Genomic DNA, 288,358 nt, shown 5'->3' with positions numbered 1-288,358 from the left:
TGCAGTGAGGTGACCCCATAGAACCTCACATTACACCTGTGAACATTTGACTCCAGTCTGGCTTATGGCAGCGCCATTACCATCTGTGAGAATGCTCCTGTCATGGAGACACAGTGGAGGCCCTAATAGTCGCTCGATCGTAGGAGGATGATGATGACATGCAGTGAGGACACTCCATAGATCTTCACAGCCTCTGAGAATGTCTGATTCCTGTCTGGCTGAGGGCAGCTTGCTTGCGCTCTGTGATCAGGGCCATGTCATACAGATGGAGCCATAAAATTTTAACTGCCCCTTATCCTTTGTCTGCCTTCAGCACCTGACCCCTTCAGGAGCACAGCATCACTGGTCACAGATGCTCAAGAGATGAGCCCCACCTTAAAGGTGCTGAGAGCACACAGAGAGAATGACGGAACTCTGCCTGCCCACGACCTTCTGGCAACAATGACCAGCACCATCGAGATGCAGGCATCAGTAATGTCTCCAGGGAGTGTGAGGCCGGATCATCACTTTAGTCTGAAGGCTGCACAGAGCACAGGGAAGAGGCCCTGGACTGAGACACCTGCCTTTATCTTGTGCAGGAAGGTTTCACATCTGAGTGACAAGAACACTGGTCACCAGAACAAGGAGCCATAGGCAGGGAGACATTCTTGGGAGTTTATTGACAATAGTGACTAACACCCGTGCCCGGGCTGTGCTTCCTGATTGGGCTCAGCTGCAGTGCGTTCCTGTCTGAGCTGTTACTGTGGTTGTGCTTGATGCTGGCTGTGGCTGTTCCTGCTACTGTGGGATTTCCAGTGGCTGTTCCTGCTACTGTGGGATTTCCAGTGGCTGTTCCTGCTACTGTGGGATTTCCAGTGGCTGTTCCTGCTGCTGTGGGATTTCCAGTGGCTGTTCCTGCTGCTGTGGGATTTCCAGTGGCTGTTCCTGCTGCTGCAGGATTTCCAGTGGCTGTTCCTGCTGCTGTGGGATTTCCAGTGGCTGTTCCTGTTGCTGTTTTCCTGGGATATTTGGAGGCGGTGTTGTCACCGATGGCAGGGGCCCCTAAGAAAATTTATGCGGTTGCAGCTGCTTGTGCGGCCCCTGCTGCTCCCGGGGCCCCATCACCAAGGCCCTCGGGGTAAAGAGCTACACTCACCCAGAAATGATGATTGAGGCGTGCATCAAGGCTATGGCTGGGGTTGTCGGCCCCTCAGCCGTAGTTTCCGCCTTGAAAATGTACGGCAAAGCCGTAATTTTCTTAAGGTCAGAGCGGGCGGTGCGCTTGAAAAGGGGCTCACCTGGGCGGGACCTTTCTGGTGGTGGACCCCTTGGAGGCCACAGCCCAGAGGATCATCATTTCTAATGTCCCACCCTTTGTCCCCAATGAGTTCCTCCTCCCCCACATCCATCCATTGGGGGAGGTTAGGTCAGGGGTTGCGCCGATCCCGCTCGGCCTCAAGGACGCGGCCCTCCGCCACGTGTACACCTCCCGGTGCCAGGTTTTCGTCCGCCTGACCCAGGAGGAGTGCATGGGGGGGGCCTTTAATGTGGAATATGAGGGGGTCACCTACAAGGGTCTTCTGGGCTGTGGATGGTGTGCGGTGCCATGCCTATAAGGTTGGGCACATCTGTTAGAATTGCCCCGCCTCCAAGGCCGCCAGCAACATCCAGGCGGCTGCAGTTGTGTCACCTGGAGTCAGAGCATCCAGACTCGACCGCCTTTACCTTTCCAAGGCTTTTGTGTCCTGAATTCCCTCGGCTTCTGCGCAGTGGGTGCCGTGCACGGACCACCATCTGGTGTGGGCGGAGCTCGCTCTATTCTGAGCTCGGGCGGGGTCCACGTACTAGCACGTTAACAACCTGCTGCTGGAGGACGAGCGGTTCCTGGACTCGTTCCGTTGTTTCTGGGCCAGCTGGAGAAGGAAGCGGGGAGGCTTCCCCTCTTTGAGGCTATGGTGGGAGTGGGCAAGACTCACGTCCGAGTCTTCTGTCAGGAGTACGCGAAGGGGTCAACAAAGAGGCGGAAACCCAGGGTCGAGGAGTTGGAGAAGGAGGTGCTCGACCTGGAGGCACGTCTCCATCAACCCGATGCGGACCCGGCCCTGCGGTCGGTGTATGAAGAGGAGAAGGGTGCGCTGCGGGACCTGCAACTCCTCGGGTCCCGGGGCGCGTTCGTGAGGTCACGGATCCAGTTTCTCAAGGACCTGGACCGTGGCTCCCCCTTCTTCTACTTGCTGGAAAAAAGGCACGGGATCCGTCAGCAGCTCCTTACGCTGCTGGCCGATGACAGATCCCTTGTCTCGGATCCGGAGGGCATCAGGGCCATCGCCCGAGACTATTACACTGCCCTGTTCTCTCCGGATCCGTCCAGCGAGGATGCTCACAGAGCTTTGTGGGAGGACCTGCTGCAGGTCGCCTGGAGGGAGCCGGAAAGCTTGACTCCCCTATAAGTCTAGGGGAGCTGACCGGCGCCCTCGACAGCCTCTCCAGGGGCAAATCCCCGGGACTGGGCGGGCTGACCCTGGAGTTCTGGGACGTCCTGGGGAGCGACTATGCGGGGTTCTGGGGAGAGTATCGTTACCAGGGAAATGCCCCTCTTGTGGCACAGGGCTGTGATTGCCCTGCTGCCAAAGAAAGGGGATCTCCGCCACCTTAAGAACTGGTGCCGGGTCTCCCTCCTCAGTACGGATTACACAACCTTTACCAGGGCAATGTCTTCTCTCCTTGGCACCGTGCTGGACCACATGATCCACCCTGACCAGTCCTACATGGTCCCGGACTGAACCATCTTCGACAATATTCATCTGGTCCAGAACGTCATTCACTTTTCCCAGAGGACAGGTCTGTCGAGCGCCTTCCTGTCTCTCGACCAGGAGATGGTGTTCGACAGGGTGGATCACGGATATTTATTCGGGACTTTGCGAGCATTTGGGTTCGGGACGCATTTCGTCGCCCTGGTCCGACTTTTGTCCGCTGCCGCAGAGCGTCTAGTGAAGGTTAACGGGTCTCTGACGGCGTCCCTTCACTTTGGGAGAGGAGTGCGTCAGGGCTGCCCCCTGTCTGGCCCATTGTAGTCTATCTGTGTGGAGCCTTTCCTGCGCCTCTTGCGGAGGAGGTTGTCGGGATTGGTTCTGCGTGGGCCGGGCATCGGGTTGGCCCTCTAGACTTACGCCGATGACGTGTTCCTCATGTTCATGGAGGATGTGCGAGTGCCAGGGGGTCTACTTCACCACATCTTCTGCCAGGATCAACTGGGACAAGTGTTCTGAACTACTGGTTGGTCAGTGGCAGATAGATCCCCTACTTGAGGAGCTCAGGCCTTTCATCTGGAACAGGACCAGCCTCCTATACCTGGGGGTGCATCTCTGCCCTGCTGAGGAATCCTGGCCGGCGAACGGGCAGGAGCTGGAGGCCAAAGTCACCACTCGCCTGCAGCGCTGGACTGGACTGCTCCGGGTACTGTCTTACCGGGGTCGAGTGCTGGTCATAAAGCAGCTGATTGCCGCCATGTTGTGATATCGGCTGATCACTTTGACCCCTCCCCCAGATTTTATCACAAGAATCCAGAGAATGCTCGTCGACTTCTGGGACGAAAGGCTGCACCGGGGCACTGCTGAGGTTCTGAGTCTCCCGCTTAGGGAGGGCGGTCAGGCGCTGGTGTGCCTACATACCCAGCTGGTGACTTTCTGCCTGCAGCGATACCTTTACATCTAACCCCCTCCGAGATGGTGCGCCCTGGCGATGTATTTCACCCGCCAGGTGCAGCTCCTGTTTATAGACCGGGGGGGCTCTGGGGGCTCCTTGCAGGTGTTGCCTGCCTTTTACCAGGACCTGATCAAAGTCTGGAACATGGTCACCTCGTGACGCAGCTCTCCCCCGTCAGGAGTAGACGAGAGCCGCCGCTCAGGAATCTGCCCCTCCGTCCTTTTCAGTGGCTGGCAGAGAGGCTGGCTGCCGGGGTGGCCAGGATCGGGGACGTACTATATGGCGGAGGAGTGGGCTGGATGCTACACAGGAGTTGGCATCGCACGTCTATGGACATCTGGCTCATGGCCAATGCCATCCAAGACTTAGGAAGGTCACACTCGGCCCCAATGTCATTCTGGGCCTTGAGGTGGCACAGGTGCGTGGTGGTCTTCCATCCAAGCGTACCCCTGTTCGGATGGAGTTCCACATTCGCCCCAAGCCCCGAACCCTCTCTCGGGAGCTAGTGTCCCGCAACCTGAGTTGCCTCGCGGAAATGCCCTCCGTGGCCTTTAGCACGGCGTGGAGGGGTTTCCTGTACAGGCTGCTGCTGCACACCCTTCACTTCCTTGCCCTCGCCCGCAGCCTGGACACGCCCTGGCCTGCCTTGTTGCCGTCCAGCGGCGGAAGTCCCCGTCTCTATGGAGGTGTCCTCCCGCTTTCCATCGGGAACCTGAGGTGGAGGGTGTTGCATGCAGCAGTCCCATATAACTGTAGGTTATGTCGGTTCACAGACTCTCAAGATAGTTGCCTCTTTTGTGGCTTTGTGGAGTCCATGGACCACGTATATATAGGGTGTTGTAGGCTGCACCCCCATTTTAGTTTCTTGAAAAACCTTTTACTGTTGTTTTATTTGCACTTCGGCCCCACGTCCCTGATCTATGGGCACCCGGTCTGGAGGGGGGCCGGGAGAGAGGAGGACCTCCTCGTGAACCTGCCCCTGGGCCTGGCTAAGTTGGCCATTAATAAGCCCAGAGAGCGGGCGATCGAGGGAGCCATCCGACCCGACTGTCTGCCCCTCTTCCGTGGTTACATTCGCGGCCGGGTGTCCCTGGAGAGGGAACACACGGTGTCTGCTGGCACTGTCGAGGCCTTCCGTGCCCGGTGGGCACCACGGAGACTGGGGTGCTTTATAAACCCCTTTCATCACATTTTGATTTGATGTTGGTAAGTTTCCTTTGCATTTAATCTTTTATTTATGCAGTTTCCCTTTACTTTGTCCTTGATTTTTAAAATTTAGTTTACTTGTTTTGACTCAAAAGAGTTACATCTTCTTAATCTTCCCAACCCTACCATTACACCTTGGTGCTCCCCTGCCATCCACAGCGGCAGTGCAGGCAGCCTGCTGACTGCTATGTCCTGTCTGTGATGACCTTGGCAGTCGTCCTCTGGAGGGCCGAGTCCTGGAGGGCCCCGGCCTGCTTTCGGGGTCCTTCTGTGTGGCAGTGGCATCCTCCTCGGCCTGTGGAGCTGGAGCTGCTGAGGTCACAGGAAGAGGGGATTTGGATGGGCCGGACACTCCCAGAGTCACCTGGGTGGATGGCCCCAGGGAATTCACCTGCTCATCCTCCTCCCTATGGGTGCCCATGGGCCCCAGGCTGACTCCTTGAGGAGAAGGATTAGCTGGAGTCAGATCGGGCTGCCTGGCACCCCTCTCTCGTACACACTGTTCCAGGCCAAATATGGCACCAGCGATGGAGTTGAGCCCATGCAGCAGTGCAGGAGCAATATCCTGGACCAAAGTCTCCATGGCGGCCCCTATCCTGTCAATGTTGACCTCAGTGCATTGCAATGCCAGCGCTATCACCTCAGCCTGAAGGTAGACACACTCCTCCATTGTGCCGTGCAATCTGAGGAGTGCAGCAGACATCCCTTCCTGATGTTTCTGAGCTTGCCTTTGCAGCTCCAGCAACTGTGACATGACAAGTCCAGAGGTTTGTCATCTGACTCGGACTCAGCAAATTTCTGGCCTCCAGCAGTCCTCCGAGTGCCGGGAGCCTGGGAAGTACTTGCCTCTGCCTGCTGTGAATCAGACAGTGCGATGTGCTCACCAGACTGTGATCCCGAAGCTACTCTAAAACTAGGTCCCACTGAGGTGTGTGTCTCTGCGCTGGTGGAGGGTGTGGGTGAACACTGTAATGGTCTTCAGGGAGGGTTTCAATGGATTCCTCCTCTGAGTTTTCCTAGGGGCTTGATTGGAGGCCCTGGGTCGTGAATTCTCTTGGCAGTTTCCCAGATGTGCGTGTGGAAGCAAGGAGAGATAATTAGTGCATGGCAGTGGCCTGTGAAACAGGACACATTGCTCACAGCATGGTTGTCTGATGGATGTTGCACTGCTGGATCCTCACTTGGTAGAGCAGCACCAACCTCACCATCAGCACAGGACCGGTCCTGATCCTCGCCGGCCAGCTGGATGGCTCTGTTTCCAAAGTCTGTGAGGACCTTGATTTCAAGCATTCCTCTACCGGTCTACGATCTCTCCCTCTTAGGGAGCCAGCTTGTTCTGCATGAATATAGATGGAGGGAGTGTATCAGGATGCCTACCAGGCCAGATAATAAGTATGCCTGGCATGTGTGGGTGGTGAGTGGTCCCAGGGATGGGATGAGGACAATGATGGCGTTAGTGAGAGAGTGAATGGTGATGTCCCTTGAACTGGCAGCGAGTGAGGGCCCTGTGGATGTGTGATGGGTTTGTGAGTGTGTGAGTTGAGAGTGATGAGAAGAGTGACTTACCCTGGCAGAACAGAGGAGATTGTCCATTCTCTTGCTGCACTGAATGGCTATCCTCTTTTGCAGGGCGTTGGCACTAACCATAGCTGCCATTGCCTCCCTAGCCGGATTAGTGATGTTGCTGCCCATCCTGTGCCCAGAGCAGGGGTAGAGGACATCACAGCGAGCCTCCACTGCATCCAAAAGGCGCTCGAGGGATGCATAATTGAACCTGGGGCTGCAGTCTCCTTGCCTTTTGGGGCCATGTCCTCCATGCAGCATTCGTGCACTGGATGCACTAAGAGGCCTTAGCGTGGCTGCATTTAAAAATGGCGTCCAGCATGATGAGGCAGTGAGGCGATGGTGTGGCGGTTGAATGAGCGCCTGCCCGCATGGAAATGACGTGTTTCCCGGGAATGCCTAATTAATGTGACGGGTTTGGGATGATACAGTGCGAGAAGCCACCATTGCGGGCAGTGGGTAAAATGTCGTCTTTCCCGCCTGCTACCGCACTTAGTGCAAATATGGGACGATTCCGCTCCATGTTTTCTACTCAGTTTCCTAACTTGTCTTCATGTTTCTTCCTCCACTTCCCTTCTATTAAGTGGTCTGTAGCTGTGTGGTTGATCCTTTATTATCTTTTATTGATGGATTCTATTTTTGTCTTGCTGATAGCTGTGTCCCTTTTGTTTTTACTGCTGTTTTGTTATCCCTAATAAGTAAATCTATTCCACCACCCCTTTTTCTCTCTCTATCTTTTTCTAATTATATTATAACGTACAATGTTTAATTTGCAGTCCAGATTTTCCTGTAACCATGTCTCAACAATCCCTACTATGGTTCGCTCCTCCTAATGCATGATTGCCTTCCGCTTCCCTGTTTTATTGTGAACACTGTGCATTTCTGTGCAGACATTTTAACTTTAAGTAGGATTTCCTCTCATTTGACGTTTAACCATCTTTTTAGATGCTTTAATTGTAACTATTTATTACCTTGTAATCAATCGCATTCCCCACTTTCTTCTTTTCTATGCTCCCCTTTCCTGTTTCGTTAACATTTAGGCTGCTTACATTTCTTGTAGATCCCTCCAAAATCTTACTGATTTTAAAGTTTTTGCCACCTCCCTTTCTACCAGGGCACAGGTCCCAACTCCGCCACCCACCCCCCCTCCCCTCCTCGTCAGGTGGAGCCCATCTCATTAGTCCAGCTCCTTCTTGTCCTAGGACTGGTGCCAGTGTCCCATGATAAGAAATCCCTCTTTCCCAAACCAATGTCTGCTCCGATATGTCAATTTGCATGTGGTTCGGGGGATAATCCAGGGATAATTCCCCTCAAGGACCTGCTTTTTTAGTTTGGAGCCTAACTCCTGATACTCTTTCAGCAGGACTCATCCCTACTCCTACATATGTTGTTTGTTCAAACATGAACACTGACAACTGGATTTATCCCCTCCCTATCCAAGTTCCTCTCCAGCCTCTGTGGGATGCCCATTACCCTGGCCTTCAGGATTCTCATTCTAGGGTGCAGAGAATGCTATCTATTCCCCTAATTCCAGAGTCCCCCATTACTACCACATTTCTATTCTCTTCTTCCTCCCATTGGTTTGAATGTGGCTATCATCCTCGCAATCATTCTCTTGTCCTCACAGGTTGTGAGTATATCATACCTGTTAACCAGGACCAGTGAATGTGGGACCTCCTTCTTAACCTCTCCAAATCCCTACTACCTGGCTCCCTATCAGTCACACCATTCCATTTCTGAACCTGTATTTTTCCCTGGGATGTGACTGCATTCTGGATAAAACTGTCCAAGAATACCCTCCCTCTTACGTGTGGAGTCTCTCCAACCCTCCAATGACTCTGAACCAGAGAGATTCAAGATGGAAACATCTCTTGCAGATTTGTTTGCTTGGGACATTCTTTCAGTTCATAAACTCCCACATTCTGCTGTCCAGACACACAACCTGCTCTTCCATGTCTTAGACTAACTTTATTTATTTTATTCAAGTCTTTATTCAATGATTATTTGAAGTTATATTAAGTAGGTTAACTAGTTAAGCTATAAATTTAATACAGTACTTATATTTTCCAATCCTAGTTTAGAGGAAAAACATCCTTAAAATTCACCAACTGATCACCTACCTGGCTACCTAATTAATATCTCTAGACATCAGCTCTCAGATCCCCTGGACCACTCATTGTTTTGTAAAATACCATAACAACAACTCTTCCCTCAGAACCGAATTCCTCACTCATCAAGTTCCACGAGTTAGTAGGCCAAGTAGCACTCCTTCAAGTTGAACTTCTCGCTTCTTAATTCTTACTTAAATGACAGAAATGCAAAGGCTAAAGATTGTCAGGTGCAAAAATTAAAAAATACAAAAAAAAATTATGAAAAAATAAAACTCATGGAATGTGTCAGTGATTTCCTGACCTGTGACCTGATCATGGAATGTGAATCAGCAAATTCCTGACCTGTGACCTGATCATGGAATGTGAATCAGCGAATTCATGACCTGTGTGACCTGATCATGGAATGTGAATCAGAGAATTCATGACCTGTGTGACCTGATCATTGAACGTGAATCAGCGAATTCATGACCTGTGTGACCTGATCATGGAATGTGAATCAGCGAATTCATGACCTGTGTGACCTGATCATTGAACGTGAGTCATCAAATTCATGACCTGTGACCTGATCATGGAATGTGAGTCAGCGAATCCCTGACCTGTGACTTGATTGTGTAACATGGGTCAGTCATTTCCTGACCTGGACACTACTCTTTACTGATTGCAGAATTGACTCTTTACTCTCCCCTTTCTCCAGCATCACTGGTTATGGACACCTGCTTTTAAAAACATGATCACCACTGGATGCAGCTGAGATGGCATTGATGAAAAATGCATGGATGACCTCAGCGTATGATTACCAGCTCATTTCTATATATGTAACCCATAAATTGGTTGTTGCTTCTGCTATCCACTGGGCAACTGCTGCAGGAGTGGGAGACACACATAAGAGATCCCCACTTATTTCCCACCTACCCTTGGCCCAAGGGGGTGCGGATATTTGTAAAGAGATCCAAGTTACTGGGCACAGGTTTTCCACTTCCTGTGGTCCCACTTTTCTTCTTTCAAATTACTTCCAAACTCAGTTTTCTTGACTTAAGGATGATGAGTTTATTTAAAACTTGAAGTGATAACTGTGCACTAATGTGGTTATGATAAATATTCAGACATATTTTATATTGATATTGTAATACTAGTAGGACAGAGAGCCATCTTTCAGCTCAAGGTCTCTAATTCCAGCACAAACCACACTAAAGCATTTATTACAAGATCAGTAGTTATAGTTTGATCTAATCATTGAGTGCTGAACGGTCCAATATATGAAAGGACTTCAATGCAGTTGTATCTGAGAGTCTGAACTCAATTAGAAGTTGCTTCTGTAAAGATATGAGTTTGAAATTTCCCTATATTTTCTTCCCCAAAGTCCAGCGTCTGTCCCTGCTGCGATTTTCAAAGTGTTCGGAAATGTTGTTTGTGCTGAGCTTAGGTCATTATATTGTGACGCTAGGGAGTGATGGCAATTATTCGACATCTACCCAGGAGGGAGAAACAGTAAAAAACTGGGAAATAAGAATACTGGTCTGAACTGGTCTTGTGTACTTTAAAATGGAACACCAGTAAAAACTGGGAAATAAGAGTTTTGGTGCGACTGCTTTTTTGCCTTCTGGGTATTTCCTTCCTGAATAACAGATAGCTGCAGTGGGGGAGGTGCAGGAGGTGGGGGGGGGTTGCTGGGGAGTGTGAGTGGTCGGGTTGTGTAATCACCTTGGCTGTCCCAGTGATTCCCAAGGCTGGTCTGCTTTGCCTGCTGTCCACTGTACATTAGAATCAGGCTCTGTTGTTCTTGTAAGGGTTTCTGCCTGCTGTAAACACAGGAGCAGGTGATCCAGGCCTTAGCACTGGTGGGAAGTGGCCTGGCACAGTAGCCATCTGATTATGAAGGAACAGGATGGGAAGCAGAGGTTTTGGACCGGGATTTGGTGGTACTGATTCTTGTCAGTAAATGCAAATAAATCATGGACCCCCAGGGCACTGGCTGTCAACAAAAACTGTCTGACCTGTTAAAGGCAAAATGCTGCAGATGCTGGAAATCTGAATCAGCAAAAAGCAAAAAGTGCTGGAAAAACTCAGCAGGCCTGACAGCATCCGTGGAGAGAAAGACAGAGTAAATGTTTCGAGTCTGTATGACTATTCTTCAGAACTAAAGAGAAGTAAAAAATAGTGAAATATATGCCATTTAAGGGGGGTTGGGACAGGTGAAGCTGGATAGAAGACCAGAGATAGGTGGAGGCAAAGGAGAGATTGCAAAAGATATCATAAACAAAAGGCCGAAGGGGTGGGGTGTTGATGGTGGTGATCGTAATTGGCCCATTGCCTGGAGGAAGTGCAGGCCCGCCACAAGCATGCAGATGATAAAGGAGGGACATTTTCAGCTCTTCAAACTCACTTTCAGGTTACCCAAACTGAAGCAAGTTACCTATAGCGTTTCAGTAATTCATTTCTCCCAGCGATCACCAGCCAGAAAGACCCTGATGCCCACAGAGGAAAGTTAGCCCCATGCATTGCCCATGTGGTGCAAAGTAAGCCTTGGGCCTCTACAAGCACAGGTGCATCCAATTGCATTATTAGCTCTATAGTGAATGAACTCATCATTAAGATACTGGAAATAATTGGAAATTTGAAGTGCTGCACAGCCTCAATAAGTTCTGGGCCTCATGAATGTTTGCTTGGCAGTACGCAATGGAGCCCACAGCAAACTATATAAATGATGCTTTGGAGTTGATAAACAAATAAGCAATAAGATTCAGCCGATGAGGAAAAAATAAAGGGGAACTGGGTTGCAGGTTGCCAGTCTGGAGATGAGGGTGTTTTGTGCATTTGCAAATGGAAACATTTTGCTGCTCCAGTGGAAATAATTGATCATTGCCACAACTCCAGCCTAAACTACCGGTGCTGCCCACAATGGCCAGCTGATTAACTGGTATCTGGTATATCAGCTCTTCAATCTATAGTTAGGCCTGAAGTGTGTGGGAACATCAATGTTAGAGTCTCCGTCCCCAGCCCTACCCTCTCTTATGCCAACGGCCAAATAGGAGGCATCTCCACCTCACAAGACCACCTGGGAAACTTGTTTGCAACGTCAGGACCTGGCATAACTCGGCCCCAGCCAGTTTCTGGCTATTTTGGCAAAGTTCCAGTGAAGTTAGGGCAGAACAGTTGCAGGTTTCCAGTGCCATTTTCCTTTCCTTTCCGGGACATGAGTTTAAATCCTTGAAAGTTTTCTCTTAATTGTTGTTCTGGTAGGAGTGTGCCCCTGTGTGTGTGTGTGTGTGTGTATCTTTTACAGAGACAAGACAGAGGCTACATGTAAGGGAGGTCAAACATTTTATCACATACATCACTCAAAGGCGATTTGGTCTTGGTCTTTTCAGCTGTACATTCCAACAAAACCAGCAGATTGCTAAGCTAACAGGTAAATAAGATATAATGATGCAAGAAAACCTATTAATTGCTACAAGGGTTCTGGCCCTGGAATCCCATGGGGTTTTGTTGGTCTCAGGATTATATAGCATAGATGGAGGCCATTCTGCCCATTGTACCTGTAGTCATTTTGGTTTTATTTAGTGTTTAATGTACCTTTAAGAATAATATGTTAAGGAAGATCACATGATCTGTAGTAACCAATAGGAGAGTAGTGTGAGCTACCTCAGCACTCGTGTAGAGAGTTAGAGTTGGAGTTGAAAGTACACATTTAGTTGCTGCTGAGCATATTGTAAATAAACTTAATGTTTCCACCCAAGAAATGCCTGCAGATCAACTCTATCATTAATAGTACAACTCGGCCACCCTGTAACAGTACCTGTGCCAGATCTTTGAAATAGCTATCTAATTAGTTCACTCCTCTACTCTTTCCTTTTTTATGCAATTCCTACACCCCTTCAAGTATTTATTTTAATTCGCTTTTGAAAATTACTACTGAATTTGTTTCCACTTTCAGGTAGTGCATTCCAGGTTGTAACAACTTGCTGCATAAAACGAAATTTTCATCTTTCCTTTTGTTCTTTTGCTACTTACTTTAAGCCTGTTTGCTCTGGTTACCAACCTTCTTGCCAGTGGAAACAGTTTCTCCCTATGAACTCTATCAGAAACCCTGAAAATTTTGAATACCTTTATTAAATCTCCCCTTTACTTTCTCTGGCCTAAAGTGGAATATTTCAGCTTCCATGACCTCTCCACATAAGTGCTGATTGTTTCCAGCATTTTCAATTTTTAACAATCCAAGTAATTGGGCCCACAGAAAGATGCTGTCCCATGTTCAGTTAATTGGAATTAAACTGCAATCTGACTCAGACAGGCACATTGTTCAGGCAGAGTAGGGTACTCTGGATTAACCTGTGCTCAACTCGACTTCCCTGATGCTGGTAAATGTTCTATTCTTTAGTGCTATGATCCTGCACTTTATTACATAAAATTAAATGGAATTTACAGCAGGACATTCAGACCATGCTCCTTGTGAGCCTCCTCCCACTCTGTTAACTTCTCTCCACCAGTATATCCTACTACTCCTTTCTCTCTCATGTACTCATCCAACTTCCCCTTATTAGCAAAAAAAATGCAAAATATAAGTTAAAAAAAGTGCATTTTTTTTCTAAATGTCGTTAAACATGTAACAAAAAGTGTAGAAAATGCCTGATGTGGAAAAAGTGAATGTGTACACAATTGTTAACAATTCAGCAATTTTGAGCTTGGCCCAATTTGAATGTACTGAGATTCAGGAGAGTGAACCCAGCACAGAGCTTTGCCAAGCTCAGCCTCTGATGGGTCTGGCTGAGTATTTTCTTCAGTGGCACAATGAAGGTTTTGAATGAAACAAATGATCACTTTCCTATGAGTTGAAGCAGTGTTTTTAATGGTTAGTCTTGGACTGGTTTGTACTCATTAGATGGGAACCTTTTCCTCACGTCAACACCATTGGTTAAACAAAAGGTTTCTGCACTTATCACTGAAGCAAGCAGGCATATGGGTCAAAATGCCATAAATATTTATCATTTTATACTTTCATTAAGTGAAGTAAGCAGGTTTTGACATATGTAAACATATTACACAGATGTCCACATAAGAGAGACATTCCATCATGTTTGTTGCTGCCACAGAACGTTCCATTTAGGGAATACTTGTACGCATATACCCTTGCCAAATGTTTAATAACTTCCAATAAGCGGTACCTTTTACCCTCATCACATTGCCTTTTCCCCACAAAGGAATGGAAGAACAATAGGGACGGGCCTACAGAATGAGCCTGCATTTTAAACAAGCTCCAGCAAGCAGAAAGCCAGGTAGAGTTTGATTTTATTCCTGCTTTTCAAATATGGCCCCACCCCTCAGACCCAACTGGATCTATTGTCACTTGGACAGGACTCCCAACTGTGCTCAAGCTGTAGTTAGAGGGAAGGTGGAACGAAGCATTATTACTGAGGCTGTGCTCACTCCTACATGGATTTCCACACTCGATGAGGTTGTCTGTGAAAAATGCCAGCCATGGCACCAGAGCACTGCCGGGCAAATATTTAAACATTCCAATCTGCTGGAAAATATTAGGAAAGTAATCTGCTAACCTCGTCTCTCCTATCCGGAATACAATCCAGACCACACCAGGGCATCTCTCCAGCTCTGTATTAGCACTTTCATAAGGAAAAGAAAAACAAAGAGGGTTTCTTTTGTAAATGTAAAATGAAATGCCCCATGGTATCAATATTTGTCAATGCTTCCAAGGTGCGGCCCTGACCTAAAAAATTAAGGACAGGTGAGGGCTTACATCATAAATGGCTTTTCATATGTTTTCTTGGCACTTCTCAGGAATTCTTGATTTGTATAATTTTCGTGCAATAATAGTCGTGTTATTCTTTTCCTTTATTTCATAATGTAGGTCTGTCTTTTTTGAATTAATTTCTTTACTTTGGCCTCATTTTCCCAGGCCATGCGCCAACTGCAGCCTACCGAGTGATCAAGTAATCTGTCCTTAGTCCTGTGCCAATGTTGCTCTGAACAGCTACAAGGGGGTGAGGTGTACAGCCCAATGGCTGTTCTCATTCCCTCAACACTTTCCTTCCTCTCTGGGACTCAGCTTACTTAGGGGAAAAGGAAAAATTAAAGGCTGAGTTTTCACTCACTTCCTCCAATCATGTTTCTCTGCAAGAATGTACCCTAATGGGGATGGTACAGAGAATCACAAAGTTAAGCTCACGCTCCAAGATTCCATGGCACTTCACATTAGGACTGGCTTTCATCCAGTCTGCCTTGTGGGTATGGAGTGGTAGCCTAATTAAATGAGCATCACAGCACTCATTGGCATATTCTTGTGATGTTTGGGTCTCCGCCAGTTTGATTGGACCGTAGTAATGGTCAAATTAGGTGGTCACCAGAAACAGGCGGGAACCTCATTCCCCAAGCAGATCAGGATTCTATGATGGCATTAAAGCCCTGAGGCAATATTAAAGTGCTAATGGCAAAGAATAATACTTTGCATTGAGCCACCTAACCATCAGTACTTAAATCAATGACTTCAGTCTGTTCATAAAAAATGGTAAAAGGTGGTGTTTAGCAAAGCAATTACCAAATTTGCATTTGGTCATTCTACTAGGCACTTTACAATCTTCTGGCCTTGATATTGACTTCAACAATTTTAGATCTAATTCTGATGCTGATAGGAAATATTGATGGTAAAAGAGATTGAAGTAGACAAAGAACAAACTTTTTAAAGAGCCTCGCAAACTGGATGAATATATCACCAATGAAGATGATCCATGTCTCTAGACCAAGATTAACATGGAGGTTCATGGTTGCCAATGCCCTCTTAGGACATGGTACCTTAAGGTAGAGGGAGAGGGATCATAGCAACCACACCTGCTTTGCATTGTTGATCACCCATTAAGTCCACATACAAGCTCCTGTGCTGCAATCACTTGTCATTTTACTTCTCTATCCAATTCCTCTAACCTCCTGTTCTCTACTTCCTGCACTGTTCCAATGAAGCTCAATACAAACTTAAGGAACAGCAACTTATCCCATATTCTCCTGCACATTCTGTAACAATTGCTTCTGCTCTGGACCAATCTTTTGTTTCTATGTTTGTCCCAAAATCTCTCCCTTTTCCCTTGTGCCATTAATCCTTTAGTCATCTAATGATGACTATCAGACACCTTTCCCTTTTGCTCTCCTCCACAGCACCCAACCCCACACTTTTCCCTTTGTTCTGTGTTTGCTTAAAGAATACTCATCTTGAATACCTTGACCCCGCTAATTTTTTTTTTGGGAGCGTGGGAGCAATTTCTTTTAAGTGCGCGGCTCCTGTAAATATTTTGTGCAGCCACACATACACGGTACCTTAAAGGGGCCGACTTGTGGAGACTTTCAGCTTGCTGCACGGCCACAGCTACACAGCTTAGAGGCAACAATGCCTGAATCGTTAACTCCGTTAATCTCCACAAAGGCTGACTGACTTGCCGAGTGTTTTCCTGCACTTGTTTTTTTTATTTCAGATTCCCAGCGACTGCAGAATTTTGCTTTTGCTTGTTGTCAAGAAGTATAGCCCCTTCTGAGTATTTCCAGCATTTCTGTTTCTCTTTTCCACCATTGCCGGTTTTTTTTTTCTTTTTAATTTTCTTTTATGCTTAACATTTCAAGTTTTTACAGAACCATGGTTCAAAATCTGAAGACCCTTTTGAACGTTCCCTTGATCCCAACAGCTCAAAATAACCTTACCGCAATGCCTTAAAGTGACCGCAGACAACACCCAGCTTTAGGACAGTTACCGAAAAAAAATTTTTAGAGCCAATTATATAGTAGCTTTCACTTGACTTCTTTGTAAAGTATAGCTTCGTTACTAAGTATTGCAATTAAGCCTTATTTACTTTAGGTTGGCTGTGGTGTGGGATGCTGCTGAACTCACTCTCTGGACAATATCCTTCTTGCAAAGACACAGGGTCAACTCAGCAGCAATCTTGAGGTGTGTTAATGGAGAATTCTTTTAAAGAGGCATCCTTTTGATGAGCATGTTAAATTGCTTAGCCAAAACTCTACTGCCTGTTTCCTATCCTGCTTCAAGTCACACATGCTCATTATCCCCCTCCTTGCTGACTGCTCCCAATGTCCCTTGCCTCAAATTTTAAATTCTCTTTGCATTTAAATTCTTTCAGAGCCCTACCCCTCCCTAGTTGTGTAACCTCTGGCAGCTTGACAACACCGTTCACATCCCATGAATGAATTAAAAGAAAAAGTATTGTATGTTGGCTATGCCTTTAATGGCCTATCTATAATAGGGCATCCAAAGTTTATTCCAACTATGGTTTAAACATTGGTTTGCACAAACTTGTCATTACCTCTTTGTCCATCCCTCATTGTCCACCATTTACAAGCCACAAGGCTAGACTGGAGAAGCTGGCGTTGTTTTCTTTAGAGATGAGAAGTTTGAGACGAGATTTGATAGAGGTGTTCAAAACATGAGGGGATAAGGACAAACTGTTCCCATTAGTGGAAAGGTCAAGGACCAGAAGATTCTGATTTAAGGTGATTAGCAAATGAACCAGTGGCGACATGAGGAAAAATACTTCAATGCAGTGAGTGATTAGGGTCTGGAATGCAGTGCCTGAGAGTGTGATGGAGGCAGATTCAATCGCAGCTTTCAAAAGACAATTGGATACGCATCTGAAGAGGAAACATTTTCAGGGCAATGGGGAAAGGCAGGGTGGGGAGTGGAACTAACTGAATTGTTCTTTGAAGGAGCTGGTATGGACATGATGGGCCAAAGGGCCTCTATCTGTGCTGTATCCATTCTATGAATCAATGATTCTATACATGCCTTAAAGAGCATTGATGAAGCAGTTGCTTTTTATAATGATCTACCAACTTAGATCCTGCAAAAGTTCCCGGATTTATTAATTTTACTTTCACAACTTTCCGTGATGAAGTCATGGTCACTGAGTTTCTGCAGACTTTGTCTTGAATGCCTGTTGTAAAATTGTCAGCAGATCAGTGGAAAGTTTGGAGAAATGGTGCAACTGGCCAGAAGGGGAAATTTATCCTGTTCCTCTGTGGGTTCTACTGATCATCCTTTTAAGTTATTGTTAAAGATTAAGACAACTCCCACAGAAATTCAGGGATCTATGATCCCTCTGTCATCAGTTCAGAACATGATGATTACAGTACGCTCCCAAAATATGAGGTTATGTAAGAACATAAAAATATATGAATAGGAGCAGGGCAGGGCCATTCAGCCCCTCGAGCTTGGCTGATCCGATTGTGGTCTCAGCTCCACTTTTCTGCCTGCCCCCATAACCTTTGGGCCCTTTATAGATAAAGAATCTGTCTGATTCAGCTTTGAACAGATTGAATGACCCAGCCTCAGCTGCTCTCTGGGATAGAGAGTCCCAAAGATTAACGACCCTGTAAGAGAAGAAATTTCTCCTCATCTCCACCTTGAATAGGAGACTCTTATTCTGAAATTGTACCTCTTAGTTCTAGATTCTCCTGTGTAGGGAAACGCCCTCACAGCATCAACATTGTCAAGCACCCCCAAAATCTTATGGGGAGAATTTTCTCCCCAATGCCAGTTAAGGCCCGCCCAGCATGATGCGCACTCAGAAGCGCTCAGTGCTGCCTGTGCGGGGGGTGGGGGAGGGAGGATCAGGGCCTGCACTTCTTCATGCATACGCATGAAAGAGCGCAGAAATCTCCCTGATGCACGGAACTGCCTCAGGGAGGTTATTTTCTTTACGAAAAGTTCAAAAAAAAATTGGAAAAAATTATTCAGACATGTCCCATCAAGTGACAGTGTCACATGAGCTGCGACATGTCAATGAATTTTAATTAAAAAATTTATTTGATTTATAAATCCTTCATGAAACCTCATCCCACCCACGGATGAGGTTTCATGATAAATGCGAAGGCCGCCTGGGCTCCTCGCCTGCCCTCCGACCTTAAGGTTCGACGGGCAGCCCTGCTAATTGTTTCAATTGCTTTTTACATGGCCTTAATAGGCCTTTGACAGTCCGGCGGGCACACAGCCGACTCTGATGCACGCCCGTCGAACTGAAGATTGGAATGACATGCGGTGATGCTGGGATGCACGCCCGACGCCACTGTGTGTCATTTTGCAAGGGCCCGCCCCCGCACGCTGACCAGAAGATTCAGGCCTATATGTTTCAGTAAGATCCCCTCACATTCTTCTAAACTCCAATGACTATACTCCCAACCTACTCAACCTTTCTTCATAAGACAATCCTTTTATCCCAGGAATCAACCTAGTAAATCTTCACTGAACAACCTTCAATGCAAGTCTGCCCCTCCATAAATAAGGAAACTAAAACTGTACACAGTACTCAAGGTGTGGCCACTAATGCCCTGTACAAGTAGTGGCAAAACGTCCTTACTTTTGTACACCATCCCTCTTGCAGTAAAGGCCAGCAATCGATTTGTCTTCCTAATTACTTGCTGTAGCTGCATGTTAACTTGCTGTAATTCAAGCATGAGGATACCCAGATCCCTCTGCACTGCAACATTCTGAGGTCCCTTTCCATTTAAATAATATTTTCCTTTAATATACTTCCTACCAAAGTGGATAATCTGACATTTTCCCACTTTATACGCCATCTTCCAAATTTTTGCCTGCTCACTTAACCAATCTATATCCCCTTGTGGACTCTTTGTGTCCTCCTCACAACTTTATTTCCTAACTACCTTTGTACCATCTGCAAATTTAACTTTACTACTCCTGATGCCTTCATCCAAGTCATTATTATAGATTGTAAATCGATGAGACCCAGCACTTATCCCTGTGGCAGCCCACTAGTTAAATTTTGCCAACCTGAAAATGACCCATTTATCCTGTCTCTCTGTTCTCTCTGTTTCCTCCTGTATCCATGCTAATATATTACCCCCAAACACCATAAGCTCTTATCTTCAGTGGTAACCTTTTATGTTGTACCTGATCAAAAACCTTTCGGAAATCCAAATGCACTACACCTAATGGCTTCCTTTATCCACTGTGCTCATTACATTCTCAAAGAACTCTTAATAAATTCGTCAAACACAATTCCCCTTTCATAAAACCATGTTTACTCTGCTTGATTGTATTATGATTATCTAAATGTTCTGCTACTACTTCCTTAATAATTGATTCCAGCATTTTCCCAATGACAGATGCTAGCCTAACTTGCCTATAGTTTCCTGCTTTCTGTCTCCCTCATTTCTTGAATAACAGCGTTACATTTGCTGTTTTCCAATCTACTGGGACTTTTCCAGAATCTGTATAACAATTTATATAGCACTGGCTATACAACAGCTGTAATTTGACATCGCAACCAACCCCCTCACCGCCCCCCCCCCCACCCCCCGCCCTCCCCACCCTCCCCACCACTCTCCCCACTCAGCCCCTAGGGACGGACTGGCAGGTGAGGAAGGTGTAAAATTGGATGGGTTAGTCGGGGGGGCACAGTGGCCATTGTCTGCCCCCCTCAACTGGAATTTTACCAGTGGTGGGCGAAGTAATGGGTTGTTTGCTTCCCTTTGGGACAATTGAGACCCTTAAGCGGCCAATTAGTGGCCACTTAAGGGTCTTTTCCTGCACTTGCTGGTATTTTACCAGTGATGGGTGGTGCCCAGATATACCCTGGCATCACTCCTGTTCCTGTACCCTGTGCCCACAGAAGCTCCTCACAGCAGAAAGGGTCAACCCGCTTGATCACCCACCACTATCGTCCCATCTTTCCCATTCTTGGTTGGACCTGACTGGCAGTCTCTGATAAACCTGCCCCACTTCCATGCTTCTCTGGCAGCCATCATTGCAGCCAGTGCTGCTGCTGGGAATAAAAAACTGCAGGACTTCTGACTGGCCGTCAACCATAAAATCCAGTCATGACTTGCAGCGCCAGCAGAGGTGGACCCACCTCTGACTTTCTAGCCGGTGAACAGGGCCGCTGACACCATGTTAAATCCAGGCCAGCTTTCTTCTCTATGAAGTTTGACTGACCATGTAGCTGAATACAAGCTGCAGCACATAGAGATACTCTTGAAGAGGAAAGCACTTCAGTTACAGTTGAAGTGGATGTTCAAACCACACTTTCAATGGAAAGGATTCCTAGTTATTCTACAGTGTACAAAGGAGATGCTGCCTTTTGGATGAGATCTTAAACTGAGGCCCCATCTGCTCTCCCTGGTGGATGTAAAGGATCCCATGGCGCTAGGTCGAAGAAAGGGAAGTGAGTTATCCTCAGTGTCCTGGGCAATAATTATCCATCAGTCAACATGACAGAAACAGATTATCTGGTCATTATCATTTGGTTGTTTGTGGCACTTTGTTATGCACAAATTGGTTCCCTACATTATGGGGGAATGGTCTGGTCCCGTTGGTGGCAGGTGACGTGGCAGGCTGGGGGCTTGGGGGGGTGGGGGGGGTGGAGGGTGCGGTGCAATTCGACAGCAGGGGGGAAATCAATTTCATGCCGGCATGGAATCACAGCGGGATCATCCGATGTTGTTCGCCATGGCGGATTGCGAATCCCGCTGGAGGCTGGCGTGAACCTGATTTACATTCCACTAATGGGATGCAAAGTAAGACCGGAAAATGTGCCGGCCCAGAACACGTCGGGACAAGCATGGCGTGCAGACGTCAGGACTTACCTATAGGGCCTTGCTCAGGTCGCGGACATCTGAGGATAAGATGCCGGAGCCCTACAGATACCAGACCCTGGAGGAACACGTGCATCGCATGCTGGTTGGATTCCCATGGACACGGCTGCGCTGTGAAGCAACTCACAGAAGGTGGGAGGTCTCCATTGATTTCTCGGGTTTACTTTGGAACATCAGGACCTTGGCCATGGGCTGCTATGGATGGAGGGAGTATGGGGGAGGGGAGGCGGGGCAGAATGCAGGAAGCGGGGAGGTAGGAATAAGGTGGGAGGAAGGTGTAAAGAAGGGAGTTCATAGAGGGGAAGGGGTTCGGAGGGAGGAAAGTGTCCGGGGAAGCAGAGAGTTTGTAGGGGGGAAGGTGCCCGGGGGGGGAGGAGGGAGTAAGGGTGGAGGAGGGAGTTAGGGTGGAGGAGGGAGTAAGGGGATGTCCAGATGAACATGCAAGGAAGGGTTCTGTGGAGTCATTGACTGCCACCTGGGGAGTGATCTGAGGGTGGGCGTGGTAAGAGGAAATGGTAAGTATAAGAGGGGGCAGAGGGAGCTGATAGGATGGGAGGGTGAGGGTGCACCAGTAGCTGTAGCTGGTGGGGACTCGGGGGCAGGTATGGACCCTGGGGATGGGAAGGAGGATGTTGGGGAGGTCAATGTGGATGGGGATGGGATTCACAGGAAGGTAGAGAACGTGCACGTTCACCTGGAAGGCAAGGGTTCAGGTTGGTAGGTGACGGTGGGAGGTGGGAGGTTATGCCGGGGGGTCAACAGTGATGGGGGAAAGGACATGGGTGACTGGGGAAGAGGGTGAGGATTGGGGAGCTAACAGTATACTTGACCACAACCCATGGCTGTCGAAATTGAAAGTGGGCGGAGCCTCGTGTTGGGCAGGAACAGGTGCTGCGTGGGGGTGTGATCAGTGGGTGGACGGAGATGCAGGTCGGCTCAGATGGCCAACTGAAAGAGAACCCCAGCAGGCAGCATTGAAAATGCTGGGGACTGTGAGATGAGTGTGATGGATGAAGGCTCCATGTCCATGGGAGAATGCTTGCATGAGGCTCCGAAAGACCCCACCACACATACACTTCTCCCTCCAGAATCACTTGTGGTCCGGCTGCCTGCAGCTGAACTGCTAATGGGAGGTGGGGTGGGGGGAATATATTCAGGATGACCTGCGAAGCCTGTCAGTGAAGCTGAACGATAACATTAGTCATTATTCAGTGAAAGTGAATATATTTTCAGATTATAAAGTGACAAAATGTGTTCACTGGTGCAGCCGCCTGTGATCAGAGTTTCTTAACTTTTCTAGGCCTAACACTTCTAGGTGCTGCCCTGACATCTGCAGCAGGGGTGGAGACAGCCTGGCCCTGTTGCCTCTGACAACTTCAGCTTGCGTCCTCTGGAGAGCCGAGGCCTTGAGGGCCCCGGCTTGATGTGGCTGTCCTCCTGTGGGCCAGCTGCACCCTCTGCAGTGACACGAAATGAGGTTGAGGGGATCACAGGCAAAGGGGACTCAGAGGGAGTGGACAGCCTCTGAGATTCCTGCGTGGATGACCCAGCGGTATCCAGCTGCCGCTCCTGCTCACTTTGGGTGCCCTATGGCCCCTGCCTGATTCCTTGAGGGGAAGAAGCAATGAAAGGGATGTTAAGGTGCCCCTTTTCCCTCTCACATTGCCACTGCAGGAACTCACTTATGGCTACCGCGATGGAGTACAGGTCTGCACACATCTCCATATTTTGCTGGACCAGGGTCTCAATGGCGTCCACCATCCTTCCCATGGAGACCTCCACGCACGCACATGTGGGCACCGCTTCATCAGAAAGCAAGGAGAAGCACTCCTCTGACTCATGTGCCACTCTGTTGAGGGCTTTCAACAACTCTGTATGATATTCCCCTGCCTTCGGCTGACTCTCCACGATGTGCTGGAAGGCCAAATCCAGAGGCTTGTCATCTGACTCAGGCCTCACAGATGCCTCTTCCTCAGCAGTTCTCCGAGTGCTGGGGAGCTCGGCTGAACCTGCCTCCTCCTGCTGGGGGCACGTGTCCATGCGGTCTCCAACAGATTGTGAGCCTGAGCCTGTTCTTGATCTCGGTCCCACTGAGGTGTGTGATCTGTGCTGGTGGAGAGTGTGGTTAAGCGCTGTGACAAGTCTTCCAGGCTGCTTATTTCCAGTTCATCAGTTGAGGAGGCGTCCTCTTGGCTGCAGATGAGGACATGGATGGAGCTGAGGGACTGGCTGGCTGAGGGTGTCGGTCGCTTGGCAAAGCTCCCTATGAACCAAAGTAGAGATAATTAGTTCATGGCAGCAGAGTCAAAAGCAGGAGAGAGAGCACTCACAGAGGGGTGATGGCATGCAGGATCCTCACATGGGTGATCGCCGATGACCTCACCATCGCAGCAGGCATGGTCCACATCCTCATCAATCAGTGCGATGGCATGCTCCTCAAAGTGAGTGAGGAGCCTAATGTGGGCCACTCCACCCCCAGTCTAGAACCTCTCCCTGCTGTTATGAGCCAGCTTCTCCTGCATGAAAACAGATAGAGAGAGTGTGAGCAGGACACATGGACGGGATGAGGACTCGAGCTCCAGAGGATATGAGCCTGATGGAGATGTGAGGGTGTGTGTGAGAGTTAATGGTGTTGTCCCTTGAGGTGTGAGATCCCTGTGGATGTGTGATGGGTTTGTGAGTGTGTGAGCTGAGAGTGATGAGGTGGTTGACTTACCCTGGCGGAACAGATGAGAGCATTCAATCGCTTCCTGCACTGGATGGCTGACCTCCTCTGTGCTCCGATGGTGCTGACCTCCACTGCCACTGCCTCCCAGGCCAGGTTGGTGACTCCTGCGGCCAGAGCACGGGTAGAGGAGTAAGCAGCGGCCTTCCACTGCATCCAGCAGGCGCCCCAGAGAGGCGTCACTAAATTTGGGGGCTGTCATCTTCCCGGGCCATCTGTCGCCTGGAGCAGTCCTGGACTGAAGACATGAAGTAGGCTGTGCTCTGGTGCACTTTAAATATGGCTCCCAGAGCAAGGAAGCACTGAGGTCATGGCGTGGCGGGCAAATCCGAGCCCACCCACAAGCAATCCGGCATGTTTCCCATGAATGCTTTATTAACGAGGTTGAACGCACCGGGAAGGGGACAATATGGTGCAAAAACCTGTCAGTGTGTAAATGACTTTTCTCACACCTGCTACAGCCCTTAGTTCAAACTTGGGATGATTCCACCCAACGACAGGAGGACACATCAGAACTACTCCATCGACTGTAAAGCGCTCTGAGAAATGCTGTGGTCATGAAAAACATTATTTAATTGAAGTCTTTTGTTTTACATCCTAAACCAATGGAGAGGATAGTTGTAGGTTTTGTATCAGTATATTAAGCAGACTAAGTAGGCAACATTTATAATCAATTAACTGTGCTAAAAACAAGTGTGTAATATTTTATTCAGTCTCGCCACATTACTGGATATTCTCAGATCACACGCATGAGGCTGGACTTTTGCTACTGTGGTGGACAGCTCGAGCTGGGAGCCTCGGATTAAGGGACCCCGATAGAACCATTTTTTGCTCTAGGGAGGCAGGGATGGGATAGGCTGGCCCACTGACCCTGGAAGCAGATTGTAGGGGGTCACCGGGGTGGGCAAGTGACAAGGTGGACTGGTTAGAAGGTCCAATTCGGCTCTCTGGGACTTTGTCCCAGTTGTCTTAGAAGCTGTTAGGTCCACTGATCCTCACCCCTCACAACACCTCACCCACTTCCCAAGCCACTTCCATGTCAATTCAATCCCCCTACCAACTCCCATGCTACCTCATACCAACCATGCTACTTTTATAGCCACTCACCTAATATCCACCATGGGAGACCTCAGGAGCAATGTAGAGATGAAAAAATATTCCAAACAATTTAATACAACTCTCCCCCATATACACTTGATAATAAAAAAAAATCTCCCATTCAAAGCTCTTAAATCTGCTCAAGGTGTTAATCTGTTATATAAAAAAAACACATTTCTATTCAGTAGCCACAAATTAAATGATCCTGGACCAGACCCCCAAGTTCTTGGTATTATCCGGTTAGAGAACAATAATGTTTTGTTTAAAGTAGACAACTTTTAAGATTCAAGGCACTTGCTAAGAAAATATATATCCACAAGAACTCATAGGTTTTGAACAAACAAAAATAAACTTTACAAGGTCAGAAAGATAAAATAATTTACAATATCTATCTTATACTCTAAAATTCAGAGTTAATATGGGGTACACGTGAATTAACAGGCAAACTGTGGTCATACACACGACACTGCACAATAAATGGCCTATGCAACCAATGCAGATTCCATGGATTTTTCAACTACCCACCCAGATGTTAGTAAATACTGTGAGTCAACCAATCTCAGTGAAACTCTATCTCACTCAGGAGGGAATCCAGTCTTCACCTTCAAAGATCTCATCTTTGAATTCTCTCCAAAAGTCACTCCAACTCAGATAGCCTCAATGATGGCCCACCTTGGAAAGTTTCATTCGCGCCTCCTGAGATTCTGTTCCCCTAGATTCCCAAGTCTGCATTCTACATCAATAAACACGCACAACTTCAGCTTTCTGCCATGTTGAACAGAACACCACTGCTCCATAAGGTTACTTTTGTTTGCCCCAACAGCCCACAGCACAGATTCACCAACCTTCTATTGCCTCCTTTGATTTCCAGGGCTTCTCCTGACCTCTCTTCACTCACCAGGGCTTCTTCCGCATCTTCATCACTTAAAGTCTGCCAACTGCATCCCTTTTTCTGCTTGAAAACTCTTTCACTGATCCTCTTTCTCCTTATTTTGGGCCTCTCCCTGTACCCTCTCTCTGTCTCCTGTCTCCTGCCTAGGGCTCCTCTTTGGGACTTCTCCCTGTCCCCTCTCCCTGTGAATCCTTTCTGATTATGGTGTTCCACTTTCAATCGCATGATCAGGTTTTTGCCCCATTTTTTTTCTGCGCAGGTGCATTGGGCCCATTTTCTTCCTGAAGAACTACAAAAATACCTTATTGCATATGTACCACCGGCTTCTGGTTTGCGCATGCGCAGAAACTCCTGAAGCACGCTGAGAGTTGTACTTCCCAGCTTCCTGACAACGAAATAAGCCTAGATCTCTTAACACCATCAAAGACAGCTAATCCTTTAATAACCTCTTTAAACTGTGAGTCAAACTGTGAACTCAGAACCCCCTGCTGAGACAATGCTTTTTTAAGCCTTTGAAACTTAGTCAAGCATTCATATTGGTATAATAGCAGCCCTTGGGAAATGCCAACAAAGATCTCTATTGAAACTATGGAACAGGCGATCATGTTTTTTTCTAATCTACACTTGATGGCCTGTCAAACAAAACAGTCCAGCAGATGGTGTTTTTTGTAACCCTCACTAATAGCTAAAGCCTATTTTTTCTCGTAAGAGCAGGGGATTTTAAAAAATTCAGAACATGACAATTACACAGACCTTATCTGACCTTCAAGAGCATTTAAATCTACTCCATCAATTCTGAGTTCCACACTGTGGGTTAAGACTTTTGAGCAGTCAAAATGAAGTCCGTTTGAACTCCACACTAAGTTCAAATGGCCCTGCTGAGTTCAGGTTTCCCATCTAGGTGAATCATGCCCTGCCCCCTTTCCCCCTGCCAGCAAAAATTGGATCTGTCAGAAATGGGGGCAGGACTTCCACATATGGGTTCACACACTATGTTCAAAGGTCTGCGGAGTCAGGAAGACTTCAGAAAAATCCAGCTCATATTGTTCATGCATATTGTCCATAGCCTCGAGTAATTGTTTATCCTCAACCTCAGGTCGGTGAGCATTTGGGGATGTAGCAAGGCTAGCAATTGCCTCTTGTGGCTGATGCCAGCCCTACAATCCTCTGAGAATCCCGCGCTCCTCCAATTCAGGTTTCTTGTGCATTCCTGATTTTCATCGCTTCACCTTTGACAGTGATGCCGTAAACTATTGTAGCCTGAGCTCTGGAATTAGCTCCCTACAACTCTCTACATCTGTTTTTCATTAAGGTGCTCTTTAAGACCTACCTCTTTGACCAGATTTTTGGTCACCTGACCTAATATCTCCATATGTATCAAACGTGTCAAACTTAATATTTGATAACACTCCTGTGAAATGCTTTGACAGAATCCATTGCATTAGAGGGGCTATATAAATGCAGGATCCTGTTTTTGTTGTTGAGGCATCCCTTCATTAGCCAGATCAAATCTTTTGAACGTTTGAGTAACACCTGGATGGACCTATGGAGGGCTTGGAGACAGTTATAACAACAGTCACTACACTTCAAAACTGTAGAGCGCTTTGGAATATCCTGAGGTTTTGAAAGGCACTCTGTAAGCGCAAGTTCTCGCTTTTTGAATGGAATTCCTGCCTGTTTATGTGGACTGACAGTGAACTCCTGCTTCAATATTGTTGATAATTTCAGACAATGGCTCTTCCACATTGGTGGATTCTGGTGGTGCCAGAAGCAATTGCACTAGTCTCTGAAGCAGACTGAATGAATTTGGAGAAGACAACAATTCATTTGTGGAGGCAGACATTATTTTGGAAGTAACTTACTAAAGCAGATGAAGTGCATCTCTTGATGACTGCTTTAAAAAGCTTGTTGGCATGCTCCTTAAATTACACTTATGCACAATGCTTTTCCAATTACTTTTACTGTGCTGGGAGACTGCATGGAAGAAAGGGCTGTAATTTAAACCGAACAGCCATCTGGCACATCAGGCTAGATACTTCCCGTCTGGACTGAATATGAGAATCTTTGCTGCATTGTCCTCTGGCCAAGTTAGACTTTTCTTTGGTGGCAGTCCATCTCGATGATGTCCTTTCAACCGTTGCACACTGAAATCCAATTATTCTGCGAACATTTTCAGAGACTGATTCTTTTTTAATCCGGTGGTGTTTTGATAACATTTGAAGAATGTTATTATTTTCGAAATCTATCAAACTCCATGACTAAAAATTTAATTGCCCCAATTTTTGGGTGCGGGAGTCACAATTCGTGACGAGGCCTTGCCCATTCGGATCGAGGCGGGCAGCACACAAACTTTAAGCACCCACATCATCTGAATGACTGTGGCACGGGCCGGTGAACCTCCAGCCCTGCTCTCTTATCCATAATACTGGCCGTAAGCTCTGCATACAGCAGGAGGCCCCGGCAGCACTGCTTGCTAATCACGTGGTACAGGTAGCTTTCCCTTTCTTAAAAACATGTTGTCTCTTAAAGGAAGACTGCACAAAAAAAGACTGCTGCAATAGAAATTCTTGCATACTGAATACAAGGCTGCCACAGGGCATGGCATAGAGCTTGCCCTCTCCTCAGCCTCTGCTCCATCTCTCTGTTGTCCTACAGACTCAGAAACACTGCCACTGCCCTCCCAGCTCTTGCAGCCTTTCTGTGCACCGGGCACCTACTCAGCCCTCTCTGTGAGAATGCAGCAACACATTCTGGCAAATGCAGGAACTCACCTGAACATATGCAAAAACACTCCAGAATACTTTCAGGCACTTTGCAATAGGTCCAAAAAATTAACTTACCTGCAATCAAGGTACCTGGTCCTTTAAATAACGTCACTGCAGGACACATCTTGTTGATTCATGATTCTTTATTCAAGAGTACAGAATGAAGAATTGACAGGACCTGCACTGTCCAAATTTGGGATCCTGGTGTCACATCCACTGGTTGTATAGTGCCAATTCAGCACGTTTTGGCACACACAGGGGATGCTCAGATATGTCCCCATACCCTTCGAGAATGCCATGTGATAGAAGCTGGCAGCACTGCCTGCCCCTGAGAAATCTGGGTAGGTCTTCACAGAAACGATGCTGTGCCAATGAGTTTTAAGCTGCATAAGTGTAATCTTCTTTCAGGTGTTGGTAATGTTGCTGAATGTTTTAGAGAACAAAATAGCTTCATATTTGTTAGGCTGTTTTATCAGTCTTGGACCAGCATGGCTGTCATGATCTCCTTCTGAGTCTAATGTTTCTCTGGTCAATTGTCTCAATGGTGGACTGGATACTTGAAATCTGCCCTTCAGGATCACTACTAATGCTAAACGGCTGTCTGAATCTTTGAGAACTTTTTATTTACTCTTTCATGGGATTTAGGCTTCGCTGGCAAGGCCAGCAGTTGTTGTCCATCCTTAACTGCCCTTGAACTGAGCATCTTGCTAGGTCATTTCAGGGTCAACCACCTTGCTGCGAATCTGGAGTCACAGCTAGGCCAGACCAAGTAAGAACAGCAGGCCTCCTTCCCTAAAGGGCATTAGTAAAGCAAATGTATTTTTGCAACAAACGGTGATAGTTTCATGGCCACCGTTACTGACATGAGCTTTCTATTTCAGGTTTTTATTTACTGAATTTAAATTCCACTCACTGCCATGGTGGGACTTGAACCCATGTCCCCAGAATATTAGCCTGGGCACCTGGAATTTGACAGATATAGGTGACTGTCTCCTTTGAGAGTCGGAGCCTCCTTCGGCACTGCACCTCAGACATATTGAGGTAGCTGCTTCGCCACTTGTATACCCAAGGACCTAAGTCACTAGTCATTACTACCATGCCACCATCTCTTTAAATGAAAGTTAGAGCAGATTTTATCACTTTACTTAAGCATGATAAAGGTTTAGGCATAATAAAGCTAACCTATTTCTTTGTAAAACTCAAGAAAACCAGTCTGTTTGATTCCTTTATGATTACAGCATGTAAACAGTTAAATACTCGCTAATAAGGCAAGTATATCTTTCTCAAAACAAAAAAAAACCCTGTTGCAGTCAAACAGGAGAAGGGAAAGAGGAAGCTACTTGACCCCTTCTCATCTGATCAAAGCACAGGTCACTAGGGGCAGAATATTCCGTTTGACGTGAGGTGGGGTGGGCCCCGCACGTCCGCGCGTAAAACGACACACGGTGACGTTGGGTGAGTGTCCCGACATCACCGCACGCCATCGCGACATTTTGCTGGGCGGGCACACGATGGCTTGCGATGCGCGCCCGCCATTAATTAATGGGCCACTTAAGGCCCTTTAGTCTTCAATCAACGCCAATTTTTTGGCGCCCGTGCAATCATCGGGTCGGCGCATGGGCACAACGGGCAGGCGGGTAGGAGACATTTGTTTAAACCTCATCCACGGGTTGTGAATCTGCTTTGTGAAATATTTATTGGTGAAAGTTTTTCAAACTTGTCTGTGTGATCTGCAGTACTTCAGAACGCATCCCAGCAGCTTTTTCTGGACTCTTAATCTTCAGGTCCTCACTCTGCAGTGAGGAATCTTTTCCGGGCCTGCAGGTTTCAGGAAGCCTTCCATCAGCCTGGGTATAGGAACTGATCTGTCCACTGGAGACAGCTCCTCTGAGGAGGAAGGGAGGGCTAGAAGGGGAGGAGGCCAGGAGTGCACATTCAGCCTCCAGGGGAGCCACCTTTGGGAGGCCAGGCGCAGGCACAAGGGGCACAGGGCCAAGAGGTAGTCCAAGGCAGAAGGGGCCGCAGAAGACGCCACTATCCTGCTGCCAGGGTATACAGGTGGCGAAGCAGCTACCTCAATATGACTGAGGTGCGGTGCCGAAGGAGGCTCCGACTGTCAAGGGAGACAGTCAACTATATCTGTCAAATGATTGGCCCTGGGATCTCCCCTAACTGTGTGGGTGGACACCCCATGCCATTGGCTCTGAAGGTCACAGCTGCTTTCCACTTCTATGCCGTTAGCTCCTTCCAGGGCTTGGTGGGTGATCTTTGCGTTGTCTCCCAATCAGCTGTCCACACTTGTGTCAAGCAGGTTACAGACGCTCTGTTCAGACGTGCATTGACCTTCATCCACTTCCGCTGTGACCAGGCAAGTCAGGCACAGCGAGCCAGAGGCTTCGCGGCCATTACTGGCTTCCCCCGTGTCCAGGGTGCTATAGACTGTACACATGTGACCATCAAGGCACCAGCAGGTGAGCCCGGTGCCTTCGTCAACAGGAAGGGCTTCCACTCCATGAACGTGCAGATAGTGTGTGATCAGAGGATGCTGATTCCTCAAGTCTGTGCAAGCTACCCAGGCAGCTCCCACGACACCTACATCCTCAGACAGTCCCAGGTGCCGGGGCTCTTCACTGCTCCAGCCCGGCTGGATGGATGGCTGCTGGGTGACAAGGGCTATCCCCTCAGAAGGTGGCTCATGACGCCTCTCTGCCATCCAAAAACAGAAGCGGTACAATAGGAGCCATGGCACTACAAGGGCTGTGGTGGAGAGAACCATCAGTCTTCTCAAGATGCGCTTCCAATGCCTGGACCGCTCAGGGGGCGTGCTCCAATACCCCCCAGATCGTATCTCGGTGATAGTGGTTGCATGCTGCGCTCTCCACAATCTTGCGCTGGAAAGGGGGGACACAGTGGATGATGAAGACGTCGACGCAGCGGCTGCGGCTGCACACGGTGAGTCCAGCGGTGATTCCGAGGATGAGCATGCACAAGGAAATACTGAGGGGGTAGACACTGTCCCGGGACTACTCCAGGGAGGCAGGGACACCTGGGAGACTTTAATCCAACGAGCCTTCAGTTAGCACACACAGATGGATCACCAGGACAAGCCTGGGTTGCCGCCTCGATATTTGACACCTAAGTGCAAAATCTTCCAGGTCATCAGCAGTAACTAAGGGCCTTGTACATAAAGCTGAATGTCCAACAAATCACTCATGACACTTTTCTTAAACATATACATGCAGAAGAAACGAGCTCTCAGCCATGGTCACACATCTGGTATTTAATGTGTGAAGCAGAAGTTATCACAAATAGAAAACAATAGTGTTAACAATCAAAAAGAAATCACAAGGGCGTGATCTCAGGCCAACACAAAAGCACCATTGGTAAACCCGTGGTGTGCCTAAGGTGCCTTATGCTTACGTTTTCGGGTGCTACGTCTTGGTGCTGCCCCCTCGCTGGGAGTGGCATGTGAGACAGCCTGCTGACTCTGCTGTCCTGTTGGCCTCGATGACCTTGGTGGGCGTCCTCTGGCCCGTGGAGCCTGTGCTGGCCCCGCCTGGGAGGGAGCTGCCAGTTCCACAGCTGGCATCTCCCCAGTCGTCGCAGCCTCACCAGATGATATACGGTCACTGGCAGAGGGGCAAGGGAACTGCACCCTCAGAGGAGCGCCCTGAGAGGAGCTCACAGAGACGACAGGCAGCTGCTGCGCTGACGTGGGGTCACCTCGGACCTCCCCGCTCACCGTGGATGGATGTGCAACAAACTAGGAAGCTTGATGCCCACACCATCTCCCAGACTGGCACTGACCAACTGAGGTCAATGCCGATGTGAGGGCTTGCTGGTCCGAGCCCAACCCCAGGAAGCCCTGATGGGTCTCCTGGAGGAGCCTCTCCACGAGAGTCGTCACTCTCTCCATGGAGGATGCATGGCGCTCGGACACGAGGCTCATTGCTTTGGCGAGCGTCCGCGTGCATTCCTCCACCACAGGCACCATGCCAAGCATAGCCTCATGTATCTCCCCCAGATGCTCCCGCACACCTGGCCGCATTTCCTGTCCCTCCTGCGTCACAGACGACTCCAGAGCCACATCATCAGCCACCGACTGAGCATGTGCCTGGTCCCCTGCAGTCCTCTGACTACTGGCACCATGGGCACTCTCTGTCTCTGCCAGCTCCTCCAGCAGGTATGAAGTGCCGTCACCACTGTGCCCCGGGACACTAGTCGATGTTCTAATTCCCACCGAGGTGCTAGTATCTGTGCTGGTGCCAGCCTGGCAGAGATGGTGTGACGCTGGTGAGACTTCAGGCCCCTCAGGTGTGAGAGGGGACCTCTGCTGCACCTCCTCCCAGCCCTGCTCCACTGATGCTGAAAGGAAGAACAAGGACATTGGATCAGTTAGCGTGCAGACACTGACAAACTTCATGTCTGTCTCCGCGGCTCGTTATGCGCTCATCCTTCCATAACCAATGGCCCAGCAATGTTGCAACTAATGTAACAATCTTCAGTGCTATGGCTGTTGGGAGGGCAATGCGGACCTCACTGTAGGCCTTATATACCTGGCCATGCCACCCCAGCCTCACTGACACCAGTAGACCTGGGTGCATGGCGCCTCTCCAGTTCAAGGGCCTCCTGCTCGAAGTGGCTTAGTATGGAGAGCTGTGCCTGGCAGCCTCCAGTCCTCACATGCTTGGCCGCATTCTGTGCATTCTTCTTCTGAAAAAGAGAGAAGAGCATTGATTAGGGCAAATTGCACGTGGACTCTGCTCATGCACGCCACACCCCAACCAGAGTGGGACATATCAGGCTTCCAGTGCCTCCTCACCCCACTGCTGCTGATCACTTAGACAAAGATGCTAGGCCTGCTACCCACCACCCCCTCACCGCCCCCTTGGACTCATGTCACATTAGGAGCCGCACGGTATTTCCTCCCATAGCAAGGAGGCACAACCAAGTGCAGCATAGAGGGCAGCAGATGGTTCGTTGCTACGCCACCTTGAGGCTCCCCTTTCACTATCTCATCACCTGGAATAGGGCATGTCCTGGAGTTCTGAGTCTGGGCCTAGGTGCATCTCCTCCAGGTTGCCTCCAACCCAGTCATATGAGTCTAAGATCAACACATGCTGCGGGAAAAACTCATCTCCTCATGACCCAGCCATGTTGACCTTAGCATGGGCACTAACTGCTTGCCCACCCACAAAGGAAAAATGCCCTAAATGATTCAATGCAGTCACTACACTGAGACTTGCGGGGGGTGGGGGGGGAGGTGGCGCAGAGGGTAAGGCTACCTGCTGGGTTAAATGCCCAGTGCCAAGATGGTACTCACCCCTCCAGAGCGCAACAAATTGTTGAAGCGCTTGTGATACTGGATCCAGGTGCGCTGCACCACGTCGCAGGAGCTCACCACCTCCGCCACCTCCTCCCAGGCAAGTTTGGTCATGTAGGGGGGCCTCATCTTCCCATCCTGGGGAACCAACACCTCCCACTGTGTTGCCACCTCCTTGAGGCGGGCAGCAAGGCAGTCATCAGAAAAACAAAGGGCGCACTGGCCCCCCCACTGGCCTACCCTCCAGCCTGGCCTGCTCACCCAAACCCCTTCGCTGTGGCCTGGAACCAGCCATTGTGAGCAGCCTACCAAAGGCTGCCAGGCCTTCTTTTAAACAGGCTGCCGGGTCGCCATTGGACGCGGTGGACACGCCTGCCGCTGTCCGCACACTCCTGCTATGCACGGGAGTCAGGAATACGCTGGGCGGGCCTTAATTGGCTCGCCTGCATAAAATGGCGATGCGGACCCGATCATGGGCGGTGATTGGGTCTGCGCCTGCTCCCGCTCTCCCTCCTGCTAAACGGAAAATCCTGGCCTAGAAATTTTGATCACTACCTGATATGACTTATATTCTATTGTTTTGGCTGTGTGGTTCACATTTTATTGGCTTTATAGACTACCACATTCAAAATCATGCACCATTAATTTGGTCATTTGTTTGCCTTGTCCAACTTATCCTACATACTGTACCTTCACTCTGGGACATTACACCTCACTCCATGCAGCAAACAGGCACCAGGTCTCAGTAAGATTGTTCAAATTTGGGAGAGCTTAATTAGTATAAGTCTACCTGCTGTGAAGCTTGTGCAGGAACAGCCATTAAATAGCCGACTCTGGGTGGCCTAGCTTTAAGCAGAACTCCACAGAGAGAAGAATCCATTACTGAAGCTTGATGTCCCTACAGGAGGTTAGGGGGAGATTAAAACACTGCAGGCTGGGTTAGGGAAGAAGAATCCATCCTGCAACAGCTGCCAACAGCTCCTTATAGCCAGAAGAAGCCTGTAAAATGCCTTTCTTCTTTTCATAATTTTCCCTTGTGAAGCTTGCAGTCCATTTTAACATCTAAAATTACTGTTTTGTGGGCAGAACTTCAGTTAACCTTGGAAAAGCTGAAACACCTCAATAGCACCGCCATTGTGTTCAAGCAACAACCTATGACCAGCTTAGGCTGTGGCCACTTAAAGTGCTGCAACTTAAGTAGCCACACCAAGTTCTGAAGGACTGTAAACAAAAACTGAATAGCTATCCGGTTCCAGGTAACCTCAATAATCCTGCAAAAAGCCACTGGATGACCACAAGATTTCCAACACACAATTGGAAGGCAATGGGCGACCTGAGTTTACTTTGTTCTGACAATGCATAGAGCTATGTTTTCTGGCCCTCAATATCTTCGAACCAGACAAACACGCCATTAAGATTAAAATTGTTAAAGGCAACGATGGCCTCCACAGACTGAACACTTCAGTCTGTTGGACGATGGCCTTAAAAATCGAGATAAAATACAGTCAACACTCAAAGATCAATGAGTCAAGCTCAACTTCCGAATCCACCATCTGGAATTCATGGGTAGAGTTTTCGGTTCGGCAGGCTGGTGCGGTCATCAGCTCGGCCAAGAAATGGGCCGCCGCCTGCGATCGGCCCCCAACCACCATTTCATGCTGGTGGGCCAATTAAGGCCCGCCCGGTGTGAAACGCAGCTCCCCACTGGTCGGGAAGGGCCGAGCGGGAGAGGGCGCCTGTCAGCCACCGGGTCCAATGGCGACCCAGCGGCTGGTTTATAAACGGCACAGGCAGCCCCTGGAAGGCTGCCACGGGAGGACGTCTGTTCTATGTCAGCAAGCTCAAGCGATGGAGTCAAGTGTGACTGGACACGGCAGGCCGGAGGGCAGGTCAGGTGTGCACTCAGCCCCCCACTTCTCTGATGAGTACCTTGCAGCCCTCCTAGAGGAGGTGGCTGAAAAGAGGGACACCCTTGTCCCCAGAGATAGGAGGAGGAGGTCACCGCACCTCACAAAGAGGGCTTGGGAGGAGGTTGCAGCGCTGGTTAGCAGCCATGGTGTGGTGTGGCGCACTTGGGTGCAGTGCTGGAAGAGGTCCAATGACCTGCTGTGCTCAAGGAGGGTGAGTATCGTGTTGGCATGGGTCAGGGTGCAGAAGTGTTAAGGTTTGGCTGTCCCTCGTGGACTTCAGGGGTGCTAGAGTCTGAGTGCCAACCATCGCTGACGTTGGAGTTGGCCAAGTGGATGAGCCTTGGCTGCTTGGACTGAGTGCCTTGCGGCTCGGGGACCACGACTTGGATGTGCCCTGCAAGGTGTTCCTCAGCTGGGGTTGGCCAGGCTGCAATGGCGCTGCAGGTAGAGAGTGGACTAATCAATACTCCTCTGTCCTTTCAGGGGAAGACGAGCCATAACCAATCAGAGAGGTCATGTACAGGCGGAGGCCCACCCAGCCTGCTGCTGCTGACCAGGTTCGAGCAGGACGCCCTTGAGCTTGAAAGACGGCACAGTCCACATGCAATTGGGCGTGGAGAAGCAGGGGTGCCAGACAAAGGTAAGAGTGCAGTGCACAGAGGTGAGATTTTTGGATTGTGCAACCGTTCTTGTGTAGTCTCTGCATTGATGGGAGCATCAAACCTGGAGTCCCCATTGATCATTGAAAGACGATGGCACCATAATGCAGATCTCCATTGTCTCACCAGGGTACCTGACATGCACAGTGACAGTATGAAGGCTTTAACTAATGACATGTTGTTGTTCTCCCTTAGATTCGCCAGCAGGCCCTCGCTCTCTGGACCCCGAAGGGCCATCCCTAAAGCCAGAGGACCTCCAGGCTTCATTTGCACTTGCATCACATCCACTCTCTGATCCACTCTCTCACAGTGGAGATACCAGCACCTTGGTGGACATTAGATGGATTGGTGAAGGCACTTCACACTCGCTTGAGGTGCAGGTGGAGGCAGAGAGTGCCCAGGGCGCCAGCAGTCGGAGGGCTGCTGGGGGCCAGGACGATGCTGAGTCGAAGACAGATGATGAGCCTCTGGAGTCGTCCATTAGGCAGCAGATGCTTGGTGTCCTGCAGGATGTGTGGGAGGACCTGGCAGATATCCATGAGGGTCTGTGTGCCATTGTCTCAGCTGTGGAGGAGTCCATGCGGAGCATGAGCACTGCATTGACCCTCATTGCCGAGCGCACTGCCTCCTCCATTGAGAGAGTGGTGACTCTCATGGAGAGGCAGCCCCAGGAACAGAATCAGGAGTTCCTGGGGTTGCGCTCAAACCTGTAAGCCCTCACACAGGCACTGGCCTCAGGTGGTTAGTGTCAGTGTGGGAGATGGATGAGGCACCCAGTATCCCAGCTAAGTGCCTGTCAATCTACGGTGAACTGGAAACTCCAGAGTGACCTCATGTTGACGCACGAGCTGCCTGTTATCTCTGCGGGCTCCTTTCTAGGGTGCTCTGGATGGCAGCAGCAGCTCCTCCGCACTTCTGCCAGTGACTGTGGCATCTGATGAGGCTGTGATGACTGGGGAGATGCCAGCCATGGCACTGGCTGCTCCCTCCCAGGCGAGGTCAGCACAGGCTCCACTCACCACCAAGGTCATCAAGGCCAACAAGACAGTAGAGTGCAGGCTGTCTCCATTGCCAGTGCCAGCAAGGTTGGGGGGGCACCAAGACGTAGCACACGGAAACGTGAGCTAAAGGCTCCAAGAGCACAAGAGTTCACGGACGATTTTCTGTTAATATATGTTTGGTTTATATGTCTGCTGGTGTGGACATCAACACCAGTAATGGTAATATCATTATGCATTCACTGTGACAATAACATTAAATCTGCTTTGGTTCTGATGGTCTGAGTATGCTTCACCTTTTTTCTTTCTGGTGCAGGATATGCCGGTATGTAATGCTGGACGTGAGTAGCTGGATACTTTATTGCACAGACATTGAGTGGACTTTGGATGCAAATTAAAGGGTCATTTTCAGACATCTGGGATGGAGGAGGCAGCCTTGCGATGAGCGTGAAATCGCACAGGCAAGGACTTAATTGCCTTTTTAATGGCCTTAATTGGCCTCATAATTGATGGTGGGCCTGGCCCCGACTCCCGTGTGTGCCTGCTGACTGAAACATCGTGCGAGTGCACGATGACATCAGGACACTCGCCTGACATCATCACATGCTATTTTATGCTCAAGTGGGTCGGGCGCGTGCCCACCCACTCAGTGAAAAATTCTACCCCATGTCTTTTAGGCAACAACCAACAGAAACCATTGGTCAATGGTCAATTCATAAGTAGATGCAGAGGCAAGGGGCATGATTGCAACTTTACGGTTTCAGAGCTAGCCGACAGAATAATCGAGCTCATGAAGGCATTTACCTCAATAGAAGCATTCCAAAAAGACTACTGCGTAGAAGCACTACTGCAAAGTGAATGCAAATACAAAGTCATACTACCAGGTAGACAGAGTCTACAGACTACACGTAATTCATCCACCATTGGCACAATAACTAATGCAGGCAAGCCTAGCAAGCAATGTGAGTGATGCGGACTCATTCATGCACCCAGAAATTGCCCAGCTGCATATGGCACCAGAGGGCACTGGAAGTGCCAATGCCGAAAACAAAGGCCAGAACAAGTAGTTTGTTGTCACGAGAAGCTGTAGCCAGAGGCATGACAGGTACAGCATCCCAGTCAACCAACAGCATGTAACAGACATCATCAAAACAAGATTCACAAAATATTTACTAGCCTATAAGGTCAGGTGATGAGGATGATACACAAAGTGAGCAAACATTCAACATGGTGAACATCAAAGAATGTATTGACACATTGGTACCAATAATGAAACTGGATACTGGTGCAGGTACAAACATCCTTCCACTTCACACACTGAAACGTATGTACTCATAAAAATGGCAAGGGATGGTTCAACCAACCACTGCCAAACTCATCAAATACAATGGTTTGGAAATTCAATCCCTGGGGTCCATTACATTCAAGCTTTTCTACAACAACTCACCCTGGTCACCATAGATATTTTACGTTGTGGACACCATGGGTCCAATGATTGTAGGTCTACCAGTGTGCAAGTACTGTCCTCGGAAACTATCCATGGTATCATCAAGACAATGACAAGGACCACAGATGGTAAGGAGCACTATTGAAAACCCTATACTTACACCACTGGGAGCTGAAAGGCACAGTTGGAACTGAATATGTATACCCATTCCGAACTTTCAAACTTCATTGTACTGTGGAACCAATGTGGAATTACTATTCAGCAGACAAGTGTGGTCAATCCTCCACGGCCATCACTCACTGATACTCCCAGAAGTATAAGATGCATTAGTCAAAAAACAGGGGAAGGTGAAAGATGCCCATGATTGGCATGTGGGTGTTGAATTACCCAACCTGAATGTTAGACAGAAAGTTTGAGTATAACACCCAACTGGCATGTGGAATCAGCAGAAATTGTCAGCATGTGCCCAGACCAAGATTGTATCAAGTGAGAACAGCAAGTGGCATGACAGTGCGATAAAACAATGCCTCATCAGAACAATACCACAACCAGAAACACCGAGCAGTCCTATTGCAAATAGAACATGTGTAAGATGCACACAAACACAGCACCCCTAACCAGCGTTCTGAAAACATACAACTGTCTACAGCCAAGATCACCGTAACAAAGTCTGTTCAGATAAGCAAACCGCTGATACGTTCCATAGGCTTGTAAATTTATTAATTTGTATAGGGATATATTCTGACACAATGTTATTTTCTTTTGCTTTATGTAAGTAGTTTGATTCTTTAAGAGTAAACCTCTAGTTTAGAAGAAAAGGGGGATGTTGTGATATGATGTACATGTCCCTTAAAGAAGCATAAGAAGAATGTAACAGATAGTTCTTCTGTCAGTATATAACTGTCACAATGGATTTTCAGGCAGTAATTATTGCTTTCGGTGATGAAACTCTATATGGTGCATCTACAGACGTGATTGACAACCACAAAGAATATAAAGCCACAATCATGTCTGTGAAATACAGCAGATTGGACCCATCCGTATAGTGCATTTAATAATATGTGCGCATTCACAGAAAGAAGATGTCTATTATTATGAAAAAGGCTTGGGTATGTAACAGGATGGAAAAACAGCAGATTCCTTAAGTTTGTTACTTAAAAGGGAAGACTTCCCTGTTTCAAATCTGAGAGTGACCCACACATGTATTGTCAGGACCAAGATGGCCCTTAAGCATCCAATCAGGTGCATGCAACACATGTTCTTTACATGCTGAAAGTGCATCACCCACCATAGTGGTAAAGGCAGAAAAGCGGGGGCCAGGATCCATTCCTTAAACAATGATTTCTAGGCATGTGAAGAAGGTAAAGGGTGTGGTGCGGGAACATATGAATTAGTGGTATCTCATCAGTCAGCGCCCAAAGTGACATACATATGATTAGCACTCAGCAACAACTTTTTGCATGGCTCCTGCAAGAAGTTCTTTCTACAAACAGAATTTTGCAAGTGAATTTAAACTAAAGTTTCTCACTGGGTGTCACATGGCATTGCAAGCATTGAGTTTTCATTTTTATTAGTGTAAAAAAGCCTACATACAATACATAATGCTCTGCTGTCCTGAAACCTAATTGTTGTTGTATTGAAAATAATAGCATTCTGAATTTCTGTAGGGCTCTCCCAATCTCTGTCCACAACTTACTTACAGCATTTATGTGGACTTTTTAGCCATTTGCACCATTTCTCCTGGAGCATAAGCATTTTCTGCCAGAAAGCTCCCATGGAAATTCCAGGCATAGGAAGAGGCTCCTTGAGAGGTCCTTTTAACAATCTGCGTGTGAATCCACTGGCAGCCGATTTTTACAGGTCATAAATCCAGGCCGTCCTCACTGGGTTTCAGGAATGGCCTGTCCTAGGTAGAGTCAGAGAAGCAAATAACATAGGCAGAGGCCATTAGGCCCATTGTGCCTGTGCCGGCACTTTGTAAAGGCAATTCAATCATTTTAAAACCCTTGCCCTTCTCCCATTGCTCCATCAAATTAGTAATGTTACAGACCAGGAAATTCCTTGATGGTGCCCCGACCCTGCACCATAACTTAGTGGAAGTGTGATGTAAACCTTGTTTACAGGCGTTAGCAAGGTTGTTGCTGCACCTCTGTCAACGTTACAATGGTAAAATGGAACAGGAATAACTCTGAGGAATTTCCCAGCATGTAACCGTGCTAATGTGACAGTTCCAAAAATAATTCGGACACAAACTGGAAAGTTAATCATTTTTGTGGCAAAGTTATAGAATCAAAACTATTATAATGTTTTGTTTTTACTTCAGTTACTCTGACTCAAAGGAAGATAGACAAGGAGGTCCACCAGTACCATAGTAAGCAGTACAGTTATGTTCATATTCTGTGTAGTGTGTCACACTTCCTGTGTCACAATTCAGTGTCACAATTTGGCATCACACCTTGGTAACCGCATGTTGGGTCAAATTCCATCATCATGAAACAGGGACAAGTCAGAACCATAGAGGCAGAGAGAGTATGAGTTTAACACAAGCAAATTGGGCTGCAAGTCTATCAACGAGGTAAGATTGAGGATGTTTGATCAAACATGAACAGACAGCAACAAAGAACAACCGAAGGCTATAGAAGTGTTCCAAATATTTTTTAGAATCCCTTCAGCCAATGTCATTGTTTTCTGAGTGACTGAAATATATAGTGCTGAAAATGTTGATTACAATGTCTGTCTACTTTTACTGTTAAATTTCTGACAGGATCGGGGTAGATGGAAGCGAGAAATTGGATGGGGACCCATTCCACCAGATTCCTGCCCATTTTCGCATCCCATTTTGCAACTACTATATTTGATTGTTATTTTTATTTCTGGTGCTTTTTTCTGTTGAAATCCATCACCACAATATTTTGTATCTCCTTTCAACATCTCTTTGAGCTCATTAGCTGCATGGATGATGTGCGATGGATTTTATATCTGTGGCTACATTGTACGTGCCCAATTGCTCTCCCATGGGTGTCTGACAATTTCCCCACAACTTAAAATTTGTATATTAGTTTTACTTTCACTGAGTTTTCTTTAGGTCCATGAGAAGCTGTATTAAATTAACATTTTAAACTTGTAGCCTTCAGAAATATCTGTGTGTGGCTGTCCGCAAATTTATTTTGATGTGTATTTTCCACTTTTTCTTCTTGTTGCTTTTTTTTGTTTTGTCACAGTGGTTGAACATTTTTATTTTTGGTTTCCAGTTCAACAAAGCGTTTTATGTTCTCCCATGACGGATGTGTACACGTATCCTTGCTTTTGTAGTAGTCTGAGGAATGTGAATATGATTCAGTACTGTAATTGAAATAATGAGGCAACATGGCATTGTTCAGTTAACCACGGATCTGACCAGATTGCGTGCTTTAGCAGATCACAGCCATCTTAAACTGGTGCAGCTCACAATTCCCCTTGAGCAGCGTCACGGGAGAAGGCTAGTATTTGTAAAGGAAGAATTTCGGCAGGGGTTCCCCCAATCTCTTGCCACATCTTCAGTGGGAGCACTGCGTAAACCCCAGAGAAATGCTTTATTGACTATTTCCATTGATCTTCTGGCAAAGTTACGGTGGGAGATTGAGGAAATCAAGGCATTGCCTAACCAGGACCCAATGTAGGTCATGAAGCACAGAGGTGAACAGAACTCGATGCAAGTTAAGACATGGCAGCAGGGTTTTAGGTGACCTCAAGTTTATGAAGGGTAAAATGTAGGAAGCTGATCAGGGGTGCATTAGAATGGATAAGAGGTAACAAAAACATGGAGGAGGGTTTCAGCATTAGGTGAGTTGATGCAGGCAGAGTTGGGTGATATTACGGAGGTGGAACTACTCAGTCTTAGTGATAGGAATATTGCAAGAGGAATGGAATATAAAAATGGGGAAGTTGTACCCTGCAGCTGTACAGGGCCTTGGTGAGACCACACCCAGAGTACTGCGTACAGTTTTGGTCTCCTTATTTGAAAAAAGATATAATGGCTTCAAAGTCCCGGAACTCTCTCCCTAACAGCACTGTGGGTGTACCTACACCACATGGACTGCAGCGGTTTAAGAAGACAGCTCACCACCACCTTCTCAAGGACAATTAGGGATGGGCAATAAAAGCTGGCCTAGCCAGAGATGCCCACATCCCATGAATGAATAAAAAAAAGAGAATCATTCTGGGGTGAAGGGCTTATCATATGAAGAAAGGTTGAACAGATTAAGCCTAAAGCCTTTGGAGTTCAGAAGAAAGAGAGGTGATCTTATTGAAACATATAAGATCTTGAGGGGATTTGATAGGATGGATACCTGGAGGATGTTTCCTCTTGTGGGGAAACTAGAATTTGGGGACGTAGTTGAAGAATAAGAGATGAGGAGAATTTCTTTTTCCTAGAGGGTCATTAGAATGTGGAAATCTCTTCCCCAGAAGGCAGTGGAGGTTGGGTGTTTAAATTCATTCCAGGCTGAGTTAGATAGATTTGTGTTAGACTAGGGAATATGTGGTGGGAAGCTCATCTTGGGATCAAATACGACACAAAGATTGCGAGCATTCTGATCAGCAGCAGGGCTGAAACGATCAAAAATGATTGTGTCCTCATATTAAACTTTCCTTCTAATTCTTCCATCTTGTTCTGGAGCACAAGTCTTCAGTACTATTGACGGAATATTGTCAGGGCCCATAGCCTTTGCAGTATCCAGTGCCTTCAGTTATTTCTTGATATCACGTCAAGTGAATCAAATTAGCTGAAAACTGTTATCTGTGATGCTGGGAATCTCAGGAGAAGGCCGAGATGGAGCATCCACCGGGCACTTCTGGGTGAAGATAGTTGCAGCTGCTTCAGTCTTGTGTTTTGCACTAATGTACTGGTCTCTTCTATTGTTGAGGATGTGAATATTTCTGGAGCCTCCTCCTCCTGTTAGTCATTTAATTTTTTTTTATTCCTTCAAGGGATGTGAGCTTCCCTGGCTGGGCCAACATTTATTGCCCATCCTTAACTACTGGAGAAGGTGGTGGTGAGCTGTATTCTTAAACCACTGCAGTCCATGTGGTGTAGGTACACCCACGGTGCTGTTAGGAAGGGTGTTCCAGAAGTTTGACCAAGTGACAGTGAAGGAACAGTGATGTATTTCCAAGTCAGGAAGGTGAGTGGCTTAGAAGGGAACTTCCAGGTGGTGGTGCTCTCATCTATCTGCTGCATGTGTCCTTCTAGATGGTAGTGGTCGTGGGTTTGGAAGATGTGTCTAAGGAGCCTTGGTGAGTTCCTGCAGTGCATCTTGTAGATGTTACACATTGCTGCCACTGTTCATCGGTGGTGGAGGGAGTGGATGTTTGGGCATAGGGTGTCAATCAAGTGGGCTGCTTTGTCCTGGAAGGTATCAAGCTTCTTGAGTGTTGTTGGAGCTGCACTCATCCAGGCAAAGAGAGAGTATTCCATCACACTCCTGACTTGTGTCTTGTAGATTGTGGACAGACTTTGGGGAGTCAGGAGGTGAGTTACTTGCCACATGATTCCTAGCCTCTGACTTGCTCTTTTAGCCACAGTATTTATGGCTAGTCCAGTTCAGTTTCTGGTCAATGGTAACCCCCAGGATGTTGATAGTGGGGGATTCAGTGATGGTAATGCATCGAATATCAAGGGGCGATAGTTAGATTCTCTCTCATTAGAGATGGTCATTGCCTGGCACTTGGGTGGCATGATTGTTACTTGTTACTTGTTAGCCCAAGCTTGGATATTGTCCAGGTCTTGCTGCATTTGGACATGGGCTGCTTCAATATCTGAGGACTGGATGTAGCAGGACTGCAGGGCTTAATTCTGATCTTTCAGGCATAGATACACTTAGCTCTGCCTATTGCTTGCTGCTTCTGTTGTTTGGCATGCTTGTAGTCTTGTGTTGTAGCTTCACCAAGTTAACACCTCATTTTTAGGTATGCCTGATGCTGATCCTGGCATGCCAGGTTTGATTCCCCCCAGTTTAGTGGTAATGGTACAGTGGGGGGTATGCCCAGCCATGAAGTTTCAGATGTGATTGTATACAATTCTCCTGCTTTTGATGGCCCACAGCACCTCATTAATGCCTAGTTTTGAGTTGCTAGATCTGTTCAAAATCTATCCCATTTAGCAAGATAATAGTGCCACCATGGAGGATATCCTCAATGTGAAGCTGGGGCTTTGTCTCTACAAGGATTGCACGCTGGTCATTCCGACCAATACTGTCATGGACAACTGCATGTACGACATGTAGATTGGTGAGGATGAGGTTAAGTAGGTTTTTCCCTCCTGCTGTTTCCCTCATCATCTGCTGCAGTTCCAGCCTAACATCTATGTCCTTTAGGACTCAGCCAGCTCAGTTAGTAGCGGTGCTACCAAGCTATTCTTGGTGATGGACATTGAACTCCTCTACCCAGAGTACACTCTGTGCCCTTGCCACCCTCAGCGTTTCATCCAATCGGTGTTCAACATGGAGGAGTTCTGATTCATCAGCTGAGGGGAGGGGAGGGTGATTGGGACGGTAGGCGGTAATCAGCAGGAGGTTTCCTTGCCCATATTTAACCTGATGCTATCAAACTTCATGGGGTCCGGAATCAATGTTAAGGACTCCCAGGGATACTCCCTCCCAACCGTGTACCACTGTGCTGCCACCTCAGGTGGATGGAAGAGGATATACATCGGGATGATGATGGGATATTGCCTATAAAGTATAATTCAGCGAGTGTGATCATGTCAGGCTGTTGCTTGACTAGTCTATGGGACAGCTCTCACAATTTTGGCACATTTTCAAAGCGTGCTCGCTCCTGTTATGGTCCAGTTGAAAATTCTGACCCAGGGGACTCAAAAATCATCAGTGATCCCTTTAAAGTTTCTCTCATTTTTAATAATCATTGGCAGTACTCAGCCCATCAAGCTAATCCTGACATTTTACTGGATGGATTCACAACATTTGTTTTTTATCCTAAAGCCTCTAATTGTTGTTGCTTCGGTTTATTTCCTTTCCTATTTCTTCAGCCCTGTCTGTGTTTACTGTGCTATGTGGTCACAAGCCTCAAAATAACCAACTCTAACTGTGAAGTAGGTAATATTAAGCCATTCAAAAATTTTCAAAAAAAAGTCCAAATGGGAGAAGTCATTCTTTACCTCGTCCTTCCATTAAAACCTACAGCGTCCCTGTTACTGGCAGTATCTGGAATGATTCCTGAGATGTTGCCTCCGCTGCTCCCACAGATGATCGTCCCATGTCTAAATTGGTGCTTGCTGATGTCATCCCCAGATTGCTTTTTATCCATGTGCAAGCATGTCCCATTGTTTTGCAGTCAGCGTTTAACTTGAAATAGTGCTCAAAGTTGGTTTATTCAATTCCACTTTAATTCCTCCATGTCCTCTCCGATTAGCCCCCTCTCAAAGATTCATTGGAAATAAAACTCATGATAAATATTTAAAATACAACTTTAGCATATCAACAGCAGTGGTTCAAGTAGGCAGCTCACCACCACCTTATCAGGGGCAATTATGGATGGGCAATAAATGCTGGCCTAGACAGCGACACCCATGACCCACAAATGAATTTTTAAAAAGTCTCAATCTCACCCATCTTTCCTGTAAGCTAAGCAACAGCATGGAGCAATAGCCAGGCAGATCACAAGTTGTCCCATGTCTTTTCCAAGATCGCAGGCTTTAAATTGACTAATGGTGCCCTTTTTTAACACAATTGTATTTGATCTTCTCAAATTTAAAATTGAAATGAATAATGGCTTGGCTTTTTGTTAATTTGCCAAGTCTTGCTAAAGGTTTTTGGCTAAAACAAGTAAACTATGTATCTTGCTTCCTAAATAACATAGCTGCTAGACTGGGTCTGCGACAAGTGGTGAGGGAACCCAAAAAAGGGAAAAACATACTTGACTTGACCTCATCCTCACCAACCTACCTGCCACAAATGCATCCGTCCATGACAGCATCAGTAAGAGTGACCACCGGACAGTCATTGTGGAGTGGAAGTCCCGCCTTAACATTAAGGATATCCTCCATTGTGTTGTGTGGCACTATCATTCTGCTAAATGCGGCAGATTTCGAACAGACCTAGCAATTCAAGACTGGGTATCCATGAGGCACTGTGGGCCAGCAGCAGCAGCAGAATTACCATCAAGCGAGGGGATTAACCCTGGTTCAATGAAGAGTGCAGGAGGGCATGCCAGGAGCAGCACCAGGCATACCTAAAAATGAGGTGTCAACCTGGTGAAGCTATAACACAGGACTGCTTGCGTGCCAAACATCATAAGCAGCAGGTGATAGACCGAGCTAAGCGAACCAACAACCAACGGATAAGATCTAAGCTTTGCAGTCCTGTAACATCCAGTCGTGAATGGTGGTGGACAACTAAACAACTCACTGGAGGAGGACGCTCCACAAATATCCCCATCCTCAATGATGGAGGAACCCAGCACATCAGTGCAAAAGATAAGGCTGAAGCATTTGCAACAATCTTCAGCTAGAAGTGCCGAGTGGATGATCCAGTCTACAGCCAATTCGATTCACTCCATGTGATATCAAGAAACAGCTGAAGGCACTGGCTACTGCAAAGGCTGTGGGCCCTTACAATATTCCGGCAATAGTACTGAAGACTTGTGCTCCAGAACTTGCTGCGCCCCTAGCCAAGCTGTTCCAGTACAGCTACAACACTGGCTTCTACCTGGCCATGTGGAAAATTGCCCAGTTATGTCCTGTACACAAAAAGCAGGACAAATCCAACCCAGCCAATTATTGCCCCATCAGTCTACTCTCGATCATCAGTAAAGAAATGGAATGCAACATCAACAGTGCTATCAAGCAGCACTTGCTTAGCAATAACCTGCTCACTGATGCTCAGTTTGTGTTCTGCCAGGGTCACTCAGCACCTGACCTCATTACAGCCTTGGTTCAAACATGGGCAAAAGAGCTGAACTGTCGAGGTGAAATGAGCATGACTGCCCTTGACATCAAGGCCGCATTTGACCAAGTGTGGCATCAAGGAGCCCTAGCAAAACTGGAGTCAATGGGAATCGGGGGGAAAACTCTCCGCTGGTTGGAGTCATACCTAGCACAAAGGATTATGGCTGTGGTTGTTGGAGGTCAATCATCTCAGCTCCAGGACATCACTGCAGGAGTTCCTCATGGTAGTTTCCTCGGCCCAAACATCTTCAGCTGCTTCATCAATGACCTTCCTTCCATCATAAGGTCAGAAGTGGGGATATTCGCTGATGATTGCACAATGTTCAGCACCATTCGTGACTCCTCAGATACCGTGGAGTCCAAATACAGCTCAACCTGGACAATATCCAGGCTTGGGCTGACAAGTGGCAAGTAACATTCATGCCACACAAGAGTCAGGCAATGACCATCTCCAATGACAGAGAATCCAACCATCGCCCCTTGATGTTCAATGGTATTAACATCACGGAATCCCCCGCTATCAACATCCTGGGGGGTTACCATTGACCATAAACTGAACTGGACTAACCATATGAACACTGTGACTGGAGGAGCAGGTCAGAGGCTTGGATTCGTGCGACAAGTAATCCATCTCCTGACTCCCCAAAGCCTGTCCACTATCTACAAGGCACAGGTCAGGAGTGTGACGGAATACTACGCACTTGCCTGGATAAGTGCAGCTCCCACAACACTCAAGAAGCTTGACACTGTCCAGGACAAAGCAGCCTGCTTTATTGGCGCCACATCCACAAACATTCACTCCCTTCACCACTGACGCACAGTAACAGCAGTGTGTACCATCTACAAGATGCACTGCAGGGATTCACCAAGGCTCCTGAGACAGCACCTTCCAAACCCATGACCATTACCATCTAGAAGGACAAAGGCAGCAGATAGATGGGAACACCACCACCTGGAAGTTCCCCTCTAAGTCACTCACCATCCTGACTAGGAAATACCTCGCCGTTCCTTCACTGTAGCTGGGTCAAAATCCTGGAACTCCCTTCCTAACAGCACTGTAGGTGTACCTACAGCACATGGACTGCAGCAGTTCAAGAAGGCAGCTCACCACCACCTTCTCAAGAGCAACTAGGGATGGGCAATAAATGCTGGTCCAGCCAGCAAAGCCCACATCCCACGAATGAATAAAAAAAAAGTAGACACCTACCCATCTGATCTCACACTTTCTTTAATAGAAAAATGTCATTTTCAACAATTTCAAAGCTGTTGTCGAATCCTTTGTACCTCCTTGTCTATATCCATGGACAATCATTAGTGTCACCACATGGATTGTCCAGACTTCTTGTATGTGAAAAAATTTCCATGGAGTCACTGCAGCTCTGTTTAAGTTGCAATGCATGCAGTACCTTGTCACATTGCTCCCAGACCTAGGGAAAAACCAAGGTAGTTTTCACACAGTGTACTTGTACCAAACAACAAGGCAGATTGATCATCATTGTACTTCTTTGTTGGTTATGAGAATTTTAATAAAGACACATGAGAAATGTCTGTGTATGATGCTGACTGAGTTTTGTATAGTAAGACAAAGGCAGAACCCTAGGTAGGTGGTCTTTCTTTTATTTCCTACTTGCAAATCAACTTTTGGGCTTGGAGGCCCCTATTCCCCAGCACAAAGCCCTGCCAGAAAGCTGGATTACATCATTTGCTTGTTCACACAGATATAAAAGTTCCTGTGGCACCTTTTCAAAGAAAAGCGGGGAGCTGTCCTGGTGCCCTGGCCAATATTTAACTCTCAAGCAACACCACCAAAAAGATATTAGCTGGTCATTCATCTCACTGTCATTTACAGGACCTTCCTATGTGCTAATTGTCTTCCATGCCAACATCTAAAACAATTGTGACTAAACTTGAAGAATGTTTAATTGGTTATGATGCTTTTTGGAACACACTGGAATGTTAAAAGCACTGGGCAAATCTTGTGTCATTAGTTTTCTTCGTTGGCCAGAATACCCCCATCATAAATCAGGACTTATCAGAACAGGAGACAATTAGGAGAGGAGAATACATTGATTTTCATATATTAAAATAGATTAATTATCAATGAAGCCAGTAGTTGTCCTATAACCTTTCTTCTGATTTTCTTCTGAAATCAGCAGGAACATTGATTTTTCCTCATCCAACCAGATATATATTTCAATGTATGTTTCTAGTCACGCATACGCTAGATAGGCAAGACATTGCTCCATTACCTGCTTTCGGCAGCAACAGCAGGTCAGACAGGACTTGCCAAAATAGCATATTTCTGCACTATTTTAATGTTCTGGGGCCAATGAATTACATATACATGCTTAACAAACAAATCGTTTAGATGCCTGAATCATGCCATGAATATATAACTGATCTGTGATCCCAAGTGGAATATTTTTCCAGCATGTTCCAACAACACATTCATAAGAAGGCTTTACTTCTCCAGGCTGAAAGCATTGACATACTGCACAAATTGCAATTATAAAAAGGGAGGAAAGTAACAGAAATAGCAAATGAAGTCTGCATTTAGTTTCTGTGGTCACGGTTCCAGATGCTTACTGATATGTGCAGTTTGATTCTCGCTTTCAAAGTGTACACAGATGGAGAATCTCAGGGATTATGGAGTTCCCTAGGGTCTTGTCCCAATAAAAGAGAACATTCTGTCTAGTTTTTGCTGATTGGCGGGATTTAGATAATGCCCCTGCTGAAGAATCTGGTTTTATAAGAGCGAGCATTAGAAAGGTTCTTGAGTTTGAATATAGACTAATCACTTCTATCATAAGAGTAAACAGATGGGTTTGGTGTTTATGCAGAAGAACTTAATCTAATGAGAATTAAACAGACCCATAACAATCACATTCCATGATGTTCTGGCTGACTCACTCTGTATAATATTTAATTGTTAATGTTGTTCTTTTACAAAAAGATCAGATAATGTCAAGAAGGTCTGAGTGGAATCAAATGTAGGAGATAAAGATTTCATAGAAGAAATTAAGGTTTTTTTAAAGTTATGAAGAATATTGATGTTGTAAATAGGGAATAATTGTTTCCTCTGTTTGGAGAGTCGATGATGAGGAAATATTGATTCAAGGTTGTCACTAGTAGAATGCAAAGTGTTGGGTCCATTAGACATGAAAAGAAATCAAAAACTTTATTTTTTTTGCCATTTTAAAGATTGAACTTTCTGTTGAAACAAAAAAAGATGGCTGCTACATGTCACATGACCACAGGATTGGCTCTTTGTTTTGGAAGCTACCACCAGGAGTTACAAGAACAAAATAATTCCTTTCTCAACCTGTGGAATCTCACACCTCATTGTATAGACACCTTGTAATCAACAAAAGCAGAGCAAGTGCAGACGAACTGGCTTCCCATCCTGAACTATCACAAAGAGAGAAATTGAAACTCATTACAATGGAAAAAATGTTAACAGCCACCTCACCTACCTCCTAAGGAAGACTAATGCAAAGCTGGCAATAAGCACAACAACTGATTATTAAGCTGAAATTAACCATTAATAGGCCATGTCACATGGCCCAAGCCTCTGGTCTTATGGAAAGTTTTAAAATTAAACCTTTGGCCTCACAGGCAGACTGTTTTAACATCAACTGGAAAGGACTACAGCAGCCTGGCTGTGCAAGCAGTCAGTCACTGTTATGACACAGCAGTTGGTAAAGGCTGTTATTTAAAAATCCCTGAGGAAAACTTTAAACAACTGTCATAAACTATATTTTCAAGTGGTATGTTTGAGATGCAACTCTGAATTCAGGAATAAGACCACCAGTTCTTGAGAGATTTTTAATATCAAACTATATGAGACATTTATTAATTTACACAAGTTAAACATATACACATGGCTACAAATTACTACTATCATTACTTTAACAAATTTCCAAACTAATCTCCACTAAGGCAACAGCAACCCATAGACTTTAAGCAGACACCAGGCAAAGCATTTTCACCTTACAAATTCAAAATGAGGTTCCTTTCACTTTGGTTCCATTGCAGACACAGTGGTAGGCTTACAGGCTTTGATGTTACATTGCCTCTGCTCTGCATGCAAAAAAACTGCCGTTTGTTATACCCAGCACTTCTCTTTGAATGTAAGTTCTCACTGTATCACCAGCCCCTTTAAACTCCACCTCTTCTAACAATAAAACCCCTTTTATAGTACCAATTTTATTAGTAATATAAACATTGCTTGGTCTCTGCTAGCTAGGTGCCAGATTTCACTCCCCTTCTTGAATGCTCTATTCAACAAAATGCAAATGCACTCTACTTATCTTACAGCTCAAAACCTGTATATATCAAAGCACCCAGACCAGCTGGCTTTAATCCAATTAAGACACACCCAGAGACTAAACCCCTATTGTAAAAAATAATTTCCAATAACATTATATACATTAATAGCTTCATCACAGTTACCATCTCTCAACTCCTTGAAACGTGCTTCGTTTTTAAAAGTTTCTGATCAACAAGCCGTCTAAGCACAGAAAGCGCATTGTGTTGCAGTGCCATTCATTTCAAGGGTTTTTGTGTTGTTGTCTCCAACCAGAAACTCATCAGGACTGAACTCAGCCATGAAGGAAACATCCTCTGGACTTTGACTTCTCAGACTCTGGAAATCACGTGTACTAATATTCATTTCAGTGGTGCTTGTACCGTTACTATCCATAGTTCTAAAGCTTTTTGTTTCTATTCTCCCTACCCCTTACTGTGTGTGTGAGTGTAATGGAGTGGGAAATTATGAATACTCCTTGCCTGGGTTTTGAATGTGGAATAAACTAACATTCTGTGGGAGGCGTGGCGCAGTGATATTGTCACTGGACTAGTAATCCAGAGACCCAGGGTAATGCTCTGGGGACCCGGGTTTAAATCCCACCATGGCAGATGGTGGAATTTGAATTCAATTGATAAAACTCTGGAATTAAAAGACTAATGATGACCATGGAATCATTGTCGTTTGTCATAAAAACCCATCTAAACCCCACTAAAGTATTTTAGGGAAGGAAACTTGCCGTCTTTACCTGGTTTGGCCTACATGTGACTCTAGATCCACAGCAATGTGGTTGACTCTTAACTGCCATCTGAAATGGCCTAGCAAGCCACTCAGTTGTACCAAACCACTAGAACTTCAATAAGGAATGAAACCGGGTGGACCACCCGGCATCAACCTAGGCACTGGAAACGACTACGGCAAACTCAGCCCTGTCAGCCCTACAAAGTCCTCCTTACTAACATCTGAGGGCTTGAACCAAAATTGGGAGAGCTGTCTCACAGACTAGTTAAGCAACAGCCTGACATAGTCATTCCCACAGAATCATAATCTTACAGATAATGCCCCAGACACCGGACACCACCATCAGCATCCCTGGGTATGTCCTGTCCTCACAACAGACAGGCCCAGCAGATGTGGCAGCACAGTGGTATAGGGTCAGGAGGGAGAGAATTTGTCCATGAATGAATAATAATTTAAAAGGTCATAACGTGAGTTTGCTGCAAGTTATTAGTAAATTGCATCACATAAACTGAGTTTGGGAAAACACGCCACCACTTACTTCAAAAATAATTCAAAATACCTTCTGCTTACGGACAGTTGACGAGAGGAAAGAAGTACAGTTTTCCTGTCCCAGTTCTGTCTGTAACAGAAGAGAGATTAAGGGGAGAATTTTCTCCCCATCGGGGACGGGGGGTTGCTGAGCGGGATCTGGCGTGGGCGGGTGCGCAGCTGATCGCCGTCCGCGATTAGCTGTGCACCGCCATTTTACATGTGCAGGCCAATTAAGGCCCGCCCTGCGTGGCGCGCACCTGGAAGCGCTGAGCACTCCCTGTGCAGGTGGGGAGGGAAGGCTGAGTCGGGACCTGCGCTCTTTCATGCATGCGCACGAAAGAGCACAGATATCTCCCTGAGGCACAGAGATGCCCCAGGGAGATGAGTTTGAATTTGAAAAATTTAAATAAAGAAAAAAAATTTAAGACATTTCCCCTCATGTGACAGTGTCACATGAACTGGGACATGTCTATGAATTTTATTAAACATTTTTATTAAACTTTAAAAACCTTCATGAAACCTCATCCCGCCCATGGATGAGGTTTCATGATAAATGCAAAGGCTGCCTGGGCTCTTTGCCTGCCCACCAACCTTAAGGCTGGACAGGCAGCTCTGTTAATTAGTTTAATTGATATTTAAGTGGTCTTAATAGGCCTTTGGCAGTTCGGTGGGCACACAGCCGACTCCTGTGCTTGCCCGCCGAACTGAAGATCTGAATGACATGTGGTGCGTCGGGATGCACGCCCGACATCACCACGCAGCATTTTATGCATCGGCAAGCAGGACCCGCCCCCGCACGCCAACTCGAATATTCCGGCCTAAGAGATATTTTTTTGCATGGGGTTGTTGGAGCATGGAATGTTTTGCCATAGCAGTGGTTCAAGCATAGACCATTACATTGTTTAAGGGAAAAGAAAAATGAGGAAATTTCCCCTTCCTCATGAGTGAAAACAGAGGAAGACACAGGGATGGAGTAGGGGGTGAGGTGGGGAGAGCAGAACACTGGGATTGGTTGTAGGCAGCTCTGGTAAAGAACAAATGCAGACACATAGGGTAAAATGGTCTCCTCCAGTTCTACTAACATCCATGGTTCCATTTGAGCAGCAGTTTACATAATGACACCATTTCGAACCGTTCAAAGTTGCAATTATACCATGAAGTTTGAAATGATGCATGTTAAAGCAACACTGTCTTCATCTGTATAACCAGGGTTTTTGTTTATAAATACATGAAAATTGTGTTAATCATATATAACATTGTGGCATACAGAACACTTGGGCCTTCTAGCTCTCAGCTTTTTCAAACAATAAAAAGGTCTTCATTAAGGTAAAGTCCAAACAATTATAATCCAAATACCAAAAGCGCAGAGAGTATGGTGCCATTCAAATCAACGTAGAAGTTAGGGAACAGACTGAGAAATGATATTAGTTACAAATAGAACATAATATTGTATTTTTTTCTCCATTAAATAGAGTGGCAGTTTATTAGATCTTGATTTAATATAAATACACTTATGCATGATGATTTATTAGAATGAAGCAGCAGATTATAATTACCTGGCTGTTAGTGTCCTACCTTGATTTGGCACAGTGTACTCATTCAAATAATCTCAGCTTCTCTTGGAGACTATCAGAAGTTTCATTAATTCACTTTTCAGGGGATTATTTTGATGCTTGTGACAACCAGCAGAGTCCCAATATAGAAAGGACTCTATTTAAGCTGAATCAGCCAGCCCTGGGAAGTAAATAACATAGGGCAGAATCCTCTGATCGGCGTGTGGGGGCGGGCCCCGCACACCGACGCGTAAAATGACGTGTGGTGACGTCAGGCGTGTGTCCTGATGTCACCGCGCATCATTCCGATCTTTCATTCGGCAGGTGCGCACCAGGGTCGGCTGCACGCCCGCCGAATTGTCAGAGGCCTGTTAAGGCCATTAATAAAGTAATTAGCCAATCTGACAGGGCTGCCTGTCCAACCTTAAGGTTGGCGGGCAGGCAAAGAACCCAGGCGGCCTCCGCATGTTTCATGAAACCTCATCTGTAGGAAGGTTGAGATTTCATGAAGGGTTTATTACATTAATAAAGAATTTTAAAAAACATTTCATAAACATGTCCCAGCTCATTGGCTGCATCTTCCGGTCGGTGAGCGGGGGAGGGGCGGGGCCCACTTGCTGACGGGTAAAATGACGCGGGGTAACATCGGCCGGGCGTCCCGACATCACTCAGCGTCATTTACATTTTCAGTTCGGCGGGTGTGGAGCTGAGTTGGCTGCGCACCCGTCGACCTGTCAACGGCCGCTTAAGGCCATTAATAAAGTAATTGAGGTAATCAATGGACCTGCTCATCCAATCTTAAGGTCGGTGAGTAGGCCGGGAGCCCAGGCGGGCTTCTGAAAAAACATGAAACCTCATCTACGGGCGGGATGAGGTTTCATGAGGGTTTTAAAATTTTTCTGAAATGTCTAAATGAAAGAAATTGACAAGTCCCAGCTCATGTGCCAGTGTCACATGAGTGGACATGCCAGTAATTTTTTTTCTCATTTTTATTCACTCTTTCAAACCTGAGCCGATGTCCCTGAGGCAGCACTTTGCCTCAGGGAGATCTGTGCACTCTTTCGCACTCCCGGCTCAGGGAATCCCCCCCCCCGCCCTCCGCCTGCACAGGGAATGCATAGCACTTACTGGCGGACGTCACGCTGGGTGGGCCTTAATTGGCCCGCCCTCGTAAAATGGCAGCACGCCCCCAACTGGGGGCACCGATCAGGAACCCACCCGCTTGCGCCCGCTCCTACACAACCCCCCGGACAGGGGGAAGATCCTGCCCCATGTGACGCTACCACATGAGGGGATATGTGTAAGTGATTTTCAACTTCCTTTATTTTAAGCTTCAAACCTGAAGTTAATCTCCCTGAGGCAGCTTCATGGCAGGCCCCGACTCTCCGTCCTCCCCCCGCCCGCACAGGTAGCACTGAGTGCTACCAGGCGGGCGTCATGGTGGGTGGGCCTTAATTGGCCCGCCCACGTGAAATGTTGGCGCCAAGCCAATCGTGGGCAGCAATCAGCTCCGCACCTGCCCTCGCCCGACGGGGAGAAAATCCTCCCCATAATGTTTAGGAATCTCAAAAACAGTCAAAACTCCATTAATATCAAACTTATGTTATGGCCTTAAATCATGGCAGAACATACCATGGGCAGAGTTTTACAATCCCTTGCTGGCAGTTTTGCAGGAGTGGGGTGCATGGAGGGGGGGTCCCTGTAATACTCTTCATTCCTTCATTCCCTTCATTACCAATTGAGGTAATTAAAATGGACAATTAATGGCCAGCTGAGGGCCGCTTCCTGCCCGGCTGAAATGTTTAGGCCAGCAGGAAGAGGTCAGGGGCAGCAACAGCACGTTAGTCTGCTCGGGCTTCAGGGAGGAAAGTAGGGGTGAGGTCAGGCGGGTGTGGTGGGGGGTGGGGGGTGGTGGTTGCACACCTCCCTCAAGACCCTGATCAGATCCCCCCAAACAAGTTGTGCCACCTGCCTCCCGGGTGCCTGCTACTACCCTGGCCTTTTGAACTCTTTCCTATCCCCTTCGCCCCAACCTCGCAAGGGCTTTGTGCCCTGACCCTGCCGAAAGATCCTAATACTTACCTTTGGTCGGGATCCTGGCTTTTCTTCACAGGGACTGGATGGAGTCCAGCAGGGGCCATTGCTTCCGGTGGTGCTGCTGGAGCTAGAGAGCTGCCACATGAACATACAAATTAGGAGCAGGAATATGCCCTCGGACCCTCGAGCCTGCTCTGCCATTCAATAAGATCATGGCTGATCTGATTGTAACCTCAACCCCACATTCCTGCCTACCCCCGGTAACCTTTCACCCCCTTGTTAATCAAGAATCTACCTAGCTCTGCCTTAAAAATATTCAAAGACTCCGATTCCACTGCCTTTTGAGAAAGAGAGTTCCAAAGACTCACAACCCTCTGAGAGAAAACATTTCCCTCATCTCTGTCTTAAACGAGCAACCCCTTATCTTTAAACAGTGACCCCTAATTCTAGATTCTCCCACAAGATGAAACATCCTCTCCACATCCACGCTGTCAAGACCCCTCAGGAGCTTAAAGGTTTCAATCAAGTCGCCTCTTATTCTTCTAAATTCCAGTGGATACAAGCCTAACCTGTCCAGCTTATCCTCATAAGACAACCTACCCATTCCTGGTATTAGTCTAGTAAACCTTCTCTGAACTGCTCCTAATGCATTTACATCTTTCTTTAAATAAGGAGACCAGTACTGTACACAATACTCCAGATGTGGTCTCACCAATGCCCTTTATAACTGAAGCATAACCTCCCTACTTTTGAAATCAATTCCCCTCACAATAAATTATCACATTCTATTAGCTTTCCTAATTACCTGCTGTACCTGTATACTTACCTTTTATGATTCATGCACAAGAACACCCAGATCCTTCTGAATCTCAGAGCTCTGCAATCTCTCACCATTTAAATAATATGTTTATTTTTTATTCTTCCTGCTAAAATGAACAATTTCACATTTGCCCACATTATATTCCATTTGTCAGATCTTTGTCCATTCATTTAACCTATCTATGTCACTATGTAGTTTCCTTACATCCTCTTCACAATTTACTTTCCTACCTATCTTTGTGCCGTCAGCAAATTTAGCCACCATTCCTTTGGTCCCTTCATCCAAGTCATTTATATAAATTGCAAAATGTTGAGGCCCCAGTACCGATCCCTGTGCATACCACTGGTCACATCCTGCCATCCAGAAAAAGACCCATTTATGCCAACTCTCTGTTTCCTGTTAGCTAGCCAATCTTCTATTCATGAAAATATGTTACCCCCTACACCATGGGCTTTTATTTTCTGCAATAACCTTTGATGTGGCACTTTATCAAATGGCTTCTGTAAATCTAAGTATAGTACATCCACTGGTTCCCCTTTATCCACAGCACATGCAACTCCTTCAAAGAACTCCAATAAATTGATTAAACATGATTTCCCTTTTACAGAACCTTGTTGACTCTGCACGATTGCCTTGAATTTTTCTAAGTGCCCTGCTATAACATCTTTAATAATAACTTCTAATGTTTCCCTATGACAGATGTTAGGCTAACTGGCCTATAGTTTCCTGCTTTCTGTTACCCTCCTTTTTTGAATACAGGAGTTATATTTGCTATTTTCCAATCTAATGGAACCTTCCCCAAATCTGGGGAATTTTGGAAAATTAAAATCATTGCATCAACTATCTCACTAGCCACTTCTTTCAAGACCTTAGGGTGAAGTTCATCCGGACCTGGGGATTTGTCAACCCACAGCCCCAACAATTTGCTCAATACCACTTCCCTGGTGATTGTAATTTTCCCGAGTTCCTCCTTTCCATTTCCTGATTTACAGCTATTTCTGGGATGTTACTTGTGTCCCTTATAGTGAAGACCGAAGAAAAATACCTGTTTAATTCAGCCGCCGTCTCCCTACTTTCCATTATCAATTCCCCAGACGTACTCTCGAAAGGCCCAATGCTCACTTTGTTAATGCTTTTCTTATTTAAATATCTGTAGAAACTCTTACCAGCTGCCTTCATGTTATTAGCTAGCTTTTTCGCATACTCTAATTTTTCCCTACTTATTAATCTTTTTGTCATTCTTTGCTGTTCTTTATACTCTTTCCAATCTTCTGACCTGCCACCTGTCTTTGAGTAATTATATGCTTTTTCTTTAAGTTTGATACTATCTTTAACTTTTTTAGTTAACCACGGATGGTGGGCCCTCCCCTTGGAATTTTTCTTTCTCATTGGAATGTATATATTCTGTGTATTCTGAAATATCCCTTTAATGTCTGCCACTGAACTTCTATTGACATATCCCTTAACCACATTTGCCAGTTCACTTTAGCTAGCTCTGCTTTCATGCCTTCATAATTGCCCTTATTTAAAATTAAAATACTAGTCTTGGATGCATTCGTTTCTCCCTCAAAATTCATGTAAAATTCAATCATATTATGATCGTTGCTACCTAGGGGTGCCTTCACTAGGAGGTCATCAATTAATCCTATCTCGTTGCACAATACCAGGCCCAGTATAGCCTGCTCTCTGGTTGGCTCCAGAGCATGCTGCTCTAAGAAACTATCCCAAAAACATTCTATGAACTACCTAATCGCAACCCCACATTCCTGCCTACCCCCAATAACCTTTCAACCCCTTGTTAATCAAGAATCTATCTTTATCCATCTGATTTTTCCAGTCTATATGTAGATTAAAATCCCCCATAATTATTGCCGTATCTTTCTGGCAAGCTCCAATTATCTCTTCTTTTATACTCTATCCTACTGTGTAGTTACAATTAGGGGGCCTGTACACCACTCCCACAAGTGACTTCTTGCCTTTATCATTCCTCATCTCAACCCAAACCGCTCTACATCCTTGTTTCCTGAACTTAGGTCATCCCTCTCTAATGTGCTAATACCATCATTAATTAACAGAGCCACCCCTCCACCTTTTCCTAGATTCCTGTCCTTCCTAAATGTCACGTACCCTTCAATATTCAGGTCCCAATCTATGTCATCCTGTGGCCATGTCTCTGTAATGGCTATCAGATCGTACTTATTTATTTCTATTTGCGCTATCAGTTCATCTGTTTAGTTTCGAGTGCTATTTGCCTTTAGATAGAGAGCTGTTAGCTTTGGGTTTTTTTTATAATTTTTGTAGCATCTAGCCTGATCTGCTGATTTACTCTTAGATTTGTACTCTCTATCCCTTCCTGTCACAGTCTGTTTATCATTTCCCATATTAATAACTGCCTCCCTTGCCTTGTCTCTGCTCTTTCTTTTACCACATCTTCCCAAATTTGATCCCTTGCCCCCACTATCCAGGTTAAAACCTTCTCTACTTCCCTTGTTATGCAGCTCACGAGGGCACCAGCCCCAGCACGGTTCAGGTGTACACCATACCAACGGTACAGATTCCACTTTCTCCAATACTGGTGCCAGTGCCCCACAATCTGGAACCCACTTCTCCCACACCAGTCTTTGAGCCACGCATTCATTTCTCTAATCTTATTTTTCTTATGCCAATTTGCACGTAGCTCAAGTAATAAACCAGAAATTATTACCTGTGAGGTCCTGCTTCTTAATTTGGTGCCTAGTTCGTCATACTGACTATGCAGAGCCTCCTTCCTCTTCCTGCCTATGCTGTTGGTACCTACATGAACCACGACCACTGGATCCTCCTCTTCCCACTGCAAATTCCTCTTCAGCCCTGAGCAGATGTCCCGAACCCTGGCACTGGGTAGGCAACAAAGCCGTCTGGGCTCTCACTTTTTGCTACAGACAACAGTGTCAATCCCCCTTACTATACTGTCCCCCACTACCATTACATTTTGCTCCCCCCACTTGAATGGCTTCCTGTACCATGGTACCATGGTAAGTTTGCTGATCCACCCTGCAGCCCCTGCTCTCATCCAAACAAGCTGAGAGAACCTCAAACCTGTTGGATAATTGCAGAGACTCACAGTCCTGCACTCGTGTCCTCTGGAACCCTAAATGGTGTGACTGCCTTCCGGTATAAAACATCCAGGAAACTTTCCCCCTCCCTGATGTGTTGCAGAGTCTGCAGCTCAACCTCCAGCTCAATGACTCTGAGACAAAGCCAGCCAATGAGATTGTCCAATAACTCTCTGAGGTGGGCCATCCTCCTCATATGGGGGCAGAAATCCTACCTCCAGAAGTCACATGACTAAAGCAAACCAGAGAGGACATGTTGCATTTCAAAACACCAAAATCCTCCTTTTCATAACAAACAAAAGACACAAACTTCCCTATTTTTCCTAATGAACAAAAAACAAATTTGCATGCACAATGATGTGTAACTGTTAGTTACCCAAGTTCACTCACAATACCACCACTGTACGTATACATTAACAAACTGTTCATTATTCTCATCTGTTGCTGTACATGCATTGCATACATAGTTGTTAAATCGTGCCAGTCCCTTAATGATATGCATGTGCATTGTCATTGGCTGTTTATATGGATGATGTTCCCTCTCTGGGGAGTGTTGTTTCTGTGGCACTTGTTGCTGTGGTAACTGTTGTTGGGGCAATTGGACCTCTGGGAGTGATGGTTGTTCTGCACTCTCTTCAGCTGGTGAAATCCCTTCTTCCTGACCCGCTGACTGCAGTGAAGGAACAGCTTCTCTGGTTCTTCATATATTGCCTGCAGTTGTGTCGTTATCTTTGGTCATTCACTTCCACCACATATAATTGAGGTAACAACATCTCTACACATGTCCCAAGTTACCATTTGGACTGACTCTTGTTGAGAGCATTGAAGGTTTATACCCTGTTTAGGTCTTCAATCTTCAGCACTGGCAACAGTTTGGCAGCCTTGTCAAAATGAAATTTGGCTTTCTGCAGTGCACCTTGATTTTTTCACTCACACCTGTTACTACATCTGGTTTCAGTAGCTTTTTTGCTATTGGAAGAGTAGTTTAGGTAGGACGTGACATTAGCTTTTGGACTGGACTACTTTCCATGCCTTCAGTTGGTGTGTTTTTCCATTCAAGGATTGCCTTGTATACATCTATGCTATATTTGCTCATTATCTTGATGAATCCTTTGGCAATTTTCATTGCCGCCTCTGCCTTTTGGTTCAACTGGGGATAGTGCAGAGATGATGTGTAGTGTTGAATTTCCCAATCCTTTATGAAGTGGTTGAACTCTTCACTCGTGAACTGAGGGACATTGTCACTCATCACAATATCTGGAATGCCATAACGGCTGAAGCGTGCTTTCAGGCATTGTACTATTTCTCCTGTCTTCATTGAAGTTAGCAGGTTGAACTCCCAGTTGTCAGAATAGTAGTCTACCATCTACCATGGTAAGATAACCAGTTCCTGCTAAAGTGAAGCGGTCTACTCCCAGCTTCATCCATGGTCTATCTAGGATGTCATGCATCATCAACGGCTCTCAATCTTGTTTAGCTTGGTACTCGTTACAAGCACTGTAATGGGCAATGTTGACTTTAATTTCATTGCTGTAGCTGATGTTTTACAACCTCTGCATTTCTACACATGTCTATCACTTTCTTGAGCATAAGTTTCTCCTCTTTCAGTAGATATATGCTCTCACTGAAGGGTGTCGTAGACCTAAGCCTATTCGATCTTTAATCAGAACATCTTTTAGTTGTCCGAATTCACATGATTCTACAAGCTGTGTTACTGCAGTCATATACTGATCTATGGGCTCATTTTCACTTTAATCTTTAGTGTAGAATACATAGCATTCATAAGTAATGTTCACTCAGGGTTCAAAGCGTGTGTTCAAAACCTCTGCCATTTGCTTTCTTTGTTTGTTGGTTAGATTGTATTTGTGGAATACAATTTGTAGCAGTCCCTCTCCAGCAATGTTAGAAGTGTGGTTACTCTTATTGGCTCTGGCTTGTTAATTAACTCTGTTGTAACCTCGTAATTTTGTCATTATGTGAGGGGAAATGCCAGTTCATCCTTATATCACCTTTCATTTCTACTGGAGCAGGGAAGGGGAAGTTTACAGCCATGTTAACCCACCCAGTATTTTATTTTCAGCCTTCGGTTTGTGTTTGCTTTTCCTTGTCCTTTTTCAGCAGCTTTTAGCAGATTTGAACATTTTTGTGTGCCTTACAAGCTGTGGCATCTCTGGAGCATATCTAATGTTTCAAAACTGTATTTTAGCTGCACTTCTAACACTGTGTTTCATGCTCAAAGACTGCAGTGCTTTCTCAGTGTAAAGTCTTTATTGAACTCATTGTAAAATGGTTGCTTACAGAGAGAGTCCCTCACAGCAGAGGTCACATGGCTATGTCAAGCCACTTAGGACATGTCATAAGGTTGCATTTCAAAACCCAAACAGTGCATTCATTCCCTGTCAACTTTTCGGTGGTGGTGTGGAAAGGCCCATCATCCAAAAAATCCTGCCCTATGTCTCAGCAATGACCCAGAGATTTTGTGTGAATATTTCCTGGTCAATACTCATCAGAGTGCTCCAAAGTCCAAATCTTATTGAATCTTATGTTTGTTTATTCTCAGCAAACACCAGTGTGGATTTGTAACAGCTAAGTCATGCTTAACAAAGTTAGTTGAATGTTTTTAATCTGGCCACCAACATGGTAGTCAAGGAACTGTCCATCAATGTTATTTATATGGACTTCCACAGGTCATTCAATAAGATTCCGCACAAAATGCTGTCAGGAAAACTGGAAGCACATGGAATTAGAGGCAAACTTTTGACATGGGTAGAGAATTCGTTAGGAGGTGTGAGACATGGCATAGGCCATAAAGGGTATGTACTTCAACTCGTAGGATGTGACTAGTGGTGTTCCCCAGGGATCTGCACTGAAGCCCCAGCTTTTCACCATATTTATTACTTAGACTAAGTATAGAGAGCCTTATGTATAAGCTTGCTGATGTCATAAAGTTAGGTGACACAGTAAGTAATACAGTTGGAAGCAGGAAGTTACAAAGGGACATTGATAGATTAAGTGTATGGGCAAAACTGACAGATGGAATTCATTGTGGAGAAGTACGAAGTCATCAATTTTAGACCTAAAAATGAAGAATCAGTTTATTTTAGAAATGGTAAGAAACTATGGTTGTGGAAGAGCAGAGAGAAATCACTAAAAATTGCTAAGCAAGTACAAAAAATAATCAAAAGCTTAATAGAATATTAGCCTTAATTTCAAGGAGACTGGAGTACAAAGGATTGGAAATCATGCAATAGGTGTGCAAAGCTCTGGTTGGACTACATCTGGAGCCCGACTTTTAGCTCTGAGCATTGTATCTCAGGGAAGATTTTTTGGCCTTCGTGGGGATCCAGCACAGGATCATCAGAATGATGCCAGGCCTAAAAGGTTTGAATTATGAGGACAGGTGGTATAGACTAGGCTTGTACTCCTTCAATTATAAAAGAATAAGGAGTGACCTAACTGAAATGTTTAAGGCGATCATTGGATTTGATAGAGTAGATAGAGAAAAATTATTTCCTCTGATAAGGAGCCCAGAACAATGGGACTTAACCTTAAAATAAGAGCGAGGCTTTTCAGGGGTGATATCAGGAAGCACTTCTTCACAAAAAAGGTAATGAAAATCTGGAACTCTGTCCCCAGAAAAGCTGTTGAGGCCATGTCAATTGAAAATTACATAACTGAAACTGATATATTTTTGTTAGGTACGGATATTAAGGGATGTGGAACCAAGCTGGCTAAATGGAATTAAGATACAGATCAGCCGTAGTCTAACTGGACAGTGGATAAGGCTTGTTCAGCTAAATTGCGTACTCCTGTTCCTATGCTCCTTTGGAGGAATAGCTAAAATGGTTGGAACTTAACGCCCATCCTTAGTTGGCCTGTGAAGATGATAAAGGGCCTTCTTCATGAACCAGTAATAGTGGTCTGATACAACTGAATGGCTTGTTAGGCTGCTTCAGAGGCCTTAAGAGTCAATCATGTTGGTGTGGAACTGGAGGCTGATACATCAGGCCATGTAGGGATGTCATATGTAGTGAATTGGTTTTTTACAACTATCAACAGCTTCATGCTTACTGATACCAGAATTTTATTTCCATACCTTTAAAACTGAATTCAAGTTCTTAAATGCTATAATTTGAGTTACTGTTTTCTTGATTATTAGTTCATGTCTCTGGATTACTAGTAGTGTAACCACTCTCTACCCTTGTGAATGGAAACCTATATTATATCTCTAAAATACATTAAGAATCTTATGTTTCCATGCACTTCCTGTCATCTTTTTCATTATAAATTCCTATACCCACATTTATAATGAGAATTGTCTATGTAAACTTGTCACTTTGTCACAGCTCCCACAGCTTTTCATCTTCCAGGCTCCTTAACATGTAATGCAGAGAGACTTGTCTGCGCCAATCAGCTCTACTTCACTGTTACTAAATTGCTATGTAACTATAAATAAAGATGTAAAAGAAAAGTACTATTTAAAAATAAGGGCCAAGTATATGGCTTTAAACTGTTTTCTGAATTATGTCTGCATGCCTTGGTCTAATTATCTCAGGACCTCTAAATCTGTTTCAAATGGAAACTATGCCTGCTCTTGACTCTCCATGTGTGACACATCAGGAGATCAACTAGTGTTTACCTAGAAAAAGGATGCATGCTGAAATTCAGTGGACCATTGAGCTGATCCCACTCTGAAGTCTTTCATAGCCTAATTTGGAATGAGCTCTCATTTTTTTTAGTGAATAAAATTCATATCATGCTCATCCTTGATTTCTTTAGAGGATTGACTTTAGAGGCTTGATTTCTGAGCAATTTGGAGAATAGACCTTGGTATGGAATAGGCTGTTGCCTTCTAATATACTGGTTTTATTGGTTTGACATGCATTGAATCCAGGATCAGAAGAGATTTTTTTCTGTCACAAGTGAAGATTGCAATATTTTCACATGGGGATTAGTTAGGCTCTGCAATTCAATTATCTGCTTTATCTTTTCCAATAATGTTGGCCTGCTTGATTCAATGGTGCTTGGAAGTGATTGTTAACCTGAGAAACTTGTCTTGTAACTGAAGATTAAATGGTATATTTTTAGGAGAAATAATTGTACATTTATAGAGCTGCCAGTTGTACGTTCAAAGAACAGAGGCAGTGGCACTTTTAGAGAGTAGAAATGTGTAGGCAACATTGAGTCTGCAAAATAGGCTATCAAACCCAGATGATGTCCTTGACGATCTTCTTGCTCTGTGTGTTTGTGCTTGTGTGTAGAGGGGATGCAGTACATTATCAGGTCTACAGATTCAATGGAAACAAAAAATAGGTTTGAAGATTTTACTCATTCCAATGTTAAAACATTTTTAGGTTCTTCATTGGTTTTATTGATTACAACATTGGTTAGAATATTGCTATAAGCAGCACGTATACATTAGTTATATTCCTGTGGCAATGCAGTCCGTTGCCTTTAATAATAATAAGAATATTCAGTCGCATGATCATTGAATCAAAGAATGGCAGCATTCAGGAGACCATTCGGCCCTTCGTGTCCATGCTGACTCTTTGCAACAGCAACTCAGCTAGTCCCACTCCCTCACTCTTTCCACAGCACCGTAAATGTTTTCTCTTTAGGTGGTTACCCAATTTCCTTTTGAAAGCCAGGTTGAACCAACTAAGGAACAGGCCATTTTAATATATATTTAATAATGCAGTGCAATGAAAAACGACTATTTAATAATCTTATTGCAAAGGAGCCTTTAGGAAAGAGTGACCATAATATGTTGGAATTTTACATTAAGTTTGAAAGTGATGTAGTACAATCATAAATGAGGATTTTAAATCTTAACAAAGGAAACTATGAAAGTATGAGGGGCAAATTGGCTATGGTGGATTGGGAAACTACATTGAAAGATGTTATGGTAGACAGGCAATGGCTAGCATTTAAAGAAATAATACATACGGCAGAATTTTCTGAGCCCGCTGACAGCGGGCGTGGCAGGTGGCATGCGCAGAAAATATGATGTGACTTGCTTCACAACGGTGTGAAGGCAGGTCGTGATCGTCCGCTCAGCCTACCGATGACAGGCCGCATTTCCTACCATTGGTCAGCAGGGATAATTGTAATATATCAGCATATAATTAAAAGGCCATCCCACCTGGCTTTTGGAACAGCACCATATCGTCCGTCCACATCGGCGGGAAAGCATCTCAATGTGTTTCACAACAGCACACAGGCGACATGCCCTTGGCGACCTTCACTTCGGGGGAACTGAGGTGTGTGAGCAGCAGCGTTCTGCACAGCTCACCTGTTGTTTACAGGCCTCAGGGGTGCTGGGGGTTGAAGGCAACTGATGCCTGGCCTCGGAGGCGACTGCTGAGGGGATGGGGGGGGAGTGTCCGGAGGAAAGTGCTGGCCATCATAGTCCATAGAGGGTGTCGCACAACGTCATCATCTGCTGCGCCCTTTACAACCTGGCGCTGCAACGGGGAGATGAGCTGGCTGAGAAGGAGATGCAGGAGTTGCACATGTCCTCCGATGAGGAGGATGCCGATGGGGGTGAGGGTGAGGGGGTCCTCGGTGGTGACGATGACGGGGAAGAAGCTCTCACATTGGCTAGACTAGGCAGGCATGCTTGGGAGGCCCTCATAGCTGCCAGATTTGTGGAGGATAATAACGACATGCAGTCCCCGTAAATCCTCACATCGTATTTGTGAATGTTTGACTCCAGTCTGGCTTATGGCAGCGTGAATACCCACTGTGGGAATGCTCCTACCATAGAGACGCAGTGGAGGCCCTAATAGTTGCTCGATCGCAGGAGGATGATGACAACATGCAGTGAGGACACTCCTTAGATCTTCACATGGCCTCTGAGAATGTCTGACTCCTGTCTGGCCAAGGGCAGCTTGCTTGTGCTCCATCATCAAGGCCATCTCAGAGACACAGCCATGTCTCTGGAAGAAGCATCTGATGCTGTGTCCGCCTTCAGCATCTCAGCCCTTCAGGAGCTGGTGCACAGCATCACTAGACACAGATGCTGAAGAGATGGGGGCCAGCCCCACCTTAAAGATGCTCAGAGCATACAGAGAGTATGAGAGAACTCTGTGGCACCTGCCCACTACATTCTGGCAGCAATGACCAGCACTGCCGAGGTGCGGGCACCAGTAATGTTTCTAGGGACTGTGAGGCTGGACCATCATTTTGGTCTGAAGGCTGCACAGAGCACAGGGAAGAGGCCCTGGACTGAGACACCTGCCTTTTATCTTGTGCAGAAAGGTTTCACATCTGAGCGACAAGAACACTGCTCATCACAACAAGGAGCCACAGGCAGGGAGACATTCTTAGGAGTTTATTGACAATAGTGAACAGTATGTACAAGTGATCGACACTGATGCTTAGGCTGTGCAACTACTTTTATCTAACTTTCCTATCCCTGCCGCTATGTCTTGGTGCTCCCTGCACATCCACAGCAGAGGTGCTGACTGTGATGCCCTGTCTGTGATGACTTTGGCGGGTGTTCTCTGGAGGGCTGAAACTTGGAGGGCCCCGACCTGCTTTCAGGGTCCTGCTGTGCATCAGTGGCACCCTCCTCGGCCTGTGGAGCTGGAACCGCGGATGGGCCGGTCACTCCTAGAGCCAACTGGGTGGATGGCCCTGGACCGTGCACCTGCCGATCCTCCTCCCTATGGTAACTGGCTGACTCCATGAGCAGAAAGGGTAGCTGGAGTAAAATCAAACTGCACAGCACCCTCTCACGTACACACTGTTGGAGGCCAACTATGGCATCAGCGATGGAGTTAAGCCCGCGCAGCACTGCAGGAGTGATGTCCTGGACCAAGGTCTCCATGGCGGCCACCATCCTGCCAGTGTTGACCTCAGTGCATTGCAATGCCGGCGCTAACAGCTCAGTCTGAAGGCAGATGGACTCCTCCATCGTGCCTTGCAACCTGAGGAGTGCAGCGGACATCCCTTCCTGATGTTTTCTAGCTTGCATTTGCAGTTCAGGCATCTGTGGGATGATTGAGTCGGGAAGCTGATGATCTGACTCGGACTCAGCAACATTCTGGGCTCCAGCAGTCCTCCGAGAGCCAGGGACCTGGGAAGTCCCTGCCTCCACCTGCTGTGGATCAGACAGTGCTCTGTGCTCACCAGATTGTGATCCTGAGGTTACTCTAAAGCTAGGTCCCACCAACGTGTGTGCCTCTGCACTGGTGGAGGGTGTGGTTGAGCACTGTGACAGGACTTTAGTGGGGCGTGCCTCCAGATTCCTCTTCAGAGGTTTCTTCGGGGCTTGATTGGAGGCCCTGGGTCATGGACTCTGTCCGCTGTTTGGCAGATGTGCCTGCGGAAGCAAGGAGAGATAACTAGTGCATGGCAGTGGCCTGTGAAAGAAGATATATCACTCACGGCATGGTTGTTTGATGGATGTTGCACTGCTGGATCCTCACTTGTAGAGCAGCACCGACCTCACTGTCAACACAAGACCAGTCCCTGTCATCGCCGGCCAGCTGGATGGCTCTGTTTTCGAATTCTGTCAGAATTTTGATCTCTGACATCCCTCCACCTGCCTGTGACCTTTCCCTCCTGTTGTGTGCCAGTTTTCCTGCATGGATAGAGAGGGGGAGAGTGTATCAGGATGCCTGCTGGGCCAAATGATAAGTAGCCTGGCCTGTGTGGTTGATGAGTGGTCCCATGGATCAGATGAGGACACTGACAATGTGTGTGAAAGAGTGAATGGTGATGTCCCTTGCATTGGCAGTGAGTGAGGGCTGTGTGGATGAGTAATGGGTTTGTGAGTGTGTGAGTTGGGAGTGATGAAAAGAGTGACTTACCCTGGCGGAATGGAAGAGATCATTCATCCTTTTGCAGCACTGGGTGGCTGTCCTCCTCTGCAGGGCGTTTGCGCTGACTACTGCCTCCCAAGCCAGGTTGGTGACTTTGCTGCCCATCCTGCAGCCAGAGCAGGGGTAGAGCACATCCTGTTGGGCCTCCATGGCATCCAGCAGTTGCTCGAGGGACCCGTCGTTGAAGCAGGGGGGGGCTGCAGTCTTTTTTCCTTCGCTGGCCATGTCTCCCGGGCAGTGGTGGTGAGCTGGTGGTGATGAGCGCTTTGCTGGCGGCTGCCTTTTAAAGATGGCGACCGGCGTGATGCGACAGTGAGGTGATGGTGAGCGGGCGAATGGAAGCCCGCTTGCCATGGAAACTGAGTGGTTCAGGGGAGTGAATAAATAATGAGGCGGGTTCGGGGTGATACGGCGTGAAAACCCTCCATTTTCGCCGGCGGGTAGGACTCCATTTTACTGCCAAATCCTGCAGTAACTGGCAGATGTGAGCAACCAGCTCATTTACATTTACAGTCTTCAACGGCACTTGTTCTCGGTCGTCTGCAGGAATGAAAGGTGATGTCTATAGACCCTGGGGTGACACTAGGCGCCAGCCTGCGATGGCTCATTGTTCTCTTGGGCAGTGGGAGCCCCAGCCGCCCCTTCTTCCTGAGGTTGCTGCTCCTGCCTCTGCACAGCCAGGAAACTCAGTCGCTCTCTCCTCCATCTTCTTCATGCCCTGTAGGCCATCAGGCATACAGCTAGTTCACCAGGCTCCATGATCCTGATGTACTCCTCCTGCAGGATGAAAAACAGAGAGACACGTGGTTAGGGATGGGGGGGGTTCCGGGTGAGTGGGGTAGGGGGAAGCTCTGGAGAACTTGGTGGTGCTTTGATGCCTCTGTGTTGCTTGAGTGGGCAGATAAGCTAGAAACCAACCAAAATCATATCAATGTGGCTGCGCCTGAACTGTCTCAGTTGCAGAGAATTGGTCATTTTCTACAGGTTTCCCGAATGCGCGGCCACTTCCCTCACCCAACCTAACCCCCACCCCAAATGCTTTTGCGCAATTTTCACAGCAGGGCTGCCCTTGCCCCCACCCCTGCCACCAGTCGCCTCAGAGGCAGGGCTGCCTTTAACCACCACCTCCCCCTCCACTACCAGTTACTTCAACAGCAAGACTGCACTTGCTCCCCGTTTGGCCTCACCCTCGAAAGTCGCCTCAGAGGCAAGGCTGCACTTACCCACTGCACCCCTTCCCCCTTAAAAGTCGCATCCGAAGCAGGGCGGCACTTAACCCCCACCCCCCGGCGCCCCTGAAGCCTGCAAAACAACAGGCAACCCTGGTGAGCTCTGCAGAACGTTGCTGTGCTCTCACCTCCAGTTCACCCAAAGTGAAGGCCGCCAAGTGCATATCACCTCTGTGCTGTTGTGAAACACGTCGGCGTGCTTTCCCTCTTATGTGGATGGATGATCCAGCGGGAGTGCAAGAGCCTGGCGGGATGGCCTGATAATGATATGCTGATGTATTACAATGAGGTTCCCAATGACCGATGGTAGGGAATGCAGCCCACTGTTGGCGGGCTGAGCGGACAATCACAACCTACCTTCCCATCTTGGTGAAACCAATTGCGCCATATTGTCCGTACACGCCACCTATCACACCCGCCGCCAGCGGGCACTTAAAATTCCACCCTTTTTGTATGTCTTCACGGAGAAAAATACTAAAAACCTCCCAGAAATAATGGAGAATCAAGGGACTAGAGTAAGTGATGAAATGTAGGATATTAATATTAGCAAAAAATAGTACTAGAGAAATTAATGAGACTTAAAGTAGATAAATCCCCGGGACCTGATGATCTACATCCCAGAGTGTTGACAGATGTGGCTGTAGCGATAGTGGATGCATTAGCAGTCATCATTCCAAATTCTATAGACTCTGGAATGGTTCCTGCAGATTGGAAAGTGGCAAATGTAACCGCACTATTTAAAAAAGGAGGGAGAGAGAAAACGGGGAACTGCAGGCCTGTTAGCCTGACATCAGTTTTAGGGAAACTGCTAGAATCTATTATAAGGGATGTGATAACAGGAAACTTCTAAAATAATGGTAAGATTGGGCAGAGTTAACGTGGATTTATGAAAGCTAAATCATGTTTAACAAATCTGTTGGAGCCTTTTTGAGGATGTAACTAGCAGAATATAAGTGGGAACGGGTGAATGCGACATATTTAGATTTTCCGAAAGCTTTTGATAAGGTCCCACACAAGAGGTTACTAAACAAAATTAGAACCAGATTGAGGGGGAAATATACTGGCATTGCCTGAAAACTGGTTCATGGACAGAAAACAGAGTGTAAAAATGGGTAATTTTCAGGTTGGCAAGTTGTGACTAGTGGGAGCCCGCAAGGATCAGTGCTTGGACCCCAGCTACTCACAATCTATATTAATGATTTGGATGTGGGGATTAAATGTAATATTTCCACATTTGCAGATGACACAAAACTAGGTGGAAGTATGAGTTGTGAGGATGCAAAGATGCTTCAAGGGGATTTGGAGAGGCTAAGTGATTTGGCAGATGGAATACAATGTGGAGAAATGTGAAGGTGAAACAGAAATACAGAGTACTTCATAAATTGTGAGGCTGAGAAGTGCTGAATTTCAAAGGGGCCTGGGTGTCCTTGTTCATGAGTCACTGAAAGCTAACATGCAGGTACAAAAGCAATTAGGAAGGCAAACGGTATGTTAGTATTTATTACAAGGGGATTTGAGTATAGGAGTAAAGATGTTTTACTGCAATTTTTTTTAAATTCATCCACGGGATGTGGGCTTCACTGGCTGGGCCAGCATTTATTGTCCATCCCTAGTTGCCCTTGAGAAGGTGGTGGTGAGCTGCCTTCTTGAACCGCTGCAGTCCATGTGGTGTAGGTACACCCACAGTGCTGTTAGGAAGGTAGTTCCGGGATTTTGACCCAGCGACAGTGAAGGAACAGCTATATATTTCCAAGTCAGGATGGTGAGTGACTTGGAGGGGAACTTCCAGGTGGTGGTGTTCCCATCTGTCTGCTGCCCTTGTCCTTCTAGGTGGTCTTGGGCTTGGAAGGTGCTGTCTAAGAAGCCTTGGTGAATTCCTGCAGTGCATCTTGTAGATGGTAACACTGCTGCTACTGTGTGTTGATGGTGGAGGGAGTGAATGTTTGTGGATGTGGTGCCAATCAAGCGGACTGCTTTGTTCTGGACGGTGTCCAGCTTCTTCAGTGTTTATATAGAGCCTTGGTGAGACTTCACCTGGAGTATTGTGTGCCGCTTTGGTCTTCTTACCTAAGGGAAGATTTACTTGGCATAGAGGAAATGCAAGAAAGACTGATCGCGGGGTTGGAGGGATTGTCCTATGAGGAACAATTAATTAGACTGGGCCTTTATTCTCTGGAGTTGAGAAGAATGAGAGGTTATCTCATTCAAACATAAAATTCTTACAGGGCTCAACAGGGTAGATGCAGGAAGGGTGTTTTCCCTGGCTGGGGGGAGGAGGTCTAGAACCAGGGGACACAGTCTCAGAATAAGGGCCAGGCCATTTAGGACAGAGATGAGGAGGAATTTCTTCACTCAGTGGTTGGTGAATCTTTGTAATTATCTGCTCCAGAGGGCTATGGAGACTCAGTTGTTGAGTGTGTTCAAGACTGAGATCGATAGATTTCTACTTATTAAAAACGCCAAGGGATATGAGGATTGTGCTGGATAATGATGTTTAAGTAGAAGGCCAGCCATGATATAGTTGAATGGTGGTGCAGGCTCAAAAGGCTGAATGGCCTACTCCTGCAACTATTCCTTCTGTTCGCATGTTCTGATGAATCTGGCTCCACCACGCTGTCAGACAGCACATTCTAGATACTAACCACTCACTGCGTAAAATGTTTTTCCTTAAACGATGTTTTCAACCCTTCCGCCAATGGCAATACCTATGTACTCTGACCAAACCCTCCCTTGATTTTGAATACCCCTATCAAATCTTCTCTTACTTAACCTTCTCTTGTCTAAGGAGGACAGCACCAGCTTCTCCAATTTATCTATGTAACTGAAGTCTCCCATTCCTAGAATCATTCTTATAAATCTTTATTCATCCTCAAGGAAACTAGTAAATATTTTGGCGTGGACAATGGAGCCAGAAGATTCAGACTGTGCTTGTCATTTGTACACTGGCTTTTATCAAGCTGCTGGAGGAGAATCCTTACTGTGGAAAAAAAAAAATTGGCAGACATATGACTGCTACCAGATGTTTCTGGAAATATTTGACATGTCAAGGCTGTAGCAGTCTGCAGTTCTCAGCTAAAGACGTTCATTGATTGCCTTAATGCCATAAGTTCTAATTTTTCTTTATACGCTTTATTCAGTTAGAAAGTCTGAAGTTTGACTGAGTTAAAATTTGATGGAGTGATCGCCAATGAGATTATGAAACTAGAGGCTACCAGGGGTAGATTTTACCTAGAGTCACCCAGTGTAAAGGGAGTGGCTCTCAAAAGGCTTATTACCCTGTTTATGGTGATGCCACATCGGCACTCGGTCTTCTGCCGGGCAGCTAGAGCCCTATTTTTTTCTTTATTCTTTCATGGGATCTGGGCGTTGCTTGCAAGGCCAGCATTTGTTGCCCGTCCCTAATTGCCCTTGAATTGAGTAGCTTGCTAGGCCATTTCAGAGGGCAATTAAAAGTCAACTAAATTGCTGTGGGTCTGGATCACATGTAGGCCAGACCAGGTGAGGACAACAGATTTACTTCCCTAAAGGACATTAATGAACCAGATGGGTTTTTAACAACAATCAATGATAGTTCAAGGTCACCATTACAGAGGATAGCTTTCAATTCCAGAATTATTAATTGAATTTAAATTCCACCAGCTGCCATGGTGTGATTTGACCCCACATTCCTCAGCCTTGGTCACTAGTCCAGTGACATTAGCACTCCACCACCACCTCCCATAGAAAATGCAAATCACGGGACTCTGACAAACACAGGAACCCGACTGCTTTTCAATGCACATTGCTTCTCCCACGGAAAATGCTCAGAGGCTAGAAGGAGGGAAACTGGGAACTGGGTGTCAGGACAATTGGCACTTGGGAGGGAGGAGAGAGGACATGGGAATGGGGTGACCATAGCGCCTGTAGAGTTGGGACAACTGCAGCAACATAGTAAATAGGAACAATGGCGAGAGAGGAGCAACTAGCAAAGGGCTGAGTGAAACCCATGGGTAAGCTATGAAAGATTTTTTCCACATGGAGACTGAATTTTCACCTCATCTTGCGGGCATGCGTCCAGCATGTATGAGCATGAAATAGCGCGCGATGACATTGGGCGAGCATCTCAACGTCATCACGCAATCATGTGATATTTCGATTGGCGGGTTTGCACAGGAGTCGGCAGTATGCCCTCCGACAATTAAGAGGGCTATAAAGCCCATTAATAATTTAATTTAATTTAATTTTTCCCTGCCCGTCCAAGGAAAGGCCATTGGGCCTTTGGATTTTTGAGGAAACCTCAACCATTCTGATGCCAATTAAGAATAAAATAGAAATTTTTAAATCTCATTTCTAACATTTCCTGCTCATGTGACAGAGTCACATGAGGGAGACCCGTTTTCCTTTTTTTAAAACTTTATTTTTCATGTAAAGCATTTTCAGCTCCCTGAGGCAGCTCTGGGCCTTCAGCGAGCTTCCTGTGAGTGCACTTGCGCGCATACGCTGACTCCTGCACTCACCCTCCTCCCAGCGCCCCCCACACCCAGGCAGCGCTGAGCGTTTCAGCACGTGATTCACATTGGCTGGCTGCTAACTGGCCAGCCAGTGTGAAATTGCGGCCGGGACACGATCGCCTGCCCGCTGCACCCGTCCGACGAAGGGAAAACCCTCCCCTACGGGTTCTCAGGCAACTGCTCACCCTAACATTACATCACATTACACATGGAGGAATGAGATGTGGGAGGGCGGAGCACAGGCCGGCAATTGCTCACAGTTATTCTATGAAGCAGCAAGTAGCGTTCTTGCTCCTCCATGCTTTCACCTTCTACTCCATACTTTCCCTACCCAATTCCTCAGTGACCTGACTGCTTATTTAGGCCATCATAGAACTGGAAAAGCCATATGGAGCTTACAAGGTGCATACTCGCATTTTGCAAAAGATCCCTGAAACAGGTTAATGACCCAACTTTAAATTATTCCAAACACTGATTTCAGGGAGTCACCAGGTATATCTGAAAATAGTGAGGAACAATATGTTTTTTGTAATAATTGGATTTAATATGCTGCAATGCAGATTAGGTGCAAGACACCACACCCAGAAATTGGTACATCTTGTGCCCAAAAAGTGGGCACGATGCAAACTAATTTCTACTCCAACGTGTGCAAATAAATTCTGCTGAATATAGCTCACAGCAAGTGCGAGAATGTCAGATCAAGCCCACCATGTAAATTGAGTTTGACATCTTTAGGATAGGTAGAACCAGACCATTTCCAATAGCTGAGGGGGTCTAGAACAATGAACCGTAGACATGAATAAATGTAAGCGATTTGGAAGAGATGGCAAGAGCAATTTCTTTACATGGAGAGTTGTGAGCCTGTGGGATTCATTTTCAGGTTTTGTGGTTGAGGCAGAACCTATGTTAACATTCAAGATTAGATTGGATAAATGGAGTAATGAAAAGAGGGAAAAGGTATATGGGGCCAGGATATGTAAATCTGATTAGGACTATTTGTTTGTGCAGGTAAATGCCAACACATACTAATTTGGCCAAATGGACTATTTTCATATTGTAATTGTGTTGTATGCATAACTAAATCCACGGAGAAAAATTAGCTGGTTATACATCCCATTGCTATGCATAATATTGTTGCATAATGCTGGCATTGAGTGGCTATAACATATAATTATATGTAAATTGGGAGAGCTGTTTCACAGACTATTCAAGAGACAGCCTGACATAGCCATCTTCACAGAATCATATGTTACAGATAATGTCCCAGATACCATCCCTGGGTATGTCCTGTCCCACTGGCAGGACAGCCCCAGCAGAGGTGGCAGCACAGTGGTATACAGTCAGGACAGCGTTGTCCTGGGAGTCCTCAACATCGAATCTGGACCCCATGAAGTCTCATGGCATCAGATCAAACGCAAGGAAACCTCCTGCTGATTACCACATACCGCCCTCCCTCAGCTGATGAAACAGTGCTCCTCCATGTTGAACACCAACTTGGAGGAAACACTGAGGGTGTCAAGGGTGCAGAATGTTCTCTGGGTGGGGGACTTCAATGTCCATCACCAAGAGTGGCTCGGTAGCACCACAACTGACTGAGCTGGCTGAGTCCTAAATGACATAGCTGCTAGACTGGGTCTGTGGCAGGTGGTGAGGGAACCATCAAGAGGGAAAAACATACTTGACCTCATTCTCACCAGCCTGCCTGCCACAGATGCATCTGTTCATGACAATATCGGTAGGAGTGACCACCGCACAGTCAGTGTGGAGACGAAGTCCCGCCTTCACATTGAGGATACCCCCCATCGTGTTGTGTGGCACTACCACCGTGCTAAATGGGATAGATTTTGAACAGATCTAACAACTCAAGACTGGGCATCCATGAGGCACTGTGAACCATCACAGCAGCAGAATTGTACTCCAACACAATCTGTAACCTCATGGCCCAGCATATCCCCCACTCTACCATTATCATCAAGCCAGGGGATCAACCCTGGTTCAATGAAGAGTGTAGGAGGGCATGCCAGGAGCAGCACCAGGCATAACTAAGAGTGAGGTGTCAACCTGGTGAAGCTATAACACAGGACTACTTGCATGCCAAACAGCATAAGCAGCAAGTAATAGGCAGAACTAAGCAATTCCACAACCAGTGGATCAGATCTAAACTCATCAGACCTGCCACATCCAGTCGTGAATGGTGGTGGACAATTAAACAACTCACTGGAGGAGGAGGCTCCACAAATGTCCCCATCCTCAATGATGGAGGAGCCCAGCACAACAGTACAAAAGATAAAGCTGAAGCATTTGCTAAATGATCCATCTCGGCCTCCTCCAGAGGTCCCTATCATCACAGATGCCAGTCTTCAGCCAACTCAATTCACTCCACATGACATCAAGAAATGGCAGAAGGCACTGGATACTGCAAAGACTATGGACCCTGACAATATTCCAACAATAGCACTGAAGATTTGTGCCCCGGAACTTGCTGCGCCCCTAGCCAAGCTGTTCCAGTACAGCTATAACACTGGCATCTACCCAGCTATGTGGAAAATTGTCCAGGTATGTCCTGTACACAAAAAAGCTGGACACATCCAACCCCATCAGTCTAGTCTCCATTATAAGTAAAGTAATGGAAGGGGTCATCAACAGTGCTATCAAGCGGCACTTGCTTAGCAATAACCTGCTCACTGACGCCCAGTTTGTGTTCCGCCAGGGCCACTCAGATCCTGACCTCATTACAGCCTTGGTTCAAACAAGGACAAAAGAGCTGAACTCCAGAGGTGAGTTGAGAGTGACTGCCCTCGACATCAAGGCCGCATTTGACCAAGTGTGGCATCAAGGAGCCCTAGCAAAATTGAAATTAAAGGGAATCAGGGAAATCTCTCCGCTGGTTGGAGTCATGCCTAGCATAAAGGAAAATGGTTGTGGTTGTTGGAGGCCAGTCATCTCAGCTCCAGGACATCACTGCAGTAGTTGCTCGGGGTAATGACCTTGATTCAACCATCTTCAGCTGCTTCATCAATGACCTTCCCTTCATCATAAGGTCAGAAGTGGGGATGTTCGCTGATGATTGCACAATGTTCAGCACCATTCGCAACTCCTCAGACACTGAAGCAGTCCATGTCCAAAGTACAGCAAGACCTGGACAATATCCGGGCTTGGGCTGATAGGTGACAAGTAACATTCGCGCCACACAAGTGTCAAGCAATGACCATCTCCAACAATACAGAATCCAACCATTGCCCCTTGACGTTCAATGGCATTACCATCACTGAATCTCCCACTATCAACATCTTGGGGGTTTACCATAGACCAGAAACTGAACTGGGCTTGCCATATAAATACTGTGACTACCAGAGCAGGTCAGAGGCTAGGAATCGTGTGAAGAGTAACTCACCTCCTGACTCCCCAAAGCCTGTCCACCATCTACAAGGCACAAGTCAGGAGTGTGGTGGAATACCCCCCACTTGCCTGGATGAGTGCAGTTCCCACAACACTCAAGAAGCTTGACACCGTCCAGGACAAAGCAGCCCGCTTGACTGGGACCATATCCACAAACATTCACTCCCTCCACCACCGACGCACAGTAGCAGCAGTGTGTGCCATCCAAAAGACGTACCACAGGAATTCCCCAATGCTCCTCCGACAGCACCTCCCATACTCATGACAATTACCATCTAGAAGAGAAATACAGCAGATAGATGGGAACACCACTACCTGGAGGTTCCCCTCCAAGTCGCTCACCATCCTGACTTGGAAATATATCACCATTCCTTCACTGTCGCTGGGTCAAAATCCTGGAACTCCCTTTCCTAACAGCACTGTGGGTGTACCTACACCACATGGACTGCAGCGGTTCCAGGAGGCAGCACACCACCACCTTCTCAAGGGCAATTAGTGATGGGTAATAAATACTGGCCAGCCAGTAAAGCCCACTTCCCGTGAATGAATAAATAGCAAATAAATACATATTAACATTACATCAGCCATTATATGTCAAAAAATAATTCATTTTATCAAATACCTTGTAATGTTTCGATCATGATAAGGCATTATATAATTGTACGTATTATTATAAGCATACTTACCCATTTGAATACTGTATTGTTATTACTTGCAGTCTCACTTTTCCTCAATCAATGTATAGACTAATTGACTTAACATATGCAAATAATGAAATAAATGGTGCATACAATTCAACTGTGCCAACTGCTCCACGGCATAGATTCATTGCAGCAGTGTGTACTATCTACAAGATGCACTGCAGGAATTCACCAAGACTCCTTAGACAGCACCTTCCATGCCCAGGACCACTACCATCGAGAAGGATAAGGGTAGCAAAGGCATGTGAATGCCACCACCCAGAAATTCCCCTCCAAGCCACACACCATCCTGACTTGGAAATATACCACCGTTTCTTCACTGTCATTGGGCCAAAATCCTGGAACTCCCTTCCTAACAGCACTGTGGGTGTACCTACACCACATGGACTGCAGCGGTTCAAGAAGGCAGCTCACCACCACCTTCTCAAGAGAAACTAGGGATGGGCAATGAATGCTGACCCAGCCAGTGATGCTCACATCCCATGAATGAATAAAAAGAACCCTCTTTGTTCCCAAGGTTTCCACTCTTTATATCCCAAATAAATTAAACTAAGCCCCCTAATATGAAATGGATTTCATATCTGGGGGTAACAACCTGTTTCACATTGTCCACTTCTATTTTGTGTGTGCTTTTCCTTCAAATGTAAGGAGAGTGGGAACTGAAAAATAATAAGGTAACTCTTTATATTACTACTTAACAATATATCCTCTTTCCCATATAATTTTCTTAAGCCTGCTATTTAATTAGTTAGCAGGTCTTTAATTTTGATGAAATTAAGAATTACTTCAGTTTCAGATAGAGAGGAATCATTTTACTGCATATTGTATTTATCATCTTTTCATTGCATTAAATATTCTATCTCTTGTTGCTAAGCGCTCTTTGAAACAGTCGGTATACTAATATTGTATTTAAAACAGCATTAATTAAACCATTCTAATTGGTCTTAGTAATGCAGGGCCAATTAAAGCAGATAGATTTGTTCAACAAACAGAAGCATTGAAAAATTAAGGATTCATAATAATGCACTGTGTGCCTGGTGCCAAGAAAAGTAAACAGAGGAGGAGGTTGTATCCTTTGCAATGGAATTAATAGCGAAGTTGTCTTTTCTGGCTCTCAGTGAAAGGTAAGTCAGATACAGAGCTAGACAAAACAAACAAATGACCTGTGCGCTGAGTTGCAGAGGGTTTTGAAGTCAGTAAGTAGTTAGTATGCCTTTAAATGTAATTGTTAAGCAGATATGTTCATCAATTGCTATGCTGGTATCCCATTTCAGATTCCAGCTGGAGATTCATCGTGTATCAACCAATTCTCCATAAGTAGATGAACAGTCGAGTTACAGATGCCCTGGTCACAGTATTTCATTCCTGCATAACCCAAAAGCATTATGGGCAATTGCAATATTTACTGCAACATCGGGCAGCTTCGCTATTCTCTCTGTCTTTAGCAGTCCCTCAAAGCAAGTAAGAGCTTGCAAGTTGAGTCTTTTAACATGGAGAGGCTTTTGTGCTGCAGTTACCACAGTTCTGGCTGACCAGGAAACTCTGGTCTGCCCTAGGCATGTCAGAAGGATTTACAGGTTGAAAATCAACCTATATGAACACACCTTCAGTGGCCACCAAGTCCTGGCCCTGAATTTTTCAGTCGGCATGCAGGGGCGGGCCCAACACGCTGGCGCGTAAAATGACGTGTGATGGCGTCAGGCGTGCGTCTCAATGTCCCACGGGCCTGAATTTTCCAGTCGGCGGGTGGGATCGGTGGGAGCGGGCGGGGGCGGTTGTGGAGCTAACACCTGCCCGCGATTGGCTCCCACGCCGCCATTTTAAGTGGGCGGGCCAATTAAGTGGTAGCGCACGACCTGTGCAGGCGTGAAAGAGCGCTTCAATTTCCCTAAGGCACGGGGCTGCCTCTGGGAGATTAAAGCGCTTTTGAAATAAATAAATGGATTAAAAATTTAATTAAACATGTACCCTCATGTAACTGTGCCACATGAGATGGGACATGTTTTTATATTTCAGAAAATTTATTTATTTATTTCATAAAAGCTTTAGGAAACCTCATCCCGCTCATGGATGAGGTTTCCTAAAAAATGTAAAGGCCGCTTGGCCTTTTCGCCTGCCCGTCAACCGTAAGGTTGGACGGGTAGCGTAAATTTGACCTTAATTGCTTCCTTAATGTCCTTAATAGGCCGTTTAAATATTGGCGGGCGCGCAGCCGACTCCGGCAAGCACCCGCCAAACGAAACATCGCGAGACAGCGTGATGATGTCAGGGCGTACGCCCGACATCATCGCACGTCATTTAACGCAGTGGCATGCAGGGCCCGCCTCCACACACCGACTGAAAAATTCAGGCTGCGATGTTTCGTTCGGTCAGCACGCACCGGAGCCCTGACTCTTCCTCCTCCCCCCCCACCTGCACAGGTAACGCTGAGCGCTACCGGCCGCGTATTACGCTGGGGGAGACTTAATTGGCTCGCCCGCGGCGTGGAGCCGATTGCGGGCAGCGGTCGGCTCTGCAACCGCCCTCACCCGCCGACTGAAAAATCCAGGCGTGGGACCTGAACCCAGGCCTTTGGGCTCAAGAAGCAGGGACACTACCCAGTGCACTGCTGCAGCTTCCCTAGCATCTGATGTACGTCAATGGAGAACTAAATCATTTTCTGAACTGATGACAGACAGATCATCATCTTTACTGATTATCCAAAGTGGTCTCATTCTGTCTTCAGTATTTTCCATTTCTTAGTAAAAATAAAATTTAAGACCTCTTGCTGGCTAGTAGGAGACATTGCAAGTGTCCTTAAAACCTGGTTAAAAAAAGAATGAGGAAAGGCTTTAGTCTCCCAGATATGTAATTGAGACGACTTTTGGCAAACTTTAAAGATTTTTCTACCTTCAGCAATCAGAGGGTGTGCTCTAGTTTAGTGCCGAGGAAATCTGGCTCTGTTTGTGGTATGTTATGTCTTCGATGATGTTGCTGCTCATTATGAGAAGCCAGCTATGCTTCCAGAGGTGATAGCAAATTGCTTTTGTAATCAGACTGAGAATGATTAAAAAGAAACTCCAGGGAAAGTTATAAAAGAAAAAATAATATTCTAAGCAGTATTTATTTCTACATATATTTTTTTAGTTCCTCAAGTTTATGATGCAATCATGACTGCTGTGTTAGCACAGCTGCTTTCTAAAATAACATTGAATACTGTCACTGCCAGGTCTCATCTGAGGAGAGGAACATTGTCTAAAACGGGCCTGTCCAACCTTTTCATGTCGGGGGCCACATTTCAATTTTTCTCACACTCGGGGGCTGATGAGCACAGATAAGGTTTGATGCAACATTAAACATGAATTTCAAAAAAATAGGTGACGTGTGAAAAGAAAAAACTTTCTGAGCAAAAAAAATGTTGCAACAAATTGACAATTTAAAAACTGAGTAATAAATAAAGATGGCCAGTAGAGTGTGAGATGTGTGTGTTCAGCTCACTCCCAGTCTCAGGGTGCTCACTCACGCAGCCTCACCCATTGTGAGAGTGGGCGAGAGTGCATGTGATGGTGTGTGAGAGTGAGGATGAATGAGAACCCTGGGACTGGAAGTGAGCTGGACACACATTCTCCCCTCCCTCTCACCCCTCATACACACACACACACATATACACTCCCTCTCTCTCATAAATGCACACACACACACACACTCACCTCTCACACACACAGATACAGACAGACACACACACACACACACACAGACACACCCCTCACACACACACTCACCTCTCACACACACACACACACACACAGACACACCCCTCACACACACACACTCTCACCCCTCACACACTCACATGCACCACTCTCACACACACAGCCCTCACACACACACACACAAACACTCACTCACCCCTCACACACACACATTCACTCGCCCTTCACACACACGCTCACCCTTCACACACACACATACCCGCACTCACCCTTCACACACACACACGCACCCACAGACACACCCCTCACACACACAAACACTCACTCACCCCACACAAACACACACTCAGCCTTCCCACATACACCCACACTCACCCTTCAGACACACACAAACACTGACCCCTCACAGACACTCACCCCCACCCACTCAGCCACCTACTCACTCACTCACTCACTCACTCATTCACTCACCCACCCTCACTTTCACTCATTCATCCTCACTAAATTGGCTGGGATAGGGTGGGGAAGAGTGGAAGAGAGACCTGGGGCAGGTTCTGAGGCCCCGCGGTGCCCAAATGATGGTGCCCACCGAGGGGAGCGTCAGGAAACAGGGGAATGCAAGGAGGACCGGGGAAACATGGTGAGAGCTGGGCCAGGGCACCAGGAGTGGGGTGAAAGCAGCTGCAGCCATGAGAAAGCATGGTGAGCAGAGACCCCACGCACCCAGTGTCTCTCTATCTTCACATAGTCGCAGTTACTGGCGCTCGCTGCTCCTCCAGTCACAGCCTGTTTCTCTCTCATGTTTCCTGTTGATAGGCTCAATAGTGAGCCTATCAGCAGCAAATGTGGGAGAGAAACAGGCAGTCATTGGAGGAGCAGAGTCCTGCAGAAACCTTCAAACTTACTGACCTGTCTTACTGGCATTTTCAACAGTCCCTCAGCAGGTCACATGGAGGGGCTTCACAGGGCACAATACAGCCCACGTGCCGCGGATTGAATAAGCCTGGTCTAAAATGTGATTGGTTAATGGATAGCATGTGTCTAAAATACAGAATATATAGAATTCAAGTGATTTGTATTGAACTAAATATCACATTCTTCCTTTTATCATTCCAGGTATTTGTTGAGACTATTATTTTGTTGTAGCTCCTGAATAACAAGAGATGTTGTGACAGAATGATAGCTGGATACTCAGCTGCTTCTGTGGTGCAAACAACTGCCAGACTCACATAGCATGGACAAATCATCCCTCCAGCAAATATCCTCAAGAGAGACTTGACAGGAAGCACCTAAGGAATGAAGTATAAGTTCAATTGAGGACAGTAACGACAACTATGGTTCAATACCAGCACAGAGGTGCTCTGTACTATTAAATTAAAAGTGGGTCTGAGTCCTGCAGATACCTCAGAAGTCACCCTGCTCACTTTTTTCCATTTTTTAAATTGTTATTTTGTTCTCAGGATGTAGTAAAGTAATAACATTTCCCACTGCTAGTTGCCTAGACGCAATAAGAGTCAACCACAAAGTGGGGGCCCGAGACATGCAGGTGTGGCACATTCCCTCCATTCATGAACCAGTTGTTTTTTCTTGGCAAAAATATATGATAGGGTTTTTTTTAGTCATCTGTTTTGTCCTGGTGCTACCAGACTTATTGATGTCAATTTCATATCTTGCCATGATGGGATTTCAACCCACAAACTCTGGGGTTTCTACTCATGAACGATGGCCACTATGCTGTCATACACAGATCACACGTGCCAAACCATATGTAGCCTCAGAAATCCAAATGCAAGCAATTTCTTCTCTTATGAGGGAGTGCCATTAAACAGTGTGCAGAGCCCTCTACAAACTTTAGATGGAGTGTTTGAGAACTCTAAATTTCTCCTTAGGTAGGTTATTATAGTGCTGCTCAGATAGCTGGATTTGGGGAATTGTACTCACTTTGATTACCTATTTTCTTCCTTCAATTGTGGAGTAAAGGATTAACATCAGAAACATACATGATGCTGATGTAATAATGATGTCAGATCACATGACTGAGGAGTAGGCGATATCTGGAAGGAGGAGAAGCTCCAGCCTCATTTAGAGGTCCAAATGTGTAAATACTTGCTGTAAATAAATAGTAATGGTTTTGAGAAACTACGGACTTGAGCAGCATATACTTTGGGAGGATAGACAATCCCCAAAACCTCTGTCTAGACCTCAACCACACAACGAAACATGATAGCAGTGAATAAAAGACCCAGTAAACTTTAAAAGGAAGTTACAGGTCTGGCAAGAAGAGATCCTCGATGGAAGGACAAAAAATAAAAAAAATAAAGACTCACCAGGGCATTGGGACATCATGGGGGTAACGAATGCAAGCTGAGACACAACCCCGGAGACCAGACAGTGGTGAGCACAGGCCCAAAGCAGCAAGCAGCAGCACAGAAGCAGGGACAATTCCAGGGCCCAGCAGAAGCATGGAATGCACATTTACACTCCCAGAACCATTTCAGAGTGCAAAAAGCTCACAACACAGCCTGAACTGGGACAATTGGAGAAAAAAGGTTCACAAGGTACTGACCTGCTTCAGGGTTATAGGAAAAAGATCAAAAACAACAGATCAACACATTACTTTATGCACTACGATCTACCTCTGATGACATGACAGCAAGGCAGCATGTTGATGAGACTTCAGCTTCTTGTAAAGAAGTCCTGCAAGGTTTCAATTCTTATTTCAGCATCTGTTAGAATATAATAATAGAGGGCTATATTTAACAAAAGAATGCAAAGACCATGTGAATGCATGGATTCATCCATCAGTAACCTCTATAGGCCAGCAGGGAACTGCAATTACGGAATCTTAAAAGATGAGCTGATTCCCAACAGAATCATATTCGGTGTCCTAGATGAAGCATTATCAAATCTCTTACAGATTTAAGAGAGGATTTAACACTCATGAAAACAGTGCAGATTGCGAGGCAAACAGAACTCAGGAAACATTTGTTTATGGGGAAGGAGAGGTCTCGTGGAGAAGGTTGAGTCAGTCCATTCAGTAGGCCATAAAAGAGAAGGTGCGCCAAAGCCTAAGCCCGCCAAACTGGGGAAAAGTGTGCCAACCGCCATTTTGTGATGTCTTCAGTGTGGCAGGAACAAACCGCACAAACGATAAGAATGTCCAGCAGGGAATGCACAGTGCCACAACTGTGAAAAAATAGGTAATTTCAAAATCACTTGATAATGCTGACAACCTGCAAAAAGAGGGAGATCATTTCAAAACAGACCCACATACAAAGAGGTAGAAGGACCACAAGCAAAGGACCTAATCTTCCCAGAGGAGGTATGTGATACTGAAACAAGTATTGAAGTATTAAGTTTGAAGCGGATGGACGCCCCACAGAGCTTAAATTATACATATAAAGATCGCGAAATCCTCAAACTTCTCTATGCAATTTAAAATCAAGAGTGCTCTCTACTAAGCAGAAATACATGCCTAAAATTGAAAGTAATCTATAAAATGGTTGAAGTTGCTGAGGAGAACTACAGTAATAAATTTCAAAATGAATTTCCAAAAGCGTTTGCAGGCCTAGGAAAGCTGAAGACCTGGTACCATATCACCCTACTAGCTGATGCTAAACCAATTTGCCTCTTCACACTGAGAAAATCCCCTCACCCACTCTTGGACAAAGTCAAAGGTGGAATTGAAAAGATGCAGCAGCAGGGGTTATCTCACCAGTCACCATGCCAACAAAATAGTGCTCACGAATGCTTATGGTCCCATAGCCAAACAACTGTATAAGAATCTGAGTGAATCAACTTAAATCAACTAAGCAAATCAGTGGAATGTGCGATCCACCCGATGGCCTCAGTGGATGAGAGTCTTGCCAAACTAGCCAAGAGTGCTTTATTTACCAAATTGGAAGTGAACTGGGAAACTGGGCTAGAGGATAGATCAATAGAGAAGCAGTGGCAGACATTTAAGGGGATATTTCAGAGTATTCATAAAAGGTACATTCTTAATAAAAAGAAAAATTCTAAGGAGAGGAACCACCATCCATGGTTAACTAAAGCAGTTAAGGAAAGCATCAAAATTAAGGAAAAAGCATACAACTCCACAAAGATGAGTAGCAGGACAGATGATTGGTCAGAATATAAAGAACGGCAGAGAATGACCAAAAGGTTAATCAGGAGAAAGAAATTAGAGTATAAGAGGAAGCTAGCTAGAAATGTAAAAACAGATAACAAGAGTTTCTACAGGTATTTAAAAAAGAAAAGAGTAAGCGAAGTGAATGTTGATCCTCTAGAGAGTGACAGTGGGGAGTTAATGTTAGATAATAGGGAAATGGCAGAAGAAATGAATAAATATTTTGCTTCTGTGTTCACTATAGAGGATACAAAAAACATTCCAGTAATAGCTGAAAATCAGGAGGTGAAAGGGAGAAAGAAACTTGGTGAAATTGAAATCACTCGGGAAACAGTACTGAGCAAATTGATGGAGCTGCGGGCTGGCAAGTCTCCGGGTCCTAATGGGCTACATTCTCGGGTGTTAAAAGAGGTGGCTAATGAGGTAGTCGATGCGCTGGTGTTAATTTTCCAAAATTCACTGGATTTTGGAAACATTCCATCAGACTGGAAAGTAGAAAATATAATACCTCTATTCAAAAAGGGAGGGACGCAGAAAACAAGAAACTATAGGCCAGTTAACTTGATATCTGTCGTGGGGAAGTTGTTAGAATCGATCATTAAGGAGGTTAAAGTTGAGCACTTAAAAGAGCTCAAGGCAATCGGGAAGAGTCAGCATGGTTTTGTGAAAGGAAACGCATGTTTAACCAATTTATTGGAATTTCTTGATGGAGTAACATGCGCTGTTGACGTACGTATGTACTTGGATTTCCAGAAGGCATTTGATAAGGTGCCACATCAAAGGTTATTAAGGAAAATAAAAGCTCACGGTGTAGCGGGTAACATATTAGCGTGGATAGAAGATTGGCTGGCTGGCAGAAAGCAGAAAGCATGCATAAATGGGTCTTTTTCTGATTGGCAGGATGTGACAAGTGGAGTCCCATAGGGTCTGTGCTCAGGCCTCAACTTTCTACGATTTACGTCAATGGCTTAGATGAGAGGAGTGAAGGCATGGTAGCTAAATTTGCAGATGACACAAAGGTAGGTAGGGAAGTATGTTGTGAAGAGGACATGAGGAGGTTACAGATGGATATAGATAGGTTGAGTGAGTGGGCAAAGACCTGGCAAATGGAATTTAATGTGGGAAAATGTGAAGTTGTTCACTTTGGCAGGAAGAATAAAAAAGCAGAGTGTTGCTTAAAAGAAAACAGCGGCAGAATTCCGAGGTGCAGAGGGTTTAAGGTGTTCTCCTGCATGAGTCACAAAAAGTTAGTATGCAGGTACAGTAAGTATTTGAAAGAAGGCTAATGGCATGCTATTCTTTATTACAAGAGTGATTGAACATAAAAGTAAGGATGTTATGCTTCAGTTATACAGGGCACTGGTGAGACCGCACCTCAAATACTGTGTGCAGTTTTGATCTCCTTATTTAAGGAAGGATGAAAATACATTGGAGGTGGTTCAAAGGAGGTTTACTAGATTGATACCTGCAGTGAGTGGTTTGTCTTACGAGGAAAGGTTGGATAGGTTGGGCTTGTTTTCACTAGAGTTTAGAAGAGTGGGGGGTGATTTGATTGAAGTATACAAGATCCTGAATGGCCTTGGCAAGGTGGATGTAGAAAAGATGTTTCCTCTTGTGGGTGACTCCAGAAACAGGGCGCACTGTTTTAAAATTAGAGGTTGCCCTTTTAGGACAGAGATGAGGAGGAATTTTTTCTCCAAGGGTTGTGCGACTTTGGAACTCTCTGCCTCAGAAGGTGGTGGAGGTGGGGTCATTGAATATCTTTAAAGCAAAGGTAGATAGATTCTTGTTAGGCAAGGGGATCAAAGGTTATCAGGGGTATATGGGAATGTGGATTTCAAAACACAAGATCAGCCATGGTCTTATTGAATTTCAGAGCGGCCCCAAGGGGCCAAATGGTCTACTCCTGTTCCTATTTCTTATGTTCTTATGAACAATGGATTTTGGCAGTTTCCCCTGGACAAAGAATCCAGATTGCTAACCACATTTATAACTCCATTAGGCCATTATTGTTTCAATAGGTTTCCTTTTGGAATAGCACTGTTTTTATTCTTTCACAGGATGTGGGCATCACTGGCTAGGCCAACATTTTTATTACTGTAAAGGAAATTTCATTTTTTTCCTAATATTACTGTGGGATACTCAAGCAGGCTTGTGGAGCTGTGTGTGTATGACTAATTTAATTAAACTGAAGACAATCAGGTTGCAAGGTTTAAATCAGCAAAGGGCCAAGGTGTAACAGCATGAATTTTGAAATGGAGATGGGCAAGCTAAGATGAGGTCCCAGTAGATACAGTATGGATGGTAGATTTCATTAGGAGATAAGTGGGGAGTGAAGTGTTAGCTGTTTGAATTTCAAAGAGACATGGCCAGAAGTTTTACAACTGGCAAAATCGTTAATAAATAAGGCAAAGTTATTAAGTTTATTTTTCCCAAAAGTGCTGGCCATAATGACAGCATGAAAGATATTTACATTCTGGGAAAGTTAACTTCCAAATAAAATTTAAAATAATGGATTTTAAAGATCAAAAGGGAGAAAATATATTTAAGGAAAGATTGAAAGCTGTATGGTGAATGGCCATGTAAGATCCTGAAAGGCGGGCTGTGTGAAGACAGGCTTGTAAAAAAAGCAGCCTTGAGCCACCCCAGAGAACTTGCTTGTTCCAGAAAGCAAAGTTTTGTTAGAAGCCTTGGAATTCCACTGTTGAGTGAGAGGAGGAGAGAAGCTGTGAAATATCTTCCTGAGAGCAACAGTGGGTGAATCTATTTAAACTTTTTCCTGGAAAAGTGTGTTTATTTGGAAGTCTGGCTACATAGAAAGCTTTTGGGAAATGTTATAAGACTAAATTTAACTGTGTAACTGCAATTTTTTGTGTTTAAGTTTTCTTTTCTTTTGTTAATAAATGTTTTAATTTAATATTTAAAATCTCCAAAAGGGGTAGTGGAATCTTTACTTCTGACTTCAGTGCACATACCTTCTCATAATAAAAATATAAATTGCAAATCGTTGTGATAGCTCGGCCAAGTTTCCCTTTGCGATTTGGTCAGCCTGGCAATTACCTGCCATATCATGACAATTGCCCTTGAGAAGATGGTGGTGAGCTGCCTTCTTGAACTGTTGCAGTCCGTGTGGTGTTGGTAGACCCACAGTGCTGTTTGGGAGGGAGTTCCAGGATTTTAACCCAGCAACAGTGAAGAAACAATGATATAGTTTTAAGGCAGGATGGTGTGTGGCTTGAAGGGGTGTTCCCATGCAATTGGTGCCCTTGTCCTTCTAGGTGGTAAAGGTCATGGGTTTGGAAGGTGCTGTCGAAGGAAGATTTTCCAGAGAACAATGTCTCACACTCTAGAAGGCATAGAAAGAGTAATATGCCATGTGGATGACATACTTATAAGTGGCTCCACAAGAGAAGAGCATAATCGCAGAGTTAAAGCAATCCTGAGAGTCTTACAGCTTGCAGGCCTAACATTGAATGAAAAATGTGAGTTCGCCAAACCTATTGGTGAACTCATATTGAAGGTTTACTAGTCTTCAGTGAGAGAATAGTCATACTGAGAGCACTTTGGCATGATATCCTTCAAAGGCATCACCAAGGTCATTTAAGAATAGCAAGATGTTATGCGAGAGCACAGCAATCAGTTTGGTGGCCAGGCATTACTTGCTCCAAAGACAAAATTATTTCTAACTGCCTTGCTTTTGCCATAAACAGCCAAAAACAAAAAGAACCACAATCACTTTCTACTTTTCCATCAAGGCCATGAGAGCACTTGGGAGTTGACTCATTGAATTTAGGGAGAAAACCTTCCTTATCGTCATTGATTGCTACTCACAGTAAACAGATTGCATAGTATCACAGCAGAAGCAGTCATCCAATCCATCAAAAGAATTTATACAACACGTCATCCCGGACATTATAGTGACCGACAATGAGCTACAATTTGCTAATGAGCTATTCCACAATTTTGCAAACAAACGTAGCTTCATTCATGTAACCAGTTCACTTGGCCAACCTCAAGTGCATGGGGAAGCTAAGCAAGGGGTATGAGCCGTCAAAGATTTATTGAAAAAAACCGTAGACCTTAATCTTGCTCTACTGAGGTATCAAACCTCACCATTACAAAATGATTTATTACAATCAAAGTACAATGGGTAGGAGATTGAGAACACAGCTCCTATCTCTACACAATAACTCAAACCCGATATCACCATGAATGACCACGAGAGGGTAAAACTGCATGAGGAGGAATAGAGAAGCAACCAGGCATGGAATTTTAATCACAGGCATAGAGCATGTGAGTTACAAGTGCTGAAGCCTAGGGATGGAGTATGGGTCTGAGACCAACAGAAGGAAGGTACAGTCATTGAAGAAACTCCACAACCAAGATCGCATAAAATTGAGACAGACCAGGGTACCATAAGGAAAAACCACAGCGCCTTAATATCTTTGGAGAGAAAGCCAATACTACTCAGATCCTGATGATGAAGAAGAAAGACTTACTACAAGATCTACAGACAGTCAGGAGGAGATCACTCACACTGACAGAAGGGAGAGTGCTGAATATCCCCAATGTCAAAAGGAGATCAGAACGAGATCCAGGAGATTGGTCAAGGCACCTCAGAGGCTAACCCTTTGGGGGAAGATGTTGGAGGATGTAAATATAATGGGGATAAAAACTTGGGGGTTGAGTAGAACAAAGGGTTAACATCACAAACATACATGATGCTGATGTAGTAATGATGTCAGATCACATGACTGAGAAGTAAGAGCGACCTGGGAGGAGGAGCAGCTCCAACCTTGCGCAGAGGTCCAAATGTGTAAATACTTGCTGTAAATAAAGAGAAATGGTTTTGAGAAACTACAGACTTGAGCAGCATATATTGGAAGAACAGACAATCCCCAAAACCCGTCTAGACCCTGCCAACACAACAAAACATCAACCAATATACTTTTTGCTTCTTTTCAGGGTTGGTAAGATATTGTTTAGAATTCAACAATTGTTTCATGCATTTGTGATTCTTTTTTGTACTGCCTTTGGAATTACTTGTCCAGCATAGTGTGTTAGACGCATACCACAGGCATGATTTCTATCCAACTGCAATTCATTACCATTTATTTTTGATTAATTCCTTGTAAAACATCATCTACGCAATGTGCAGTGGTTCAGAAGGGACATAACTAGTGATTGTACTGGATGTGACAAAAGCAACACCTACTAGACAAGAAAGAAGAAAGTCAAGCTTGTGGTGTTGTAATATGCAGAGCCAAGAATTGGAGATAGGCAAACCTTAAAAAGAACTCTATGTTAATGGTAAAGGCACATTGTACAAGAATAACTATATAAATTAATATTTTCCTGTTTATAACGTTTATCATTATAAAGTTCCATCCATTCATTGCTAAAGATGAGACATTGCTTTAATTTCACACCCACTGTGGATCACTTTTACCAATCACCTAAGATCATCTTTGCTTCAATTCACGATAGTTTGGAGCTTGTCTTGACATAGCCTAAGAGTTACAAGTTGCAGAGGAAACCACTAGATCCTTTGCATTAGTAGACACCAAAAAGCACTTTGAGTATTTTTGCCTTTCCAATAATGATCCAAGAAGGTGGAGTTTAACATTTGACATAGAATGGGAATCCAAAATTTTAATTGTTAATTTTAACAGAAATGATATAGGCTGGAGTTTTACTTTCCCATTGGCATTGGGTATCACGGTGGGGATGAAGGAAGAATATGGCAAGAAGGCCAAAAATCACTTTTACGCCATCGTGAAAAGAATTTGCGATCGTCCGCTCTTCCCATCAATGACAGGCTGCGCTTCTTGCCACTGGACGTCAGAAACGTTTGCATCTAATTATAAGCCCTGCTCATTGGAGTCATCCCCCCCACGCTGGATCATCTGGGCATGTTGGCATGATTGCACGCCGACGTGTTTCACAACTGTACACCTGGTGAAGCTCAGGACTTCGAGGGTTGTTTGCCTACCTTTCTTCGGGCAGCATTTGTGGTCGTCAGCACCAGGCTTTGTAAGCCATACCACATCAAATTTAGGGGGGTTCAAGGGTAGGTCTCTACTTACCAGACCAGCCATAATGCAGGGAGTGGCTTTTCAATGGCTGCAGGGCTAGGGCTTGCTTGTGGATGGGGGAGAAGTGGCCTCAGGCAAGGGAAGAGGCTGCAGGGTGAGGGCTGTACTGGGGGAGGGGGGGTATTCCTGGGTGTGTGTGGGGCACATGTTGATCTGTGCAAGTGGCCTCAAGATGGTGAGGGCTGGGGAGGCAGTCTCCAAAGGAGATGAGGCCAAATGGAGATATGAGGGTGTGTGTGAGAGAGTGAGTGATGATGTCCCTTGGCAGTGACTGAGATGCCAGTGAATGTGTGATGGCCGTGTGAGTGTGTGAGTGTACAGTGATGAGATGGTTGCCTTACTCTGGCAGCATGGATGAGATCGTTCTTTCATTTTCTGCACTGGATGGCCGACCTTTGTTTGCGGCATTGGCACTGACCATCTCTGCCACCACCTCTCAAGCTGGAGTGGTGAGGCTGATGGGCCTCCTGTGGCCAGGGCTGGGGGTAGACATCCCCGCTGGCCTCCACTGTATCCAGAAGCCGTCCCAGGGATCCGTCACTGAATCAGGGGGCTGCACTCTTCTTGGCTTTTGGGGCCATGTCTTCACCGGTGCCCTCCTGGGCTGCAAGCATTGAGGATGATGCGCGCAGCTGCAGTTTAAGTATGATGCCCGGCATGAGGAATCAGTGAGGTAACAGTGTGGCGGGCATATCAGGGGCTGCCCGCCAGCGAGACAGCGTGTTTCCTGTGGCCGCATAATTTTAATGAGGCAGGAATGGGACGATACAGCACAAAAAGCCGCCATTGCGGCCAGCTGGTAAAACGTCCTTTTTCCCACCCCTGAGTCGTGCAAATCTGGAACGATTCCACCCATAGTAATGTTGGTGGAAAGGACTCATGGCATATTCTTTTGTTTGTCGTGCTGCTTGAACTATTCCAACTTCTCGTTAAATAGGCGAATGAACATGAATTAGAAGTTGGAAAAGGGTGGTGTTTTCTGTTAAGTTCTAATTAATGACCTGTGTTAAATGATTTGTGCAGAATTGGAGAAGCTGTGGAGAAGAATCAAAAAATATTTTACTTGAGGAGGGTAGATTAAGTGGTGCTGTGAGAGAGGGTTTAAACTAATTTGGCAGCGGGAGTGGCACAAGGATGAAACATTGGAGAGGAGAAACAAGGTGTATAAACAACACAACCAAGAAGCAGAATCTTCTGGGCCGGCCTCAAGCAGGAAGCTTGGCCCGCGAGGGAACTTAATTTAGCAAGGAGCAAAAAAATCAGTTTCCCGAATGGCCGGATGAGATTCTGCAATTAAGTTCTCGGAACTTTAAAGGCTGGTCAAGCTTCCCAATGAGCTGTGTTGGGAAGCCTTTTTGCATGTCATGCATGCTCATTAATGGACCAGCTCGACAGAATTAAGTGCCCGCTACAAATTAAGTTCTTTGCGAGCGAGAAGTTTGTGTGGTTCAGATTTATGGCTGCATATAAGTGCTGTGCACCTGGTGAGGTAGACTTCTTCCTGGACTATGGAGTGAGCAGTCACTGCTTTGCCCTCCTTGGGGACCACTTGTAAAGCCTATTGATTGAAATCAGGTGCTGGTAGTCCAAGCTGCGCAGAGGCTGGGCAAGGGAGACCGGGTCAGCAGGGAAGGGTGGAGTGGAGCCTGGACAAGGGAGGCAGGGTCAGTGGGAAAGGGTGGAGCGGAGACTTGGCAAGGGAGGTAGGTTCAGCGGGGAAGGGTGGAAAGGTGTCCAGGGAAGGAAGCCATACTGTTCGGGGCTGTTTAGGAGGGACTCCAGGGCAGGAAGCCAGACTGCCCCTGGCACATTATGAGGGTAAGCATGTCACACATGCCTTTGTCCCATTGTAGGGCGGTGAATGGGCTTTCTGGGCAGTGAGTGTCATATAGAGATTGGTCTAGAGGGTGGGGTGGGTGATGTCCAGAGTTGGGTCCTAAAGGTTTGAATGAGGGTACTGGGAGGCAGAGGGCACAGTGACTATTATAGGGGAGTTGATTAAGGTAGGGTGGAAGTTCTTGGGTCATGGTGGGTGATGGATGGTCTCATGGGGCGGGGGCGGGGTGGGGGGGGGACCGAGGTCGTGGAAACTCAGGGTACAGCAGGCCTCGAGGACGGGAAGGTTAGGGTTCAGGAGGAGTATGGGCACATCGACAGGTTATTGGCTCATGAGGGAGAGCAGGAGTCTACACATAGGTAGCAATAGGGTCCAGGGCAAAGGAAGGAGATTGAAGGGTTACAGGGTCACAGAATAGTAATGGTGTAGAAGGAGGCCATTCGGCCCATCGTGTCTGCACCGCCTCTCTGAGCATTTTAACTTGGTGCCAATCTCCTGCCTTTTACCCGTAACCCTGCACATTGTTTCTGTTGGGTAATCATCTAATTCTCTCTTGAATGCCTCAGTTGAACCTGCCTCCACCACACTTCCAGGCAGTGCATTCCAAACCCTAACTACTTGTTGTGTGAAAAAGTTTTTTCTCACCTTGCATTTGCTTCTTTTGCAAAACACTTTAAAACTGTGCCCTCTGATTTTTGATCCGTTTACGAGCGGGAACAGTTTCTCCCTATCTACTCTGTCCAGGCCCCTCATGATTTTGAAAACTTCTATCAAGTCTCCTCTCAGCCTTCTCCTCTCCAAGGAAAACAGTCCCAACTTCTCCAATCTTTCCTCAGAACTGAAGTGTCTCTTCCCTGGAACCAATTTGTAAACCTCTTCTGCACTCTCTCCAGTGCGTTCACATCCTTCCTATAGTGTGGTGCCCAGAACTGTACACAATACTCCAGCTGATGTCTAACCAGTGTCTTATGTAAGTTCATCATAATCTCCCTGCTTTTGTACTCTATGCCCCTATTAATGGAGCCTAGAATAATATATGTTTTAGAAACAGGTCTCTACCTGTCCTGCCACCTTTAATGACTTATAACAGGAGAGAGAGGAATGACAAGGCAGTGATTGTAGAGGATGATGGGAGGAATGTGGTGAGTAACCGAAGGAGGGCAGAAGGTATTTGACAAACCTCACGAACACCATGCTGAAGCTGTCAATGTTGTTGTGCAGTTTGTAAAATCTCTCAAGAATTGGAAATGGAAGGGTCTCTTTTCAGGTGGGAGGAGTTAATACCTCGTTTTTTAGGCTGAGGTAAGGGGAACCCTATTAATTATTAGTTCACTCCATGGAGAACCAGGCTCAGCTGAGTTCTCCTTTCGAGGTTCCAAAGCTCAATAAACCAGCATTGCTCCATGACGAATGGGTCACATTTCACTGGGAACCTATCACGGTCTGGAGCTGCCCTTCATTCGCTGCGCTGATTGGCATCTGCTGCTATCAGGCGCAGGGATGAAGGGAGGGAGGTGGATGCCTCCAAGGGGCACGGGTGGTGGACAGCAGCAAAGCCCTGACTTCAAACCTCCATTCTCCCAGGTTAATGGTTGTGGCTGACAAGGGTTATATGGTAAGTCTTTCTATGATGTTAAGGTAATTTTTTCTCTGTACAGTCTCGAGGGTAATGGAGGCAAGCTGAATAGTGTCTGAGGGAGGGTTCTTGCACATGGCTGTCACTACCCTCACTCTGATCAACGCGCAATGTCACCATTCAGGTTGAGGTATGAACGGGAGGTCCTCCAGGGCGTCCTTCACTATGAAGGGTTAGGGTGGGGAGACCATGTCGAGACAGATGCAAGGCACAGCATTGGCCTAAAGGCTCAGGGTAAATCTACAAAGAATATGCTGACTAGATGGATCACTGCAATTTGTTCACAGATCCACTGAGGCTCCAGGCAAACCTGCCTTTCTACTGGCTCTAGTCCAGATGAGGAGGAACCTGCACAGGTTAGCCCAAGGCCAAATTGCAGTAAGAGGCATTGGGGCCTCAGGAAGGTCAGGATGCTGGCGAACAGGGGCCAGTGTGACAGTAAGCATTGGCTCAAACTCAAGTGTATTGCAGGCGGTGCAGCTACCCTGTAGATGAGGGAAATGCAATGCCAGAGGTACTTTAGGATGTCCTGCAATGTGGTTGATCACATATGCCAGCTGCTCCATGAGGATCTGCGTCCACAAGGACTTGGAGGCAGTCACATGCCGATGGGATTAAAGTTCACCGTGGCCCTAAACTTCTTTGCCGGTGGCTCCTTCCAGGGCTCCACTGGGGAACTGTGCAGCATCCCCTAGTCAATGATGCACAAGTGCATCCAGGAGGTGACAAATACCTTCTTCAGGAGACTGCACCAATTTGTCAAATTCCGCTTGAATCCGGAACGCCAGGCAGCAAGACCTTTAGGTTTTGCAGCAATCGCAGGGTTCCTGCAAGTGCAATGTGCTAATGGCGGCACGCATGTGGCCATTGGAACTCCCTGGCATGAGCCAGTCATATTCATCAACAGGGAATTTTTCCACTCTTTGAACTTGCAGCTGATTTTTTAATAAAACCAAACAAATCCTGCATGTTTGTGCTCAGTTCCCAGGGAGCTCCCACGACCCCTACATTCCGGACCACTCCCAGGTGCCACAAGTTTTTGTAGGACCTTGGCGATTGCAGGGCTGGCTCCTTGGGGATAACGGATGCCCGCAGAAACCTGATGATGCCAGTTTGTCGTCTGCAAAGTGCTGCTGAGGACTGCTACAATGCCACCCATGCCTCCACAAGGACCACCATTGAGCAGATGATAGGCATCCTAAAGATTGGGCTGAGATATTTGGAGCACTAAGGTGGCATGCTCCAATATTCCCCACAGAGAGTGTCCCAGATCATTGTTGTCTGCAGCGCCCACACAACCTCAACAAGAAAAGGAGGGGTGTTATGGGTGAGGGAGACATGGAGGACCGAGATGTCTTCTCCGACGATGAGAAATGATAAAGGGGATGATGATGACGAGGACCAGGATGTTGCGGAGGCAAATGCAGTGGTCATTGCAAGGGTACACCTTGGCAGAGAGGCCCACCACAATCTGATAGCTAACAGATTCCAGGCAGAGTATGTTATCTTGCAGGGAAAATTAAGATGTGTTTGTGTAAGGTCATGACATTCCAGAAAAGATGTTCGCCAAAACGATGGGTTTTCCTTTACTACTTGGTTTTCTATCTTCTGCTGGCTGGCAGACATTATACTGCACTCTAACGTACATGATTTGTGGTAGCTGAATTAAATTGCACTACTTAACATCTGCCCTGCGAGTGGTTTGATCCTTTGTATGAGGCAAACTGTGCTGATATACAAGCCCTGGAGCTAAATGGGCACAGTAGAAACTTCAAAGCACTCCATTCTCCCACGACCAGGGGCACCTAACAATGAGATTTTTCTCATGCCTTCACAAAATCCGTATTCATGGCAGCATGCAATCTTACACACATACATACAAACATATAAATTAGGAGTAAGTGTACGTTACTCGGCCCTTTGAGCCTGCTCCGCCATTCATTAAGATCATGGCTGATCTGCTGTAACCTCAATTCCACATTCCTGCCTACCCCCGATAACCTTTCACCCCCTTGCTTATGAAGAATCTACCTCTGCTTTAAAAATATTTAAAGACTCTGCTTCCACCACCTTTTGAGGAAAAGTTTTAATGACTCATAATAGTGAGCCCTAGTTCTAGATTCCCCCAAAGAGGAAATATCCTCTTCACATCCAACTTTGTCAAGATCCCTCAAGATCGTAAAGGTTCCAATCAAGTCACCTCTTACTCTTCTAAACTCCAGCAGATACAAGCCTAGCCTGTCCAATCTTTCTTCATAAGACACCCTGCCCATTCCAGGTATTAGTCTGGTAAACCTTCTCTGAATTGCTTCCAATGCATTTACACCCTTCCTTAAATAAGGAGGTCAATACTGTATACAGTACTCCAATGCCTATATAGCTGAAGCATAACCTCCCTACTTTTGTATTCAATTTTTCTTGCAATAAACAATATTTATTTATTTTAAAAATTCATTGATGTGAAAGGTGCCCATTAATGTGGGTGTTGCTGGCTAGGCCAGCATTTATTTGCCCATCCCTAATTTCCCTTGTTCAGAGGGCATTTTAAGAGCCAACCGCATTGCTGTGGGTCTGCAGTCGCCAGGTAAGGACAGCAGATTTCATTCCCTAAAGGGGGAGCATTAGTGAACCAGATGGGGTTTTACAACAATTGACAATGGTTTAATTCCAAATTTTTATTTAATTCAAATTCCACCATCTACTGTGGCAAGGCTCAAACCCAGGTCCCCAGAGTATTACCCTGCGTCTCTGTATTATCAGTCCAGCGACAATATCACTACACCATCGCCTCCCCTAAGCTTTCCTAATTACATGCTGTACCTGCATGCTAACCTGTTGAGATTCATGCACAAGGTCACCTAGATCCCTCTGCATCTCAGAGCTCTGCAATCTCTCACCAGTTAGATAGTATGCTTTTTTATTTTTCCATGCAAAAATGGACAGTTTCACTTTTCCCGCAAAATACTCTATTTGCCAGATCTTTGCCCATTCATTTAACCTATCTATATCCCTTTGTAGCCTCCTTGTGTCTTCTTCACAACTTACTTTCCTACCTAACTTTATGTCATCAGCAAATTTAGCAACCATACATTCAGTCCCTTCATTCAAGCTATTTATATAAATAGTAAAAAGTTGAGGCCTCAGCACTGATCCCTGTGGCACACCACTCAGTACATCTTGCCAACCAGAAAAAAGATCCTTTTATGCTTACCCTCTGTTTCCTGCTAGCTAGCCAATTTTCTATCCATGCCAATGTGTTAGCCCCTATACCATCAGCAATCTCGTGGGAGTAGTAACCTCAGATGTGGCACCTTATTAAACGCTTTCTGGAAATCTAAGTACAATACACCCCCTTTATCCACAGCATACGTTACTTATAAAAGAACTCCAACAATTTGTTTTAACATGATTTCCCGTTCACAAAATGATGTTGACTCTACCTGATTATCTTGAATTTTTCCAAGTGCCCTGCTCTAACATCTTTAACAATAGCTTCTAACATTTCCCCTATGACAGATGTTAAGCTAACTGGCCTGTCGTTTCCTGCCTCTTTACATTCAATCTTACCTCGGTAGAGATGCAGTCATGTCACCCTCACACCTGCTCCAAATAGGGAGTAGGCCTTGCAAAAAAGATTTTTCAGATGGAACCAGAAATATGAGTGCACAGGGAAGGACAGCATGAATAAACCATTTGGCCCCTCAAAATTGCTCCGCCAAGCATGTTGATCAGGAAAGCTCTCGCAACTGGTCCCTGATCGCCACTTGCCCATAGTAATCTCATATCTCTTGACATCTTTATCATCACAAAAAGTATCAAAGTAACTTTGGAGTCCACTTAATGACAGTGCCCCACCTGCACTATGGTCGTTGGGGAGGCACGGTGGGCGGGCCCAGGAGCAGCCAGGAAATAGGCCCCCGACTGGAATTTCACATTGGCTGGCCAATTAATGGGCAGCCAGTATGAAACATGCACTGAAAGGCTCAGCGCTGCCAGGGTGGGGGGAGCGGGAGGAGACCAATCACTGAAGTCTGCGCGGGCGCAGGGGAGCACGCAATGGAAGCTCCCTGAAGGCTGAGAGCTACCTCTAGGAGCTGAAGAATTTTAAACCATGAAATAAAGATTTGGAAATGCAGGAAAAAACTTCCCCACATCGGACTCCCTCACATGAACATACAGATTATAAAAATTCTGTCAAAACATTTTTATTTTTTTACATTAATATTGGAAACCTCACCCGCCCGTGGATGAGATTTCCTCAAAAATCCAAAGGTCGCCTGGCCGATTCGCCCACCCGCCAACTGTAACGTTGGACGGGCAGAGAAAAATTGTACTTAATTAGTACATTAGTGGCCTTAATAGGCCTCTTAATTGTCAGCAGGCACGCTGCTGGCTCTCACGTGTGCCCGCCGACTGAAATATCACACGGTGACATCGGGACACTAGCCCGAAGTCATCGTGAGCTATTTTATCCCCGATCGGGTCAGGCACGTGCCTGCCCGCGGGCCCTAACATTCCGCCCCATGTCTTTCCATGGCTACATATTGATTCTTCAAGGAGTTTTTCAGGGTTGCAACTTCTTTATGTGCCTTTTCTGCCTGCTGGTTTGCTGTGCATCTGGTTGCGTTTTCCCAACTCGTGCTTTGATTTGCCAACTGTGGAATTGAGCTACGCTTTTTCCTCCAGGTACCTTTGTGTCGTCTCTGAAATTTGTTTGTTCAGGTCTCGAACAGTTTGGTTCATTGAAGACTTCAGTTTATTGTGCATTTTCAAAGCTATATACTCAGCTTGAATCTTGTGCTTCAAATCTTCCAGTCCAGCTCTAATGTGAACATTTTCCTGTAAAACAGCTTCATTTTTATACATTTTGATTCTTTTGAGCTACCCCAGATAGCTTTCCTTCATTCAGAGCCATCCGCTCACTCTGCACTGTCATCTGTCTCCCTCAGTCTGGGGTCTTTTGGCTCCTTCTCTCTGGGCCTTTCTGTCACTCTCGCTCTGGAATCTTTAGTTGCTCTCACTCTGAGATCTTTTGTTGCCCTCAGTCTGGGGTTTTTTGCTGCCATTGGTGCTTTATTCGGAGTTGCCCTCTCTCTGGGGATTTTTGTTGTTGCCCTCGGCTCTTCATTGGGAGTTGCCCTCACTTTGGGGTCCCTTGTTGCCCTTGGCACTTTATTGAGAGTTGCCCTCTCTCTGGGGTCTCTTCCACTTTACTGGCCATGACGGTTTTCTTTTCTTGTAGTTACATCTTTAAATTCTGTTGCTTCTTTAAGGCTGTGAGTGCAATAACCTTCTTTAACACATAGGCTGTCAGCAGCTGTTGGTTTTCTTCGTTGCGAGTTTCCTGCACTTTTGTGCTTTTGGTGGGCTCTCCGGTGATCGGGCACCTCATTTTTTTAAACTGTTAAACTTTGAAAACTTTTCCTTTTCTTTTTTATAAGGCCACTAAAAGGATCTCTTTTCTTTCTTTAAAACTGTACAGGTTCCAGTTTTTTTTTACCTGAAGGAGCAGCACTTCTTTTTGCTCTGGTGGAGGCTTTTTAAAAAATCTTCAGAGCAGCAGCAATTCTATACTATAATGCTTGCATCTCTCTCGCAATTTCCCTGCAGATTTGTTCTTCTATGTCCTCACTAGTTGGCGGTCTATAGGCAACACTGAGCAATGTTCCTTTTTGTTCCTCAGCTCTAGCCAAGTTGATTCTTTCTTGAAACCTCTGGGACATCCTCTTTCTCGAACCCTCTGGGACATCCTCTTTCTCCAGCACTGCAATGCTCTCCTTAACCAATACCCATCCTCCTTTCCTTCCTTTCCTATCTCTTCTGAACACCTTGTAACAAGAATATTTAATACCCAGTTCTGCCTTTCCTTAAGCCGGGTCTCTGTTTATGCCACAACATCATATTTCCACATGGCAATCTGCGCCTGTAACTCCCCAAACTTATTTACTATACTCTGTGCATTCACATACATGCATAGTAACCCTGATTTAGATTTTGTTACTTTCTTACTCACCCCGACTCCACCTATTAACTCACTATTCACTATTCTCTATTCTAGTGTTATCTGTCCCTCCCAGTATTTTGTGCACCTTGCTATTCCTCTCTAATATTCTCTCTTGGTTCCCACACCCCTGCTTAGTTAGTTTAAAGCTGTCCCAACAGCACTAGCCAAACGCCCCACAAGGAACTCAGTCCCAGCTCTTTTCAGGTGCAACCAGTCCAGCTTGCACAGGTGCCATCTTCCCCAGAACCGGCCCCAGTGTCCCAGAAATCAAAAGCCCCCTCTCCTGCACCATCTTTCCAGCCACACATTCATTTGCCTTATCTTCCTATTTCTGTACTCACTGGCATGTGGCACTGGGAGTAATCTGGAGATTACTACATTTAAGGTGCTGCTTGCTAATTTTCTACCTAGCTCCCTAAATTCTGATTTCAGGTCCACACCTCCCTTCCTACCTAAGTCATTGGTGCCAATGTGGACCACGACCTCTGGCTGTTCACCCTTCCCCAAAAGAATGCCCTGTAGCCACTCTATGGCATCCTTGATCCTGGCACCAGGGAGGCAACATACCATCCTGGAGTCATGATTACGGCCACAGGAATGCCTGTCTGTTTCCCTAACCAATGAATCCACTATCACTATTGCTCTTCCTTTCTTCTGCCTCCCCTTCTGTACAGCCGAGCCGCTCGTGGTGCTACAAATCTGACTCTGACTGCACTCATCTGAAGAACGATCGCCCTCACCAGCTCTCATAACGGAAAACCAATTGGTGAGTGGGATCCCAGGGGACTCCTGCACTACCTGCCTACTTCTCTTGGACTACCTGGTGGTACCTATTCCCTCTAGCTATTCAAGCTACTTGCAGCTTTCTTTCAGCTTCTCCCTGGATGCTGAGCCCTTGGGACTGACACCTATTCTAAAGTGCAGCCACTTTTTGTATTTTTGCTCATCATCTCGTGAACTTTGTCACTCAGATTCTTGAAATTTTCTGTAATGGACTTCCACTCACTCTGGTGGATTCCTCACTCCTTTTTAGATGTGCATTTCTTTAGTTAAGCTTCAGATGCTTTCAGTTTTTCATTCCTTGAGATACTGTTCTGGGTTCATGCATTCAGCTGCTATCTTCCATAACATCGCGGATCGCCATGTTTGATTATGGTGCTATCTGTGATGTGATAACTTGTAGAAGTGAACAGTGTTGTACTATGCTGATGGCGCTGATATCCCACCGCTGCCAACCATGTTATAGTATGGGTTCTTCAGGTGTCTCAATGATGAGACCTCGAGACTTGTATATTTAAACGTGAACTGTTTACTGTGAACCTTTAACTATTTAGAGATTGCAGGTTACTGTCATGCATGGTGCTGTTATCTCCATGCAGGTTGGTTCAAAGTGTTCTCTCTAGACTGTTCTCTCAGTATATTACCATGTAACTCAATACATCATGCCATGGGTGGTGCTATTCTCCAGTCCCACGTTAACACTTGCTCTGCTGAGCACCATTACATTACAATGGCATGCAGGCACATACAATATATACCATTGTGCCACTATGTCTGCTGGGTCCAGGGATGGTGAAGGTGGAGTCTGGGACATTATCTGTAAGGTACTGATTCTGTGAGGATGACTATGTCAGGCTGTTGCTTGACTAGGCTGTAAGACAACTCTCCCAATTTTGGCACAAGCCCCCGTGTGTTAGTAAGGAGGAATTTGCAGGGTCAACAGGGCTGAGTTTACCATTGTCATTTCCCATGCCTAGGGGGTCAATCCAGTTTCATTCCTTTTTATTGACTTTCTAGCAGTTTGATATAACTGAGTGGCTTGCTAGGCTATTTCGGAGGGCATTTAATAGTCAACAACATTGTTGTGGACCTGGAGTCACATGTAGGCCAGACCAGGTAGGGATGGCAGATTTCCTTCCCTAAAGGACATTAGTGAACCAGATGGATTTTTTCAACAATCGACAATGCTTTCATGGTCATCATTAGACTTTTAATTCCAGATTTTTATTGAATTCAAATTCCATCATCTGCTAAGTTTGGGATTCAAACCCAGGTCCCCAGAGCATTACCCTGGGTCTCTGGATTACTAGTCCACTCCCCTTGACCCTCCTTGCTGTTGACGCCATCCGAGTTGGAGTGACTTTTGGAAAGAATATCAAGGTGAAGAATGGAATCCCTCGTGAGAGAGAGTTTCAACAAGACTGGTTGATTCAAAGGGTGGAATTTTCCACTCCTGCCAGCCACAGGAATCATGGTGGGCGGGGGCACCTAATTTGGTGGGAGGGTGGGGTGGGGATGCCATATCTAGACAGAGGTCAGGTGAAGGACTTAGCATTTAGCTGCTGGCTTTGATATGCAGGGAAACCTGTAAAGGACATGTTCATTTAATGAATCACTCCACAATTTGTTCATACATCCACTGAGGCATCAATGATGCAGGCTGCTGGCAACTTTGCCTTGGTAATAGCTCTCATCCAGGTGAGGAGAAGGAGGACTGCATCACAGGTTGGCACACAGCCGTGAGCAGCAAGGCCTCAGCAGCAAGAGGCTGCAGGGCCCCAAGAAGGTCAAGATGCTGGCGAAAAGGGTACATTGCAACGACGAGCATTAGCCATGGGTGTATCACAGGCGGTGTCCTTATCTACTGATAAGTGAAAAACAATGCCGGAGTTGCCTTCGTATGTCCCAGGGTGTGGCTTTTAACACCTGTCAGCTTCTCTAGTATGAGCTGCTGCAGCAAGGGCTCTGGAGGAGTAATGTCGAGATCCTGGCCTGCATTGTGTGAATGGCTGTCGAGGTGCCAATTAAATATGGTGCCAGGCCTTTGACCCCATTAGGTAACGGCAGGGTGGGCAACTTCCTGCCCACCCAGCCACGAGATTGGCTGAGCTCCTTGCTGACGCATAATTAATGACCTAGACAACGGAAGATTGCGCGTATTCATTCGCCCTGTTGCCCAGTGGGAATCACACCAACTTTCCCAGCTGCCACTGTTCTTAGGCTCTAGAATGGAAGATTCTGCCCACAGTGTTTACTGCTGTCTGGGTGCACTGTTGAGAAATCCGTGGAATCTGTCCTGGTCGCATCTGCTATTTATTGTGCAGTCTGCTGTGTTTCACCACACTTTGCCTGTTAATTCACTTGTACCTCACATTAACCCTGAAGGTTAGGGTATAAAATAGATATTGTAAATTGTTTTATCTTTTTGACCTTGTATAATAAAGTTTATTTTTGTTTGTTCAAAGCCCGTGGATTCTTATGGCTTTATTCTGTGAGCAGGCATCTTGAATCTCAAACTTTGTCTATCAAATCTTGGGGTCTGGTCTGGGATCAGCACCTAATTATTAATGATTTGAATGAAGAAATAAAGAGTTGCATTTTGAAGTTTGTAAATAACACTAAATAATGAGGTACAATAAGTTTTGTAAATGGGAGCAGCAAGTTATAAAGGCACATGAACAGAATGAGTGGACAAAACTATGGCACATGGTGCTCAATGTGAGGAAGTATGAGGCCACCCATTTTGGAACTGAGAAAAGCCAAATTAAAGCATTTTCATAATACTGAGAAACTAGGAAGTGTGGAAGAGAAAGTGATTTAGGTGTCCAGGCAAACCAGTCATTAAAAACTGGTGCACAGATATAAAAACTAATCAAAAAGGCTAATGGAATGTTGGCCTTTACCTAAAGAAAGCTGGAATGTGAAAGGAAGGAAAAGATGCTTCAGTTGCACAGAACCTTGATCAGACCGCATCTGGAGTACTGCCTTCAATTTTGGGCACCATACCTCAAGAAAGACGCATTGGCCTTTGAAGGGGTACAGCAGAGATTCACCAGAATGATACAAGGGCTTAAAGGATTGAAGAATTAAATAATGAGGTCAACTTACATCACCTTGCTTAAATGTGCTGTAGTGCCAGAGGGAATTTGTTAACGTGCGCCATCAAAGGTTGCCACACAAAATAAGAGCCCAAGGAGTAGAGGGTAGCACATTTGCATGGATAGAGGATTGGTTAGCTAATAGGAAACAAAGAAGGGATTTGACAGGGTGGATGCTGAAAGGATGTCTCCCCTTGTGGGAGAAACCAGAACTAGGGGGCACAGTTTAAAAATATGGGGTCTCCCATTTGAGATTGAGGTGAGGAGAATTTTTTTCTCTCATAGGGTCATTAGTCTGTGGAATTCTCTTCCCCAAAGAGCAGTGGAGCCATTGGGTCATCGATTATGTTTAAGGCTGAATTAGATAGATTCTTGGTTGACAAGGGAATGAAAGGGTACAGGGGGTGGACAGGAAAGTAGAGGCCACAATCAAATTATCCATGACCATTTCAAATGGTAGAGCAGTCTTGAGGGGCTGAATGGCCTACTCCTGCACCTAATTCGTATGTTCCTATTCCATTGGGGCAGAATTTAGCTCTTGTCAGGCGGGCTCGGCGAGGGCGGGTGGGGGCGGCCAGGAAGCTGATCACTGCCCGCGATTGGGGCCTGCAAACGTCAGTTGGATAAAAAATTGGCTTAAGGACAGGAAACAGCAAGTCATGGTGGGCTGAATTTAGTGCTGGTTGCTACCAGAGTAGCCTTCCTTATTAAGGGCTGCCACTCACCTCCAAGGGCTGCCAAGCAGTCAAATGTCCAGCAACCCAGTGTTATCAGAAGCGTTGGTCACTGCTGGGCCTACACCTGGAGGAGGAGGGCAAAGTGATGAACGTGTGCCCTCACAATCAGCTAGGTAGGGTCTGGGGCACTGGGGCCAGTCAGGCAGAATCCAGTGAGGGGGTGGAGTAGCGTTAGTGAGAGCAGGCAGTGCTGTTGCCACAAGCACAGTCCTTGCCTTTGAGTAGCCCTTCCAAAGGCAAAAGAGTGCCCAAAGAAAGAGAGCCCCCTCAGTTGGAGACTGCCAGGGAGCTGCCAAGGCTTACCCGACAGTCTTCCCATGTGGTGGAGGGCACCCCAGCTGCTGGATAAATGCCAGCAGAGGTGGGAAGTGGCCCTTAATTGGTTACTTAAGTGGCTCAATTGGCTTCTGGGTGAAGGGCTGTCCTTTACATTTCTCATTGCTGGCAAGGAGGCATGGCAGCAGGAAGATGATGGCACTCCATACCTGCCCTTCCAGCACCATTTTACAGGCCCCTGTCTCTCAGTCATTTTGTCCAGATGTTGATTGGGTAAATAAATTAAAAGGTATGCTGATAAGTAAACATTGGGAATCATACGAACATACATATGAATTAAAAGCAGGAGTAGGCCACTCAGCCCCTTGAGCCTGCTCTGCCATTCAGTAAGACCATGGCTGATCTGACTGTAATCTCAACCCCACATTCCTGCCTATCCCTGATAATCTTTCACCCCCTCGCTCATCAAGAATCTACCTAGCTCTGCCTTAAAAATATTCACTGATTATGCTCCGATTCCACCGCCTTTTGAGGAAGAGAGTTCCAAAGACTCATAACCCTCTGAGAGAAAAAAATTTCTCCTCATCTCTGTCTTAAATGAGCGACCCTTATTTTTAAACAGTGACCCCTAGTTCTAGATTCTCCCACAAGTGGAAACATCCTCTCCACAGTCACCCTGTAAAGACCCCTCAGGATCTTAAAGGTTCAATCAAGTCGCCTCTTACTCTTCTAAATTCCAGTGGCTACAAGGCTAACCTGTCCAGTCTTTCTTCATAAGACAACCTGCCCATTCCTGGTTTTAGTCTAGTAAACCTTCTCTGAACTGCTTCTAATGCATTTACATCTTTCTTTAAATAAGAAGACCAGTACTTTTCACAATGCTCCAGATGTGGTTTTACCAAAGCCCTGTTCAACTGAGCATAACCTCCCTACTTGTGTAATCAATTCCCCTCACAATAACTGATAACATTCTACTAGCTTTCCTAATTACCTGCTGTACCTACATACTAACCTTTTGTGATTCATGCACTAGGACACCCAGATCCCTCTGAATCTCAGAGCTCTGCCATTTCTCACCACTTAGATAATAAGCTTCTTTCTTATTCTTCCTGCCAAATGAACAATTTCACATTTGCCCACATTACACTCCATTTGCCAGATCTTTGCTCATTCATTTAACCTATCTATGTCACTTTGTTGCCTCCTTCCGTCCTCTTCACAATTTACTTTCCTACCTGTGTTTGTGTTATCAGCAAATTTAGCCACCATTCCTTCTGTCCCTTTATCCAAGTCATTTATATAAATTGTAAAAAGTTGAGGCCCCAGCACTGATCGCTGTGGCACACCACTCGTTACATCCTGCCACCCAGAAAAAGAACCAATTAAGCCAACTCTCTGTTTCCTATTAGCTATCCAATCTTCTGTTCATGCCAATATGTTACCCACTTCATGATGAGCTTTTATTTTCTGCAATAACCTTTGAATCGTTTAATGAAACAATTCAAAATGTTCAACAAAAATACATTCCTTTAAAGACAAAAATTCAGCAAGAAAGACCCATTCTTGGCTCACTCAGGAAGTTAAGAATGGTATTAGACTAAAAGGAGAGGTTTATAATGTTGCAAAAAAAATGTGGCAAGTCTGAGGATTTGAAATGTTTTAGAAACCAGCAAAGGGCCACCAAAAAGTTAATAAAGATGGAAAAAATAGAATGAGAGTAAACCAGCTATCAAAATAAGAAACAGCTTTTATTAGTATATAAAAAGAAAGATCGTGGTTAAGGTAAACATTGGTCCCTTAGAAGCAGTGACGGGAGAAATTATCACTGGGAATGAGGAAATGGCAGAGACATTGAACAAATATTTTGTCTCTGTCTTCACAGTAGACGGAATTCACCAAGGGTCCTTAGACATTACCTTCCAAACTCACAATTGCTACCATTTAGGAGGACAAGGGCAGCAGGTACATGGGAACACCACCACCTGGAAGTTCCCCTCCAAGCCACCGACCGTCCACACTTGGAAATATATCACCGTTCCTTCACTGTTGCTGAGTCAAAATCCTGGAACTTCCTTCCTAACAGCACTGAGGGTGTACCTACACCACACGGACTGCAGCGGTTCAAGAAGGCAGCTCACCACCATCTTCTCAAGGGCAATTAGGGGTGGGTAATAAATGTTGGCCTAGCCAGCAAAGCCCACATCCCATGAATGAATTTAAAAAAAAACTTAAGTTGTATACCAGAAAAGGAGGATAACCTAGTGGCTAAAAAAAAATGAGGAAATTAAGGAAATGAACATCAATTAGTCATTTGGAAGTACAGAACTTGAGTATTTCTGAAAAAAGGGACATGTCTAAGCTTTTCATCTTGCACTCATCAGGACACTCGCAAGAATACCAATATAAGGGGAAAACAACAATTTATACTTTCATGCTGATTGGTTGGCAAGTGGCATTGCCATGGAAGATGCACCACTGATGGCGACTGACAGTTAACTGCTAAGCATTATTTGAAATTTAAACCAGGCAGTTTGACCCTGATTGGTCAAGGCATTGCCCTGAGGAATGAGTCAGCAAATGGCTGTCACTTATTTTTTTGGCTGAAACAGGCGCAATGTATATACATGTCCTTTCTGTCTGCAAAGAACAGAGCCCTGTGTATTAATATGTGTATCTTCCAGTACACACACACATACCACACTGCGAGCCCAACTGACAATCTTAAATTGGTTGTCAGCATAATTCTTAGCACACTGAGGATTATTTAGCAAATGTGTAATGTTGGAGACTGTGTTCTGAGTTTTGCATGCACGGGCTGGTTGGGTACGGTCTGTACCTTGCCTGTTGTGAACAGCAGCTGGGACATGCTGTTTGATATGATCCATACATCCCAAAGTCTGGTGGATCATATCAAAAGGGAAATCCTGTTTGACAAGTTTATTCAAGTTTTTTGAGGATGTAAATAGTATGGTAGATAAAGGGAAACCAGTAGATGGAGTGTACCTGGATTTCTCAAAGGCATTCGATAAGGCACCACACAAAAGGTTACTAGGCAAGATAAGGGCCCATGCGGTTGTGGGGGGAGATGGGAAATATAATTGCATGGATGGAGGATTCCTTAACAGACATGAAACAGAAAGTAGGGATTAAACGGGACATTTTCAAGTTTGCAGAGTGCTGAAAAGATGAGTGCTGGGGCCTCATCTATTTACAATCTATATTAATGGCATAGATGAAGAGACAGAGTAATGTATCTGAGTTCTCTTATGATACAATGCTAGGTAGAAAAGAAAGCCGTCGGGAGGACACAGAAAGGATGCAAAGAGGTTAAGTGAGTAGGTAACAAGATGGCAGACGGAGTGCAGTATGTGGAAGTGTGAAGTTATTCGCTTTTGGCATAAGAATAGAAAAGCAGAATATTTTTTAAATGGTGTGAAAACTTGTAAATCTTGACGTTCAAAGAAACTTGTGTGCACTCGCACAAGGAATGCAGAGAGTTAGAGTGCAGGCACAGCAAGCAATGAGGAAAGTAAATGACATGTTGGCCTTTATTGCAAGGTGATTGGGGTAAGGGAATAAAGGAGTCTTGCTCCAATTGTAGAGAGCTTTGGTGAGACTACACCTGGAATACTGTGCGCTGTTCTGATCTCCATATTTATAGGATACATTTTCATTGGTGACGGTACAGTGAACTTTCACTAAATTAGTCCCAGAGATAAGGGGGGTTTGTTGTCCTACGATGAGAGGGTGAGTAAATTGAGCTTGTATACTCTGGAGCTTTTGAAGGATAAGAGGCAATCTGATTGAAACAGTCAAGATTCCGAAGGGACTTTATAGGGTGGACGCTTAAAGATTGTTTCCGCTGGTCAAGGAATCAAAAACATAGGGGCACTGTCTTAGGGTAAGGGGCTGATCATTTAGGACTGAGATGAGGATAAATTGCTTCACTAAGACAGTTGTGAATCTTTGGAATTCTCCACCCCAGAGGGTTGTGGATACTCCATCGTTGAATAGATTTAAGCTTGGGATAATATATAGGTTTTCTGTCTCTCAGGGAATCAAGGGATTTGGGGAGCAGATGGGAAAGTGGAGTTGAAGCCCAAGGTCAGCCATGATCATATTGAATGGTGGAGCAGGTTTGATGCGCTGTATGGTCTGTTTCTGCTGTTTTTTCTTGTGTTCTGGCAGGTCTTCGTTGTATACATAACACGTCTGCACCAATATAGTGTCTGGTGCGATTCACTCCACAATTACACACATATGCTGCAGATGATATTTTGGAGCTTTAAGGGCAATTGTGCTCTGAAGATGAGCCATACGGACTCGAAACGTTAACTCTGTTTCTTTCTCCACAGATGCTGCCAGACCTGCTGAATTTTTCCAGCATTTTCTGTTTTTTGTGCCATATCCAGCCTCTTCCTACCTGTCTTCAGACCTTATTGACATACCCTTCTATCCCTTTCTCCCTCGTGTGCTTGTTTAGCTTCCTGTTAAGTTGATCTATGCTTCCACTTATATGCGTAAATGTTTTATCACTGAAGCCTTATTAAATGTACCAGGTATCCAGGGAGATTATGCTGTTCCATGATTCGCTATATCCGTCTGTTGGTGTGTTCATGTATTGAGTAACAATCCAGATTTTTATACAAGATATGACCAAAAAGGTCATTTACCTGCAGACCATTTATTAAGTGGGAGTGGTAGATTGAAGTCAGGCAATGAGGAAAACTCAAAGACAAACCTTCACTTCAGCTTTGTGCTCGGTTTTGAGCACGAGGTGTCAAATGTTTTTGCATTAGTAACTAGCGTTGCTATAATCATTGAGGTCATTCTAAAAACAGAAACATTTTAAAAGGGTCTAGCTGTGACATCAGCTTGAGTTATGGAATGATCTCACCTTTCTGGTTTTTCTTGTGTTAATTAAGAAAAGCATGAACAATGCATTTTATTCAACTTTAATTTTATGTTTCCTTCTGTGATCCCTTGCCAGGACTCTCATGTCAGATAGACAGAGGAAGTAAAAGAGAGGGCAAAGAGTTGGATGGAATGATTTGCTTGCAACAGTCCTGGAGAAAGGCCCTGCTTGTGGTAAATGCATTGAACAAGAAGAATTGAGTGACATTGTGCCTCAGTCACTGGCCTTTCCTGAATGATCAAAGCCTAAAATATTGGGCAATAAACTGAGGCTGCTGTATTCCCAAAAGAGAAACCTAAAATCTGGATGACGTCAGTTATTGTAAACTTCTAGTAAATGCTCCCATTATCCAACTGAAAGTCTGACATCACAGAGATTCCAGTCTAATGAAGCAATTAGTAACAATCTTTATCCAAGTGAGAAAGGCTTCTTTCAGTTCAAACTTTTATGACGACCAAGCAGACATAAATGATCCCTGGCACTATTTTGAAGAAGAGAGTGAAAGTTATGTCCGATATCCTAGCTCTTAACCAGCATCACAAAACAGAACAGATTATCTGGTCATTTTTGCAGTACTGTTTTTGCAACCTTGCTCTGTGCAAATTGGCTGCATTAATTACCCTACAGCGGCTAAACTTCAAAAGAAATTTTATTGGCTGTAAAGCACTCCTGATGTTGTGAGAGGTGCTATATAAATGCAAGTCTTTTGCTTCATAGATGTAATTATCATGAGTTTCACTACATGTCTGTAATTTCTTAACATAATATCCCATCTGGATTCTGCTAATTATTCCAAGAATCTGCCACTTAAAAAAGACAAATAACAATATCTACTCTGGTAATTATGAGAGAAACTATCAACTTTCAGGGTAGTTTATAAAGCACAGACATGGAATAAACACTGTCTGAAGTTGTTATGCATGGCTTTCTAAGGAAACATATGACTAAACAATCTTACCACTGTGCATCAATCAGTATTCAATTACTGAAAACAGAGAAAAGACTTTCTGTCTGCTAGCTACTGTATTGCATAAGGAAATGCAAACAAAGATGGAATAACCAGGTTAGCTCTAAGCAGTGGGGGTTTCAAACACTGGAAGGCATTGTTTCCGATGTTGGGGAAGGAAGGCTATAAACTCAGGCTTGTCTAAACTGCCATTATTACCTGGAAAAGCTTTTTGAAATTTAGCAATAAAATTGAAATTTAATGATGCTGCTGTAACTCACAACACATATGTATTGGAACTATGTGTTTTAAAAAATAGTCTGGCTGCTACTCCTAAACAGCCTGTGGAGATTATCAGTTATTACAGCATTGAGTGTGCATAAAGATTTAGGCACATTAACTTACAAATCATTTTATTAATTCCGATTACAGAAAGGAAGTGTTTCAGTACCTGCTTTTGAGTTGAAATACCATGCAGGAAGTTTTCATTTTTCCCAAGGTTAAAGGAAACTTTGTCACTCGTAGTAGAAGTAACAGTGGAGCAATTGAGAATGGTAATCTGTTGATTACTAATAAGCTGACTGTGGTAAGCTTGATGTGGACACAGGCGGTCTTTCTTAAAAGGGGCATAATGTCAAGAATCTGACACACGCCAGATATTTCTGCTTATTTACAGACTACCTGAAATGGGAGAGTAATGACAGTTTATCAGCATTTTTACAGTAAAGTGACTTACTTTGGAGTCATTTTATTTCATAATAAAAATTATGAGGTTTACATTCATGAATCTATACAAAAGTAATAGTTGAATTAAAATTAATGATGATTTTTACCCTGCTGTCATGTTAGACAGGACTGAGGTGATAGTCCCACTGCAGTAAGTATTTAATCCACCCATAATTATACTGCTTTTCACACACTCCAGAGGAATGTTTTTGTCCATTTGACTCTTTAATCTCTGGGACTAAATGTATAATGCATGGCTGAGAAATTCAGCTGTGAAATGTCCATTTCTCACATGCTAAGTGGCTTTTTAACCCTCCAATAAGGCCATATTCTTTACAAGCCGGAGTGCATCACTCAATTTACAGGTTTGGCAAAAAGATCGGTATAGCGAAATGCAAGCATACCTGGCTTTAGAGGAAGGTAGAATACTGGATTGTACATGACCATTGGTATGATTCAGGTCCTGGTGACACACATTTTAATCATCCTCACCCAGGTCTCCTGTGAAATAAATCATAACTTTATGCATGTGGGGAATCAGGTGTAGCTTGCACCAGCGTAACAATCTACCTTTTCACAACTGAAGTAGTATGGCATTCCCACTCTATACTCCATAACGCTCAAATAAGCAAAGAAGTGCCATGCTTACAAAGCAGGCTAACATTACTAATTTAAACTTGTTGCACAGCATAATATTATATAGGAGCATAATAAATTAGCAGATAAAATGGCAAAACAAAGCTAACTTTGGGGAGGCCGTGGCATAGTGGTAATCCAGAGACCCAGGGTAATGCTCTGGGGACCTGGATTCAAATCCTGCTATGGCAGATGGTGAAATTTGAATTCAATAAATATCTGGAATTAAAAGTCTGATGACAACCATGGAACCATTGTTGATTGATATAAGAAACCCATCTGGTTCACTAATGCCCTTTAGGGAAGGAAATCTGCTGTCCTTACCTGGTCTGGCCTCCATGTAGCTCCTGACCCACAACAATGTGGTTGACTCTTAAAAATGCCCTCTGGACAAGGGCAGTTAGGGATGGGCAATAAATGCTGGCCTAGCCAGCAATGCCCAAACCCCACAAACGAATAAAAAAAAACTTGCTCTCCTAAATCAAGCCCATTTCTGAGGTTAAAGTAATAAATTTATTTGAAATTTGAATACTGTCCTATTTTTCACAAGACCGCTAAGATTTGGATAGACAAACATGAGCACTAGGAATCATGAAATTCCAACTTGTTATAGTGATTTGGACTTTTAAAGTTAAATGTACTCAAGATGAGTAGCCATATCATGGCAATTATGCACAAGTGTTAATCTTAACCACTGGGCTGCATCTTACCTATGTCAGGCGGACTGGGCAGGGGCAGGCACGGAGCCAATCGCCGCCCGTGATTAGCTGCGTGCCACCATTCTATGTGAGCGGGCCAATTAAGGCCTGCCCAGCATGACGCACAGCTGCCTCAGGGAGATTAAGTTGATAGTCAAAGTTTTGAATAAATGACCTAAAAAATTATTTAAACATGTCCCCTCGGGACATGTTTGTACATTTAGCAAAATTTATTTAATTATTTTATTAAACCTTCAGGAAACCTCATCCCCGCCCGTGGATGAGGTTTCCTGAAAAATGCGAAGGCTGCTTGGGCTCTTCGCCTGCTTGCCAGCCTTAAGGTTGGACGGGCAGTGTTGCTAACAAGTTTAATTGTTTTTTTAATGGCCTTAATAGGCCGTTGACAATTCGGCAGGCGTGCAGTCACCTCCAGTGCGAGCCCGCCAAACAAAATATCTCAATGACGTGCAATGACGTCAGGACGCACGCCAACGTCATCGTGCGTCTTTTTGCGTATCGGTGTGTCAGGCCCACCCCTGCGCGCTGACGGCAATATTCTGGCCACTGCCTTCCTAGCAGAGGAACCTGATGGGACACAGTTATTAAAGCTATGGCTGTCTCTTTCTTGCAGTGGCAAATGTGCATTCATGGTGGGGGAGATGCTGTCGTAGTGGAAGTGTCACTGGATTAGCAACCCAGAGGCCCGGGACATGGATTCAAATCTCACCACGGCAGCTGGTGGAATTTGAATTCAATTAATAAAATCTGGAATTGTCCTGAAAGCTAGTCTCAGTAATGGTGACTATGAAATGATCATCGATTGCTGTAAAAGCCCAACTCATTCGCTAGGAAATCTGCCATCTTTACATGGTCTCGCCTACATGTGACTCCGGATCCACAGCAATGTGGTTGACTCTTAACTGCCCTTTGAAGTGGCCTAACAAGCCACTCAGTTCAATGACAATTAGGGATGGACAACAAATGCTGGCCTTGTCAGTGACGCCCACATCCCATGAAAGAATAAAGAAAAAAAACTGTCTGAACAATTAATCAAATCTATAGAGGTCCATTCAGAAGTAATAGCATAAACAGAGTCAAAACAATTCCCTTGATTCTAATATCTGTATGCTAGTCTGCATCTCTGGGAGTGATATTAAAACATACGTACCAAGCAGAAACCAAATGGGTGGACAAATAAACTGTGACTTAACCATCAATTTCCTGCCTCCATCCTCTCCAGCCTTTGATCTCTGCTCCACACCCCCATTCTGAGCTCCAGTTTCCCCATCTCCCCCCCCCCCACCCCACCAACCTCCTGGCCTTTCTGGTACCTTCTGTCTGCTTCCCAGCTGGAGTAAGGCTCCAAAGTCTTACCCAGCCAACAGCCGACCAACCTCTCAATCTGGCTGGTTGCGGCCAGCAAACAAAAACAACGAATGGTGATGTTAAATTCAGCAGCACATCAGGGAAAGCTTCTGCGTTTCCCTGAATGGAAAACTGTCCCCTCCACCACTCGCTCCCCAGCTCCCATAATTGTCAGGGCCTAGGCTTCCACCCTTTCTTATACTCTCCTGTATTTTAGGCAGACACTAAGTACATTTCTGCAAGCCAAGTGGTATTTAACTGCTGGTGGCATTGCAAGAATATTTCTCTTTGTACTCAATCTTAGTAAACTTCTGGTTATTATAAAGTTGTGGTCAACTTCTGTCGTTGTTTGTTCCCATTTTTAAAAATATATAATTATTGCTGGATAAAAATCTTCCCATGATATAAGCACTATCCCCATGTCCCAAAATAATCTCCTCACCCTAAAAGGAGATTGAATTTTTTTATTATTTACTCATGAGATGTGGGTATCATTGGCTAGGCAGCATATATTACCCTTGTTCAGAGGGCATTTAAGAGTCAACCACATTGCTGTGGGTTTGGAGTCACAGGTAAGGATTCCCTTCCCTAAAGGGCATTAGTGAGCCAGATGGGTTTTTACAACAATCAGCAATAGTTTCATGGTCATCACCAGACTTTCACTGAATTCAAATTTCAACGTCTTCCATGGTGGGATTCAAACCCAGCTCCCTAGAGCATTACCCTGGGTCTCTGGAATACTAGTCAGCAACAATACCACTATGCCACCACCTCCCCTAATCTTAAAACCTATTTAAGAGGTGCTGAGTCCCTGGACTCATATCCAACTGTCCTAAAATTGCCTGGGTCTTTTCTCACTTTTCCACCATGACTTCAGTGAAGAGAAGGATACTCTCCAAGAAGCAGAGTAAATGGTCATCTTCAGTTATTTACATAATTTCTCTGGGAGTTCTGCTGAACTCTCGCCATAGGAAGTAAGAACAAAGGAACATAAGTAATTTAGCCCATTGAGCCTCTCATGCCATTCAATCGCATAATGGCTGATCTGCAACATGAATCCATATATACCTGCCTTTTCCCCATATCCCTTAATACTTTTGGTTAACAAAAATCTATCAATCTCATACTGACAATTAATCTTGCACCAAGAAAGGAATTTCAAACTTTGACAACCCTTTTCATGAAGAAATGTTCCCTAATTTCACTCCTGCAAGGTCTGTCTCTAATTTTTAAACTATGCCCTCAGTCCTGGACATCACAAACACCAAAAAATAGTTTCTCTGTACCCACCATATCTGTCCATCTTTATATCTTGAACACTTTGATCAAGTTACCCTTTAACATTCTAAAATCTAGCGGATACAAACCCTAATTTGTATAATCTCTCCTTTAATCTAGCACAGAGTACTTAGGCACAGGGTCACTAGTGGAAAGCTTACTTGGGACAGTGAGAGTTTTCCTGGTCAAACTTCCAAAACAATATCAAAATACATTGATGTAGCTAGGGGGAATTTCCTCTGGGACTGTAATCAGAAAATTAAATCCAAAATTAAACCTACTTGTCCACCTAATTAACACTTAAATTTCCCACCAATCTCACAAGTATGTGGCGGAAGATAAAAATCAGGATCAGCAAATGAAAGCTAGTGTCAATTATTGAAGTCTGAAGAAAGTGCACAAACTCACATGGTAGCCAAGATTTTCCTGTACTAGTAACAGCAAGTTTGTTAGCAGTCCTTATTACAGGTAAAACTGACAGCAACTTCTGGCATCTACACAAGCACAGTAAAACACTGAAATCTAGAGGTTGCTGACAGAATACCTTGCTCCTCCATGGGTTGTGCTGTTTCAGTCTTTGCCAATGAAATCTGCACTGAAATCACAGTAATGGCATGAACTGAGGCTAATTACCAACTATTATTTCCCTAGAGATGGATGAAAATGCTTGGGTTAGTCAATAATGAGTAAATGAGTTAATAATAATGTGTAATAAGTGATAATACTGGTGAATAACCCCACTGCCCTGAAAAATTAATTTTGAAAATGTGGAGCCTCATTCCTTCGGAAGAAAATAAGTATAACAAATAGGTTTTTTTTCTGTTGTTCTCTTTTATATCTCTCTCCCCTAAACTTGTGCGCATGTCCTAATTTTTATTTTGCTTCCTGTACAATGATTTAAATGTACCACATGTTTCTCATGTGTCGGTGCAGACTCATAAGAGCCATAAGACATAGGAGCAGAAATTAGGCCATTTGGCCCATCGAGTCTGCTCCGCCATTCAATCATGGCTGATAAGTTTCTCAACCCCATTCTCCCACCTTCTCCCTGTAACCTTTGATCCCCTTACCAATCAAGAACCTATCTATCTCGGTCTTAAATACACTCAATGACCTGGCCTCCGCAGCCTTCTGTGGCAATGAATTCCATAGATTCACCACTCTCTGGATAAAGAAATTTCTCCTCATCTCTGTTCTAAAAGGTCTTCCCTTTACTCTGAGGCTGAGCCCTCGGGTCCTAGTCTCTCCTACTAATGGAAACATCTTCCCCACGTCCACTCTATCTAGGCCTTTCAGTATTCTGTAAGTTTCAATCAGATCCCCCCTCATCCTTCTAAACTCCATTGAGTATAGACCAAGAGTTCTCAAACGTTCCTCATATGTTAAGCCTTTCATTTCTGGGATCGTTCTCGTGAACCTCCTCTGGACCCTCTCCAGGGCCAGCACATCCTTCCTGAGATACAGGGCCCAAAATTGCTCACAATATTCTAAATGTGGTCTGACCAGAGCCTTATAAAGCCTCAGCAGCACATCCCTGCTTTTATATTCTAGTCCTCTCGAAATAAATGCCAACATTGCATTTGCCTTCCTAACTACCGACTCAACCTGCAAGTTAACCTTAAGAGATTCCTGGACTAGAACTCCCAAGTCCCTTTGCACTCCAGATTTCTGAATTCTCTCCCCATTTAGAAAATAGTCTACGCCTCTATTCTTCCTACCAAAGTGCATGACCTCACACTTCTCCACGTTGTGTTCCATCTGCCACTTCTTTGCCCATTCTCCTAACCTGTCCAAATCCTTCTGCAGCCTCCCCACCTCCTCAATACTACCTGTCCCTTCACCTTTCTTTGTATCATCTGTAAACTTAGCCAGGGTGCCCTCAGTTCCTTCATCTAGATCATTAATGTATAAAGTGAAAAGTTGTGGTCCCAACACTGACCCCTGCAGAACTCCACTAGTCACCGGCCGCCATCCTGAGAAGGACCCCCTTATCTCCACTCTCTGCCTCCTGCCAGACAGCCAATCTTCTATCCATGCTAGTACCTTGCCTCTAACACCATGGCCTCTTATCTTACTGGGCAGCCTCCTGTGCGGCACCTTGTCAAAGGCCTTCTGGAAGTCCAAGTAGATAACATCCATTGGCTCTCCTTTGTCTAACCTACTCGTTACCTCCTCAAAGAATTCTAACAGATTTGTCAGGCATGACCTCCCCTTGATGAAACCACACTGACTTTGCCCGATTTTACCATGCACTTCCAAGTATTACACATCACTAAATCTAGAATTGCCAAGTGGGCTCCACCACAAGCTACTCCAAAAAGCCATCTCGTAGACATTCCACAAATTCCTTTTCTTGGGATCCACTACCAACCTGATTTTCCCAGTCTACCTGCATATTGAAATCCCCCATGATCACTGTAACCTTGCCTTGCTTACACGCCTTTTCTAGCTCCTGGTGTACCTTGTGCCCCACAACCTGACTACTGTTCGGAGGCCTGTACATAACTCCCATTATGGTTTTTTTTACCTTTGCGGCTCCTCAACTCTACCCACACAGATTCTACATCATCTGATCCTACGTCATTTCTTACTATCGATTTAATTTAATTTCTTACTAACAAAGCAACCCCACCCCATCTGCCAACCTGCCTGTCTTTTCGATAGGATGTATATCCTTGGATATTTAGCTCCCAGTCCTGATCCCCTTGCAGCCATGTCTCCGTGTTGCCCACCACATCATACTTGCCAATTTCAATCTGCACCACAAGCTCATTTACCTTATTTCGTATACTGCATGCATTCAGATACAACACCTTCAGTCCTGTATTTCCCTTCCCCTTTCTCATTGTCGTCCCTTTTTCTGATGTGCTTGAAGTTAGATTCCTAGCCCTTTCCAAACACTCTGTCCTATTTTGTGTTCTGGAGACTTTAATAGCCTCTCCTGGGCTCTCCTTTCTTTTCAGTTTTTTCATAATTTTCCATGAAGTTGAATCCACCCCCCCACACGCTAACCTGCTGCTTTGTTTCCCATTAGCCATACTTCTTGGAGTTTTACCCTTCCCTCCCCCCCACTTTCTAGTTTAAAGTCCTGTTGACCACCCTATTTACCCCATTCGCTAGAACATTGGTCCCAGATCGGTTCAGGTGGAGACCGTCCCAACGGTACAGATCCCTCCTGTTCCAATACTGATGCCAGTGCCCCATGAAATGGAACTCCTCTTTCCCGCACCACTCCTTTAGCCACGTGTTTACTTCCCTTATTCTCGCATCCCTATGCCAATTTGCACGGGTAGTAATCTGGAGAATATAAACCTTGAGGACCTGTTCTTTAATTTAGTTCCTAGTTCCTGATAATCCCCAAACAGGTCCTCTTTCCTAGTCTTACCTATGTTATTTGTCCCGCCGTGGACCACAACCACGGGATCCTCCCCCTCCCTCTCCAATATCCTTTCAAGCCGGTCAGAGATGTCCCTCACCCTGGCACCGGGCAGGCAACATACCATGCGGGACTCTCGATCCTGCTTACAAAGGATGCTATCAATTCCCCTAATTATAGAATCCCCTACAACTACCACTTGTCTTTTTACTCCCCCTTCTTGAATGGCCTCCTGTGCCACAGTGCCATGGTCAGTTGGCTCATCCTCCCTACAGCCCTGTTCCTCATCCACACAGGGAGCAAGTACCTCGTACCTGTTGGACAAGGTCAAGAGCTGAGGCTCCTCTGTTCCTGAACACAGGATCCCTCTACCTGCCTCACTTGCAGTCACACCCTGCTGACCTTGACCACTGACTCGATGGGCCGAAGGGCCTCTTCTGCACTGAGATTCTGTGATTGTGTGAATGCTTAATCTTGTGTGCATGTCCCAATTTTTATTTTGCTTCCTGTACAATGATTTAAATGCAATTAATATTTCTTGTTTTTACTTCCTGGTTTGCAGTCTGCGCACCTCAATGAGAAGTCTTCACTCTGATTGGTTGAAGAGCCTCCCTGCAGCTTCCACTGCTCACAGACACCACAGACTCCCTGTAGAGGGTGGTGACTTGGATCAAAGCCTGAATGACCGGAAGGTTCTGCTGACAAGCCACAAAAATTCCTGGACAACTGTAAGCATGGTGATCGGTGAAAGCCATTTATTTGTTGCCTCAGAGCAAAGTCCTGATCATTATACTCTTTCTTTAACTATGAGAAGTTCTGTTTTAAGTCATCCAACCATGGGTTTTAATTTCAATGGAGCCAGTATAGGTCAATGAGAATGGGGACAAGGAGAACATAGTGTAGAAATGAGTAATTGTGATAGTGCTTTTGGTCATGTTGAATTTTATGGAGGTTAGGAGGACTGCAGGAAGACATTACCGCATTCTTCTTGACCTTAGCATATCAATTCTAGTTAGAAGTGTGGGGTCTCAGCAGCAACATGCCAGGACTTGAATTGCATATCAGCCATGATCTAATTAAATGCTGGAACAGGCTCAAGGCTGAATGGTTTACTCCAGTTCCTATTCCTGTCTTTCTGTTCCACCAATTCATAGCAGGCACTGCATCCTCAGCAAATGGAGTCACAGAAGGTAGGACAATAAATCAGCTGCAAATCCCTAGTTTTTCACATTTGTCATCAGAATCAACACTTTGGGCAGAATTTCCCATGCCCGCTGGCATTGGGCGTGCTCGGTGGCCTGAGCGCACTATATGGCAAGAAGGCCAAAAATTAGTTTCACAACCTGATAATGGCGGGCTGCGTTTCCCGCCATCAGACGTCGGCAACCTCATTGTAATACATAAGGCCAGCCCGCCAGAATCTCCCCCATGCTGGATTGTCCGCCATGTGATTGCATGTCGACGGGTTTCACAACTGCACATAAGTGACGTGCACCTGGCGAGCTGCACTTCACTCAGGACTTTGAGGTCTGTTTGCCTACCTTGCTTTGGGCACCACCGGCAGTCATCAGCACCAGGCTTCGCAGACAGCACCACATCACTTTTAGGGGTGCTGACAGGCAGGTATCTACCTATCAGACCAGCCATAAGGCGGAGGTGGCTTTGTATGGCTGCAGGGCTAGGGCTTGCTTGATTAAGGGGGAGAAGTGGCCTCAGGCAAAGGAAGAGGCTGTCGGGTGAGTGCTGTACTAGGGAAGGTGGGTATCTCAGGGTTTGTGTGGGGGTGCAAGTTGACTTGTGCAATTGGCCTCAAGATGGTAAGGGCTGAGGAGGTAGTCTCCAGAGGAGATGAGGCCAAATGGAGATGTGAGGGTGTGTGTGTGAAAGAGTGAGTGGTGATGTCCCTTGAGCTGGCAGTGAGTGAGATGCCAGAGAATGTGTGATGGCCTCGTGAGTGTGTGAGTTTAGAGTGATGAGATGGTTGCCTTACTCTGACTGCATGGATGAGATCATTCATCCTCTATCTGCATTGGATGACCACCTCTTCTGAGCAGCATTGACACTGATCACCACTGTCATCGCCTACCAAGCCAGAGTGGTAACGTTGCTGTCCCTCCTGTGGCCAGAGTGGGAGTACAGGACATCACAGCAGGTCTCTACAGCGTCCAAAAGATGCTTAAGGATCACTAAACCTGGGGGCCTGCAGTCTTCTTACCTTTTGGGCCATGTCTTAGTTGCAGTACTCCTGGGCTGGAAGCACTGAGAGGTGTGCGTGCAGCTGTACTTTAAATGTAGCGCCCGGCGTGATGAAATGGCGAGGTGACTCGGAGACCACCTACCATCAAAATGACATATTTTCTGGGAATGCAAAATCAATGCAGTGGGTTGGGAACTATACGGCATAAGAAGCACCATTGTGCCTGGCAGGTAAAATGATGTTTTACCCACCCGCTAACTCACTTATTGCAAATCTGGGACAATTCCACCCTTTATATTTCAATCTGCATTTCTTAAGATTTAAACTAATTGACATTAAGTATATTAAAATATTAATCCCTTTAACTGAAAAGTGGAAAACATACCAAGAAAGAAGATACCAGGCTGATACCCTCGTTAACTTGAATGTGGCAGAATTATATGTTAAACATATTAGAATAATGTGATTGCAATGTAATTAATGTAATTAGAATAAACACAAATAATAGCACAAAAAGTATTAAGCTTAGATGAAAAGTCATGCGGTGTACAGAGTAAAGTAAGTTGGCCTTCACATTGCCTATTTGTCCATCTTTAAGATAAGGACTGGTGTCTCTGGTTGTCAGATTTGCAGTTTGAGAGGTATATTAGTATATATTCTTAAGGAAGAGCAGAAGGCAGGAGGTAATTTTCACAACAGTTTACTGTAAAGATGAGCAGTTAGCTGGAACTAAATTCCCTAGTAAATGTTTCAGGATGTGGATGTTCCGTGCATTTCTTAAGCCTTCAGAAGTTCCTGGTATTTATTTTTCAGAATTGAAATTCCGATAAGTGAAAATTAAATTTTTCTTACTCTCTACCAATAAAGCACATAGGTAGCAGTCTGATCTCATTATCATGTTCTGTACTTTTCTAGTTACTGAAAGGTATCATGTTGCTAAACCACGTTGCCAAATGTTTGCATGTATCTAAGGTTTTCTACCTTAAGGCCACTTTGGCTTCTGTATTTTTCTTTTGGTTCAGGGATGTGTAAGTTGCAGATAAATTTTATGAACAGGCTGCTGATTTCTTATGCAGCTTTACTCAACAAACTGGAGATGGTCATTTAGCTTATTTAATAACTCCAAATTGTAAAGTTAAGTCCAAAAATTAAATATGCAAAGTGACAGGCAAGGCAGCAGTAAAACGTTAGTGATAAATGCAATTTGTGGATCCATTTTTTCCTTCCTGTGCTGTTTTCTCATCTCAACTTAAAACATTAGTTTAATCATTTCATTTCTCACGAGTGGTCCTCAGTCACTTTAATGCCTGATTTGGGGAATGCCACACGGAGGAAGAGACAAGCAGTCCCGTAGTTATAGGAAAGGCTGGGGTATGCTATTCCTTTTCCTACCTTCTCATTAGGCTTATATTTCTGGAGGCTTTTAATGTATAAAGAGCCCCTGACCTCAGGATTTGTGACAGAGTACACCAGTGAAGTGAAATTTTCCGTGACAGGATGTAAGCATTTGAAGATCCAGCTTTGTCCCTCAGAGAGAACCAGAGTGGGTCACGGAGAGAAGTCAGATTACTTCCTTTATGGAATCCTTTTTCTTCAAATGGACATTCTAATACATTGGGGGCCCCTCAGACCGAAAAAACAATAAAAACTGAGAAATAAGAATACTGGTCCAAACTAATCTTGTATACCTTAAAACGGAACACCAGTAAAAGCTGGGAAATAAGAATACTGGTTTAAGCTGTTCTTTCCTATAGGGAGTGGTGGGTGTACAAACCTTTCTGTAGATGTTTAATTATTTTATTAAAATTATTTATTTTATTGCCACTGTACATGAACATAAATTGGAACTACCAAGTAGTAGGAAACTTTTGCAGAGGTATCTTTGTTTAAAGTACTGCCCAATGCCAAAGTACACTAAACAGTTATGGCCTGCAGAAGGTAGTCTCAAGGTGTCTCCATTAGGGTCTGGCTCTTCCCTACATCTGGGTTATTTGCCTGACTTCAAAGTCAGCCTGATGTTGATCAGCACCTTCTCCTTCCAACATATACAGGCCAATTTTAACCTTGCTCTTCCAATGGAAACCCAGGTAGGTACTTACAATAGCTTACACTTACAATAGCCTATGGGACTTACCTGATCAATCTCACTGCCTTCCCCTCTATGATTGTGAAATTAGGCTGCTCCTTTGAGCAGACAGGAGAAAAGGAAGCCAGCGGACTTCTTGTTAATTTTACAGATTAAGCTCTGATGATGTCATTAGGTTCTGTCTGCCATTTTAATCAGACACGACCCTGGCAAACCTAGCAGCAAGAGGAGCTGGAGACAGAAGAAAGCCAAAAAGGTAAATGGTTTTATTTATTATTTGTTTCCAATCGGGGCCAGAAGAAGCAGGAGCATGGCTTTGGAACACAAAGAGACCTTTTAAGCCTCCTCTATCCCAGGATTCCCTCCTACCCAGCTGGTTAGAATCGGCCTTCTAGAGATAATAAAATGGAATTCCACATTGCAGCTTTTCCAGTGAAAATAAACATTGTAAACAGAATGTCATGCAATACTCCAAAAGAAGCATAAGGATCCCATAGTGTGTCCCAAAGGAAGGTCTTGAAGCAACACTCAACGCCTTCCTTTTTCCTGTGGCACTGACCTAGGAGTGAGTCTGCAGCACCATAGCCTAGTCAAAGTGTCCAAAATGATAATTAGTTGCAGTATTCAATAATCTAATTGAGGAAATTGAACATAATGCTGACTCATATCAGAGTGATCAAATTTAATGGATGGAAAATCATGAACAATGTATCTGCAATTCTTGGAGATCGATGTCGGAGGGAGATGAGGGTTGGGATTTTACATCTCCCACGGACGGCAATGGAGACGGGGACTTGTAAAACTGTGTGAGGTGGCATCGGGTCAGCCCTCTGACAGAGACACACCATGGCCGCACTTCACCAGTGGCAAACGGGAATGTGCAAGGGAACGCTGCTTGTGTTTTTGAAATAAGCAACTAGAGCCATTTAACCTTGTTACTGAACCAGTAGACCAGAATTATCCAAGTCCCTCCAGATTTAATGATGAGCGCATGGGGTACCCAGGGCATCAGAGCCTCAGCTGGTTTTAAAGGGCAGCAATGGGGTCACAGCTGTTGTCATTGCAACACCTGGCAGCTATGAATTCAGGCATTTTCCCTTCATTGGAAGGAAGGTCCAGTGCAGGCATAGTGTCTATCATGCAGGGGAGATATTTGGGAAGCCATTGACCTGGAGTTGAGCTCTACTTAATGCTATTGAGGTCCTACCAGGAGGACCAGGGGCCTGAGAGGGGGGTTGGGTGGATGGAAAGTGCCATGGGCATTGTTCTTTCAGGAAGGGGGCCTTCCAGCAAGAAGGAGAACCTGAAAAGGAGGGAACCGTAGATACACAGATGATGACAGCAGCAATCTCATGGCACATCAGAATGAGCAAGTAGCAGAAGGCTTCGGAGGGGGCCACAAGCAGTTGCCAGCACAGAGACAAAGATACCCTGTAGCAAGGTGTACAAAGGATGAACTACCTGCAGATGTTGATGAGGCAGTGTCACCAATGATTTCACCTCTTCCAATTAGTATTCCACAATAAAAAGACTAGAGGAGTATAGAAAGTACAGGGGTGAAGTAAAAAAGGAAACTGGGAAAGCAAATGGAGGATCTGAAAAAATATTGGCAGGTAAAATCAAAGAAAACCCAAAGATGTTTTACCAGTACATTAAGAGCAAAAGGATAACTAAGGAAAGGGTAGGGCCAATCAGAGATATATTTGGTAACTTGTGCTCTGATGCTGAAGATGTGGGCAGGATTCTCAATGAGCACTTTGTTTCTGTCTTCACTAAGGAGTGGGATGAAGCACATATTCTAGTTAAAGAGGAGTGTAAAATATTAGATAAAATAAGCATAGTGAGAGAGGATGTACTGGGGGGACTGACATCCTTGAAGGTGGATAAGTCCCCAGGGCTGGATGAATTGTATCTCAGGCAGTTAAAGAAAGCCATGGAGGAAAAAGCGGATGCTCTGAGGATCATTTTCCAATCCTCACTAGATACAGGCGAGGCCCCAGAGGATTGGAGGTCCGTGAACATTGTACCATTATTTAAAAAGGGTGCAAGGGATAGACTGACTTCTGTGGTGGGCAAATTATTAGAATCAATTCTGAGTAACAGGATAAACTGTCGCTTGGAAAGGAACTGATTAATTGGGAATAGTCAGCATGGTTTTAATAGGGGAAGGTTGTGTCTTGCTAATTTAATGGAATTTTTTGAGGAAGTAATAAGGAGGATTGATGAGGGTAGTGCAGTGGTTGTTGTCTACATGGATTTTAGAAAGGTATTTGACAAGGTCCCACATGGAAGATTGGTCAGAAAAGTAAAAGCCCATGGGATACAGGGGAATGTAGTGAGTTGGATTCAAATTTGGCTCAGCAATAGGAAACAAAGGTTAATGGTTGATTGGTGCTTTTGCAAATGGAAAATGGTTTCCAGTGGCATTCCACATGGCTCAGCGTTGGGCCCCTTGCTGTTTGCTGTATATATTAATGATTTGAACTTAAATGTGGGAGGCATGATTGGGAAATTTGCAGATGACACAAAAATTGGCCAAATGGTTGATCGTGGAAAGGATAGCTGTTGTCTCCAGAATTATATCAATGGTTTGGCTGAGTGGGTGGAAAAGTGGCAGATGGAATTCAATCCAGAGAAGTGTGAGGTAATGTATTTGGGAAGAGCAAACAAAGCAAGGGAATACACAATAAAGGGGAGGATATTGGGAGGAGTAGAGGAAGAGAGAGACTTGAAGTACATGTCCACAGGTCCCTGAAGGTGGCAGAACAGGTGGCTAGGGCGGTAAAGAAAGCATATGGAATGTTTTCCCTTATTGGGCGAGGTATAGAATACAAAAGCAGGGATGTAATGATGGAATGCTGGTTAGGCCACAGTTGGAATTTTGTGTACAGTTCTGGTCGCCACATTATAGGCAGGACATAATTGACCTGGAGAGAGTACAGAGGAGATTTACAAAAATGTTGCCAGGGCTTGAAAATTGCAGCTATGAGGAAAGATTGGATAGGCTAGGGTTGTTTTCCTTGGAAGTGAGAGTGACCTGATTGAGGGGCCTAGACAGATTAGACAGGGAGGCCCTGTTTATCCTAGCAGACAGGTCAATTACCAGGGGGCACAGGTTGGTAGAAGGATTAGAGGGGACATGAGGAAAAACTTCTTCACCCAGAAGGTGGTGGGTGTTTGGAATTCGCTGCCTGGTTTGGTGGTGGAGGCAGGAAACCTCAACTCATTTAAAAGGCACCTGGATCTGCACCTAGCGTACTGTAACCTGCAAGGCTCCAGACAAAGTGCTGAAAGGTGAGATTAAAAATGGGCAGCTAGTTTTTTTTATTTTTCGACCAGCGCAGACATGATGGGCTGAATGGCCCCTTTCTGTCCTGTAACTTTTCTATGGTTCCAGGAGGTGAGATCTGGCTGTTTTGGCAGTCACCTGATTCCAGCGGCTGTCAAGGTCACCATGGCCCTAAATACCTATGTCTCTAGTTCGTTCCAAGGGCTCACTGGAGGTATGTGTGGCATCTCCCAATCATTGCATCAATGTGGTGATCCGTGACCTCTTCAAGAGGGCCAGCCAGTAGGTTGTTGTCATTGTCAGTCCCTTGAAAAGAGGATGACATCATCCAGGACTCATGCAGGCCAATCCCGGAGCCACATGTCTTTGGGCAGAGAGGACAAGAGTTGTTGTGAGGAACAGGGGTTCTAAAGCCAGGGTTCTACTTTCTTTCTTTCCACTTTCGTCACTTCTCTGTCGTAGAGTTTATGCGGTTGGATTCTGACTGTGTTGCAGCTTGTTGGATGAGGCACTGCCACATGGTACAGTTTGTGACAAGTTCCTCCCACAGAACAATGACAATTTCTCCCCTTTTCAATGAGGCCTTCAGAGTTCTTTAAAACATTTTCTCTGTCCTCCTTGAGATCAGGTGCCATCCTTAAGTTGTGAAAAGAAGATCTGCTTTGGCAGCCAATTATGTGGCAGGAGGATGCAGTGCAAGGCCAACAGAGCTGATTTATCATGATCTTGGTTGCGATCCTGGAGGAATTGCCTTTGGTGAGGGATGCTAGAGTTTGTTCACCCGCCTTCCCACTTGACTTCGAATATCTGGGGATACATCGTTGGTGGAAGTACTCCAGCGCCCAGAGGTAACTTTGGGAGGGTGACCCAAGTCTCACTGCCATTTGGAAGAGTGGTGACACCTGTGTGTAGACTAAAGACTTTGTCCCGTTATGGAGATCTTTGTTGTCGAGGACCCAGTTGCGTACTTTTTGGAAAGCTGCACTAGCAGAGCAGATTCTGTGCTGGATCTCCTGTTCAATGGTGACTTTTTGAGAAAGCTAACTGCCAAGATATGGGAAGTGTTCAACAACTTCTAAAATCTCCCCATCAAGAACAATACCTGGAGGTGTAGGTACTTGTCTGGGGAAGGGCTAGTGGAGGATTTTGGTCTTGCTGATGTTGAATGACAGACTAACCCTTTTGTATGTGAAGTTGAAGAGGGTGAGAGTGGTCTGAATGTTGCTTGGAGTATGGCCCACCACTACACAGTCATCCGCATATTATTAATCACTGGATAGGCTCAATGGTCCCTTTAGTATAGTTAATACAGACACTGCCAAATTGATGTGGATAGTCAGGCCAAGAGAGCCAGAGGATTCCCCCACTTGCAAGGTGTGAAAGACTGCATACATGTGGCCATCAAGGCTCCCAGATGCCAGCTAGTGGCCTTATTTAACCAGGAGGGATTTAATTTCCTCAAGGTGCAATGGATCCTGGGAGTAGCCATGATGCTTATGTTTTCTGGCATTCCCAGGCGCCACAACTTTTCAGTCACCCTTCCTCCCACCACCCCCCCGCCCCCCAACCTCCCCCTGCCCCCACCATCCCTTGCAAGCTTTCAGAGGTGGATACTTGCCGACAAGGGTTACCAATTGATGGGAAGGCTGCAGACACCAGTGAGGAAGCCTAGGACTGAGGCAGAGGAACCCTATAACACGAACAACAAAACAACAAGAGCAATCATCATGCAGACCATTGGTCTCTTCAAAAAGAGATTCAGATACATTGATCATTCCAGTGGGGCACTTCAATAGGCTCCAGCAAGCATCTCCCAGATGGTGGTGATTTGCTGTTCTCCACACAACCTGACGCTACAAAGCGGGGAGACCCTGACAAACAGGAGTTAGTGGAGTGCATGGCATCCTTAGACAAGGAGCAAGATGAGGAAACTAATGAACAGCCGCAGTATCCTGATCAACTTGAAGGGGTATATAGAGGATGCCAACATATAGGCACAAGAGAACTCAGGAGGTACTTATATTTACTTGTGCCCTTCCCACATGCAGTCATCCAGCCAAGTAAAGGTCCACATTCCACCTATACTAATGCCATTCACTTTGCTCTAAGCCCAGAAGCCTTTGGAAGCAGGCACCTGATGCTTCTGCAATGCGCAGATGATGAACACATGGTCGCTTAGAGGCAACCCTTTTGATTGACTCAAACCACTCTTGTGCTGTTAAAGGACCACCAGCAATGGATGGAAATTTTCAGAAGCAAAATAAGACTTTTATTACATAAATCATCATATACAAACAGAGAAGCATAAGCTATCTATTCACCCATGAGGCCCAAGTGCATTTAGTGCATTTTCTTAATTGATTTACATGTGCTTCTACATGGTGCTCTCCCTTCACTGGGGTGTCGGCAGGTTGCTGACCATGCTGCCCTGTGGCCTGGGATGACCTTGAATGAACACAATGATTGATGTTTCTCAATCTCCCAGACAGGAGCCAACAGAGTCGGCAGCGTCTCACTTCGATGTCTGTACATTAGAGGATGCATCAACACCATCACTCATGCCCACCTGAGGTTTCCCTCGTGTCCGATGTTGAAACAATTCACCCCTCCTATGACTGAGCTCTGGCCTCACTATCTGCGATGGTGCAGCCGCCATGATACCCTGCCAGCTCCAGAGCCTCCTCCTCAATGGGCATCAGGATGGTGATAATTGTGACTCTGCCACCATTCCAGCCACTCTCCCTGGCATTCTATACCCTCTTTTCCTTTGGGAACATGGAAAGGGAATATTAGCCACCCCACAAGAGCAGGCCGAATGCCAATTCACTTTGCATGCCAGCTGATGACTCTGTGGCCACTGGTATGCATGTGGCATTGGGCCCACTCTGGAGTGACCTTGCAAGGGTGGGCAGTGCCGGTCTTGTGCTCCTTGGCAGAGCTGGAGCCGTTCCTTTCCAGGGGAAGGCTGTAGCCTCATCCCAAACTGCCTCTGGCATGGTGGGCTCTCCCTTCCCAGCATCTCCACACTCACACTTATCCTTTTGCTGCCCTCCAAAGGGAATTGAGGTTTTTTTGCTCACCCTTGTAGAGTGGAGAAGGCTGTTGACTTGCTTGCGACATAGCCAGGTTCTGTAGACAATTCCATGGCTGCTGACCCCCTCTGCGACCTTCATCCAGGCTTTCTCAGTTAGGGATGGAGGTCTCCTCCTTCTGTCCCTAGGGAAGAGGATTACCCACCATGCTTCACTAGCCTGGAGGAGAACATGCGGGAGTTGTCATGGAACCACACAGGATCTTCTTTCTGCCATGCTGACAAATATGTCTCTCCTCTGGATGAGAGGATGCTGGAGAGATGACTGTTGATGGGCTTTTTAAAAAATTCATTCACGGGATGTGGGCGTCGCTGGCTGGGCCAGCATTTATTGCCCATCCCTAGTTGCCCTTGAGAAGGTGGTGATGAGCTGCATACTTGAACTGTTGCAGTCCATATGGTGTAGGTACACCCACAGTGCTGTTAGGGAGGGAGTTCCAGGATTTTGACCCAGTGACAGTGAAGGAACGGCGATATATTTCCAAGTCAGGATGGTGAGTGACTTGGAGGGGAACTTCCAGATGGTGGTGTTCCCATCTATCTGCTGCCCTTGTCGTTCTAGGTAGGTTTGGAAGGTGCTGTCTCAGGAGCCTTGGTGAATTCCTGCAGTGCATCTTGTACACACTGCTGCTACTGTGCGTCGGTGGGGCAACCAATGCAGGGAGTGAATGTTTGTGGATGTGGTGCCAATAAAGTGGGCTGCTTTGTCCTGGATAGGCTGCTGGAGGGACTGCTGATAGGCTGCTGGAGGGATGACTGTTGATAGGCTGATGGAGGGGTGGCTGTTGATAGGCTGATGGAGGGGTGACTGTTGATAGGCTGATGGAGGGGTGACTGTTGATAGGTTGCTGGAAGGATAGCTGTTGATAGGCTACTGGAGGGTGATTCTTGATAGGCTGCCGGAGAGATGACTGTTGATCGGCTGTTAGAGCGATTACTGTTAATAGGTTAATGGAGGGATGACTGTTGATGGGCTGCTGGAGGGATGACTGTTGATGGGCTGCTGGAAAGATGACTACTGATAGGCTGCTGGGAAGATGATGTTGGGTTTGAAAGCTGCTGTTAAGGAGGTTTGGTGAGCTCCTGCGGTGCATCTTGTAGATGGTACACACTGCTGCTACTGTGCATCGGTGGTGGAGGGAGTGAATGTTTGTGGATGGGGTGCCAATCAAGTGGGCTGCTTTGTCCTGGATGGTGTCGGGTTTCTTGAGTGTTGTGGGAGCTGCACTCATCCAGGCAAGTGGATAATGATCACAAAACTACCAGATTGTCGTAAAAACACATCTGGTTCACTAATGTCCTTCAGAGGACAATTTTGTCACCCTTACCTCATCTGGCTTGCATATAACTCCAGATCCACAGCAAGGTAGTTGAATTTTAGCTCCACTCTGAAATGGCTTGGCATACAGTTGCATCAATCTGCTACAGAAAAAAAAGCACCGTGGGTGTTCCTACACCACATGGACTGCAGCGGTTTAAGAAGGCGGCTCACCACCAACTTCTCAAGGGCAATTAGGGATTGACAATTTGTACATTCCAAGAATTAATTAAAAAAAACATCTAAGCAATTTGATTTCCAACAACTAAATATAGGTTTATATGTTTCTCCGTTTATTGTATTCAACCAAGTTCAGATACATACACAAAAGGTTAGTATGCAGGTACAGCAGGTAATTAGGAAAGCTAATAGAATGTTATCATTTATTGTGAGGGGAATTGATTACAAAAGTAGGGAGGTTGTGCTTCAGTTGCGGAGGGCATTGGTGAGACCACATCTGGAGTATTGTGTACAGTACTGGTCTCCTTATTTAAAGAAAGTTGTAAATGTGTTAGAAGCAGCTCAGAGAAGGTTTATTAAACTAATACCAGGAATGGGTGGGCTGTCCTGTGAGGAAAGGCTGGACAGATTAGGCTTGTATCCATTGGAATTTAGAAGAGTAAGAGGCGACTTGATTGAAACCTTTAAGATCCTGAGGGATCTTGACAGGGTGGATGTGGAGAGAATGATTCCTCTTGTGGGAGAATCTAGATCTAGGGGTCACTGTTTAAAAATAAGGGGTCATTCATTTAAGACAGATGAGGAGAAATATTTTCTCTCAGAGGGTTGTGAGTCTTTGGAACTTTCTTCCCCAAAAGGCGGAGGAAGCAGAGCCTTTGAATACTTTTAAGGCAGAGCTAGATAGATTCTTGATTAACAAGGGTGTGAAAGGTTATCAGGGGTCTGCAGGAATGTGAGGTTGAGGTTACATTCAGATCAGCCAAGATCTTATTAAATGGCAGAGCAGGCTCGAATGCATGTGTTCATATGTATGTTTGTATGTTCGTATATACAGGGCCAGAAATTTGCTCGCCCCAATTATTGGGCAAAGGATGTCACAATTTGCAAGTTGCCCATGTTCATTCAGATCAACGAGGCAAACACGCAACATTCATGTATCCACCTCGTCTGAATGACTGTGAAGCTAATTGACGTGCCTCCAAGGCAGCTTTCTGCTCCGTAGTGCTTCTGGCGAGCACTGCACACAGTAGGAGGCCTCAGCAGTGTTATTTCCTCATCACCTGGTACAGGCAGCCTGCGCTGCTTCAAGGGAAGTGGCACAATTTGCTGTAATGGAAATTCTTGGAAACTGAAGACCAGGGCAGAGAAGTGATGGAGGTGGAGCTGGAGGCATTAGGGGTGCTAGTGGGCATAAGTAGAGATGACATGGTCTCACCAAGGGCCAGAAAACCCACAAGAATCACCTTCAGGAAGGAAAGAGAAGGAGGCAAGGAAGGTCAACTCCTGGAGTCTGGAGCCAAGGACCTGCTAAGGATGTCATTAGATATCTAATAACTTCACATGAGTGGTCAAGATCAGTGGATGTCTCTTCTCTTATCCATCACATGATCAACCTCTCTCATTGAGTAATGCACTACACCTCCATCACTCAGCAATCAGCAGTCTCTAGCATTCAGGGCTCATGCCTACCATCCAGATACTCCACCCCACCCTCACACACCTACCAAAGCTGTCAGTCTCACACCCACATCTCACTGCCTCCACATACCTCCAGCTATTCAGCACTCAAACACAGTGCTACACAATTCTAACCTCTCTATTGCAGGACAAGAGGGCAGGTAAAAGAAGGGAGCAGAGCAGAATCAGCAAGGGACAAAGACACATGCGAGTCCTGAACCATTCGGCATCATGAGTCTGGCTGTGACAGCCCTTGGCATCTGACATCACTGAGAACACAGAGGATGATGGTATGCTACTGCCATATGTTCCTTCTCAATTGCTAGCTCTCCCTCATCCCGCTAGCTGGCATGATGAGAAAACTGCTGATGGTGTCATCATGGAGCTCTTCCTTTACAACTCATCCTCACTTTCCGCACATCAACCTTCCTCTTCTGAGTTCCTGCTTTCAGGCAGTCAAGAACTGCCATCTCCCCAACCACAGGAGCCCCAGGAGGAGGAGAGAGAGCAACAGCACAGCACGGATGAAGAAGTTCCGTCACTTGACCTGACACTCACAGCCACCAGCTTACACGTTAACACTGCATTTACTTTGTAGGCTAGTTAGAGTTGGGAACACCGTATGGTGAGTCACCAGTGTTACGGACAGGAGGGGGGTTAAATTAAAGAGCCCCGATTTCTCCTCTCACCACCTGTCTGTAAACAGTAAGGTGTTTTGATTTGCTTCCCATTTTATAAGTGGTGGCAAATTTCCCAACCCCTCAGTTTTGGTGTGATCCAGTTTCTATTAATAATCCCACAGCAAATTCATGATAGGATGAACTAAGAGTTAGTTTATTTGCACTCAAAACATGGCAGGGGTGTTGCCACATAGCCCCCTGTGCACTCATACAATAAAAGAGGGATAGAGGAAAGAAAGATTTACAAAGACCACAGAGAAAAGAAATATTGTTTCACATGGGTCCAGAGTCCAGAATCAAAGTCCATTGAGGTATTCCTTCATGGAGGTTGGCAGGCTGGAAACTGATGCTGTATAGTTCACTTTTCCAGTGCAGTTGACTTCAACAGTGAGGTAGACATTCATACATGAATTAGTCTTGTAGGCTATGGTTCCAGTAGAAACAGTGGAGATGGGGCCAGGCATTCAAACATGGACAGGCACCGTTTTCTGCGCTGCTGCATGTAGGTGGTAAAAATGGCAGACTGGGCTTTACAGCTTCATATGGCAATATTACTGGTTCCACCAGCTAGAAATTCATTTCACATGACTCCCATCTTTTAACACCACCTCTGACAAAGGATGTGTATTCCTTGTCTGGTTCCCCAAGATTGTTAAATGTCCCAGCCATTAAGTTTTGAAAGGAAGGCTGCAGGACTCTTTGTCCTAACAGACTAGTAGACTCCAGTTGGTCAGCCTGGGTTCTGAAATGCAAATGGCTTTTGTATAGTTCTCTTTGAATTTGGTCTCTGCAGACCACAGGGGAGGTTGCTAGGGTCTCTCCAGAGATAACGAGGTGTACGTCTCTTTGAAACTACAAAATGGCTCTTTTGTTCAGGGTCGCAGACAGACAGAGCTTCACCCATTTTAAAAAGTAATTGGCCAGTTTTTAAAATTTTAGAAATTAGCCATGAGGATATAGGTGCTGTCTTAGTCCCCTGACACCGGGCATGAGTGGACTACAGCCAGGCAGGGGTAAAGAATGGTTTGTTTGCTAGTTCACTGGAGGACAAGGTAGCAGGCGAGTTCTGCCGCAGAGAACTCATATGAGGACCTCGATTGGGTGTCATGCACGAGAACGGTGATGGGCATGTACAGAGATGCTGGGTGCACTGGTGCACTACCAACTTGGTAGAGCAGATGGTGCAGAGTCTGCCCTCTCTTCAACATCATTCATCCCCATGTCATGTTGCAGAGCCAGAAGTACTGAAGCTCCTACCCCCATACCTGACGCAGCCTTTGTGCACACAGGTCATCTACTCCTCTGCCCTCCCTGTGAGAATGCGGCAATACTGTCTGGCAAATGCAGGACCCATCAAAACACTTTCAGGAACATCCCAAAATGCTTTCAAACATTTTGCAATAGAAAAAGTTTCAAAAATTTAACTTACTTGCAATTAGGGACCTGCCCCTTTAAATACGACATTACTGCAGGGCCCATTTTGCTGCTTCATGGTTCTCTTTCAAGAATGGACAACACAAGGATTGCTATAATCCATGTTGTCCAAATTTGGGATCCTGGTGACATATCAACTAGTTGTTGTAGTAACTGTAGCTTTAAGGAGTGTAGCGACCATAGCTTTAAGACTTATTGTACTGTGTAGCATCACGTGACGGTGTAAACAAATCAGGCCTAAATGTGGGGAATCTTAGGGGTGGAATTGTGTGTCTACTTGCGCATCTTGATGGAAGTGTGTAACTGCTGCTGAAGCCCTGTAAATAAAGTTCACTGTTTTTTATGAGAAACCTGTCTGGAAAATCAAGACCATAACAACTGGCAATGAGGGTAAATTGGTTCTGGTGCTGTCCCTCACCCAATGAATGTGAGTATCTTGTTTTAAGCAGAAGAAAGGGAAAATGTACTCACCAGGTATGCCACTTTTTGGTAGGATCGACCCCTTTGACACATCCACAGAGGACAGGGGTCAATATATAGAACACCTCGGTTTCTTTTTTCAAGCAAATGAAATAATGGTGGAGGAAGAAAGGAAAGCAATTCTCCTAAGCGTTTGTGGGAGTAAAGCTTATAATTTAATCTGTAGTTTGATGGCCCCAAACGCTTTCCATTCAAAAACCTTCTGCAAATTGGTAGACATCGTAAAGGGTCATTTTCAACCCAAACCCTCTGTAATCATGCAGAGGTTCAAATTTAATTCAAGAGTAAGAGCCTCGGGGGAGACCATAGCAACATACATAGCGAAGTTGAAACAGCTAACTGAACATTGTGACTTCGGGGAGACCCTGAACAATATGTTAAGTGATTGTTTGGTCTGTGGTGTGCATGATGATGCCATTCAACAACGGTTATTAGCTGAAGTAATTATCGATTTTGAAAGAGCATTGGAAATAGCACTTGCGATGGAAAGTGTTGAACAGGATTCACAGGCTTTACAGGGTGTACAAAATGGTGGTGTTTTCCATTTGGGATAGAACAGACCACCAGGTATGGTGCAAAAACCAGGGAGTCAGCCGCAAAGCAGGAGGCAATACCTGCTACCCAAAAATTTAAACAAATGTACAAGAGACAGCTCAGCAGCAAATTTAAAAATGAATTGTTACCGATGTAGAAATAACCAGATCCCTGAAACTTGCCGTTTTAAAGAGGTGGAGTGCCATTATTGCCATAAAAAAGGGCACATACTGAAGCAATGTAAAGCAAGTTTGAGACAGACTCCCGGGCAACAAACTAAACTGATCGAGGTGCACAATGTGGAAGAACCAGAAACAACTAATTCCGATGTTTATTCTCTGTTTAACGTGAAAGTAAAGAAAACAGCCGATCACTGTTACTGTGCAGGTCAATGGAAAACCTTTGATTGTGGAACTGGATACCAGTGCAACAACCACTGTAGTGGAGGAGCACACACTCAAATATTTAAACAAGGGTACTCAACAATTGAATATGGAGCAGATTCAGCCAAATTGAAAACGTATACTGGTGAAGCCATACATGAGAAAGGTGTTACCACTATATCTGTTTATTACAAGCTCCAGGCAGCACAGCTCCCTGTGACAATAGTGGAAGGTGAAGGACCAAGCCTTCTAGGTCGTAATTGGTTGAGGGAAATTAACCTTGATTGGCCAGTGCGATTTCAAAAGAGTTCCTGAGTTGGAAAAGGAACAAGGCAAGGTACTTCAGAAGGAGCCTGGAGCATCAAAGGACTGCGACTGGATGAAAGAGGAGTGTGTAGCCATTCAGCAACCTGAGGAAATGAAGTAAAAACAGAAAATGCAGGAAAAACTCAACAGGTCTGACAGCATCTGTGGAGAGAGAAATAGAGTGGAGGATTTTCCCCTTGTCGGGCGGGTGTGGCGGGCGGGCCCAGGAGCGGACGTGCAACGGTCCGCCACCCGCGATTGGGCCCCGATGGCGATTTCACGCTGGCTGGCCAATTAATGGGCAGCCAGCGTGAATCGCGTACTGAAACACTCAGCGCTACCTGGGTGGCGGCGGGGGGGGGGGGGGGGGGGGGTGGGGGGTGGAGGAGGGCAATCACAGAAGTCAGCGCATGCACACGGGTGCGCTCACTGAAAGCTCCCTAAAGGCACCGAGGTGCCTCAGGGAGCTGAAGATTTTTAACTTTATTTGTACAGACCTTAAAATTAAGGAAAGCATGTCCCCTCATGTGACTCCATCACATGAGCAGGGACATGTTAAAACTGAGTTTTAAAAGCTTTTATGTTTTTTTAATCACTTTTCAAAACCTCATTCCACCCTTGGATGAGATTTCGCAAAAAATGCAAAGGTCGCTTGGCCTATTTGCCCACTTGCCAACCGTAAGGTTGGACAGGCAGGGAAAAATTCAATTTAATTAATTTATTAATGGGCTTAACGGCCCTCTTAGTTGTCGGCAGGCATGCGCGGGAGTCGGCAGCACGTCTGCCGACCGAAATATCGCGCCAGTGTGCGATGACGTTGGGACGCTCGCCCGAGGTCATCACGCGCTATTTCACGCTCGTGCAAGTCGGGCACGCGCCTGCATGCCGAGGTGAAAATTCAGCCCAGAATTAACATTTTGAACCAGCACAACTCTTGTAGAGCACTTGCAATGAAATGTGAGGAAACGAAGACTGTCTTAAACAGCAGCATGGAAGAACAGCAGAAGAAACTCTTGGAGACCCTGCTGAATTACAGAATTCAAGATGAAGCAAGTGAGCTTCACAAAGAAAAGGAAAACCTGCTGAAAGACCTTCACACACTACAAGGACCCCTGAGGTCAAAGTTTGTACCTCTAGAAAATTACGAAGAGAAGCAGAATGAATTTAACGTCAGTCTGAACAAGCTGAAGAGCCAAAAACAACTGAAAAAACTCAGCAGGTCTGACAGCATCTGTGGAGAGAAAGTCAGAGTTAACGTTTCGAGTCTGTATGATTCTTCTTCAGAGCTAAGAGAAGCACAAATGTGGTGAAATATATACTGTTTAAGGGGGGTGGAGCAGGTGAAGCTGGTTAGAAGGCCAGTGATAGGTGGAGGCAAAGGAAAGGTTGCCAAGGATGTTATAAACCAAAGGTCAAAGGAGTGTTGATGGTGGTGGTACTGGCTAAAGGAGGTGCTACTGGTGACATTGAGGTTAGAAAGCAGAATGTGATAATAGCTGGACCAGGGTAAGTACTCTGGAAAGAACAACATGAGCAAGTGACAGATGGCCCTAGTGAGGGTGGGTTGGGGGGAGGGGACTGTGGTGGGAAAAAAATATCGAAAATAGGCTAAAAGGTGGGGATAAAACAATGAATAAAAATGAAAATGAATTTAAAAAATAATAATAGGTGGAAAAAAATTTTTTTTTAAATGAATATTGGTAAAAAGGGGATAAAAAAGGGGTGAGGATGGAGGAGAGAGTTCATGGTCTGAAGTTTTTGAACTCAATGTTAAGTCCGGAAGGCTGTAAAGTGCCTAGTCGGAAGATGAGGTGCTGTTCCTCCAGTTTGCGATGAGCTTCACTGGAACATTGCAGCAGGCCAAGGATGGACATGTGGGGGTGAGAACAGGGTGGTGTGTTGAAATGGAAAGCAACAGGAAGGTCTGGGTCATGCTTGCGGACAGACTGAAGGTGTTCCGCAAGGCGGTCACCCAGTCTGCATTTGGTCTCTCCAATTGTAGAGGAGACCGCATTGGGAGCAACGAATGCAGTAGACCAAATTGAGGGAAGTGTAAGTGAAGTGCTGCTTCACTTGAAAGGAGTGTTTGGGCCCTTGGATGGTGAGGAGGGGGGAGATAAAGGGGCAGGTGTTGCACCTTCTGCGATTGCATGGGAAAGAGCCAGTTGGCAAAGAAGATGCAGCAATGTTCAAGGTTCCAGGAGGAAGCCAAAAGATACAGGAAGGAGACAGTGGAGCTGAAGAATCAGCTGAAACAAAAGAGGCATTAGAAGGAAAAGTCGTGGAACTTTCCAAAATGCAAGTGGATGATGAAGCCATTGGTAGCTCAACCCCTGAACTGAAGCAAGTTGAGATTTTGCCTGAGAGAAGTCTGGCCGACTGTGAAGTCAAAATGAAGGACGAAAGTAAACTCTGGTAGGCAGAAGGAGACTAGATGGAAGATGGTTCAGAAAGATAATGAACGACTCCCCCCACACTACTACAGGTTCAAAACCTTCAGAATTACTTATGAAGTGCCACCTTCATACGAGATTAAGCTTGGTACCTCCCAGTTGAGACGGGAAGGTAGAGAACAGGGAATCAAAAAGTGATTCATGATTTGTATCGTCATGAGCAAGAATTTACTGTTGGTGAAATAATATTTGTATGAAACTTTGGTGGTGGATTGAGTTGGTTACCTAGTGTAATAGTTTCTGTGACCAGACCATTGTCATACCACGTAGAAGTGGAGGGCTGGATCACCTGCAAACACGTGGATCATTTGAGAAGAAGGGAGATACCCAACAAACTGATGTTCCACCAGATCCATTGTAGAACCTGTAGTCCCCGTTGTGATTGATCAACCAAGGATAGACATACCAGATGTCTCTGTCGGAGTGGATAACACTGAACTGCCTGTTCCTAAGGAGGTACTTGATGTTGCTGCAATTCCAGTAAAGGAAGATTCAGTAAGAAATTCTAAAGTTGTGGAGCTACGACGTTCCACCCAGATCGGGAAACCACCTGAGAGGCTGAACTTACAATTTCACAACCCATGTTATGTCATGAATGTTCTTGTAAATGCAAATTGTAAAAAAAAAATTAAAGGGGAAGAATGTAGTAACTGTAGCTTTAAGGAATATAGTGACTGTAGCTTTACGACTTATTGTACTGTGTAGTATTACGTGACAGTGTGAATGAATCACCCCTAAGCGCAGGGAACCTTAGGGGGGTAGAATTTGTGTCTAGTTGTGGTTCTTGATGGAAGCATGTAACTGCTGCTGAAGACCTGTAAATAAAGTTCACTGTTTCTCATGAGAAACCTGTCTGGAAAATCAAGTCCATAACAGTTGTGATGCCAGGATTGCACCAAATCAACGTGTTCCGGTGCAGAGAGAGGATTACCGTACACAGATAGGTAGTGGCCAGTGGCCAGCCTCCCCCCAGGAAACCAGGTAGTTCATTGTAACATTATTAGAAGTGGTGATACGCATATGAATTTATGGTCATAATGTCTTTAAGCAGTAGGCATACCGAGAAAAAAAACAATATTTCCCTGTTTGGTTCCCCTGCATGGAAAACAAATCCTTTGTTGTTCTTTTTTAAATCCCACTCTCTCTATAACTTGCTAAGAAAAGCTGAGGTTCTTTATAGTCTGTTTTTCACAAACACAGTCAGTGCTAATTAATTATGGCATGGCAAGTATTACTGCAAACAAGGAAGCTTTACTTTCAAACCACCGATGACTTCCTATTTTCATCCTGCCTCCATTGTTCCTCATTGTATCTAAGTTATCTGTTTTATAATGTGGCCATGACAATACCGGAATCATACATCCTGGAGCTTCAGCAAACACCTGAACCATAATATCACCTAAATAAGCTTAAAGCGTCCTGGAGCTGAAAAACTTTTAACCATTTCTTTTAGTAAAAACAAACCATGCAAGAGCTTATTTATACCAGATCAAACTAAATCCAATCCTTTGCATGTATGTATACACAGCAAGGGTGTCTTAGTGGATTCACTTCGTTTAGGTGTCAGCCATGGCTCAGTGGTAGCACTCTTATCTCCAGAGTCGTATGATTGTGGGTTCAAGCCCCACTCCAGAGGCAAGAGCACAAAATCTAGGCCAATGCTTCAGTGCTGGACTGAGGGAGTGTTGCACTGCCGGATGGGATGTTAAACCGAGACACTGTCAGCTCTCTCAGGTAGACGTAAAATATTTAGAAGAGAAGCAGGGGAATGATAATCATCTGAAAGACAGATTATCTGGTCATTACACCATTGGAGTTTGTGGGAACATACTGTGTGCAAACTGGCTGCTACATTGGCTTCATTACAGCTGGAACAATTCCAAAGTACTTAATTGGCTGTAAAGATTGGGATTTCCTGAAGCTATGAAAGGACTATATAAATGCAAGTTTTCTTTCTTATTTCTGCTAAATCACTCTAACATGCTTCATAAACTGGGGTGATTGGGGATTAGAGTCAGGGAAGCTATTGGGGCCTGCTCTCCAGCATTAAAATTTGAACCTCACGGTTAGATGAGCTATTATTATTTCAGATTCCGTTTTCATGGGGGTTTTTAGTTTGTTTTTTTGTTTTATACCATGGGTTTTCAAACTGTTTTTATGTTTTATACTCTTTACTTCCTTGATGCACAATAAGGTTCGCTCCAGAGGTTTAATAATTGTGACATGCTTTATGTATGTTTAACAGCCAATAATTACACCACTAATTACAACAAAGCTCTTTATCTAGTTTCTGATAAATAATGAATGCGTAGTCTAGCGTTTACAAAGCAGTAATTAAAGTATTAAGGTGATAATAAACTGTCTAAACTCTGAAAGCAAAGCTCGAGTAGTTTATCAATAGCACCACAAGCATAACATGTGTTAAATCCTTAAGCACACACTCCAGCACTGTGTTTGTCAGGGAGGAGACTTGTTTACTCTGTTTTTGACAAGTTATTCTTGGTCGTTTCTTTTTGGTGATTGGTTCAGTGCTGGAAGATGGGTAACTTAATCACCTGACTTGGATCTAACAGCAACACTGAGTTCTATGTTCCTACATATTATTACATCTGTATGCATGTTATATAATGCAGTAATTTCACACCTTCAGATAGGGGGATGTAAGCAATAGTTTCAGCGAGAGATATAAGTGCCAATTTTTGTCTAGCCACTGGCTCAATTTTTGAGTGGAACTCGATCAAGGGAGCGCTTCTGCTGAAAGTGGGCAGGAGCCTCAGCAGTTTATGTAAATAGGAGTCACATGACATGACATAGTAAGCGCCAACTGCCATTTTCATTTCAACTTTATGCTGCTGTCAGTTCTTTAATTTGCTTATAAACCAGTCAGGTTAGGAGAGGGCCATTGATGGTGATATTTAAACGGATCTCCGCTGCAGTCAAGGAAAGCTGGGAGCAGCCTGGAAGCAGGGTCTGACACACATCCTTGGCAGTCTCTTGCATGCTTCGAGCCTTAGAAGCTTCCATGATTTCACCTATATTTGCTGCTGTGGGTGGTGCTACAAGAATTTCCCAACTGCTGAAAACTTGTTGCGCCCATCCCTCTCCTTTAAGCTGTTGCTGCAGGCCCAATGCATGACGATTGGCTACGCCACCCATTTCCCACCCTCCCAAATGGCGAGCTGCAAATAAGCAGCTCCATTAGTGCTGGCTGCTCAGCCCTGGGAAATGCAAACCAGGGCTGGCCATTGATGTGCAGTGGATGACAAACTCCCCATTTCCACCATTAATGAAAATTGCCCCACAAAATACTGGTCACCTGAAAAATAACCACCTTCCATGGTTTCATGTCGCAAAGCATTTGGCACTGCTAGTGTATAAAAAGCAAATCACTCGTCCTCGCAAATAAATATCAGGAATAAAAAAAATGCTGGAAATACTCAGCAGGTCAAGCAGACCTTTGATCAGCCTGACGTGCTAAGTATTTCCAGCATTTTTGTTTTTATTTCAGATTTCCAGCATTTGCAGTATTTTGCTTCTGGATATTATCAGGGTTTGATTGCAGCTCTACAAAGCCCTGGAGAAGGTGGTTACTGGAATGTTAAACTTGGCTTGTAGAACAGCCAGATTGATCTAACAGAAGAGGCATCCCGTCAAGTGGATAGTTGAAGAGGTCACATGCTTGTGGAGCAATGTTCATAAACCAACAACACTTCCTGGAAGCTCCTCTCCTCTCCTCCCCACTCTTCTCTCAAACAAAATTAAGCAAATTCTGTTTTCTCTTGGCTGCTCCCAAGAGCTGCAACGACTCTCATAAGAAGAACATCAATGCTATGGCCCCGAGGCCTCTCAATCTGCACGAGTTATTAAACCCTACAGTCATTTACGAAGCATCTGAGCTTCATTCTCTTCATCAACAGAGCCTGTGCAGCTAATGGCATGTCTGGAATGTGTGAATATTTTTGCAATCTATCACACAAGCCTATTGGGCACACAGCTGCTTCGGTACATAGTGCTACTGTGCTGGGTGACAGAGCAGAATCACCACACCTTTTTTTGAGGAGGAAGAATGTCTTTACTTACTTGCGGCTCTACTTAAAAACATTTGGAATTATTATTGAAAACTAATCAGGGGTGAAAATCAACAAGTCAAGAAGTCAAAGCACCCCTTTAGAGAAAAAACTATACTGACAGAGGCGATTGCAAAAGATTCAGCTGTCTGAATGATTATTAAGCCTGTCTCAGGATGGTAGCATTTCGCAATTGTAGACATCAAAACATGTATGACATTCGGATATGAAGCTAATTGTGGAGCTGTGTATTATTAATATAGAAAAAACTGGCCGTTTGAACAAAAAATCTACCCATATTTACATTGCACTTGTTGAAATGCTTAGACCACCGCCCACACCCAATTCCACCCCGCCTCCCATCATCCCCCAGCATTCTCAGTGCCATTTATCCTGCTTTTAAAAAGTTTACTCTTGTCTTCTAGTGGAGATACAGGCCCAGATTTTTGTACCCAGCTTGGGTGTGCAGAGTTGGGTGATTTCCCAGCTCAGTGGAGCCGGCTTTTAAAAAATGTCCTTCCGTAGGTTGGATTTTTGGTTGGGGGTGGGGTGTGGGGGGGAGCTGGCGGGCTGAAACAGGAGTCACAGCGGGCAGCTCCAGAACAACTGCGCAGGCTGCCGGGTGCAGAGGTTGGCTGGGCACAAAGTCTGCCTCTTGTGCTCCAGCACTCTGTTTAAATGAATAAAAGATAATAATAAAACCAAAAACATTCCTACGGCCCTCACCACCATCCCCACACACTCACTATGTCCCATCCATGCCAACCTATGCCAGCCCATGCCCCCCAACGAACCCCCATGATCCCCATGCTCTCATGCCACCCATATCCCCCCACCCATCATCCTTTGCCCTTATCCCCTCCATGCCAACTCACTTAATATCCTTTGACAGTTCCTTAACAGCTTTGACAATTCCTGCATAGATTTGACTGGTTTGACAGTTGGATGGTTCCTTGACATCTGGATAGCTCTTTGAAAGCTTAACAGTTTCAATGACTTTGTGTGTAAAAAGTGCATCATCATGTTCACTTTTAACAATCCTAAACAATGTCTTATCTCTGCCAAAGGGTGCCTTACCTCTCCCAAAAGTGTTCCAGGACCCTATCCAAAGGAATACCTTACCTCTCCAAAGGATATCCAAACAAATCCACCAATTCAGACCCCCTCTTCTCTATTCTGTTCTGCACACTCCAGATTCCACACTCCTGTTCTTCCAAAATCCCACTTCAGTGGAGGCAGCTGGTGATTTAAATAGCCAGCTGCCTCTGCAAACCACACGTGTGAACCCTGGCCTGACTCAGTTCACACCCGCGCAGATGGAAAATGCCAGGTTCAGGAGCGGGACTTAGAATTTTCAGCTATTTCCAGGATTTTCACCATGACGGAAACATAATTTGCTTGGCTTACATGTGAGAAACGTGCATGGGCCTGTAAATGCAGTGAAGCAAGTGCCATGGATCAGGACTTATACGTACTGAAAGAGCACAAAAACAGGTCTCCAGGCAACAGGGAGTAGATGCACTTGGGGAGCCTGGAAATTTTCAAAATGGGGCAGAACAAGGTGCAACACCTGTGTTTAAAGGCCTAAAGAAGGTCTTGGGTGAGTGGCATATGGCTACTGCTAAGGAAGGAAAGAGGTGAGGATTGGGCTTCTCACATCCTGATGAAATTAGAGAAAGGACCTCCTTGCTTGTACTAAAAGAAGTTTAATGACCTCATCGGGTAAGCAAAGATAAGAATGCTTTCAAATGAACAATAGGGCATATAACTGAACCTCAGAGGGTTACATGGGTGTTGCCAGACCAAATAGTTAAGCATTGCTCTTGGGGTGTCACATAGCACCATGTTCCTTTTCTCAGAAGAAGTCACTTGACAGCAATTATCACACATCCTGCAATGCATAATGAAGTCTCGCAACCTAGCTACTACACAGCTGCCATTCTTCCTGGGCATTTAATGAATCTTGGCTAATTATGACTACAGAATCTGGAGACTGCAGCAGTCAAGTAATATGTGTTCCTCCTGCAGGACAAGGCAGTACACAATACTAGAAAGCAGGCTACTGATGGGTGATGTGCCAACATCCAATATTTCACAGCACATGAAGAGGAAGCAATGGCAATAATTGCTTATTCTGGCTTGGAGATTTGGTAGTTTCTTTGCCTCCAGTGGGTTTGTGAAAATGTACATCCTACCCTAATTAATGAAAATGGTCAGGCAGAATGGATCGCCCCACATTATAGAATCTATCTGGGGTTGTTACCATTGATTTCAATGTGCTCTGCCATGGGCATTAGGTAAGGAGATTTTCTACAGGAACATAGACACAGGCATAGGCCATTCAGCCTCTCAAACGTGTTCCGGCATTCATAGGAACATAGGAGCAGGAGTAGGCCATTCAGCATATAGAGCCTGCTCCGCCACTCAACATGATCATGGCTGATCACCACTTCAATGCCTTTTTCCCAAGCTACCCCCATATCCCTTTACATCATTGACATTTAGAAATCCATCAATCTCTGCTTAAACATTCTCAATGACTGAGCTTCCACAGCTCTCTGGGGTAGAGAATTCCAAACATTCACAACCCTCTGAGTAAAAAAAATTCTCCTCATCTCGCCCCTAAGTGGCTTCCCCCTTATTTTGAAATTGTGTCCCCTGGTTCTGGACTCCCCAACCAGGGAAACATCTTACCTGTATCAACCCTGTCTATCCCTTTAGGTGCTTTGTAGGTTTCAATGAGATCATCCTTCGAAACTCTAAAGAATACAGGTCCAGTTTCTCCATTCTCCCTTCTTAGACAGTTCCTCCATCCCAGGAACAAAACTGGTGAACCTTTGTTGCACTCCCTCTATGGTAATAATATCCTTCCAAAGGTAAGGGGACCAAAACGGCACACAGTGCTCCAGATGTGGTCTTTCCAAGGCTCTATACAATTGAAGCAGGACTTCACTTCTCCTGTACTCAAACCCTCTTATGATAAAGGCCAACATACCATTAGCCTTCCTGATTGCTTGCTGCACCTGCATGTTAGCTTTTAGTGAATTGTTGACGAGGCCACCCAGGTTGTCTGTACCTCTACACTTTCTAATCTCTTACCATTTAAGAAATATCCTGCACGTCTGTTCCTCCCACAGAAGTGGATAACCTCACATTTTTCCACATTATATTCCATCTGCCATGTTCTTGCCCGCTCACTAAGTCTGCCCAAATCCTCTTGAAGCTGCTTTGCATCTTGCTCACAACACACATTCCCACCTAGCTTTGAGTCATCCATGAACTTGGAAATATTACGTTTGGTTCCCACATCGAAATCACTGATATATATTGTGGACAGCTGGGGCCCAAGTACTGATCACTGTGGTACCCCACTAGCCAAAGCCGCCAATGCGAGAATGACCCATTTATTCTTACTCTGTTTTCTGCCTGTTAACCAATCCTTAATTGATGCCCAGTACATTACCTCCTAGCCCATGAGCTTTTATTTTGCTAACCAACCTCCTGTGAGGGATTTTATCAAAAGCCTTCTGAAAATCCAAGTATACTACATCCAGCGACTGCCCTTTAACAATTCTATTAGTAACATCCTCAAAAAACTCCGACAGGTTCATCAAACATGATTTCCCATTCATAAATCCATGTTGAACATGCCCAATCAGATCATTATTATCCACGTGTCCATTCATCACATCCTTTATGATAGATTCTAGCGTTTTCCCTGGACAGGATTTTCCCGTCGGCGAGCAGGGGGTGGGGCCCGCTCGCTGATGCATAAAATGACGTGTGGTGACATCAGGCGGAACCCCTGACATCACTGCGCCCCATTTAAATTTTCCAATAGGTGGGGCGCAGCAAAATCAGCTGCGCACCCGCCGACCTGTCAATGGCCAATTGAGGCCATTGACAGAATAATTAAACTAATTACTGGACCTGCCCGTCCAAACTTAAGGTTGCCGGACAGGCCAGGAGTCCCAGCAGGAATTAGAAAAAGTATGAAACCTCATCCACCTGCGGGATGAGATTTCATGTAGGTTTTTAAAAATTTTAATGAAGTTTTTGTAAAAATTATGGACATGTCCCAACTCATGTGACAGTGTCACATGAGGGGACATGTTAGGGAAATTTTATTTTTCTATTTTTAGCTTTTTTACATTTAGAGCCGATCTCCCTGAGGCTGTACTTATGTACTTAGCCTCAGGGAGATGAGTGCGCTCTTTCATGTGCATGCACGAAAGAGCGCACTCTCGATTTTGGGATTTCCCCCCCCCCCCCCGCATAGGAAGCGCATAGCACTTCCGCGGACGTTACGCGGGCCAGGTCTTAATTGGCCCGCCCACATAAAATGGCGCCACACCCCCGATCGGAGGCATCAATCAGAAGCGCGCCTGTGCGCGCCCGCCCTTCAACTTCGCCCCCGACGGGGGTGGGGGGGAGAATCCTGGCCCCTATTACTGATGTAAAGCTAACAGGTCTGTAGTCCCCGTTTTCTCTCTCCCTCCCTTCTTAAATAGTGGGGTGACATTTGCTACGTTCCAACCTGTAGGAACCATTCCAGAACCTATAGAATTTTGGAAGATGATGACAAAAGCATCCACATACTCCATAACTACCTCTTTCAGCACTCTGGGATGTGGAATATCAGGTCCCAGGGATTTATCAACCTTCAGTTCCATTAATTTCTCCAAATACAAAAACTTCTTACTAATACTAATTTCCTTCAATTCCTCATTTCCCCTAGTCCCTTGGATCTCTAATTCTGGGAGATTTCTTGTATCTTCCTCAGTGAAGACAGACACAAAGTAATCATTTAGCTTCTCTGCCATTTCTCTATTCCCCATTATAAATACTCCCGACTCTGCCTGTATTGGACCCACATTTGTCTTAACCAAACATTTCCTTTTTAGATACCTATAGAGGTTTTTACAGTCCATTTTTATGTTTTTTGCTAGTTTATATTCAAATTCTATTCTCCCTCACTTTATCAGTTTATTGGTTTTCCTTTGCTGTATTTTAAAATCCTCCCAATCCTCAGGTTTACTACTATTTCCGGCAACTTTATAGGCCTTTTCTTGGAATCTTATACAATCCTTAACTTCCTTTGTTAGGCACAGTTGACTGACTTTTCTTTTTGGCTTTTTGTGCCTTTGTTAGGGGGAAATAAAGGGATACAGTGATTATTAGGGGGAATATAGGGGTACAGTAAGAACTTTTGAAAGGGAATGAATTACTTAAAATCTCCAAGCATATTGGCAGTTAAAGGTTACCAGATGAACCGTGCACAGCCTTAAGGGCCTGCAAACAACAGAAAGGCCTTGGAGCTGGACTGTAGTCAGAGGATGGCAATAACAACTAAGATTAAGTGTGCTCTTCAACAGATAGGGGAAGAACAGATGGTAAGATCTCTGCCTGGGTGAAAACAAATAGGGATGTACTTGTTACCAGAGATGTTTTGTAATGTAAACCTATATGTTGACGAGATCGGAATCTGGAAACTGTTCTCGTACGTGACCAATAATGTATAAATATGTTGAATACTTGTAGTTTAGCAGAGTACTGTCTCAAGCTGTATTGAGATGGTGCCCTCCTTGCAATTGCTCGAATAAACGATCGTAACCTGTACCTGAGTGTCCTGTGGTCCGTTCATCAAAGACACCACATCACCTTAAAGGAATGTATAATTGCTGCAAACTATGTACTAATTCTTTAAAGGCTGCACGTTGTATATGCATGGTCATATCTTTTAATATATTTTCTCAATCCACCTCAGCCAATTTACCCCACATATCTTCATAATTTCCTTTGTTCAAATATAAACATCCTGGCACCAGATTGAACTACGTCACTTTCAAACATAATGTAAAATTCTATCATATTATGGTCGCTCATCCCAAAAGGTTTCTTTTACAAGAAGATTATTAATTAGCCCTTTTTGTTAATAATACTAGATCTAAAATAGCCTGTTCTCTAGTTGGTTCCTCAACATACCACTTTAGAAAACCATCCCTAACACACTGTAGAAAATCATCTTCTACAGCATTGGTACTTACTAAATTTACCCAGTCTATAAGCAATTTGAAATCACCTATGATTATTGTATTATCCATGCTACATGCTTCTCTAATCTCCTGATTAATACCATGGCCCACACACTATGACTACTATTTGGTGGTCCTACCAATGTTTGTTGCCTCTTGCTGTTTCTTAGCTCCACCCAAACAGATTCCACATTTTCTTCTTCCAACCTGAGATCTTCCCTTACTAATGTACTGATCCCATCCCTATTATCAGCGCAACACCACCACTTTTTCCTTTTTGCCTGTCCTTCCTAAATGTCGAATATCCTTGAATATTCAGTTCCCAGTCTTGGAGACCCTGCAGCCATGTTTCCGTAACAGCAATTAGATCATACCCATTTACCTCTATTTGTGCCTTTAACTCATCCATCTTGTTGCAAATACCAAATGCATTCAGGTAGAGTGCCCTTAACTTAATCTTTTTGACATTATTCCTCATTTTAGGTTTAGTAGGTGTTTGTCTTTGTTTTGCCTGCCTTCTCATTTCACTTGCCACTTTTCTACTTCCTGTTACCAGCTTTACCTCCTTCCAATTTGAGCTACCCCTCAGGTTCCCATCCCCCTGACAAGCTAGTTTAAACCCTCCCCAACAGCACTAGCAAGTCTCTATGTGAGGATATTGGCCCCAGTGCCCCAGAACCAGTCCCTATGCCTCAGAAATCTGATGCCATCCCTTCTACACCAATTCTCCAGCTAAGTGTTCAACTCAAATCTCCTATTCCTATGCTTACTAGCTTGTGGAAATGGGAGTAATTCTGAGATCAATGCTCTTGAGGCCCTGCTTTTTAATCTCCTTCCCAACTCCCGAAAATCTGCTTTCAGGTCCTCATCCCTCTTCCTACCTATGTCACAGGTACCAATGTGGACCTTGACCTCTGGCTGTTCACCCTCCCTCAGAAGGGTGTCCTGCAGCCGCTCCATGATATTCATGGCTGATCTGTATCTCAACTCTATTTACCTCCCCATGTCCCTTATCTTTTGATTTCCTCACTTAACAAAGATGTATTGACCTCAGTCTTGAAAATTTGAGTTGACCTGGAATCCACAAACTTTTAGGGGAGACAGTTCCATATTGCTACAAGCACTGAAAAAGTACTTCCTGATTTCACTCCTAAATGATTCTTTTGTTCCCTTTCCCAATATACTGGCCAGCACTTCAGGACAGAAATGTGCATGCATTCTTCGCTATCACACTGGGGGCTTTGTAGGCCATTCAGAACTTGGAAAATGGACACCGGGCAGCCAAATTTATAGGCCTCAATTTCAATATGTTCTGGTTACCATATTGAGCCAGAAAGGATGGGAAACAGGAAAGGGGAGAAGTGGTAACTAAGTGAAGAAAGCTAACTCACTAATTTATTTTTTATTCATTCACGGGATGTGGGCTTCGCTGGCTGGGCCAGCATTTATTTCCCATCCCTAGTTGCCCATCAGAAGTTGGTGGTGAGCTGCCTTCTTGAACCGCTGCAGTCCATGTGGTGTAGGTACACCCACAGTGCTGTTAGGGAGGGAGCTCCGGGGTTTTGACCCAGTGACAGTGAAGGAACGGCGATATATTTCCAAGTTGGCATGGTAAGTGACTTGGATGGGAACTTCTAAGTGGTGAGGATATTGCATCATTTATTCTTCCAATTTTGACTTGATTTTTGTCTTTATTGTCCATTGCGAATAAAACAGATAATAACAGTGTTTATGGAAGGCTTGAATTAACTATAATTTTGTACAATTTGTACTCAAGATAAATACTGGTAACAGGCAGTCCCAATGCATGGATTCTCTGTGTGTGACTTAAAAAACTGATTATAATACCTTAGTTGATAGCACTTGTGGTACTGAGCTAAGTTTTATGAAGCTACTGTCCTGCTTTTTTCTTGTTACCTAAGTTACGATCACTCCTACTGGCCAAACTGGTTTCTATAAAACACAGAGCAAATAACTTGGAGTTAATCAATGATAATAATAATGTCCTCCGTTACCTCCCCTCAACTGTAGCCAGTTCTCTCATGATGCCTATCTCATACAGAAGTCACTATTGCCTGAAGGTTCTCTGATGGTCGGGGAGGCCAAAACCAGAGGCCATAACTAGATAGTATCTAATAAATTCAATAGGGAATTCAGCCAAAGAATGGTAAGAATGTGGAACTTACTACCACAAGGAGGCAACTAGCATGGAAGCATTTAAGGGGAAGCTAGTTAAGTACATGAGACACAAAATGGAATAGAAGGATATGCTGATAGGGTTTGATGAAGGGATATGGGAAGAGACTCATGTTGAACATAAATATCAGCATAGACCAGTGGATCAAATGGTCTCTCAATGGTCTATTTCTGTTCTGTAATTCCATGTGATGCCACCAAGGATGACAACTTTAATCTCTCTCTCTCTCTATATATACAATGCTACACAATCTGCGGTCTTCTCAAAGTCTTTGCTGTTCCTTTTTATCCTCCCTTATGAAGAAAATTAGTATCAGCAAATTGAACAATTATAAATATCTCAACAAACACAATAAAGCATTTGTGTCTCCACGGAATGGTTTTATCCAAAAAATGCTTCCTGCAAACTTCTCTGGCTAAATTCTGGCCAGCTTTGCTTTTGCACATGCCAGGTGGCACTGTACAGTGAGTCAGAAAAGCGAGGATAAAAGTAAATCATGGGAAGATGATACACAAACAAGATTGTAAAGGTTGTACTTAAAGGGAACACCCAGCATTACAATCCCTTATTGGGTTATTTATAATTAAAGCATACAGAATTGTAATCATTAATATTTGGATGCTGAATCACCAAGAGTGCAAGGTATAAAAGTTTTACTGTTGACACTGATGTATTTAAAGGATGGAATCATTACAGCACAGAAGGAGGTCATTCAGCCCATCCAATTGAGCTTGTTTGTACATCATTAATATTGACATATATATGAAGCAAATGTTTACATTTTTCATAGACATGACAAACTAGAGGTAGATCAACTGAGCCTTTCTCAGATATTTTCTACTTCTTTTTCTATTTTCTCACCTCTGCCTCTATACTTGGTATCCTTGCTGTGATACCACTCCATTCTTCAGCTACAAACCTAGACTGTATCATGAGGCTGATCGACTGCAGGAGCATGACAGCACTTCTGATCATATCCTTGCCCAATTTCCAAACCTGAATGTTTCAAGCCGAGCTTGTTGGTTCCTGGTAAAAACTCAACCCCAAGAAATCCATTCACCCTGCTTGTAATGGTTGTAAGTTAAACCATTTCTTATTGTTATGGGGATCATATGACTGTACAGATGAATCAGCCCTAAGTGCAGGAAGCCTTAGGGGTGGGAGTTTTTAGCCTTGGTCTTGGAAAAAGCACGTAGCCTCATCTGGCTATCTAAATAAAGTTTACTGTTTCTTACAAGAAACCCGACCTGCATTCCAAGTTTATGACGATTCGTGGCGAGGATAAATAACGCTGACACAGCACCTCACCTCATGACTGTGAGTGTTTTGCTTTTTTAGGGGGAGAAGGAAAAGAGGTATACTCACCAGCAATGCCTCTCTTTGGAAGAATTGAACCATACGGCTCATGTGTCTTGGACTGGAGTCAATACATTGAGCGATTAGACAGGTTCCCACCCATGCCAGCAAGCATCCAATCTGTAGACCCGAAGGGCACCCCTGACACCAGAGGACCACCGGGCATCATTTGCACTTGCGTCACACCTGGTCTCTGAACCAGGCACCAGCACAGGTACCAGCACCTCGCCGGGCATTAGAGCAGCAGCTAGTATCTTGGTGCACATTGGCGAGGGCACTTCACAATCTCTTGAAGTGCAGGTGAAGTCAGAGAGTGCCCAGGGCGCTGGCAGTTGGAGGATTGCTGGAGACCAGGACGATGCTCAGTCAAAGGCTGATGATGAGCCTTTGGAGTTTTCCATTAGGTGGCAGATGCTGAACATCCAATGAGGTGCGCAGGAGGTTCTGATGGAGATCCATGAGGGTCTACGTGCCATGGTCTCTGTGATGGAGGAATCCATGCAGAGCATGAGCACTGCATTGAACCTCATGGCCAAGCACACTGCCTCCTCCATTGAGAGGGTGGTGACTCTCATGGAGAGGCAGCTCCATGGACAGAATCAGGGGTTCCCTGGGATTGTTTTCAGACCTGCAAGTCTTCACACTGGCACTAACCTCAGGCGGTCAGTGTCAGTGTGGGAGATGGATGAGGCACCCAGTATCCCAGTGAAGTGCCTGTCCATTAATGGTGTGTAGGGAGGTCCAGAGCGACTTCACGTTGATGCACAAGCTGCCCGTCATCTGTGGGCTCCTCTCAGGCTCTAGGTGAGGGCAGCAGCTCCTCTGCTCCTCTGCCACTGACTGTGGCATCTGATGAGGCTGCGGTGACTGGGGAGATGCCAGCTGTGGCACTGGCCGCTCCCTCCCAGGTGAGGCCAGCACAGGCTCCAATGGCCAGAGGACAACCGCCAAGGCCATCAAAGCCAATAAGACAGCAGAGTCAGCAGGCTGTCTCCAATGCCGGTGCTAGCAAGTGGGGGAGCACCTTGATGTAGCACCCGTAAACGTAAGTTAAAGGCACCATGAGCACAAGAGGGACAGGTCACGGGCAATTTTATGTTCATTTTTGTTGACTTTATGTATACTGGTCAGATGTTGAATACCAGAAACATTTCTGCTAAGATTATTGAATTGTCAGAATGACATAAATTGTGTTTTTGTCTTCATGGCCTGAGTATGCTTCACCTTTTTATTTCATTGCTGCGGGGAACACCAGTCTGCAATACTGGACATAAGTGGCTCTGAACTTTATTGCACAGGCACTGAGTGATCTTTGGGTTCAAGTGAAAGGGTTATTTCAGACACCCGGGATGGAGGAGGCAGCCCTGGCGTGCGTTTGAAGCTGATCTTTGATAGCTTAGCTGAAAGAACGTTGAATCAAGGTGTCCCTGCCTCCCTGCAGGTTATTGAGGTCTGGCTCCACACCCTCAGCGTTCTCCTCACTGTGCTTCTCTTCGGACTCACTACTGGACTCATCATCTGCGGCCTGTGGAGCTATGTCAAGAACCTCTTACTCCAGTGAGTGCCCCCTTGCCAGTGCCAGATTGTGGAGAGTGCAACATGAAACCACTATCAGTGACACCCACTCTGGGGGATATTGTAATGCTCCCCTTGAATGGTCCAGGCATTAGAAGCGCATCTTGAGAAGACCGATGGTTCTATCACCGCCCTTGTGGAGGCATGGCTCCTATTATAACGCCGCTCTGCCTCTGTTTTTGGGCGACAGAGAGGCGTCATGAGCCACCTCTTCAACGGATAGCCCTTGTCACCCAGCAGCCATCCATCCAGTTGAGCTGGAGCACTGAAGAGCCTCGGCACCTGGAAGTATCTCAGAATATATGCGTCATGGGAGCTGCCAGGGCACGTTGCACAGAGCTGCAGAATCTGCATCCTGTGGTCACACACTATCTGCAAGTTCATGGAGTGGAAGCCCTTCCTGTTGACGAAGGCACTGGGCTGACCTGCTGGTGCCTAGATGGCCACATGTGTACAGTTGATTGCACCCTGGACACGGGGGAACCCAGCAATCGCTGCAAAGCCTCTGGCTCGCTCTGCCTGGCTGGCCTCCTCCGTGTGATAAAGAATAAAGTTCAGTACCCACCTGAACAGAACTTCTGCCACCAGCTTGACCCAACTGTGCACAGCTGATTGGGTGACTCCACACAGGTCCCCCACTGACCCCTGGAAAAACCAGAGGCATAAAAGTTGAGAGCCACTGTGACCTTCAGAGCCACTGGCATAGGGTGTCCACCCACACAGTCAGAGCTGATCTCAGGCTCAATCATTGGCAAATGGAGGTCACGCTCCCCCTTGAGAGGCTGAGACTCCTCTGCATTGCACCTCAGACGTATTGAGGTTGCTGCATCGCTGCCTTTAAAACCTGGAAGCAGGATAGTGGCATCTTCTGCCTTGGACTACCTGCTGGCCCTGCACCCCTTGTGCCTGTGCCTCTCCTCCCACAGGTCCCTCCCCTGGGAGCTGCACAGGGACATGTGGCCTCATCTCCCTTCTGCCCCTCTCTTCCTCCTTAGAGGATGTGCCTCCAGCGGAGACCACAACCCCCATTCCCAGGGTAAGGGAAGGCTGTCTGATACCTGGAAGATGAAGCTGCAAATACCAATAAGCAACCAGCTGCAAACTATCTCCAAAACTCCTCAGTACTCACAATGGCAATGCTGCGGACCCTTTTCATTACCCACTTGGATGAGGTTTGTGAAAATGTCGACTGGCCGCCTGCCCGTTTTGCCCATGCGATGAGCAGAAAATTGCATGGTCAAGGAAAAATCACAGTCATTGGACTGTTAAGGGCCTTAAGTGGCCGCTTAATTAAAGATGGGCGCCGCTCCGGCACACACGCGCGCCCGCCGAGCGAAATATCGCGCGGGTGCACAATGACGTCGGGACGCTTGCCCGACATTATCACGCACTATTTTACTCCCAATTGGGTTGGGTGTGTGCCCACCCGCGGGACAAAAAATCCTGCCCTCTATGATTTCCATATCAGTGGGTGCATCTGGTATGCTTCCCTACGAGGAAGGATGAAAAACGGAGCAGAGATTGCCTGCTCTTGAAGATGTATTGCTAATACCAACTGTCCCCCACACTCCAGAATGATGTTGTTGTGTCATTGATCCACTTTGTAAAAGGGAAGGAATCTTCTCGATGGAAAATGCTTGGGCGTCCAGGCCAGATTTCATGCCTGGGCCTTCAAGTAGGCTTCATGTATGGCCGACTCGTCTGCATGAACTTACTGGACATTCTATTCGCTACAGCACTGCCAGCATGGGAAAAAGGGCATTTATGACCTGGAGTCATCTGCACCTCCCTGAACTCTTCCCGCTCTTGCTCTGTTTGTGGCAGATGGAGGGTGGAATCATCCCAGATTTGCACTAAGTGTGGTAGCGGGAGGGAAAAAGGATGCTTTACCCACCAGCAGCAATAGCGGCTTTTTGAGCCATCTCATCCCATTCCCACCTCATTAATTATGAAGCCACAAAAAACACGCCGGATTGCTGGCGGGCAGCCTCCGATTTGCCCGCCATGCCGTGACCTCACTGCTTCCTCATGCAGGGCGCCATATTTAAGTGGCAGTCGCATGTAAACTTCTCAATGTTTGCAGCCCAGGATTGCTCGGATGAAGACATGGCCCTAAAAGCCAAGAAGAGTGTCGCCCCCACCCCACACCCACCAACCCCCCCGCACCCCCAACGATTCTGTAGCACATTCCTGGGCCACCTTCTGGACACAATGGAGGCCCACTGAGATGTCCTCTACCCCCGCAGGAAGTCCATCAGTCTCACCACTCCAGCTTGGGAGGTGGTGGTCAGTGCCAATGCTATACACAAAAGGTCGGCTATTCAATGCAGATGGAGGATGAATGGTCTCATCCATGCCACCAGGGTAAGGCAACCATCTCATCACTCTAAACTCTCACACTCACAAGCCCATCACACATTCACTGACATCTCACTCAAGGGACTTCACCACCCATTCTCACACATACATCCTCACATCTCCATCTCAGCTCATCTCCTCTGGAGACTATCTCCTCAGCCCTCACCATCTTGGGGCCACTTGCGCAGATCAACATGTGCCCCACACACACCTTGAGATACCCTCTTCCCCAGTACAGCCCTGCAGCCTCTTCCCTTGCCTGAGGCCACTTCTCCCCCTTCCCCAAGCAAACCCTAGCCCTACAGCAGTTGAAAAGATCTGGTAGGTAGATGAGGTGCTGTCTGCGAAGCCTGGCGCTGATGACTAAATGTGCTGCCCGAAGCAAGGTGGACTAACAAACCTTTAGGTCCTGAGCGAGTGCATCTTGCCAGGCGCACATCACTTATGTTCAGTTATGAAACGCGACGGCGTGCAGTCACGCTGATGTGCCTGGATGATCCAGCGTAGGGGGGGGGGGATGATTCCAGCGAGCGGGGCTTATAATGAGATGCTAAAGCATTAAAATTAGGTTCCCGATGCGTGGCGGCAGGAAACACAACCCGCCATTGACGGGTGGAGCGGACAAACACAAACTGGTTTCACCACAGCTTGAAACCGATCTTTGGCCTTCTTGTCATATTGAACCACACCCCCGCCCGCCATGGCACCCGACGCCAACGGGGCTGGAAAGTTCCAGCCGGACATTTGCTCCTCGCCCAAATCCAGACCTCTGTATATTTTCGTTGAGCTTTATGCACCAAAAGTGCCAGAAGCATCAAGCCCCATACTTTCCAATTTCCAGGATATACAAAGACACAGTGCAGTGCTATTGTGACAAAAAAAAGCCTGCCTGCTTCCCATTAGCAGTAGCAAAGGGCAAACACTAAAGGTGTTGCCAGTACAAGGTGTCTGCATGCTATTTATTAATGGATAGACTTAAGGAGGTTGCTGGGTGGGAACCTGGATGATGCACATCTTATCAGAATTTTGCATTCCACCATCTGTCCCTTTTCGCTTGCAGGAATAGATCAAGCTGATGTGCTAATTATGGGAGTTGCAACTACTCTATGATAAGGTTTAGGATACAATTAGTGAGGGAGAATGTCAATACAGAAATAAATTATAGGTCAAAAGTGTAAGTGCTGGAATTCAGCAGGTCTGATAGCATCTGTGCAGAGAGAAACCGAGTTCACATAACAGTTCTGAAGAAGAGCCATATTCAGCTCAAAAAGTTAACTTTGGGCAGAATCGTCCCAGATTTGCACAAAGTGTGGTAATGGGCGGGCAAAATGATGTTTTACCCGTAGGCTGCAATGGCGGCTTTTCACACCGTCTCACCCCAAACCCGCTGCATTAATTACACATTCCCAGGAAACATGCCGCTTCCATGGTAGGTGGGCTCTCATTCGGCCACCATGCCATCCCCTCGCCGCTTCAGCACGCCGGGCACCATATTTAAAGTCCAGCCGCACGCACACGTCTCAGTGCTTCCAGCCTATGGCTGCTGTAAAGGAGACATGGCCCTGAAAGGCAAAAAGACTGCGGCTCCCAGGTTCAATGACGCTTCCCTCGAGCACCTTTTGGACGCAGTGAAGACTCGCCATGATGTACCCTACCCACGCTCTGGCCGCAGGATGGGCAGCAACCTCACTAATCCGGCTTGGGAGGTGGCAGCAGCGGTGCTCAGTGCCAATGCCCTTCAATGCCGCAAGAGGATGAATGATCTCCTCCGTTCCGCCAGGGTAAGTCACTCTTGTCATCACTCTCAATGCACGCACTCACAAACCCATTACGCATCCACAGGGCCCTCACTCACTGCCGGTTCAAGCGACATCGCCATTCACTCTCTCACACACACCTTCATTGTCCTCATCCCATCCATGGGACCACTCACCACCCACACAGGCCAGGCATACTTATCATCTGGACTGGCAGGCATCCTGATACACTCCCCCCATCTCTATCCAGGCAGGACAAGCTGGCACACAACAAGAGGGAGAGGTCACATACCGGTAGGGGAATGCCTGAAATCAAGGTCTTCATGGACTTTGAAAAGAGAGCCATCCAGCTGGCCAGCGAGAATCTGGACCATTCCTGTGGTGACGGTGAGGTCTGTGATGCTCTACCAAGTGAGGATCCAGCAGTGCAACATCCATCACACAACCATGCTGTGAGTGATGTGTCCTGTTTCACAGGCCACTGCCACACACTAATTATTTCACCTTGCTTCTGCAGGCACATCTGGGAAACAGCCGACAGAGTCCATGACCCAGGGCCTCCAATCAAGACCCGAAGAAACCTCTGAAGAGGAACCTGGAGGCACCCTCCTTGAAGCCTGGTCACAAGGCTTGCCCACACCCTCCACCAGTGCAGAGATACACCTCGGTGGGACCTAGCTTTACAGTAGCCTCAGGATCGCAATCTGGAGAGCACATCACACTGTCTGATCCACTGCAGGAACTTCCCAGGTGTCCGGCACTCGGAGGACAGCTGGAGGCCAGAAATTTGCTGAGTCTGAGTCAGGGATCAAGCCTCTGGACTCGGTCATATCATAGTTCCTGGAGCTGCAAAGGCAAGCTCGGGAACATCAGGAAGGGATGTCCGCTGCACTCCTCAGATTGCAAGGCACGATGGAGGAGTCCATCCACCTTCAGGCTGAGGTGATAGCGCCGGCATGTCAATGCACCGAGGTCAACGTTGGTAGGACAGCGGCCGCCATGGAGACCTTTGTCCAGAACGTCACTCCTGCACGGGCTCAATTCCATCGCTGGTGCCATAGTTGGCCTCCAACAGTGTGTACGCGAGAGGGGTGCGAGGAAGCTCGATCTCACTCCAACTACCCTTCTCAAGGAGTCAGCCAGGGGCCCTTGGATCAGCAGGTGTAACCCCAGGGCCATCCATCCAGGTTGCTCCAGGAGTTTCTGGCCCATTTGAATTCCCCTCTTCCTGTGACCTCAACAGCTCCAGCACTACAGGCCAAGGAGAGTGCCACTGCCACACAGAAGGACCCCAAAAGCAGGCCAGGGCCCTCCAGGTCATGGCCCAGCAGAGGACACCCATCACAGACAGGGTGTAGCAGTTAGCAGGCTGCCTCCACTGTGGATGCCAGGGAGCACCAAGACATAGCGTTAGGGTTAGGAAAGTTAAGAAGATGTAACTCTTTTGAGTCAACCAAGTAAACTAAATTAACAAAATTAGGGACAAAGTAAAAGTCAGCCCCTTAAGGGAAACTACAAAAACAAAGACAAAATGTATATGAAACATGTAAATATTAAACCAAAATGTGATTAACAGGGTCAATAAAACACCACAGCCCCTGCAGTGCCCACCGAGCATGGAAGGCCTCGACAGTGCCGGCAGACACCGTGTGCTCCCTCTCCAGGGACACCCGGCCGCGAATGTAACCACGGAAGAGGGGCAGACAGTCGGGTCGGACGACCCCCCTCGATTGCCTGCTGCCTGGACCTGTTAATGGCCAACTTGGCCAGGCCCAGGAACAGGTTCACCCAGTGCCCATAGATCAGGGACATGGGGCCGAAGTGCAAATAAAACAAGGTTTTTCAAGAAACTAAAATGGGGGTGCAGCCTACAACAATTAACATAGACATGGTCCACGGACTCCACAAGGCCGCAAAAGACGCAGGTATCTTGGGAGTGTGTGAACAGACACAACCTACGATTGTGCGGGACTGCTGCATGCAACACCCTCCACCCCAGATCCCCGATGGAAAGTGAGAGGGCACCTCCCTAGAGGCCCCCCCTTCCCACTGCGATTGGTGTACGAGGACACTCAGATCTTGTTGCACATTCCCCTCTCTCAATTTATAGCCATTCAGAAAATAATCTGCCTTCCTGTTTGGGATAACCTCACATTTATCCACATTATACTGCATCTGCCATGCATATGCCCAAGCACTCAGCTTGTCCAAATCACCCTGAAGCATCTCTGCATCCTCCTCACAGCTCACCCTCCCACCCAGCTTTGTGTCATCTGCAAATTTGGAGATATTACATTTAGTTCCCTCATTTAAATTATTAATATATATTGTGAGTAGCTGGGGTCCCGGCACCGATCCCTGCAGTACCCCACTAGTAACTGCCTGCCATTCGGAAAAAGACTAGATAATTCCTACTCTTTGTTTCCTGTCTGCCAACCAGTTTTCTGTCCATCTCAATACACTACCCCTAATCCCATGTGCTTTAATTTTACAAGTTAATCTCTTATGTGGGACTTTGTCGAAAGCCTTTTGAAAGTCCAAATAAACTACATCCACTGGCTCCCCCTCATCAACTTTCATTTCTCGAAAAATTCCAGTAGATTTGTCAAGCATCATTTCACTTTCGTAAATCCATGCTGACTCTGTCCGATTCTGCCACTGTTTTCCACGTGCTCAGCTATTAAATCTTTTATAATGGACTCTAGAATTTTCCCCACTACCGACATCAGGCTGACTGGTCTATAATTCCGTTTTCTCTCTACCTCCCTTTTGAAATAGTGGGGTTGCATTAACTACCCTCCAATCTGTAGGAACTGTTCCAGAGTCAATAGAATCTCGGAAGATGATCACCAATGCATCCACTATTTCTAGGGCCACTTCCTTAAGTACTCTGGGATGTAGATTATCAGGCCCTGGGGATTTATCAGCCTTCAATCCCATCAATTCTCCAACACCATTTCCCTACTAATACTGATTTCTTTCAGTTCCTCCCTCTCACTAAACCCTGTGTTCCCCAACATTTCTGGTATGGTATTTGTGTCCTTCTTTGTGAAGACAGAACCATAGTATGTATTTAGTTAGTCAGCCATTTCTGATAATAGCAGCTCCTCCTGATGGCGGAGAGCTGCGGCACGAGGTGACCATGTTCCAGACTTTGATCAGGTCCTGGTAAAAGACAGGCAACACCTGCAAGGAGCCATGAAGGCCCCTCAGGTCTATGAACAGGAGCTGCACATCATAATTCAGGCCGTGCACCTGGCGGAAGAAATACGTCGCCAAGGCACACCTCGGAGGGGCTTGACATAAAGGTATTGCTGCAGGGCCTGAAGGCGGAAAGTCGCCACCTGTGTGCGTAGGCACACTAGCGCCTGACCGCCCTCCCCAAGCAGGAGACTCAGAACCTCAGCAGTGACCCAGTGCAGCCTTTTGTCCCAGAAGAAGTCGACGAGCATTCTCTGGATTTTTGTGACAAAGTCCGGGGGAGGGGTCAAAGTGACAAGATGGTACAACATGGCGACAATCAGCTGGTTTATGACTAGCACTCGGCCCTGGAAAGACGCACTCGGAGCAGTCCTGGAACTATCCAGTGCCGCACGCGGTTGGTGACACTGGCCTCCAGCTCCTGCCAGTTCACTGGCCAGGATCCCTCAGCAGGTAGAGGAGGCTGTTCCTGCTCCAGGTGAAAGGCCTGAGCTCCTCAGGTAGGGGATCCATCTGCCACTGACCCACCAGGAGTCCAGAACACCTGCCCCAGTTGATCGTGGCAAAGGGCGCACAGAGTAGACCTCCTGGCACTCGCACTTCCTCCGCAGGTTAGCCGGCTCAGTGAACATGAGGAGCACATCATCAGCATAAGCTGAGAGGACCACCCCGATGCCCGGCCTGAGCAGAACCAATCCTGACAACCTCCTCCGCAAGAGACGCAAGAAAGGCTCCACACAGATAGAATACAATCGGCCAGACAGGGGCAGCCCTGACGCACTCCTCTCCCAAAGCGAAGGGACGCCGTCAGGGACCCGTTAACCTTCACTAGAAGCTCTGCGGCAGCGGACAGAAGTCGGATCTGAGCGACGAAATGTGTCCCGAACTAAATGCTCGCAGAGTCCTGAATAAACATTCGTGATCCACCCTGTCGAACACCTTCTCTTGGTCAAGAGACAGGAAGGCGCTCGGCAGACCTGTCCTCTGGGAAAAATGGATGATGTCCCAGACCAGGTGGATATTGTCGAAGATGGTTCGGTCCGGGACCATGTAGGACTGGTCAGAGTGGGTCATCTGGTCCAGTACGGTGTCAAGGTGAGAAGACATTGCCCTGGTAAAGGTTGTGTAATCCGTATTGAGGAGGGAGACCCAGCACCAGTTCTTAAGGTGGCGGAGATTCCCCTTCTTTGGCAGCAGGGCAATCACGGTCCTGAGCCATGAAAGGGGCATCTCCCCGGTTGCAATGCTCTCCCCAGAACCCCGCATAGTCGCTCCCGAGGACGTCCCAGAACGCCCTGAAGAACTCCAGGGCCAGCCAATCCAGCCCCGGGGATTTGCCCCTGGAGAAGCTGTCGAGGGCGCTGGTCAGCTCCCCCAGACTTATAGGGGAGTCAAGCTTTCCGGCGCCCTCCAGGCCGACCTGCAGCAGGTCCTCCCATAAAACTCTGTGAGCATCCTCGCTGGACGGATCCGGAGAGAACAGGGCAGTGTAGTAGTTTCGGCCAATGGCCCTGATGCCCTCCGGATCCAAGACAAAGGATCTGTCTTCGGCCAGCAGCATAAGGAGCTGCTGACGGACCCCATGCCTTTTTTCCAGCGAGTAGAAGAAGGGGGAGCCACGGTCCAGGTCCTTGAGGAACCGGATCCGTGACCTCATATACATGCCATGGGACCTGACGAGTTGCAGGTCCCGCAGCACGCCCTTCTCCTCTTCATATGCCAGCCGCAGGGCCAGGTCCGCGTGCCTCCAGGTCGAGCACCTCCTTCTCCAACTCCTCGACCCTGGATTTCCGCGGTTTCTGCAGCGAGAGGTCAGGGATTTGGACTTCCCCAAGAGTGAGGACTTACGGGGTAGAGATGCCATCATCTTTTCATTGGGGGAGGGGACACGCCCGACCTTATAAGTCTCGAGGTCCTCCCCCTCCGAGGGGTGGTGTCTCTTCCGGGGTAGGCTGGGGACTGGGGGAGACCTCCATCTGCAAGGCACCCCCCTGCCTCCTTCCCGGACACTCCGCCCTCTGGGGTTTGGGCAGGTCCCCCGTCTTTAATAAAACCACCGGTTTGGGATCACCTGCCCCATCGCCCAGCACATGGCCCGGGAGCACACGCAGACACGTCACCGGGGCCGAATGATATTTTTACCCCTGAGCCACTGCTTTCAGGTGTCGGGGGATCAGGGTGGGTTTGGGGGGTCTGGGCGGGGTGGAGGGGGGTCGCCTCCAGGTGGCGGGTCTTCCTCTGCGTCTCCTTATGGTGCAGGGTCCCTCACCCCGCCTCGCCGGCAGCCGAGGTGGCAGTGACTGCTCAGGGATCAGATGGTGAAAATCCTCGGATGCAGCCGGCTCTGGGTAGCACCAGCTAACCCAGGCATGGCAAGGGAAGGCAGAGTGGGGTACAGGTTTCTCTTCTCCTGAAAGTCTAGTCTGTTGCAACCCTCCCTCCCTAGATCTTCTTTCCTCCCCCCTGCAGACAACCAAGCAGTTGAACTAGAGTCTTTACTTTCCCCAGGCACCCACCTGCAGCACAGGAGCAGTCCTCCCCCTTTAGCTGTAATGGAGTCCTCTCCCCTCGGCTCTCCTTCAACTCCCACTCCCAGGCTCTTCAGGTCTTGCTAGGCCTTACAAGGCCCCACCCTGCAGGAGCAGGATGTAATAACAGCAGCAGGATGTTTGAGTCCTCAGAAAGGAAGAAAAAGTCCACTTCCCCAAAATCCTTGTTGGCAGCAGTCTTCTTCCTCCAGTTGAGGGCTAGAAGGCAATCCCAAAGCAGCAGGAACAGGAACAGTCATAGTCAGCACCAACCACAACCACAGTAACAGCTCACAGCTCAGTCAGGAACGCACTGCAGCTGAGCCCAATCAGGAAGCACAGCCTGGGCACGGATGTTAGTCACTTGTACATACTGTTCACTATTGTCAATAAACTCCCAAGAATGTCTCCCTGCCTGTGGCTCCTTGTTCTGATGACCAGTGTTCTTGTCACTCAGATGTGAACCCTTTCTGCACAAGATAAAGGCAGGTGTCTCAGTCCAGGGCCTCTTCCCTGTGCTCTGTGCAGCCTTCAGACCAAAGTGATGGTCCGGCCTCGCACTCCCTGGTCACATTATTGATATCTGCACCTCAAGGGTACTTGTCATTCCTGCCAGAATGTTATGGGCAGGCATCACAGAGTGCAAAATTTCACTCTGTATGCTCTCAGCACTGTTAAGGTGGGGCTGACCCCATCTCTTCAGCAATTGTGACCAATGACATTGTGCTCCTGTAGGGTTCAGGTGCTGAAGGCAGACAAAAGATCAGATGCTTCTAAAGATTCAAGGCTGCGTCTCTATGACATGACGTTGATCACAGAGCACAAGCGAAGCTGCCCTTAGCCAGACAGGAGTCAGGCATTCTCAGAGGCAATGTGAAGATTTATGGAATGTCCTCACTGCAAAGGAACTGAAGGAATGGGATGGAGTCCTTACAGGAAGCAGGGTGTGAGGAGCTGTGGGAGTCGGTGGGCTTGTAATAAATATTGGTGGACAGTTTATCACCATAAATGGAGTCAGAGGGGTCAAGGAAGGTGAAGGAGGTGTTGGAGATGGACCATGTGAAGGTGATGAAGGGGTGGAAATTGGAAGCAAAATTGATCAATTTTTCCAGGTCCAGACGAGAGCATGAAGCGGCACCAAACAGTCATCGTTGTACCGAAAAAAAGTTGTGGAAGGGGGCTTGAGTAGGACTAGAACAATGAATGTTCCACATATCCCATGTAACATTATATTACAGGTGTAATAAATATTAAAAGGTAAGAAGTAGGGTGTGAGAGTTGGCAAATGGAGAACCAACCTAGTATTTGTAAACTGTAGCTAGCCTAGGCTTATGCTATCGCAATGTAGGTACGCCTAGGCCTAACGTATATACAATAGATCTAAAAACCGAAAATATCTCAATACCGAAATGCAATTGACCCCAAGAGTTTCAGATAAAGAATACTCAGTCCATACAAGGAAAAAAAATCAAAAGACAAATAAACAGTAAAGTATTTTGCAAGTATGTCAATAGTTAAGAGCAAGGTGGAAGCCTGGTAGATGATGTTCAGAAAAGGTCTGAGGTATTTAATAAGTACATCACATTGGTCTTTAAGAGGAAGGAGTTGACTCCTAAGAAGCTTAAGAGCAAGATGAGTGATATTCTGGAAAAACTCAGCAAGTCTGGCAGCATCGGCGGAGAAGAAATCAGTCAACGTTTCGAGCCCTCATGGCCCTTCAGCAGAACTGAAGCATAGTTTCAACAAGGGAGAAATATATTTCTATATTTCTCCCTTGTTGAAACTATGCTTCAGTTCTGCTGAAGGGCCATGAGGGCTCGAAACGTTGACTGATTTCTTCTCCGCCGATGCTGCCAGACTTGCTGAGTTTTTCCAGGTAATTCTGTTTTTATTTTGTTTTGGATTTCCAGCATCCGCAGTAGCTTTTAGCTTTTTGTTTTTACATATGAGTGATATTCTGATGGATAAAGGAAAAAGTTAGATATTTTTGTCGAGCTAAAGTAAGACACAGTGTCCGGGCGTGATAGAATATATCCTTGGTGAGAGAAGTGACATAAGAAAATGCTATGGCCCTATGTTATATTTTAGACAAAAAAGACTTGCATTTATATAGCACTTTTCACAACCAATACACGTCTCAAAACACTTTATAGCCAATTAAGTACTTTTTGAAGTGTTGTCACTGTTGTAATGTAAGAAACGTGGCGGCCAATATGCAGTCAGAAAACTCCCACAATCAACAATGTGATAACGGCCAGATAATCTGTTCTTATGATATTGATTGGAGGATGAACGTTGACCAGGACATCAATTCTCCTGTTTTTCTTTGAAGTCAACCATGGGATCATTTACAAAAACAGAAATACCTGGAAAAACTCAGCAGGTCTGGCAGCATCGGCAGAGAAGAACAAAGTTGACGTTTCGAGTCCTCATAACCCTTCAACAGAACAGATCATTTACATCCACCCGACCAGGCCGATCAGGCCTTGGTTTAAAGGTTTCATCCAAAAAGCAGCACCTCCAGCAGTACTACTCAAGCCCTGGATTGGGACTTGAGCCCAGAGTCTTGTCAGTCAGAGACAGGAGTGCTACCAATTGAGCCCTAGCTGACAGACAAGGGGTCTATCATGAGTGGATATGTGCCGGAGGACTGGAGAGTGGCCAATGTCGTACCCTTTTTAAAAAGGTAGATAGTGCTGAATACAGGCTAGTTAGCTTATGACCTGTGGAAAGAAAAAATTGAATGTCTTTAACTAAAAATAAAATTGCCATGTATCTAGATAAATAGAAGGAGCTGGTAAGGATTTCAAAAAGAATAATTGTGCCTGAAAAGAACCTCGAAATTCTGTGAGGAGGTAAAAACATGGTAGATGGGGGAAAATAGAGTGAATGTGGTTTACTTTCGTAAAGCCTTTGACCAGGTATCATAAGAAATTATTGCAGAAGATTCAAGGGTATAGAATTAAGGAGCCAATAGCAAGTGGATTAACAATTAGTTTGAAGAGGAAAAAAGGAAAGTAGAAGCTAACAACAGCTTTTCACAATGGGTAGAAAGTGAGTAATGGTGCTCCTCAGGGTCCAGTTCTGTGGCCACATCTGTTTGCTGGGCATAGTAATGATTTAGATGTAGGCCTAGAAGGAATGGTATATAAATTTGTAGATAATACCAAAATGGAGGGCCCTGTTAATCTTCAAAATGAATCTGCAAAGGGATATCTATAAGACAGCTGGTGGAGGGAATGGGCTTAAAAATCAGCTGCTGTCGGTGCGGACTCAATGGGCCGAAGGGCCTCTTCTGCAATGTGTGATTCTGTAAATGTTATTAACTATAAGGTGGTATCAGCAGTATTTACACACTGTTTGAAAATAGGCTAGGAACTGTGGAAGAGCAAAGGGATTTGGGAATACATGCTCAGAGGCCAATAAAAGCAATACCTCAGGTTGATAAGGTCTTCAAAAAATCTAATGACATTCTCGATTTTATCACGACAGTGCATCATTACGCAGAGTTGTGAGGCTATGGAATTTATTCCTGGGATTAGTGGCTGAGGAAGATCCAATATGAACATTCAAGGTTGGATTAGAAAGGTGGTGGAAAGAAATGAGAAATAAAACAATGTGAAACGAAGCAGGGATCTTCTGCGAAGTGGAAATTATTGTTGGATTGCACTCCGCTTAAACTTTTCAACACATCGACAGTATTTCTGGCTCTAGCTCAGAGTTGGACCATTTTGCGGAGGGTCTCATGGAACAGGGGAATTGTCTATCAGAAGCTCAAACTGCCCAGCTAATCCCCATGGAGGTCAGCGCATCAGGACTTCCGTGGGGTCCTGACAGGCATCTTGGGTCGTACATCCGGTTCCCGACGATCTGGAGACCAGAAGATCTGGACCAATGTAATTGGTAGTATTTGGTCATATGGAGGTTAAGGGCCTACATGGGCTGGCTGGGCTGAATAGCCTCTTTCCGTGTTGCACCTTCTCCTCCTGTTGGTTCCTAAAGAAAGAGGTAGTGAAACACATTGTGCAGCCTAAGCCAAGCAGCTCACAGCTAACTACGTCATCCATTTCCATACTGGCGGATACCATCACGGATACATCCATTCTGAAAGAGAAGGAAAATGATCAGTTAGTCAGGAGGGACCACTTGATGGATCACAACGCATAAGGCAAAAAGAGGAGGAACAAATGTTGGGAGAAGCTGCAACCTGCTAGCTGGAGACCCAGTTCAAATGCAGGGATGCTGACTTTAGTGAAGCTGTCTACCAGCACATTTTAGCTCAGTGTCCACACTTCATGCAGTCATTTGAGATCATGCTAAGTAGTCTGTGGATTTTGGGGTCACTATTGAATTCCAGAAACTGCACTGCCTGGCACTGCATGACTACATGATTGGATTGCAGATTACCATGGTCACCAAGGCCTCCCGTAGCAGAGTCCCACTTAACCGTTGTCCTAAATTTCCATAACAAATGCTTTGACTGGGCTCTAAAGATCTTGGGTCCAATGTACAGCATTCTGTTTTGTCTGAATCAGATTGAGGACATTGTTATCACATAGAATTTGCAGCACAAAACAGGCCATTCAGCCCAACTGGGCCATGCCAGCGTTTATGTTCCACACAGGCCCCCTCCCACCCTACTTCATCTCACCCAGTCAACATGTCCTTCTCTATTCCTTTCTCCCTCATTGAACTTCCCCTAAATGGATTTTTGATATTTGTCTCAACTGCACCTTGTAAGAGCAAGTTCTGCATTCTCATCATTTCTGAGCAAAGAGGTTTCTCATGAATTTGATATTAGATTTATAAGTGAAGGCCTCAACAATCTCAGAAGAGCCCACCTGTCTGCTCCTACATGTCGAGTGAATGCCCAGTGGCAGAACAATGACAGGTTCTTGCACAGACGATGGAAATGTTTATGTGGGCAATGGCACATAGCTACCCATTCAGATTAACCCAAGTGAGTCATATTATGTGCCAGCCACCATATTAATAAATATGAAGCCACATATTGGCTGAACACACGAAGGTATTGAATTACCTCCATCCCTGTAGCAATTATAGTTCCGATAACCATTAGGATTGTAACTTTAAGACTAATCCTGTCTTGTAAGATCACATGATCTGTGTAAACCAATGGTTTAAAAGCGCAAGGAACCCCTAGGAGACAGTTCTTCTTTAGTTATAGAGTTAGAAGCACACATGTAATTGCTGCTGCTGTCTTGTAAATAAAGTTCTATGTTTCCACGAAGAAAAGTTACCGGAAAATCAACTCTATAACAAACTGGTGATGAGGATAAATCAGATCCAGCACTGTCCCTCGTCCAGCGATTCTGAATATCTAAGATAATTACAATGAAAGGAAGATGTATTCATCCAAGATGCCACAGATAGCAGAAACAAGCCCTTTGAACCAGCCAAAGACGACTGGTCTCAATATATAGAACGTCTTGCGTTCTACTTTTAAGCCAACAAAATCATGGGGGAGGAAAAGAGCAGAGCGATTCTCCTGAGTGTTTGTAGGAGTACGATCTACAGTTTAATTTGAAGCTTGATGGCCCCCAGTGCCCCACATTTGAAGACCTTCAGTGAATTAGTAGACCTCGTTATGGTCTACTAAACTCTAACACAAGCCCTCAGTCACAATGCAGAGGTTCAGGTTCAATTCACGGAATAGAGCCCGGGGGGAGACCATTGCTACCTACGTGGTGAAATTAAAACAACTAACAGAATATTGTGATTTCAATTAAATCCTGAATATTATGCTCAGGGATCATTTTGTCTGTGGCATTCAAGATGATGCTTTTCAGTGAAGATTGTTAGCTGAAGTGGATCTTGATTTTAAGAAAGTGTTTGAAATAGCGCTTGCGAGGAAAAGCACTGTAAGGGATTCATAAGCAACTCAAGGTACACAAAATGGTGCCGTTTTCCTAGTTGAGCGGGAATGATCAGCTGAAAGTGGTGCAAAAAGCTGGGACTCTGGCGTGAAGCGGGAAACACCCTCTGCTACCCAAAAATTTAGAGGAATCAGCTTAGCAGAAAATTCAGAAACTAATTTTTATTGACGTGGAAACAATCATGCTCCTAACGATTGGCAATTTAAAAAGGTGGAGTGTTATTTTTGTCACAAAGAGGGCACATATTGAAACATTGCAAAGCAATAATAAAACAAGCTTCCAGGCAACAAACGAAGTTCAATTAGGAGGCATAAACAACCAATTCTGACATTTATTCCTTATTCAACATGAAAGTTGGGAAGACAGAGCCAATTACTGTCACATTGCAAGTGAATGGTAAACCCTTAAAAATGGAAGTAGACATTGGTGCTTCTACCACTGTAATTGGAAAACATACTTTCAGATATTTAACTAAAGATGCTCAACAATTAAATTTGGAACAAATCTCTGCCAAGTAGAAAATGTTCACAGGCAAAGAAATCAGGTAAAAGGTATCACCGGAGTACCTGTATATTATAGACACCAAACAACACAATTACCAGTGATGGTATTAGAAGGCAGAGGACCAAGCATTCTAGGTCAAAATTAGTTGAGGGAAATTAACCTTGATTGGCCAGTGAGATTTCAAAAGGAAGCAGGAAGAGTTCCTGAGTTGGAAAAGGAACAAGGCAAGTTACTTCAGAAAGAGTCTGGAGAGTCCAAGGACTGCAACAGGATGAAAAAGGAGTGTGTAGCCATTCAGCAACCTGAAGAAATGAAGACTGTCCAAAACAACAACATGGAAGAACAGCAGAAGAAACTCAAGCTCAAACTCTGCTGAATTACAGAATTCAAGATGAAGAAAAGGGAAACCTGTTGAAAGACCTTCACACACTACAAGGGCCCTTCGGGTCAAAGTGCTTCTGGAAAATTACAAAGAGAAACAGAATTAATTTAACATCACTCTGAACAAACTGAAGAACCAGTTGGCAGAGAAGACACAGCAATGTTCAAGGTTCCAGGAGGAAGCCAAAAGATACAAGACAACAAAAAGGAAGAAGGTTCCAAAGAGACAAGAAAAGGTGGGAATGAAAAAATTAACAGGTGAATTGCTGGAAATTAAACTTGCTCATTTCCTATTTCACTACAGAACAACGCCCCACACTACGACAGGTGCTACACCTGCAGAGTTAATGATGAGGCGCTGCTTTCAAACAAGACTAAGCCTGATACGTCCCAATTTGGAGAAGGTGGAGAAAAGTCAAGGGAACCAAAAAACTGACTTATGATTTGCATAGTCATGAGCGACAATTTACTGTTGGAGAAGCAGTATATGTAAGGAATTTCAGTGGAGGACCAAAGTGGTTACCTGGTAAAGTTAGCTCTGTGAACGGACCATTGTCATACCACATGGAAGTGGAAGGCCGGATCACCCATAAGCATGTGGATCATTTATGAAGAAGGGAGATATCGCTACAAAATTATGTTCCACCTGTAACCGTTGCTGAACCTGTGGTTCCTGTTGATGTTGCTCAACCAAGGATAGACGTGCCTGATGTCTCTGTCGGAGTGGATGACACTGAACTGCATGTGCCTAATGAGGTACCTGATGTTAATGCTGTTCTAGAGAATGTGGTTCCTGCAAAAGAATCGAAAGGCGTGGAGCTACAATGCTCCACACAGACCAGGAAACCATTTGAAAGACTGAATTTATAATTTCATGACCTTTGTAAATCTTGTAATGTCATCATGAGATTAATATCCTTGTAAATACAAAAAGGACAGAAAAGTTAAAGGGGGAGGAACGTAGTAATTATAGTTTTGATAAACATTAGGACTGTAGCTTTAAGAATAATCCTGTGTTATGAGATTACATGATTTGTGCAAACCAACGAGTAAGTAGTGCGTGGAACCTCTAGGAGAGAGTTGTTCTTCAGTCATAGAGTTAGAAGCACAAGTGTAGTTGCTGCTGCTGTCTTGTAAATAAAGCTCTATGTTTCCACCAAGAAGAGTTGCCTGGAAAATCAACTCTATAACAATCCCTGAAGACAGACATAAGCTGCCTCCACGAGAGAAATACTTGGAAGCTGTGCATAAAGCTGAGAAACAGAAGACACAAACCATACATTAATATAAAGGAGAAATACCAGGGTAAAAGTATACTGAACATACTGTACCCAAGCACTGTAATAAAATATGTTTTAACAATTTCTCTACTGAAGCTTAATTTTGAGATGCTGTTGTACTCATGGATGCTGAAACAAGGCACTGCCAATGCCAACAATGGATGGAGTTTTCCGTGCCAGCTGGCGACGGGCATGATAGGTGGTGTGAGCGGACAATATGGCGCGATTAGTTTCACTACGGGGGGGAGGCAGTCACGATTGTCCGCTCAGCCTGCCAACGGCGGGCTGTGTGTCCCACCATCGGTCGTCAGGAACCTCATTGCAATACATCAGCATAACATTATCAGGCCATCCCACCAGGCTCTTGCACCCCTGCTGGATCGTTCATCCACATTGGCGGGAAAGCACGCTGACGTGTTTCACAACAGCACAGAAGTGACATGTACTTGGTGGCCTGCACTTTGGGTGAACTGGAGGTGAGGGCACAGCAACGTTCTGCAGAGCTCGCCAGGGTCGCCTGTTACTTTGCAGGCTTCGGGGCACCGGGGGTGGGGTGTCAGGGTTAAGTGCCATGCTGCCTTGGAGGCAACCTTTGAGGGTGAGGAGGAGTGAGGGGACAAGTGCAACCTTGCCATTGAGGTAACAGGTGGCGGGAGTGTTGGGGTGGGTGGGGGGGGGCAACCCTGCCATAGAATATAGCAGACAAGCATTTGGGGTGGGGGTTAGGGTGGACGAGGGAAGTGGCCACACATTCAGGAAACCTGTAGAAAGTGGCCATTCCTCTGCAACTGAGACAGTTCAGGTGCAGCTACATTGATATGACTGGGATCGGGCTCATCTAGCTCATCTGCCCACTCCAGCAACACAAGCATCAAAGTACCACCGAGCTCTCCAGAGCTCCGTCCCCCATGCCCACCCCCCCGCCCCCACCTGCACGGACTGTAGTGGGCTGCAGAGCAGTTGGACTGCACACATTGTACAATCTCCTCACTAAAGCTGGCCATGGAGCAGTCACTGCTGGAGGTGCTCACAGCCTCTTGCAATACCAGCAACCCGGTTTGGACCAGTGTCCCCCATTGTTCAAGCTAAAAGGGCAGCCATGCAGCGCACAAATCTCTGGCCATCCAAGTGGTGGCCCGCACTCTCCGGGAAGCGTTAAGGGGCCAGCACACTTAACCCGGACAGGTTCTTAGTACACCCAAGCTAACCACGTGTCTCTCTCTTTCATCCTGCAGGAGGAGTACATCAGGATCATGGAGCCTGGTGAACTAGCTGTATGCCTGATGGCCTACAGAGCATGAAGATGACTGAGGAGAGAGTGACTGAGGTGTCTGGCTGCGCAGAGGCAGGAGCAGCAACCTCAGGAAGAAGGGGCAGCAGGGGCTCCCGCACTCGCCGCCCAAGAGCCACAGTGAGCCATTGCTGGTCAGTGCCCAGGGTCTATAGATGCCGCCTGTCATTCCTGTAGATGACCGAGAGCCAGTGTCGCTGAAGACTGCACACGTCTAGGGAACTGGTCGCTCACTTCTGCCAGTTACTGCAGGATTTGGCGACATGAAGGGCATCCACTGCCAGTGGCTGTGAAAGTGACCGTGGCACTCAAACTCTATGCCAGTGGCTCCGTTCAGGGCTGCAGAGGTGACCTCTGTGGGATCTCTCAAGCCTCCACCCACAAATGCATCAATGAGGTCACAGATGCCATCTTTGCGACGGCATACAACTTTGTGCATTTCGTCCGGGACCGGGACAGCCAGGATGCAAAAACGATTGGATTCACTCAGATCTCGGGATTCCCACAGGTGCAGGGTGTGATTGACTGCACTCATGTGGTGCTCAGGTCTCCATCGCTACACTCGGAGGACTACATCAACCGCATGGGCTTCCATTCACTGAATGTGCAGCCGGTATGCGACCATCAGAAACACATCCTGCAGGTGTGCACACGGTTCCCAGGGAGGATCCTCAGTCGGTCACAGATCCCTGACGTTTTCCAGGGTCCACGGAGGCTGCAGGGTTGGCTCCTCAGGGACAAGGGTAGGGGCTGTGGCTGATGACACCCGTGCAGCGGCCTCAGACTGCAGCAGAGCGACGCTATAATGAGGCTCATGCTGCAGCTCGCAACTTGGTGGAGCAGACCATCGGGATGCTGAAGATGAGCTTCCTGTGCCTGGACCAGCCTGGTGGAGCCCTGCAATATAGTCCGCAGAGGGTGTCACACATCATCGTCATTGCCTGCTTCTCCCTTTACAACCTCATGCTCCAACGTGGAGATGAGCTGGCTGAGGAGGAGATGGAGGAGCTGCACATCTTCTCCGATGAGAAGGATGCTGACGGGGATGAGGCTGAGGAGGTCACCAGAGGTAACGATGACAAGGATGAGGCCCTCACATTGGCTAGATGAGGCAGGTACACTTGGGAGGCCCTCATAGCTGCTGGGTTTGTGGAGGATGATGACGACATGCAGTGAGGTGACCCCATAGGTTCCTCACATCGCATTTGTGAACGTTTGACTCCAGCCTGGCAGTGCGAATACCATCTGTGAGAATGCTCCTGTCATGAAGATGTGATGGAGGCCCTAATAGTCGCTCGATCGCAGGAGGATGATGACGACCTACAGTGAGGACACTCCATAGATCTTCACATAGCCTCTGAGAATGTCTGACTCCTGTCTGGCCGAGGGCAGCTTGCTTGCGCTCTGTGTTCAGGGTCATATCATAGAGACACAGCCATGAAACTTTAGAAGCATCTGATGCTGTGTCCGCCTTCAGCACCTCAGCCCTTCAGGAGCTGGTGCACAGCGTCACTGGTCACAGATGCTGAAGAGATGGGGGCCAGCCCCACCTTAAAGGTGCTGAGAGCACAATGAAAGTATAAGAGAATTCTGTGGCGCCTGCCCACTACATTCTGACAGCAATGACAAGCACTGCTGAGGTGCAGGCATCAGTAATGTTTCCAGGGAATGTGAGGCTGGACCATCGCTTCGGTCTGAAAGCTGCACAAAGCACAGGGAAGAGGCCCTGGACTGAGACACCTGCCTTTATCTTGTACAGAAAGGTTTCACATCTGAGTGACAAGAACACTGCTCATCAGAACAAGGAGCCATAGGCAGGGAGACATCCTTGGGAGTTTATTGGCAATAGTGGACAGTATATACAAATGATTAACACCCATGCCCAGGCTATGCAACTAATTCTCTTTAACTGCCCTAACCATAGAACGATAGAAAAGTTACAGCACAGAAGGAGGCCATTCGGCCTATCTTGTCCATGCCAGCAAACCCCACTGTTACATCTTGGTGCTCCCCGGATATCCACAGTGAGGTGTAGACAACCTGCTGACTGTGATGTCCTGGACCAAGGTCTCCATGGCAGCCGCTATCTTACCAATGTTGACCTCGGTGCATTGGTATGCCGACGCTATCACCTCAGACTGAAGGTGGACAAACTCCTCCATTGTGCCTTGCAATCTGAGGAGTGCAGCAGACATCCCTTCCTGATGTTCCTGAGCTTGCTTTTGCAGCTCCAGCAACTGTGACATGACCGAGTCCAGAGGCTCGTCACCTGACTTGGACTCAGTAAAGTTCTGGCCTCCAGCAGTCCTCCAAGTGCCGGAAGCCTGGGAAGTCCCTGCTGCTGTCTTCTGTGGATCAGAAAGTGCGATGTGCTCACCAGATTGTGATTGCGGGGCTGCTCTAAAGCTACATCCCACTGAGGTGTGTGTCTCTGCGTTGGTGGAGGGTGTGGGTGAGCGCTGTGATGCGACTTCAAGGAGGGTGCCTCCAGGTTCCTCTTCAGAGGTTTCTCCGGGGCTTGATTGGAGACCCTGGGTCAAGGACTCTATCTGCCATTTGGCAGATGCGCCTGTGGAAGCAAGGTGAGATAATTAGTGCATGGCAGTGGCCTGTGAAAGAGGACACATCATTCATGGCATGGTTGTCTGATGGATGTTGCACTGCTGGATCCTCACTTGGTGGAGCAGCGCCGACCTCACCGTCAGCACAGGGATGGTCCAGATCCTCGTTGGCCAGCTGGATGGCTCTGTTTTCAAAGTAAGTGAGGACCTTGATTTCGAGCATTCCGCCACCAGTCTGTGACCTCTCCCTCTTGTTGTGTGCCAGCTTGTCCTGCACAGGTGAAGATGGAAAATGTGTAAGCAGGCTGCCTGCTGGGCCAGATGATAAATGTGCCTGGCCTGTGCGGGTGGTAAGTGGTCCCATGGATGGGATGAGGCCAATGAAGGTGTGTGTGAGACAGTGAATGGTGATGTCCCTTGAACTGGCAGTAAGTGAGTTCCCTGTGGATGTGTGATGGGATTGAGTGTGTGTGAACATCCCGGCAGACCTCCACAGCATCCAGCAGTCGCTCAAGGAACCCGTCATTAAACCGGGAGGAGCTGCAGTCTTCTTGCCTTTGAGGCCCATGTCTCCCGGGGAGCAGTGGTGAGCTGGAAGCAATGAGCGCCGTGCTTGCAGCTGGCCTTTAAACATGGCGCCCGGTGTGATGCAACGGCGGGGTGATGGCGGGTGGGCAAATGAGAAGCCCATGGCAACGGGAGTGCATATGTAATGAGGTGGGCTTGGGACAATACAGCGTGAAAACCCGTCATCGCCTTCAGGTAAAACGCTACTGCGCTTGGTACAAATCTAGAAAAATTCCGTCCAATGTTTCTATTGCGCAAGTTTTTGGCATCTGTCCGGAGAAATGCTGCAGATTAGATAGTTTGTGCATTTAAATGAATCTTCACTTATTCGAGCTTGTCTAAAGATTCTTGCTCAGCGCCCAATTGATTGTGCAGATATACCTTCTGACCTTTTGGTACCAGCCTTCTTCTGTCAGTGGTAGAGACTAGAAATAACTTGCTTAACTGAAAACATGCCAGAACTATGATCATAGTGACATAGATTTGTTTAAATTACATTGAATTGGTTCAGGATAAAGTACAACAATGAATATAATCCACATTTTATGTCATAGTTTCAGTTTCATTTTGGCTGAATCGAAAGCAGATTTTACCTTAGTCATGAACTCCCAAATACAAAATGAACTGTTAAGAATCCAAACCCAGCAACTGAAAGGATTGTAATATCAAAGAGAAACCTCTGAAGAGGAACCTGGAGGCACCCTCCTTGAAGTCCCATCACAGCGCTCACCCACACCCTCCACCAATGCAGAGACACACACCTCAGTGGGATGTAGCTTTAAAGCAGCCCCGCAATTACAATCTGTGTTTGCCTGTTACCTCCAGTCTAGGCCATGACAAGGCCTGTTGCATATTTTGCTGCATATTCTTCACAGAGAAACAGATGATTTGAGTGGCCCCCATAAATAAAACATCTGCAATTGGCTTGTTAAGACTTTTAGCAGACACCTCTTGCAATTGCTTGGAAGAAGTCAGCGATTTCAATGTTCCGGGGCAATGATTTACCTTGACAATCACTGACACTATCTTCCTCTCATAGAAACGATTTTTAGGTCTGGATGCAGAAGCGTGCAAAGCTCTGTGCAGGTCTCCACGGGGAATCATGTGCTAGCGTTAACCTGGGTCCATAAGGAGCCAGCAGATGGTAGGAATACAGCACTTGAGTACCACAGTGTGTTTCTGTGTCACATTATGATGCACCTTGTTCCTTGGGTGCAAAAGAGGCCTCAGGTCTCAGTGTCACATAAAATAAGATATCAGCATTCAATGAGCAGCTGTGCAATAGGTATCGCAGGGCACATTATCAGTCCCATGATAAAATGCTAAAATTGTTGGTGGCATCTAATAATATCACAACAGCCTTTGATATTACAATCCTTTCAGTTGCTGGGTTTAGATTTTTAACAGTTCATTGGGTATTTGGGAGTTCATGACTAAGGTAAAATTTGCTTTCGATTCAGCCAAAATGAAACTGAAACTATGACATAAAATGTGGATTATATTCATTGTTGTACTTTATCCTGAACCAATTCAATGTAATTTAAACAAATCTATGTCACTATGATCACAGTTCTGGCATGTTTTCAGTTAAGCAAGTTATTTCTAGTCTCTACCACTGCCGTCAGGCAATAAATTATGCATGAGATGAGTTCAAACTCATATGTCCTCTCATTATCCCTATCATTTAGTCAAAGCACCATCCCAGATTGAGATAAAGAGTTGTCATAGGAGAAGAAGCTATCTTATCTCTTTATAGTATAGTAAAGTGCTTCTATGTTATTAGTATGTTCTTGGCATCTGTCCATCTCGAGAGACAATGGTCTGCACCCAGGGTGTATGTCATTTCTGTATCATAGAAACAATAGAAACATAGAAAATAAGAGCAGGAATAGGCCATTCGGCCCTTCAAGCCTGCGCCGCCATTCATTATGATTATAGCTGTTCATCCAACTCAATAACCTGCTCCCGCTTTCTCCATATATCCTTTGATCCCTTTCACCCCTAGAGCTATCTCTAACTCCTTCTTGAAAAAATACAATGTTTTGGCCTCAGTTACTTTCTGTGGTAGCGAATTCCACAGGCTCACCACTGAACATCGTTGTGACTGTAGAGGCCGATTCATGAGTGGTGGTCCCTTCCACAGCTGGGGCAGATGAATAGTGTTGGCTCGAGGTCAACTGATGTTCTTTCCTTCTGGTGGGCTCTCTTTTCCACCATCTGGTCATCTCTTTTGTTCTCTGCTTTTTCCACGTCTTTCTGACTGCTTGGCTCCAGGCACTCCGGTCAACAGCAAGGACTTCCCATGTATTGACACCAATCCTGATCAACTTGAAGTCTTGCTTATCCTTGTATTGTAGGCATGAGAAACCTGTTGGTCTTGTGCTGATAGCAAGCTTGCCATTGAGCATGACTTTAGGGATGTGTCTAAGGGTAGGAATTTGCCTGAACTGAAGAAAAATTAAAAGTACTGCAATTGGTAAGATATTGTATATATTGGTACGATATTATAGCACGCAGTGTGTGCAGGTTACTATGAAATTAAATTCAGGGACTAACACAATATTATCTTATACATAGAAGCCCTGATCTTACATTCAGTGGCAGAACAGCTGAATAGCATTCGCTGTTCATCACACTTACAGGTGCCCATAGACATTCCGTGAGCATTTAAGCAGCCTTTTCAGCTGAAAGCTCTCTACATGGAATCTGTGGCATGTGTGAACAGGCAAAGCAACAACCTATCAGGTGGAAGAATCCCCACAGTTACACAGAGACAAAAAATGATTTCTGCTGTTATTTTTTTTGGGCACAGGGGCCATGTGTTATGACCTGCCCTTACCTATTCTGGTGGATAAATTTGGTGTTGCCACCTCATCCCCATTTTTGCAGTGTAGGGCCAAGTGTCGGCCACACTGCCGGCTGCCTCTGCATTCGGCAAGGAGCTGAGCAGCATTGACAAAGAGCACATGGTGGAGAAAGCCTACTGTTCTTACAGGCAGTCTGCCCCTCTTAAAGGGAAGCTGCATTGAATTACAGGAGGCTGAAATTATAAGCAAGATAGATGGAATACCAGGATAGAAAGAGGGCTCGAGGATCATGGTGCTGATCTGCAGGCCTTAGTGATGGATGTAGACAGAAAGAAAGATGCCACTGTTTCATGGCGGGGGGGAGGGGTGGAGTGGGGGTGGGTTGGGGGGGGGGGGGGGTTGTGTGTGTGTGTGTGTGGCCATGGTCCAAAGCCAGCTCCTCGGAGGACAAGATCTAAGACACGTTCTGCTGCAGAGGTCTCTGATGAGGCAGGCATCCAGGAGAACACCAATGGGTATGCACACTGAGGCTGGAGTTATACGGGGTAGTGGTGGCCCCATCCATCAGCCAGGAAGTCGGGGGCAACCTTGCACATGCTGGCTCTGGACGCCATGACCATACGGACATACAAACATACAATTAATGGCGAGCCGGGGTGAAACACACACTGAAAGGCTCAGTGCTGCCGGGTTGTGAGCGGGAGGAGGGCGAGCACTGACATAAGCGCGGACACAGGGGAGCACGGAATGAAAGCTCCCTGAAGGCAGAGAGCTGTCTCAGGGAGCTTAAGAATTTAAATGCAAAAAATAAAGATTTTTAAAACTGGGAAAAAATGCCCAATGTCCAAACATTTTTACTTTTTAAAAATTTATATTGGAGGCCTCATCCCGCCCGTGGATGAGGTTTCCTGAAAAATGCACAGGCCACCTGGCCGATTCACCCGCCCGCCAGCCATAACGATGGATGAGCAATGAAAAATCTCAGTTAATTACTACTTTAATGGCCTTAAAAGGCTTCTTAATTGTCAGCAGTTGCTAACATCGTGTGAGTGTGCAATGACATTGGGACGCTCGCCAACATCATCATGCACTATTTCATGCTCGAGCATGCCTGCACACCGAGCAAAAAATTCTGCTCTATATGGGCATAATTTTACGACAGCGGGATTTGACGTACCCGCTGTCGCCAATGGCATTATCACGGCCCGCTGCATTTTACAGCCCCGTCCCCGCTGAAACAGGGCCATAAAATTCTGCCCTATGTTTCAATCCACTCACCTTTACTCTTCTAAGTTACAACGGATACAAGTCTAGCCTGTTTATCCATTCCTCATAATACAACCTGCCCTTTCCATGTATTAGCTTAGTAAACCTTCTATGAACTGCTTCCAATGCATTTACATCCTTCTTTAAATAAGGAGACCAGTACTGTACACAGTATTCAAGCTGTGGTCTCACCAATGCCCTGTATAACTGAAGCATAACCTCTCTACTTTTGCAATCAATTCCCCTCACAATAAATGGTAACATTCTATTAGCTTTCCTAATTACCTGCTGTATCTGCATACTAACCTTTTGCAATTCATGCACGAGGACACTCAGATCTTTCTGCATCTCAGAGCTCTGAAATCTCTCACCATTTAGAAAATATTCATCCAAAATGGACAGTTTCACATTTTTCCGACATTATACTCCATTTGTCAGATCTTTGCCCAGTCATAAAATGACCCATTTATGCCGGCTCTCTGTTTCCTGTTAGCTAGCCAATCTTCTATCCATGCCAATATGTTACCCCCACTACCATGAGCTTCTATTTTCCGCAATAACCTTTGATGTGGCACTTTATCAAATGCCTCCTGTAAATCTAAGTACAGCACATCCATCAGTTCCCCTTTATCCACAGCATATGTTACTTTTTCAAAGAACTCCAATAAATTGGTTAAATGTGATTTCCCTCTCACAAAACCATGTTGACTCTGCCTGATTACTTTGAATTTATCCAAGTGCCCTGCTGTAACGCCTTTAATAACAGCTTCTAATATTTTCCCTATGACAGATGTTAGGCTAACTGGCCTGTAGTTTCCTGCTTTCTGTCTCCCTCCCTTTTGGAATAAAGGAGTTACATTCACTGTTTTCCAACCTAATAGGACCTTCCCCAAATCCAGGGAATTTTGGAAAATTAAATCCAACGCATCAACTATCTCATAAGCCACTTTTTTTAAGAACCTAGGATGAAGTTGATCAGGACTTCAGGACTTGTCAACCCGCAGCTCCGACAATTTGCTCAGTCCCACTTCTCTGGTGATTGTAATTTTCCTGAGTTCCTCCCTTCCTTCCATTTCCAGATTTATAGCCGTTTCTGGCATGTTACTTGCAGCCATGACTCTGAAGAAGAGTCATTCGGACTCGTAACTTTAACTCTGTCTTTCTCTCCACAGATAAAAATATGGAAGTTTTGTTACAGTTGTTGGTGAGACCTGTTATGATCCTTGACCAGACCCCCAAGTTTTTGGTCAGATTTGGTTAGGAACAAATAACAAAAGTTTAAAGTAGACAAATGGTTGAGATTCAGGACATTTGCTCATTAAACAAAGCCACAAGATTCCATGGGTTTAGAACAAACAAAAATAAACTTTACTATACACGGTCAGAAAGACAAAACCATTTACAATATCTATCTTATACTCTAATATTCAGGGTTAATATGAGGTACATGTTAATTAACAGGCAACGGTGAAACATACCACACTGCACACTAAATGACAGATGTGGCCAAGGCAGAATCCACAGATTTCTCAACAAACAACCCCCCGACGTGGGTAAACACTGAGCCAACCAATCTCACTGAAACTCCATCTCTCTCACGAGGGTTTCCAGTCTTCACGTTCTAAGATCTAACCTGGGAATTCGTTCCAAATGTCGCTCCAACTTGGATGGCATCAACAACGGCCCACCTCACAGGATTTCAATCTTGTCTTCCGAGATTCCATTCCCCGGGATTCCTGAGTTTGCACTCAAGCACCAACTCACAAACACAACTTCAACTCTTTGGTCGCACTGAGCAGAGCTCTACTGCACCGAAGGGGTACATTCACCCCAACAGCCTGCACATCGCGTTACCAACCTTCTGCTGCCTCCTTGAATCTTCAGGGCTTCTCCCCAGCCCTTTTTGATTACCAGGGCTTCCCTCAAGCTCTCTTCAATTACCAGCACATCCCCGAGACATCTTCAATTACCAGGTCTTCTCCTGAGCCCATTTTACTTAAAGTTTGCAAAGCGCAGACATTTTCCTACTTTGTAAGTGGGATCTCTTCCTGTAACTGACCCATGCTTGAGACACTTGACTTCGATGGTGCTCTGCTCACAGTCACATGACTTGAATTTTTGCACCATTTTTCTTCATGCACAGGTGCGCTGGGCTGGTCCTTGGCCCAAAGAACTTAAAATTTCAGAACTGCGTGTGGGCAGCCCGCTCCCAGTCTGTGTATACGTGGAAACTCTGCAAGCTGTCAGGACCTGGAGTTCCCGACCTCCATTCTCCAATGAGGTAAGTATAGCTTTCACAATAGACCACTGGAATACTGTGTACAGTTTTGGTCTCTTTATTTAAGAAAGGATTTAATTGCATTAGCAGTTCACCCAGCTGATTCCTGAGAAGAAGATGTCATGCTCTAAGGAAAGTTTGGATATGATGGGCCTGTACCCAATGGAGTTTAGAAGAATTAGAGGTGATCTTATTGAAACATATAACATCCTGAGGGGACTTGGCAGGGTGGATGTTGAAAGGATGCTTCACCATATAGGAGAGACTAGAACTAGGTGACAGTTTAAAACTAAGGGGTCTCCCATTTGAGATTGAGATGAGGAGAATTTTTTTCTTTCAGAGGGTCATTAGTCTGTGGAATTGTCTTCCCCAGAGAGCATTGGAGGTTGGGTCATTGAATATTTTTAAAGCTGAGATAGATAGATTCTTGATTGACAGGGGAGACAAAGGGTGTAGGGGGTAGACAGGAAAGTAGAGGCCACAATCAGATCAGCCACGATCTTATCAAACGGCAGAGGAGGCTCAAGGGGCGTAATGGCCTACTCCTGCTCCTAATTTGCATGTTTGTATGTTGGTTTGCAGAGGGCAACCACGTGAGCAGACTACTCAAGATGATACGCCATTTAGGCCACTCCAGAAGCAGCCAGCACCACAGCGCACATATCCAGAAGACATTTGCCTTCTGCACCTCAACTGATGTGAATTACACACCCAGAAAGTCCAAACCAGGAAATATAAATTAGAGTATTTAATTTCATGTAAAATCATGTACAGATTAAGTCTTCAACTATAATTACATTTTGAGGGAACGAAACTCTGCACTTATAAAATTATACTTCAGCGCCAAAAAGACAGTTTGTCAGAATTTATCATATCATTAAACAACTCCCTTACATCTGAGTGAACCAGTCTTAAATACCTTCAGTGTGCTCGTGTACTAACTAATGGGTAAATACCTCACCTTTGCATTCTTCAATCTCTGAGCTACTGCTGTAATGCAGATTGTGGAGGAGCAGGGTAAATCCAGATTGACGTATTTTACTGAGCATGTGCAGACACCAGGGGGAGAATTTTCCCCATCAGGGGGATTGTGGAGAGGCAGGCGGGGACGGGTGCCCCCAATCGGATCTGCGCCGCCATTTTACGTGGGCGGGCCAATTAAGGCCCGCCCAGCGTGATGTGCACCCAAAAGCACTGTGCACTCCCTGTGCGGGCGTGGGGAGGGAGGGGTGTTCCCTGAGTCGGGGCCTGCTCTCTTTTGCGCATGCGTGCGAAAAAGCACAGAAATCTCCCTGAGGCACCCGTTAGTTTAAGTTTTAAAAATTTAAATAAAGAGAAGAAAAAAGTTGAAGACATGGCCCCTCATGTGACAGTGTCACATGAGCTGGGACATGTCAATGAATTTTTTTTTTTAAATCTTAATTCAATTATAAACACTTCATGAGACCTCATCCCACCCGTGGGTGAGGTTTCATGAAAAATGCGAAGGCCGCCTGGGCTATTCACCTGCCCGACAACCTTAAGGTTGGACGGGCAGCTCAGTTTATTAGTTTAATTAGTTGTTAAATGGCCTTAATAGGCCTTTGACAGTTCAGCGGGCACGCAGCTGACCCGGCTGCGTGCCTGCCGAACTGAAAAACTAAATGACGCGCGGTGACGTCAGGACACATGCCCGACGCCACCCCGCGTCATTTTATGCCTCGGCGAGCGGGCAGAAAATTCTGGCCTAGAAGTTGTTATCCAATTTGCTCCATAATAAATGGTCACTGACGTAAACTTCAACGTTATTTCAATTGCAAAATCTAGGTCTGAATCCTTGTTTATCTTAAGTGCAGTTCCTTGCAGCTGGTAATATGTATGATAAAGCATGAAGGGAACGTGCCTTATCACACACAATGTTTGATTAGGCACCTTTAGTATATAATGTTGACTCTAGGAGGCAGAAAGGGACCATTTTGAGATTGAGTGTGTTTACGGATTATGTCTCTTCAATTAGAAAGGGTGTCAAATATTCTATCAAAGGCAATAAGATATAATTAAGTATTCAGTAGTGCATGTTATATGCATTCTGTTTGGTGTTTGTATTTTTAAAAATGTGTTATTCCTACAGTTTTATCGTTAGGAGAGAGAAGGACATATAATGATGTATTCTAGCCACAATATATTCAGTCACTCTCTTCCACTCCATGATTTTTTAATATTTCTCCTTCACGAAGCACACAGCCGCAACACAATATCTGAGGCATGGTCCAATCCATTTGTGTTGGTAACTAATGACCCCTTGAATACTTGAAGGTGGGGGGGTGGTGTTGCTAAAGTTCTTCTCTGTACTATTTTTAGTGCATGAAGCAATATATCTACATCAAATTACTCTATGTGCAATTTAACAGTTGTTGTTAACTGGCACGTCCACCAACATTCATTAAGCAATCAACAGTTGTTGGCAATCAACACAAACAATAAGAATTGGCTCAAAGTGACGTATTTTCTTTCATCTAATTGTAGGTTATTTTCACCTGTTCCTCAAATGTTTTAAAGTAATGTATTTGAAGAATGACAAGGTTAGAGGACAAATCTTCCTCTGTTGTGCTGGAACACAAATAATCACCTGGGTGTAAAGTATAAAGGGAATCAGATGGAGAGGATCACATGGTTTTCCATCCTCAGTAAATGGATAGAAAGTCAGGGTGGCTGCAATACAATACAGATGCACGATTCCGTCTGGTCAATTTTCCTATCTGCACTTCACCCAGATGATATTTCAGGCCCCGGCTCAACAGCTTCACTATTTTTGAAACATTTTGTTTGCTCTCAATATGTTTTGAATTTTAAAACTACGACCAGTCCCAGGCTAGCATTAAAATATTTCAGCATGCCCGCTGAAAATATATCCCTTGATTCTAATAAATGTTCCTACTCGACACACATCTGAAGATTGAATTACTCATATTGGCCAGAAATAAACAGTTTCTCAAATAATTGCTCACAAAAAAATCCCATGGACAATAACATTCAAAATGACAACAGCTTTTGGTTGCCAAGACAAACCAGTAGGAAACAAAACAAAATGCTGGAAATACTCAGCAGGTCTGGCAGTATCTGTGGAGAGAGAAACTGAATTAATGTTTGAGTCAAAGACCTTTCATAATTGATCTCAGATACTGAAGCAGTTCATACTCCTCAGATGCTGAAGCAGTTCATGTCCAAATGCAGCAAGACCTGGACAATATCCAGGCTTGGGCTGACAAGTGCCAGGCAATGACCATCTCCAACAAGAGAGAATCTAACCATCGCCCCTTGACATTCAATGGCATTTCCATTACTGAACTCCCCACTATCAACATCCTGGGGGTTACTATTGACCAGAAACTGAACTGGACTAGCCATATAAATACTGTGGCTACAGGATCAGGTCCAAGGCTAGGAATCCTGCAGTGAGTTACTCACCTCCTGACTCCCCAGAGCCTGTCCACCATCTACAAGGCACAAGTCAGGAGTTTGATGGAATACTCCCCACTTGCCTGGATGAGTGCAGCTCTAACAATGCTCAAGAAGCTTGATACCATCCAGGGCAAAGCAGCCCACTTGATGGCACCCTATCCACAAACATTCACTCCCTCTACTACCAACGAACAGTGGCAGCAATGTATACCATCTACAAGACGCTCTGCAGGAACTCACCAAGCCTCCTTAGAAGGCATCTTCCAAACCCACAACCACTACCATCTAGAAGGACAAGGGCAACAGACACATGGGAACACCACCACCTTGGAAGTCCCCTTCCAAGCCTCTCACCATCCTGACTTGGAAATATATCGCCATTCCTTCACTGTCGCTGGGTCAAAATCCCGGAACTCCCCCCCTATTAGCACTGTGGGTGTACCTACACCACAGGGACTGCAGCAGTTCAAGAAGGCAGCTCAACACCACCTTCTCCAGTGCAATTAGGATGGGCAATAAATGTTGGCCTAGCCAGTGACACCCGCATCACATGAATGAATTTAAAAAAAATCCAGAGAAAAGGCATTTCATCAGGATAATTCAAAGTCTACAATGGAGAACTGGGCAAGCGTTCAAGGAATTCAAGTGGTGTAAAATATATTCTGTTGCAAAGGGACTATCGGAGCATAAAGCTGAAAAAAAGAGCCAGATCTACCACTGTACAAGATTTTCAATGCCTGCCTCCACAATCTATCCTCAATTGCATACTGGAGGATGTATGAGAAAGGATTATGAATGGAGTGAATAGGAGACTAAGATAAAGACAATCTTTCTGTCGGGGGTGAATTAAATGGGTGCAGATAGCAATCCATCCCTTGATATACTTATCTTGAATGCTAGATGTGGCAATAAGCACTAGCCCCTCCAAAATAAGTCATTCTTCCCTTCGTAAAATGCTAACTTTGTCCCTTTGACCAAGATTTATCTTCAAAAATATGAAAAAAAACCCAGCAAAAATGTAAAAGTTCTGAACATTTTTTGTTGGCCTGCTTAAGTTTGCAATATACCAGCACTGCCCAATTATTTTCACATCTCAAAGAAGAAGCAAAGTTTATTTACGCTGGCTTTGGGCCTGTCATGGAGCAAGGCAGGAAGAACCAACATGCTGAGGTAGTTGGAGAATGAAATGAAGAAACAGACGGGGAGACAGTCAGATCTGGAATTCACATTTTCTGAGATAGTGGAGTCTCTAATGCTGACAGCTGCCTAATGCACCGGGAGAAGCAAGAAATACATTTAGTCAATTCATCATCTTACACCCAACGTAGGGGATTTAAGATCGACTGTTAGAACTGGAACAATCGCTGCATAAAAGGATTATCTGACAGCCTTAATTCTGGCAGTCAGCAGCACCTAGAGGAGAGTGTGAGAGGAGGATCCTGGGGCAGGCAGTCAGCAGCACCGAGAGGATCTAGTCTATCTAGAGGATCTAGCATCTAGTCTATACTCAAGTAGAAATAAGGGTAAAATAAAAGTAAGGGTCCATATTCTATTTAGTTAAGATATGTCTGGGGAGCTCAGTCCCGTGATTTGCACATCCTGCGCTAGGTGAGAAATCTCAGATGCTCCTGGCAGCCTGGATGACCATGTGTGCAGGAGGTGCCTCCAACTGGAGCAACTCCAGTCCCGGGTTTTAGAGCTTGAGCGGCAGCTGGGGGCATTATGGCGCATTCACAAGGCTGAGAGGTTTATAGATAGCACATTTCAGGATGTGGTCAACTCGCAGCTTAAGGAAGTGCAAGCAGAGAGGGAATGGGTGACTGCCAGACAGAAGAAGGGGACCAAGCAGTTAGTGAGGGAATCCCCCAATTGCATCTCGCTCGCAAACTGTTTTTTGGCCTTGGAAAACGATGAGAGTGACAGTTCCTCTGTGGAGGCCAACCAGGACCAAAGCCATGGCACTGTGGGTGGTCCAGCTGCTCAGTGGGGAGGAAGAAGTTTGGGAGGGCAATAGTGGTAGGGGATTCGTTAGTGAGGGGAGTAGAGAGGCGCTTCTGTGGTCGTAGACATGACTCCAGGATGGTATGTTGCCTCCCGGGTGCCAGGGTCAAGGATATTATGGAGCGGCTGCAAGGCATTCTGAAGAGAGGGGGGTGAACTGCAGAGATCGTGGTCCATGTTGGGACCAGTGACATAGGAAGAAACAGAAATGAGGTCCTGCAAGCAGACTTTAGGGAGTTAGGTAGGAAATTGAAAAGCAGAACTTCAAAGATAGTAATCTCCAGATTACTCCCAGTGCCATGCAGTAGTGAGCATAGGAACAGAAGGTTTGAGCAGATGAAGGTGTGGCTGGAGAGATGGTGCAGGAGGGAGGGCTTTAGATTCCTGGGGCATTGGGATCTTGCCTCGGGGAGGTGGAACCTGTACAAGTTGGACGGGTTATATCTGAACAGGAACCGGACCAACATCTTCGCTGGGTGATTTGCTAATGCTGTTGGGGTGGATTTAAACTAAACTGGCAGGGGGGGTGGGATCCTGAAAAGTAGTTCAGAGGGGAGAGAAGCTGAGATGGAATTGGAAGTTAAAACGCTAGTAAGCAAGTCTGGAAGGCAGAGGAAACATAGGCTAGATAAGAAAGAAGTGAGTTTAGCAAGGCTAAATGGAATATATTTTAATGCAAGGAGCCTGAGGAATAAGACAGACGAGCTGAGGGCACAGATAGGCACGTGGGAGTATGTTATCATAGCTATGACCGAGACTTGGCTTAAAGAAGGGCAGGATTAGCAGCTCAACATTCCTGGTTATAGGGTATTCAAACAAGATAGAGAGGGGGATAGAAGAGGAGGAGGGGGTCGCAATATTGATTAAGGAATCAATTATAGCAGTGAGGAGGGATGATATCTTGGAAGGATCATCAAATGAGGCCATATGGGTAGAAGTAAAGAACACAAAAAGGGACAAACACATTGTTGGGTGTGTACTGTAGGGCTCAAACAGTGAGGGAAGGATAGAGGATCAAATATGTAATCAAAATTCAGAGAAGTGTAAAAATAATCAGGCAGTAATAATAGGGGATTTTAACTACCCAAATATTAACTGGGATGGTTTTAGTGTGCAAGGTAGGGAGGGAGCAAAATTTTAAGTTGTATCCAGGAGAATTTTTTTAGCCAATACGTAGAAAGCCCAACAAGGGAGGCAGCGGTTTTGGACATAATATTCAGAAATGAGCCCAGGCAGGTAGAAAGCGTATCATTAGGGGAGCATTTTGGAGATAGTGACCATAAGTCAGCTAGGTTTAGGGTAGTTATGGAAAAGGATAAGGTTGGGCCTGGAATAAAAGTTCTAAACTGGGGAAAGGCTAATTTTACCGAGATGAGATACAATTTGGCACAAGTGGACCGGGAGCAGCTACTTGTAGATAAAACTGTGTCAGAGCAGTGGGAGACATTCAAGGAGGAAATAGCAAGACTACAGGGCAAATATGTTCCCATAAGAACAAAGTGGGGGACCAAGTCTAGAGAACCCTGGGTGTCAAGGGACATAAAAGTTAGAATTAAGAAAAAAAGAGAAGCTTATGGCAGATACCAAGGGCTCAATACGGCAGAGACCCTAGAGGAATATAAAAAGTGCAGAGGAGAACTTAAAAAGGAAATTAGGAAAGCTGAGAGAGTGCATGAGAAAGCGTTGGTGGGTAGAATAAAGAAAAACCCAAAGGGGTTTTTTATATATATAATGAGCAAGAGAATAACTAGGGAAAGAGTAGGACCAATTAGGAACAATAGAGGTAATCTGTGTGTAGACCCAGAAGACATGGATACAGTCCTCAATGAATACTTTGCATCGGTCTTCACAATAGAAAAGAACGATGCAGGTATAGACATCAGGGTGGAGGACTGTGAAATATCAGAGGAAATTAACATAGAGAGTGGGGAGGTACTAGCGGGTTTAGCAGCCTTAAAAGTGGATAAATCCGCAGGCCCGGATGAGATGTATCCCAGGCTATTGAAGGAGGCAAGGGAAGAGATATAGATATCAGGTGCCCTGGCAGTGATTTTCAAATCCTCTCTGGCCACAGGTGAGGTGCCAGAAGACTGGAGGACTGCTAACATCGTCCCATTATTAAAAAAGGGATGAAGAAATAGACCAGGAAATTACAGGCCAATCAGTCCAACCTCGGTGTTGGGGAAGTTACTGGAAAGAATTCTGAGGGACAGAATAAATCTGCACTTGGAGAGACACAGATTAATCAGGGATAGTCAGCATGGATTTGTTAAGGGAAGGTCGTGTTTGACAAATTTGACCAAATTTTTTGAGGAGGTAACCAGATGTATTGACGAGGGTAATGCATTTGATGTGGCCTACTTTAGCAAGGCTTTTGATGAGGTCCCTTATGGCAGACTGGTCAAGAAAGTAAGAGCCCATAGGATCCAAGGCAAAGTGACATGTTGGATCCAAAATCGGTTGAGAGGCAGGAAGCAGAGGGTGAAGGTAGAGGGATGTTTCTGTGACTGGAAGTCTGTTTACAGTGGGGTTCCACAGGGCTCAGTGCTGGGGTCGTTGCTGTTTGTGGTGTACATAAATGATTTGGACTTAAATGCAGGGGGTATGATCAAGAAGTTCACGGATGACATGAAAATTGGTAGGGTGGTAAATAGTGAGGAGGATAGCCATAAATTGCAGGAGGATATCAATGGTGGTCAGGTGGGCAGAGCTTGTGGCTAATGGAATTCAACCTGGAAAAGTGTGAGGTGATGCATTTGGGGAGGGCTAACAAGGCAAGGGGTTACACTATGAATGGTAGGACCCTGGGAAGTACTGAAGATCAGAGGGACCTTGATGTGCATATCTACACGTCCGTGAAGGTAGCAGGGCAGATAGATAAGGTGGTTAAGAAGGCATATGGGCCCCTTGCCTTTATTATCCGAGGCGTAAAATACAAAAGCAGGGAGGTTATGCTGGTTAGGCCACAACTGGAGTACTGCATCCAATTCTAGTCACCACATTATAGGAAGGATGTGATTGCACTGGAGAGAGTAAAGAGGAGACTTACAAGGATGCTGCCTGGGCTGGAGGGTCTGAGCTATGAGGAAAGATTGGATAGGCTGGGGTTGCTTTCCTTGAAGCTGCGAAGGTTGAGAGGGGATCTGATAGAGATGTATAAGATTATGAGGGGCATAGATAAGGTGGATAGGAAGACACTTTTTCCATTAGTAGAGGGGTCAATATCCAGGGAGCATAGATTTAAGGTAACAGGTAGAAGGCTAAGAGGGGAGTTGAGGTGAAAGTTTTTCACCCAGAGGATGATGGGAGTCTGGAACTCACTGCCTTAAAGGGTGGTTGAGTCAGAAATTCTTGTAACATTTAAGAAGTATTTAGATATTCACTTGTATTGCCATAGCCTCCAGTGCTATGGGCCAAGCGCTGGAAAATGGGATCTTTGTTGACCGGTGCAGACACGATGGACCGAATGGCCTCATTCTGTGCTGTAAACGTCAATGTGTCTATGAATGGAGGAATGGCTATTCTTTAGCCTGGTAATTTGTTAGTGCTCACAAAGTAGGGGACAATCAGAAAATGTTTGTCATGGCCCATTTCTGGCTTTTGGGGAAGAAGAAGTGCCCTCATAGACAGATGAAATTAAAAACTATTGTTTGAGGGGGATCCTGAAAGACATCTGTTGCTCGAGTACTTACTGCATTTTAGAAATATCTCATTTTATCTCAAAGGGTCCAATACATTGTTATCCTATTAGAATTTAATGCTTTAATTTGCCCTAGAGTGTAGTCTAAATAGAAACAGCATTCTATTGAACAGCATTGCGTCATTGATTCTTTTGTTTGTATTTTTGTAATGGAAACTTAACAAGCTATTAATTATATTTTAATAAGCTCAATCTTTATTCAAGCTAGTTTTATAAATGACAATTTCTGCTACATGGAATGTATTTATAGAGTAGGAATTGAGAATACCCAGTTGAATACATATCATGTTAGCAAGCTCCAGGTCCCCAGGCATGGATCTGCCACATAAAATATATTGCCTTGTGCTTTATGAGGCAAAAATGAAATCAATCCAGATAAGCTATCAGTGATTTCACTCAAGCTGTACTGACACTTAGAATTCAACAGGAATCTAAAAATGCAAGGATTAAGCTCATCAGGATTAATGTTGTGTTTGGTATGCTTATGACATTCTCCCTTGTCTGGATTCCCTTTTTTGAAACTTATGCTGAAAGAAACATCCAGACTATCAGATGTTGCTGCCAATAACCAGATTCCTTTCAATAAGACAGTTACTAACATGATTTACACAAGATTCTGGTTAGTATTCTGAATTCTGAGTTATAACTTGCTCATTTCCTTTATTAAGTCAGTAATATAGCCATAGAGGCCTGGAGTCCTCAAACACATAAGGTTATCATGCACCACTAAACAAATTGTGGCTATTATAATATTTCTACAGATGTTGTAATCTGTATTCCAGTGACTGCGTTTTCATATTATCTGGCTTACAGGCTATAGCTTCATATGAATGAAATAATTTAAACATAGCTGTGTAAAAATCTTGAGCTAACTCAATCATTTTAGTGCAATTAAAGCCCAATGATTGGGAACTATTTTTGCAAAAGTTTGCAGTTTCAGTTTATCACTGTTAATTAGTAAGAAGTGTACCTCAGTGACATTGTGCTTATGCGCAATTTATATGTTTCATGGCAGGGTACTTTACAAAAAAGTTGCATACCATTGATATAAACAACCAATTATATATGTTTCCACTTTTAGTTATAAGAGGATTAATAGCTCTAATTTTGAGTTTTATTTACACTAAATAGTGCCAGGCAATTCACTTGTGTTTTTCTGGGAACAAACCTTTAACTACTTTAGGTGTCAGTCGTGATGAAGCGGAAGCTTTCTCACTTCTGAATCAGAAGGTTGTGAGTTCAGGACCCAATTTCGGGGATTTAAGCCCAAAATTTAAGTTAATCGCAATACTGAAAGGGAGAAGGTAGTGTCCCTATCTCTGTGCCAGGAGCTCCGGATTCCAGACCCACTTCATGTCACGATTGCCACAGAAGGTGCATTCATAAAGGGGCCAAACAGGTTGATTATCAACCTGTAAATACTTCCAATCAGCCTAATGGCAGGAGGTAAGAGCAAGAGAGTTTCCTGGTCAACCATACTGCAGGAGGCAATGGCAAACCACTGCAGTACTTTGCCAAGCTTAATCATGGACCAATCTAATGGAATTGGATTGCTATCTGAAAAGAAAGAATGTGCAAGGCAATGGGGATAAGGCAGGGGAGTGGGACTAGGTAGAATGCTCTTTCAGAGAACAGTGCAGACTCAATGGGCTGAATGGCCTCCTTCTGCACTGTAAAGATTCTGTGATTCTGTGGGAAGCCCATGGTTGGCAATGCCCTCTTTGGGCATGATAACCAACAGAGAAGGAGGAGCAGTACTGAAGGAATGCATTATTGGAGGTGCTGTCTGTCAATGGGATTTAAATTGAGGCTCCGATCAGCCCTCTCATGTTAAAAATCCTACGGCACTATTTCAAAACTGATCAGGCCATTTTCCCCAGTGTCCTGGCCAATATTTATCCCTCAACCAACACCTGACTAAACAGATTATCTGGTCATTTTCCTTACTGCTGGGTGTAAATGGGCTGCATCGTTTTCTATATTACAGCAGTGATGAAACTTCACAACTACTTCACTGGCTGTAATGCAATTTGGGGTGTCCTGAGGTTGTGACAGGCAAGTCATTCTTTTTTCTTATTTGATATTAACTCTAAATCTCTGGCCAATCAAACAGCCAGTTAACTACTAGTTAGCTAGTACTATATGTGTATGATCTGCCAGCAGGTCTGAGAAAAAACATTTTCAAACAATGCATGGTTCGGGTCTGGAATGCACTGCCTGGAAGTGTGGTGGAGGCAGGTTCAATCGAAGCATTCAAGAGGGCATTAGATGATTATTTGAACAGAAACAATGTGCAGGGGGACGGGGACAATGGCACTAGGCCATAATGCTCATTTGGAGAGCTGGTGCAGACTCGATGGGCCGAATGGCCTCCTTCAGTGTCATTAAAATTCTGTGATTCTGTGATCACTGTCAGAGAGCATGAAGGGGTTAGGGTCCAACTTGGCAGGGGGTATTCTGCAGAGCTTTCCCCCCCCACTATAGCATCTGCTCCATCTTCCTGTCATGCTGCAGACCCAGCGACATTGTAGCTGAAGCCCCCATTCCTGTTGCAGCCTTCATGTGAACAATTGCTGTTATTTTAGACAGATGCTACATTTTGGACTCAGAACAAAGGATAACCGAGCTACAGTGAGTGCAGCTCCAGAACTGATCTGCAGGAGTTATTACCAGCCCAAGGATTAATTACAGTCTTCCTATAGCTTGGTGTTGGGAAGAAGTTAGGAAGGCATTCATACAAAGGTATAACCCTGCTGACGCTGGAAATCTGAAATAAAAACAATAGGCGGAATTGTCCGCTCCCATTTGCGGTGGGCATCATAGCGGGCGGGGGCAGAAAACATCAGGGGAAGAATTACCCCCTCCGTCAGGGGGAAAGTGCAGGAGTGGGTGCGTGCCGGTGTGCCTCCGATTGGCTAAGTGCTGCCTCAGGGAGATCGGCGCCAAATTCAAAAATGGTCAATGCACAAACATAAAATTTCCCTGACATGTCCCCTCATGTGACACTGTCACATGAGTTGGGACATGTCCATCACTTTTATTCAAACTTTAATTAAATTTTTAAAAACCTACATGAAACCTCATCCCTCCCGCGAATGGAGTTTCTTGCTTTTTCTGAAGCCCGCCAGGGCTCCCAGCCTGCCCTCCAACCTTAAGGTTGGACGGGTAGGTCCATTAACTACTTGAATTACTTTTTAAAAGGCCTCAATTGGCCGTTGACAGGTCGGCGCGTGCACAGCTGACTCGGCTGCGCCCCCGCCGACCTGAAAATTGAAATGACGCGGGGTGACGTCGGGAGTTCCACCTGAAGTCATCCCGCGTCCTTTTAGACGTCAGCGAGCAGGTCCCGCCCCCCCCCTGCCCCGCTCACCGACCTCAATATCCTGGTCCAGGAAATTGCAAAAATCAGTTTCACACTGCCGTACAACCAGTTTGCAATCGTCTGCTCCACCCATTAATGGCAGGCCACGTTTCACACCACCGCACACCAGGAACCTAATTTCAATGCCTTAGCATCTCATTATAAGCCCTGCTCGCCAGAATCATCCTCTCACGTTGGATCATCCAGGCACAACTGTACATAAGCGACGCGCACCTGGCAAGCTGTACTTTGCTTGAGACTTCGAGGTTTGTTTGCCTACCTTGCCTGCTTTGTTTCGTGCAGCACTCGCAGTCATCAGCACCAGGCTTCGGAGGCAGCACCACATCACTTTTAGGGGGGTTCACGGGCAGGTCTCTACCTACCAAACCAGCTATAAGATGAGGGTGGCTTTTCAATGGCTGCAGGGCTAGCACTTGCTTGAGGAAGAGGGAGATGATGCCTCAGGCATGGGAAAAGGCTGCAGGGTGAGGGCTGTATTCGGGAAGGGGGGGTATCACAGAGTGTGTGTGGGGGCACATGTTGATCTGTGCAAGTGGCCTCAAGATGGTGAGGGCTGAGGAGGCAGTCTCCAGAGGAGATCATGCCAGGTGGAGATGTGAGGGTGTGTGTGAGAGAGGGAGTGGTGATGTCCCTTGCACCACCAGTGAATGTGTGAATGCCTTGTGAGTGTGTGAGTTTAGAGTGATGAGATGGTTGCCTTACCCTGGCAGCAGGGATAAGACCATTTGTCCTCTTTTTGCACTGGATGGCCGACCTCTTCTGTGCAGCATTGGCACTGCCCACCACTGCCACTGCCTCCCAAGCCGGAGTGGTGAGATTGTTGGACCTCCTGCGGCCAGAGGAAGGGTGGAGGACATCACAGCGGGCCTCCAAAAGGCATTCCAGTGACGGGCTGCTGAACTCTTCTTGGCTTTCAGGGCCATGTGCTCACTGCAGCAGCCTTGAGAGCTGTGTTGCAGTTTAGATATGGTACCCGGAGTGAGGTAATGGTATGGTAACGGCGTGGCGGTTAATTTAGATGCCGCCCGCCAGCAAGACAGCGTGTTTCTTTTGGCTGCATAATTAATGAGGTGGGAAGCGGATGATATGGCATGAAAAGCCGCCATTGCTGCCAGCAATTAAGACATTATTGCACTTAGTGAAATTCTGGGACAATTCTGCCCAATGTTACAAATATTCATCAACTCAGGCAATAGTCAGAATTTTCCCAGTTGGACCGCAATCCTGACATCGGGACTATACGCGAGTCCCGTGCCTGAGAATGTCAGCAGCATGCCCACTGCACATATACTGAGGACAGCAGGTAGGTTCCTGAGGCGGGAGGACCAAAGAGAGGTTCCGCAGCACAGAACAGCTGGCAGCCTCACCAGAAGAGAATGGCACTGCTGAGACAGAAATGCAGGTGCTTGAACATGGAGACAAATTGGAAAATGAAGAGGCCACAGTTGGGAGGATTTGTCTTGACTGCAGTTCTGACCTTTCATCCTTGTGGCTCCTTCATTGGGACATGGTGTCTTCGGTTCTGAAGGCTCCCTGCACTGCCACTGGGAAGTCACCTCCAAGGAACTGCTGTCTCCTCATGCAGAGATGGGCCACTCTGACGTTGGCCACTCTGAAGATCACTGTAGTACTGAACTTTTATGCATCTGGCTCTTTCCAGGGATCTACTGAGGACATGTGGGGTCTCACAGGCAGCAGATCATCGCTGCATCAAGGAGGTGACCACTGCCTTGTCCAAGAGGGTTGGCGACCATGTGCACTACAGGACCGACCCTGACAGCCAGGCAGAGAACGCTATTGGCTTTGGAGCCATTGATGTGTTCCATGGGTGCAATTATTATAGACCATCCAGTGACCTGCATCAACAGGAACAGCTTCCATTCCATCAACATCCAACTGAAAATACATTCTTCCATGTGTATGCACGGTTCCCAGGAAGCAGCCACAATGCCTACATATTTTGACAATGCCAGGTACCACAGCTGTTGCGGCCCCCATGCACCTTCAGGGATGGGCTCTTGGTGACGGGGGCTACCATTGAAGACATGACTATTCACGTCTGTGAGGTAACCTCATACTGCAGCTGAGGAGAGATACAAAGGCTGCCACAGATCGACCCCAGCAGGCAACTTGGCTGCTGAGGGTGAGAATCAGGCGCCTATACCTATCCCCTGCAGAGTGCCCCGGCGAGGGTTTCTCATCGCATTATGGTCTGCTGTGCTCTCCACAATCTAGCACAGCACCACTTGGGAGCAGGTCTTGTATCAGGTGGATATAGTTGATCACCACTCCTCATCCAACAAGGTGGAGGGGGCAGCAGAGGATAAAGAGCCCCTCGCACTGGGGGCATTGAGAGACGTGTAAGGGAGGCTCCGGACAATCTCATATCTATCTGCTTCCTGTAAGCATGGTGCCTTTTAAACTTCTGAGCAATGAAGACTTACCCTCACATTGCCACGATATCACCTCCTTCATATTATACACCATTGCCTAACAGCCAGGCTCCCCGCGTACACTAACATGGCTGGGATACTGACCAAATGCAGCCTACACTTGGGGGAGCCATTGAGGGAGCTAGGGTCTGGGTAACATCTGACAAGGCAGCAAGAAATATATAATCGATCAACATCAGTAACTGCCAAATAGATTTATTAGAACAACCCAATCAGAACTTAACAGTGCAAATTTTAAATATCCATGAACCCCAGGTGTGTCTAGGTGTTCTTCTTAATGTGCTTACAATTGCCTCTCGGAGGTGTGGCCCCCAGTGTTTGCAGCTGTGATAGTGCCAGGTGCGGTGGTGCCGACACGGCTACAAACCTCAAACCTCCGCTGCTATCTCTATCCAGGCTTACTTGGTCAGGCAGGAGGGGCTCTTCTTTCCATTTCTTGGGAAGAGGACCTCCAGCCTGGAGGAGAATCTGCAGGAAGGCATCACTAAACTCTGGGGCCACCCAATGTCTTCCCTGTGATGCATTTCCTGCACCGATTGGACCGTGTAAAGCAGGGCTGGATGCAGTGCTGGCAGGCCTTTAAATGGTGGCAGCACCTGCCTCTGCATTAGGTGACGATGAGATCAGTGCCTTGTGGCCCAATGGCCATGCCCACATTGAACAGGCCCTGCGCTTCCAAACTGTTAATTGACTGCATGATCGCAATCGGCCAGCCACATTACTCCTGTGCAGTGACAGCATCCACTTCCAGGGCCATCTCTGAGATCTACACAGCACACGCTAAATTCAGCCCACAGATATTAAAAAATACATATCTTAATGCCTACAAACATATTATCACTTTGGTATGTGTCCCTAGTGCCTGGCTTAAGTGATCACTTTCCTACTCACATACTCCTACAAGGCTGCAGCATTGACTACATCATGAGCAATAACGACTGTCATGGCTTAAACTAGGACTCTTGAGATGCTGAAGGCCAGCGAACCTATATGGCCTGAGCATGTCCACTCCCGAATGTTATTGCTACTGGTACTATCAGCTTCTAAAAGGAGGGTCCATCTGCAGCATGTATTTGTTGCACCAGAATTCCATACAACTTGATAGTGGACACCTATACATGCTTTAAGATATTGTGTTACCTTGCTGGCAGGCAGGCCATTGCATTAAGCATTGAGGGTTTGAATGCAAGCAGAAGCAAGTGCAGAGAAGTGTCCATCCATTTCTGATTGGAAGTGAGACACAGGAATCAAGGGAGCAAGGGTTGGGGTAGATGTAGAGACTCATCTTGGCTGTCTTAGTGGATTTTCTCCTGAGCTTCAGCCAAGTCCTGGCAACAATTTATTTATATGTTCCACTATCTCTCTGCACGACTGCTGAGAGATTTGCTGGAGAACTCTTTATCCTTCAGAGGGGAAGAAAACCTCTTTCCTGCTGCTGACTTGTGCAGTTACTAAAAGCCTGATTTACATTTTAATATTGGTGAGCGCTATTAGCCTCACATTATTTCTACAACAAAATACAGCCCCATTAAATTGTAATTGCAATGGAAACTGTTGCATTTAATATAATAGTTAATAATATATTAATTTATCTATTTAATATATTAAGCTCATTCACAACCTTAGTATCCTATTTAATCTGAGCTGAGCCTCTGACCCCATATGCCCTCTTTCACAAGGACCACTGACTTCTTCCTTGGTAATATGTGGCCCTATGTTAGCCAATCTGCCACGGAAGCCCTCATCCAAGGCTTTTTAACATCACTCAACTATTCCAATTTTCTCTTGGCCAGTCTCTGTTCTTCCATAAATTTCAGTTCATCCAAAATGGTCCTTCCTATATCCTTTCCCTCACCAAGTCCGGCCTATTGATATTAATGGAAAGGGAATTTTGGTGGAGTGTATTATAGGTGGTTGAGCTGCTTCCACCAATTTGCACTTGGCAGTGGAAGTCAAAATCTACCCCCTAGTCTTGTAAGTTGCTGTTTAACAATAAATAAAAATATAAGAATAAGGTTAGAATAGATGGCTTTAAATGAGGAACAAATTATGTCATTATGTCCAAATTATTTAGGAGGTCTACACAGCTGGTTGTTTGACGTCAGTAGGTTGAGAAATGCAGTTTCCTAATGGGTTTATTAATGTTGTGCAATAAGTGCAAGCGCCATGAGTCCCTTCTTAAATCTTAATTCCTAGATAAACCCAACAGGTAGAAGCTTGAGAAAAATCACCAAAATTGCCTTACAAGCAGTCTATGCAGGCAAAGTTTAGTTTCCCCTTTAGTTACAAAGATGTAGCAACAGATGAATGTACGTCCACTGATACATTAATGTTTTGAATTTCTACAAACTTCTCCTGATCTCCTTCTGTGGCTTTATTAAGAGACCGGCAGAGCCCTCTGCAGAGGCAGTATAAACGGCCAATCTCAACCAAACGGCTGTGTCTCTTCTGCTAATCTCCTGCAGGAAAGTCTTGTGTGCGATGCAAACTTTGCAACATTTGCTTCCTATAAAAGTCACATTTTTCAGGCATGCTTCTCAGTCACCATAATCATAGTTACATTTATTATAATTCTTTCCAAATTTATTGTAATTGAATGACTTTTGAATAACTCCATTCTAAAAACTCGTCTATATCATCACTTTGTCACAACTCAGCATATGGCTCTCTCCTTGCTACACAAGGTCATTCTGCTCTTACTCAAATCATATTAAAATTATGTTCCTTCCAAACAATAATTTCTGCAGTCAGTTAATCTCTGTTCTCGGCCCTGATTAATCCTGTACCACACTATTGAATGAAGTTTACAAGTAAAACCACTGAACCAGTAACTGCTGAATATGTAATCAATTATTATTTAAACTAACATATTCCCTGCAGGGTTGTTTATGGCATGTCAGAGGATTTCTAAGAACAGGGATATTAAGCTAAGTGGGACACAGTCTGTTGGACAGTGGCGGTGATTCTGAAACCTGGGAAAGGGATCCAGGGTCTAGAAACACTAGAGGAAGAGGATCTGACAACAGTGGGGCTGGTCCTGGGGTCTGGGAGAATTAAAAAGGGTGGTCTCAGGGTGTGTTAGCAGTGAGAATGATTTGGAATCAGGGAGAATTGGGGATACTGAGCACTGAGAGGCAGTTTCCCAATCTGCGAATTGGGTGAGCAAAATCTGAGGAGATCCTGAGTGGAGGAGTTTCAGAATGTTTTGGAGTAGGGGGTAGGGAATGACACAGAATCTTGCCATACTGGGGTCTAGCAGTGTTAAAGGGGAGGAAGTCCCATATGAATGGAAATCAAACTGCCCTTGGTACCTTTTGGACTATGAGTTTCTAATTCTGCATCATATTCCCAACAGGTGGCTTCTTCTTCAAACAGCCCAAAGCCCCTTTTCTGCAGACTCAAACTCTCCCCTAATGCTTTTTCCACCATCAGTGATTCCAGTATTTACATTCCTAACTTGAAGCATTGAAAAGTAAATGTTCTGCTTCTGTGCTTTTGGCACACACTAGAGCACATATCAGGAAATTGTGCTCTGCCGTTATTTTCCATCCATGAAAATTAATGGACAGAGAGTTAGAGGCCGGAAGCTCCATAATTTGCCCAATATGCGCTCCTGGTGTGTGCCTGAAGAATATTGCTGGAAGTTTTACCCTTCATTGCACTGTTAGGGAGCTTGCTGATGGTTGCCGTCTTCAATAAACACAAATTTCCATGAACAAACACAAATGAGACCATAAACACTCAAAAATTCATAACGTACAGTTTCCTCGTTTTTGTACATAAAGAAGTTTTCTTATGTCAAAAAAATGGTTCAGGAAGAAACCTTTCAACTGAATTTTCTACAAAAATTAACTCGTAGGTGAATTAAAAATGTTTCTCAATATAACAACAACTTGTAATTATATAGCACCTTTAACAAGGTAAAGCATCCCAAAGTGCTTCAGGAGCATTATCAAACAAGATAATAAACAACTTTTATTTTCTTAACCATCAACAATCGCAGGTACTGGGTACAGTAGTGCGGCAGTTATGTTACTGGCTAGTAATCCAGAGATGTGAATGCAAATTCCACCATGGTAGCTCGTGAATTGGAATTCAGTTAAAAAAAATCTGGACATATGAAGCTAATATCAGTAAGAAAGTGACCATGAAGCTATCATATTGTGGATAAAAAAAACACGTTAATTAATGCCATTGGGGATGGTTCCCATTCTTTAATGGTTTGATGCAAATAACATGAATACAACTGGACAGACCTCCTGGGTGCTACTGAAGCAGCAACTCAGGACGCGACAAAGCCGCTAGTCTGTGGACTGGTGACAAAGTTCTGAGAGTGTTCCCCAAAACAACCTGATGTAGTCATATTTACAGAATTGTATCTATCAGGCCAGCCACACAAGAAAAAGGGCATACAATTGGGTGGCAGTGGCCCCGGGAGTCCTCAGCATTGACTCTGGGCCTCATGAAGTTTCCTGGCTTCCTTTCAAACATGAGCAAGGAAACCTCCTGCTGATAATCACTTATTGCCCTCCCTGAGCTGATGAACTCTTCCTTGTTGAATATCATCTGGAGAGAGCATTGGGAGTAGCAAGATTGCAAAACTCACTGTCTTTTACCAAGAGTAGCTCGGTGGCACTACCACTGACTGAGCTGGCCAAATCCTGAAAGATATAACTGCCAGACCAGACTTGCAGCAGGTGATGAGAGAACCAACTCAATGGAGTAACTTTCTTGCCATCATTGTCACCAAATTACCTGTTGCAGATGCATTGGTCAGAGTGAGAATCACACATTCCTTGTGGAGCTGAAGTCCCGTTTTCACACTGAGGTCAACCTCCATCATGTTGTATAGCAATGCCACCATGCTAAATAGGATAGATTCAGAACAGATCTAACAGTTTAAAACTGGGCATCCGTGGAAACTCTCCACAGAGCAAGCCGGAGGACTATATCTGCCTGCTCTCTGATGACGTGGTGCCCACATGTGCATGTATGAAGGTCTCTATGGGGAGGATGACAGACACCATGGAGACCCTGGTCCAGCAGAACATGGAGATGTGTGCAGAATTGCACTCCATCGTGGTAGCCATGGATGAGTTCCTGCTGTGGCAACATGAGAGGGAAACAGGGCATCTCGACATCCCTCCAGGTGCTCCTCACCGTCAAGGAGTCAGGCCGGGGGCCCCCGGACACCCAAAAGGAGGAGCAGCGGCAGCTGGACACCCCTGGGTCATCGACTCAGGAATCTCAGAGGCTGTCTTCTCCCTCCAAGTCCCCTTTGCCTGTGAGCCCCTCAACCTCGTCCTCTGTCACCGCAGAGGGAGCAGCTGGCCAAAGAGTGATTCTGGAGGGAAAAGTTTATGTGTGGCAGGGCCATTCGGAGCCCCGTGCAAGCACTCCCACAATGCAGATCCTTCACATATCACACTCATCTCAATGTCCTGAGCATTTTCAATGCTGCCTGCTGGGGTTCACTTTCAGTTGTCCATCTGAGCTGAGCCCATCTCTGCCCACCCGATTATCACACTCCCATGCAGCACCTGATCTCGTCCACCATTACTGTTGTTTCACTTTCAATTTAGACAGCATGGTAGTGCTACAGTTTTTCTTGCGCTCGTGCATCATAACCCCTCCCCCAGTTACCCATTTCCTTTCCCCCAACACTGTTGACCCCCCACTGGCATCACCATCCACTTCCCCTCTGTGACCTACCAGCCACAATCATTTTCCTTCGGAGAAAAACCAGGTGAACATGCACAATCCCTTCCTCCCAGAAAATCCCACCCCATCCGCATTCACCTCCCCGACTTCCTCCTTCTCACCCCCAGGGTCCATGTCTTGCCTCCGGGTCCCCACCACCCACCCTCGGCATCCCTTCTAATGCTACCGTCTCACCCTCACCTTCTCACCCTATTGCCTCACTCTACCCTCGGTCATTCCCACCATCCCTCGTTCCACGACCACCCTCAGTTCCCTTCCCAAGAGACAGTCATGGACCCATCAGAGCCCTCCCTTGAACGTTCACCTGGACATCAACCTCTCTGAACCCCTTCCCCCCTCCAGACTCCTTCCACCACCCAGACTCCACCCCAACTTAGTCCTTCCCCCTTCCTTACCCCTTCAGACACCCTTACTTCTTCTTCCACCCTTAGTCCTTCCCCTCTCCGCATTCCTTTCTCCCCCCCTACTCCCTTCCCTCTTCGCACTCTTTCCTCCCCCTGAGTCTCTCCCCTCGCCCCACTCCTTACCCCCTACGAACTCCTTCCCTTACACTTTACACTCCCCTTATACCTACCTCCCCAGTTGCCGTCTTCTCCCCTATTACCCCCTCCTCCCCCCGTACTCCGCCACCCCCCCCAACCTCATCCCATCCTGACACCTTCATTCCCCCTCTCCCAACCCCACCCCATCCTGACACCTCTCCCTCTCCCAGTAGATCCTAGACCTTCCTCTCCCACCCCCAGGTACATCCTCCTCTCCCAAACACAGCTGGACCTCCTTCTCCACCCCCTCAGCTCTCAGCCATAATCCGTAGTGAGCAGACTCTAAACGGTAACTTTCCAACTTCCGTGAGCAGCTTCACAGCAGAGCCATGTCCATAAGAATCCACGCAGCATGTCATGGGCGTTCCCCCAGTGTGTCATTGCTGTCGGGCTTCTGCTTCTCGGATGTCCGTGATGTGAGCAACACCCTGGCGGTAAGTCCCGACGTCACACTTGTCAAGACGTGTTCTGCACCGGTGTGCCATCACACCAATGTGGACGGACGATCTTGCAGGAAGGGGTGAGATTATTCTGGCAGGCTGGCCTTATAATGACATGCAGATGTATTACAATGAGGTTCCCGATGACCAATGGTGGGAAATGTGGCCCGCCATCAACAGGCTGAGTGGACGATTGCAAACTGGTTTCACGATGTCGTGAAACCAATTTTTGGCCTTCTCACCATATTGTCCACTCACGCTGCCAAGCATGCCCGCGCCAGTGGGCACGGACAATTCCACCCATGGTCACCAGATTAAACAGCATTTTGTGATTAAGTCAGCAGCAAATGAGAAACATGTGCTTTCAGGTTCATAACTGGTTAAAGGTGGTGTGCAGCAGGCGAAGGAGTCTTCCTGGTGGATTTGGAGTGAGGAGGAGCTGCCCTTCATCAATGGGGAACTTTGTTGGACCAGGAGAGAGGAGGCTGAGCTGTTGCATTGAACTTGGGTGGCAGCTGCTTAGGGAGGTGGGGGCATGGCTGTCCGAGGGCGGGGATTTAGTCATGGTGGGTCTAAGAAGGGTCAGAGGGAGGGAGCTGGATGCCAGAGAGAAGGTCAATCTCTACTGACAGGAGATCAAGCGTGATAGAGAGAAGATCAAGGACGATTGAGGGCGGGCCAATGGTGAGACTGGGAGAATCAAGTGTAACCGAGGGCAGGTCAAAGGGATAAAAGGAGGACTGAGGATGACAGCTGGCAAGTCGGGGTTGACAGGTGCAGGTCCAGGGTGTCAGGAGCCAGCTCAACAGCAACCGGGGTGGGGTGGGGGGGCAGCGCTAGGCTGAAGACAGTTGATCAAAGTTGATGGTGGGTTGCTCGACAGTCACAAAATGCAGGGCTAGAGTGATGGAGGGTCGAGGACGATGGAAGGCAGGTCAAAGTTGATTGAGGGAGGCGTGCAGCTCCAGTGTCAGAATAGGACTACCCAGGGGCATAGCTGTGACAGCAGGAAGGAATGGCTGGAGAACATGTTAAGGAGGGAGTTGGCCATGGTGAGATGGGTGGAGACCAGGATGTGGTCAATACACAGCAGTGGGCTCCCTATTGGTCCACAGTCCTCAGATGAGGAAGAAGGGTCAAATGGACTGGGCTGACCAGATCTTTGTCAGCCTTCTATCTGCAATTCACTTCACACAGACAGGATGGGTCTCATCCACCCAGTGCTTTTGGAACCTCTGGCAGAGGAGGAGAGGAACTGGTTTCTCCAGTCAGGGTCAGGCACAGCAACAACTAGAAGAATAACACGGGGTGGAAGCAGAGGGTGAGGCAGCTCAGGATGCTGGCAACTAGGGGCTAATGCAACACCGAGCAACGGTGTGTAATTGAATATACCACATGTGGAGTCACTACCTGCAAATGTCAGCAGAGGCATTGTAAAAGATGGCTGAAGATGTCACAGCAATCAGTCACTGACCTATGTCACTTCCTACAGGGAGACCTATGGCCCTGTGGAATGGGAGGCAATCCTATGTCAGTAGCCTTAAAAGTCACCGTGGCCTTGAACTTTGATGCCAGCAGGTCATTCCAGGGCTCCATGGGAAATGTGTGGCATCTCGCAGTCAGCTACTCACAGGTTCAACAGAGAGGTCACCAATTCCATGTTTAAAAGAGGCGTTTATTTAATGAGATTCACCACAGACCCTGAGTGCCAGGCAGTCAGAGCTGTTGGATTTGGCTCCATAACTTGTTTTTCACAAATACAAGAGACAACTGATTGCACACATGTGGTGCTGAGAGTTCCCTTGGAGCAGCCGGCAGCATTCATAAACTGAAAGGGCTTTCACTCTCTCAATGTGCAGCTGGTCTGTGATCACTGCAAATGAATCTTTCAGGTGTGTGCTCACTTTCCAGGGAGCTCTCACAACTCTTACATCCTCACTCACTCTCAGGTGTCACAACTCTTTGCTCCCCCTCAGCAACTGCAGGAGTGACTCCTGGGTGACAGGGGATATCCACTGAAGGTCTGGCTCGTGACACCTGTGTGGAACCCACAAATCCCAGCAGAGGAGAGATACAAAGCCTCCCATGCCTCAACAAGGGCAACAATAGAACAGACCATTGGACTGCTCTGGGCCACTCAGGCAGAGTGTTGCAGTAGGTGCCACAGAGGGTCTCCTGGATCATTGTGGTCTGCTGTGCCCTATATTACCTATTGCAGCAAAGAGATGATGAGTTTGCAGACAGAGAGATGGAGGAGCCGGATTCACCCTCCGACAAGGATGAAGGGGAAGTATCAGAAGACCCTCAGAGAACGCATGGTGCTGCTCAGCTGCAGATGTCAGGATGATGGAGCAACGCATGAGAGAGGCCTGTGACACACCCATTTGAATTTTGACTTCAGCCAGATTGAGGCAGGATCTCTTGATTTCTGGCTCAAGAAATACTGCAATGGAAATGCCACCAGGTCATCACACTCCCTCCAAACCAACCTATGGGCCCGTGATCCCTGGCACCTTCCTGAATGTGCCTGACCTGTTGTTTTTTATTTTGAATATGAAGAGGGTTAACTCCATGATGCCATGGTCCTGTCTGGAGCTATACTCACAGGAAAAATCGTTAGGAGAAGTAGAGCTACAATGTTGGAGTTCTATTCCTGGTCAGTGCCATCTTCATGCATGCGTCCCTTGTTGGGAGTGAAGGATCATGAAGCCAACCCTATGTTATCTGCCCTGAAGTAGGCGGCCCATTCAACTCAACCCTGCTTAATATCTATATTTGGTGCTTCAAAGGAGCAGACCTATTCAATGAAAGACAATAAACAACACAATGGTATAATTCTTTACTTCAATTCAACAACACCCTGTTTGACTTAAGACTGGAAGAGGAAAAATTTAATTGAAATTAACTTGAAAATGCTCGATATTTGCAACCAAACAATGGACTGGACAATTGAAAGAAAACTAATCAAAGGCAAGTAGTATTCTGGGTTACAAGTTATTTGGCCCAAGACAGTAAGTTTAAAAAAGATAATTCATATAATTTTGTTAGAACTTCACCAGTGTTAAAGTTGAATATCTTTAAAGCTATTGCTTGTTGACAATACCACAGTAGTTTGGTCCACAGATAATCAGCTGAATATTTTATAGAAGTTTGACGATACTTTTATTGGTATTTAAATACCACTGTGCAACTTTGGTGAAAACAACCAAATAACTAACAAAATTTGGAAAACAAATTTAAGATGCACATATGGGCAGGATTTTAGGGGCCCCTGCCAACAGGAGGGGCAGTAAAATTCCACGGGTGGCCTTCCCGCTGCTTATCCGCTGCCCTCGACTTGTCTCCAATTTTATGGGGATCAGGCATGGCCTAGGACAGCCACCTGCCTTCACCCCAGTTGAGACCCTTAAATAGACAACTAATGGCCATTTGAGGCCTACTTTCCACCCAGTCACAATTTAGGAGACTGGGAGGAGGAGGTCAAGGACAGAGGGGAGGTAGAAGCCCGGCAGGTTACCCTGCTTCGGTCTCAGGCGGACAATGGGAGTGTGCCTCACTCATGAGCCCCCTCTCCTGATCCGGGGCCCTCCAAGGTCTGGAATCCCCACCCACCTCATGTTTCCTAACCCCTAGCTTTTCCAACCTGGCCACCCGACCCACTGCGCACCCCCCCAGTCCCCGTTGCAAGAACCTCAAACCTATTTGGTCATGGGGTTCTCGGCACATTCTCGAAAAATGTTGCCCGTGAAATTAGGTGACTGGTCAGCTGTGATCTCATTAATTGGTGGAACAGGCTAGAGGCGCCAAATGGCCTACTCCTGTTCCCATGTTCATGTTCTTATTGTCCCCTGTCATGCTATGCCTGCTGATCCATATGTGGTATGCGAGGCCTGAACACAGAATCTATTCTGTCAGTTTCCTAGTGGCCCCCAGAGTTATCTTAAAGAACTGAAAGACCAAAACAATTATTAACCTGTATAGATGGCAATGGAAATCTCACTGTTATTTGATAAGACTACTTAGTACCACATCAAAAAGGAACCTCAAGTACTTTATGGAGTTACAAAGACAGAAATGAAAACAGAACAATTTTCATGTCAAGAGGCCTTCCACCCAACTCTTTTAGCTAACGCAAGTTACTTGTTTTCTAAGCCTTAGGTACAATTATATATCAAGTAGGTGAATTGCATGTCAACAGATGTTAATAATTATAGCATTTGATCTAGTAGAGGTTGCAAAGGAAATTTCATGATCCTCATATCCCAGCATATTGATACTTTGCATTGACAGGTCTTTGCTGACAGTTTTGCATAAGCAATACTGTACCTAGATTACAAAGTATTTACAGCAGAGAAACAGACCATTCAGCCCAACAGGTCTCTGCTTGTGTTAATACTCCACATAGGCCTATTTCTACCTTACTTTATTTCACCCTAAAAACAAGTAATTCCTTCTGTTCTCTTCTCCCCCATGATAGTAATAGCTGAACCTTCCTTATGAGTTTTTACACTTTTTTTTATTAAATTGATATCTTTTGTTAATGTTCTTATGCTGGACAAGGTGAATGATGTCAGTGCTCCCAGGCCAAAAATAGCAGAAGTCACATGCAGGCAAAAGTCACTCGGCTCTGTCACAAATACGTACTTGAGCCAAACATCAGAATTATAATTGATCAATCTGTAGTCCAGCATCCACTGAGGACTGGGTTGAGAGTACCTGACTTGTGTTGCTTAACAACCTTCCATCCAACACACAGATGGGGGAATTCAACCTCAGTGATGGACCAAATTCCAATCTGTTATTTAGAGATAAAAGGACAGTTTGAACCTTCCTTGGAAAATAAAGGCATTGAGGGGTAAGGAGAAAGATCAAAGAATTGAGGTGAAAAAGATAGAGGGCAGAATTTTCCATTCTGGAGTGTGGTGGCGGGCGGGAAAGTCGGTATGAATCCCGCTGGGTGGCAGGGCAGATTCTCACTCCCAATATTCTGCTTTTCAGCTCATTAATTATGCATCAACAAGGAGCTCATCAAATCTCGTGGCGGGATGGGCCGGGATTCGTCCACCCAGCTGTTACCTCATGAGGTCGACGATCCAAGCGCCACATTTAGATGGCACCCACACAGACATTCACTCACTGCAGGCCAGGTGAGGGCTGAATGTCTACATTAGCATGGTGCCCAAAAGAACCAAACCCTCTCCTCTATGGTTCAGCGAGGCCTCCCTGGAGATTCTCCTCCAGGCCGTCCAGGAAGGGCAGGAGGTCCTCTTTCTGAGGGATAGGAGCAGGAAGTCCACCCACATGACCACACCAGCCTGGGAGGAGGTCACCAGGGAGGTCAGGGCCCTCAGTTGTATGTGTGCTGAGCCCTCATCAGTAAGGGATTAAGACGCTGTTTGTGCAGAAACTCAGAAAAGGCACTCAGAAAAGGACCGCACTACAGTGTCAGGAAAGGATGAATGATCAGATGCATTCTGCCAGAGTAAGTGAACCTTCTTCTCACTCCAAACTCTCATAAGGGCAATAGGCAGTCTAAGGGTTAGAGTCCACAGGAATGTCACACAGTACCAGGCGATGGGATATCAGGACTGAATGTCTGCCAGCCACTTTAAGATCTCTATCTCATGTAAGATCCTGCAAAAACAGCGTCTTAATCCCTTACTGAGGAGGGCTCAGGACACATAGGAAGCATGCATGTTTCTGAAATGCTATTTCATCCATAGTGCTCTCAGTCAATCCAGCTATCTTTATGCAGGACAAGCTCACCCATAATCAGCGGGAGAGAGTGAAGACTGGAGGGGATACCCTGGAGCTGAGGTTACTCCCTTCCCATGAGGAGCAGGCTGCCGAAGACAAAAATTGTTCCCGCGCGAAAGGCAAGATTGAACTCCCCCAACAAGCCTGTGAGGTTCCATGCAGTATACATCAGCCACATGCGGACAATGACTATGACTGGTCAATAGTGTAGGAACCTGCCTAGTCCATTACTAATTCTCGCCTCTTCTCTATACCAGCCACCAGCTTGAAAAGGTGGAGGAAGATCTCTAGCGAGCACCTCAGCCCCAGCCCCCAGTGCACCTCAGATGAGGGTGCTGAGGAACCATCCAATGAAGACACATCACTGCATTCATCTGCACCCTCCATCAGATACACACACACCTCTAAAGTGGCTCGGGGTCACAACCTGGTGATCACCTCACAGACACGTGTCTACATCAGGCAGAGGCAGTGACAGCCTAGTGACAGTGATATTTGGAGGACAGTTGGAGACCAGGTATCTGCTGAGTCCGATCTGATGACGAGCCTCTGGAATCGGCCCTGAGAGAAGTGTTGGACAGACAGTCCCAGATTTCTTAATGCACACTATTGGCGGGAAGCCTTGCCCACAGGCATGAAAGTAGGAAATTGCGGACATTATACAAATGGTTATTCAAATACCATATATAGTTTAGCATTGCCAGAGGGCTGGAATAGAACTGCAGTGTATCATTTCAACTAGGGAAGGTGTTTGATACAGGAAGAATTGTGAGCTTAGCTGGGTTTGAATCGAAAAAAAAAGTTGACTAAGTAAATGGAGATGCTCGTTATTTTTACAGCTGCTGTACTCACCAAATGCCAATCAAGTGAATGCCCAGCTCTATTTTTTGGGGATTAAACAATTTACACAGTTAGTGCTCTACATGCCCAGGAATTGGCGCTGAGATTTTCACAATCTAGATCCAAATGACTTGCAAGCCTTAATTGGGTGTGCTGAAGCACTGGAATCAATGGCTAAGCAAAGGAATGAAAATAACTTAACCTTTGCTCATTCACATTACACATGAGTCACTCAGATCATGTAGGCATGTGAGGCTTTGTGATAAAAACACTTAAACTAACTCCTGTTTGGGGGGTGCGGGGAAGAGCTTATGCTGAGTTCAAAAAAAAACCTTTGACCTTTGAATTTTAATAGTCCCAATTTAAATGCTGATGTTGATATTTCACCTCATTTCCCAATCATCCTTGTTCAACATATTTCTTTCTATCTATCTAGTTCAAGGTTTTGTGCCTGACCTTTCTCATAGAACTGAAAATGCTGATTGGCTCAAGTGCTTCATTGTCAAAAAGCAACAAAGTGCAAACTGTCTGTGGTACAAACCATATTGATTGGATGAAAATACACAATTTACTTAAAAATTAACCAATCAGAAAACGCTGTCAGGGTCACAGGTGGGGGTGTTCAAAACGGCTGTGAAATATTTGTGATCTGTATCTAGGATCACCAAAAAAAGAAATGACCCATTCTCAGCCAATATGTTGTAAGGTCAAAAGTGGAAAAGTGCAGCAAGAAAATCCAAATCTGTGATTTCTGCACTTCCCCATTGCTTTATCCTAATGTGCACAAGTTTCCACAAATCTCAGTGGCTTCACCAGTTTCAAATGCCTGCCCCGAAAGATCTTTTTCTATGATTTTTAGGCAATTAAAGACTCCCCTTTGCAATATAACCAGTAGAAACTGATTAATTGCACTGGTGCTTCTAAATGTTCACCAGGGCATTGCAGTGAATAGTCACAAAGTTATTGATAGACTAGCGAGATAGAACATCTGCTTGGGCTTCATCCTTCTGGGGTTTTTGTCCAACAAAACTGTTTTTGCTCTTTGTATTTGTTTCATTTGAATTGTTAGATTAATGGAAGTAATGATGTTTCTATTTGAGCCTTGTTGTGAAATTCCTATTTGAAAAATAGACTATTTGAAGTAGTTTTGTCGGTCTCGCAGACTAATACTCAAAAACTCAATGAAAACGAAATCCTGCCTACGTCAAAGATATCTGATTAGAAAAAGAACACATGAAGTGGAATTTTCCCCTCACTGGACCGTGACTGTGACAGATGGAATGCAATGGCCAGCCACTCAGCAGGTCTGGTCGGAGACTGTGGTAATCATGGTTTTATGTCATGTACAGTATACCTTTAAGAAGAATGTTATAAAGAAAGATCACATGATCTTATGTAACCAATAAAGGAGTAGCGTGGGCTACCTCTGTAGTCAGTAATCTGAGTTAGCAAGCAGAAGTATGGAGACTGGGTTTGAGTTGAAAGCACACAAGTATAGCTGCTGAGTACCTTTCTAAATAGAAAGAATATGTTCCACCTAAGAACTGTCTGCTGGTCAAATCTGTCTATTGTACCAACTCGGCCATCCCAAAACAAGCGTGCAACCCAGATCACTAAGTCCCAACAAACTGGTGACCAGGATCCAACAGACACCCAGTCCATTATGAGGGCCAACCTTATTCACATCAGCTCGCAGGTTGCAGCAAGGTATCATCAGCCTGAATGGCAATATCAGGCAGCCTTGCCACCCTCCAGGCCAGAAGGATATAGCCCATGAGACAGAGTAAGGGATGGCTCAGTGCCTGGAGGGGCAGAGGCAGTATACCTGTGGTCCAGCCTGGTTAATGGAGCCTGAAGGGCCGCTGTTGCTCCTTTTGGTCAACCACAATAAAAACTCACTTTTTGGATGTCCTTTGGCTAATGTCCTTTGGTGCCAGCTAATACCACACCCTTCTCCTGGTTCATTCCAATAATTGACAATCAAGTTCTATTTTGTCTTCCAATCCAAGAATGCCTCAATTTTAACATATACATCCTTGTTTTCAAATTGCTCCATGGCCTCCCTATCTCTATAATCTTCTCTAGCCCTACAACCCTGAGAGACCTGTTGCGCATCTCTGATGTTCAGTGCTCCACCACTGGTGGCACTAGACTGGAATTTCCTCCCTGTGCCTCCCTTCTTTTCTACCTCTCTTTCCTCCCTTAAGATGCTCCTCAAGATCTACCTCTTTGACCATGCTTTTGGTAATCTGACCTAACATCTCTTTATGTGGCTCAGTGTCCAATTCTGTCTAAGCGTCCTGTGAAACACTGTGAGATGCTTATCCTATTTTAAAGGTGCATTACTGCTGTTATGTACGTCACTTGCATTTTAAATCATGCTACAGCCTGACCCAATGGACCACATAAGCCAATCAGCAGTAAGTCAGGAACAGCCTCACCATGACCTTATGATCAGTGGCAACAGGGTAATTGCCCGCCAATTTCGAAGTGCTACTGCCCTGTTACCATCAGGCGGGAGTCCTGAAAAGTCATAATTATATCTCATTGTTAACATTTCTATTTATTAATTTCTTAATAAAAAGCTGCTGCAGAGTAGTTGACTTGCACCACAGAAGTAATTGTTCCAAATAATTCTTTTAACTCATTCGAGCACATTGCTTTCACAACTATATTATATACACCCAGAAATAATAAAATTAAACAGTTATGAGAAAAAGTCCACAATACCTCTCACATCACCACCAAACTTATTTATTCTATATTCCAGTAGTCCCAAACAATTCTACCTCCATGGAGCTTGCCCTGTCACAGAAATTCGAATATTGTGTTCCAATATTTCTAGTGTTGTAAAAGATCTTGTAATGTGCAGCTTCCATCTCCAATTTCAGTGTTCCTCTTAATACATTTGTTCTTTTTAGGACCTATCTTCTTCAGAAGTCGCCCAATTCTGGATATGCTCCTCAGATTCTCTAATGGCCACATGCCCCTCCAGTTCCTAAGTATTGCCTATCTTATAATAACACCAGCCCCCAAATCTGCCTCCCGCTGCACCCGCTCCCCCCGCCCCCATCCCCCCACACCCCCTCACTGTCCACCGCCTCTCAGCTCTACCAAGACTTTCAGGATTCAATCCCCTTCCTTGATTAAAAATAACTATACCCTAGATTCCAACTCCAAGTGTTGACAGACGGCAGCATGTGTTGTACTAGCTCTTAAGCAGCCAGCCTTCTATCCGATCATTTTACACAGCTACAATACAGTAAAGGCTGGTTAAGCATTCTGGCCTTTAATAGGATTAAGCTATAGAAACTATGTGTCAGTAATGGAATGTGTGTGAGACACACACACATTGTGGACACACACACATGTGCACAAACACACACACACACATGCAAGCACACACCACACACGTAGTCAGTGTAAGATGTAGAGGAGACAAAGGAAGGACGTGCTTACAGAAAGGCTAACAAAGGATGAGAAGAATGGCACAAAGAGATAAGCAGCTAAATGAAAAAAAGTGTGGAGGACTGCACAGAGAAAGAAAAATTCCATGCCTGGACATATTTATAAAATCAGTCCTATTATACCGTGACATGTTGTCCTAGAAATTGGATATAAATGCACTTTATGGGTGCAATATGGCACACTGCCTGCCATGTTGGTAAAGGTTCCTCCATAGGCATGTGGAGTGCATGCCTGAACCACATATGCAAGCAGGGGGCTTGACATATGTTTGAGGCCCCCTTTTACAAAATTGGGTTGCACATGACATACACAGTGCATGCTACAGAAAATTTCTTCAGGTGCTTGGTCCTTAAAGGAACTCCTGGTGACATGGTGGTGGCTATACTTTCTTCTGGGAAGGGAAATCACGGAGTTGGCTTTGCCATCAAAAATGAGACAGCATGAGCCCCCGGTTGGGATCAACAAGCATTTTCTGACACTCAATTTTGAGCTCAAAGGCAACCAATCTTCCACCTTTGTTATTGCTTATGCACCTACCCTGGACTTCATGGATGGTGAAAGAAACTTTCTAAACCAACTCTGGCAGCTGTATCATCACAATCAAAGGTCATACTTCTCGGTGATTCCAATGCCAGGGTGGGGACAATCAGACACTTTGGCCAAATACCACTGGAAAGCATGGAATTGCATGTAGTATTAGGGTGATCAGGGTTGATGTGAGGGACTGTGGAAATAGTACCACCCACATGATAATGTAAGAGACAATGACCAAGAACCAAGAGAGAGAATGCTTATGGCTTAGACTGAGTAACACCTAGTCATGTATATCTGTATAGTTACATTTATCCAATAAACCAGCTCTTGTTCAGACATATCAATGTCTCAGAAATCATTCCTGAGCCAGTCACAGCCAATATACAACACTGGAAAGTCCAATTGCAACAGTGTACACCTCTTTACCCTGTGCAATGAACACATGGTCACTAACACCCCTTTCTGCCAAAATAAAACATTTCAAGACATCCTAGCAACATCCAAGACTGAAGCACCTAATTGGCTATGTAATAGTCAGGACCAGGGATCGAAAAGATGTTCACATTATACATACGATGGTTATGGCCAATGATTGTTGGACAGACCACCAACTCATTCATTGATTGTGGGCGCATGCGGCAGCCCCCAAAAGAAACCAATGGCCACAGCAGATAGGGAAAAAGTTTAAGGTTTCTGACCTGTCAAATGATATCATGCTCAAGGAATTTCAAGAACAAATTAGTCAGAAACTACAGGAATGGATGGTCATGCCATAAAGGAATGTCCAAGGTTACTGGCAATCATTGAAATCCATGATCACTCATATATGCCAAGAAATCCTCAAACACATTGATTGGTTTGATGACAGCAATACAAAAATATGCAAACTCATCAATTGTAAACGGACAACATTCCAGGCTTGGCAACAGGATCCAAACTCCACAGTAAAGTTCACCCAGCAGACAACCAAAGCTGAAGTTCAAAGAAGAACTCACGATTTGAAGAGCAAGTGGTGGACAGGGTAAACTGAGGAAATTCAACTCCTCTCTAACTTGCTTGACACACACGCCTTTTTCAGGGCAAATAAAGAGATCTATGGATCCTCAACACAGACCAATGTCAGTAAGACTCAAAGATGGCAAGACTCTCTTCAAGGACAGGGACAGTATCAACATATGCTGGAAAAAGCACTTTGTAGAGTTACTCAATCAGAACTCAACAATGGACATGCACTCATTGGAGAACCTCCCACAACATACAATCAGAAGTGAGCTAGACAATGATTCAACACTTGACGAAGTGATAAATGCTGTCAACCGGATGAAAAAGAATAAAGCTTCTGGTCCTAACAATATCCGTGCAGAAGTACTGAAAAATGGAGGAGACATATTGATCTCTCAGATACGTGCCCTATTCTCATGCCCTTAGAGATCCCATGTTGGTTACAATCTTCAAGAAAGGAGACACGTCGAATTGGCGGAATTACAGGGGCATGGCATTGCTCTCATCTATTGCCGAAGCCCTAGCTAGGTTACTTCCTAATCATCTTCCGCCAGTTGAAGAAGAGGTCCTGCCAGAGTCCCAATGCAGGTTCTGACCCGCCAAAGGAACAACTGACTTAATCTTAACAGCACACCAACTTCAGGAAAATCACAGAGAGCAGATGTAAATGAAAACAGGAAGTGCTGGAAATACTCAGCAGCTCTGGCAGCATCTGTGGACAGGGAGACACTGAGCTAATGTTTCGAATTGAATAAGACTCTTCTTCAGAACTTCTTTTTCTTTTCTCTGAAGATGAGCCATATTGGACTCGAAACATTAACTCCTGTTTCTCTCTCCACAGATGCTGCCAGACCTGCTGAATGTTTCCAACACTTGCTGTTTTTGATTCAGATCTCCATCTTCCGCACTATTTCACATTTATTTTAGAAAGCAAAACATCCCTTTCTACATGGCTTTCTTTGATCTCACAAAAACCTTCCAATTGGCGAATCAAACTGCCCTTTGGAAGGTGCTACAGTGATATGGATGCCCACCTAAATTCACAAACATCATCCATCTCCTACATGACAATATGCAAATAACAGTACCATGCAATAGCTCCACTACAGATTTTTCCCTCTTAAAATGTCATCAAGCAGAAGTGTGTTACTGTACCAGCACCATTCTCAAGTTTTTTTGCAACAACACTGCACTTTCTACTGACAGGCTCCCTCAGATGTGGTACTTACTGCGCTGATAGCAAATGATTCAATTCTAATTAGCTGAAGACCAAAAACAGGACAACAACCACTTCTGTAACAGAACGACAGTATGCTGATAATGCACAGGTTAGTGCTAACTCTGATGAAGAACTATACAGGTAACTGCGAGGGCATGGGACTTGCCCTGAACACCAGGAAGACCAAAGTCCTTTACCTACCCACATGTATCAAATCCAAATTCTTCAATAGAGATTCATGGTGAAGTGTTGGAAAATATTCTTCACTTCCCATATCTTGGAAACTATCCATCTTGGAAAGCTGATACTGATGAGGACATACACCACCAAATCCAATGTTCGAGCTCAGCCAATGGTAAATTAGGTACGCAGTTTTCCACTATCATGATTCAGACTCAATGCTAAATTCAAAATCTATTGGGCAGTGCTTCTCCCCAACTTTCTCTATGGTGTTGAAACTTGGATAACTCATTGATGCCATATCAAGGCCCTAGAACATCATCAATGCTGTCTGAGAAGGATCTTGCAAATCAAGTGGGCATACAAATGAACAAACATGAGCATCCTCCAGGACACAGACATGGCAAGTGTAGAGGCCGTGAAACTCTCATATCAGGGGAGAAGGACGGGAAATATTGTCAGAATTTTCGACTTGATTGCCCAAACGGATAACTTTCTCAGAGCTATGCCAGGGAGCCTGTTCACATGGGGGCCAAAGAAAACATTTCAAAGACAATCTCAAAGTCTCCATGAAGGTTTGCTCTATTAACATCAACACAGTGGAAGCAGATGCCCAATCACAACCAAAATGGTGGTCTGTCATCAAAAATGGTGTCAAGACTTTCCAATGAACAAGAACAGCCACTGAGAGAGAACTGCGAGAGAAATGGAAAGAAAAATTAGCTGCGTGAGCCAACAATCGGAGGACGGCGGACATAGGTGAGGTTTTGAATTATTACTTTTCATCTGTGTTCACTATGGAGAAGGACGATGTAGGTGTAGAAATCAGGGAGGGTGACTGTGATATACTTGATCAAATTAGGATTGAAAGGGAGGAGGTATTAACAGTTTTAGCGAGGATAAATCTCCAGGTCCAGATGATACGTATCCCAGGCTGCTATGTGAGGCAAGGGAGGAGGTTGTAGGGGCTCTGACACTAATTTTCAATCCTCTCTGGCCACAGGAGAGTTGCCAGAGGACTGGAGGACAGCGAATGTGGTACCATTATTCAAGAAGGGTAGCGGGGATAAACCAGGTAATTACAGGCCAGTGAGTCTAACATCAGTGATAGGGAAACTATTGGAAAAAATTCTCAGGGACAGGATTAATCTCCAAGGATGAATCAGGGATAGTCAGCATGGCTTTGTCAGGGGAGGTCATATCTAACAAATTTGATTAAATTTTTTGAGGAAGTGACTAGCTGTGTAGATGAGGGTAGTGCAGTTGATGTAGTCTACATGGACTTCAGTAAGGCTTTTGACAAGGTCCCACATGGGAGAATGGTCAAGAAGGTAAGAGCCCATGGGATCCAGGGCAATTCAGCAAATTGGATCCAAAATTGGCTTAGTGGCAGAAGGCAGAGGGTGATGGTCAAAGGTTGTTTTTGCGATTGGAAGCCTGTGACAAGTGATGTACCACAGGGATTGGTGCTGGGACCATTGCTGTTTGTAGTGTACATTAATGATTTAGACATGAATATAAGAGTTATGATCAGTAAGTTCGCAGATGACATGAAAATTGGTGGTGTTGTAAGTACTGAGGAGGAAAGTCTTGGATTACAGGATGATATAAATGGGCTGGTAAGATGGGCAGAGCAGTTGCAAATGGAATTTAATCCTGAGAAGTGTGAGGTGATGCATTTTGGGAGGACTAGCCAGCAAGGGAATACACAATGAATGGTAGGACCCTAGGAAGCACAGAGGATCAGAGGGACCCTGATGTACATGTCCATAAATCCCTGAAGGCAGCAGCACAGGTAGATAAGGTGGTTAAAAAGGCATATGGTATAATTGCCTTTATTAGCCAAGGCATAGAATATAAGAGCAGGGAGCTGTATAAAATGCTAGTTAGGCCACATCTGGATTATGGTGTGCAGTCTGGTCGCCACACTATAGGAAGGATGTGATTGCACTGGAGAGGGTGCAGAGGAGATTCACCAGGATTTTGCCTGAGCTGAAGCGTTTTAGCTATGAAGAGAGACTGGATAGGCTATGGTTGTTTTCTTTAGAGCAAAGGCTGAGGGGGGACCTGATAGATGTATACAAAATTATGAGGGAGGTGTCATAACCAGAGGCATAGGTTTAAGGTAAGGGGCAGGAGGTTTAGTGGGGATTTGGGGTAAAATGTTTTCACCCAGAGGGTGGTTGGAATCTGGAACACACTACCTGAGGTGGTGGTAGAGGCAGGGACCCTCACAACCTTTAAGAAGTGTTTAGACGAGCACTTGAAACACCATAGCATACAGGGCAACAGGCCAAGTGCTGGAAAATGGGATTAGAATAGATAGGTGCTTGATGGCTGGCATGGACACGATGGGCTGAAGGACCTGTTTCTGTGCTGTATAACTCTATCGGCAGAATATTGCCATCAGCATGCAGGGGCGGGTCCGACACCCCAACGTGTAAAATGACACGCGATGACGTTAGGTGTGCGTCCCAATGTCATTTCGAAATTTCGTCCAGCGGCGCGCGCTGGAGGCAGCTGTGCGCCTGCTGAACTGTCAACGGCCCATTTAGGCCATTAACTAAGCAATTAAACTTGTTAACAATGCTGCCCATCCAACCTTAATGTTGGCGGGCAGGCGAAGAGCCCAAGCGGCCTTTGCGTTTTTCAGGAAACCTCATCCACAGGCAGGATGAGGTTTCCTGAAGGGTTTATAAAACAATTGAATAAATTTTCAAAACTTCACAAACATGTCCCAGCTCATGTGACACTGTCACATAATGGGACATGTTTAAATAAATTTTTACTTTATTAAAAACTTTTATAATCCATTAAATCTCCCTGAGGCAGCTCCGTGCCTCAGGGAGATTGCTGCGCTCTTTCGCGCGCATGCACAAAAGAGCGCAGGCCCCGATTCTCCCTCCTCTCCCCACCCGCACAGGTAATGCTGAGTGCTACCAGCCGAGCGTTATGCTGGGTGGGCCTTAATTGGCCCACCCACGTTAAATGGCAGTGCGCAGCCAATCGCGGGTGGCAATCGGCTCCGCGCCTGCCCGCTCCTGCTCCCGAGCAGTCTGCCCACCAAACGAAAAATTCACCCCATTGACGCTAATCCACCACCAACTCTACCGGCTGATATTTAATGGGAGAGCCTGCAAGGCTGATATAGAGCTCTTAAGCCATCTGTGAAACCCACTGCCAACACTGACATCTCAATTCCACCCACAAGGAAGCATCGTTCTCAACACAAGTGATTGTTAATGCCAACCTCCACCGAGGTGCGTTTAAAGCTTTTTGACTTTCTTTATTGCGGAGCAGAGAGGAACAAGAATGTTCTTCTTATACCACTGTATTAAATCCATGAGCCACTGATAGCTGTCACTTTTCCCTCCAACCCCTGCACCCCACTCCCTGCCCTCTCCATATGATCTTGGCTGGCAATCTAGAGCCTCCCAAGGCCAGTGAGCAGTCTCTGGAGCTGTGACCAGGGCTTACAATTTACCTGAAATAAATAAGTGAGGCCAGTGGACCAATTTCCCACCATTCTGTCACTGACCTCTTTAGGTGTATGCAATGCTTACTGCATCCAGATTGCACCCCATTTACAAGATGCCGTACATTACTGCATTGAATGCATTTGTATAAATATTATACCATATAATGCATAAAGTATTGTTGTGTAACAGATTATAAATTAGGCTCCCCCATCGCCCTGCATATCTTAAATTTCTGCAATTCACCCACGTTCAACCTTCTAGCCTCCAGTTTAAACGTGCATCTCATCTTCTACCACTAGATAAGCCAGACTCTCTGATCAGATCCCTACAATGCTCATTGCCACAGCTGTTTGCTTCTGGCAATTTACTTCAACTTTAAGCAGTTGTTTGGTCTGTACGTGATATTTATCCCACATAATTCTTTTCAGGTTGTGTACACATCTCAATCACTCTCATTTCTTAAACATACAGACTGCCCATTAATGAAGAGCTTTAGTCAGCCTAATGAGGGTGAAGTACTTCCCAGTAATACTGCTGCCAATTACAATCATGCAATAGAGGGAAAGTATTTGCCGTATATTTAGCACGGCAAGTAGAAGTTTCTTTGAAATGTTTTTGAGATTCTTCTTGGAGTACAAATTATTTTCCCCTCAAATTTTCCATCGGTGTTGGACTTGCTTTGAATTTTATGGATTAGGACATGGAAGAAATGTTAACATAATGAGAGAAACATCTGAATCAGTATTATAAAACGTGAAGACAAACAGCCTGCACAGTAACTCTTACCAAGAGTGCTGTGGAACAGGAAGGGGGCCCTGAAATTCCTTGGGCCGTGATTCTGCCAGGATTGGCCACACTGGCGATGTCTTCCACTGATCCCATTGGAGAATGCAGGGATGGTGGAAGGTCATCTCAGTTGCAGAGGTGGTAGGCATCCTTTCCAACAGAAGCGCACCTTTCCTTACAGCCGGAAAAATGTAGCCTTAATTACTTGGAACCTTTCAGCTGCTGTCCCCTGCTGTAAAATATTTGGACACATATATAAAATGTACTACTGGTTCCCATAAATGTTGATGAGAAGGATGCAGGTTACTAAGTGGAGCTGTTTTGGCCTGGCCTACTGGCAGTTCTGTAGGCAGCTGTTCCAAGCTATCAGTGACAGAACTGTAACTAATGTTGCAATACTTTCTTCACGAGACACTTTCAAACAGCTTTCTCATGACAGGATGAGAAATGATGACTTTGTATGTTGCCCATTTGGTTATGTGTATGTCTTAGGGGCAAATGAGTAAGAAGGCAAGACATAGGAACTGATTGTAGCAGCCCATGACAACAAGAAGTTATATTTATCTAGTGCCATTAATGTAACGAAATGTCCTGAGGCACTTCACAGGAACATTCTGAAGCAAAATATGACACTTAGCCACATAAGGTGACATTAGGTCAGATGACCAAAAGCTTGGTCAACGAATTAGGGTATATGCTTTGGAGACTTAGAAAAACTACAGCAAGCACCTCAAAGCACTGGAGAAGTACAACAATCGGTGCCTTCGCAAGATCTTCCAAATTCGGTGGTAAGAAAAGTGGTCCAACATCACAGTCCTCTCCCAAGCCAACATTCCCAGCATCGAAGTGCTAATCACCCAAAACCAGCTCTGCTGGGTGCGACATGTCGACCGTATGCCTGACACCAGGCTCACGATGCAAGTTCTCTACTCGGAGCTCAGTTGCAGCAGGAGACTCCCAGAAGGACTACGAAAGCATCCCTGAAGTGTTCAAACATCCCTGCTGCCTCATGGAAGTCCCTGGCTTGTGACTGACCAAAATGGAGAAGGATCATTCAGGAAGGCACCAAACACATCAAGAGATTTTGTTGGAACATGCAGAGGTGAAGCGAAAGCTGGATAGGGCGCATATTTACCCAACCCTTCAAGTACCACCTGTTCCACATGTGGCAGTCTGCAAATCACACATTGGACTTATCAGCCATCTCAGAACTCATTAAACCAGAGAGGAAGCAAGTCATCCTCGATCCCAAGGGACTACCTCAGAGATAGAAAGAAGGAAAGTTAAGTAGAGGCGGAGAGGTAAAAGGAGGGAATTCCAGAGCTTGGAGCCTAGACAACTCCCCTCCAAGTCAATCACCAACCTGACCTGGAAATATATCACTGTTCCTTCACTCGCTGGGTCAAAATCCTGGAACTCCCTCCCTAACAGCATTGTGGGTGTACCTACACCACATGGACTGCAGCAGTTCAAGAAGGCAGCTCACCACCACCTTCTCAAGGGCAACTAGGGGTGGGCAATAAATGCTGGCCCAGCCAGCAAAGCCCACATCCCGAGAATGAATAAAAAAAAACTGAAGGCACTGCCACCAATGGCAGATGAATTATGATTGGGAATGGACAAGAGGCCAGGATTAGAAGAGCACAGATATCCTGGAGGGGTTTGGGGCTAGAAGAGATTACAGAGATAGGGAGGGGCAAGGCCATGGGGGAATTTGAAAATGAGGATGAGAATTTTAAAATTAAGGTGTTGCTTGACTGGGAGCCAATCTAGGTCAGTGAGCACAGGAATGATAGAGGAATGGGAGCTGCTGCAAGTTAAGACACAGGCAGCTGAGTTTTGGATGACCACAAATTTACAGAGGGTAGAATGTGGGAGACCAGCCATGATTTTATTGGAATAGTTGAGTCTAGAAACAAAGGCATGAATGAGGCATAGTGCAGGACAAGCCTGGAGATTGACTTTGCCTTGCCACCCCAATGCTTTTACAAGCAAGGTAATCCAGTGTGGTCCTCTCCAAGGTAGTTAAAGGCTTGTCTTTTCTGACACCTTCTGTTGTCATATATTACATGCCATCTTGTTGTATAAAGTAGTCTCAATGGTGCCAGTTGATAGCACTTTCGCTTCTGAGTCACAAGGTTGTGGGTTTGAATTCCAGCCCAGGATGTGAGCACAAAAATCAAGGCTGACACTCCGGTGCTGTATTGACGAAGTGCTGCACTGTTGGAGGAGCCATCTTTCAGATGAGATTCTAAATCAAGGCTGCATCTAATATCTAAGGCGGACAAAAAAAATCCCATGGTACTATTTCTAAAAAGAGTAATCACCCCTGGTGTCCTTTGTTAGTCGTTATGTTTAATTGCATGAAGGTGGACATTAACTGGGCATTCGTTTGAGCCTCACACAGACCAAAACTGTTTTTGTTCATTTAGGAGGTGCATGCTTGTAAGGTGTAGCTGTAAATAAATATAAAAGTGTGTCAAGATTATCTATCCTCCACCAGCTGGCTTTCTGGAACAGAACATCATTCCCAATATTTATCCCTCATTCAACATTGCAAAATCAAATAGATTATCTGGTCCTTATTACATTTCTTTTGGTGAGAACTTGCCGTGCTGCAAATCGGCTGCATTACAAGTGACTACACTTTAAAAGTACCTCACTGGCTTTGGCGTGTCCTGTGGTCATGAAAGGTGCCATATAAGTGCAAATTTTTCATTTGTTTCAATATGCTGCAGTTGAAAGAGCACATGCATAATGACAGACACGTGGTGAAGCTGCAGCACATCATAGTTGTCATTATGTGACCATACACCATGCAGTCAGATTGTGGTTCAGCGTTTTTAAGTGTGAAGATTTTTGCTGTTGTGAATGCATCTCGGCTTCCAACACAAATTGCATCTGCAATGTGTACCTCTTTCATCCTTCCATCTACTTGAGATGATGTAAATGCAGCAAATCCATTGGCAATGACATAATTTCACATGGTGCACATTTGCTGATGGCTGAAGAGATCAATCTATGAGATACAAATTCTGCCATAAGTGCTGCCTATGAGATAGTTATCAGGTATTGTTGTGGGCAGCTGTTTTGGCACCTGTTGTCAAGCTGCTGTAGGCACTGATTATCACTGTGACGCACCATTTCTCTCTGTTGCTGGCTCGTGTTTCCCACATATGAAAATCAATGTTTAGAACCTTCATGTTCTACATGCAAACCTCCTTGAAGTGGAACATTGGGCATCCTACTGTTCTTCTGACTCCGACTATCTACCCATACAGAAAATCCTTGGGGATGTGTCTGTCTTCCATCCTGCGATCATCCCTGAGCCAGCGGAGTTGCCTCTGCTTGCTGAGTGTTAGCATGCTTGGGAGGTTTGCCTTTGAGAGGACTGTCACATTCACGATTTTGTCCTTTCGTGAGGTGCTGAAAATGCGCTGCACACATCAAAGATGAAAATTGTTGCATTGATAATGCGGTGCTAGTTGGCCATATTGAAATGCAACTACAAAGACTCATGGATTGTCTAACCCATGCTATAACGAATACCCCCTTACTATAAGCATCAGGACAACTGTAGTTATGAAATAAGGTATAATATCAGCACCCAGAACTTGAAACACAGCAGTTAAGAGTAATCACAACTCACATCTAAGACAGACCAGGTAAGGATGGCAAATTTCCTTCCCTAAAGGACAGTAGTGAACCAGATGGGCTTTTATAACAATTGATAATGGTTTCATGGTTACAATTACTGAGGCTAGCTTTTCAATTCCAGATTATTAATTGAATTTAAATTCCACCAGTTGCCATGGTGGGGTTTGAACCCATGTTCACAGAACATTAAACTGGGCCTCTAGGTTGCAAGCCCAGTGACATTGCCACTATGCCACCATCTCACTTTTAAGGAGGTGCATCCCTAGATATAGGCAGTGGATTCCCTGCAGCTACCACTAGACTTTGCAGGTGGATCTGTCCTGGTTTACTGAGTAGTGTTTTTGTCTGAGTCAGAAGGCTGTTGATTTAGGTTTTATTTTAGAGCACAGAACTTGAGCACCAGTGCAGTACTGAACGAGTGTTGCATTGTAGAAGGTGCCATCTTTCAGATAAGGCCTTATCAGATGAGAGTGCCTTGTCTGGTTCGTTCTCACGTTTCTACATTACAACAATGATTACAATTTGCAAATACTTAATTGGTTGTAAAGTGCTGTGGGGCATCCTGAAATTGTAAAAGGTGCTATGGAAATGCGAGTTTTTATTCATTTCCTAGTGACTAGCGAATTATTAGCCTCATTGTTGGCTGTACAAACTGTTTGATTCGTAAAATATTTTTGTGCCTCCTCATTGGTCTGTGCAAGGCCACACTCCATGAGCTTATACAGTCCCTGGTTACCAAGCAAATATTTGAGGCCTCCCTCTGTCAACCTTAGAATGCTGGATGCCTGGGCTGAACAGGCAGTCTTTGTATCTGGGGTTCAAAGGATAAAAATAACGGGAAATGCAAGGGAGAATATATTTCTCTGATTCGAACTTGGTGCGTTTGTGTGTATGTTTCTGGGGCGGGGGGGGGCAATGTGAGCAGAGGGGTGTGGTGCTGGGGCGTACGAGGTTCATCGACCACCACAATTTCACTGAAAATATGGAATGACCAGAAAGTAAGTTCTAATTCATTGTTGCTTTCTTATGCATTATTATTATATAATCTGGAAACAAATGCAGTAATGATTTTACATTATACCAAAATGCTGTGATAACTTTTGACCATACTCGTCTGTGATGTGCTGCTCTCATTTTCTGAATAAGTCAATGGCTTGATGACAATCTTGTAAATACCAGTCTACAATTTATTGGTGTTTTAAGTATGGACCTATAGTGTTTTATCCCGAGGGCTAGTACTTGTGCGAATAGAACACTTTTCCAGTTTGAACACAATAAGATCCACTCAAAGGAAATACTTTGTGAAGAGAACACTGTTGTTTTAAAAGCCTGAAGCATAACAATGGTAATTGGTTTAGTGCCTTCGTAAATCAGCACTAGTTCGATGAAACAGTCAATAGCATTCTGTCAACTCTGATTGTACAGGCCTAGTTATTTGGTTGTTTGGTTGGTCATTTATGTGGAAACTGCAATATATGCATGCAACTTGTCATGGGAAGGCTGGTGTCACAGTAGGATAAATTAATCAAACAAGATTCCATTACATTTATTGAGCCTAGTGATCAGATAATCTAGGACTAGGCCAAAAGGGCAATGTTGGATTAAAAACATAAATCCTTTCAGATTGGATTAGCATGTCACCAATGTCCACATTCATTCTTTTATCTGGCTACTTTGAATTCTCCAAAAAGGGATCAAGAGATAAAGAAAATGGTGTAGCCCTTTGATGAGGGAATGTGGCCAACCCTTAACGCAAATTTGCTTCCTTCAAATTATCTAATAATTCTAAATTTTTCTAGCACCAAATTCCAAATGTGTTATTTAGATTTCTCTATTCAAATTGATGGATAATTTGAAAATAATCATTGCATCTTTTTCAAAAGCAGCTAGTCCAACAAGAATGGCAGCAGATTGCAGACAAAAGTCAATTATCAGCTGGCATTTTCCCAGACTGTGGTTTTAGTAACTATCGTTGTATCAATGCCTATCCTGCCTAATCTGCTTGTCCATGTTAGCTACCAATACTGTAAAATCCAACTGTACAACTGCTCATTTTCCCCCTCAGAGGGAAATGTAAGTGACAACATCAATACTAAATGAGTGAAATTGAATTGCAACTATGTTTTACCAAGAAAGGCAAGTCAGCAAAACACTTTACAGCCAATGAAGTACTTTTGAAGTGCAGGCTTCCATCTCGTGAAACGACGGTTTGCGCCGTGGTGGTCAACTCTGTGTTAAACATCACCTATTGTATCTCATGAACCCCATTCTGGCATGACAGTCTCAGCCGCCTGTGCTGCAGCGGGAGACAGAATGCTGAGACAATGCACAATTCACTGGCCTCTGTTTTCCTTGGGCACTCTTCTTGGCCAGCTGAGCTTTCCATTTCTTCTCTCCTAATCCAATGCCCATACAACAGTCATCCTCCAGAGGTCACGGCTGTCAGCAGCTGTCTCCTAGTCGTCAGTGTCAATATCCGCCATCTTCATATCTCTCTTGCAAGTGTCCTTGCAACAAAGATATGGACACTCAGGAGGTCACGATGTCCACCGCACAGAAGGTCTTTGCGAATACGGTCATCATCCATCCGATGAACATGGCCAAACCAGCGCAGATATTGTTGGCTTAGCAATGAGTGTTTAAGGCAGTGAAGGTGGAAACTGTAGTATAAGGGTCTGGCATGGAAAGGGTTAATGTGGGACTGGGTACAGTACTGCCACACTGTGGTGTAAAGGTACACATGATCCGAGTCTAGACGTGTGTAGAGGCAAGCATGGAGACAGCTACCAGTTTAGGCCTTATACTGTATATATGTATATAGTTACTAGTAGTTAATAAACACTTACTGTTAAACTATACAAAACTCAGAACTTCTTTGTGAGACCTACTGAACTACACACAACATTTCACAACACGGTGACAGCTATCAGAAAAACCCAGAGCCTCACAGAAGCTAGAGATTAAATTTAAAGCCTGGATGATTGAAAAAGCAGCATTCTGACCTGGCCAAATGTACCAGAAGCAAGGGCGCAGGAGGAGAGGTTGCTCCAGGGCAGGATTGGAGACAGAGGGGGCAGAAATAAAGCTCCACACTGCAGCTGAAGATTCCATTCAATTCCATGGGGATCCAGGTTCAATGCCCAGAGAATGCAGAGTCAGGAGACCTAGCAGGGCGAGTTAAAAACAAAAAATTGTGTTCTTGGACAAAATAAGTTTAAAAATGCTTTTAAGCCAGCAACAGTCAGGATTGCCATTTTAAAAAGCACTGCAAACAACCCCGGGTTCTTAGTTGGTGCTTGACTACGTGGCAGCCGAGCTCGCTACAAATTAAAAGAAATTAAATTAAATTTTAAAAATTGACATTTTAAACCCCAGCAAAAGCCAGATATCAACGGTTTCTCAATCCTCAGATAGTGCAGGGAAGACCCAGAATGGTCAATCCAGAGAGTCCCTGCTGAACATTTTAAAACACAAAAATCACAAATACAACTAATGTGGGAGCCCACCAGAACCGACAAGCATGGGGAACCTCATTGAGAAGAGGCGTACTGCAGCGCCATCTTGGATTTCCTTACAGCATTTAAAACTATACACACTTTTAATTTAAAATTACCACAGATCAAAAATCATCCTTACCAGACCCAGTTTGGACTCATCCAAGGCCCAGGCCAGTCACAAAATTGGGAACTTTGGAGAAAGGAATTCCTTAGGTCTAGACAAAAAGACAGAAACTGAACAGGTTAACACACTGCTTAATTTGGTATGTCCAATAGCCATTGATATAATTAGACAAGGAATCAATGAATCCTCAGCAAAATTTGACAAAGTTTTACAATCATTTGACACATATTTTAATTTGAGCAGTAACAAGATCCTTGAAAGAGCAAAGTTGAACAAACATGTCCAACGTCAACAGAACCTGTTGGCTCCTGAGTTGTACAGAATGGCTGAAGGTGGTGACTACAGTGACCTGAAATCAGAGATAATCAGGGGCAGAATTGTTGTCAGAATAGCGGATGATGCGCTCTCAGACATGCTTCAAGCTAAGGAATATCTGACCCTTGAAAAGACCATTCAAATTGTCGAGATACTGAAATCCATTTACAACACAGATCCATCTTAAGGAGTGAAAGCAAGTCATGGTACAGAGCAACCCCCCCTGTCCAGCTAGTAAGACAACAGAGGAACAGGGAAACAATGCCCTAATTGACCACTAAAGAGTAGGCCGCTGTGCCAGTGAAGTGGAGCCACGCAACACCACAGGCGTGATCAATGCCCGACAGTCTCAGCATGGTGTTTCAATTGCAACTTCATAGGACACTCCAGAAAGTTCTGCAAAGCTAACACAACCAGATGCACAGATGATCCCAAGGTGGTTCACGAGGACGTGGTACCACACCAAGAGGAAACACAATCATGCTTCTTAGGTGAAGTCAAAGATCAGGATTTTCATTCAGGAACTGGGGCATCTCGGTTAATGGTCATTTCACAAACTTTAAATTGGACACGGGAGCCAATGATAGGGTTCTCTCAGACAAGGAACCATGGCTAACAGATCTCTGGCTATGAACGACAGACACACCACTCTATGGGCCCAAAGGAGTTCGACCTCTGGTTATAGGCATGATTCTGGAACCATTAAGGTATGGCAGCAAACAAATCTTTGAAGTCATGTACGTCATCCATAACCAGTATTTTTCTCTTCTGAGCAGAGAGGCCTGTGTTGCCCTAAACCTTCTTAAAATGGCAGAAGACATCAAAACAACCTCTGTTGTCAATTACACAGAACTGCAAGTTCCCAAGTGCCCCAACAGAAAAGATACTCTCGACTAGGACTTCAGCTTTGAATTGTCTTCACTCTTTGCAGTGCTGGTTTGTCCATTTCCTTTGCAGGTGCCAGGAACCCCTTGTTGGTCAGGTCAGCCAACCACTCCGATGGTTCCCACAAAGCCTTGAGTAGAAGACATCCAAGAGATAAACCAGCAGCAAGAAGAACCTCCAATGGTTGTTGTCACACTACCTGTAAACACCACAACATAGATACTGCAACCTCCGGCCATACAACTGATAGCCAGACGATGCTGGAACAGAGAAGCAGCCATCAACCAATCGCAACACGCCTCAGTGAGGCAAGGAAGCAAATCAATGAGACTGTTGTTGCACAGAAAGCGAAACTGCAAAGTGAGCCCACTGATAAGTCATGCCCACACATTAGGAAGAGACATCTTCCATCAAAACATGCATCATGGCAAAACGCACTTAGGAAGGAAAACAGAATGAGCACTATAGGCAAGCTTCAAGTGTGCTCTCCCCATAAGGAACAGGATAAACCAATGACCATCAATAACACCAAATGGGGAGTTGAGAAGGAGTGGTTCAATTCCAAAGAACAAAAATAGGAGAATTAAGTTCAAAGAACCAAACGCCAGACCGACCACATCAAAATCAACCTCCTGTTCATCAAGGTGTACCCTGTGCAACAGAGTCTACCACTCCTCCAACTGCTGTAAAGACAAGATCTGGAAGAATTATAAAGCCTCCAGACCACCTGAACCGGTGATCACAGAGAATTTAGTGGGGGAGAAGGGATAGTAGAAATAATGTAAATGTGTTGAGCAAATGGAAATGCATTGTAAATAAGTTGGATAAAGACTTTGTGGGGGTGTGGTTTAAGGGTCTGGCATGGAAAGGGTTACCTTGGGACTGGGTACAGTACAGTCCACTGTGATGTAAAGAAACACATGCCTCAAGTCTAGAGGGCAATCTTGTACTGGACAGAGGCCTATGTAGAGGCAAGCATGGAGACAGCACCTGGCATAGACCTCTTACTCTAAGTGAGGTAGGTAGAGGGATCCTGTATTCAGGAACAGAGGAGCCTCAGCTCTTGACCTTGTCCAACAGGTACGAGGTACTTGCTCCCTATGTGGATGAGGAACAGGGCTGTAGGGAGGATGAGTCAGCAGACCACAGGACCGTGGCACAGGAAGCCATTCAAGAGGGGGGAGCAAAAAGACAAGTGGTAGTTGTAGGGAATTCTATAATTAGGGGAATTGATAGCATCCTTTGTAAGCAGGGTCGAGAGTCCCACATGGTATGTTGCCTGCCCAGTGCCAGGGTGAGGGACATCTCTGACCGGCTTGAAAGGATATTGGAGAGGGAGGGGGAGGATCCAGTTGTTGTGGTCCACTTCGGGACAAATAACATAGGTAAGATTAGGAAAGAGGACCTGTTTGGGGATTATCAGGAACTAGGAACGAAATTAAAGAACAGGTCCTCAAGGGTTATAATTTCTAGATTACTACCCGAGCCACGTGCAAATTGGCATAGGGACGCGAGAATAAGGGCAATAAACACGTGGCTAAAGGAGTGGTGTGGGAAAGAGGGGTTCCATTTCGTGGGGCACTGGCATCAGTATTGGAACAGGAGGGATCTGTACTGTTGGGACGGTCTCCACCTGAACCGATCTGGGACCAATGTTCTAGCGAAAAGGGTAAATAGGGTGGTCAACAGGACTTTAAACTAGAAAGTTGGGGGGGAGGGAAGGGTAAAACTCCAAGAAGTATGACTAATGGGAAACAAAGCAGCAGGTTAGCGTGCGGGTGGGTAGATTCAACTTGTTGGAAAATTATGAAAAAACTGAAAAGAAAGGAGAGCCCAAGAGAGGCTATTAAAGTCTCCAGAACACAAAATAGGACAGAGTGTTTGGAAAGGGCTAGGAATCTAACTTCAAGCACATCAGATAAAGGGACGACAATGAGAAAGGGGACGGGAAATACAGGACTGAAGGTGTTGAATCTGAATGCACGCAGTATATGAAATAAGGTAAATGAGCTTGTGGCGCAGATTGAAATTGGCAGGTATAATGTGGTGGGCATCATGGAGACATGGCTGCAAGGGGATCAGGACTGGGAGCTAAATATCCAAGGATATACATCCTATCGAAAAGACAGGCAGGTTGGCAGATGGGGTGCGGTTGCTTTGTTAGTAAGAAATGAAATTAAATTGATAGCAAGAAATGACGTAGGGTCAGATGATGTAGAGTCTGTGTGGGTAGAGTTGAGGGGCCGCAAAGGTAAAAGAAACCATAATGGGAGTTATGTACAGGCCTCCGAACAGTAGTCAGGATGTGGGGCACAAGATACACCAGGAGATAGAAAAGGCGTGTAAGAAAGGCAAGGTTACAGTGATCATGGGGGATTTCAATATGCAGATAGACTGGGAAAATCAGGTTAGTAGTGGATCCCAAGAAAAGGAATTTGTGGAATATCTACGAGATGGCTTTTTGGAGCAGCTTGTGGTGGAGCCCACTAGGGAACAGGCAATTCTAGATTTAGTGATGTGTAATGAGGCAGATTTGATAAGGGAGCTTAAGGTGAAGAAACCCTTAGGAGGAAGTGACCATAATATGATAGAATTTACCCTGCAATTTAAGAAGAAAAGTCTGGAATCAGATGTAACGGTATTACAGTTGAATAAAGGTAACTATAGAGGCATGAGGGAGGAGCTGGCCAGAATTGACTGGGAGATGAGCCTAGCAGGAAAGACAGTGGACCAGCAATGGCAGGAGTTTCTGGGAGTAATTTGGGAGACACAGCAAAAATTCATCCCTAGGAAGAAGAAGCATACTAAAGGGAGGACAAGGCAACCATGGCTCACAAGGGAAGTCAGGGACAGTATAAAAGCTAAAGAGAAAGCATACAATGCAGCGAAGAGCAGTGAGAAACCAGGGGATTGGGAAGCCTACAAAGACCAACAGAGGACAACTAAAAAAGAAATATGAAGGGAGAAGATTAAATATGAGGGTAAACTAGCCAGTAATATAAAAGAAGATTGCAAGAGTTTTTTTTAAGATATATAAAGGGTAAGAGAGAGGCAAAAGTAGACATTGGGCCGCTGGAAAATGACGCTGGAGAAGTAGTAGTGGGGAACAAAGAAATGGCGGAGGAACTGAACAGGTACTTTGCGTCAGTCTTCACAGCGGAAGACAAGAGTAACATCCCCAAAGTTCAAGAGAGTCGGGGGGCAGAGGTGAGTATGGTGGCCACTACCAATGAGAAGGTGCTAGGAAAACTGAAAGGTCTGAAGTTGGATAAATCACCTGGACCAGATGGATTACACCCCAGAGTTCTGAAGGAGATAGCTGAAGAGAAAGTGACGGCGTTAGTGGTGATCTTTCAGGAATCACTCGAGTCAGGGAGGGTCCCAGAGGACAGGAAAATCGCTAATGTAACCCCCATGTTTAAGAAGGGAGTGAGGCAAAAGATGGGAAATTACAGGCCGATTAGCCTGACCTCGGTCGTTGGTAAGATTGTAGAGTCCATTATTAAGGATGAGATTTCAGAATACTTGGAAGTGCATGGTAAATTCGGGCAAAGTCAGCATGGTTTCATCAAGGGGAGGTCATGCCTGACAAATCTGTTAGAATTCTTTGAGGAGGTAACAAGTAAGTTAGACAAAGGAGAGCCAATGGATGTTATCTACTTGGACTTCCAGAAGGCCTTTGAAAAGGTGCCGCACAGGAGGATGCTCAATAAGATAAGAGCCCATGGTGTTACAGGCAAGGTACTAGCATGGATAGAAGATTGGCTGTCTGGCAGGAGGCAGAGAGTGGGGATAAGGGGGTCCTTCTCAGCATGGTGGCCGGTGACTAGAGGAGTTCCGCAGGGGTCAGTGTTGGGACCACAACTTTTCACTTTATACATTAATGATCTAGATAAAGGAACTGAGGGCATCCTGGCTAAGTTCTCAGATGATACAAAGAAAGGTGGAGGGGACAGGCAGTATTGAGGAGGCGGGGAGGCTGCAGAAGGATTTGGACAGGTTAGGAGAATGGGTAAAGAAGTGGCAGATGGAATACAACGTGGGGAAGTGTGAGGTCATGCACTTTGGTAGGAAGAATAGAGGCATAGACTATTTTCTAAATGGGGAGAGAATTCAGAAATATGGAGTGCAAAGGGACTTGGGAGTCCTACTCCAGGATTCTCTTAAGGTTAACTTGCAGGTTGACGCGGTAGTTAGGAAGGCAAATGCAATGTTGGCACTTATTTCGAAAGGACTAGAATATAAAAGCAGGGATGTGCTGCTGAGGCTTTATAAGGCTCTGGTCAGACCACATTTAGAATATTGTGAGCAATTTTGGGCCCCGTATCTCAGGAAGGATGTTCTGGCCCTGGATAGGGTCCAGAGGAGTTTCACGAGAACGATCCCAGGAATGAAAGGCTTAACATATGAGGAATGTTTGAGGACTCTGGGTCTATACTCAATGGAGTTTAGAAGGATGAGGCGGATCTGATTGAAACTTACAGAATACTGAGAGGCATGGATAGAGTGGACGTGGGGAAGATGTTTCCATTAGTAGGAGAGACTAGGACCCGAGGGCACAGCCTCAGAGTGAAGGGAAGACCTTTTAGAACAGAGATGAGGAGAAACTTCTTTAGCCAGAGAGTGGTGAATCTATGGAATTCATTGCCACAGAAGGCTGTGGAGGCCAGGTCATTGAGTGTATTTAAGACCGAGATAGATAGGTTCTTGATTGGTAAGGGGATCAAAGGTTACAGGGAGAAGGCAGGAGAATGGGGTTGAGAAACTTATCAGCCATGATTGAATGGCGGAGCAGACTCGATGGGCCAAATGGCCTAATTTCTGCTCCTATGTCTTATGGTCTTATGGTATGTATATAGTTACTAGTATTTAATAAACACTTACTGTTAAACTATACAAGACTCAGAACATCTTTGTGAGACCAACCAAACTACACACATCTTACAACTGGAAACTGTTCAGCCTTTTCTCCTGCCTAGCCTATGTTGTCCAGGTCTCACCACTGTAGAGGACTGCGCCGAGCACACAGGCTTGGTAGACTCGCGGTTTGGTGTTCTCAGTCAGGTTGCTTTTGTTCCAAACTCTCTTACTCAGCATTTGTGATGCATACGTTGATTTCAGCATCAAGTGGCAGATTGCTGGTGATTGTAGAGCCTAGGTATGTGAAGCTATCAACAACTTCTAGTGTCATATTTTCAATGGTGATAGATGGTGATATGGCAACATCTGAACCATGATATTTGTGTTCCTCATGTTGAAGGTCATACCAAACCCTTTACAGGTGTGAGAGAGTCTGTCCACTTGCCTTTGAAGATGTTCCTCAGTATGGAATGTTAATGCAGCATCGTCCGAATAGAGCAACTCTCTGATAAGGGCTTGGTTTCCCTTTGTCTTAGGTCTTAGGCAGGCTAGGTTGAACAGCTTTCTGTCAGTGCTGCTTTATAAGTGGGCACCCTCTGTAGGTGACCTGAAAGCAAATGTTAGAACACGACCCTGTTTAACCCCAAAGCAGATCTCAAAGGGTTCTGATGTTGCCCTGTCATAGCTGACTTTACCCATCATGTTGTCATAAAAACAGAACACGTTACGCAGCTTCAGCGGGCAGCCAATTTTCTCTAGGAGCTTAAATAGGCTGCCTCTATTCACATGGTCGAATGCCTTGACGAGATCGATGAAGGCAATATATTGTGGTCTCCTTTGGTCACAGCATTTCTCTTGCAGTTGCTGAACTTAGATCATGTCAATTGCAGATCTTCCAGTTCTGAAACCATGCTGGGATTCAGAGTAGATGCATTCAGGCAGGATCTGCAGTCTGACAATGACAACACCGGCAAAAACTTTTCCCATGACGGTCAGCAGGGAGATGCCTCAATAGTTGTTGCAATCACTGAACAAAGAACAAAGAAAAGTGCCGCACAGGAACAGGCCCTTCGGCCCTCCAAGCCTGCACCGATCATATTGCCCGTCAACTAAAACATTTTGCACTTCCGGGGTCCGTATCCCTCTATTCCCAACCTATTCATGTATTTGTCAAGCTGCCTCTTAAACACCACTATCGTACCTGCTTCCACCACCTCCTCTGGCAGCAAATTCCAGACACTCACGACCCTCTGCATAAAAAACTTGCCCCGCACATCTCCTCTATAGTTATCTCCTCTCACCTTAAATTTATGTCCCCTACTAAATGACTCTTCCACCCTGGGAAGGAGCTTCTGACCATCTACTCTGTCCATGCCACTCATAATTTTGTAAACTTCTATCAAGTCGCCCCTCAATCTCCGTCGCTCTAGTGAGAACAATCCGAGTTTCTCGAACCTCTGCTCATAACTAATAACCTCCAGACCAGGCAGCATCCTGGTAAACCTCCTCTGCACCCTCTCCAACGCCTCCATATCCTTCTGGTAATGTGGCAACCAGAATTGCATGCAATATTCCAAGTGTGGCCTAACCAAGGTTCTATACAGCTGCAGCATGACTTCCCAGCTTTTATACTCAATACCCCTGCCAATGAAGGCAAGCATGCCATATGCCTTCCTGACTACCTTATCCACCTGCGTTGCCACTTTCAGTGACCTGTGGACCTGTACACCCAGATCCTTCTGCCCATCGATGCACTTAAGGGTTCTGTCATTTACTATATAATTCCTGCCTGAATGAGACCTTCCAAAATGCATTACCTCACATTTGTCCAGATTAAACTCCATCTGCCATTTCTCCGCCCAAGTCTCCAACCGATCTATATCCCGTTGTATCCTTTCACAATCCTCTTCACTATCTGCAACTCCTCCAACCTTAATGTCGTCTGCAAACTTACTAATTAGCCCAGTTACATTTTCCTCCAAATCATTTACGTATACTACAAACAGCAAAGGTCCCAGCACAGATCTCTGCGGAACTCCACTAGTCACAGCTCTCCATTCAGAAAAGCACCCTTCCACTACTACCCTCTGTCTTCTATGACCAAACCAATTCTGTATCCATCTTGCCAGCTCACCTCTGATCCCGTGTGACTTTACCTTCTGTACCAGTCTGCCATGAGGGATCTTGTCAAAGGCCTTACTGAGATCCATGTATATAACATCCACTGCCCTTCCGTCATTGATCATCTTTTTCACTTCCTTGAAAAACTCGATCAAGTTAGTGAGACACGACCTCCCCTTCACAAAACCATGCTGCCTCTCACTAATATGCCCATTTGCTTCCAAATGGTAGTAAATCCTGTCACGAAGAATATTCTCCAATAATTTCCCTATCACTGATGTAAGGCTCACCGGCCTGTAATTTCCAGGATTATCCTTGCTATCCTTCTTAAACAATGGAACAACATTGGCCATTCTCCAGTCCTCTGGGACCTCACCCGTAGCCAGTGAGGATACAAAGATTTCTGTCAAGGACCCAGCAATCTCCTCCCTTACCTCCCTCAGTACTCTGGGGTAGATCCCATCTGGCCCTGGGGACTTATCCACCTTAATATTCTTCAAGACGCCTAACACCTCCTCTTTTTTGATCTTAACATGATCCAGGCTATCTACACACTCTTCCCTAGACAAATTGACCGCTAAGTCCTTCTGTTTGGTGAATACTGAGGAGAAGTATTCATTTAGTATCTCTCCCATTTCTTTTGGCTCCACACACAGATTCCCACCTCTATCCCTGAGTGGGCCTACCCTTTCCCTGGCTACCCTCTTGCTTTTTACATATGTATAAAAGGCCTTGGGATTTTCCTTAATCCTGGTTGCCAGTGACTTTTCATGACCCCTTTTAGCCCTCCTGACTCCTTGCTTAAGTTTCTTCCTACTTTCTTTATATTCTCCACGGGCTTCATCTGTTCCCAGCCTTCTAGCCCTTACGAATGTTTCCCTTTTCTTTTTGACTAATCTCACAATATCCTTTGTTATCCAAGGTTCCTGAAACTTGCCATGCTTATCCTTCAACCTAGCAGGAACATGCTGGTCCTGAATTCTTATCAACTGACGTTTGAAAGCCCCCCACATGTCATTGTTGGTTTGCCCTCAAACATCCGCCTCCAGTCTAGATTCCTCAGTTCCTGCCTAATATTGTTATAATTAGCCTTCCCCCAATTAAGCACCTTAACCCGAGGACTCCTGTATCCTTATCCACCAGTACCTTGAAACTTACTGAATTATGGTCACTTTTCCCGAAATGCTCCCCGACTGAAACTTCGACCGCCTGGCCAGGTTCATTCCCTAATACCAGGTCCAGTAGTGCCCCTTCCCTAGTTGGACTATCTACATATTGTCTCAGGAAGCCCTCCTGGGTGCACCTTACAAATTCTGCACCATCCAAACCCCTAGCACTAAGTGATTCCCAGTCAATATAGGGAAAGTTAAAATCACCCACCACAACAACCCTATTGCTTTTGCATCTTTCCAAAATCTGCCAACATAACTGTTCCTCAATCTCCCGCCAGCAATTGGGAGGCCTATAGTAAACCCCCAACATTGTGACTGCACCCTTCCTATTCCGGAGCTCTACCCATATTGCCTCGCTGCATGAGCCCTCCGAGGTGTCCTCCTGTCGTACAGCTGTGATATTCTCCTTAACCAGCAGTGCAACTCCCCTACCTCTTCTACATTCCTCTCTATCCTGCCTGAAACATCTAAATCCTGGAACGCTGATCTGCCAATCCTGTCCATCCTTCAACCAAGTCTCTGTAATAGCAATAACATCATAGTCCCAAGTACTAATCCAAGCTCTAAGCTCATCTGCCTTGCCTGTTATACTTCTCACATTGAAACAAATGCATTTCAGACCCCCAGTCCCACTGTGTTCAGTAATTTCTCCCTGCCTGCTCTTCCTCTTAGTCCTTACTGGCCATATTCACTAGTTACCAGTCATTTATTTCACCTGCTGACCTATTGCTCTGGTTCCCACCCCCCTGCCATACTAGTTTAAACCTTCCCAAGTGACACTAGCAAACCTCGCAGCCAGGATATTGGTGCCCCTCCAGTTTAGATGCAACCTGTCCTTCTTGTACAGGTCCCACCTGCCCCGGAAGAGATCCCAATGATCCAGGTATCGGAAACCCTCCCTCCTACACCATCTGTTCAGCCACGTGTTTAGCTGCACTATCTTCCTATTTCTAGCCTCACTGGCATGTGGCACAGGGAGTAATCCTGAGATTACAATTCTAGAGGCCCTGTTTTTAACTTTCTGCCTAACTCCCTGAACACCTGCTGCAGGACCTCATCACTCTTCCTGCCTATGTCGTTAGTACCAATGTGTACCACGACCTCTGGCTGTTCTCCCTCCCTCTTCAGAATGTCCCGTACCCGAACAGAGACATCCTGGACCCTGGCACCAGGGAGGCAACATACCATCCTGGTGTCTCTTTCCCGACCACAGAAGCGCCTATCTGAGCCCCTGACTATAGAATCCCCTATGACAATTGCTCTTCTGTGCTTTGACCCACCCCCTGCTGAACAACAGAGACAGCCATGGTGCCACTGCTCTGGCTACTGCTGTAGTTTTCCCCTGATAGGCCATCCCCCCCAACAGTATCCAAAATGGTATACCTGTTAGAGATGGGGACAGGGGATTTCTGCACTGACTGCCTGCCCCTTCTAGCGGTCACCCATCTCTCTGTCTGTACCTTGGGTGTGACCACGTCTCCAAAACTCCTGTCAATGATGCTTTCCGCCACCTGAATGCTCCTAAGTGCATCCAACTGCTGCTCCAACCGATCCATGCGGTCTGTGAGGAGCTGCAATTGGGTACACTTCCTGCATATGTACTTGTCCGGGACACTTGAAGCATCACAAATTTCCCACATCCCACAGGTGAAGCACTTCACCCCAGCAACTACCATTTCTAGAACTATTTAATAAATTAATTTAAATCTAATAACTGCTTATTGACTCCTTATTAACTATACGTTCCCTAGGGCTAGATTTCTACTACAAATGCTAAATTCTAAGAACAGTAATCCCCTGATTCTGGTCTAGATACCCTCTACTTATTAATTAAGTGACTAATTTATTTGGTTTAATTAGTTTAACAATGTTTTAGTTTCAAATTCAGTGTAGATTTCCTACCAGCCAATCAGGTCACAGGTTTACCGTGACGCCACTTTTAATTTTTTTTTTTTTTAAGGCCCGAGGTCCACCCTCCGACTCTGCTCCCTGGAACTAAGCCACAAATCCCCGAGTAAGGTTTTATACTCACCGCTCTGGAACTCCACCCTCCGACTCTGCTCCCTGGAACTGGGCCGCGAATCCCCAAGGTAAGGATTTATACTCACCGCTCTGGAACTCCACCCTCCGATTCTGCTCCCTGGAACTAGGCCGCGAATCCCCGAGGTAAGGTTTTTATACTCACCTCTCTGGAACTCCGCCCTCTGCTCCCTGGAACTAGGCCGCGAATCCCCGAGGTAAGGTTTTTATACTCACCTCTCTGGAACTCCGCTCTCCGACTCTGCTCCCTGGAGGTCGCCCTTTTTCTTGTACAGCCAAAGAAGGACTTTGGAAGAAAACAGAAAATGCTAGAAAAGCTCAGCAGGTCTGGCAGCATCTGTGGAGAGAGAAACAAAGTTAATGTTTTGAGTCTGTATGACCCTTCTTCAGTAGCCTGAAGAAGAGTCATACAGACTTGAAACATTAACTGCTGAGTTTTTCCAGCATTTTCTGTTTTCATTTCAGATTTCCAGTATCCGCAATACTTTGCTTTTATCCAAGGAAATTGGAAGGCTACAAACAGCAATATGATAATAGCCGTATAATTTGTTTTTGTTCTGTTGATTAAGGGATAAATATTGGGCAGGACACTGAAGATAACCCCCCCCCTCATCTTTGAAATAGTGCCATTGAATCTTTTACGCATACCTGAAAGGGGAGATGGGGCCTTGGTTTAACATCTCACCTGAAAGACAGCACCTTCGACAGTGCAACACTCCTTTAGTACTGCAACTGAATGTTAGTCTTGATGGAAATACTGCAAACTAACAATGCTTAATATTCATTTACAGATATCATTTACTACTCCAAGAAGAGGTTTTCTTTTAACACCTTATCTATGGAAACTGAAAATTGTTGTTGCTGCAGTATTAACGGATTGATGCTGGATACTAATAGTATCAGGGATGATACTCAACTGCCCATCCCTCTAACAGCACTATGGATGTACCCACACCACGTGGACTGCAGCGGTTCAAGAAGGCAGCTCTCCACCACCTTCTCAAGGACAATAAGGGATAGGCAATAAATGCTGGCCTAGCTAGCGACGTCCACATCCCATAAATGATGGTGGTTGGGCCTAGGACACTACCCTATGAAACTCATGCAGTGATGTCCTGGAACTGAGATGATTGGCCTCCAACAACCACAAACATCTTCCTTTGTGCTAGGTATGACTCCACCAGCGGAGCGTTTTCCTCCTGATTCCCATTGACTCCAGTTTTGCTGGGGCTCATTGATGCCACACTCATGCTGCCTTGATGTCAAAGGCAGTCACTCTCACCTCACCTGATTAAGAATAGTCATATTTGCAACCTGGGACAAAAACAGGCAGCAGTTTAGGATTGTGGTGAGATATAATTCTAACATGGATTGATATGAAAAATCTCTGGGTGTCAATCTAGCCATATGATGAGAGTTCATTCAAAGTCAGACAGGACTGGTAGCTATATGCGTTGAAGTGGAATGTGGGCAGCTGTGGAAAGGTAGTTTTATTGGGACGAGGGAGTCCCTGATCTGCGACAGAGCCAGACTCACAGTGGCTCAGGCTAGGTTTATGGAATCTAAAGCAGCACTCCTTGCTCCGATCAGCCTTCAAAAAAATGGAAGAATTCACCTCCGTCACATACCCTTTCCTAGTACAGTCCAAAACCAGCAATCCAGCTCTGGTGGAATGCTGCCATGGCTACAGTGATGGCGGCAATGCATGACATGTCATTCCCATTAACTCTGGAACTGTGCTCTGCTCCTGCAGGGCAAAGGGCCTGCTTATTCATCCTCTGGCCTCTAAAATTGCAACATCTCAAGACATCTTTTCTACTTGCAGAACAAGGCAGCAGATAATGAGAGGGGGCAAAGGAAGACTCCAGGGGTCCAAGAATTTCATGATCTCTACTAGATTTTCAGAGCCCATCTTGAACATGAGTGGGTCTTCAAATTAAAACCTTAAAATGGAAAAGGGATCAACACTGGGGTTGGATCAACATAAGAGACATACTCAACAGTTTGCTATTTCTTTCATGAGAATAATTCAAGAATCTCAATTAAGTATTTGCTTTGGTGTGAACAAGAACAAGGAATACACAATTGTAGGTGCTGTTGTACACAAATTATTTATTTTGAAATGCCTCACTCTATATTTGCCTAGACCAGTATTCAAGCTATTTATCTTGGCTGGTCTTTTAACAATCGGTAAATAACATAATTAATGAGCAATAGGCTAGCCTTCCAAATAGATAAATGGACGGAATCTTGGCTGTACGTGAAATTTACCAGCCATGCTTCCAATGACAATTTCCATTGCTTCCTGGTTCAGTTGCCAGCCTATTTGGGAGTACCCTGAAACAACAGAAACTGAGGGAGAATACTGGCATGGCACATCTGCAACACGGCTTCCTTTGAATAAACTAGGAAATCTGACTGGATTTGTGGAGAAAGTTACAGGTTGCCCCCATTCATTTTCCCACTCGTGAGGCTGAGTGCCCTGCAGTAAACAGTCCATGGGAGAAAGACAGGAATGAATAGTACACTGTGGCACGGCGGGTGGGTTCTGCACCCAGAAGTCGGCGGCCTTCCGACTTCTGGGCCCACCTTCAAAACAGGCACGATAAAGTGCTAATTGGGGCACTTGAAATCGCAGGGCACATTTGAGGCCTTCATCACACACAATCAGTGTTGGGGGTGCGAAGGATGTCCGGCCTCTGAGGGCAATGGCTGTGACCCAGAATGAGGTCACACCCAGTAATTTAAAGGGCCTCCTGGCACAGGACAGTGTCAGGGGACCCAGCAAATGCCAGCATTGTTCAGAGTTTGGAAGCTCATTGTGATTTCAGCAATTTGCAGGCTTTGAAGGTGAGTGTGCATTTATTTGAGTGCTGCTGTGTCCAAACTTTGCCACTAAGCAGAGACTTTATTTTTGAATCTAAATATGTTTTCGACCTCATGGCATAGTGGAGTTGTCTAGTTGTTGCATGTTTCCATCCGGAGATGTCAGAGCTATTGGAGCGAGGGGAGAGGCAGGGGAGAAGGGCCAAACCAGCCCCTCGATTTAATGATGACTCCCTCAGATCCCTCCTTCGTGCAATGTTGAACCGACGTGGGCAGCTCATGCCATCAGCAGGAAGAGGAGAAACCCGACCAAAACATGTGCTGCCTGGTAGTAAGTAGCTGCAGAGGTCAGCGGCTGGTGAGGAGAATCTGGTCTCAATGCCAGAAGAGGCTCAGTGACCTCATGAGGGCAGCCAGGGTGAGTAAGTCTTTGTGCCTGTATGCTACAGGGTGCAATCGCGAATGCAGGAGGAATATGAGTTTGGCTGGAGCTCCAAAGCAGCCCTGTGAACTCTGCAAGGTCATCCTTACTAACATCTGGGGGCTAGTGCCAAAATTGGGAGAGCTGTCCCACAGACTAATCAAGCAACAACCTGAAATAGTCATCCTCACGGAATCATACCCTACAGATAATGTCCCAGACTCCAACATCACCATCCCTGGGCATGTCCTGTCCCACCGGCAGGACAGACCCAGCAGAGGTGGCAGCACAGTGGTATACAGTCAGGAGGGAGTTGCCCTGGGAGTCCTCGACATCGACTCCGGACCCCATGAAGTCTCATGGCATCAGGTCAAACGTGGGCAAAGAAACTTCCTGCTGATTACCACGTACCACCCTCCCTCAGCTGATGAATCAGTGCTCCTCCATGTTGAACACCGCTTGGCAGAAGCACTTAGGGTGTCAAGGGCACAGAATGTTCTCTGGTCCATCATCAAGAGTGGCTTGGTAGCACAACTACTGATCGAGCTGGCCAAGTCCTAACTGACATAGCTGCTAGACTGGGCCTACAGCAGATGGTGAGGCAACCAACAAGAGGGAAAAACATACTTGACCTCATCCTCACCAACCTGCCTGCCGCAGATGCATCTGTCCATGACAGTATCAGTAGGAATGACCACCGCACAGCCATTGTGGAGATGAAGTCCCGCCTTCACATTGAGGCTACACTCCATCAAGTTGTGTGGCACTACCATCGTGGTAAATGGGATAGATTTTGAACAGATCTAACAACTCAAGGCTGGGCATCCACTTGGGCCATCAGCAGCAGCAGAATTGTACTCGAACACAATCTGTAACCTCATGGCCCAGCATATCCCCCACTCTACCATTACCATCAAGCCAGGGGATCAACCCTAGTTCAATGAAGAGTGCAGGAGGGCATGCCAGGAGCAGCACCAGGCATACCTAAAAATGAGGTGATAACCTGGTGAAGCTGTAAAACAGGGCTACTTGCATGCCAAACAGCATAATCAGCAAGTGATAGACAGGGCTAAGCGATCCCACAACCAACGGATCAGATCTAAGCTCTGCAGTCCTGCCACATCCAGTTGTGAATGGTGGTGGACAATTAAAAACTCACTGGAGGAGGTGGCTCCACAAATATCCCTATCCTCAATGATGGAGGAGCCCAGCACAGCAGTGCAAAACATAAGGCTGAAGCACTCGCAACAATCTTCAGCCAGAAGTGCCGAGTGGATGATCCATCTCAGCCTCCTCCGGAGGTCCCCAGCATCACAGATGTCAGTCTTCAGCCAATTCGATTCACTCCACGTGATATCAAGAAACGGCTGAAGGCACTGGATACTGCAAAGGCTATGGGCCCTGACAACATTCCGGCAATAGTACTGAAGACTTGTGCTCCAGAACTTGCCATGCCCCTAGCCAAGCTGTTCCAGTACAGCCACAACAATGGCATCTACCCAGCTATGTGGAAAATTGCCCAGGTATGTCCTGTATACAAAAAGCAGGACAAATCGAACCTGGCCAATTACCACCCCATCAGTCTACTCTCCATCATCAGTAAAGTAATGGAAGGGGTCATCATCAGTGCTATCAAGCGGCACTTGCTTGGAAATAACCTGCTCATTAATGCCCAGTTTGGGTTCCACCAGGGCCACTCAGCTCCTGACCTCATTACAGCCTTGGTTCAAACATGGACAAAAGAGCTGAACTCCCGAGTTGAGGTGAGAGTGACTGCCCTTGACATCAAGGCAGCATTTGACCGAGTGTGGCATCAAAGAGGCCGAGCAAAACTGGAGTCAACGGGAATCAGGGGGAAAACTCTCCACAGGTTGGTGTCATACCTAACACAAAGGAAGATGGTTGTGGTTGTTGGAGGTCAGTCATCTCAGCTCCAGGACATCACTGCAGGAGTTCCTCAGGATAGTGTCCTGAGCCCAAACATCTTCAGCGGCTTCATCAATGACCTTCCTTCTATCATAAAATCAGAAGTGGGAATGTTCGCTGATGATTGCATAATGTTCAGCACCATTCGTGACTCCTCAGATACTGAAGCAGTCCATGTCCAAATGCAAGACCTGGACAATATTCAGGCTTGGGTTGACAAGTGGCAAGTAACATTCGCACCACACAAGTGTCAGGCAATGACCATCTCCAACAAGAGAGAATCCAACCATCGCCCCTTGATGTTCAGTGGCATTACCATCACTGAATCCCCCACTATCAACATCCTGGGGGTTACCATTGACCAGAAACTGAACTGAGCTAGCCACATAAATACTGTGGCTACAAAAGCAGGTCAAAGGCTAAGAATCGTGTGATGAATAACTCGCCTCCTGACTCCCCAAAGCCTGTCCACTATCTACAAGGCACGAGTCAGGAGTGTGATGGAATACTCTCCACTTGCCTGGATGAGTGAAGCTCCTGCAACACTGAAGAAGCTGGACACCGTCCAGGACATAGCAGTCCACTTGATTGGCACCACATCCACAAACATTCACTCCCTCCACCACCGACGCACAGTAGCAGCAGTGTGTACCACCTACAAGATGCACTGCAGGAATTCACCAAGGCTCCTTAGACAGCACCTTCCGAACCCACGACCACTATACCTAGAAGGACAAGGGCAGCAGACAGATGGGAACACTACCACCTGGAGGTTCCCCTCCAAGTCACTCACCATCCTGACTTGGAAATATATCGCCGTTCCTTCACTGTCGCTGGGTCAAAATCCTGGAACTCCCTAACAGCACTGTGGGTTTACCTACACCACATGGACTGGAGTGGTTCAAGAAGGCAGCTCATCATCACCTTCTCAAGGGCAAACTAGGGATGGGCAATAAATGCTGGCCCAGCCAGCGATGCCCACATCCCTCGAGTGAATAAAAATAAAGGATGCACCTGATCTTTCTATATTCAGATTGAAAGTTCACCTATTGTGTGCTTGGTCATTCATGGAGTTCTGTTTGTGTGCTGTTTATTGTGGTATCATAGTTGAATTATCACCTTTGTTTTGTTTGTTAATTATTAAATTCACATTCAGACAGGGACCGGTCCATATGTACACTTCTGACTTGATTAGTTTTGTGTGCAAGAGGACTGAGGCATTGTCATGTGCTTGGGTGGACAATGCTTTCACTGAACCTTATTGTCTGAGAAAGAGGAAGAAATCAGGTGTTGAACATTTCTGTAAAAAGCTGCCCTCTGTCAATCTGAGATGATGGCACTCATGGTTTCTGGGATCACAGGATGTCGGCATGTCCAGACTGAACCTATCCTATAACGTGAAATTGTGAAATGCACAGCAGGCAACAATTATTCTCAACAATCTCTCTTGGGACATGCCCTGACCTGTTAAGGGAACAGAATTAGCCTTTCAGAACCCCTATGATCCTTTCCATCACCTGCTTGGTCACCGCATGTATTCAATTGTAACATCCCTCTGCTTCACCGCAGTTCACTCAGAAACGTATCATTGCCACGACATCAGAAAGTAGGCCTTGGCCCCAGGATGCACCTGTCAATTCAACTTCGAATAGTTTGTGTGATGGCTGAATGAGACAGGATAAAACTGTCATGGCAGCTTTCCATGTGCTGTGTATTGATAGGTAGTGATTATTGCAAGGAACACACAGGCAGTCTGAAAATGATCTGATGTTTCATGAACACCACCATTGGCCAATATTGCCCAATAGATGCTGTTTATTAGACACGGGTATGGTTGTGGTGATATATTTTAACCACATATATTAGTCATAGTAGGAAATCCTTTATTACCTTTATTCTGTTAGTGGAAAATGTACTTTACATATACACTGTGCTCAAACATCAAGCACATTTAGTAACCAAGGAAGTAGAGTACTCATAAATGATTTTTTTTTAAAGTGCACTCTAGAATTTTACCATTTTAAGAAAAAAAGGCCTGCATTCATAGAGCTTTTCACAACTTCAAAACATCCCAAAGTGCTTTACAGCCAATTAAGCACTATTTGAAATACTGCTGTAGGAAACACAACAGCCAATTTACACACAGCAAGATCCTATAAAGAGCGATGTGATAATGGCAAAACATTCTGTGTTTAGATGTTGCTTGAAGGTTAAATACTGGTCAGAACATCAGGGAGAACTTCCCTGCTCTTCTTTGAAATAACGGCACTGGAGCCGGCAGATGGAACCTTGGTTTAAGATCTCATCCTAAAGCTGGCATCTCCGGTAGTATAACACTCCATCAGTACCTACTATCTCTGACTCAATTATGCCACCAATTGAGCCATGGAAACAAAGGTACAAAGAGATTAGGCTACATGTAATAAGCTGTGTAAATTAGGTCACATGCCCAACAGTATTTAATACCTATTTTAAATCAGAAATACAATTAGTCAGATCTGAATTCCCAATTAGCTCCATTAGCTAATGTACTGAATAATATTGCCTTGGGAAAGCCAGTAACTTGTGTGTACATAATTAAAAGGCTTCTATTCAGCCCACAAACCATCAGTTGTATACCATTCATGTGCTAAGATGACTCAAAATTGAGTTTCCCAGATGAAGAGAAACCAATGAAATCAGTCGATACACTTTTTGCTTAATTTTTGGTTATAGGTTCCTCTGTCTCAGAGGATTTTTTTCCTTACAAATAGTAGTTAAACATTCCAAGATTCTAATAGCATCTGTTAATGAATATAACTCAAAGCAAACCCGCCCAGCCCATCTTTCATCTGTTCAACCCCCAGCCTACTTCATTTGAACCTTCCTGTTTATTTTTAGCTGGCTAGCGTTAGTCTTCTCCTCGTCTAGGTGTTCCTACTACAGGTGACATCATCTTTAAAAGAAACTTTCTTAAAGGGCCCAGACCCTTTTTCTGGAATTAAGGCCCTAATTGCAGCTGACATACTGATCTTCAATCACCCTGCTACACCCTTCAGTGGCCACGTTTTTCCTTAACCAGGTAAGATACAAAACAAATGGCATAATAAAAATATAACAAATTTGCAAAAATCAGTTGAAATTGCTCAGGAAAATGATCACAACTTTTAGCTCAATTCTTTTCTTTCCCCACCAGATCTATCCTATTATTTCTTAACTCCATCCCATTAACTCTGTTCCTCTGTTATTATGATTTCCATTTATTGTATGCCCTTGCACTTTCTCACAACCAAGTACTTACTCATCTCAGGAATTCTGTTGCAATGCAGGCGTTGTGATCTCTCCCTAGGTCAACTGTACAAATTAAATGATCTAGAAATTCTGTGGAAAGAATTGCACCCAGTAGAGGTGCCCCTTGCACTAAATATGTGCAAACAAAATATTTGTGATCAAGCCATTGGTCATCATTCATAGTGTTTCTGGTGATTTATTGCTGATGATAACATTAAGGCTTCCAGTTAGGTAATATTACCTTACTAAAAACAGCCATTATTTAACAAAGTAATTGATTAAAGTAAATTGTTTATGACAACGAGTGTAAAGTATAGAAACTAGCATTTAAAGTTACAGTTTAAAGTTAAAGTTACACCAATACTAGCTGAAAAACTTATGAGAAGTTAAAGGGGACAACTTTGGTAATGCCACCAGTGCATTAACAATCTCTGGTCCTCAAAGTGTCCGAAATATTATTACAGAGCCCCATATTACTAGACAATCTCATGAAGCTGGCTGAAAGAGCAGAGGATGGTGATGACTGTGTAATGTTCCCTTGTAGCTGGGTAGCCAAAAATTTAAAAAGAAAATAGCGTTCAAAGTCCAAGGTTCAAAAATGACTCTTCTCAGATGATAAATATCACACACAAACTCAAGAGTTATATGTAATTACATAACAGCACATTCTGGAACCAACCAGTGAGCAGGTTATATTAGGCTTGGTATTGTGTAATGTGGCGGGATTAATTAATGATCTCAGAGTAAAGGCACCCCCAGGTAGAAGCGACCATAATATGATTGAATTTTACATCCATTTGGTCTAAATAAGGGCAACTAATGTGGGCGTGAAAGCTGAGCTGGCTGAAGTGAACTGGGATACTAGGCTAGGGGATAATTCAATAGAGAGGCGGTGGCAGGCATTTAAGGGGATATTTCAAAATACTCAAGAATAGGTATATTGCTACTATAAAAAAAAATTCTAAGGAGAGGACCCATCATCCATGGTTAGCTGAAGAAGTTAAGGAAAGCATCAAACTTAAAGGAAAAGGCATATAATTGCGCAAAGATGAGTGGCAGGTCAGATGATTGGTCACAATATAAAGAACGGCAGAGAATGACTAAAAGGTTAATCGGGAGAAAGAAATTAGAGTATGAGAGGAAGTTAGCTAGAAATGTAAAAATGTAAAATAAGAGTTTCTACAGGTATTTAAAAAGGAAAAGAGTAAATAAAGTGAATGCTAGTCCCCTAGAGAGTGATGGGAAATTAATAGTAGATAATAAGGAAATGGCAGATGAAATTAACAAATATTTTGCTTCTGTCTTCACTATAGAAGATACAAAAATTCCGATAACAGCTGTAAATTAGGAGGTGGAAGGGAGAGAGAAACTTGGTGAAATTACAATCACTAGGGAAGCTATACTGAGCAAACTCATGGAACTGTGGGCTGACAAGTCTTCGGGTCTTAAAAGAGGTGACTAATGAGGTAGTAGATACATTGGTGTTAATTTTCCAAAATTCTCTCGATTCTGGAAAGGTTCCATCAGACTGGAAAGTAGCAAGTATAACCCATGTATTAAAGAAGGGAGGGGGGCAGAAAACAAAACTATAGGCCAGTTTGCTTGACGTCTGACGTGAGGAAGGTGTTAGAATCGATCATGAATGAGGTTATAGTTGGGTAATCGGAAAGAATCAGCATAGCTTGTGAAAGGGAAATCACGTTGAACTAATTAATTGGAGTTCTTTGAAGGTGTCGCAAAGTTTATTGCAGAAAATAAAAGCTCATGATGCAAGGGGTAACATATGCGTGTGGATAGAAGATTGGCAGGTTGGCTGACAGAAAGCAGGGAGGAGGCATTAATTGGTCTTTTTCTGGTTGGCAGGATGTGAATAGTGGAGTTCCACAGGGGTCTGTGCTGGGGCCTCAATTTTTACAATTTATATCAATGACTTAGATGAGGGGAGTGAAAGCATGGTAGCTAAATTTGCAGATGACACAAAGGTAGCTAGGAAAATATGCTGTGAAGTCATTCTCTGCCATAAGGAGGTTGCAGACAGATATAGATAGGTTAAGTGAGTGGGGAAAAATCTGACAGATATAGTATGCAGGAAAATGTGAAGTTGTTCATTTTGGCAGGAAGAATAAAAAAGCAAAGTATTACTTTAACAGAAAATGACTGTAGAACTCTAAGGTACAGAGGGATCTAGGGTGTTTTAGCGCACGGGTCACAAGAGGTTAGCATGGAGGTACAGCAAGTAATTAAGACTAATGGCATGCTACCCTTTATTACAATAGGAATTGAACATAAAAGTAAGGATGCAATGCTGCAATTATACAGGGCATTGGTGACGTCACATCTCAAATACTGTATGCAGTTTTGGTCTCCTTATTTAAAGAAGGATGTAAATGCATTGGAAGCGGTTCAGAGGAGATTTACTAAATTAATACCTGGAATGAGTGGGTTGTCTTATGAGGGTAGGTTGGACAGGCTGGACTTGTTCTCCACTGAAATTTAGAAGAGCGAGGGGTGATTTGATTGAAGTGTATAAGATCCTGAACAGTCTCAACAAGGTGGACATGGAAAGGGTGTTTCCTCTTGTGGGTGAGTCCAGGACCAGGGAGCACCATTTTAAAATTAGGGGCTGCCCTTAGAGGACAGAGATGAGGAGACATCTTTTTCTCTCAGGAGGGTTGTGTGACTTTGGAATTCTCTGACTCAGGTGGTGGTGGAGGCAGGGTCGTTGAATATTTTTAAGGCAGGGGTAGATTGATTCTCTTGCCTAACAAAAATCTAAGATTATCAGGGGTAGATGGAAATGTGGAATTCAAAACACAAATAGATCAGCCATGATCTTATTGAATGGCAGAACAGGCTCAAAGGGGCCGAATGGCCTACTTCTGCTCCTATTTCATACATTCACAGTGCAGAAATGGGAAAATTGATACTTTTTTAGTATCAGAACCCAAAAAGGCAATAGTCAGAACACAGCCAGGAAAAGAAATTTGAAAAGGTCACCTCAGGTGTAGAATCTAAGTTAAGGGCAGCTGATAAATGGCAGGTGTCATTCATGGAACAATCTGAAATGCATAAAGAGACATAAGCAGGGAGTCATAAAATTTTGCTTACTAATTTTGAAACATCACCTCCTGTGGTTTAGTAACTTGGTCCAAGGAGCCGCTGAGCTGTAAATCTCTTAATTCAATCCCTGATCTGTAATGAATTGACTGAACTCTGCTGTGATGGCAGTAGATACAGGATCTGAGGCTAATTGTAGTGTCAATAGGAGAGGGGAAAGCAGCTCTTTATTACTATTCACAAATCCTGCTCAAGTGTGCACGTGTGCAAGATTCAGTTCTGCTCTGATGTTTACTGTAATCAAAAAGCAAGTTCACATTCACTGTCTAGATTTATAGATGAAGATTTGCCACTTAGAGTCAGAGGCCAGAATTTTACCCTCCACCCACAAACCCCCCCACGTTTTTAGGTGGGCCAGTGGGAAGAGCGTGAAACTGTAGGGACGGGATTCCCTCCGGGTTCCTACTGGCCCTGACCTCACTGCAATTTTACGCTGGGGTGGGCAAGGCCTCAGATGGGAAGCCCGCCCTTGCCCCAATTGAGGCTGTTAAGAGTCGTTTCCTGCCCAGCCTCAATTTTTAGGCTGGCAGGTGGATTGTAGCTCCGTGGGGGAAAGCCAAAAATAAAGAAAGTTAGATCTCAGGGAGGAAGGGGGTGGGTGGGGGAGGGGCGGGGTGGCTGTGGTGAGGTGCTCCATCAGAAGCACCTTTCTGACTGGGGCCACCCTCCCTTAAAGCCCGGTGACCTCCAGACCTCCCTCTCCCCCCCACTCCCAATCTATTCCTCGAGACCTCGATCACCCCTCTCGTGACCCCCAGACCTTCCCTACCCTCCCCTCCCTGGGACCCCCAACACTTAACTGGTTCTCTGGTTCCCAGGACTTGGCCTCAGGCAGTTCCATGCAGTTCCTCTTCTGGTCACTGGAGTGCTATTGCTGCAGGGACTGGAGAGCTGCTGGCCAATCAGATTGGCAGGCAACTTTCCAAGGTGGGACTTCCTCCCAAGTGAGGGGTGGAAGTCCTGCCTACTGCCAATCAATGCTCATTTGTGTGTTAAACAGTTGCGGGGCAGCTGGAGTCGGAGGGGATGTGTTCCTTAAAGTTCAGGCCAGAGAGTGATCATGGCTCAGGTGGAAACCATTTCACCTATCAAGTCCATGCTCACTCTCTGCAGAGCAATCCACCCCTTCCACCACTCTATTCCTGTGGCCCTGTAAGTTTATTTGCCTCAAGTGCCCATTCAATTTCTAATTGAAATCATTCATCATCTCTCCTTCTACTTTATAGGCAGGGAGAGAGGGAGGCTTTGAAGAGTGACTAGTGTCTTGGCAATGAGTCAATGCCTTCAGGTCAGGAGATGGGGGATGGTGGGATTGAGTAAGAGTAAAAATTGGAAAGATAAAAGGAAGTAAGAAGCAGGCTGTCTCCTAAAGATTCAGGGCACTAAGTGTTGTAAAGACATTTTACCTGACATTCCCATATGCAATACAAAACATCCCTTGCCTAGGGGCATCAGTATACAACTGTAAAGAACAATATAGTTAAAAATCTCACAGCAGGCCCATTTTAAGGCAACAAGAAATTTTATATCTCAGAGCAGTATTATCATAATGCAAGGAATTACAATTGTGATTACAATTCACACCCCATAGAAAGTGAATTGAAACCAGCTATATTAATTCAAATGAGATTTGCTTCCTAATAATTGATTTTAATTAATTAGTGTTTGGATCATTGATTTATGCTATTAACATGTAATTAATAGTTGGGAAATGATAAAAAGTAACTTAAGTATCAAATTGGAATCAGTTGCAAATGTGTGATAAAATTATCTAGTGCAGGATAATCTAGCAGCATCAGAAATAACTATATTAGATTTCCATGTTAATACTTTACTTAATGAATAAAATAATAAATTTTATTGCGGTCAGACATACACTAGCAGTGGGTTTCAGACCTCACAGGCATTCATAAAATAGGTTATTTTGCACGAGTATTGGAGTCACCTCAATTTCTGATCTTCAGCTCTGGATATCAAAATATTCAATTCAAACAGATTCAAAAGCAAGCTCAAGAAGATTTTCCCATAAATGCTGGTAATGGTGATGATTGAAATTAGTTCCATCTGCCAGGAATGTGACTAAACTGGCCTGGAATTTGGCAGTGGGCATCACTCTTACACTGGGATAGCCAGAACAATACAGGGGTAGCCAGCAAACATAATCTAGGTGGACTTTGATGTTAGCACCAGCTGAAAATGGAAGAAAAAAAGAAGTTTCATTCTCCAATGTTGTCATCACTCACCCAATATAGCAGAAAAAACCCTGCTAAAAGCTAGCTTTGGTCAGGTAATCATAATCAAGAACTGGTGAAACTAATCCATCCAGGACAGCTGGCTTAGAATCTCAGTCAAGGCTGGGATATGAACTGAGTTTCTCCAGTTGGAGAGCCCCAGGTGTTTCACTGCTGGAGCTACAAGCTATCAACTAACTCCCCACTCACCAATAAAAAATTACTTAAGATTGGGCCATATGTTTTCTTCACACAATACTGCTGTTCTGTAATATTTATTTAAACCCCCCTTTTTGGAAGGAAAATCCTCTTATTGCTGGAAAATTCCAGTCTGCTTCTTAGGAATTATCTTTGTTCCACATATTAAAATGCATTTGCAGTTTGGTCTATTTTTGCTCAAACTTCCCTTTCTCTCTCTATGTGTGTATGTGAGAAAGTTGCTAAAGTTGAAAACAACTTATATTTACACAGTGCCTTTAAAGTAATGAAACATTCCAAGGTGCTTCACAGGGGAATTGAGGGGATTGTGGCATCAAGAAGCCCTAGCAAAACTGGAGTCAATGGGAATCGGTGGGGGGGGGAGGGATCTCCATTGGTTGGAGTCATGCCTAACACAAAGGAAGATGGTTGTGCTTGTTGGAGGTCAATCATTTCAATTCCAGGACATCACTGCAGGAGTTCCTCAGGGTAGTGTCCTCAGCCCAACCATCTGTTGCTTCATCAATGACCTTCCTTCCATCAAAAGGTCAGAAGTGGGAATGTTTGCTGATGATTGCACAGTGTTTAGCACGATTTGCAACTCCTCAGATACTGAAGCAGTCCATGTCCAAATGCAGCAAGACCATGGTCATCATGTCTTGCAGTGGGTCTTGAAACCAGAGCTTCTGATCCAGAGGTCGGGGCGCTACCATTGGGCCACAAGACCATCCATCGCCTTAATAACCAATACTAAAAATAAAATATTTTGTATATCAGGTGTATTTTTATTTACAGTATTAAACTTAACTATAAAATTGTTTATGTGCTTTTAATAACCTATCCAATATGTTTTGCCTCCCAAAGTCTATTCTTCCTCAATGACACAAATCTTGAGTTTTGCTCCTTTCTTGGAATTTCCTTTACTGAACTGGCCTTTCCTGTATTACGAGAATTTCCTCAGAGTTTCTATTGCTGTAAATTTAGAAGTTACTAGGAGGCAGGAGAAAAATACACATTAAATAGGAAGTATAATAGTATAGGGATAAAACAAGAATAGAAAACAACTTATATTTATATAGTGCCTTTAATGTAATGAAACATCCCAAGATGCTTTACAGGGGAATTGAGACAAAGTGTGACACTGACCCACACAAGATATTACATCAGATGGCCAAAAGCTTGGTTAAAGAGGTAAGCTTTAAGAAGTGTTTCAAAGGAGGAAAGCGAGGTAGCGAGGTGAAGAGCTATAGATTGTAGTTGGTGGAGCAATTGGGATTAGGAATGCACAAGAGGCCAGAATTAGCAGCAGCTAAGCAGAAACTGCACAGGGGAAAGTCGAGCGATATTACGGAGGTGGGCAAAGGCGGTCTTAGATATGGCACAAATGTGAGTTCGGAAACTCATCTCAGGATCAAAGGTTGCAAACATACTGGTTTAAGTTCAGACTTTTGCCAGGTAGAGGGATGGAGTCAGTACTTAGGGAACAAAGGGAATGGGATCCAAAAACAATGGCTTCAGTCTTCCCAATATTTAATTGGAGGCAACTTAGCAACGGGGAAGGAGTCGAAGTGGTGGTGGTGGTGAGATAGAGCTGGGTGTCATTGGTGTACATGTGAAAGATACTGAAGTCTGTGAATGAACAAAGAGAAACCAAAGTGATTCATAATTACCTGAAAGTGCAGGTAAATCAAGCCATAAAAAAGACTAATAGAAAAGAATTGGAAAATAGTTTGTGAAAGGTTTATTCAAAAACACTGAAGTAATTTGTTTCAGAAGGAAAGAACAAACATGCAGAGTGTTAAATATCTATTCCCTCCACGTGAAATTGACTGCCTTTGACATCAAGGCAGCATTTGACTGATTGTGGGATCAAGAAGCCCTAGCAAAACTGGAGTCAATGGGAATTGGGGGCGGGGTGGAACTCCATTGGTTGGAGTCATGCCTAACACAAAAGGAAGATGGTTGTGCTTGTTGGAGGTCATTCATTTCAATTCCAGGACATCAGTGCAGGAGTTCCTCAGGGTAGTGTCCTCAGCCCAACCATCTGTTGCTTCATCAATGACCTTCCTTCCATCAAAAGGTCAGAAGTGGGAATGTTTGCTGATGATTGCACAGTGTTGAGCACAATTCGCGACTCCTCAGATACTGAAGCAGTCCATGTCCAAATGCAGCAAGACCTGGACAATATCCAGGCTTGGGCTGAGAAGTGGCAAGTAACATTTGTGCACCCAAGTGCCAGGCAATGACCATCTCCAACAAGAGAGAATCTAACCATCGACCCCTGATTTTCAATGGCATTACCGTCACTGAGTGCCCCACTATCAATATCCTAGGAATTACCATTGACCAGAAACTGAACTGGACTAGCTATATAAATACTATGGCTACAAGAGCAGGTCAGAAGCTAGGAATCCTGCGGCGAGTAACTCACCTCCTGCTCCTCAGAGCCTCTCCGTCATCTACAAGGCACAAGTTAGGAGTGTGACGGAATACTCTCCACTTGCTTGGATGAGTGCAGCTGCCACAACACTTGAGGAGCTTCACACTTCTCCAAGACAAAGCATCCCGCTCAATTGGCACCCCATCCTCGAACATTCACTCCGTCCACTATCAACAAATAGTGGCAGCAGTATGTACCATCTACAAGAAGCCCTGCAGTGACTCACCCAAGGCTCCTTAGGCAGCACCTTCCAAACTCACAACCAGTGCCATCTAGAAGGACAAGGGCAGCAGATACATGGGTACACCACTACCTGGAAATTCCCCTCCAAGCCACTCACCATCCCGACTTAGAAATATATTGCCAGTCCTTCACTGTTGCTGGGTCAAAATCCTGGAACTCCCTCCCTAACAGCACTGTGGGTGTACCTATAGCACATGGACTGCAGCGGTTCAAGAAGGCAGCTCACCACCATCTTCTCAAGGGCAATTAGGGATGGGCAATAAATGCTGGTCTAGCCAGCGACAACCACATCCTGTAAATAAATTTAAAAACACCATGGCCATAATGTGCATCATCTAGAGGATTTATTTACTGTCCAGCCCCTGCAATGTAACCCCCACACCTTGCTAATTGATCAACACATCACAGACAAAGGCACAAGGATTGTCTAAGGACCCAGAGGAGTCCCTCCCATCAGGAACCAGTGAACTTGGTCTACTTGGCTGTGCCTCAATTGTCTCAGGACTGGTGTAGGATATTGCAAGATTCTTATGCAGAAGTGGGGATACTTCAAATTCTGTTGACTGACTGCGGAGAGGTATCCCAAATGATGATACATCTCCTAGAATGCCATCTGCTACAAGAGCCACGCAGCCCTGAAGATCTGAACATCTTCAACGCTCAAGCTAGAACCTTAGCAAGGGAAGGTAGAGAGTGAGTGAGAGAGACTGGCATGCAGTTATTTATTGCCATGGAGAGATTCACATGACCCTTTTGGCATAGGTCATTGTGTCAAGCTGCTTAATGCAAATTACAGTGATTGTTTGCTGCAAACACACAGTAAACTGTCTGACACCAGCTGGTGACAAAAGACTTATAATAATCCTGAATAAATTGCACAAAGTGGAAAAAAAATTGTAACTTGCCTATCTCTAGTGTTGTTGAAATGTTAAATAAACCATATGGCACAATCTAAAAAAATATCTTTGCATATCCAGCTAACCAGACAAATCACATAAGACCAAGTCGCAAGTAGTCACATGAATGAAGATATTTCTGGTATCACACTGCTGCCCATGACATGTTCCCTTCAAGACATTTGTAGCTTACTCTGAATCAGTGTTGGAAAGTCAGCTGCAGCTGATGTGATATCATTTTGTCATTGTTATACCATGACACCAAGAACATAATCTGAATTTCCCTTCAGAGATGAGTGTTAGAAATAGTTTTTAATGTCACTGGAGGAAGCTATCACACCATTGAGGAATCTAGGCCTTGAGCATCTATATGTTAAAGTTTCTCACAAGAGCACAACTAATACTTAACATCAACTATACAACAGTAAAACTGAAATGTGTGGGTATTTAATGGTGACTAGCCAATGACAAAAAAGGGAATATTAAATACAGTCTCTATCACTTACACTTACAGCTATGCTTTGAAGGGCAGTCACCAATCATCAGGAAATGGTGCTAATTATTTGCCAGTACCATAGGAGTGAATTGCAAAGGCATCGCAAATAATCTATGAAAACCACTGGCTATTTCAGATAGTTCATTTATTTTATAGCGCCACTAATTTGCAGAAGCACCACTAATCCACAGATTTTACCAAGTTAAAATTCTCTGCTTATTTCATGAAAAATCTAGTCTTCAAGCAGATTTAATCAGCTGTTCAAATCTGATCATCCAATTACCTTAGTGATGAGATTCTTAGCATTGGTATTGATTCCGAGACAACTGCTAACAGTTACATGAGGCAACTGGGGACTCGAGCATTCTGCATCAAACCTTTCAAGTCGGCATGTGAAAGTTTTCCATGAGAGAAAAATATCCTGATAGCCAGATGAGGCTATGGGTGTGGCTGTGCCATTTATTATCTTCAACTACACCACTTTGCTCTATTGCTACAACTCATTGTGGTATCACTTAACTACATACAGCAGGCAAACAGTGTTAAATGCCATTGCATCTGCTATAAGCCATGGCAACTGTAACATTTTCCTGCATTGGTCCTTAAATTCTGTGGGGGTTCTCCCTGTCTCGCACCATAACTTCAGTGGGAGACTGATAAAATCCCCAGGAAAACAGCATCAATGGTCATTCATACTGGTTCTCTGGGGGCACCAGCTACTGGAGACCGGAGTACATGGAATTTCAGGTCCATGATCATTAATGGGGCCAGAAAATCTAAATGCTGATCATACTATTTAAACATCACAAAAATTTCCCAATGTCTATGTTGGTTTGTAACTCAATCTATCTGTCTAGCCATGTAAAATAGGGGCCCAGGACGAGTAGGATGTGCTATTTATGGCTAAGCTTTATTCTAATAGGTTTCTTTCTACTTAGTTCATCAAAAAGCTTTATGCCAAGCATTCAGTCAGTGGCATTGTTTCTTTTGGCAATCCATAATGTGTTTCTAGTAGAAATCCTCCTTTACTTATGCTGTTTGGAGAATAGTGGAGTGATCCCACAAAGGCCAGGTTGCACCAGGGGGAAACTGTCCATCTGCTGGTACATTCACCCACATTTACAGGCAGAAGCACACTTATTTGGAAATTAGTGTGCCACTCATTATATAGGTATTCCCACGCATCTGCTGCGCTTTTCTCTAAGTGGTAGAGGTTTTATTTATTCTTTCCTGGGATGTGAGTGTCACTGGCAAGGCCAGCATTTTTTGCCCATTGTTAATTTCCCTTGAACTGGATGCCTTGCCACACCATGTCAGAGGGCAATTAAGAGTCAACCACATTGCTGTGGGTCTGGAGTCACACATAGGCTGGTCAGACAAGGTAAGGACAGCAGATTCCTTCCCTAAAGGACATTAGTGAACCAGATGGGATTTTTAATGACAATCAACAATGGTTTCTTAGTCACCATTAGAGGGACTAGCTTTTCAATTACAGATTATTAATTGACTTTAAATTCCACCAGCTGCCATGGTGAGATTTGAACCCTTATCCCCAGAATATTAGCCTGGGCCTCGGGATTGCTAGCCCAGTGACATTACTGTTACACCACTGTCTCCCTCTCTGAGGTTGCAGGTTCAGAAGGTGCTGTCGAAGGGGCCTTAGCGAGTTGCTGCATTGCATGGTACACACTGCTGTCACTGTGCATCAGTAGCGGAGGTAGTGAGTGTTCAAAGTGGTGGATGGGGTACTAATCAAGTAAAATGCCTTGTCCCGGATGGTGTTGAACTTCTTGTGTTGGAGCCGCACTCAACCAGGCAAAAGGCAAGTATTCCATCACACTCCTGGCTCATGCCTTGTAGATGGAGGACATGCTTTGCGGAGTCAAAAGGTGAGGTATTTGATGCAGAATTCCCAGTATCTGCCTTGCTCCTGTAGCCACAGTATTTATATGGCTAGTACAGTTCAGTTTCTGGTCAATGGTAACCCCCAGAATGTTGACAGTGGGGGAATTCGGTGATGGTAATGCCACCTGTTGGAGATGGTCATTGCCTGGCACTTATGTGGCGCAAATGTTACTATATTCGTAATTTTATACAATGTATATGGGAGAAAACCAATGGCTTTGATAGATACCAAAAGTTCAGATAACATTCACAATTCACTCATCCAGCACAATTGTGGTTTATTATGTTATCTGAAATTGAAACACATGGTTGAATATCTCCTTGCAACTTTGTGTTACTATTGTTCAATGTGAATTTCATTCCTTTGGAAACAGTGGCTGAAACTTGTATGCTTAATTCTTGACTTACAAAAGAGGCATTGAAGATTTTTCTATTTCATCAGCAGGTAAAATTCAGATGCCAGCTAATCTATGGTTAAGCAGTTCCATGTTGAAATTCTTTAAATTGCCAAATATGACCCTGTCTGTTGCGTACCTTAGGTTTGCTTCGTTATTTGATATAGATGTTACATGTGGATAAAGAATTATACCACAGATTTCCCAGGCCCCCACACTCCTCGCTTCCAAAGTTGAATTAATTTCATTAAAACCATCAAAGTTTAACGTCTCAAATTCTTTTAGTTAGTGGCCTGTTTTGAAAGTCCTTGATCTCAGCAGTCAACCACCACCAACTCCCTCCCCACAAGCAGAGATGTAGCAGTATGTCATTTTCCAGATTTCTCAAAATTTCAGACTTTAATACAAAAACAATATATAGAGAAAAATACAATTAATCCAGAGAACTGGCTCTGTTCCATCTGAATCATTGCCATAGACACTGTCTGGGAACTGTAAAAAGTCTTCCTCTTCCCTTGCCATGAAGTTTGCACATTCATGAGTTTGCACTAATATGTGATTATCTCGGCAGTGCATTGTGCACAGCACCTCACAGACCAAAGGCAAATCTGTCAGTTCTAATGATCCTGAGCTTCAGGATGCCTGGATAACCATCAGCCTCAATTATATGACATTGAATAATAGTTAAGTCTACTCCCATTTCTTTCTCAATTTTTTTTTATTCCATCATGGGATGTAGGTATCGCTGGCTAGGTTAGTATTTATTGCCCATCCCTAATTGCCCTTGTTCAGAGGGTATTTTAAGAGTCAACCATATTGCTGTGGGTCTGGAGTCAAATATAGGCCAGACTAGATAAGGACAGCAAATTTCCTTCCCTAAAGGACATTAGTGAACCAGATGCGTTTTTGCAACAATTGGCAATGGTTTCATGGTTATCATCATATTTTCTTATTGAATTCAAATTCCACCATCTGCCATGGCGGGATTCGAACCCCAGTCCCCAGAGCATTACCCTGGGTCTCTGGGATACTGGCCCAGTGACAATACAACTAAGCCACCACCTCCCCACAATTAATTCAGGAATGTGAAATGAAGCACACACTAATTGTTATTTCACTGTAAAACAATAATAACTAAAGTATTGTATGGATTTCTTATTGACTGCACCTGTGCCTTACATTTCTGCCCATTGTATTATACTTCAGAATGTCACTTTAGTTCACATTCAGTGGCAGGCCTCTGTGCTAACAATTTTTGGTCTCTGTAGAATGAGTAGAGAAGATTGCAACTGCCATTTTCAACAGGTTTGCCAAATTAGGCTGGGTAAACAAACTTCTCTCCCTGACCATAAAAGTGTGCAACTAAAATGTTCAAATATTTGACCACTGCTTCCCTTTGAGAATGCAGAAAACTCTTAGAGCTGAAAATGATCTGCATAAATCATTGTGCCATACCCTTTAAACTTATGGGCTGTAGGAATTCTCTTAAAGGCAAATATTTAACATATCATTCTGTCTTTAAATACAGATATGAGCTTGGCCTACCCAAATGTGCTAGCAGTCATGTTACAGCAGACAATACAATTCATTTCCACAACTGTTGTTCATTATCCTTATTTTATCATGTTATGTCCTTTTCCACAAGAATGTGTTGCGTGTTCGTTTCCTAGAGGTCAAATTTGGCCTCCAGCTCCACTCACTTTAGTGCCTGGCATGGGATCTTTTATTTGTTTCACCACGAGCATGAAACTTGGAGTCTCATTTATGGAATCAGACAAAACTACATTAAATGCCACGTCATTTTTTTTAAGTTAAATGTACTTACTGTTGGTGATCATTTTTCAAAAGCTAATGTGTGGAATGTCAGGATTTGTAAAATCTCTGAAGTTTTTGTTTATCTTCTGTTCTACAACTAAATATATATATTTACGCAGAGGCAACTAAGTTCTTGGGTTTTCATGGCAAACAAATGATTGGATGGGAATCACTTTGAACGTGACTCTGAAAATGCTTGATTAGGAAATTAGAGAAAAAAAAGTGAGGGTGGGAAGGCTTGTGAAATCTGTAATATAATTATTTATCCACAAGTCTCTAATAATACATCTTATGCAATTTAAAAAAAAAACATTAGTTTAATGCAAGAACAATTTCTCATCTAATTTGTACATCATTTTGCATTTCTTTATTTTTGTTTACAATTAATCTTTTTTTGTCAACAGATCCGAAAGTCCGCTTCTTTCAGCTCTCCTTGGTCAACCCGCAGTCAATGGCTTTCTCTCAGAGATTGGCAACATCAGCTAAAATTTCTGTTAATTTATTGTTCTGCCATTAGAAGATGCAGTTTCAACATGTGGTTTCTCCCCACAGAAAAATGGATGGATTTGCAGAATCCACACCCCTTCTCCCCCCCAACCTCCTTCCCCTCCACCAAAATACCGACAAATCTCATTGTATGGGATTATGTGACTTTCCATAAAAGCGGAATTTGACCTATTCAGCATTGTAAAATACTGGCTCTAATTTTAAGTGGTCGTATCTGTGGAATGCCTTCCTCGAACATGGATATAAGTCCCATACCCCCCGAAACTAAAAGCAGCACCTATTAGCCCAGGTTTTTCAATCAGCATTATCATAACCCATTTATTTGAAGTGGGTTAATGCAGATACTGATTCAAAACTCTTGACCATCCAGTCATTGTAAAACAGTGACCTTCAATATATTATAGTTGCTATTTATTTTCATCACTGGATAAGGTGGTTTTTCATATCAATTCACAAACCTTACTTTTAATAGGAAATGGCATAACCTTCTGTTGGCAGAGCCTTTCCTATTGTGACTGCTGACAAACAGCCAAAAACCATTTAATATGCAAATACACAGCCAGTTCAGAATTACTAAAAGTAGCTGGAGACTGGAAAGACAGAATATTTGGGGATCATCACAACCTCAGTTTTGAACTTAGTGAGATCTCTGATTTAATATAGCTTGAGTGTTTACTTTTTGCTGTAAGTGTAATTTCAATTCTCTGGCAATCTCCTTCAGGAGATTATTAAATCCACCAGTGACTTCCAGGAACATGCAACTGTGCACTGCATTGCAACATCTTAGATTTAAGTTAGGAAAGAAAATGAAAATGAAACCAATAAAGCTAAGCATATCCAAGCAGCCCAAACTCTTTCAGTGATATAATGGCTGTGAATCATAGTATCCAAGATATTACCAGAATGACAGAAGACAGCAGCTGTGTGCATGTTTGCAAGGGTGAGGAAAGAGAGGGGATTTGAGGAAGTTGTCAACATCCGGCCAATCAGTCAATCAAACAATGTATCAGGCTGAGTGGTTAACCTACAGGATTCTACACCAAGAGTATGATCACTTCAATGTCTCAATCAGGAAACTGGAACATACAGCATACTGAGGGAATTGAACTATCCACAATGGGGCAAGTAAACAAGTGACATTAGTTCTGTGGATAACTTTTGAGTGTAAAAAAAAGTTGGTATTTTTAATACCACTATTTTTGCTAGTTTAACCAGCAGAAATTTTACCCCCAAATTGCTTGTAGTTGAAGAGCGAAGGCTCTTTTGTTGAGTTCATTAGATGAAATATTAGATCAAATTCCACCATCCACCGTGGCAGGATTTGAACCTGGATCCCCAAACCATTACCCTGGGTATTTGGAGTACTAGTCCAGTGACAATACCACTATGCCACCACCTCCCCACTTCAATCATCATTGGCTATTAGTCAGAATCCAAAAATTATCCAGCTTCAAACCAAGGCTAGGCCTTTTCACATGTACTTTTTTTTCCACTCTATGCTCCAGTGTACTTGGTTGCAAGAGATTATTTTCTTATCAAATCTAGTTAATGGCTGTTGGGTCAATGTTGTCTGAAGGTACAATGTTTGACTTTCATATAATGCATAACACAGGTCCTAGTGGTATTGTCACTGGACTAGTAATCCAGAGACCCAGGGTAATGCTCTGGGGGTTCGGGTTCGAATCCCACCATGGCAGATGGTGGAATTTGAATTCAATTTTTAAAATCTGGAATTAAAATGATAATGATGACCATGAAACCATTGTTGATTATTGTAAAAGCCCATCTGGTTCACTTAGGGAAGAAATCTGCCATCCTTACCTGGTCTGGCCTACATGTGACTCCAGGCCAACAGCAATGTGGTTGACTCTTAAATGCTCTCTGAACAAAGGCAATTAGGGATGGGCAATAAATGGTGGCCTAGCCAGTGACGCCCACATCCCATGAATGAATTTAAAAAATGCATTATCTCTGGGTTTGATTTCCTGGACAGGTTCACAGAAGGTTATTGCAAGGCAAATGAATTCAGAAAAAAAAAATGAACTGTGGTGACTAATATGTGCTTAACTACTGAGATAAGTAGTTATAATTATCCGTATTCATATTATAATAGGTTATAGAATACATCTTTTTACATTTTTATTTTCATTCTTTTGAAGCTGGCGGCAGAGTTAAAGATTAAGTCATTCCAATGTTTTAGAATTAAAATGTGGTTTGAAGCTATATTGATGCTCAAATGTATAATTTCAATAAACATATAATTTGGGGAAAGTGTTGCAAAAATCCATGTAATGGAAAACACTTTCATCTAATTTTCACAATTACAGAATATTGAATGACAAATTGTTGGAAATAAAGCACCTACAGTAATATAGTGCTTTTTGGTCCCCCTTAGATTACTACTTGCTCCCCTATTTCTCATTTGCATGCTGCGCCTCAGCAACTTCATCCAAAAACAAATCAAGTTCACAGATTTATGCGTAGGCTGACAACACCCAGCTCTACCTCACCACTACCTCACTTGACCCCTCCCATTGCCTCTGATTCGTCACATTGTTTGTCTGACATCCAGTACCGGATGTGCAGAAACTTCCTCCAACTAAATATTGGGAAGACTGAAGCCATCGCCTTTGGTCCCTGCCACTAACTCCATTCTTAGTCACGAACTCCACTTCTCTCATTGGCCACTGTCCAAGGCTGAACTAGATCGCTTGAAACATTGCCATCCCATCTGACCTTGAGCTGAGCTTTCAGCCTCATATATTCTATTATTAGAACTGCCCATTTCTACCCCTCAATTCATCTGCTGTTAAAATCCTCATACATGACTTAGTTCATTCCAGAGCTGGCTATTCTAATGTTCCCTAGGCCAGGTTTCCATTTACAACCCTCCATAAATTTGAGCTCATCCAAAACTCTGCTGCCCATGTCATAACGCACCCATCACCCCTACGCTCACTGAGTTACACTGAGAGGCATCACCAGACCTGGAGCCAATATTAAAATTCTCATCCATTTTCAAATCCTTCCACAGCCTATCTCAGTAACCTTTCCAACCCTACAATTCAGATCTCTGCACCCTTCCAATTTTGGCTACTTGTACATCCTTGATTTTAAACACTCCATCAGTGGTGGTGTGCCTTCAGCTGCCAAGGCCCCATGTTCCATAATTCCTTTCCTCTGCCTCTCTCACCACCTTGACCTATAAGATGCACCTTACCTCTTTGACCAAGCTACTGGTCACCTAATATGTCCTTAAATGGCTGCTGTGAAGCACTTTGAGAAGGCAAATTGTTATCACACCTCTCGAATTTTTGTTTGAGCAATAATCAAATGCTAAATCAAAAAAATGCCAAGTATATTATTTACTCCATAATTCAAAAATCCAGAAATCAAAACATTTTCATTTGCATTATTAAAAAGTGAGCTTACCCCTTTAATCTTCTCTCACGATCCATCCTTTTCTGAAGATGTTGATTCACACGGGGGTAATGTGCTCTCCTGTGTCTGGTCCAAATGGTCACTGACTACCTTGAAGGATAATTGATCATTCCACCAAGCACTGATCCTTTGCTTACTTAATACCCCGAACTTTACCAGCAGGAGTCACTAGACAGTCATCAAAAGAGAAGTCTATGGCTGGATTTCCCTCTCTTTTGCCCAGAAATACCAAGGCCAGGGATAGCACTTCAACTGTCATCTCAATTAAAATCAGCTAATAGGAATCAAACCTAGGACTTGCCTGATCTGAGGCACCTCAGCAAGATTCGTTTGTTCACCGAATGAGAAAAGAAAGCTTTACTTACAAAATTAGTTTGCTGTGGTCGAAGTACTGTCTAATACTCTACCTTAAGAATTCCATTGTTAAATGCTTATTTTAGTGCACTTACAGTTCTTGGCTTTGACACAAAGCAAATAGTGGTTATATAAGATCACTTATGTCCAGACTTTCTAAAACCTAAATCATTTTGCTCTTAGTGAGCACTTTGTTTTGCAGTTCATCTCATTTTCACAGACCCCAGCTGGGAATGTACGAGCGCGCCGCGGCTCCCAACGCCTGAGCACGTGCGGGAGAACATAGCGGCGGCAATTTTATCGGCGGCGGCCAATTGAGGCGCTGCTGCCAGGACTGCCGCCCAATCAAGGATGGCGGTGCAGCCTCGACAGCGCCACCGACACAAGTGGTCGCTATTGAGGCTGCAGAGGGAGAAGAGAAGTCGCCTGCACGTAGAGGTGCCCTAGGAGAGCTGGCATTAAAAAATACTGCAGTGCCAAAAGGTCAGGCAGGCAGGAGTGAACCTTCCAGAAGGAGTCAGTCACTGCTGCCGGTGCCCCCACTCCACTCTACTCTGATATGGAGCCTGCAGAAAGGAGCCCCGCCCCTGGAAGCTGTTCGGAGGCTGTTTGAACGCCAGTAAAATGGTTATCAACGGGCCAATTAATTACCTTAACCGATCACTTGCCTCTAGTCGGTGGGCTCTCGATTCCCGCCATCTCCAGCGGTAAAATTCCGGCCTCTAATTCTAAGGCGGCATTTTCCTCAAATTTAGTGTCAATTTGAACACATAATCAAATCAGTGAGGCCAACAATAATTTATAAACTGTGTTTAATGTAAATCAACTATTTCAATGCCCAGAATAGGATGTGTATACTTTAAGCATTCAATTTGCTATTTTCTATGGGGCTATTTATACCCTAGTACACGGGAGGAGTCGTGCAACACTTTTATTGTGCACTAGTACTCCCCAAAGATCATACCGAAATGACGGTTTGAACTTAGAAATTCATGTACAAAAAAAATTGAACTAACTCCACTTTTAAATTTGAAATTTTCTTCATATTGTCTCACTCCTCTCATCACTTTCTAACGCCACGCGGATTACATAGGAATAAAAAGGTCAAAGAATTATGAGTAAATATAGCTGAGGACGTGTAGTTTGCCTGCACACTCTTGCCTCCTTAGTAACTAGGATGATGAGAGCCAAGGAAATAGGATTTAAGCAGGAATTGAGCTGCAATTATATTAATTTTCTCAATACGCTTAGCAAGAGGGGGGAAAAATCAATGCAATAGCAACTGGGCGATAGAATAAGGGAGCAGAGTACTCTAATTAGCGTAACCAGAAACAGCTGAAAAAACATTCACACTCATAAAATGTATGAAATGAACAATGTTATGAAAGGAATACACCACTGGCTTTTAACTCCCCATTAAAATTTAATAAATACACCGTACTTTATGACAGGGTTTCAGGATGAAAAGGGCACATTGTGTAGGTTTGAGTGTTCCAAGCTATATTAGGTTTACGTTCTCCCATAGGAATGATAAGATGGTGTGATTGTTGGGATAGTTTGCCCATTTATGTAGCATCAGCCTGAACGCGTCGACGATGTTGACAAAAACGAGCCCTCCGTGGCTATTATTTTATTGTTACAGCCCTATTCCCAATGTTTCAAACATGCATTCTTCCTCCAAAGAGACTTGCAGGAATAAAAAAAAAACTAAACTTAAAATTCTCAGAAGAATCCTTTATTGGAAACACGGCAGCGTGTTCTCATTCTCAGTGACATGTTTGCAATCTAAACTAGATGCTTTTTGTAAACAGAAATTGTTGCATGATAAACCCAGATTTTTTTTTAAAAAAAGATAGCAGAACACCTTTGAATCCATCCATTGGTTGTACAGCAGATTTTCTCAGGTTATGCCACATTATGCAGCGGTATTTTTTTTTAAACACACCAAATTCAGAAATGTACATAATCTTAACCTAATCACTACCTTAAGTGCTAAAGTACCCTTAAGTCTTTTTTTAAAAGTTTACTGAGACAAGCAGTTAAAAAAAAAACAGGCGACACTAGTACAGTACTTCACGCTTTCCTAAGAGAACACTTAAGGTTAAGAGTCAGGTGGGGGCTTGAGCATGCCTGACGCTGCTGAAGATATAACTTCCACAGGTACAAGGATTTACACCACCACTATTGAACCCCTAATCCACATTTCATAACAGTCTGCTTGCTTGCCAAGCTCCCTGGCTCAACTCTCCACAAATCACAACTGGTTCATAACACCACAGAACAAATTTTTACCCACAAAGTACCATGCTGTCGTTGAAGCTTTCCTTTCCAAGCAATCACTGGGTCCCCATGCCCAGAAAAGATGTTAAGTCTTCTACTGGCACACCCCATCGCACTTTGGTAATCTGCTCCACACATTGGAATTGCATAGGAACCAAGTTATTCCTTATTTCCCGTTCCATCCATAGGAATATAGGACTTAGGAGCAGGAGTAGGCCATTCAGTGCTTTGAACATGCTGTGTCATTTGATAATATGGCTGATCGGATTGTGGTCTCAACTTCACTTTTGCATCTTCTCCCCATAACACTCAACTCCTTTGTCTATCAAAATTCTCATTCAGCCTTGAATAAATTCAATGATCCAGCCTCCACTGCTTTCTGGGGCAGAGAATTCCACAGAATAAAAATCCCCTCATCTCCATCTTAAAAGGGAGACCTCATTTTTAAACTGTGTCCCCTAGTTCTAGTCTCCACCACAAGCAGAAACATCTTCCCAGCATCTACCCTGTAAAGTCCCCTCAGGATCTTGGATATAAGATCACTCCTCATTCTTCTAAACTCCAATGAGTAAAGGGCCAATCTGTTCAACCCAAGCCCTTCACCCCAGGAATGAGTCGAGCAAGCTTTCTCTGAACTGCTTCTAAAGCAATTATATTCTTTTAAAATAAGGAGACCAAAGCTGTACAGAGTGTCTGAATGTGGACTCACCAAGGCCTTGCACAGCTGCAGTAAAACTTCCCCACTCCCCGTGCAATAAATACCAATATTCCATTTGCCTTCCTAATCACTTCGTGTACCTGCATACTAACTTTTTTTTGTGATTCAGGTACCAGGACACCCAGTTCCCTCTGTAGCAGTGTTCTGCAATATCTCTCTATTTAAATTGTATATTGCTTTTCTATTCTTCTTGCCAAAGTGGACAAGTTTACATTTTCCCACAATATTCTTCATCTGCCAAGTTTTTGCCCATTCACTTAACCCACCTATATCCCTTTGTAGACTCTAACTCCTCTTGACGACCTACTTTCTGACTCGTCATCAGCAAATTTAGCTACCATGCATTTGATCCCTTTATCCAAGTCGTTGAGATAGATTGTAAATTGTTGAGGTCCCAGCACGGATCCCTGTGGCACTCCATTAGTTACAGCTTGCCAACTGAAAAAAGGCCCATTTATCCCTACTCTCTACTCCTGTTAGCCAACTAGTCCTTTAGCTATGCTAACTTGTTATCACCTACACCATGAGCTCTTCCAGTCTACAATCAATGGCTTCCCTTTCAACATTACATGCCTAATTTCTGAAACTCTTCCACAAAATTCCTCTACCTTGCTACATGCAACCCCATTTACAAAGCTGCTGGTTGAATGGGTCTTCCCTAACTTTGTTTTCCCATTATAACTTCCTTGCTCCAAGAATTATCACCCTGCAAGATGCTTTCAGATGCCTTTCTCCATGCAACTAAGACAGAAATACAAGTTGTCTCCTTGCAAATTTAGTTATGTGACATAAAAGAGCCAAGTACATAAATATACACCATTTGTAATTTGATTCCTTAGAGAGAGAGAGAGAGAGAGAGAGAGAGAGAGAGAGAGCGCGCAAGGTTAATTTATAGATTTGCAAACAGCATTTCTGGAGAAATATTTACTTAATTTTGCTTTAGTCAACAAAATATGTAGCTGTGTACAGAGATCAATAGCAAATTCTCAAGCTTATTCAAAAGGTTTATGTTTTCTTAGTTACCCTAATCTTAAAAATCACTGACAACTTAAAACAGCATTAGTTTTAGAACAGACAGAAAAGGCATTCAATAAGTGCAGTCCCTCATCCATTCAGCCTATCCCATAATCACGCAGAATTAATATCACATTACAATGTAGCACCTAGATCTGCTGCAATGCTACAACTGAGTGCTTAATATTCCCATTAACTTCACTCAGAAGTGGAGCACCCACTTATGATTCACTTGGCTCATGGCTCCAGAATGGTGTAGACAATATTCACCAATGATGGAGAGAAATGGGATCAACCACACATGCACAGTAACTGCCAGACCACACCATTTAAAAAATAAAAAGGTACTCACTTTTAATTACAGCCACTGAAGCCACTTCAGCAGCTTTAAATGCAACAAGATTAAAGTGAAATCACAATGTCAGCCAGTTGCAAAACTGATCAAATCACTCGTAGTATAAAATCTCAACCCACAGGCAGCAATTAAATACAAAAAAACCATGAACCTGTGGTCACACTTGAGGCAAAAATAAGCTAAAATACTACAACTGGCCATGTGTTCTTACAAATGACAAAGGGCTCTTGAAAACTTTCAAAATATGGAGTTGGTGCTCTACAAAAGGAGTTTTCTGAAAAGTGTCCAACTAAGAAATCTAAATCAATAAATCTCCATTTTTAAGAAAGTTGTAACACAAAGTTCAAAATTTAGCTGCTTCAATGATTTAGAGTGAGAATGTGACCTAGTATTTCACCCACCCCCATCCCAACTGCCAAAAAAATTCCCATAACCACTTTCCTTCCTCCCTGTTAAATTATGTAGCGATTTTGGTTACTGAACATTGGCCTATTTATCCTCATCTGTTCTCCTGTCACCCCTCCCAGTGAAGGGGAAGAAAAGGTTAACCTGCTAAAATCCAGTTACTCAAGCCAAGAATTTCTGGCAACAATTTTCATTTATTTTGAGCTACTTGAACCAGCTCCACTTGGCTGGCAGCACTGAATTGTGCCTATTTATTGAGTTAGAGTCAGAACCTGCTGAATGCTCAGCTTCTGTGAAAGTGCTGTGTTTAGATTTTAGCAATGAAAGCAATGCTTAGACAGATTAGAATGCAGTGGTTAGCTCTTTTATTTTAAAAGACACATTAAAGACACTAGACACGCCAATAGAAAAAAATAACTTCCTTTTATTTACCAAAAAACAAAAAAATCCAAATATTGGATTGTGTAAACAAAATTCACAATCTGTTCCCTTTGTGACTGACACAGATGCTTAAGTCTTCAAAGTCTAGGTTCCATCAGCTCCTCGATTTCCTCTTTGACAGAGCCTCCAGTCACTGAGAGTCCAGCAGACAAATCCAAGTCACAGTTTGCTGCAACAGGAAGCCTCTCAGAAGCCAAATATATGTGTGGCAGTTGAAGAGAAAGTAAATGCACAGAGCCTCCCTCATATTCCAAGGTTTGCAGCAAGCTACCCAAGATGCTGGGGAGTCTTAAAGGCATTCAAACTGTTAATTTTGCCCACAAGCCCTTGTGATAAATAATTTTTTGGGGGAGTGGGATTACAGAACATTCAAATGCAACAAAAGCATACATCGCAGAAGACGATTACAGTTTCAGCTTAAAACCTTAAAAATTGCAAGCTGCAGCACCCTTTTACTTCAGAATTTCAGCTGGCACACTTCATTTCAAGTTGGAATAACAGTTCTCCCTTCCAGTTTGTGGCAAAAGCAACTGGAAGGGGGGTGGCAGGGGTGAAGCAAAAGTACGTGCATCTATAAATAATTCAACCTCTTGTATATTGTAGATGACAGTAAAGGGAATTTATTCTTTTGAACGATAGCCAATCCAATTCAGGAAATGAAGACAGGCAGTCGAAAGAGACTTACCCAGTAGAGATTTTTATAAAAGCATCCTTAACTATTCATGCTTGAATGCTCACTTACATTAATAAAAAAGAAACCTCCCACACTCCACTGGTAGTTAAAAGTGCCATGGACAGCTGAAATTCTATTCACCATTTCAGAAAAATGTTGGTAGTTCAAATCCCTTGTGTTGCTACGTGTGTTACTATTGTGTTGCTACATGTGCTATTAACTGGAATTCTTGAGAATTCCTTCTTCCCTCCCCCCTTCCACCCCCCCCCACAACCAAAAAGAAAAACACACATTGAAGCTTCGTAGTTCCAGCCTCCAGTACCAATTTACACTTTAACCGTTTCAAAATACTCTGGCAACTTCTCAATAATGAGCCACAACACTGCATTTTACTCATACTTTACCACTTCAGTATTGCGAGTGATACATTTGAGAATCTGTTTAGATCTTCTATAAATCTCCTCATTCCCACCCCCAAAACTGTGCTTAAAAAAAGTTATCCAATGTTCTAATTTTGCAGGTTCTCTTTTTACAAGAAAGGTCTAAGTAATGTCTACAGTCTACCACAGAAGTAATGTTGATCCTAATAAACGATGACTCACTGTTGAAGAATGGCCTCCATGGGAAACTCCAAATAATAGCGATAAGAATGAACATACCACATCACCAGCTGATCCTATCTCCCCAGCCCTTCTCTCCACGCTGTTTTTTCAAAGCCTTGCAAGCAGCTGTCAGGCACACTGATTCTGACAGGTACATGTTAACTTCTAATTTGCATCTACTGGTATGGACTGAGAAAACAAATCATTCTTCTGCATGATCAATCACTGGAGCATTACACTGAACAAACAGCAAGATACATGCCATCCAATGTAGGACAGAGAAGGTATTTCCCCACCTCCCTCAAGTAAACAATGTGCTGTATTTCAAGGTTTGTCAGGCTCTGCAGAATGTATAAGTGACGTCCAATAGTAAACAAATCAAGCTCTTGATAAATCACAGAATTGGTACATTAAAATTCCTTCCATTGTGCATTTTAACCCACCTTTTACAATAGAAAATTTTAATTTCCAAGTAACTGACCAAGATTTTTCAGAACTGTATTAGGAAAGTTTTTTTTAAAGAGAATATAAATGGTACAATTTCTCTACTGTTGCAAATTAGCCAAGGTTTCTCAACTCCTGACTATAAGAGTTCAGAGTGCTAAGTCCCCCCGCCCCCCCCAGCCCTACCCCTTCCTGGCTCAAACCTTTGCAATGTTCAAACAGTTTACAGTAGCAGTGTTTTACTGGATCCTGGGGCCACAATCTTTAGCAGAAATGCACACCAGTAAAGAGCAAACTTTGAACAAATGCAAAATTAGGATTGAGAAATGTTGAGGATTTGAATATTTAAAAAGATAAAAGGATAATCTCCTCCTGGCAGTCACTTGGAAACAGAATTCATTTCATAATTTACTGTAAATTTAAAACTGCATTTTTAAAGTACATTTCTAAATTAGAAAACTGCAATGGTGGAGAGGGGGAAATAGCAATATCTGGACATAACATGATTTGGTCAAAAAGTTAAAAATATCTTAACATGCCAATGCAATTTAGAGCTGCTGTTGTTGCCCTGGGTCAAACAGCTGACGGAAGATTTTTCCCTCATTATACAACAGGGTTTTTCAAATATGCAAAACCAGAGAATCTTGAATGCATTGTCACTTTCCAATTCAGTCACTGGCTTGTGCTCAAGTATTTCCCTGACTAGATAAATTAGTCAGATGTCAATCACTTCATTTGGCGTGCAGCCATAGTCAGGGTTCCCTTTTCTTTTTGGTGGCCATGCACAGGTTTGTTCCCAACAATTGTCAAATAAAATAAGCACATGATCCTGACAGTAAGATCATACCAGATTAAGAGTAATATATTTGGATATGGTTAATGAAGCACTGGGACAGCCGACCTGATCATACACAAGCCCGCTTATGAGCGACTCTGGTCTGTCCCAACCCCTCACTTCTAGCAGGATTCCACTGGATTACTTTGCTAAATTTGTTATCTATTTCACAATTAATTTGGTGTCATAAGCAAACTTACAAAATTTCACAGCTCTCTCTTTCTCCCTCTCCCATTTTATCCCCCGACACCCAACTGTGCTTTATTTAGTTCACAAACTCAAATGCAACTGCAGCACACAGCATATTCACAGAATCTCAGATCCTCTTCTTGGAGTGAGGAAACGAAAAAAAAGTGCCAAGGAACCTCTTATTACAAACTGGAAAATATAAAGTACTTCGTTTAAACACTTGCCTAAGTGCTACACTGTCCAAGACAATACATACTTTTAAACTATCACATAAACAGCAATTTTTTAATACAAGTATTTTCCAAGAAAATAGGGAATTTAGTAATTCGTGCAAGAACACGTTCTTTTGTCCCTGATAAAGAAAAAATGTGGATTAAGCCACAAGATTTGAATACAGTATCTCCATTCCCGTTTTTAATAGGCAATAGGCACTTTTGATTCATGTAGACAAATATAAATTAGCCACATCTGTTCTTGTCCTTGGGTATATTTTTGTTTATATATATATATTTATATATATATTTATAAAACGAAAAAATCTTTGGTCCTTGAACATTATATTAGCCACAGCGCTCTGCACACTTCCACATTCAAAAAAAAAGCGAAGTGCACCTTCTCTCTCTAACTGGGAGCCATGGATAGCACAATAGCGACTTCTGTCGTCATGTGTTAACAATCCTGCATCCGTCTGTCTGGAGCAAAACCATTAGAGTTTTAGAAAGCACTCAAAAAAAAGCAAGCAACTGCGAAGAAGCAGTTTCACTTGGTATATCATTCTTTACATGGCGTTCGCAAGCCCTAAATGCAACTGTTCCCCCACCCCGTTTACAGAAGGCAAAACACGACTGGATTTAGCTTCTTTTGCTACACGGAACATCGGAGAACAGGCGAGAAGGGAAAAATCCGAACCTTTCCCTCATCCACAAGAGGCTGGTCAGTCCTCACCACAAGAGAGTACGGCTGCTGAATTCCCATGTTGTCATTTTAGGCTTACAACCAGAATGGGAGGGGGCAAAGCCTAAGCAAAAAAAAAAAACACGATTTTTGAAACTAATTTTTAAGCTGCCATACCCACCTTTTGGCTCGGGGTTGAATCCGATTTGTTTTTAAGAAATCGATCATTCGATCTGGCTCAATTAGAAAAAAATATATACGCAAGCTATATCTTTTAATAAAAGTAAGCTCTCAAAAGTTGAGCAGATCAGAGCATTGCACTAAACAAACCAGGCCTGCGTCAAACTTTCTATATATATGTGTGTGTGTGTGTGTGTGTGTATGTATGTGTGTGTGTGTCCCACCCCTATTCAAACCACAAAGGTGTTGTATCCCCCTTCTCGCGTTCTCACCCTCTGCTCTTTTGCCCCCTTTTTTTTTTCCGTTCTCAGCCTTTACTCCTTTCAGTTACAAGGTAACCAGGTCGAGTATGTATGTTGCTGACAGGTAAACACAGGCTGCACATGGGCGATGTAGTAGTTGTTGAAATTGGCGTCGGTCACGTAAGGAGCCGGCTGGTAGTAACAGGTCACATTGGCCACATTGGGGATGATATTCTGCTCGGCCAGGACACGGAGGGCCAGCATGGTGATGAGGTTCAAGGTCTGCCTCCTCTCGTGTCCCATCAGGCAGACGGTGCTCTCGTTCACCACCCTCTGCAGGGTCATCAGGTAGTCGTACTTACGGTCCTCCAGCCCCATGAAGTGGTTCTGCAGGTAGGACTCCAGCTTCCTCTGCTGTTCGCCGATGTCCGAAAAGTCAATGAAGAACCTGGAGCACATGTACCTTTGCAAGGCTTTCATCTCGCTCTCGGAAGCCGCCCTGAAGCCTCGCACCAGCAGGTTGCAGTACTTGAGGAGCCCCCCGCCCCGGATCTCCTCGGGGTTCCTGGTGGCGATCACTTTGTGCTGCAGATGCTCCAAGGCTTCCTCGAAGTCCCCGTAGACGCTCTCCCCGAGGATGGTGGGGTGGAAGTGCTCAGACATGGGGTTCTCAGAGCACTCGTAGAAAAGCAGGAGGGAGTCCAGGTTAATCTGGAAAGCGTCCACGCTGAACTCGAACTGCCTGCGCAGCGAGTCCACGAATTTCAGCTCGACGTTCTTGCCGCTGTTATTGGACAGGGAGATGAGACTCCAGCGGTCCGAGTCATTGCAAACTTTCACCATCTTCTGCACGTAGGCTTCCTTCAGGGTCAACGGGGTGATCTTCTCCTTGTTGACCCCCTCTGGTAAAAAATCCAAGAGGCAATCCAGCACCACATTCTTGACGGTCTGAAACTCCTTATCCCCGCTCAGATCAGCCCGGAAGATGAGGTCCAGGTCCTTGTAGCCCAGCCCGCTGTGTTGGTGCAGGACATGACTGGCCGCCGAGCCGTTCAGCCTCACATCCCGCACACGGATACGCTTCTCCTCCAAGCGGCTCCGCACCACCTGCACTATCTGCCGAGGCTTCACCTCCAGGGTCGGGAAGTTTCCTCGCCCGTGAATCGGGATCGTCTCCGTTAGGATCCTGTCCAGCCGCTGCACTTGCTCCCAATTCAAAACGTTAAAACTATTGCATTTAGTGTTGGCATTTTCATCAGCCATCGTAATTTACAAGCTCACTTCTTAAAGAGAAAAAGATTGCAGATGTGATCAATTTCTTATCCTCCCGTCCTGTTTTTTTTATTCCCTCGGCTGTGCAGACTGCAAAGCTTTAGCTATCTGCGTATTAACTCTCCCATTAGTTTTTATATGGCTTCTCTGTGCAGTTCCGGTTGTGAGTCACGGACATGGCACGCCTATTGTATTTGCATAAATTGCTGAGCCTTGTCCCTACTGGCAAAAGCCGCGCATTAAACAACAAATAACAATGCATATTTCTTTAACTTTCTTTCTCTGTTCGTATTTAAGCCTGGGTTTCGAAGCTGAAACGGCGTGCGAATCAGATTTGAGAGAGAGGGAGCATGAAAAAAATAAACCGGATTTCTATAAGGCAGTGCCAAACTCACAGCAGCTGAGGAGCAGGCGGGGCCACGGCTGCATTGATTGATTGTCTTTCCGACAAATAGGAATTCGGGTTCTCATTCCATTGACGTCAGACAGCCAATCATCGGCTCGCAGGGGCGGGACGATTGGGTGAATGATTTATTTTCCAGAGAAATTCAATGGAAAGCGAAGGCAGTGCTGGAGCTAATGAGAGAGAGAAAGACACCGTCAAACAGCTGCTTGTCACCTTGCACTCCCCCAGCCCTTACCAGCCGACAATCTGTACTTTAAATATATTCTCAAACAACAACCTATATCCCGGCTTGTCTTCCTGTTGGGAATTTTTTTTTTTCCTTTTGCAAACAAAAATGTTGGAAATTTCGGGAGTTAACTGTAACCTTCGAGCCCAGGGGACCTGTTGGGAATGGGAGAATGGGGCGGGTGTTAAGACCTCAAACAGGATCAAATGATTATGAAGGATGCCGACATGATAATTTATATCAATAGTAGAGACACAGTCATTTTTATAACACCCTTATTTAACGAGACTTATAGCAGTTTCGCGTTTTCCCTCCCCCGCCCTAAAGGTGTCGGCTTTTAGATATTAAAAAAGTGAAACGTCCCGAAGGCTAAATATTAATTGATATTCATAACAAATTGCAGTTGACATCGCGGCTGGATATATTATTGGTGCAAATTGTATGGAGATCGGGACTGAGTAATTAAACCTGATTATTTTGAAGCTCTTTCCGTATTTCCCATGAAGTCGAGGTCAGCTGTATGCGTGCGTCATTTTATCCATATATATTATACACATATAACAATCTGCCTGGATCACTGGAATCCTACCAGATACTCAAACCCAGTTAAAGTATATCCTTGGAAGTTATGACTATTTCGAGGGAATTTCATTTTAAAAGTTTAATGTAAAATATCTCCCACATATTTTATAAACTGTAGTTTGTCTAACCGATCCACTTAAAATCAAACCAAAACAAAATCAAAAACGTGACTGGACAATGCTAGCAATTGCTCAGTCTGTCCAGACCAGTGTTCAGTGTGCAGCGTGGTAACTGCGTCTCCTGTTGGCAGGACCACAAATAGCGACAGACATGCAAGTTAACAGAAGGACATTCCTAATCTCTGCTTCTTGTATCAATGAGAATTACTCTCGCAGGCTGAACTAAACCACAAAAAATGTTGATGAGATGAAATCTTTCGACGTCCTTCAGTTGCGAGCGTTCAGGGAGGGCAGTAGCTCTATACCTATTTGTTACCATTACGATGGGTCCTACATTCGGCAATACCAGCTGGGGAAACAGTTGCAGTGAAGTTCAGACTATATACACACATTTATAATATATTATTTTAAGAATACATTGAGTTAACAAATATACTATGGTTCTTTACATATCTCTAATTGGTAATTAGTGCGGAGCGCTGATACTAAGGAGGAGATTAATGAAACTCTTGACCATCATTATGAGGAAGCAATACATGTAAAGACAGCAAAACAAGTCACGGGCAATACACGCCCAATGGTCTAACTTGTGCTTAAATTAACGCAATTCATGATCAGAAGTAAACTCGGGAAGCATTCTGTATAACAGCAACCTGGTTAACACTGATCAGCATAAATTCAATCCTCTTGATTTGCTTGTGGAAATTACCCTGTGAGAAACCCTACAAACAACGGGTGGGGGAGACACAAGGTTGAAAAGTCTTTTGATTAAATTGGAGGTGAACGTCCATTGATTAAACTTAAAGGTATAGGCATTCGGAGTAAGTCCTGAGCATAGGTATAAACAATGAGTACTTTTTGGAGGAGTTCTCAAAGTAGGAGGGAGTGAGGCGCCTTGGTGTTGCCACGAAACCTGTTCTAATGTCCGCATGAAGCGGCTGCAGAAACTTAAGTGCAAGTGGGAGCAAAACTGAGGAGCAGCAGAATTGGAAGGTCATTTGAAGAATTCCAAAATATGTTGCTTAAAATAAGTAAGTGGGCTGAATAATAGCGGATGAAATTAGCCGAAAGAGCTTGTAGACTCGCAGCTGAACATCTTCAAATGGAGAAGCAATTAACAGATGTGGAACAAAACAACCAAAGCAGTATATTTTAAGGCAGAGGAGAAAGTAATCTAATTTAAGAGTGCTCTGCTCAGACTGTACCTTGATTAGTGTTGGTTGCAAAGAAAAGGGAGGCCTTCAAATATTGGAAAGTAATACAAAGAGCGGTGAGAATGTATTAAAAACAGAAAATGCTGGAAAAACGCAGCAGGTGTGGCAGCATCCGTGGAGAGAGAAATAGAGTTACTGTTTCGAGTCCATATGACTATTCTGAAGAAGGGCTGACTTGGAAGTACAGTCACTTCTGTAGTGCAGCAGTCAGTTTTGCAAATAACAAAGAGCAATGAAATAAATAATCAGAATGATATTCTGGTGATATTGAGGAATTAATATTGGCCAGGACACCAGGAGAGCTCTCCTGCGTTTCTTTGAATAATACTATGGAATATTTAAGAAGGCAGATGTGGCTATATTTTAAAGGCAGCACCTGCACAGTGCACTGAAGTGATAGCCTGGCTTCAACATACAACCTCCTGACTTAGTGGCATGCATGCCACCATGCCGTTAAGGATGCCATTTAGAGAAAATTAACCTGGAATGTTAATTTAATTTAAATTACTGGAATAGAACCAGTAAGTAATAAATTGATGCAACGGGGAGAAGATAGTTCCAGATAGAGGGACCAAAATCTCTGGAATTATTTAGTAAACAAAGCAATGCTATATTGGCATTTAAGAATCCGATTGAGTTAAGGTGGGCTGATTTGCCTTCCTCATACACAATTATCCTGTGAACTTGTACTAATTTATAATATCTGCTTTTATAAGCCTGCAGAAAATCATTACCGCTCAACAGAAATTGAACAAGTTGAATATTTCCAAAGCTGCAAACAGTGATTCTTTGTTACCAGAAAACATGCTGTGAATGCAAGACTTTATAAGACAGTTGTGTTTTTAAATGTTTCCTGTAGTTTAAAGTGTAATAGTCTGTCCTGAAGAAAGGGATGGTGGCTCAGACTCAACACTGCCCAGAGACAGGCCCATGTGATCTGTAACTGAAAATCAAGTGCCAGTTTTCAAACCTTGACACAAAAGAGGGGCAACTGGTTTTCTGCACAGAGGCACACAGACATGGACAGGGAGACATAAACAGCTGCTGTTGTAAAACAACATAGGAAAATAATGTTTTTTTGCACTAGCCACCAAGCAGGATGTTGGCGAGAATTGGTTCTGCATTCAGAGTGGAAGTTTAAGGACCAAGGAGTCATTGGAGTGTGTCTTTTTGCTGGATGTTGGTTTGGGGATTCTCAGAAAGACTGAGTAGAATGACTTTCATAGGACATTGAAAGACTCCCCCTTGCATGACTGGGAGAAGGGGGCCTGCTGAAGAGCAGGGAGGAGTTTGGAACTTAATCTTCAATTCTACATGTCTGCTGGGAGCGTGATGTAAAATACCAACAGGGTCGTAACATATTTTGGTTTGTTAGTTAATGGGGAAGTATCTTTTCCAGCATCTGCAGTATTTTGCTTTTATCTTATCTTTTAGTTTGGTGTATTAGTTGACTGTTGAGTAATGTTTAGTCTATGTTGATTTTTGTTTATTACAATAGAAGTCCTAAAACATGAAATGTTCCCCTGCAATTTTTTTTCATCAACTGTTGGGAAACTCATATCCTTTTAAAAAAAGTTATTGGTCTCTATGGGAATTCTAAAAATGTCAATAAAGACAGAACATCGGTGAACATTTGCGTCTGTATGACTCGAGCGATGCACAGCATTTGTGCGTCAGCAAGGAGCTCATCGAATCTCGTCGTAGGGCGGACAGCGATTTGCTTGCCCCACAATTACCTCATGGGATCAAAGATTTGGGTCCATATTTAAATGGCTCTGAAGAAGAGTCATACGGACTCGAAACGTTAACTCTGTCTTTCTCTCCATAGCTGTCACATTTGCTGAGTTTTTCCAGCATTTTTTGTTTTTGTTCCCTCTATGGGTACTCCAGGTTTCAGATGATGTAAGGGGGGTCTATTGCCCTAATGTCACTACATACAGATGCCAGCTCCAAATTGATATCTGTAATATGTCTGTACTCAAAAATAGCTTTGCTTGTAAATTTTAAGTTCACCAAATTCCACTGTGTGAATTTTATTTTAGAATTTATTTGCTTCACCATTGGGAATTAGTTATTTTTTTCAGTCTGATATTGCCAGCTCGTACATTCAGGCCAAATGCTTATTAAGATTTGCGCTTTATTTCTAATTTCCAGAATGCACAGTAATTTCCATTTGTATTAAATATAGCCTGGCTAGGTATAGAGCTAGGCACCCTCGGCTCTTTTCTAATGATGGTCTTCATCTACCTCAGGCCTGTTGCACTTTTCCATTTCCCACACCAACTATTCTGTGATAATTCTGAGTGAGGGTGCCAATTTGAAGATCTCAGGAAATGTGAGATTACCCCAACACATTTTGCTGGGGACCCTTAGAGCTAATGGGCTGAGACTTTGGGCAGAATTTTCCATTCTGGAGACTAAGTGCGGTGACGGGCGGGAAACCTAGCATGATTCCCGCCAGGAGGTGGTCTGGGTTATCGCTCCAGATTGTCCACTTTTCAGCTCATCATTTGTGCGTCAGCGAGGAGCTTATCGAATCTCATGGTAGGGCGGACAGCGATTTGCCTGCGCCACAATTACCTCATGGGGCCAAAGGTCTGGGTTCCATATTTAAACCGCTTTCTGCCAGCCAGCCAATCTTCTATCCATGCTCATATGTTACCCCCTACACCATGAGCTTTTATTTACTGCAAAAACCTTTGATGTGGCATCTTATCAAATGTCTTCTGGAAATCCAAGTACAGCATGTCCACAAGCTCCTCCTTATCCATAGCGCATGTTACTCCTTCAAAGAACTCCAATAAACTGGTCAAACATGATTTCCCTTTCACAAAACCATGCTGACTCTTCCCGATTCCCTTGAGTTTCTCTAAGTGCCCTGCTACAACCTCCTTAATGGTCGACTCTAACATCTTCCCCATGACAGACGTCAAACTAACTGGCCTTTGGTTTGAAAGCAAAATACTGCGGATGCTGGAAATCTAAAACAAAAACAGGAAATGCTGGAAAAATTCAGCAGGTCTAATAGCATCTGTGGAGAGAAACAGAATTAATGTTTAAAGTCTGTATGACCCTTCTTCAGACCCATAGTTTGCTGTTTTCTGCCTCCCTCCCTTCTTGAATAGAGGAGTTATACTTGCTATTTTCCAGTCTGATGGAATCTTTCCAGATTCCAGATATAATTGGAATATTAACACCAACGCACATACTACCTCATTAGCCACCTTTTTAAGTCCCTGCTGGACAAGAAAATGAGTATGTGATGTTAAAGGTGCGTGCCTAACCTCCTGATGTGAGGATGCTGGTCCACGCCTGAGGGTCTGTCTAGTGTGGCTTTGTGGAATCCTGTGGTAGGTCTCATAAGGGCAATGGACATGAATTTCTGAACGTGACAGCGGCATCAGTGTATTCGGCTTCTTCGTACATATCACACTCTGGTAGATTGAACGGACAGTAATGGGATGAGAGTGAAGCTCCTGCACATTTCCTGAGTTTTGTCTTTAGTATTCAAGGCTGAATTAAGTTATCTTTTAATGCTGTGTCGATGTTAACTGGGCTACATCTCTCCCAGATGCTAAGGTAGTGCTGGACCTGAATTTGGGAAGCTCCCAAGCAGGGTCATGAGTGCTTGTCAATGATCACATGATGGTCCTGCTGAATCACTCTGCCACAAGCTCGCATCCATGCTGTAGGGTGACAAATCACAGTATCCTGAAGAGTGATATCATCCTGGATGCTTAGCATCAGATGAAGCCTGACCATTAATCATGCATGAGAGATGGCATTTGGAGATATGCTGCTGCCTGGGTTAATATTCGTCCTCAGATGGTCAAGCGAGAACAGGTGAATAATGATTTCCCTTCTTGAGGTGCCTCGCAATGCTCCAGGCATGTGAATGCATTAATATTTGCAGTGACATTCCTGCCTCTTAAAAGCTGCCATAGCCAGTGAAATAATCACACAATGCCTGAAAGGAAAACAGCATGTCTACTTTCTTCAGATTGTGCGCTGGTGGAGTTCTTACCCTGACATAGAACAGCCACATGCTCCATAGGCTGCTTTGCCTTCCAAGGATGAGGCCATCATAACACACGATTGTGACTACTCAGTCTGAGATTGATGACCTTCATTGAGATGTTGAGGATTACCAAAAAGGTCTTAATGTCTACCCTGCATCAAACGCACAGCTGAAATGCACTGGTATGAGCTCATATCAACCTTAATTGCCCATGGAACCTTGTCCTATAAGGGTCTCAAAGATATGTCTGCCGTGCCTGCCTGTGCAATGGCCTCATTCTATGAACATCATCATCCTCTCCCTCCTCGATGTAATCTCTTTCTGCATCCTCCTCACCTGAAGAGACTTGCAGCTCCTCCATCTATCCATGTGGCAACTCATCCCCCAACTTTGCAGCACCAGGTTGTATAAAGCACTGCAAACCACAATGATGTGGTACACCCTCTGGGGAGAGCACTGGAGAGGGCTTCCTGATTGGTCTAGACAACTGAAACGCATCTTCAACATGCCAATCGTCTGCTCTATTAAAGACTGTATAGCAGTCTGTGCTACATTGTATCCCTCCCATGAAGCACTTTGTGGCCACCGAACGGGGGTCATTAGTCATGTCTTTTTAAGGTACCCTTTATCACCAATGAGCCAACCCTAAAAGCACTTATGGCCCTCGAAGATCTGTGGCACTTGCAAGTGACTCAAGATGTAGGAGCTGTGTGAGCTCCCAGGGTACCTCATAAAAACTTACATAATCTGCTTATGATCACAGATCAGCTGCACATTGAGAGAGTGAAAGCCTTTCCTATTGATAAATTTTAGTGGCTGCTGCCAGGAAGCTCCTAAGGCTACATGTGTGCAGTCGATGGCACCCTGCATTTGTGGGAAGCTGAGATTGCTGCAAAACCTCCTGCTCTGGCAGCCTGGCTGGCTTCATCCATGGTGAACTGGACATCATTTGTGCCTTATTGAAAAGGGGCATCAGTTGCCTTCCATATGCATTTATGAGTTGAGGATTGTGATATTCTGCAAAGGAACCCAGTGGAGTCCCGGAATGATCCACTTGCAATAAAGTTCATTGCGGCGATCACCTTTAGAGCCACTGACAATGGTTGGCCTTCCAGTCCATGTGATGTCAGATTCTCCTGAATAATATGACAGATATGAGTCACCACACCTCTTGACAAGTGAAGGCGTCTGCGGTACTGTAGCTCATCTCCATGTATGACAGGCAGCTTCTATCGACCCTGGGTCGCACCAAATGCTTCCGTGGAATTGGTCTCTCCTCAGCATTTGGGTCTTCACGGGGACCCTGCTGGTCTATGTTTATCAGATCAAGGCTGTTCCCTGAGGCCTGCCAGATGGCGATGGGCCCTACTTCTCCTCAGTTGCATCCAAGCCATGAAAAAGGCAACGCTGGCCACAGCCTGCATTCTGCACTCCTCCTGGTTTCTGTGGGTAAATAGATTACA

At 45.0% G+C, this 288,358-nt stretch overlaps 1 protein-coding gene across 1 annotated transcript; it reads right to left on the bottom strand.

The window, feature by feature from the left end:
• Window positions 1-274,962: 274,962 nt before the first annotated feature.
• On the bottom strand, window positions 274,963-280,484 carry tent5aa (terminal nucleotidyltransferase 5Aa). Its single transcript, XM_078542454.1, has one exon. It carries the CDS (start codon window positions 280,319-280,321, stop codon window positions 279,140-279,142), a length of 1,182 nt encoding a protein of 393 aa, XP_078398580.1. The 5' UTR covers window positions 280,322-280,484; the 3' UTR covers window positions 274,963-279,139.
• Window positions 280,485-288,358: the final 7,874 nt, after the last annotated feature.

The sequence above is a fragment of the Cetorhinus maximus genome, chromosome 5, assembly GCF_964194155.1.
Source record: "Cetorhinus maximus chromosome 5, sCetMax3.hap1.1, whole genome shotgun sequence".
Taxonomy (NCBI): domain Eukaryota; kingdom Metazoa; phylum Chordata; class Chondrichthyes; order Lamniformes; family Cetorhinidae; genus Cetorhinus; species Cetorhinus maximus.
This window is presented reverse-complemented; position numbering and strand designations above follow the sequence as displayed.

Excerpts from the sequence above, each read along its gene's own strand:
- tent5aa (XM_078542454.1), bottom strand. The coding sequence starts at position 280,321 with ATGGCTGATGAAAATGCCAACACTAAATGCAATAGTTTTAACGTTTTG.